Source organism: Athene noctua, chromosome Z (assembly GCF_965140245.1).
Source record: "Athene noctua chromosome Z, bAthNoc1.hap1.1, whole genome shotgun sequence".
Lineage (NCBI taxonomy): Eukaryota > Metazoa > Chordata > Aves > Strigiformes > Strigidae > Athene > Athene noctua.
In genome coordinates, this window is record NC_134077.1 from 28,336,592 (window position 1) to 28,624,949 (window position 288,358).

The 288,358-nt window shown below is 40.4% G+C and overlaps 1 protein-coding gene across 5 annotated transcripts; it reads right to left on the reverse strand.

The window, feature by feature from the left end:
* Positions 1-1,414: 1,414 nt before the first annotated feature.
* SEMA6A (semaphorin 6A) lies at positions 1,415-115,966 on the reverse strand. Of its 5 annotated transcripts, none has more exons than XM_074931219.1 (20): positions 115,413-115,966; positions 65,542-65,679; positions 62,825-62,942; positions 57,628-57,688; positions 56,074-56,136; positions 55,122-55,223; positions 52,226-52,316; positions 49,332-49,451; positions 48,228-48,316; positions 47,098-47,315; positions 44,121-44,252; positions 41,184-41,339; positions 39,590-39,766; positions 38,734-38,874; positions 38,565-38,645; positions 36,472-36,530; positions 34,633-34,653; positions 34,449-34,499; positions 27,396-27,560; positions 1,415-5,507 (listed from the first exon to the last, which is right to left on the reverse strand). In XM_074931219.1, exons 2-20 carry the CDS (start codon positions 65,639-65,641, stop codon positions 4,318-4,320), a joined length of 3,135 nt encoding a protein of 1,044 aa, XP_074787320.1. In that variant the 5' UTR covers positions 65,642-65,679; positions 115,413-115,966; the 3' UTR covers positions 1,415-4,317. The 5 variants fall into 5 exon arrangements, with proteins under 5 accessions (XP_074787320.1, XP_074787321.1, XP_074787322.1 ...); XM_074931220.1 differs by lacking the exon at positions 115,413-115,966 and adding an exon at positions 113,640-113,702; XM_074931221.1 differs by lacking the exon at positions 34,449-34,499.
* Positions 115,967-288,358: the final 172,392 nt, after the last annotated feature.

Consider the following 288,358-nt stretch of genomic DNA (forward strand, 5'->3'; position numbering starts at 1 on the left):
GCTCCTTATGTGAAGCATTTCTAATAAGGGTGGACGAAATAACATCACAAAGGACTGGCTGCAGGACTGAAAATGATACACGTCTCCAAGCACCTGCAGACCTTTTAGTTTCCCGCCTGCTGTGACTCTGAGAGCACACAGGTCAAATGTAGCAGAGTGTGGAGCACTGTGTGACTGTATAGTGCCCCTGGTACCTAGACAGGGGGTCCCTTAGCATCACTCAGAGCAGCCTGACAGGTCCTGGCCATAGCAGGTGTCTCCCTATGTCCACACTGAACACCTGCATGCCAGCATGCCTGGCTCAGAGGAAGCCTGCAGCTGAGAAAAAAACAGAGATGCGTCTGTGGGCACAGCACTCAAAAATAAGGTTTGTAATGCTCTGCTCGTGCATGTCTCTGCTATGACAAGGCCACCACCTTTGGAGCCCTGGTGTCCTTCAGGTCAGAGAGGGGGAGATGGAGCTGCAGAGGGGCCTGCCACTTTCCACTGAGGAGAGCATGTCAAGGCTTTGTGACGTCTCTTTTTAAATCTGTCATGTCCCACTCCTTGAGGAAAGCCAGTACTTCACCACTTTTTACTAAGCCAGCGTCAGGGCTATCTGTGGTGCAAGGTGGGGAACCGGTAAGGCTCTAGGTCCTGAACAGGGTGTCCTGGCAGGGCAAGAAAGCCTGAGTATGACTTGAGCAAAGGTAAAATACTGGATCAGATCCCTTGTTGCTATAGGGTCACACAAGACTCCTGTCACAAAACACAATCACTAAGCCCAGTAAGTAACGTAACCAAGTGATTACCTGTACTGTAATGGATGTGCGTAAATGATTCCTATTTACATAAAACTGATATGGAGAATGCAGGTATGTTTTAATGACTCTCAGGGCTAGTGAGATTATATACTCTTGTTACTTAATCTGTTTAATACCATTTTCTTGCAGAATTAGTCTCAGGCACTATCCTCATCCTCTAAATCAGGCCTATGAAGCACAATAGATTTATGTCTGCTGAAAGAAAACACAGGCTCCTCCGTTATTAATATATAAAGCCTGAAGATGAAGTCACATCTGTATGATGATCTATTTTGGTGGACCACGCATGCTTAAAAATCCCAGCCTTGATCTTTTAAACTATCAAGTCTGCCATAAATATTTGATGATGAACAAGCTTATAAAAAGAAAATGCAGAATATGAATAGAGGGAGAGCAAACGTGTGATTGAATTTTTAATTCCTATCACCTTACCCTAAAGTCAAGTTCATCTCTTGTAAGAGACAGAAAGTAACAAATTTCTTTTTCACCATAACCTGATCTAAATGATCAGCATGGCGTTTGTTTGTATTTTGTTAAGGAAAAGGATAAATCATCATGGAAACAAAAGAACAAGAACACAAGAAATAAGGTAGAACAGTCTGGTTTTATTACCGTATGTAATCAAGAGATTTTATTTCCCCTTTTCTCTTCCTTCTTTCTTTTTCTTTCTTTTTTTTTTTTTTCTTTTTTTTTTTTTTTTTTTTACAACGTACATTAAGTTGTGAATCAGATGTTAGGGGGATGCAGAAATGAAGGGAAACTGGTGACATCACAATACTTTACAACTTTACAACAAATGAGAGTCTGAATTTGTTGCATCTACCAGTGTATAGCAAGGGTGGAAAGCAAAGGCACACATAGGTTCATGAATCCCTCGAAACAGAGGGTGGAAGGGAACAGGGGGTGGGAAAGGACAAAAACAGAAGACCCACTGAGTACAACATGCACGTTTCAAGGTCAACCGAGTAACTGGTGTGGTGTGGTCGTCAAGGCAGATCGCTGCACAAGCTGTTGCCATGATTATTTGTCTCTCTGTTTTGGGAGAATGCTTTGTGGGGTAATATCAAGGGGACCTGCACATTGCTCCAGGGGTTTGGAGCTTGGTGAAAAGGTTGCAAGTTGGTTCTTTTTAAAAAAATGACCTTGCTACCTACCGTTTTCAACGGGTTTTCTGTTTGTTTTCATTAAAACAACAACATTGCTTTGGATACAGATCTATCTACTCCAGTCTGCATAGTTCACTAAGGGTGAACAAAACCGTTTCATAAAAGCCATGATGAAATGAAAGAACACGCAAGCACCCTTGTTACACACTTTGGTCTAGACCATCCAGACTTTATATATACCATCTATAAGCTAAGGGACTTAAATTCTGTCTTTTCAATCATTCAGAAACAAAACCAAAACCCTGAAAAACAAATGGAAGTATAAAATTTTAAAAAACAAATTGGAACGGAAAAAACCACCTTACTCAAACATACTGTTCAGTAGATATATATATATATATAAAAAGCTTAGAAGCGATCCCCATCATTTTTCTACAGTATGTTGACACAGTTATTGTAACAGATTAAAAACACATCTACATTTTTGCATAAACTTAAAGACTGGAAAGGAACTTACACACCTGCGCGCGCACACACACACGCACACACCTGTGTGCGCGCATACTCCCACACTAGCTACATGCACAGTCACACAAAAGAAACAAAGGAAAAAAAAACAGAACATTTTTCCCCAAAGAAGTATATGCAGCATCCTTCTGGAGCAGCAGGTAGCTACAGCAGGAGCCCGCCTGCCTGTCGTAGCTCCATGTGCCCTGCATGCTGCAGGATGTGTGGCTGGGCTTTCTGCAGGGCTTGGCCCCTCTCACCAGCACTCGTCCCCAACCAGGGGACACACCAGCTCCATGGACAAGGGCGTTGGTCACTTCCCTGTTGCCCAGTGAGAATGATCCCCATGCTGACATGTGGTAAAGGGGGAGCAGAGGCGGGGGAAGGTGGAACCCCCAGCATGGTGCCTTGGGAGCATCACCACCTGTGTGTGGTTTTGAGAGAGGACTTGGCACAGCTAAAAAGTCAAATTGAAGTGGAGGGTATGGTGCTAGCCTAATTTATTGAGGGACATGGGGTTATGACAAAACCCACCATGTTCTTCTTTCAATGTCTTTACTCCAGTTCTTAAAGGGGCTTGGAGAAGGAAGGATCAATAAATATTTGCATTACTCAAAGGGGAAAAAGAAAAAGGTTTTACATACTACAGCTCACAAGTATACACAACTGAGGGTGTAAGGCACAAATTTACATGTGGAAGAAAACAGGCTATTCACAGATATATTCCCACGAAAAACCCGTGTGATAAGACCATAATTTATGCATGGTAACAGCCGGCATATTAACTAGTTCACACTGTTTGAGGATTTTGTTTGCCGTCTCACATGCAAGGTGAAATGAGATGGCACATCACAAGCTGGTGCCTTCACAGAAAGTATTAGCTACTGACAAAGCCATGTTGATAGCAATGGTGCACAAATGTGCGGCTTTTAAGAGTTTCTCTTGCAGTTGTTTTAGAAGTTATGAACTTGCGGTATTTGTTGCTGTCTTAGGTCAGAGGCCCAGCCAGCTAATTAGCTGAGAGACTTAAATAGATATCCCCTTTTTTTTCAGCTAATGAGGCAGTCCAGGCACAAAGTTCAGAATTCCAGCTCCAACTTATCTAACTCAGTGAATTTATTGGAAAAATAAAAGAGTTTTAATTACTCCAGTTAATGAGTTTCATGTTAAATAGGTATAATTTTCAAGGTACTTCTCTGAAGAGCTGCTCATAGGATGATATGCAGAAGTAATTTCCTTAGGAAAAACAAAAGTTGAACAATAAATAAGAAGAGTTACTTGCGTTAACAGTCACATGTTATTCATTAAAAGAGAAGGGTAGCAGAAATCTATGACATAGTTTGCCCAACATGGCATTTAACTGCTGTAACCAAATGGCTGTAACACTGATGGGCATCATTTCACAGTACCTGCACGTAGTAAACTTCTGCCATTGTTAAGTCAGAGTTAGCTTTATCAATGGGTTCTTTTTTTTCTTCCTTTTTTTTTTTTTTTTTTTTTTTTAAATTTGTTTGTTTTTGTAATTATTTGTTTTGCTTCTCAGAGCATTCTTTCCCAGTTCAGGAATGCACTGTGCAGTTGGGGGCAGGGGGTGAAATGTCACAGTCATTTTTCACCTGTGTGCTTTTGGCTCAATGTTTGTGATGGAGGGTTAGTCTTTTGAGCAAAGAACTGGCAGGTTGTGGGGCTGAGTCCTGCAATTGCAAACCTTCAACCATGGGTCATATGGCTCGGGTTTAAAAAAATATTCCACTTTTCCCAGAGAGCAGAAATCCAACACATTTTCAGCTTGCAACAACCATCTTCTCAGAGGAGCAAGCAGTAACAGTTGCAGAACACTGGCTTTCAAGGGCAATCTCTGCTTAACTGATGTCCTCCCCCACCCCCCCACCCCACTCTGATTATGTACATGCATCGTTGGGCTTCATGGATGTGGAAAGTGGAGCAAAGGAAGGTTTGGGAGGTACATCTGGCTTTAGTGAGGGCGTGCGTTTCAACCCTGACCTTGTCAGCGAGTTGTAGGTGGTCAGACTCGGCTGCCGAGATACAGTCACAGCCTGTGCCTGAGCAGCGTGGACTTGTATGGAGTCCACTCGCTGTGGGGCCGGCGGTGGGTTGTCACCCCGGCCAAAGCTCTGATTGCGGGAGAGGTGGGACGAGTTAGAGGAGTTGGTGTTGTTTCTTTTGAGGGTTGATGTCTGGTGACTTCTCGTGAGCGAGTTTGTAGGATAGCTTCTCTTGTAGTCCACGTTGTAAGCAGAAGAGTGCATTTCCAGCCGCTTGCTGAGGCCACTCTGCGACAGTGAGGCACTCGGGGGCCCAAGGGAAGCTTCCCGCTGGGGTACTTTTGGTGGCATGCTGTCGAGATTTTCCACCAGGTTAACCCCGTGGCTGGGGCTTTTGCCACTGAGATGGTCCTTGATAGTTTTGTACTCAAGTGTGGCATTTTGGTCCTCCACAGACATCTGAGCCCCATCACTCATTTTTGGCTGGTCAACATACTCATGCTGGTAGCCTTGCTGGGCTATGGGCAGGACCACAACACTGGGAATGTGGCTAGGAGAAGCCCTGAGCGGCAGGTCGGTTGGGATCACGGGCGAGGCCATTGGGGGGATATCTTTTGTGCAGGCATTGATTATATTCTGGTTTCTCTCCCATTCCCTGCTGCCACGGCTGGGTTTTCTCTTCTGTTGCAGGGTCGGGGTGGACTCGGGGGTTGGCAGGGCAGCCAGGTCCAGATGGTGCTGGTCAGCTTTGATTAGCATCTTGGCAGTGCTGCCTGGAGTAGCCAGCTTGCCATTGTGCATCAGAGGTGTGAGGATAGCTTCAGGCTTTGGCTCCTTGGACTGAGCGTCCCCAAACAGGCCACTGAGCTTGGTAACGCTGCTCATGGAGCCACGTCGGGAGTGGGTCAGCTCCTTCTCCTTTCTCTGCACGACAGCCACGTCTCTGCGGCGATGATCACAGATGCAGTACACTATGATTCCTGAAAAGACGGCCCCCATGACAAAAGCAAGAATAACAGCAATGGCCAACAGAGTGACTGGCACCAGCTGATCATGACCCTTCAGGTAACTCTCACGAATCACTCCTGCAATAAACAGCATACAGTGGTTAAACAAACTAAGGACAGGGAAAAGCTACTTATCATTAACTACTTTGTTCAAAGGCATGCCCTGGGAGATTTGCTTGTGCAAGGTGATTTTTTTCTAAGCTTGCCCAAATTTGGAGACATACTGTACCTGCCAGCTACATCTTGCATGTGCAGCCTTTGGGCTTTCAGTACACCTTTCAGATCTGACGACTACAAAGTTCAGGAGGGGAAAGGGAATTTACTTGCAGGGCAAATGCAATTGGTTTGAAATCCTGGCCCTGGGGAACTCACACTGGCTTGAGCAGGTCAGAGCTATTATTTCTCCTCCTCTGACATACTGGTCATTGCTCCCCTCCCCTCCATCCAATCTCTCCTCAGCTAATACCATCTTATTTTTACTACTGGTAAACCATCCACACTGAAAAACCTTTAAAAGGAGGAGAGGAGACAGATACTCTGCAAATGCCAGAGAAGTGCATCCCACGTTGTTTAAGGCTTCTTTCTCTGATTGTCATTCTGTTATCTTTGTCATGTGTTTTAAAAGTCAGTGTCACATGCTTGAGTTTCAGGAGGATGCTTAAATAACTATGAGAGATAGAGCACTGTGTTGAAATCTACTGAGCCTGCTAGATGACTGTCCTTGCTGTTTTAATTTTAAAAGCTTTCTCTTGTTATGAACACATGAATAGGTTGATCTCTGTGCCGAAGCCTGTTCTTTCTCATGTGAAAGCCCTGACTCTGAGGGCCTCATCTTGTCACCCTGTGCTATGGTCAGAGATCACTGTCAAATCTTACTTGGCCCTCCAAGTGCCCACTGTTAGAGAAGGCATCTCTGCAGAGTGCACCTCCTCCATCTGAAGTCCCTAATATAGCATTAATCAATACCCTGAATTTCTGTTGAAAGTAGCTTTTTCTGAGATAATTGGGCACCAAGCCAGCAGCACTAATGAAACACAAGCACTGAGCCTCTAGTTTGCTTTTTTCCATTTCTGTTTTTGTTCTTAGTGCTTAACAAGGAGCAGATACAGCCTGACAAGGAGCTGAAGGAACATCTCTCCCACCTCCTTCTCCAGAAAGGGTCCAAGCACCAGGGCATTAAAAGCTCCACATGCTCTAAGAAAATGTCCTTGTCCTCATTATAGGAGAGAGAGCAAGACAGAAAATTTACCTCCAAGGCTCTCCTGAGACTTCATGACGATACAAAAATTTCATGTCGTAAATCAACTCCTTCTAGAATAACGTCTTTCAATGTATTTGGCAGAGAAGGTATTAGTGGTCCAGAATTAGAACCAAATGCAAAATACTCCTCAGCAGACTATGTTAAAAGAGCTTTGGAATGTTGCCACCATCTCACAGAAACTTTTGATAAGTATTCTGGCTAGATATAGTATTGCTTCTACAGCATATATTTTTCTGTACCCATTTAATTGCAGTGTTTAGGTGGACAAGGGATATTGTCTTACAATATAGGAACTTCATGTTTAAAAGCAAAACAGCTCTTGAACTCATAAGACTCTTCATGTGACATCATAGCTGGCTGCCACAGAAATTATTGTGCCGTGACAAACAAAGGATTGTGATTTCACAAGGAAAATAAATAGCAAGAGCAGATGATCATTTAAGAAAATAAGATCCTGCATTCATATAAACGTCTTAATAGTAAAAAAGGGGAGGAGAGTAAATCTCAGAAAACAATATATAATTAGAAACAATCTTCAAATTAAGTGTTTCTAAGAGAACCCTCTTTTAAAGCCCAGCAGCATTTTAAGAGGCAGATTTTTCTATTCTTTGTCATCAGCACTTAACAAGCAGCGGTAGAACCTAGCTCTGTAATTTAAATCCACATACAAAATTGCTGTATATAGACCAGAAGCACAGTCTAGTGATTATGGCAGTCAGTAGTAACTACATTTCACTGCAAAGTTGTTGGTCTTCTGTAGACCTTCACCTGCTGATATTTACATGCTAGACTCTGCAGTGTTTCGAGATCAAATTTATTTACACTTATAAAACTGTCTGTGGTCATTAACTGGAGAATCAGAAAGTCTTAAATGAGTGGGAAGGATGGTCAAGGAAGTGTTAAGTCTTACCCAGAAATGCACTGCTGGATGTGAACTTAAGAAAAGCTTCAACTTAAAAAGCATGATTTCATGGACACCTTCCATACACAAACTTCTCAGAGATATGCCCCTGTGAGCACTTAAGTCCAATGTTTTTTGCATGAAAAAGACTCAAAATCCCAGCTCAGTCCCACCCCACCTAAGGATGTAAGCATCTACAGGCAAAGCCAACATGGGTTCATGAAGGGAAAGTCATGCTTTACTAATTTAATATCCTTTTCGTATAGAATGGGGGACAAGAGGCTGGACTGCAGCTCTGCAGAAAGGGATCTGGTGGTTTTACTTAGTGGTAAGCTCAATACAAGTCAACAATATGCCCTGGTGGGCAAAAGGGTCAACTATATAAAAATATTAGAATGTGTCCAAAGGAGAGCAACAAAGATGGTGAAAAGACTATAGGACATGACGAGAATCTGCTGAAGATACTCAGTTTGTTCAGCTTATAGAAGAGACCTTATTGTTATCTAAAACTTCCTCAAGATGTGGAGTGAAGAGGGAAGTGCTGATATCTCTCTCTCAGGTGTCCAGTGATAGGATGTCAGGCTTAAAACTTGTGTCCATGCCTGACACTTCCTACTGGCTAAGTGAGGTGGTCCTACAACCCTCAGCCTTCTGCTTTAGGCTAAGTCCTACTCTGTGAATGACAGCCTTCAGCACAAATCTGCATCACTGCCTACAAAAGCAATATGAAGTCTTTGGTTTTACACAACCAACAGATTTTGAATCATTACAAATCACGTTACAAAATTACCACACAATTCAGACTGAATGACCATGTGTGTCCAAGAAAGAGGTAGCTGAAATGATGTCACTCACACTGCAGGTGTTTTATCGGCAGAAATTTATGAGGGTCTTAACACAGTTTCATGCCAGCTAGTTCCTCCTGAGCTCAAATATTCCTGATGTTTATTATGTTTTCTATACGAGAGTTAAAGGATATTTAACATTAGTGGATTTGCTCTAGGCAGGCAGATCTTCTCTGGACACCATTTTTAATCACGGATCACATCTGTGTGTTTTAGTTATACAAGCAATCCCAACAACTTTAACTTAAATTAAGTAAGATGGGCAAGATTTGATCCTGCATTAATGTTTACGAAATAGAAACAAGTCTTGAAAAAGTATGAGGCATGATCAACATCCTACTTTCATGACCACAGGGAGGGAAATCTAATATGAAATAGGCTGATAATTGCAGTCATTGTCAAACAACATCTCAAGCCCCTAGCATCAGTAGTAACTGTCTTCACAGACTGGGATGAATAAGCAAGTGTATGTCCCCAAAACAGGCCACCTTGAAAGCAGTTAAGACAGTGTTTGTTTGTGACAGTTATGCCACTTTACAGTCTGCCTTGTGTGTGTTTTTACTTATCCTCCAGTTGTTAAAGAACAACACAGTCTGCAAGGCTCAGTCCAGCACCATTCATTAGCAGTCATTATTAAAAGAATTAAAATAAATGAAGAAAATAATCAGAAAAATGGAGGGCCTACATTTCTGAAAGTCAGGTAAAGTATTTGGACTCCCAGCTCGGAGGAAATAACTGCTATTGAAAAGTCTTATGACTATATATTATCTGACATCCTTCTAAGATATTATGTACCAGAAAACTGTCTGGGCTGACTTCATAAAATGCTGTGGAACCAGACTGTAAAATACGACCAATATAAATATGACTGTATTTTTTTAATCGTATATTTAATAATAAAACAATTATTCTAAATTAAATACTTTTAACATATTACATTTAGCACTTTTCTGTTTGCAAATATATTTTTTTCAAATATGAAAATAAATTGCTTATTTCATTTTATGTGGTCAGAGTTGCTCATCCATACTCTCGACTGTTTTCTGTAGTACCTAAGGATGTATCAGCATGGATAAGAACCAGTTATTTTTTGGAAAGGGATATTGTTGACAGAATTACCTGTATGAACATTATACTTGGGAGAAGTCTGGTGGTAAAAATGGTATTAAAACTGAAAAAGCTTCAAAGACATAGATGAGGTTAAATATTTGCACCTTCAAGGATCAGACCTTACATGTTGCTAATGCCCAAACATGCTGACACTTATCTGTCTCCCTGAAGTCAAATGTGGAGTGAAGAGGGAAGTGCTGATATCTCTCTCTCAGGTGCAAATCACAACTGGGCTTATGACTTCAGGGTCTTCCCACATGTGATGTACCATTATTTCTGACCACTAAAAGAGCCAGGCTAGTCATCTGATACCCTCCACTTCTCATGGCCATTCTGATTCCCATAGACAACCTGATCCTTCCTCCTCCACTAACTTTCTGTAATTTCATCCCATGTCCTTTTGTCTGCATCTCCTAACATCACCATTCATTTTCCCAGTCAGTATGCCCTGTCCTGTAATAGTCTGGAACATGCAAAATCACCTCTTCTTACTCATCTAATGAGAGAGAAGACCTGATATGGTATTGTATTATTCTGCTATACATAATTTATTCTTTCTTCCAGCAGAGCTTGTAGGTAAGGTACACAGTGTTGGCTGGCTGGTCGGTTAAGAGGACATTACGAAAAATGTTTCCAAACCTTCAAAGTGCTTCAATTTTGAAATAAGCTAGTGCTCTATTCACATGAATAGAGTATTGATCTAGCTTGTTCACTATTTGGAGAAAAAGCAAGAAGACATTAAATTTTATGTCAGTAATACATATACTTTTGTAAAGTTCTAAAAAAAGTGAGAGGCAGATCTGCTGAATGTCTCTGGGTGAAAATAAAGAGAGAAAAGACCAGAGATGATACAATGATATAGATCTACTGTATGCTAGATCATCGTAAGCAGGAAGGAGATGAGGCTTCTTATTTTCACCAATTAGCAAAAGTATTCAAGGGCTAGGACTGCACCTCTATATCTGCTAAAATACAAGTTAAAAAGCAAGATGTGCACAGTGCTGAAAGTATTATTGTATGAAAATGCTGATGAAGCTATTCTGGGGATGTTCTCTGTTCCTTCAAATTCTAACAGGACAGAACTTCTGAGGGCAGAAATGTAACAAGGATGAAATAATCACAAAGGGAGAGAGTTCATCATTCTAAAGAATACACTGCATGAGCATAACTGAGTAAGAATAATGAATATCAGTACAACAAATTTCAGTAAAGGAGGGCAGATAAGGAAAGACATGAAGATTGAAGCCTTCACTCCTTTTCCTGCTTCACTTCACCTGTGATCAGAAATGTAAGAGAGTCAGGGAATAACTGTCTACCAGAACAGAGAAAAGATGCAAAAATATTTAGATAATGTAGATGTTTTCAAGTTGTCTAAAGGAATTAATGCCCTGACTTAAGCTTTGGCTTAAGCCAAAGCAATTTCTAGACACTGTGAAGTATCTTGGAGAATGCTGGAGGAAGTATGAGCATCAAGAGCTCTGGAAAGGACAAGCATATTACCTGATGAGCCAAAAGGAGGACCTAAGAAAAGACAGATCTGCCAGTGCAATTATTAGAATGGAAATGACACTAGAACAAGTGATTAAACAATCAATTTTATGAGCATCCAAAGGATAATAATTATTTTTAAAAAAGCCAAAGAAAATTTGCCAAGAATAAATTACATTAAACCAAACAACCTTCCTTTCTTGAGAGGATAAATGGCTTGCTTTTTATGGGGAAACATTAAGTATGATACCCTTTGACTTCTGTAAAATATTTGACTTATTTTCTCATAAGCAAATGAAAGAGCTAAAACCTGCTGAAAGCCTGCAGTTGAAAAGGTCTACCTGGAAAGAGATCTGAAGTAAGGTGTCTGTCTCAGGAGAACAGCAATTAACAGGCATCAGGAGAAAGGAGACCTTAACTCCAGAGGTCCAGCAAAAGATCTGTGTCCTTTTAGCATGTACAGTATAAGAGACATCCCATGATGAAGCCTAAATTTGTCTCACCTGTGATCAGGGCCAGGGATGGCACAACATCAAGAAAAGCCCCACAATCACATTCCTCTAAATCTGGCTTCTGGCATACGCTTTACAGTCAGCACAAACTGAAATTCCAGCTTATAACCTCCACAGCTGATTGATGAATGAAAACAAACAGCAAATAACTTCCCCGTGTGAATAGCTTAACATGAGGCTGTTTTAGTGATACAGTAGTCCGGATGCTGCCTTCTTTCACAACAAAGCCGAAGTCAGTGAGAATAACTCACAGGGCAGAGAGCAATCTGGTCCCATTACTACAAGTTCTTGTGTGAGAATAACCTAGTTAACTGTCACCAAAAATAATGAGTTTCAGTTTAGGCACTACAGTTAGCTGTAGTGTGAAGACAAAAACACCTCAGAAATGATCTATGGCTGCGAGAGGTGTACCGCAGACAACAAGATGATCACATGCCACATGCACCAAGAACGTTCCGTGATCACCTCTGCAGGGAGCTGTCATTGTCTAGCTTTCCAAAGTTGCCTGCAACAGATGGCAAAGTAATAACCCAAAATGGTGGCACACACAAAAGAGAAACACAGAAGTGGGAAATGAAGAATGATGTTTTGGCAGGGAAATGAGGGAAGAACTATCAGGGAATAAGTAATATTTATGTCTAGACCACACATTAACAGCAGTCAAGGAGTGAGTGTCATTGCTGTCTTAACCTCTCTAGCTAAATAGGAATGAGCCCACCTCCATCCCCAAAATACACAAAATCCCTTGAGACTTTCCACAGAACAAGTCATTGTTCCAGGAAGGCACAATGATTTCTTTACTGCTGTTATTTAAACCTTGCAGTTAATTTCATTCTTCAGTGCAAGCTTCTCTGTCTGATGTATGTCTTCCTCTGCTTAGACTTTAAAGAATTGCTGGTATAGACTCATTATGAATAGAGGTTTTTATGGGCTTCAGAGTATCTTTTTTAAATACCACTGAATAGGTCTTCAACACGTGTCTCCAGGTGTTAGAACTGTGTTTACAGGCAGTCTCATGCTGCTAAAAGACTATTTCAACCTGGAAAATCCCTGCAGGTATCAACACGCTTTCTTCCTCATTTTTAACCAGTAATAGGCATAAAAAAACCTCAGATGAATTTAGACTGGGCACCCAGATTTAAAGTACAGCAAATTCGGGAATAACCAGAGTCTACCATGCATTTCTGAGATCTTATCTCATAATTTTCTTGAAGGAATAATTTCAAGGTTCGACATAAACTAACCACATTATAATCCCAATGATTTGATGCTCGCCACTTTATTGGAACTGCTTTGTTGTAAACAGGAAGTAAGTTTTTTCCTTCATCTTTCTTCTGGCTGCAAGGACTCATTCTGCTGACTCAGTGCAATTGTACCCAGTGTGTGTTTTTCTGGACTCTTGGTACCAGCTAGAAAAAAACAGCTCAAGCAGTTATAGTTAAAGCTGCTTGTAAATGCTTTTTTCCCCCTCCCTCACAGTAAAGCTCTGTTGTTGATTTGTAAAGGTCTGCAGCTGTAAGTTTTGCATGACTGTGCTTAGAAGAGCAGTCCATCTCCCCCAGATTCTGTCCTACGCCTCTCAAAGCCAGTTGCCCAAGCTATCAGTCTAAGATATCCAGCAAACAAAAAGTGGATGCATGTGCTTGGAGAGAAGAATTAATTTGGTAAAGGGAAAAGCCTTCAGTTTCAAGATGACTTGGGATCATTGGAGGTATGAGAAGAAATTGTATTTCAGAACTATAAAAAGAAAATAAATATATAACGTACCTGAAGTCACATGTAAAAAAGCCTTGAAAAGGATCTGAACAATCAGATCAGCCACAGTGGCCTCTGTCAGGGTCTTTTGGCCCTTATTCAGACCTATTTATGAGGCAATCCCTCCAGAATAGGTTAACCTATTGATCTGTAAGGGTGGTTTTATTTCTCCTTTCAGTCAGTCCAAATTCTATCACTTCTCTCCACTTTTGATGAATGACTGTCGTCATGACTCTCTACAGAAAAAGGATGGTTGTAACTTACTAAAAGAGGGGAAGATCAACAGCTGGCTTTGCTCTTAATGGGAGGAGGGAGAACTTTCATTCTTGTATTTTTTTAAGCTAGATAAAGCTTTAAGAAAGGTGAGAGAAATGACTCCATCATGTCCATATGAAAAAATCTGTGGGTCTTGAAGTAACATTTTCAGAACACATTTCAATTATCTGGTTTTAGTTCAATTATGAGCCTGCAATCCCATCTTTCTGCGTGCCACAGTGGCCATACAAAACCTACACCATGGCCACACTTGTGAACTTTGAGAAATTAGAAACAAGCAGTTCTTTTTGGAAAGGGATTATTCTAGATGGAAATTACAAGACCTGAACCAGCAGATTCATGCTCAGACACCTCCCACCCACATTGAAACAAAGGGGAAGCAGACCTGAAAAAGACTGGAATAGCGAGCTCTTAGAGCTTTTAAAATTGTGTTACTTCTAAGCAGTACCTTTGTAAATAAACTAGTTTATTGAGTTTGCAGGTATGGGAGCAGGTTTGAGGTACACAGCCTCCTGGATATATAATATATTGATGAAAGTCCTGAAGCCAGTCCGATTTTATTTGTCCCAGCGGCTAGGCTTAAGGCCAGCTCTTGCACTAGAAAGCGCTTGACAACCTTTTTCCCACTGGCAGGTGATACGCAGTGGCTGATCATTTTGAACTTTCCTGATTTCAATACTTTTTTTCACCTCTCACCCTTTCCCAGTGATTAACGATAATTTTAGTTACCTCTATGTGATGGGAATAAGACCTAGCAGGTCCTTTAAAAAGTAAACCACAGGCATTCACAGTAGTTCAAACAAGATGCATAAAATCCAAATGTCAAGGAAAATTAATTCTTTTGTAGCTTGCCTCAGCAGAGGCAAACTTTATGCTGCTTTGCATCTTAAAACACAAGTTTCTTTTAAAGTCTGCTGTATTTCCTCTGATGACGTAAAAAAAAAGCTCAATGCACATTCTGGGACCTTTCACTATGCCTGGGATGGGCTTAAACATATCCAGCTGCTCTTTACTAGTTTACTTCAGGGGATCTTTCACAGCTGGGTTAAACCAGATTTACATATGTTTGGCTGAATATGCATGATTTCAGGGCTCCAGAGAAGTTGTTGTAGCCTGGAAAGTGAATCTCTCATCTTCACAGTTCCCGTTTAGCTGCATGGAGCTCCTCTGATGGCACAGAACAAATGTGTGTTTTTTTTTTTTTTCTGCTGTGGGCATTATGTATTCTGGGCAGACCAGTGCCTTTCTGGAAGCAGTTTTTATCAACAGTGTCAAAGAAAGAGAAGCTGTCACTGAGAAATTCTGTGGCTTTTCCTCTCCTTTTTTACAGTCTGTTTTGAACTATGGCCTTTCTGCACAACAGGGAAAAGTGAAGTTTGCTGAATGTCAACATAAGCAGCTCTGCTTAGCAGACTGAAGCTCAAAGCAGCCTTATGGAAGAAATGGGGTTAAATTTCAAACACTGCAAATGACCTAAAAGCAAAAATTGTTTCCTCATCAGCTCTGATCTTCTTTAAGGACGGAAAAATGGAAATGCTGGGTTTGAGCTACTAGCGAGACTGAACACATCACAGCTGAACGAACAAAGGAGCCATCTATTAAACATCCAAGATATTTAAAAAATGAGAGTGTACCCTTTATATCCTATTTCCTGAGATCCCTGGAAATTATTATTAAACTGTTGAATAACTATGTTACCAAGTCAACAATGTTTACCCATGCATGTAGACTTCTTTTCTTGGGGATAGTCCTTCTACCCACAGCTGGGTTGCTGGTGCATGTTAGAAACGTGGCTGGACCCCATGTTAGAAACGTGGCTGGACCCCATGTTAGGTCTGTTCTTACCTAGCAGAAGGATGAAACCTCTCCTGTCATTAAAACGCCAGCACTTTATATTTTGTGACAGAAAGCAAACACTGTGGATTAATTCTTCATTTCTCTCACACTCATGAACACTGCAGGTGCAGTCAAAAGACCTGGACTTAAGAGTTAAAAAATGTCCCCAGTGATTAGGAAAAGACAAGTCTGCATCGTCTAGAAGTATTTGCAGGGCTGGTGCTGTAGGTAAAAAAATAGCTTATATGTGTCTAATGTTAGGTTTATCGTTTCCCTCCATATTGCAGTCCCATAGCCTCATCTACCTTTGAATACATTAAGAGACTGAGAAATTGTGATGAGCTTGAAACGCTGGATACAATAGTCAGCAAGACTAATCCTGCTCCTAGTTCTTTTTCTGTATCTCACTACTCTTTCCATATAAGCATCAGAAGCCTTCTTTCCTTTCAGTTACATTAACTCAAATCCACGGTATCTCCAGCAAAGCAAGCATGGTCACTCTAGCCACAATCTGATGTAAAAGACAGCACTTCCCTGATCGACATCTTGTCCTGGTGCTGCTATTATCTCTCTCTCACTTAATTTTCTATCTCCAGTGGTGGCCTCTTTCACGCATTTTTCTGTCTCTTAAATTTCTATTTTTCTACATTTTTTTAATTTTTTTTTTTTTTTAATCACTTCCCCACCCTGCATGCACTTCATATGTATTTACACTTTGATGCCATAACTTCATTGATGTTTCCTGTCTATGCATTTTTTAATGTGCTCAGTGATTACTATGAGCAACCTGCTTCCCTGGACGAGGCGAACCCATTGCTTCGTCTCAGAGGACCTGCCCCAGTTCTGAGAAAGCCAGAAGCCAGAAATCCTGGGGCCAGAAGCAATCTAACCACAATGTGTGCAAACCAGCGTCTTCTCCAACATATATTCAAAGCCCATTCAGACACCCTCCTGACTGTCCAGTGTCAAGCCAGGGAGATGGACCTCTGTATTTGCTTTATCGCACTTATGGCAAACAGCACTGTTTCTGCAATAGAGCAACTGCCCCAGTCTGGTACTGGATCAAATTTCCATTTTCTGGATTTACTGTAGTGTTTGTTCAGTTTCTGCTCATGTTCTTTCTTTAAGCCAGTATTTTCCACTGCTGCAGGCAAACCAGGCAGCTTGCACAGCTAGTTAATCAACATGAAGGTGGTGCTATAACAAGGAACATGACTGGCTTTTTCATTTATGTAGACTAGTTCTCAAGATAGGTATACTGATCTACAGATATACAAACTTCCATGTGAGAGGTTAAAGCCTCATTTTTTTCCTAACATTGGAACCCTACCAAATTTTATCACAATCTCTTTTCTCTCAGTGATATGTATTTATTCACTCTCCTTTCTAAACAGTGTGAGACCAAACACTTCAGGGAAGCACACCTGATGTTGTCAAGTTGTCTTGCCATGAGCAAGTAGAGATAAACTGTATTGTCTTTCCAGCTCTTGATGCTGAGTATATGAAAGTAGCCACTGATTTGATATTACTAATTTAGTTCAATGAGTGAGAACCGCACACTGAGATACACAAATCCCCCGGGGGGGGGGGGAATTAATTAGTCTTACTGGATGAGTGTGCCTCAGGGCCTTGCCTATAGCTTGGTCATATTTAGACAAAAAGCATATGAAGTGCTGCAGGACTGTAAGACCTCTTTAAGACACTGAATAGAGACTAGTGTTTTGTAGAGATAAAGCCGAATGGTATCTGCAAAAAAAGAGCAGAGCTCTTTATGTTCCTTATTATAAGCCATGATTGCCCAAACCTCTGGGCAGGGTCTGTGGTGAATTCAAAAGGTTCAGTCAGGAGAGCAGGCAGAAGGGACAGAGGGCACTCCTGCTCTGTGCCCTCCTTTGAGAGCCTCTGATTGGGACTCATTCAGCAACAAATACACATGGAGAATTGTTGGAACTGTTTGATGGAAGCTATAAGCTGGTGGCAGGAATTGAATTTCTCCAGTGCTGACCAAGGCTTCAAAGAAACTACCAACGGCCTTTTCTGCAACACGTGACAAGACCACTTCTGTTAGCTTCTTTAATAACAAGCAGTACTTAGTGTTTACCCAGCATTATGGCTTCTGCCTCACTCACCCTGATTGCTTCCAAAAAGGAACTCAGTACAGTTTCCTGATTTAAAGAATAAGGAAACACCTGGAAAACATGTGCTTCTCAGAAGAGTTTTGGAATTATTTTAATGAAGGCTTTGGTGTGCTGCTGTTCAGGAGGTGTTTCTGTGCATGCTTAAATTCCCTGTTTGTGCCGGTACTGTTTATGTTTAGTAATTGCAGATCTTTCAGGCTCTCAAAAAATCCCCTGTTTCTTTCTGCAAGAACATGATAGTGAGTAACAGTAGCTTTGTAGGGCTTTAAAAATGTGCCTGCTTCCTCCCTCCCCCTCTTTTTTTAACAGCTGTTCTTTTATTTTCTATCACAATTGTCGGTAAGATGGGATGGAGCATGAACAAGATGGCATATTATTGACAGCATGCAGCTGGTGTTATTTTCCAATTAAAAAAATTCTTGTTGGGCATATGAAAGCACTGCCGAGTTTATGCCCAGTTGTGACAATGCTATCAAGCTGCACCTTCATCTGAGATTTTATTTCACAGAAGACAGCAATCTTTGGTTGCTGGTGGGAGAACTACAATTTAATATCCAGGGCTAACCACTTTGGTAGACGTGGGAGGCTGGAACTGGTCTGGAGGCTATCCACTGGGACTCACTATTTCAGAGTATTACAGGTATTCTTCCCAGCCAACACAAAGCTGGTGATGAATGTGCTGTTAGCTATTTCCAAATGTTTGCTGTATTGTACAGCTGTGCCAGAAATGCCTCTTAATGCTTCCTGAGCAACTTCTATAAACTGCCCTAAGCTCTTCTAATGCCAATGGAGCTGTTAAAATCTACTTCAGCAGGGACTCTGACTTATTCTGATCTGCTGGGGCAGGGAGAGCTGTCAGACTATCAGCTGGTGGTTAAAATGCTTATCAGTCACAGCACCAATGCCCAATATACACAGAGTTGTCTGTGTATTTAGTTGCCTAACTTTGACAAGTCTCTTCTGGGTATAAGGAACTGAGATTTTTCAAAAACTTAAGCTTGGCCAGTGAAGCTATTTTTCCCCTCACAGAGGTATCAGGAGGCACATTTTTGATATAATGGTAAATTTGTACTAACTGTTTTAAAACTTCTCAATAAATGCCCTTAAGACTCTTTTTTGTAACATAAGAATAATAATATATTCTTCCCTATCCTTTTTCAGCTACTGGCACAGAAAATCTTAGAACATATAACTAAAATCTAGCAAAAGTCATAGCAACAGTAATCGGATACCAGAGACTACAGTGACTATTAAAGAGCTTGAAGTAACACCTGACTAAATTAAGGCTATTCATAGCAGCAACTACTTTCCAACTGTGATGACATTTGTTATCTTTATTTAATATTCAATAAGATTAACATGGCAAAATCTAAATTATGTCCTCTCCAGGTTTTTCTTTTTTTAATTAACTGCATACTGTTAATCAGTAAGCACCAGCCCATCCTGACAGAACAAATTAAGCTAGCCTTTTTTACAGTCTTAAAGAAAACTAAGAAAAAAATGGAGAAGAGTCATCTCTACATACTGAAGGGGATGTTGATACCATTCACTAAAAGGTTATCTATATGAGAAGAATGTAGGTGGTGTTTTGTACAGAGGCATGTAATTAAACCGTTCACAATCCACAGATCATGTTAAAGGTGCTCTGAACCAGGACTGTCAATGTTTAGGTCACTGTAAAATTACTACAGGACACCTTACCTATTAATTAATACAGTTATTGAAAGTTGGCACTTCCTATATGATAAAAATGAATTATTCAAATATCTTTAACAGCATATTGACATTTTAATTGCACACTGGCATTAACACCAAAAGGCGCTTTAAGTGTCTTTCAGCTACTAGATCTTCTGCTCTTAAATCCCTTCAAATTTCAAAGCAGTTTCAGAATTCTCTTATTTAAAGGGCTAGGTTGTCCTTTAAATTCAGCATCTTTGTATGGCACAACATCTCCCTATATTCTATATAGATGCCACAAAAATGAAACTGGGTGTTGCTTAACATCCTATCCACCAATTATTTCCAGATAGAGTAGTGGCCCTGTGGGGCCAGCATACCCTTCAGTGAATTCCTAGCTCTTGAAAAATATGTCAGTGCTACAAGGGTCAAACAAGAGCATGAGGCAGTCTGTGAACCTCCACCAAGCTGTCCTCACTAGGTGACTGTGGATAAATGCAGCTGGGGATCTAGTCCATTGCACAATAGCTTTAATGCCCTGAACCCTGAGCATCTGCCTTGACAAATTAGATGTGGCCTCTTTTATTGAAAAAGCAGATCAAGGTCCTGGGGCAATGACAGTTTTTCCCTGTTTTAGTGAGACAAGCTTCTACTGCTTATTGTAGCCTGGAAATGGATAGCCTGACTTTAAATCTATGCAGGCGGACAATTACAGGTCAAGGATACCTGCTGTTTCCTGCAGCCACATTTGACATTTGATGAGTTCTATTTTAAACTTCACCCTTCCTTTATTTGTAGGATCCAGTAATTTGGGGACAGGAAAGCTATGTTGATAGTTTTCATAACGAGGAGTTGCACATCAATACAACCTTGTCTATTATTAATGATGTCTGGTTTTGGCTACTAAATAGCAAATGGCTCTTAGTTCTAATCTTGTTACCCACATTTCCACTTCTGCTAGTTAAATGTGAAATCTGTACTGTTAGTAAAATGTAGAAACATTTTGATTTTTGAAAATTTTAAGTTAGTGCCAGTGCTGAAGTACAGGCCATTTCTTTAGGTGTGGCACAGGCAGTTGGCGTGTGTTGGAATACAGCCCTTCCCTTATTTTGACTTCATCATCCTTGCCTATCTTTTGCAGTGAAAACTGTTCCTTTCCTTATACTTCCAGAAGGTTACTATAGAAAATCTGTGACTAAATGAGCTGGGGATTTTTTATGTAAGGTTTGAAATGAAGATCACAGAGAAGGCACACTAAATCACTGCCCTGTATTCTATTACAATCCCCACGTTTGATTAAAATTGGCTTAAGGATGTGGCCCTGCCTGGGGAATTAAGTTTCTGTCATCTTTTCTGCATGCCTTGTCTCCTCTCTGTCTCTTCACTCTAGTTCTCATAGAAACTTACAAAAACATAATGAAAACAAGTTTGAAGAAAGTCTGTTGTCAGAAATATCCTTCTTTCATTCTTCTTATATCAATTTTATATACAATTTCAATTTTATTAATTAGCATCTAGTTTTCTACTGCCACTGTTTGAACTTGAGGATGTAATCTGAGATGATTAGTTGTCTCTAGTCCTGGGAGCAGACAGCTTGTACATGCAAGACAGAACAGAGGAAGGATCAGTGTCATTTCTCTGGACAAGTCTGGTGTGTTCCCTTAATCCTGACTGCACAGCCCTCTGGTGCGTGTCACAGGATACCAGTGACTCCAGCATGGTGAGGTTATCAATCTTCTGAGATGTTTGCTAGTTATTAGCCTGGTCTGGTGACACAGGTACCTGGCCATTAAAAACTGCTGAGAAATCTGATCCCATTTAACTGTTAACAATGGCTTTCTGGTATTTATCTGATATGGAGCTAACATGTGCTCCAGAGCAAGTATGCTGCTCTCTTTAGTCTCTGAGACATTCAGTTCTTGGACAAGTTGTTAATTAGCTACATTCTATACAAATACATGGTTGTTTGTTAAAAAAAAAAAAAAAAAAAGATTTTTTTTTACTATTTCATCCATATGTGACAAGCGTAAATAAGCCCCCCCATCTAGAAACAGGGATGTTTACAGTAAGCTGACGCTAATTTACCTAAGGGCATTTTAGAAAAAAAAACTATAGGGCTTTATTAAGCTCCGACTCATCCAACCAATCTTTGTTTAAATCCTAATAGAAGTAAATAGGTTTTGCTCTAGATGTGGCTCTATAAAAAGTTGAAATAAACTAAGTCCCGTGGCATCTTGTCTTGTGTAGGTGAAATCCTTTTGTGAAGCACTACAGCTTCAAGTAACCACACCTCTCACTTCAAATCTCAGCCAAATGCTCCAGAATCATAGACAGAATCAGGGCAAATTCCCTACTCCCTTTCTCACACCACTCGTGCTAGACTGTGGGCAAAAGACTTAGAAGCATAGTAAATGAAGGATCTGGTCCAGTTTGATCTTCATTGTTTCCTCAACAGTTGAAACTTGGTGAACTGCAAAGTACTTGCATGATGGTTGTGCATACAATGGTTTGAGACACTGTAAAAGAATAGCAGTGTTCCTCCCAGGCACACATGCTTTGAGTTTGTATTTCTTCCTAAGCCCTATCGAGGCAGAACTGACTATGGTGCGACTCCTTCTCCTATTAGCCTAACACTGGTTTTAGGATCAGTCAGTTCCTTGTGATAGTGCCAGCACAATGATACAGATCAAATACAGCATATTTGCTCTGCTTGAAAATCCAAGCTCTCCCTCTCCAACCTGCAAACACTGATGCAACAAATCAGTTTTGACAAATTTTGTGCCAATTTAAATTATTTTCTGAATTATTACAAAATGCCAGCAAGATAATAACAACTTCTCCCTGCTTCCTGTGATAAAAACCATTTTGAATCTTTTAGATCCTTGCACATATTAGCAAATAACGATGATTTTGTGTAAAAACAAACAGTGCAAATGTTCTTTCTTGTACAAAACTCAACCCTCACATGATGAACACCAGTTGTTTAAAATATGCAAAAAGTATGAAGCTTTGTTTTGCCACAGATTGTTTTTTCCTTTAATTTCATGTCTACTTGTAAAGCATCTTGTTAAATCAGCACTTTACATTCTTTATCATAACTGTACCTGAAGTTTCATATACTTCTGTCTCACTGCAGCAGAATCTGGCTGAACATTTGCAGACTCTCCGGAGACAAGCATTGTCAGCACTTGGCAAATCTTTCAAGTAGTGATAATCACAGTAAAATTTAGTAACACTGCCACTTGTGCAAAATATGAAATACCTTCTGGAGTCAGGTTTTGAAATTAACAGCCCTTGGGCTCCCTAGTAACACAGCCCTCTCCAAATAGAGGAGCTGACTATTGCTAATGATGTCCAAATCTGTACCAGAGGAAGGGCTGCAGTTTATATTTTTATAATTTATAATTATACAATAATAATATTTTTATAATTATTATATTACATAATATTATTACTATTACTAATAGAAATGCTATAATCTATAAAATAATAGGTGCTGCCAGATTGTATCTACAGGAGCATTTTTGACATCCAAATACACCAGCAACTCTTCACTCTGCAAACTGTGTCCATCACATCCCCCTTCTAATCAGCATTTTACCATTGTTACATTGATATTGACAAAAGGCTTGTTATGGAAAGGAGATACCACCTCATAATCTTCACTTAATGAGCGTTGAGACAAGTAAGAATACAAACATTAAGCCTGCTAACAGCAACGCTACACTTTTGTCATCCAGTGCCCAGCTCAGCCATGTCCACCTGAACACTATGGAGAAGAAGGTGGAGCAGAACCACGAAATCATAAGCTGCATTTGCAATTTATCAAAACTGTGATTAAAAGGCAGGCTCCAGGCAATTAGTGAGTGAGAAAACTGAGCAGTTGGCTGAAGTTGTGCTAATGAACCCAGGACTTGAATAGTATGAGGCATTTCTGAAGGGAGGCCGGAAGGACAGGAGGCAGCACAGAAGGGCAGCAGGTAATGAGGGGCAAGGCCAGCTACTCCTGAAGAAAACCACTTTGTTTTCTTCATGTAGGCCTCTCTACGAGCAGTATGTGCCTACTCACCTCTTTGTTAGTAGGGCAACTACAGTGAGACAGAGTGCTACAACACTACTAGGGGTAGAGGGTAGAGCCTTGGAATGCTCCACAGGAGGAGCTTCATGATTGAGGTGGGAGGGAGACCAAGTACAATGGCAGCAGGGGGGAAGGTTAGACGGCAAGGTTAAGGAAACTGTTTTGACAAAGGTGAGAAACACACAATTAAATTAACACTAAAACAGCATGAAAGGAAATAAAATGTAAACATACTCTAGAACATGTTTTTTTCTTTTTCTTTTTTTCTGGGGAGGAGTTGGAAAAGAAAAGGAAAAGTGCAGTTTGCCCAATCAGAGCTGGCTTTTGGTGTTGGTTTTTTTTTTTTTTGTGGTTTTTTTTTTTTTTTTTGTTCTGCAATAGGAAGGGCAGATTCCTTAACGGCCAAAATGAAAATGCCAGTGGGATAGCAACGCATAGTTCCCACTCTATTAGTTGCACTACACATTTTCATCTTGGCAAGAAATGTGATGTCGCTCAGAAACAACAATCCCAGAGTATATTTAGCTACTAAAGCTGTGGCACACAAATGTCACATTCCCATGAGTCAACCCTTTTAAAGAACCCCCTCTTTACGCCCCCACAGATATTCCCTAAGATGCTGAATTAAAAGTGAAACATATGGATGGATGTGACATCATCAAAGAACCCGTGCTACAGAAAATAAAGCAGCAAGTTGATTCTGTACAATTAGTACAATCAGTAAGAAGCTGGTTTTGAGCACAGGAAAAGAAGGAAAACACTGTCCAAAGGATCAGACACAACCAATGTAGAACAACACAAACCACCTTACAAAACAAAGAGAAAATGAAAACAAATTTTTTTTTCTTTGTGAATGTGTGAAAGTAGAAGAAATCACAGCAAAAAGTGAAAACAAAATCTTGATAAAAGGATAGTAACATTTTCTGATTTAATTTTGTGTAAGAACTCTTTCCTTTGCCCTTTTAAAACAACAAATCAATAGTAATTTTGGAGCCAACTGGCTCTGACTGGGCAAGGCAAGGAGTAACAACACACAAATAGATGGTAATGGTAAACAACCATGCGGTTACCTCTGCCGCCATTGTTTTGATTGCATGTAGACTGCTTCCAGCTTTGTCAACATTCATAATTAGGCACTAAAGAATGCATGATATTTAAATGACCCTGTCAAGTGCTAATAAGGCTCTTTGGTAACCATCAGTCCCCGGGGAGGGAACTATTGAATGTAAGCCACCTCATCAGTCAGTGAATTGAAGCAAAAGTTATTAGAATCCAGCAGCTATACATTTATTAATATTTTCACTTCATGCTCTTCTGAAAGCTGCTACTGGCATACAAGATGCTTTTAGGAGCTAGCTTTCCATCTATTAAGCATTGCTTTGGAAAAGATTTGTGAAGTAGGGACCCACACATAACAAATAGTGCCATTAAAATGCATACGCATCTCTGCATTCCTCTGGATACATAAAGGGACAGATCTTCTACTATAGGTGGTTTCTGACACTGCTACCCTGTCTGATGCCAGCAGAAGAGTTGGGTTCAAAGATCCCTCCCTCCCTCCCTCCTCGACATCTCCTCTCATGGCAGAGGAGAGAAAGATACCGCTTACTTTCAGAAAAGGGAACACTGACTTTCCTAAGAAATGTCCTCTCACCTCTAGCATTTTGAATGGACAGAAAAAGAAAAAAGTCTTATTTTGTGGCTGTCAGTGTTATCACTGATTTACTGCTGAAAGGAAAGAGGATTGCTAGGTAAATCACAGGCCATCTTTAGATGCCTTCCCTCCTGTACATAGGTGATACCCTGAAATCACTTTTTCTGAATTGCCCTTCTACCCTGAAGAGCAAGGGCTGAGGAATTAAAAATATGAGGATGGTATCTCAAACTGAGTTTAAGTGTGAATTAGCAATCTGAGTTTTCATCTTCAGCACCCTCAATTTCTTGCACCCTAAATTACAGTTTTGAGTATTGCAGCTGCCTGAAATCCTTCCTCTGCCAAGGTTTAGCAGCCCACAGGTCTGTAGAGTGCAAAGGAGCTCTGTGCTTAACTCACATGTAAGCCTGATCAGGTTCTATAAATTCACTTTTTTGCTTTGGATTTGCAATTATTCTCCCAGAATGTCTACCAGATCAAACTCTGAAAAAAATTATTCAAACAAGGGCCACTTCTAAAACCCAGTTGAAGTAAGAAGAGGAAATGGTAGTTTTTTCCTTTTGTAGAAGAAAAGCTAATTGCTGTGAGGTGGGAGACAAGTTCACTTCCTTTACCTAAGGCAATTCAAATCTTCATATTCCATTTCCTGCCATCAAGCCTAAAAAACAAGGCTACTAGATTAATCTTTGCCATGGCATGTCAGGAAATTTTACTGCATCTCTTGCCTAATTTGACCAGCCTCTTCAGCTGGAAAAGTGCTTTAGGCTTCATCTCTGCTGGGTCAGTCAGGTGACGCCCATTGCCTTCATGGCTGGGAACTCTGAAGGCTCTGTAAGGTCAATCCTGGTGAGTTCAGTGAGAAATCCAGGATATCCCAGGACTGTGGGAGGCACCGTGCATCTGGGGCTGTTGTGAATAACAGGCACTAAATTCACAGTCTAGGTCCAGACTGCTGCCAGCTGTTTGTGCAGCTCTGCTGAAGGCTGTTCCACAATGTTAATGTGCTCATCACCCCCTGCTGAAAGTCTCCTCAGCCAATGCAGAGGATTCAACATTCAGTGGGTCAGGTGGAGGGGAAGGAATGTGATTTAGTAATCTACTAGTCTAGGCAGACAATACAAAGCAGCAGAACTGGCATGCCAGTAGCTTCTCCAGGAACAGCTGATGCTTTTGTCTAATGAGTTTTTCATGTAAAATGCATGAACAATAGAGACTGGAATACACATTTCAATTAATATTTTAAGTGCTTTATATCAAGTATTCATAGCAGAAAGGACTGAAGCTCATCTGTGTTCTTGCCCCTGGTGAGTGCCCTAACCACTCAGCAAGTGAGTTTTGCTCATACCCATCCTCCTTCTGGCCCACTGAGTATTTAATTAGTCCATACAGAGCGAAACATCTTCAACAGAGAAGAGATTGAAAGAAGCGATCTAAGAACACCCTGGAGAAGAATAACAAGGACTCAGATCTCTCTAGGCAGTAGAGGTATTTGAACCTAAGTCCCCTATTTACAAAGGAACTATTTTAACCTCTTTGAGACACAGATTAAAAGATGCTAGGAGAATGATGGAGGGCCAGGATGGAATAAGGGGGCAACGCCATCCTTATATAGGAGAAAAGCTGCTTCTCTAAGAATGTTCAAGTGGCAGTTTTAAGCTATTCTCTGCCTAATTCCCTGTATGTATAGCAAAGGGGGACTGAAGGCCAAAGTACAGGGCTGTCACTTGTATTAGACCCAAGTGTGCTTCAAGCACAGGGCTGAACACTGTGAAATGACACCTAAATCCCAACATTTTGGTGCTGTAAAAACACAGCACAGAATCTCTCCCCACCAGCAGTCACCTCGGCATCTTTTAAAACGTGCTAATGACTTCCTCAGCCCCCACTCTCAAAGGTATTTGATGCTCAGGTCTCACTGCAGACAGTAGGACTTAGGCCCAGTGGCTAGGACTACTGTCAGTTTTACTTCAATGGTTAAACTAGAGCAGACCTTCCGTATCTCTGTCTGTCATTGAGAGATGGAAAAAACAGGAAATTAGCCGAGATCTGCTGTGCTACCCTGGGAATTCAGACAAAAAGGGAATATAAAAGTGCACTCTTAAGAACAATGGGAAATCACGGATCTTGCTCTGTCAGAGAACAAGGCAGCTCAAGTTTAAAGGGAGCTAAATCCCCACTGCTTCCCTCCTTACCATACACATGCACAACACACTCTGCAAAGGCATATACTTCTGTTTGTTTTGTGTGGTTTCCTCAGGCAGTGAATTATCTAGGACTGAGTTCGAGATTGGCTGTTTAGTTTCAGGCTTTACGATAAGCTTTTAATTATAGCACAGGAGTTTCATTACATGTTACTCCGAGCCAGCTGGAAGCAGTTACACTTTAGTCCTCCCCACCTCCCTCCTCACCACAGGATGTCATTTCCAAGGCCTTACCCTTCTTGTCTTGATGATTATGGGATGAAACTGCCACATATGGATCTGTATTTTCAGATGAACCAAGCGGATCCTTCCAATCCAGCATGCGTCCCCTAGCATCATAACCCTGTCGAGTGCGAGAGTCGGAAGTGGTGGTGCTTGGAACTAGGGAACTGGAGTGTCCTGTTTACATTATAAATACAGGTAGGGAAGACAAGTCTCATTAGTCACTTCCCACGCTACCTCCCCATGCTCAGGAATGCACACACTGCTTTGCTTCCATGATGGGCAAATGTCTCGTCTCGGCTGAGCAATGTTTCAAAAGTCCTTCAAAGCATGGCCTCAAGGAAACAGGGGATTTGAACCTTCTAGATCAGAGTGTTAAAGAGGTGTGTGCATGCCCCAGACTGCTGCTGAGCTGGCAGTTGTGTGCTTTTACTCAACAGAGTTACATGCATGTGGAAGAGCGTTAGTACACTTCATCTGAGTCAAGCATCCTTCAGCTGGATTCAGTACACACACCTGACCAACACTGAAGAGTCAGTCCATGCTGTCTGGTACTAGCTAAGTTAAAAAGCAATTTTAAAAACAATTTAAAAGGGAACAACTTCTAATATGGCTGAAACTGAAGGGGAATGCCGGAACAGCTAGAAAATGGTGACATTAGTGCCCCCAGGGGAATGAAGGACTGCCCAACACGGGTGTGCTGGCACTGCAGCACTGCCCCAGAAATGAGAAATATGCAAGTCCCGTCAGCCACTTGCACCCACTTGCACTCCCTCCACCGGCCCTGTCTGAGATGATGGTCCAAAATGGCTCTGACATAACCATGAAATCCAACAGCATTTCTGCTTAGAGTGACAGTGAAGACAATGCCTTACTATGTGAATCTGCCCAACCACCCGTGTGTGACTCCAGCAGCAGCCTTTTTTCCATTACAACTACTCTAGACATTGTTACTGTTGTCCTGAATAAGGACAATGCCTATCAGACACTAACAAACAGCATGTTCACAGGACATGCCCAGCTAGAAACACCGCACAGTTTTAAGAGTGGTTCGGCTGGGGCAGAGATGTGTTTGTAGACTCATACATACTTTGCAGCTAGATCCTGAGAAATACATAAGCACCCAAAATGCCTGGAGTGCCTGGAGTCTACCGTCTCTGAAAGATTGCTCCAACCTGGACTTCCCAATGGCTTGGGTTGCTTCATCACTGCTGGGGAGGCTGCATCAAAACTCCATCCACACCACAAAATTTTGACCTCAAAACATTCAAAAAAATGAATTATTTTCAGCAGGACTCAGGGAGCTCTGGGACTGATGTGGAGTAGCTATATCGTCTCTCACCTACTTTCCTGAAAGAGTCCATCAAAAATGGGGTTTTTGAAACATGCTCAAACACAAACTAACAGAATCTGATTATTCATACAGAATGGCAGATAATGCTTTCTCTTCAGGTAATACCAGACAGACTGACAGAAGCCCTCCATTCTCCTGCCTCCTTTTTAACAGCTCAGCAAATTAATTTTCCTGCCTTAGATGTGAGTCTCCCTTGGAGAGGAGTCCAATCATCACGCTACAGACTGCTCTAGCTGGGACCCTCTCCTTGCTCCTTCCCTTAATGTTGGTTTCAGTGTTTAGAAAAATAATTTGAGACACACTGGGGCAGAGATAGAGCAACACAAGGAACACAAATTTAAAGCATTATGGAGAAGGCTCAGAGCTGAGCAGGTAGAGACTGTGCTTCTGTAGTTTATTTTAAACAGTCATTGGATAAGCATAAAGCTTTCAGAAGCTACGTGTCAAAAAGGCTGCTTTAAATGGCTTCTGAAGCCCTCCAGCCCCAGTTCTCAGAAGCGCAGAGAGAGCTGATGAACCTAGATCCCTAATTCCACTCCAGCAATCAAAAATCTAAATGCTGGCCACCAATACTCCCAAGCTTTTTTTATGCACCCATGTGCTTCATTTTATCCAGCCTTTTCACCATCTTCATGAAGTTGAACTACTGATGAAGTCAGCAAAAAATCTGCAACTCCTATTAAGATCCTGCTATGATTTAAAGAAGTCCTGCTGAATATTAATGGTCTTAGAGGAAGAAAATATCTGTGCTCCTCTGTTTATTTTCGAGGAGTCCTTTTAATATACTGCACAGCACTAGTGGCAGCACTTTTGACAGGGTTTTGCATAGAACATGGACACAACTAACTCCTTTAACTGATACACTTCACAAGGAGAATTGATCAAATTCATAGTGTTCTCACCACAAAGCCAACCTTCAGCTACTACACCTAAACATTATACAATCTAGCTCTGGACCTCAGGCTGAAGGCTTATACTGGTAAGCGCACTGGATTATTTTTTACCTCTCATGATAGGAAGTGTGGTTTCTCCCGGCTGTCTTTCTTTAACACAGTGAATTAAAGGCTGTATTTTGCTGAAGACAGAGCTTTTAACGTCACTTATACAGAAAAGACAAGCCAAATATTATCCACTTTGAAAAGGTTTTAATAAGCTACAGCATGGGTGGGAGCATTGGTAACACACACTTAGATGGATGATGGACTCTGATCCAAACATGCTGCCTCCTCCGCACAATCTTGCAGCAGGGCTGCTTGTTTCCAAAGGACAGAGGTCCAGCAACTGAACACACATGTCCTCTTCAAGAAAGAATATGATGCAGTATGAAAGCGTTCACCCCTACATCATTTTACACTTGTCAACTCCTGTGCTTATCCCCAAGAAGCAAGAGAAGTAAAACGATAGAGAACAGGCCAGAAAATGGAAATTATGAGATTTCCATGTCTTCTTTTTCCTAAATACTAAACCACAGTGCCAGCATTCATGGAGTTCCAGCCTCTTAAGTTAAAACCCCTTCAGCAACCACAATTAGTGTACAATATTTGGTCAACCTACAAATAGTGCTGCACTCAAAATAAGAAAGCAATTAGTTATAGCTTGATAAGGAGGTAAAAGAGAAGAAAATCTTGCTAAGTAGCAAACACATTTTATGCCTGTGCTTTGATATGCATTTATATGTCCATACCTCTGTCCAGACACTTTAGGTGTGCTTAAAAAGGAAATTCTAAGGAAAAGCCATAAGTTTGGTTAAAGAAAAACATTTCTTAATGCAGTAATCTAGAAGAAATATATGCCCAGGGGACACATTTTCGGGGGGGAGGGGGGGGTGGGGTGGGAAGGTTTCCTGGACCACATGCTGCAAATACATAGAGAACTTCTTCATAACGGAAAGTTAAGGCTTTGTGAAGACATTAATGTGTACCAGATGGTCATTAGGTAAAGAAGGGTTTCATACAGATGTGAGAAATCAGTCTATTTGCTCTGTTACTAACATGTTAGTGTAATACAAACTGAGAAACAACCTTCCACACCTAATCGAGATAAACTTTTTTTTCTCTAGATTTTGAAGAAGCAGGGCAGGAGCAGATCAGACCTTAACAGGCTGTCCCACTTTTGTTAGAGCTGTATTCTGGAAATACTTACTATTGGGCACTGGCTGCTCCCATAAGCAAGTATCCCTGGGTCCTGTAAGTGCCTGCATAGCCAAGACCTGCTGGGTGAATTTCACCTCTGAGTGTGGTGAGTGGCACCACAAATGGATGAGCTAGTTAAGTTTCTCCCAAACAGAGAAAAGACTGAAGTGGCAGGCAATCCATTCCTGGCCCTCTCATGCACAGCCGTTATTAAACCTTACAATGTGCTGTATACTTTGCAACATGTAGTGGTCCTTTTTTTTTTCCATTACACCATTTTTACCACTGTGACTATGTAAACAGACTTCACTGCAATTCAAAGAGGTTTTAAGCATATCTGAGATGTGACCAGTACTATGTTAATATTGGTTAATATCTAAACATCTAAAAAACTAATTCTGCCTTTGTTTTAAAACAATCTGAAAAACTGCAGACACAGTGCTTTTTGAACTTCTTTGTTTAAAATAAACATGTAAAAATCAAAATAGACAGTTTTAAAAAAATCTGGTTTAGGTGCTTCCATTATTTGCAGAAACTTTTCATTTGGAGTGCGGTAATCAAGTAACAGAAGGAGAGTAAAAAGCACTTAGTGTCTACAGGCACAGATAATGATTCAGAAGGGCTGCACTTCTGTAACTATAGCTCTTTCTGAAGTGCACTTGTAAAACATACGGAGTTTTTTTGCAGGTTTAAAACAAAGACACGGATTCAATACGTATTTGATAGTTGCTCTAATATGCACAAGTCATTAGGATCTCAGAGGTTAAGATGTCTGCACACTATCCTATTAACAGCTATAGCAACCTAATTAGACAATTAGAGGGAAAGGCTAAATCAATACTACAGAGGAAGTACTATGGCTAGGGGGTAAAATAAGGGCCCAATTCACTAAGAATTGATGTTTCCAAAGGTAATTGAAGCTGCTTACAATTTTGCAGAGGAATCTAGCCTAATCTCCTTGCTTAAATATGTGGCTCTTGCATCATTTTTCTTTGACCTAGCCTGCTATCTCCTCCTTGAACAGTCACCTGTGTGGACTTTGCACTTTACTTGTTTACAACCAGTCACATGAAACTGCCCAGAAAAAAGAGCCCACCTGCCAAATTCAGGAAGAGGCTGATGGCAAGAAGACAAAGATTAAGGGCTTGGTTCTCCTTTCACTCACGTTGCTACGGATTTGCAGTAAGTCTGTTGAAGTAAGCTGATTTATAGTGGAGTAATCAAGGGAATCAGGCCTTAAGACTTCTTTTGCAACTGGAGTTTCTGATGCCTTTGGATATATTTAGCCCACTGGATCCAGAAGCACCCTGAGCATTCACTTGCTTGGCATTCTGGTATATTCCAGAGTTCTGAGGTTTATTCTATTATGAAAACCCATTTACTTATGCATTTAACTCTACTCAGTAACATTAAAATGTAGCATTTATAAAATTTTCATTTTCTCAAGAACAAAAATTACTCAGAGCAGTTACTACAGTTAGCAAACATTAACATGTTTACTGAGACTGGTTTACTACCTCATGCTGGAATTTTTTACATTCCTCATGTGGAAGATCAATAGAGGTGACTAGCACATTTCTTTTCATATTTTGCCATGGTAGGTGAAAAGAAAGACTGACTGCAGTAATATCAGAATGGGTATTTTAACAAACCCATAAAAGGAAGAGCTGACTTGCCTAGAGACCACATTATCAGGATGTACCTGAGGATAGTCAGTGAAATAATCCATGAAAGACAGGACATGAATGGGAACCAATGCTCATGTTGGGTCAGCATTTCTCTGTTGCATCTGGCTGTAGGGTACTGCATTAAGAGCTGGGTTAATTCACATAGTCTGTCTTTGGGCCTGACAGGCCTGGACTGTAAAATGAACTCCCTTTTGTTACCTGTGCTCCCCGGGACTGCTGCTTTTTTCACTCCGCTGCTTACTTGAATCACTCTTCTGCTTTCTTGGTTAGATTAAAATACCAGTTTTTGCTAAAGTCCCTACTAATATGGTAGCTGACAAGATCCAGAACCATATCCCCACAGCTATAACTGTGCAGCCGACAAATGCACTTAGAAGCAGGAAACGTAGAACATTTCTGGCACATCAGCACTATGCCCAAGGCCATTTGCTTTATCTTTATATTCAGCAGTACAGATTTTAATATTACTGTTCTTTAATTACTGCTCTCTCTATTGGAAATATAGCAATTTTCAAATGAAAGAAAGTACAAGCTGTATATGCATATGAAACCAGAAGTCTTCCATATATTACGAAGTCTCGACTTGTCTTTGATTTTGTACATTCCCTTCACAGGTTTTCATTATCATACTTTCAAACAAGTTTCACCTGCACATTTTCCATTTCCTGGTAATAAACAACACGGGAAATTTGATTTTATTTTTACAGATGTTGAACAGTATTAGTTTGCCTCCAGTTATTTATATGCTGCTGTACTGAGCTGCCGTTGGTTCTGTTTTGTACCTACATATTTTGTAGGCACAAGATTAAAGGATCAATTAAATGTTCATCGCAACTGCACATTAACCTACCTCTCGCTACATTCAGCCAAACATATGGTTAATTTTCCCTAACTCTGATGAACTGCTAGTCTTTTACAGCCTGAAAGCAACTTCACAAGCAAGCTCCCATTCCACATGGAAATTTGCCATTGACTTCACTGGGAGCAATACCACACATCCTTTTAGCTTGCGAGTACTTGTCTTTGATCAGGATGTCTATAAAGAGAAACTATTGCAATATAAGTCTAGGTCTGAATTTAAAGTGATTATTTATTCTGCAATAATTCCTCATGAAGACATTTATTCTGCACTTCAAGTACCAGTGTAATCTACTTCCAAATATACAGAACAAAGTGATGGAAAGTACTGTGAGCACAGATTAAGAGCTGCCTCATGGAAAACTGTTACTCTAGGCTTGCAAAAATGCTCCTCTTCAGATCAGGTCATTTAATTTGCTATGTGAATCCCTTTTTTTTTTAACAGATTAGGACCCATTCAGGCATTATGATACTGCAACCATGGACAACATAAGTGACTCACCCTAAAGTTACAGGAACCTTCAGCAATCAAGGCATAACCCAGTCTCAACTCACATGGGTAACAGGTTAATTTTCCTTATGAGAGATCTTTCTGTAACCCAGTGACAGTTCTCCTTTCCCTAAGGTACCTCTGACTGGTTGCTGTAGCAGTCAATGACACCAGCCTGGACAACTCATGAGTGAGATATGAGCTGCTATCTTGTTTTTCCTGGCAAACAGGTAAGATGCACCACTGTACTCAAGTGTTCCTTTGTCTGAGTGTTCAGATGAAGCATGCTCTTAGTGATGTCTTCTGGTATGCCACTAAAGTAGGCCATATTTGACTTTAATTCAATGGAGACAGTTTTGAGAGAGGACAAGGAAAGAGGGATTAAAAATCAAGAGGTGTGACTTAATCCTAGTTGTAATTAGTGAATCAGGCCCTCAAAACCAAGACAAAACAAGTCAAAAAGGGTAACAGCTATTTAAGTACAGGAACTACTATCTAACAAAATAATCTGAGGAGAATTTTTAAAAACACCCATAAACTGACCATACACTGTGTTGTAAGACATTTCATGATCAGGTGAAGCAGTTGAAATGTCTATGAACAAAATAAATTGGGAAGAAACATTAAATAAAACAAAAGTATGAAAATACTTAAAAGTTTTAGTAAAAAGTGATTCCTCCAAAATGGATTTGCTGTCAGTAAATAATGAAACTAAGAACTTCCTTACCATTCAGGGCTACGAAGGAATCTGAAAGACAAACAGGGGAAAAATCATTATTTCTCTCTCATTTTTTCTTTTTAACAGTTTGCTGCTAGCAACCTTTTATGCTTCAGCTGGTATTTATATGTTTGTGATTAGTACCCTAAGGACAAAGGCAAAACTAATATTCAGATATAACCAAAAACAATGTCTGGCTTTGAAAGTGTTCATGACCAGCCCTGTGCAAGGGATAGCAAGTGGGAAGGCTAGTGCCCTCCCTGCCGTGGGTTTCTTTGCAAGATCAAGGACAAATCTAACGCAAGACACTACAAGTGATGCATCTAGCAATGTGAGTCAGTGAGGACAAAACTCACATGACCCAAGACCACATGAAGTAATAAGATCAGCTTGGTTAGCAGGGAGTGAAATCTACCCCTGTGCAGTGTCAAGGTTCAATGCATCATTCAGGGCTAAAGAGGGACTTTAGCAGGGTATGGGCTTTGTTGCTCTCTGCACAGGAGCAGATATCTCTCCATGAGCACAGTGTGCTGTTTCTGAATAATTTCCTACCCTTCTTTTTATATTTAACTGGTATCAGGTACACCCCACTCCCTTCTAACCTATTTGCCCAAGGAGAGCAGAATTGGCTGAAAAGGGCAAAGTTGCACCAGCTGGGAACTGACCTGATTTGGTGCTAACCCATTTTACAGGGAGCACAGGAAGGACTATGTGTACACCTCCTTCAAAAAACTTAAGAGACAGCCTATGTAACACTATCTTAGAGCAGAGGCAGACAGAGGTGTAGCTGAGATGGGGGACATGCAGAGGCTGAAATCCTTGTACTTGTTCAAGCACAGTGATCACAGTAATAGATGGCTCTTGAACAAGGATGCACAAGGTATGAGAAGGTCCTGGCTTTCTCCAGAGAAGCTGGCCTGTACTGTATCCAATGGCACACTCTAGACCTCTGTTATTTTGCTCTGTATTCCGAAACTAGTGACTCTCTCACCATACGTTACTTCCTCAGCTTCAGTAATTTTATTGCATCTACAAGCATCAGTGCAAATTACACTGAAAAGAATGTGATTCTTGATTTCATAAGGTTTATAAATAATATTTGGGGTTCAGAATTAAACCAACCTTGGTAAGAACACTTGGAACAAGAGCTGTCCTGATCAGATGTTGGTACTCCTGAAGCCTCAGAAAACAGCATGCAAGTAGTGCAAGCTGTGCACATTTAAGCATCTCAGTGCAAAACATAAATGTTTAAAGACTGTGTTTAAGCTTCCAACTCACAATGTCAGTACCTAAGGTTTACCATCACAATTTCGCAGGCAAGTTCAGTAGTGCCTGACCCTTAATACCGCTATGTTGTCCACCCTGTGTGTAAAATCCACTAAGATTCACAAACTAAATAGTTCCCACTTCTTGATCCAGATTGAAAGCTGACGGTATATTTCACTGTTTCCCTGTCCTGCATGGGAATGTAGTCCAAGTCACAGTCTACAGCAAGAAACCAAGCCACTTCTGTACATCTACATAAACAACCCAACCACCATGGCTAATAAAGACATTGAACACACAATTCATTATGCCATTGCTATAATGAATATCCCCTAGAAACAAGGTTTTCTCACTATACAACCGCTTGGAAGTCCGGTGTTTGTAAAAATCACACCAGCCGGGCTATTTTCTTTAAATACATTTAAACAACCGTTCCTCTTCTGAACCTGCATCGTTAGGCTCAGTTGCTGTTCCTGTTGTGGCTTACATTGTACAAAAGAATGCCTGACAGGTAATGGTGATTTGAGGCATTCAAAAGGATGCTGTGACACATGGTAAATAGAGGGTAAAAGCTTTGCTTACTTTGGCAGTCACCCAGGCCATCTGTATTGCCATGTTCTATGTCCTGTTCAAATGCCAGTCTAAATAACAGAAAGAAACAAAACAGTATGAATAACAACAGTCACAGGCACTACCAGAAAGAAATTATCACAGTGCAACTGAATAAAGCCCTGCCGTGAAACTGGCCCTTTCTTTGGAACTTCCATTCAAAGGCTGAAAAATTCCAACACAGACATTCAAGTTACTCATCATTGCTTAATGATTTCTTGGCTTCTGATGATGCTTTGTCTTTTTATTATTACTTTTTAGAAATCCACTGCATGCCTTGTTGTTGAGAAAGGCAAACAGATTCATATTTTTTAATATATGAATGAATATATATATATAGATATAGATATGAATATATAATATCATATATATATATGAATATGTCTATAATATGTAATATTACCAGAGGCAATTATGATCCTACCTTAACTTGTCCATAGAGCAGACAAGGTGCACTGACACTGACGTGAGAAGGAAGCTAACCCATTGAGCAGGCACTGTGCTGGGGGAAAACAACCTGCACTTCAGCAGTCATTTAGGTACTGTGCTAGACAAGGCTGCAAGATGTAAGGTCCAGTCCACAGAAGGCATTCCACTGAATTCAAGTGGGTCTACTGAAAAACACTCATAGGCTATTCTGGCTGACATGCCCAGTTTACACTCCTAACCTCTGCCTGTGATTTTGGACAACTAGTGAAACTGTTTTTCCAACTTCCTGTATGGTCAAAGGTGAATGACAAGAGCTTTGGAAAGCCTTCAAAGAAAGCCCTTGTCTACATTGGTTAGGATACTGCCCTTGGGGCATAATCACCCTTGCAAACACCTCATTCCCAACTGCATGCTCTTAAAACTCCTGCTCAACTGTCACCTACTTTAGGAGGGCACCTAACATCTTTGCCTCATGTTGACTAGTTTAGAAGTTGACCAGACATCTTCACAGCTGATCTGGATCTCCTTCCTAAGTGCTATGCACTGGACAGAGAGTGACCTGCCTTGCTTGCCTCTGGACTGCACCACCGCAAGCTGCACTGCTTCTGTCTGATGGATCTATTGATAAAAACAGGAGCTGCTTTTAACAGTAAGGTACCTAAGTCCCCTACAACTCGCCATGGAAGTGCAAGAAGACTCAAGCCCTTCGGCAATGCTGAGAAAACCCGATACCGACATAGACACATTTTAACATTATTCTACCAAATGTCCAGTCAGGTACAGTCCACACTCTCATAGTAAAGCATATACAGACAGATATAGCTATAGCATCCCCAGTGGCCAAAATAATCTGAATTGAAATAGATAATTAAGAACAAGACACAAGCACAGGGATGATAACTCATCCATTATATACTGAAGACCTGTATAAAAGCAAGGTTAAGTGAGGTCAGCTGTGAGGATGCTGAGGTTGTGTGATGTTTGTGCTACACTTCCACCACTGCCTTGAGGAAGTATAGCTGTACCTCAGAGTGGGCAAACATGAGGTGTGTCAGATGTTGCCAAGAAATGAGAGCTCTGAAGTGGGTCTGCTCCCTGCAAGGAGGCTTTAGTAACCACATTTAAACAAACCTTCACAGACTTCCATTATTATAAAATAATTAAATTCTACTGTTAAGCAAGGGGAGATCCAGCACTTCTCTGAATCAGAGCTCTTATTGTGCTCTGTGATTCCTCTTAGTAATGCACACTAAATTAGAAGGACTGGTTTTGTTTTCAGTGGACAAATTGCTCCAGTAATTTAATTTGGATTCTATTGCCTCTTTAATCAGCTGTGATGGCTCCAGTGTGGGCTGGTCCAGACATAGCCATCCAGTTCCTTCCTTTCAATAACACACGGACCTTAGTATAGCTCTTTCATTTTCTTCTTCCTCCTCTTTCATCAGTTACCAATCAGCTGACAGTTCACATCAGAAAAATTTGTGAGACATTTCAGAGGTGAATGCAAATAAGGTAGAAACAAACACTTCCCACATTTTTCCTTCTCTCAGAGCCTCATGTTTCAAATAGCTCTGCCCAAGACTGCCTGGCGCCACCACCAGAGCTTCATGGCCCGTCCAGCCAGAGCTCTTACTCACTTGGAGCCAAGGGCCAGCTGTGTGCACACCCCACTCTCCTTCACCCATCCACAGTAGGGGTCTCTGGAGGCTATGCAGGCCCTTGAGAAAGAAGAACAAAAGGTGGTATTCGTAAGTGCTCCCACCTTCCCCATGCCTGATGCACAAGCATCTGACAGAAAACACGTACTTTTTGCATTTGCCATGACGCTCACAACGTCCCAGGGGAACCTTGATGACACAGGTGGAGAAGGCGACATACAGGGCACTGCTGGGCTTGTCAAGCTGCATGCCCACAATCCGTTTGTCCTCCACGCTGTCGTAGCTGCACCTGATTCGAAAAAAAAGTGAGATAAGGTTATATGTGAGTTCTGCTGAGAAACCAGATGAAAACTTAATGATTCTTCAAGCTGAAAAAACACCCCAAAAACAACTCCCATAAAAATAACCTGAGAAGGGTAGAACTGAAAAAAACAAGGAAAAAGAACACACAATAGGCACTAAACCACTGACATATAACTGAGTATTAAAAATGCATGGGACAGGGGAATAAGGAGTGGAGAGAGACGGTACACCAGACAAGCTTTCTGAGAGCCCTTCATTTTTGTGTTTATTCTTCTCCACCACTCAAAGTAGCTGAAATTTCTGCATGATTATGGCCCACTTCAAAGCCCTCTTAGGAATATTTGAGGAAGGCTGAAATGTGGGAAATTTCCCTTGGAAAGTGGCTCGCTGCTTCTTGAGTTATTTGGAGAAGAATCAGGTTTTTTATAGGATTAGAAAATTAAAGTTCCTTTGCATAACTTCACTCTTAATTATCCACCAACTGCTGCACAGGATGGGCTATTTTCTACACATATTGAATAAAAAATATCTTATTGCAATGTAGAGGCTGATAAGCAGACATCCCTTCCCCAAGCAATTTAAAATTACTCAAAAAACTTGGCTTCTCTAAACACTTCCCATTTTGTGGGAGAACCTACTCTCTGGGAAATCAGGAGTTCAAAGTCACCCATACATGAGTACAAAGAATCAGATATACGCACTTTTCAGGATTGTAAACATTCATCTCCTCCAGGAAAAGGCTGTCATTTAGGAAACCACTGTTTCCTGTCCGTGCCAAGAACTTCAAGATGATTCCCTTCTCTGATCCCAAGAAAACCACGGTGTAGTTCTGATACGGTCCAGCAGCAGAGTCCACAGCAATTTTGGTCAGGCGGTATCTAGAAGAACAATACAGCATTTTGCATCACTTGGGATCACGTTGCCATTTATTTTATCACTTTTTCCACATCAGATAACTGTGTGGTAGCCTTCTAGCAACTATCTAACATATTTAAGCACTTTTTCTAGCTGAATAACCTTATAAGTCAACAAAGACTGTACCAGTTTGGCTCCCCAAATAGTAGGGAATTTTGTGTGTTTGTTTGCATGTCCCTATGTCCAATAGATAGCAGAAGTGTTTGCAAAAAGCTAAAGGGGTGCTAAGAGTCTGAGGTCATTTATGAATTATCTTTCCAATCAAAAGCAAAGTACTAGTCTGGTGACTTCCTCTGTCAGGGAAAAAAAATCATCACAGTGAGATTTATTTTTAATTGCAAGTTCTGTCACATTAAAAGCAGCAATAATGATCTACATTCAACTTTTTTGTCAAGAAAAGCTGTGCCAGTGCAATAGTGAGACACTAAACACCATTTTACCTCACTAAAAATAATCACAGAACTGACACTAAATGAGTTCAGTGGTGAGGTGATACTGAATCTTGGAAATATGTAATTTATTGAAAATGAGTACTGGTGATTTGGTACCAGTTACCTGGTACTGGTGATCAAAGGAAAGTGCTCTGCAGAGCCTGCTGCTCTCATCTTTGGTTGGAGGTACAGAACCTGACATAAAAACCTGACAGAAGATACATTACTAAAACTAATTCAGGCCTTTCCAGAGCTAAACACTATCCAGCACAAAACTCTACCCTTGTATGGAGGAAGAGAGGGAAATATGGCAAAAGTTAGTCACATCATTTTGTTTACAACTGTAGGGCAGATAAGTAGTATAGTGACCACAGCATGGAGTAGGAATGTATTTTGATTGGAAGGGGATGGCATATTTGCTGCTTGCTGATTTAGGAGTCTCTGATCACATCTCTTCATTAGTAATTTTCTCTTGCTGTCATAGAAAGAATACAGATTATGTGACTACTGCCTGTACACTTCTGTAAACATTAAGCCATACCAGTACATATCCCGACAGACATTTTCATATCCTGTGAACATATCCTGGCAGACATGTTTGTATCCTGTGTTCATATCCCTGGGCTGTCTGCTGATCCTTGCCTAAAGTTTTCTAGAGAGCTGTCCCAAACACTGACCCATAAACCAAAAGGCTGGTCAACTTTCCCTGCACGGCATTTCCTCCAAGATCTGGTTTCAGCACAGAGTGGTTGGAAAGGACCGAGGTTTTTTCCTGTCTTGAAAGCTGCTCAGGGAGTTCTGTGACATCTGCTCAGCACTGCTATAATTCCTAGCTGGATTCATGCCTGCACACCAAGGATGTTTACAGAGTTTGAGCGTATTCTGAGCCAGACTATTAGCACAACTTGACAGCTACGATGAGGACAAGAGTCCACCTGGAGGTACGCACCTGACCATTGTTCTCAGGAACCAGGGTCGATTGACAATGGAAGGTACAGCCTCATCCATCAGTGGATGTGTTTTGATGAAGTTCAGAGTATCATCTGGGAACTCGTTAGAGGTTACATATTTTTCTAGTGATGTAGAGCCAGCACAGCAACCAGGCCTAAATAAAACAAGAGGGTAAAGCCAGAACACTTATTTGATGCCTAGTGGAAATCTCCTTTTGTAATGAAGCCCTCAGTGAAATCTGATGTGCATTACAAGCATCTAAATTGATGATTGAGAAGACTGGTGGACTTGTTCAGCCCCTCAGGAGAATCTTAAAATCCTGCTCTATCCTCCACTCAAAAAGGCTTAACATGTCAATTAGAAGCACAGACATTTCTTCAACAGGAGTGTGACACACACAGTTTGTAGTTCATCCACTCACATGGAACCTAATTACCACATGTGTGCATTTGGCTTGATGCAGCCTACTGGCACAAGTGCTTTCTGATCTGTAATTTGCCTAGTTGACTGCTCTTTACTAGAACAAAAGCAGTCCCCAACATACAAAAGGACCTCCATTTTTTTTTTTAGCATGTGTGAAAGAATGATGCTTTCATTCCTGTCTGGTAGAAAGTATACTAGTGGAGAAGACAATCCAGCAAGCATCCATGTAAACATTAGTTTTACCACTTCTGAATCCAGAAGAGATGATATAAATATGGTAGCACACTGAGGACTTTCACTGAAATGTTATCGAATCATTCTTTTACAACTTAAATGCAAATCTGCTCACCCTATTCCTAAAATCTACCCTGCTCCTCAGAGGTAACTTAACCTTCCTGCCTGGACAGGTCACCTCTACACGGGAAGCAGCAAAATGCTTTGCCTGTTATTAATATTTTGTGGGTTATTTTCTTCAACAAAAGGCCCATTTGATCCCATTTCCTAGAGCATTATTATTCTTCAAGTTTTTGAGCCACTGTGAGATGGGAAGATGAAAGATGGACCACACACTCATAAACATTCTGCAGTGTCCATTTTAATCTGCTTTGACGTGGATAGAGCCACTGACATGAGTGAAGTAATGCTAACTGGAACAAAATATAGGGCTTGTCCTATTATACTTGTAGTTCAGATTTAGATAAATATTAAAATCTCAGGTAACTAAATGTAAGAAGGTAGCAAAGGACTGGAGGGGACTAGCTGGGGCAATGAGTCTGGTCCCACACACACAATGAACACTACAATCAGGGACTGTGTGCTCTGACTCTTTGTATATAAAATATGTTGGTTGTCTTGTAACTGCATATAGAATTAGCAATAGAGGGAGAGAAGGAAAAAGCAAGGGCATCACCGGTCTCCTAGGACCTTGCAAGGGCACCGATTCAGGAGGTGACATTCCCAGGGAACTCTAAGGAGCAGCATATGCCTTTTGGCACTGTGGTGCCCAGGGTACAACTAATCTGGAGGCCTATTTCCTCCTAAATCCTAATCACATGGTTGGATTAATCCTGTTTAATCTCAAAACTGGTTTAATCAAGTAAACATAAAATCAAATTAACACTATTGTTCACCTCGGCCAAAAAGGGAAGCGAGAATGCCGAAAGACTCTGCTATGTTTCTGAGAAATATTAGGATCAATAGGAGCAGTAATGTTTCTGCACCATACTGAGATATTCAAATATAAATGACCTTATTTCAAAGGCGTCTTGTGCCTCTCGTGCATTTCGACATGTTAGAAGTAATGATTAGTTCTATTAAGCAGATACATGAAACAGGGTTCACCGATTCAGTTCATGTTATCTCCTGCTGGCTTAGAAGAAGCAGTATTACCCCATCTTCATCAGAACTGTTAGCCTGTTATTGGCTCATCCCATGAACTTATAATGCAACTTCCTCTTATTCATTCCCTCTGAAAGAGATGATGTCTCTTCTTTTCCCTTTCCCTGCCAATACTCTCTAAGTTGCAAACAAATGACCTTGGAGACCTCATGCAGCCTTGTACTACCAAGGCAGCCCGTCACGTCAACAAGCTGTTGAAACACTGAAAAAAGGAGAAGAAAGTCCAGCAACAGCACTAACAGGTGCCTTACTAAGGCTCAGACTGAAAACAGACACAGAATTTACCAGATTTTCCAGTCACCTCCAGGCTCTTCTCTTGAATGACAACTTCAGAATAAATACAGCACAGGAATACTATACTCAGCAACTCTAAAACATGATTGGCCAAATTTGGATTTAGGCAGAAAGCTCCGTTGCCACCACAGAGCTTCAAATCTGTTTTTCTTTTGAAGTTATGTGAATAGCACAAGCAATGTAAAACTTACATTAAGTGGTAGTGCTTGACTGAGACAAATGAATTTGCTTTATCTACATTTGTATTATATTCTCAGAGCAAAATGATGCTGGTGTAAATGAGTTAACAAATGGCTGTCAGCAGCGGCTTGCATGAAATGGGTGCTTGTAGAAAATATGAAGAGAGTGTAATAGAGAAGCCACATGCAAAGAGGAGGAAAGAGCAAACAAGGAAAATAACTCATAGGAGGAATGAGGTAAACTGAATCTCCATTTTGATGGAATGCTGTTTTTCTTCTCCCCATGATGCATCCTCAGTGGCACATAAATTGCATGTTAACCACAGAACAGCAAACCACAGAACTGGTGCAGGCTTTATAATGATATAATGATGTATAATTAAATATCCATTACTGAACCAATTTGCAACTCTTAAGTGATAGATTATTTTGACCAAGTGGATCTGATACTGGCCTGATTTATGTTACACAAATCTTAAGTGGACAAATTTTCACTTGCATACCTTAGATCCAAATGCAACTCAACTTCTCTTTTACATATATCTTCACTTGTATCTGCAACTTACAAGGCTGTTCAAATTATCAAAAACCTCTGTTCTGTGGTGCAGGAACAGAACAATATCACTATACATGAAACACACCTGGGCTTGGGCACTCGCTCATCAGGAACAGGTGTCCATGTGGAGTCTGGAGACTTTTGTTCTTTGAATCTCCCAGTAAATACACTGGCGATGTCAAGCATATCATAGGCACAGACTGCAGAGCCAGGGATGCTGCAAAGTGACATTTTCCAGAAATTGTTACTCATTCTGCAGTTATGCATAAAATCTTGAGTGAAAAACATGCTGTATAGAAGTCTTCCTGTCACAGGCTACTCAATCCTGAACTCTGTAACCTCTCAGTATTGACAGGAAAAGCCAGCCCCATGGAAAAGCCTGAAATATAGCAATCAGCAGACAGCTCCTGCCAGCACAATTTGTTCAAAGTCTCTACAGAAAGAAGTAATTGCAATAATCTTGAAGAAGGGAAAGAATCTGGGAAACTCCTGGTACCACTGGCAATGCATGAGGAGTAATAGCCAGTCTCATTCAGAGCCCATTATTTGGAAATTTCAGTTCTTGTATGTCACAACATCTCTCGGTATTAATTCTCACAGTCCCTGTCATTCCACAAAAATACACTGCAGACAGTTCAGAAGTTGGGAGCATACTACAATGTTTCATTGACCTGGTATTTTTTATGTTATTACTCCATCCTCCCATAGCCTGTTCTCAAAGTTTTCCCAATGGGAAGAAGTTAACTATGCTTAGGAATTTGCTTAACTCAGTGAGGTGTAAAGAGCTTATAGAAGCAAATTCAATTTTATGTTTAGATCATAAAGTTGTAAATTTCAACTTTTTGATTATTTGCATGCAACTGCACAATAGCATTGTCTAAATGTAATTACATCCTTACCTACATGTTTTCTGACAGGCTTTGGGGTTTCCCATTGTCAGTCACTTGGAAGCATGAATTATGCATTTATCCGCCTTTCATGTTTTTACACACGAACTACTGTATTCAATGTCTGACTTTCACTGCTTGATTTTATCAGGTAAATAGCATGAACCCAGCTGGCTGAGACTTTCAATCCTGCTTTTAGCTAGTAGGTTATTATACACCAAAGAAAAAATGTAGGACCTATAATACTGTTACAGAGAATAATTAAACTCATAAAGGTATATAAATGGATAGAAAAATAACTGTTTGAATATTAAAAGGTTTCAAAATGCTTATTACTGCAGGAAACAACAATTAGGGAGACAGTCTTACTTTGAGCTCCACAGACTGTGTTTTAATATGGAAGGAAACTTCAAAGCTCTATATTAACATGATACTACACAGCAAGAGTTTTAAATGGAGGCAGCCACACACACGTATGTTGATGTAACAGCTGATCAAGGGTATATTTGGCCACACACAGGACCTCATCCTAAAAGACACCTCAAGACCCACTCCAGCTAGATTTTGAGCTTTGCTAAATTAAGCCCCAAAGAAAAAACAACCCTAAAATCTTGAGGTATGCTATATAGAACTGTAAGTGATGAGAACTGTTCCAAACATGTAACTACAAAGTGATAGAGGAACCGCTGCAGTGAGAAGACTGCAACAGCTTTTACTCTTGAGGATGGCAGTTTGCAGGTCCACCATGTGATAAAGCCATAATGATGGAGTATGGTGGGCCACAGTCAAACCACCTCCCAACCACTGGACTACAACTCATCACCCGCTCCTACTATGGGTGACTTCAGGTTAGACTGGGGAATCTCTTCCAGCTCACTCTAGGTAGAAGCTTTGTTCCAGGGATCAAAGATAATTGTTGCAGCTTTTCCTCAGTGGAGGAGGAATGAGAAAGATGCATCCATGCCAGAGGTAGGTCTGCTAATGAGCTGTCTCCAAGCCTGTAAGCCTTTCTGTCATCTTCAACATCTGGCAAAAACTGAGGCCTATAAAATAGTACTTGATTTTAACACTAAGTACTTAGATTTTAAAATGTAGCATTTAAGAAATTCGTGACACACCACACGAGATACTAGCAGACTCCTGGCAGAGCAGGAGGACAATCTTAAATTTGAGGTAATATCAAAATACAACCTATTTTCTGATGCTAAATCTCTGTTTGTTCACTTGTTTTTATTAAGCCAGTTAGTGTAAAAAGAGATCATCTTAATTTAAGCTTGTGTTTCCTACTGTTGGCATAATTATTCCATCGCAGTTCCTATGTTTTGATGTCAAAACCAGTGATTATACTTTACAGGCCTGGGTTTACTCTCATTTGAAGTCAGCTTTGTGCATGACCTCAGTGAGGTCAGGTTTTGACAAGAGGTGGTGAGTGTACAGCAAAACCAGATGAATTTCAGCAATAAAGTTCCCCTTTCAGCTCAAACATTACTCTGTGAAACAGAAATATATTTTTAATTAGAATGTTACTATTTTTTTAACTTCTTGGTGAGACCTCAATAATTAGATACAGTTACTCCTCTAATAACTTCTGAAGAAACATGTTATAATGTGTAATGGTAATAAATTCTGTGCAGATGAACCCATGCTTTTGGAAAAAACACATGGACAATAAAAAACAGGTGTTCTGGGAACCCTCCTCCCCAGCCAGCAAAACATCTGGCTCTCCCAGGAGAAAATGCAAGAGTAAGTGAAGTTGCACGAAATGACTGGAAGGAGTACTAATGTGGTTCTTGGAGGTTTAGATGTAAACAGGACAGACCCAGTCCTTTCTCCATGAGAAAAAAAAATTAGTAATTTCTCTTTGGAATAACATTCTACAAATTACATGCTGCAAAACTGCTTGGTGGCTGCTCTGAATTATTCTCATATAAAGAAAAGTATGTCCAAGGAATGTGTCCAGATAGTAAAAGGCTGAAAGCTGCTCCTAATTATCAGATATAAAACACAGTAAGCAATACCAGGGTATCTTAAAAAGAAACACAAACTAAACGCATTGTACATAATAATTACACTGTGTAAGCAATCACTTCTCGTACCTTCATATAGTAAAAAGAAACTGCAGTGAAAAGCAAAATGTAAAGGAAACAGAAGGTAAAAGGTTATTGAACCTATTACCTATTATATGGAGTGGAGAAGGTTGCTAAAACAACATCCCGGCCATTGAAATGGATAACATCTGTAACTGCCTGCAGTATGTTAAAGTAGAAGTGTGAATCGCCAGGAACTGAGCAGTTCAAACGAGCCTTGAGAAAGGAAGTCCACTGTTTTTCCAGCACTCTCTGAGATCCTCCCATGTCATTTTTGCAAACCTGAGCCACCCTTGGGAAAACTACCTGGAAGGAGTAGAGCAAAAATAATGGAGAAAATGAAATGTTTGTTTCACCTAAAAGACTTTGCTGAAATTCTGCTTTTAAAATATTCGGAATAACACAGCAAGGTGCTTAATTTAATCCCACGTTTCCATAATCTGTGACAAATAAGAAACAGAAAAAATCAGCTTTGGAACAATGTGCTATAAAAGATAAGGCTGTGGCATTTACTATACAGTCATAAATCCTTCAGGAGATCTGTTCTCAACCCATATAAAACTCATTTCCATACAGACTGCTTAGCTCTCTATTTCCCCAAACAAAAGCACATTTTATATTCACAGTCCCTGCAACCCACGCTGCCTGCTCTGACTCCTGTGTTTACAGCACTTAAAAACTATGCAAATCTTGCTGTGCATTTATTCCTGCCCTCCACCTTTGTGACCTTGGTCAGCTTTTCTGACTACTTAGTCAGAAAGCTATTGTGAAATTAGCAAAAATGCAGAAAGTATTTAATTATTCTTTGCAGAACTGCAGAGCACGAAATTCCTGCCCATGTTTACTCAGCACAGCAATTAATATTTCTTAAAGAAAAATATCTCCCTGCTTTTGAATCTGTTTTTTACAATTACCTACTGTGCTGAACTAACTATATTTGCCTTGTGCTTTTTATGGTTTGAAAAAAGAGATTGCAGCATACACCTCCACCATAAGAAACCAAAAGGAAACACTGGTTCCTTTCAAGAAAGTGCAATGTTTCACTTCAGCCAACCTTTTGGCTTAAGCAATAGGAATCTTCTGAAAATTATGACCTTGTCATCATGATTTATGGTTCTTATTTCAAGGTCACTCCTAACAGCATTGGCCCAAGAACAGCATATGTTTTCCTCCTCCTGAATCTGACAAAGTCATTCAAGGCAATGTTTTTGCCCTTACCTTTCCCATGCTGTTGTACTCCACTGCTATTTCCCGGAAGAAGAAGTAAATATAACCGCCATAGTCTACTGCCTGGACAAAGTACGGTTCTAGAAAAAAACCCAGAATATCCTATTCAGGCACCATGTACAGCACATAGTACGTGAAGAGAAGCCAAATACATTCACACCAAACATCCAAAGGTGAAATGCTTGCATTAGACAAACTTGTTCCGTTTTAAGAACTAGCGACACCACCGACAGGGCAGCTGGGGACAAGTCTGTGCAGCAACAGTGCAAGGTAGTTAAATGTTTGCCAGTAATACATCTACCCTGCGTGGAGTATGATGAAAGGTAAAGAGTCAATACACAACAGTGTAACTGAGAGGTCCAAGCAGTGCTCTTTCTGACATGCAGGCTGTGTGTGGAGGGAATAACAAACCATGTAACTGTTTCTGCCCACACATGTCTGTAGCAGCAAGCAAAGTGGGACAGCTAAAGTCGACACCTGGCAAAACATTTCCGTATGCAGAAAGACTTCAAACTATGGCTTTGCTCACTGTTAAAATCACTCCAAATGTTAACTATTCAGAACGCCTACATGAAGCTAAACAGCACTGTTCTTAACAATGAGGGTATTTAGAGTACAGAAATTGCCTAATTCAATGGCAGCTGTACAGTCCCTAAGAATCATAAAAGAAAGGCTTTGTATAATACTCCCATAATTTTATTTTTATTGATGAATCTTAACGTTACAGGACAGACCCTCTATACTTCATGAAGCCTTAACTATTACCTAACAGTCCTGGGGCAAGAATATTTTGAAACACAGCCCAAGCACACTAAGCCCTGCAAGTTCCAACTTTACATTCAACAGCTGTGAGCTGATGGATTTCAGCTTGGAAAGCTCGCTGGAATATATATTCTGATCTACTGTGATCAGTTTCTGTCAGGTCCTATAACTTGGGGTCAGAAGATGGAAAGACATAAACAGATCAGTCTAAGAGATGTAATTTAGTTTCTTCTTTCTGCCATAACACATTGGTGAAAAGAAATGACAGAGAGGTCTGTCAGGAATCCAAGACTCTCATCAGAGATGCTTTTTTTGTTTTGCTTGTTTATCTACCTTTCAACCACTTGGAGTCATGTTTAACTGTCCGCAGAGTTGGGCTGTCTCCAAGGCTCCGGTATATGACTGCATCTATTGCAAGGAAGTCGGTCACTGTGGCAGAATACAGCTTTCCCTCTGGGGAGGAAGGAAAGAAGAAACAAGAGGGAGGAGCATTAGAAATAATAAAATTGCTTTCTCTCATCAGTCACATGAGACGGGGCAAACGAAGTCATCACAATCTCCTTAGGAACACTGAAGGGGAAAAATACAGCTAGGTAAATGAGACCGAGCACTGAACAAACAAGTCACCAGTTTTAAAAATGGTCATTTCAGAGGGTTGCCATGGGAGAAGAAACCATATAGAGTAATTCTTCTCCAGTTTAGGTAATTCATACTGAACTACCCTATCCAGTTTCCCTGCACATGCCTCTGGTTCAATGCTCATAAATTCTGCCTATGCATGTGAGCAAAATAAATATGGGGAAGCCACACAGAACTGTTCGTTTTAACTGTGAGGGCAAACCAAGCAGGTCTTAAGCACTGTCTGTTAATTGACACTTATGCAAATTTCTCCTTTTGAGAGCACTTTTCCTCTGTCAAAGATCACTAGCAAAAAATTAAACAGTGTGCAGGGAGCCCAAGCAAAACAGGGATGCGAAGAGATGGAGGAGGATTGACTATCTATGTTTCTTTTCTGTATTGTGTTTTAGGCATTTCCTGCATGAATTATGGATCCCTCGCTCTTAAAGAACTGAAGTGATAAGCAGGGGTCTACAAATGGCACACAAGGACAACCAAAAGATGCAAAACTATCAGCAAGTAAAAGCATGAGCTCCAACAACACCTTTAAAAGATGACTGTTGTGTAATCTGTTTCATAATGATTTACGTCTCCTTTGACAGAGATTATGTTGAGTGCTGGGCCTTAAAAGCACCAGCATTGAGAACATACACAGCACAAAGCAGAGAGGCTTCTATTGGTGAAGTTCTCCTCACTGCAGTTACAGACAACATTTAATGTCAGCTCCAGATTTAAAAATCAGACTGTTTTTTATTAGCAGGACTGTACTCTTTGTTCTGAGCCCCACTATTCCCATAATTATTTGGCTATTTGTAAATGGACTTTTCTTCTCAGCAAAATCAGAAAAAAATAATTACAAAAAAAAAGCAGATACTAAAACCAATTTTAAAATAGAATAAAAAGCTGAATTGTTTAGATATGGATATCTGAACTCATTTTAATACAATCACACATTTGTTTTCTTTCCTGCCAAGTTCCTGAAGACCATGTGACCAATTACAATTTGCACATATCAGCTGTAATAGCTACAGGCTGCAAGAAGAGCAATATTCATGTAAGTGCACCCAACAGACTCAGATGAGCTGGATTAGTGCCCTAAACTGCTCTGAAACTGCTTTTCACTGCCCTCTGAAAAGGTATCGTGGGTATCAATATGTATGGCATATCAAACAGTGATTTTCTATAGCTAGCAGATTTACAGGGTATATTCTACAAGAATTTATTTGAGCAGTATCAAATTTATTCTGAATCATCATGAAAGGGTATTATCATTTCTATGAATATACTTTTATTGTCAAATAATGCAAGGAATTCTTCAGTGACAGAATAGAAGTCATCTTACCAAACTTCAGCTGCATGCAAGGTAAATGTTTACATTAAGTGGGTAATAAACACTTTCTCGGCCAATATAGTGTGAAAGGCTCTTCTGAAAGGTCGTTCAGACTGCCCTAAGGATAGGCAGTCTGACACAGGATAAATCTCTCTCTGAAGGTGTCTCTCTCTTTCCATGGTTTATGAATTGCTTTTTTACGTTCTTTTGACTATAATTAAGAAATTACATACTAGCACCATCATCACTATTATCTTTGAAATAAAAAGACCCATTTATTTACACTATAAGGAGTAAAAGAAAAAAATAAATTGCAACCTGCTATAAAATCTCTCCTTGTGAGACAGATGATGCTTAATACAGCCCTTCAGCCTCAGCCTCAGTTGAGAGTGGCTGAACTACTTGCACGATCTCAAATCTTCAGAGGAATAGCTAAAGTTTTTTCACATGAGCACCCAGGCTCTGCTTCCTAGCATCACACCTGCTGAAGAGTGCTGACAATATCATGGGTGACTTCTGTATTATCTTTACCGCCTTTTATAGCTGAATCTGAGAAAATATCATCAGGGTTCACACTAAGAGAGGTTCAATAATGAAATAAATTAATCAGGAAGTCACGAAGAGAGGTACAAAAATACACACAAATAACAGCCCAAATTAACCCCATCAAAAAGCACTCATTTTTTTAAACTATTGTATTAGAAATCAGAATTAACTGCATTTTGCTAAACAAAGCATAAATCATTATTAACCAACACACTCCTCTCCTTTGTCTGCAACAGCTGGTAACAGCATATTGAGATGTTTTCTGCTTTAAAATAAAACTACCATTCCCTTTCCTTCTAGATCTAGAAAAGGGCACATCACAGCATGTTCCCTAACTTCCTTTTACTATGAAGGTTAAGCTTAGAGTTCTTAAAGAGCATATCCTGCCTGCTCCTCATTAAAGTTCACACAAGTTTACACTTTCCTTGACTTTCACAGAAGGTGGATGCAGCCAGAAATGGTGCCTCATACTGGTCTGGCACCATATTATCATGAACCGAGGAAATACTGAAGTATTGAACCAGGAAACTGAGGCTTCAGGCAATGTTTGTGATAGTGAAGCTAATCCCAAAGAAAGGAAGGCTTCTGTGCTAGTGATTTCCTTAAACCTCCTATTTTTAGTCATTATTCACTCCCTTTGCTGCCTTTTAGCATTCTGGACTCGAGAGACACAGTGCTATGGCAAACCCAGGCTGCAGGACAGAAATCAAGAAGTTTATCTCTGTTGCTTTACCTGCGAACAACGCAACGTTGGCATGCTTTGCATCATAGGGGCACCTGGCCATTCCACTGAATTCATCTCCCAGGAACTCCAGGGTATCCATCTGAAAAATGAAAGGGAGCTCCTCAGATAGAGAAACAAAACTTCTAACACAGAATGAGGCTAATGACAGTGTTTCTTCTTTTCTGGGCAGAGAGGAAGGTCTTTTCTCTAACTATGCTCCTGACTCTGAATTAAAAACCTGACAAAAATCATGCTGTTAAATAAAATCTGTCTGAAGAAAGTGTGTCTAATAAGTCAGTAATTTTTTTGGAGCTAATCACTCTTACTCCAACACATTTTACAAAAGTCTTCAGTCTATATTTTATCTGTACACGAGCTTCCTGTTGAACTGTAGCAGGCTATGAGATCTGTGGTTCTGGCAAGGATTCAAAATTTATCCTCAACTGTGATCCAACAGAAGCACTCTTATACACAGAAAAGACTGCAAGCCACAGCAGTCAGAAGAAACAACACTAGGACAATTATCTGTGTGTGCATTTTTCTCTCAAAAGTCCGGAGATCCTTGTGCTCTAGTCTCAACAGTGGTGCTCTTTTCCTTCATTTGCATACTTAGAAGGATGCTCTCCAAGTCTTACTGTATCAGTTGAGTCTGTGTCACAGAGAAATCCTCTCACCATCAGGCAAGAATTAATCTGTACAGGAACTGTAAACTCTGAGGCTTAAGTATAACTCCTGGAAAATAAATTCACCCCAGGCACTGACAATGATACAAATATACAGATCAACTTTACACTGAGTTCAAGAGAGTTTAGTGAGCTATGGGGAAAAGGTACAGCTCTTACCTCTTTAAGATTCTTATACGCTCCTATTTTGGGAATAAGAATCTTTCTAGCATACTCAAGTAACTTGAGCAGCTCATACTGTACAAATCACATAGAGTACAGAGCATGAAGAATAACCCACCCAGCGCCGTCAGCGCTCCAATCAACTTTTAGCTCATAAGTCAACTCCATTCAACTTTTAGCCCCCAAGTCCTTGAGCAGATGATTTGCCATCATTTGTTTTCTGTCATGTATACTTCCTGTCAAAATCCACTCTGAAGGGAATTAGTTGTGTTTACTCAAGGGCTGAAGAGAATTTCACGTGAGAGTGAGAGGAAACGAGTTACAGTTCTGCAGCAGTTTCCCCGCACTGAGCCCCACACCCCAGGCTCATCCACACGGCCATTGGCAGGGCAGAGGGACAGCTCTGTTTTCTGTTTGGCACATCTTTAATGCTCTCTTTATATAATGCAAAAATACATGGAGGAAAAGCAGGGCAGGTATTGGAGAGACCTGCTGACTCCCGAAGGTATCACTGTCCAGCCCCCGCAGCTCAGCAACAGGTGAGGCAATCTGCAGAGGCCATTCATCACAGGGGATGAAATAACTGCAGTAAGGGTAAGGAGGGACATTTATATCCCTCACACCAGGATGCCAAGGAAATCTGTATTTGTATTAAAAGATGGCTTACTAGCAAGGAGACTGGTTGTGATTTGTCAGCTGCACTAATGGCATTGAGAGCTAAAAAATGACAAACTGTTGGAAGAATTCAGCACTGAGACTGAGAAGTTTCATTGCATGCTAGGCATGGGATTCAGGGAAAGGAAGAAAAGAAGAAACATCTTTTAACAGAGCAGCTACCTGTACCACACAGGTACCACGACACAGGCTTGTACTTTTATCAAATTTGATTCTTCCTCCACAGATTTGAAATAAAAGACTACCCTGAACTTCTTTCCTGTGTTCCCTAGACTATAGGCATCACAGTGACTAAACAAGGTAAGGTAACATTGCAGAAAGAGCAAGGAATGGCAGCAGTCACAGAAAATACCACTAAAGAAGTCGTTTTCTTGGATGTTAATGTCTTTACTCTGTTTTTTACAATAACTCTGAACGTGATAAAATGAATGAGAATTGTGCCATGACTTTATCAGAAGAAGCATTAACAAAGTTGAATTTTCTTTTTCCTGAAGAAGAATGAGAAATGACCGGCGGGACAAAACAGTGCCTGGAAAAGCAGAGCCTGGTTATTAAGGGCCTAGGTAAATTCATTTCAAAGCAACTCCAGAGACATTAGCTGTTGGGGTTTATATCAGATTATACTGGTGCAAGTCTGAGAAAATGGGAAATATTTGAATAAATGGGCCCCGTTAAAATACAGATAACAGAGACACACTATGTCAGAGAAAGAAGTTGGGGTCAGGGAACGAATGTCGAGTATCCATGGACCAGCACAGTTTTCTGTACTGCTCTAGATAATGTTTGGGATTTGTAGATCCCTAGTTAGTGAGGAATACATCACCCTCCTGCTGTATTTTCCCTGTGGAGATCTGCTGTCAATCACTTTTACAGCATAAAATGCCATAGGATCTCAACAGCTTCCATGGCTGCTGGGTCTCCAACACTAATCTACTCAGGTTTTGCTGTGTTAAGCCCCAAGGTACCTTGAGAACTGGCTTTGGAATTGAGAGCAGTACAATACCGATATTTAAAACCTGCTACCCCAGAGGTATCAGCATCAGTCTATGGCTTGAAGTGGGTGTCAGTGACAAGCTGAGGAACTTTCTGAGGAGTGACCGCATCTCCAAGCAGGGATCTGAAGGACTCTGCATCTATGGAGGGCAATGCAAAGTGGCGATAAACTCTTGATGTGCAGGAGTTGCAAAGAAGTAGGTAATCAATCCAGGCAATCCTCAGAAATCCAATCAACATTGAGCTCTGTAGCGCTGAAACAAGTCAGAATAAATGCTACAGAGTTGAATGATGCACTGCTGAATGACAACCTCATGCTGTTGCCAGCACAGTCATAATAAATCCAACAGAAAGACAAGGCATAAATGAAATCCCACAAACAGATCACATACCTTGTAATTCCTGCAAGAAGGGTTGAATGCATTTGTTCCACAGATAAACAGTGTATCCTCATTTCTTTTTAGGAGAACCTTAATGAAATTATGACATTCATCCTGAAGAAAAATAATAAAAAGTGTCTCAACTACTACATTTTCAGTGTCTATTTTTATGCCATGGTATCTCATTGTCAGGTCTAAAATGAAATTGGCTGGTAGCCACTGTGATATTCTGGGCTTTATTTCAACTACGTTTAACTGACAATGAGTAATATGCAACTGCTTTATATTCTAGTGGTTTAAAAACGGTTACAAAGAACCGAAGATATGATATTCATATTATAGCTCAGATTTTGCTATTGTTGGAATAGGTGAATTTTGTTTGAAAGGCATGACTTTCCTCAAGAGTGAAAAACCTATCTTCTTATCTATGTGGCTGTAAGACAGCAGCATCATGAAAGCAATGTATTGGCATAAAGCATCTGTAACTAGAAGGGGAAGGAGGTGTAAAGAATCAAAGAGTCTGCATCTAATTCTGATACCACTTCCGTTAGTCCTAAATTACAGTAGAGTAAAATTGGTGTGAGAAACAGTCCTTCTACAACTGTACACATTCATGCTTCCTCATGCTTTACACAAACTTCTCAGTAAATTCCTGCTGGAGGATGGACAGTAGCACTTAGCTTTTGAGGCAATGGTAAGCAAAATCAGTACACTGAGCATTATGTCCAAAATCCTCAGTGCTTTAAGTGTTTCAGGATATTGCTGTGGCTCCCACAGTAATGTTTTATCACATTAAAAGTAAACTATTTTTGCAAATTAAAGCCTTCAGTAAGTTGATGGAAAAAGCAATTACTGGCAAGAAGTGAATGGCATGATCCATTCCACATCACAAGACAGCAGCCTGAGATAATAGTGAAGCAACTAAACTAAAGTGGCAGACGCAGAAGAAATGAAAATTGCCTACCTTATGTTTTCCCTTCATTCTGCATGTGTCTACATCAGCTTGTCTAGACTTCCATGTCAATTTCTGCAAGGATCAAGAAAGAAATCAATTAGAGCCCAGAGGCTGTTGCATTTGATTTCAGAAGTAAAAGTCCCTTAGGGCTAGCTATTGAGCATATATTTATTGAAAGCTTTCTGCACCCTTCCCCATGACTAATTCACCACAACAATGAAAGATCAGTGATGTGGAGCATTCACTTAATTTTGTGTCGCCATCTATTCATTAGACTAGAAACCTATCCTCCTTACTTTTTTTTTTAAAGACTAAACCAATAGAATTCAGCAATAGGCCAACTTTCAAAAAATACGCACTTTTCTTAAAAGTACTAGATTCTCTCTTAATTTGATATTGTTCTGCAAATCAGAACAAATATTTACGGACTATAAACCCTGACTGGATTCTAAATGAAATATGTATTTGGGAAGATGACATTTTAGACTAGCAAAGAAATCAGATTCAGGTAATTCTTATCACTTCAATTCAGCTAACATGACCAGAGAGCCCTCCACCTAACAAGACACTGCTGATTTTATCTGCTAACACTCTTCCTCCAAAACATTTACAGATAAATCCCAGGCTGAATTTTTTTGTGGTGAGTTTCAGGGTTAGGCAAATCCGGTAGGCTGATTAACTATAATAAAACTTTATTTAAAAACATATGGCCTAAGATAGTAGCACCTTAGACACTGTTGTCCATTATTGTCATGATAGTCCTGAGTGTTTCCCTCAAGTAAACCAGGCACTGTGCATTCATGAAAGTCTCCAATCTGAATAAATAATTACTTCCACTACAAGTCTGTGCCCTTGCTTTTTGATGAGTAATTGGGAATAAACTTGTCTTCAGCATCATTCATAGTTATAATGAAACACTCTCCCCTCCTACAGTGGAATTCATCCAATGCCCAAATTCATGATCTTCTGCTGGACCAAGGCTCTGTTTGGCACATATTACACAATATGAATGCAATACAAAGGAGCTGCTGGAAGATTATTTCTAGTATGTTTATGTTAATACACAATATGGTAATGCAGACAAGGCTCTTCTTAGTGTGAATGTAACTTCCCATGGAAATAATGTGAATACATCTGCAAAGTGAAGTTATAGTAAGATTTAGTGAGTACTTGCATGAGTGAATAAAATTTGTGTGCATGAAAATATGCAAATAGCACTTGCTTTTATGATGAAAGTTTCAGTATACTTAATTGGGATAGTATAGCTGTTATAGAAAACTGCTGAATATAAATTAATAGATGTTTGACAGATGTTCCATCAGGGATCTCACTACATTTTAGTATAGATTGCTTATCAGCCCAGCTAAATCACTTATCAGAAATTCACAGAGGACATGATTGCTATTTTAGCTTTCCCCAAATATGATTAGCAACACCATCTTACTTGCTTATTACAGTTTTTACAGCAGCGCTGGCAAGTTGTTTGAAACAATGTCATCTTCCTATTTATTTGAAGCTTGTTCTAGTGTCCTTGTTTTCTGGATGATGACGAAAGCTACTTACTTTGCTAAAATAAATTTCTTCTGTATGTGATGTGTCCATATCAACAGTATAAATATGGTCCCTGGAAACAAAGGCAAATTAATGCAAAGTCAAATGGAGTAGTCAGACAGTTCCTTTTCTATGAAGAGAGCTATCTATCACAAGACAATCCATTATCCATCCAAAACAAGATCACAGGTCTTACCAGGGAACATTACTGGCAGCATCGCCTACTTCTCCCAGAAAACCACTTTCATATATAAACTGTTTTCCTTCTCATTAAGGTAAAAAGAAAAATGCTACAAAACTTCAAAGCAAGATTCTTTCCCAAAAGCAATTATTTGAAGAAATGAGATTTTGGAATGGAGGTGAGCCTCGTATAATTTCTACTCTATAGGTCCTTCAGCAGATGCCATAGTCTAGCATGCAGACGTTTTTGTGTTTCCTGAAATCAGCTGCAATAGCTCACAGCCAGCCTTTGCCAGATTCCTGGGCTTGCAGTCACTGTGTCACATTTAGCCGTTCAGGGGTAAAAAGAGGTTAATGATTCTTTCTATTTTTTTTTTTTTTTTTTTTTAATTTAAATTACGTGTCTAACCTCAGCTGTGACAATATGGTAGGCAAAAGGCTGACAGCCACAAAACTATTCCCAGAAATCATTGTTCTCTTCACACACTGGTGGCCAAACTAAACTGTAAAATACTCTTCGGAAAAAAGTTCACATTTCTTTCTTGCATTTACATTCCTGTTTTCCTGAGAACCTGTCCCTCTCTACAATTAGCTGCCAATCTCACCTTGGAAAGAGGAAATAGACTCAGCTACTCAGGTAAAGAGATATTTTAAAACATTCTCCTCTGTGCAAGCTGAGAACAAGGACATCTCCGTGTGGAACCTAAAATTTGAAGAAACCCACCAACCGACAATGCTGTAGTAACCACCACATCAAGCTGGGACCGAGTATCTCATTTTTCCTTGAAATAACATTGGCTTTTTTCAAAATGCAGGAAGCTGTGCAGCTGGAGCATGATCCACAGCATTGGAGGGGTCCGTTGAAAGTAAGATACAGACTGTTTCCATTTTAGAAAGCCCTGTTCTCAAGGTTAGCTTCATTTTACTGGGTTTTGGGGAAACAGTGCTAGTCTCTTAAATAAAGCAAACACAAAATACTGCTGTAAGAGGAATAAGCAACACTTCTTTCACGTGGAGAAAAGAGGCAGCATGGTTGCATGGAACTGGCTTTTAAAAACCTACTGTCTGCTACGGCGCTTGAGGCTGTTTGCTTTGTAAGATGCCAAACTGAGGAGTTGTGGGTTTTCTTCTCTAGACTCTGTAAAAACAGAGTATGACCAAAAGTCATTTACTTCCAAGACTAGCTTAATGCTTCAGCTTATTATTTGCCTGACTTTACTGGTAGAGCAGTGGTCAGGGTTGGCGCTAGACTAAAATTACCTATTAACATGATATCAGCTTCATAGATTTTTATGTGTATCACTCTTTGTTGCTGTCAATCCTACTATATAAAAAGTGGGAGCAAAATCTCTTGAACTGCAAATTAGGTGTGGCTGGAGCTCTAAAAACCTTCTTCTAGCACAGCTCTTGATTTTAATCATCAGTCTTGCTTTCCAGTGGTTATGATTTTTTCTTTTTAAACAAGATAATTAAAAACTACAGTGGTGGTACTCAGAGTAAGTCTTGAGTTATTTAATTCCACTCTCAATAAAACAGCTTTCAGAGGATTTACTTTCTGGTGTTCAAGAAACAATTCAAAGAAAACTCAGATGCTAAGTTACAGGATCATTTGAAAAAAGTGCTAGTATCACACAAATTACATATTTTCTCATGGTGTAGGTGAAACGTAGTTGCTGTTAATGTCAGCAGAGAGGAAAAGAGATGTCAAATTTAGAGGAGGGCTCTCTAACCACAGACAATGCAGGATTGTCCTTGCCCTCTTTTTCCCACTGCTGCTTAACTCCTACTATCTACTAGCTGTGGTATGTGTACAGCTTGCTGCTAATTAAGTTATTCTAACACAAATTGACTTAATCCTAGAGCTTCCGTTTTTCCCACCTCCAGTCAGCAGAACCCAGTTTTGTTGCCATGGCATAATCTTGTGGAGGAAGGGAATTTAAATAATGCCACTGGCTGTGCATGACCCCTGGCCACTCAGTGCATCGTCTGGAAATGTGTAACTGCAAATGACGAGGGAGCCATTCCAGTGCTTCGTGGGCTCAATAAACCATTTTGTACATACACGAGGGACAGAAAATAATGTGAACAAAAGCTGCCACTGCACAAGACAATAGCAGGAGGAGACATGGCAAACTTAGAAAAGGGGGTGTGTGAGCGGGTGTGGGTAAGTGTGAGAGAGACAGCCAGGGAGTACCCTTCCCACGAGAGAAAACAGAGCTGGACCTTTGCAGACTGCAAGCCAAATATCCAGACAGCATGGCTTCATGGTCTTCAGCTGAGTTATTCTGATTTATATTGTCTAGATATCTCTGCTTGATAACATAAAATAAAGCTTTTCCAAAGCAACCCAAAATTTTATTTGGTAATAGCTAATACAGGAGTCCCATATCCCCTATGACAAAATAAGCAAATGACAGACAGAAATTTTGTTCTTTGCCAGTTACTTAGTAATAAAGTGTTAGTGGTTCTCAAATCTGAGTTACTCCCCTGCAAGGAAACTGCAAGGTAAACACTGGATTTTCTAAAACAAGCAAAGAAACAAAACCCCCAGTCCAAACCCAACAACTCCAAAATAAAAACTCTCAATGTTTAATCATTTGTTTTGATTGCTCTTCAGATAATAGGGTGCAAATGTAAACTTAGCATTGCTATATTTCAATGTTTAAAAAATACAGCATGAAAGCAACATCTGATAACGATAGCTAAGGGATTTATGTTAGCTACAGTTTTCAATGCATCTTGTTACAAAACTCTTTGAGAAACACCTTTGTGTACACATTTCCTTCAGTCTCTAGATTTACTACCTCTAAAGGAGATGTGGTATTGCAGTTATAAATTTTCATTCACACTAGTTATCAAAGGATGACTCATTTTCTGAAGTTTATTACTTAAAGATAAAAATGATCTTTGAATTTTAACTTGTATCACGCAGGCTTCTCAGCCCAGCAGGGATTTTATTCTGTAACGTGTGGAGGGGGAAAAGAATATGTCAGAGTTTCTGAGTTACCAAAGGAAAGAAGTGTAAGAGGATTTTTTTGTGCTTGTGTAAGTACAAAACAGAGCAGATCTTTATTCCTTTTTGTAGGTCACAAGACCATAGGAGTATATAAGCACTCTCACTGTAGTAAACTGTTTTATACAAATATATAGCAATGTAATATATAAGAATGGATATTCACATACAAGTACTTACACTATCCCCCAAATATTAGCATTCTTCATATAATTTGTGCACATAGTAGTTTCATATCCCAAAATGTTTTGCTGGGTTTTCCTGCTGTAATGCCAGTTGCTTGGGCACTGCGACAGTCTAATTGCGTCAATCTCAGTCTGGGAACAAACTATGAATACAGCAGAGCAAAATCCACAAAGCGGATTTACTGCCTTCTCACTGCAAATGATTTCCTAATTTAAAGGAAAACAAATAAGGAAAGCAAAGGGAACTCAGCCATGAAAAGGAGGAAATCCTGTCACCACCTTTCAAACCACCTTTGAGCCCACTCCCCCGCCCCACTCATTATCACACTAAATGCAGCAAAAATACTAATCCCTGAGCTCACGCAAAGCACAGGGAAGCCTTGCTGTGGGGCAGCCTGCTCTTTGTGCCCTATAACCAGTGCCAGTGCAGCTCCCATAGAAGGATGCATGCTCTTTGCCCAGAACTGACACAAGGGCTTGGCATGGGTGAGAACCCAGAGCTCTGCCACCCAGACCCCATAAAAACTGGCTTATGTGAGGAGCCTGAAGAAGCTGCACTTAGCTGGTACAGCTGCAATGCCTGGAACAGGTAGAAACGTGGTCTTCTAGCAGCCAGGGACATGACCATGTAAAAATGGTAGTCAGTGCCTCTACTGGTGTAATGCAACTAATTACCTGATGCCAAGTGGAGATCAACAGGCTGATCCCCACCACAGGACACATCTGACCATCCAGAAGATGGGGAGTGGCTCTTTGAGAAGAAAGCCAGGCAGCTCCCGGAGTCTGCCAAGTGCTTTGAAGACAGGGCTGGTGGTCAGAGGCTGCCTGCTCTGCAGCTGTTCCCTCTCACCTCCTGGTCATCCCACCCACCACTTTGCCCATCTCCAGGAACAGCCTGGCTCTCTGTGGCACATGCAGAAGGGCGTGTATTTCTCTGATGGAGAAGAACCAGAAAACAGGCAGAAAATAAGCTGCTACCAGAGGGGCAGCTTGCAGGGGTGGTTCCAACTAGGATATGGGTCCAAGAGCTCCTAAAGAGGACTACTCATGCTTGCTAATCTGCACCCTTCTTGCATTCATCCTGTGTCCATCAGGTAATTCCTACTCTAAGGTCATCAATATCATTTGCTAACAACAGGCAGCGAGAGGAAGTGTTAATGTCTGATCTGTGCCAGGTTGGCAGCTGTATAAACCGGTGTAGCTCCACTGAATCTGATGGTGCCCTGCTGAGATATTCAAACTGAATGGGTGGCTCTACAGGAAACTTTTATAAAAAGCCATGTGCTTATATCTGCACAGCATAGCTCTCCAAAAAAATTCCAGAGACCAAATTCAGCTAGCCTTGCTGAGTACATCAGAACAGCAGCAAACATGTTTGCATCTCTTTTGTCTTACAATATTAAAAACATGCCTAAACCAGCAACGTTACAGTTTAATAACTCTAATCTGAACATGCATTTGTGCACCAGAAGAATCATTCTCTAAAATATGTCATTAATGCTGTGAACAAACAAAATTACAGGATGAGGATGGACTCTCTCCTCTGTGGGGCTGAACAATTTCTCTGGCAACTTCTCTCTTGCCTGACTCAAAGTGAGGCAGAGGTGTGCAGTCCTGAAAGGACTGGCTCAGCACCTCACAAACCTGAACTTTAGTTGACCAACTAACAGGGTTTCCAATATGTCTTACTAACAGGCTGCAAAGCTCTCCCTGACTGTGAGAAAATCCTAAAAATAATATGTCCATCAGAGAGGAATTCAGAATATCCCTTATCTTCTCCTTCCTCCTCTGAAGCAGCAAGGGAGGAGCGGTAAAGCAGGGGACTACTGACCTAGCAGCAACGTAGAGGGTCCTGTTCATGACCAAGACCAGCTGGATGTCCAGCCGGTGCCTCTGCGTGGTGTTCCGCCCTGGTTTGTGACCCACAAACACCGGATACTGTCTTGTATCTGCAGGAAAGGAAAAAAAAAAACAACAGGGTCAAAAGAGAATCACAAGCTGAAACACTGTTAACATGGAGCACCATGGGGCCCAGCTACAGCCAAAACCTGTTTTTTCTGTTCTGCCCCAGCAGTGCAGCCTGGGGTTGGAGGGCATGAGCACTGAGGGCTTCTAGGTTACAGTCTTTGCAGTTGCAAAGGAGAAAGTTAGCACCTTTGCAGAAGGTGAAAATTGTGAGGTTTTTTAAAGCCTAAAGCTGTTCTGGAACTCTTGGCACATAGGTACGCAGCCCTTTCTCACAGTTTTTCTTTCACTGCTTGCAGAGCTTAAATGCTCGCTCCTGGATGCCAAAGTGTGTCTAGCAGGACAAAGCTGTTTCACAGTGGCCCATCAATCACGACAATGACTGGACTGGTAGTGGTTAAAGCAAAAGACTTGGCTCTCCTTGGTTCTAACTGCCAGCTCCCTGGGTTTCCTACAGGATTGGACTGCCATCATAGAACAGCTGTGGAGATTTCTGAGAAACAGTGGGAAACGACCATTTGAACTTTATAAAAATCAAAGTCACTGCATATTATTTTGACAACAAGTATAATACTCTAGCTCTTCTGGCAACTGGACAACAATACTGACTGGAAGCCCTGTACTGAGCTTATGCTATAAACAAGTCAGCTTTCCCCCTCAACTCTACCAGTCAGCAAGAGCATTAATTCACTTTATTTTCATGATTTTTTTGGTGAGACCTCAGTATACACGGGGTCTGCAGCTGCTCTCCAGATAATCTGCGTGTACAACCTGTAACAACAGTGAACAGTTCTATCCAAGGGCTACCTTGCTATCAGACTTCATATGAATACATGATCATGACATCTCGATGCACAAACCAGGGAGCTAGTTAAGTAAACAAAATGACAAAAGACAGGAGAAGAAACGTCTGATGAGCACCATCATCAGTGCAGAACTGCTGCATGTGCATGTTATGTCAGAGTAGACTACCATCTAGCTTTGTCTGAGCCTTTTCCCCATCAATATGCTTTCCCAGAAACCTGGAGCTGTTTGAGGGAGTCTATTTCTTCAGAAACTCATCTACTGCTTTACTGTTTTCAGCTATTGTTCTCTGAAAGTATTTTCCCTGTTAAGTATTGCTTCACAGCATGGTTTTACCAAAGCACCTGAATACCATGTGTCAAGAAAGCCTGGTGATAAAACTGGATAGAAACAGGAACTTCCCTGCAAACCAAATGGTGAGAACCCTTGGAGAAACAAATCAAGAGAGACCAGGCAAGATTTATGTTCAAAAATTTAATCCTTCTGACCAAGTCCTACGTGCAAAATGACTCTGTAACTCATGGATCTAACATGAGCTGGGGGTCTGTGCATTCATGTGCATTTCAGCATGCCGTGCCACAGAGGGAAGTTATCCCATGTTCCATCTTTCCAAAAGGATCAAGACTGGCTATTTCTGCATTAGAAAGGATGATTAGCATCACCCTTCTGGAGGGTGAAAAAGTTGGTGGTAAAGACCCAGTGGTCACACTAGACATGTTTCAGCAGGGTTTGCTTCAGAGCAGTTCTGCCCTATTCTTGTATAACTGATGCCTGCCAGCATTTGCAGCACACCAAGTATGCCCCTGGAATCTGTCTTGCAGCTTGCTTTTATCCAAGACAGACAAGTTTACGGGTGCTAATGCTACCTTAAAGCACAGTAAACAAAGACAATCAAGCGATTCACTTTAAAATCAAATTCCTGATCCAAAATAGGCTTAAACGTAAGCCTACTCATTGCTGACTTGCTACTCCTTAGATACTTTTACAGATCCAGAAACATCTGGACCTTTGGGACCTTGTTAGACTTTTTTTTGCAGTAAATGTAATTGAGCTGAGTTAAATGTGAAAAAAATAATTTATGCTAAGCCTGACCTCCATGGCAAAACGCACAGAAAACTCTCCACCTGTTTAGCCAGAAAATCTCAATACTGATTTGCAGCTGTCTGTCACCCTAAATTTTGGAGAGTTTACCAGTTACTGACAGTAAGAAAGAAGAGAGATTCTGTTTCAAATGATTCTTTGTCTTGATTTGCTTTTATGCTACATTTCCAGCTTAGCAAAACATGCCTAATGGTAAAACAGAATACATCTAAGCTTAAAGCAGCAAGTTCAATTATTTGTATTAGACCAACAAATTAAGTTGCAGAGGTCAGCTACTTTAGTGTCCTATGCCTGATACTCTGAGGTGCTTCACTGGTTATCCAGAACTGCATTTGCACAAGTCAGGTGAGGGACACTTTGATTACAGGGTGGGAGCGGGAAGAAGTCTTCCTTCCTTTGCTGCTGGATAGAGCAAGATATTTGGTTTGATTATATTACTGAAGTGTCTCTGAGAAGGAGAATGGCTACAGTTTTGGAAGATCAAGCAGTTTACCATGCAGTAGTCATAAGACAACATGAAAAAGTTGCGTTCCTGTATTAATATCTGAGAATGTAAATTGGGAAATGTCAAGAAAAACAACTTTATTCACTGCAACTGTAACAAAATACTGTTGATTTTGATTTGAAGTCCCCTGATCAATATTAAACAAATGAAGTCATCTGGCCTCTTATACTTACAGTTGCCATGCGAAATACTGATCGGCTCAGAATCTTCTGGGAAACCAGCCCCAGCAAAGTGTAGCAGTGTGAAATAGAGCAGCAAAGCTTCTGACCTCATAGTAGTTCAGCTGCGAGGCTTCACTTCTTCACTTCACCCTGTGGAAGACAAACAAGGGCTTAAATGCCTTCTATCAATTCAGTTTTAACCACTGCATACAGAAAGCTAGAAAGAGTCAATAGAAATTAGAGGGAGCTTTCCTTCTCCTCAAGCCTCTCACCATACATGAGGAGGTATGTCATGTTCCTAATCAGAAACTGGTCTAACAGGCCAGTACCCCTTTAGCAGGTGCCCCAGCAGTGCCACATCTAGCTTGAGGATAGCCTTAAGTATCTATGAGCTACAAGGAATTTTCTGCCTCAGCTGCTTACATGCAATAGAGAAACTTCATCTCCTGCACTGATCGACAGCTGACAAGAGTTTTCCAGGAAATATTTTGTTTTCCCCTTCTTTGGTGTACATAATTAGATGATGACATGATGACACACACCATAAATAAAAAAAAAAAAAAGCACACTACGTTATTCTGGTTAAAAAGAGATTAAGGGTTATACTACAGTACTGATTCATACCCTGCAGAGTTGTGAATCAAGTGAAGAAACACTGAGAGAGCTTGATGGAGCATGTAGAACATGTCACTGGGCTTTACCATAAAAATATGTACCCATAAATTTAGGTGCCATAAACCCAATACTCCAACTTGTGATAGAATAAGGGAGAACAGAACTGTCTGAAACCAGTGTTTTTTTCCCCTGTGTTCAACTGATGCATGCCCTCATTCACATTTCATGTACAAAAATATCCCTGAATTCTGAAGATAAAAGGAACCACAGGGGCCTTTGGATACAGTGAAAGAAAACAGCACATAATACAGTAAATAGCTCATAATTCCCAGGCAAATTTCACAGAGATGTTGATCTGCAGGGGAAATCAGTGTAAAAGTGGGATTTTCTTTTCATCCCTTCCAGAGTTTCAAACCTTTGATGCTGCCTGCCAAAGATTTCTTTTGAACAAAGCTATTTTACAGTAGTCTGTCAGTCATTCAAGATTTACGGGCAGAAAGTCAAACTTCATAACCTACATAGTCTTTGAAACTTAATTTGGCAAACAAAGTGCTAACTTGCCCTTCTGCAACACCATTTAATATTAGATACCTATGCCTCCTTTCTCAATGCCAAAAAAAGCATTAACAAGTCTTGAGTGTTGCATTTTCATTTTTAATTTCACAGACACAGCTGATCCCTCATCTTTTACCCAATTGAAAAAAGTCACAATAATTAATCTGCCTTATCAGATGTTTGCATTTAAATAAAATTTCAGCTCCTATAACTGGATTGGAATAGGGACTCTGCTGCAGGGTGATACAGTCCATAAGGACTAATGATTTATTATACTCTGTGTTTGCCTATTATTATTCAAACACACAAATTGGAAGCTTGGCTGATTCTCTATTTCTATTAACAAAATAACTGAGAGACCGAGTTTAACTGAGACTAGAAAAAATCAAAGTTAATGTAAGGCAATGACTGACACCTTAACTGAACAAAGTGTCAGGCGGATGGCAAAGGATAAAAATAGCGAGAATAAATGAAGCACAGCATAGACACTGTCTGTCTATTATACCTCATGTGAGAATGCATACTAGAATATACTATGTACAAGCCCCAAGAGAAGCATTTCCATCCAGCACTGGGTAGGCTGATAGCTGTGTATGATTACTGACACAGCTATGTCTGCCTGCAGACACTTTCTTTAGCTGTTTCCTGCATTTGTCTCTTTAACCACCTCCTTACATTTTGTCTTGACTGTTAGGTCTCTGCGGCACGAACTGTTTCTTTCTATTTGTTTCCATGCCCAGTGAAACATAATTTTGGGGCCCTTACGAATGCCCAAAGTAGAAATAAGCAGCAGACATAAATATAATACTAGGAAATACAATTTCTCTCAAAAGGTTTGAATTAAAAGTAAGATAGACACATTAAGGGGGTTAACTGCTTTGTATCTATACAATTTTTCAAAATATAATTTTGACACCTTAAAAATTTTGCCCCTGTAAGTACAATAGAAAGTGACAAAGTGCCTTATCTCAATACACAAATAGACTGAAATTCATTCCTTCTTGAAATTGTCCAAGGCAGAAGTCTTTTCTGAAATGCACATGAGGAGCAACAGTTGAATGGGAAGGACTTATCAAGCAATCCAGTTTTTCCACTTAAACCTTATTCATTCACAGTATCAGTCTGCAGGCTGACAATTCAAACCACTTGGTTCACAGTGAGACTCTGGAGCATAAGAATAGCTACTTTCTAGTTACTCCCTATCAGCACATCATCCACTATCTGACAGTGTGTGCATGCTATGAGGAAAGTTGTGGTACTGAAGACTTACCATTGCCACTCCACTTTAGAGCTGATCCCATGGATGATTCTGCACCATCATTCCCTACTTCTCATTCAGATATGTGTACCGCTCCGCGTAAAGATATATGGGATGCAGCTTCCATGAACATGAACAATGTCCAGCATGCTTATTTTGTCATTTTATGTACATGTTATTGGTTTAGATCTTTTTTCTTTTACTGGAAAAGAATTAACCGACAAATGAACTGACATACTGCCTTCTAACAAAGACTAGATTAGTGGGGTTTAAAGTATATGAAATTCACTATCACTCTTAAGGGTAGCTTCTGGGGAAGAAAAGAGGGAGAAGAGAGAAAAAAAGAATAATTCTCTGTTGCTCTAGTGCTAACACTAGAGCAATTAGAAGTTGTTCAGATTCATACAAATTAAATGCAAAATGTCTGCTTTGATCTGTCAACAATTCAAGCGGACTGCAAATCTGTATCAATGCCTGTGCCAATACAGTAACATCGAGTAAGACTCCTTGCGTCCAAAACCAGCTTTTTACTAGGACGTACTTACTGAAACATAACATTACTTCTACTGTTCATACAATGGGGGAAAGAGCTCTACTATTTCAGTGGAATATCAGAAAAGTGCTGATTCAAGAAGGTCACACTTTTTTTTAGTACAAATTTTCAGCGAATACTCAGCTCTGGTTGGGCTCCTGGGAGTGATGCAAATATTCTCACTTGCAACTCTGCTGAAACTACTTTCTAATCAAAAGTGCTTGTGAACGCAGTGTCTGATGAACCATGAACAGGTGGACAGTGATGCCGAGTGAGTACAGGCACTGACTCCAAATAAAAGTTTTGCAAACATCAATGGAGAGATCTTCAGTCAATATAGACCCCCTGCAGTTCAATCTGGCCTGCATTAAGCCATACTGGCTGAGAGCGAACTGGCTCTGAGAACTCCAGTTCTCCCTGTTCAAAATATTGCTCCTGTTGAAGGAAGCTAGTGATCACAAGAAGAGTGTCTTTTGACGTGCTAATAAAATACAGCCCTGCAAATATTTAGGAGCATGTTTTATAATCTATGTCTAATGCAGTCACTTGTAGCCATTGAGTTGGTTAAGTAGATCAGATTTCTTCCAAGCTTCAAAGAAACCCCAACTAATCTGTTTCTTGCATGCCTAAGGTCAATGCAAATATAACTTTATGCAAGATACTTTGGTGCTCTGATTCTTCTTTCTGAGTTGATGTTTTCAAATACCTATGTAAGATGACTTGTTCTGGTTACATGTTCCCTCCTTTTTATTGTATTATGATTAACTATAAATAAACCATATGACCTCTTAATGTATATACAAATCAAAGTTTTACCTTCCTAGATGAAATCTGTTTTTCTGTTCGTACACTGCAGCCCAAAGGTGAACCATGTCTAAGTAGGATGTTTGGATACTACTGAAATATAGCTGCTAATACTATTATATTTACTAACTCAAAGCATAATGTATATATATACACACACATACACATACATATTTACATATACTCTGACACACACACATAGGTGCTTGACAGAGGGGCATTTAATTCTGTAAAAATCATGCTGCTGGCATGAAGGAGTTTCTCAAGCTAACAAAGTAATGATCATTCCAAATAAAGGGGAAAAGTTTGATTCTATTGTGCCAAGTGCCCTCCACGATGGTTATCCGTGGCTATGTGAGCCAACAATATTTTTAGCATTTAGTGAACAACACTCTGGGTGGAAATGCATATAGAATAGCTGCTTCGTTAAGGAAATGATGACATGGCTGCTGCCATAATCATGTAGTAACTGGATTACTGTATCTACAGCTTGTAAGTTCCAGAAAGGTTATAAAATCACAGGAAAAATCCTTAGTGGAAGAGCTAACTTCCTGGTAAACTCCACAAAAGTGTAAGGCCAGATTTGATCTTGAAAACAAATTCAGCAGCAATGTCTCTGTGTAGAGACATCTATAAATACCTATTGAAAGGGACACTCTCCCATGTTAGAAAACCTCCTGTCTTGTTGTTTTGGCCTCATTGTATGTTCAGCTAACCTCAGCACAACTCCAAGTAAAATCAAAATATGTAATCATGTCAGAATTCTCTCATTTCACAGTAAGCCTGATCAGTAATTGACAGATCTTGTTATATTCATTTATTTCAAACCTTCTTTATACCATGATGGGTTGTGTTCATACACAAAAGCTGCACTTTGATCCACGAATTATTAAGATTAATGTGAAAATTATCAGACAAAATTCAATGGTCTGTGTTATGCATGAAGCAAGACCAGAAAAGCTAACGGCCATACAAAAAAATGACTATTTAAAACAAATTCTTTAATCTCTACAATTGTAGAAATCTATACATGTAGAAATAACTTATTCTTCAAAACGACAGTAAATCTAGTAAGAAGGAAGAGCATTTAATCAAACAGTGAGGAAACTAAAAAATGAACCTAGATGAATCTGGTGTACTGCATAAGATAAAATACATGACCAGCAAAGAATCAACCTCTGTGAATTGGCCCTGGAAACACTCAGCAAACTACCCTTATCACATTCAGCATTTTTTATCCTAGGAAAAGCAAAAGAACCATAAAAAAGCAGGAATAAACTGATTTGAGTTACATAACAGAGGTAACAAAACCATTTGAGATTCTCCTGCAGCAAGAGCTTTAAAGGCATGCAAGTGAAGCAGAAACCCAAGTCCTACTTCAGTGTTCACTGAAAGAGACTTACAGTGCAAGATCTATCTACTCATACATAAAAAAGCCTGTACTGATCTGCACAGCACATGCTTTGCCATGCTGAAGGCAGAGTGCACAAACCAGTCGGCCAACCTGGTTGCTGTTCCCTGCTATGGTACAGATTTGCCACGCGATGCTGGCAAGCATCTTTCATCTCCTTTGGCTAAACATTTGGAAATCTCTGAGTGGAAGACGCTGTAACTGCTATTTACCCCTTTACATTCACAGTTCCTAGAAAGTGAAAGACAAGAGTTCTGTGCAAGTCAGAGAAAGGAATTAGGAATAACGCAACAACAACAACAAAAAGAGAGGAGTACAACCTGCAGGCTGCGGCTTCCAGAAAACAAGCAAAGTTAGGCTGGCACAGCAGAGCTGTTCAGGAGAGCATCCTTTGTCTATGCCTGTTTGGGTGGTGGGCTAGCTGCTGCTCAGTCACCTCACGTGGCTGGCTGCACCTGGCAGCAGACGGGATCATGCGAAATGCCCAGGCTGAGCGGTGCCAAAGGGATCAGACAGATGTGAGTGAACAGAAGCTCAGCAGGTGCTTGGGGAGCTCAAGGGAGAGAAGACACAAGTGGCTATCAGCAATACACAGCATGCAGTGCCAGAGATTGCTAGCAAATTGGCACGTGGGAGGACAGTGCCTGGGATGGCCAGCTTTCTTGCTGATGCTGTCCTTTCTCTAACAATTACTGATTGGTCACCTGAATGGTGGTGCAGGTGGCCACAGACACTTAATGTCAGCTCTGTGCCCATCATCACTACCAACCCCTCCAACATCTTTTTGTGACCAACGGTTTCGCCATCATTCATCTTTCTTCTCCTGTCCTGCTCCTGTTGTCTCTACAGCTGGCCGTTCATTTCACATGGCCAGAAAAGCACTCTAGCACTCCAGGTAGCTGGCCCTTATGCCAGAGAGGCTGGTACATGAATGCATTGGCGTAATCACCTGTATTCTTTCAAATCACATGGTAACAAGGGGTGGCTTCTGAATGCTGGTTCTGAATGCTGGTGAGGGGAGGGAGGCAGTACCCAAGGGAAGCCCCAACCTGTCTGGCATCCCTACTGACCCTGGATTATGTGTAGGAAGCATACTCTCATCTGTTGTGCATATCAAAAAGTTGTCCCTGACCGTAAGAGGAATGCATGGGTGCTCTCTGCTATACAAGCTTTACTGTAATTTTAATTAGATTCAGTATTGCTTACTCATTGTCCAGCTGCTATGGGCTGCATGCCAGACGTTATGATTAGGTCCCAGAGAAAGACACCAATGGGAGTGATTTTGCCTCATATAGTAAGCAATAGCATCTACCTTCATTAAAAAGAATAATACAAATTTCATTACCAGTTTGATGAAACACAGATACATGGACCATGCAGATCTTCCCACTAAGACTTGAAAAAATATGCATTTAAAATAAAATTTCAGCCAACATACAAAGCACTTTTCACACAAGTTTCCGTGGTACTTGCTTATTTTGTTCAGGTTTGTGCAAATGTTGAGTCCTTACCAGCTTTTCTCTTCCCTCACTGGCAACTTTACAAGGCCATACATCACACACAATAGTGTCAGCTATGATATGTAACATCACTACCTCCTGCTTTGGTAAGCGATAAACTGAAAAGATTTGGACAACCCCCAGGCAGCAGCAATGAGCCTCGGCCTGCCTAACGGTAGTAGCAGGTGTCAAGACAGTAGGCAAAACTCAGCATGCTTAATGCTGGCAACCTGTCTCATCAAGATCAACATTAGTGCTCCATCCAGTGCAGTGCAAAAAGAAAAGGCAAAGAACAAATGGAGGCCTAAACAGGAGAAACCTTCTGCTGATCTGACTGAGACATCCCTGATGACTGCAGCGTTAATAGGATGCTGCTGTTCAGAGAGGGAACAGTCAGATGGAAGATGAACATCTCCCAGATGGAATTAGAAGCATCTCAGGCCTATCGATTTTGGTTGTAACCTTTACTGTAAACAGTCCACGGGGGCCTCATCAGCCACCTGTTCAGTGATATTTGCATTGAAATATAGAGCCAACGCAAATGAGAAAATGGCCACAGTTCTTTGCTAAAGCATCTGCTCTGTTCCATCTCTCTGTCTATGCATCACCAGCAAAGGTACAGGTTTTAGAGGAAGGGGTAAAGCAGTGGCACTAGCTCTCTCACACAGCAGCAGAAACAATGAACACTCAATTTATCATTCTGTTGATGGTGGCGGTAGTGGTATTATATCATGCAATATTTCACTTTCTAATAATTGCTCAGTTTTATACTGAAATCAGGCTTGCCAAAACTGGGAGGAAAGCCATCTGTGCCTGGAGGATGACTGCCAGAAACATTTGCAATTTTATTTTGGGGTTATAAACCTGCAGACTGGAACAAAGGCAATGCCTAAATAACCCCTTTCACTCATCACGCCCAACCACACAGCAACAGACCTAACTCTGGAACAGCTTGGTCAGTCATTACAAAGATGTCTTTATTATTTTTAAAAGCCTCACTCATTTAAGAGATAAAAATAGCTCTATTGATTATTTGTGGGACTTCAGCAAACCTCTGTCAAGATTCTGAATTGATTTAAGAGCTAAATGTAGCAATCACTGCCTTTTGACAGGAGAGAACGCCATTTCTAATATATACTTTGCTGTTTCATCTCAGCATGCTTAATAGAAAACAGATACACCACCAGCAACACCATTACTCTCCCCAACCCTAACTTTGCCTGGGAAATATCAGTGCTAGTCAGCTGACCTTCCATTCCATCATCTGATGGATGGAATAAAAATTATGTAGCTGCAGGTGACCCAAAGCTGTAATGGGAAAGAAATGTGGCCTCCCTTTGTTTTCCTCTCCTTTTAGATAACAAAGGTGGAACATGAAGCCTGATGCATTTTCACACCAATATTAACAATTGTCACTGATCAAAAGTTTGACATAGCCCTGCAGAAACTGTCTCAGCTGCCACATGCCTGCTGTAAACATAAGGTTAGAATCAGGCAGTAATCCTAAAACAATCCCTACAGTTCAGCCAGCTCTTAAAGTTAGATATTCTCAGATACTTAGCATTTGCTTCCTTTCACTGATGCTACATATCTAAATGGATTTTGGCCCTTCTTCACCCTCTAACCAGGAATGAAGACTTAATTTCCAGTCCTCTTACGTCTGCTTAACAGATCAGATCGATATACGTAGGCATAGGTTAACTTTTTATTCAAAGTTAGGATACCATAGAACATATCACTGTGTTTAAAGTTCAGTGTAATTACAAACAGTTCTTCTTTGCTTTTTGTTAATGCAATAAATGCTCATGCATTTAATGCATGAACCCTGGCTATATTCTTCAGGAAATTCACCCCATTTATTTGAAATAAAAGTGTCCATTTTTTAAGGTGATAAAACAGTAGAGGAATGCAAATCCTCACATTTAAGTTAGCTGTTAAGTAATCAGAGCACACTCCTTAGCTTTCATGCAGTTTGGCCAGTTCTGGACCTAAATGCATATATGTAAAAATTGACTCATTACCCTGGCTTCATTCACCATGAGTGAAACACTAAGTTTTGTCAAGAGCATTTTTTCAAAAGGTACAAATCAACTTTGGCATGAAGTGATTTGATACAACAGCAAACTATGCCCCTGCCCTCAAAACGTGAATGAACTGTACTGTAACACTGCAAATGCTAAGAACAGACATTACCATTTACATACTAATTACTCCAGCTGCAGACACCATACTACCCAAAAGTGCTTTGCCCCAACAGCCACCTCTGGAGAGCCCACTGCTTGTTCTCCACTGCAACAGTCCAGTCATGGCAGCAGGGAAACTCAGGCCAAACCTCAGCATCATATTCTGGGGAAGGCTGCTCAGCACAAGGACATGCAAGACACATTGTGGTCAGGCAAGCTGACTCTTACAGGCAGTAAAAAAGGCTAAGGCTTTTAACTCTGGAAATCAGACAAACTCATCAGAATAAATTACATTTGTCCCTGACAAATAAAAAATGCAGGTAAGCAAACAGTTCTCAATATGTATTTATAATTTTAGCCCCTAATTTGTTTCTGAAATCAGTTTTCTCAGGTTTCTTGCAGAAGAGCATGAAATACAAATGAAAAAGATCCACAAAAATGTAATCCCTGAGGGAAATTATTAAAATGCCTATGGATACACACAGCAGTTAGGGGAAAAAACCAGAAGACTCAGAGTGTTAAGAAAATAATAAAATTAACTGGGAACATTGTCTCTCAGCACTACCTCTGACATCTCTCCCCCTCAGACATCCATTCATTCACATGCAGCCATACACTCACATTCACCCAAATTTAAAAGGCTCAGCTACCACAGGAAAGATTGTTTATTAAAACTTTAGAGAAATTTCATAGATCTCTATCTTTCATGATCACTCATAGTTGCCCAATTTTGTGCTGATATTTTTGGAAACCTTAAAGAAGTAGAATAAATCTGACTCTGAGACAGAAAATCTATGTAGTTTGCTTTTCCTCTGAGATGAGCATGATACTTGCAATAATCCAGTTCCTGCAGTTTGCTAGTAATTGCTAGCTGCAAGTGGCAGACTCTGAGCTTTGCTTTTTTTAGATTCATGCCCAACAAATTCCCAAATTTTACATCATATATAATCCAAACAGCTTTATGGACAAGTTAATACAAGAAAGTACCCTACCCTCAAGAATGCCTTTTGAGTAAAGGGATTACCTCAATATGCTGACAGGACACATTTTTCACTCCTCATTCCACCACTTCAGAATTACGAAGAAAACAGAAGGCAAAGCAAGAAGCCAGCAGATACATAAGAAAAATCATACTTCCAGGATACGGCTGAGACTAATTATATTGTCTGTTAAACTGGACATAAGGTTAATTACTGTAATTCAATTTATTTTAAGGGAAAATGCTATATGTAGATGTCATCAATTAACCTATGAATATAAAAATCACAATTCCTGTAATTAATAAAACAGTGCAAGATCACTTCAGTTACTGGCGGTCTGTTACTGAGAAGAAACATAAACTATCTGAAGTGATTTCAAGGGCAAACTTAAAACTGAGGTGGTGTGAGTCAGAAAAAGTAAAAAATAAGATTACAGTTAGACAGATGAGCGCCTGCACTACATAAAATACACTAGTCTCTGCTGACACACATTCACCCACATACTGAGGAAGACAAGCATCCTTACACATTTGTTCACACCTGCTTCTTAGCACAGCATGAGAGAATTAGAGCAGCATAGAAAAGGAAGTCAAAGCAGCATTGACAAATGCCTATAGTACAAGTTACAAAGGCAATAGCTCTGTTATTATGTGCTTTACTTCTTTGGAAAAGCTGTGGAGAAAAAGGTTCAGCGTAGCAACAGAGAACAAGCCCACTGAGTACGAGTGCCTGAATGGGGGCATGATGGATGAGCTTCCTTGCGGATAGGAAAAGCCTCTAATCCGTTCTCCAGCTCATTGGTAGAGCAAGGCAAAAGTTGTTCTCTTCTTCTGCGGAAAATAACCTCTGCCTTTTCGATATCATGTGCAGGGTTTTTCCAAAAGACAATTCAGACTGTCACACAGATGAGACATCAGCCTGTTTCCAGGTCCTGTGCTAGGGCAGGCTCAGCTACATAGCCCAAAACCCTGCAGCAAGACAAAGACCTTTCTATATTGCACGTGCTTCCTATGGCTATTTTAGGAATGATTGGCTGCATTCAGGTTCCAACTGCAAATAATGAGATATATGGGAAGAGAAGTCATTTTCACGGCACCAGCACACAGCTAATGACTGATGCTGAAAACTTCATTACTAATATTCCAGATAATTTTGTGGAGTTGAAAAAAAACACACTGTGTAGCAGACAGAATGCAGGCATCATCCCAGCAATGAAATAACATCCACCAGCACCAGGACGGGAACACTGTCACTCTGGGGTTCACTGAAGCAAGTTTGGCTCTAACTGAAATACTGAGGCTTTCTCAGACAACCAAAGACCAATTCTCAAACCTCTTCTCCCCCACTCCCTAGAGCTTCACTCCTTAAAGGTGGGGGCTGCTGGAAAAGAAATGGTTCATTAGCTGAGTGCATCTATGTGAAATCAGCAAGATTACTTGATGAGCATGCACACAGAGTTACAAGTTTTTAACAAGTCTGCCAGGTGTCTTTGAACCCAAATTAATCCTTCCTAGCTTGTGTGACAGAACAGAAATTCCTGTGCAGGAACAGGGAAGACAGCATAGCTGGCAAACTGCTGCTGTTATTTCTTACTCTGCAGTTCTGCTGCTTATGTGATTTATATCAAATGCTGCAGAGAGAGTTTCCTCTAACTTTGGGCTGGCCTCAATAATGTGGACATTCAGCTGATCAGCTGCCAGGAGCTGATCTACAGCCAAGACCCAAATTCCTCCCAGTAGATAGAAAAAAACCCACAAAAGACATTAGAACAGAAAATCAAATTACTTTTTCATGAGACTAAAGGCTGCATGCATTGACTGTGCTGAACTCACTAGAAAAGCCTGAAGAGATGCAGGTTGGCATTAAGGCATGACGCTCTTAACTGGACTCCATCTGGCAACTCCATGTCAAGCCTTGCTTGTATGTATGAATGATGTCTCACAGATTATGCTTACTTACACCACAGAGCAGTGACTATCCAGTTTGCAGTACAGACACACAGTTAACAGTTACAACTAAAGGGCATTGGCTTGTTTTTATTTACGCCAGTGGAAATGCTGACACTGGTGTCTGCTAGACTGTGAAGTACTGATTCTCACTGGACTTCAGAAAGACTTAGAGCTGCTCTGCAGCTCATACCATCTGCATCAGCTCAAGGGTGATGTTGCTTTACCTATTTATAAGTCTTCCAATTATAGAGAACTTTATATATTTTATACTTTCACCCTCATACATACAGAATACACAACCTTACATAAAGACTCAGATGAATTCTGCTAACTTCGTATGGCTTTTGGGCAAAGTCTCCTATCTAATATGAGGAAATGGAAATATCACATACAAATTTCCTATGACGTTTGAGGTTACATCTTTTAAAAAGGTTATCTTTCAAAGAATAAATTACTTTTTTGGTTTGAATTCTTGTTTTCTTAGAGTAAGCAAATTAGATGCTCTTGATCATACTCCACTCTATTTTTTCTTGTTAAAATTTGCCTATGAGCTATTCAAAATAGATTCTTATGGGTATTATTCTTCGGTGGTAAACATCACTATGTTGGCTTTAAGCAAGAGAGTATTCTTTGCACATGTGTGTGCCTCTATTCAACCTGTGCTTGTGAAAAAAGTCAATTTTTCAGTGTCTCTGACTATATACATTGAAAATTTCTGGTATCTTGAACAACAGGACCAATACCACCAATAAAATTGCCTGTGATGCCTCAATGAAAAAGCTGTCTGGAAGAAGACTTCTCTCAATGACTTGCAGAAACAAAGGGATCTGAAAGACATCTCTGCAAGCATTTCCCCTCTCCTGACAGAAAAATGTAACTTTGAAAGAAAGCACTTAACCTACAAAATCTCTTCTGGAAGCTCTGACGGACCCTGTTACCTGACATCGGCTTTAGCTCAGGGTTGTCAGCAATAACTTTTCCTAGACACCAGCCATAGAGGTACCTCAGTGGAACAAACAGTCCAGAGCTTTTCCACGCTCTCATAGAACTTCCAGAAAGGAGAAAGACCTTTATTTAGTTCACTTACCAGTAAGCTATGCTTCCTGTACATAGAGTCAGAAACATGTCCAGTCACAGAACAAAAATGGCATTCTCAGAACACGCTGAAGAACAACTTTTTTTATTTTTATTTTTAAATTTACTATGTTATCACATATTTAAAAAACAGGGGGAAAGAGAAGGAAATTCATTAAAAATTTACAATTACTTCATTGAGTACTGGTGCCTGCCACAACTCCCCTCCTTAATTTAGAGCTAAAACCCGATTTTTTTCCCTTCAGCAAATTATTACACTTTTTTTCCCTGGTGTCCTAGAAGAATTACTTACTGTCCCAAATATGAAGAAACAACCTGCACAGGGTCTGCATGGAGGAGCATGAAGCCAGGAGGGCAACACAAACCTATGACGAGCAAGATGAAGTTGCAAACTGGTGATGCTCTACAATAAAGTGTTTTTATGAAGAGCAGAATTGGTTTGTGAGAATTCAAAACTCCGATGTCTCCCTAGTACAGGCTGTGAGAAATCCATGTATGCTTCCTTTCTGAACGCTAAGGAGCTCCCCACAATCCCTTGCCTTCCTAGCACTTACATACAGGGACTCTCTCGTAAAAGGACTTGGCTTTCCTCACACAAGAACAGATTTGGCTTTCCTTACACCAGAACAGATTACTCCCCTTACTCACAAACACCCTTACATTCCCCAAAAGCTGAGAATATTATTTCTGCTGCAAGCTCATGGGGACAGATGGTATCTTCCCTCCTTTTTTTGGACAGCTTTAAGAAGATTGCTAGTGCCTCACATAAAAAAACTACCTCTTGATGATCAAAGGATGACTAAACTTGGAATATATCTGCTAATGTACATCTTAATAAAGCTGACTTGTGACATTATTTCTCTTAGCTGAATGCTGGTAAGCTCTGAAGGTGGGTGTTATATGGGAGAAACTGGGATAGAGAGATGCAGTAGCTTTCTCCCAGGGGTTGGACAATGAAGAAGATGGAGAGTAAACTGCTTCCTCCTGAAGCTCACCAGGCATGTTCCTTCTTTTTCTGCCATGGAGACAGATCAACTGCTGAGCTTCTTCTCAGTCAATAGAGCTAGGCACCCTCCTCTCCCCTGACCTGTCAAAGATAAAGGTCTGCCTCTGCCAGGAATGAAGCACGTTGCCCTTGCTATGCAATCCTCAGGGGCAGGACAGAGTCATCCAGAAGAATTCTGCCTGACAGGAAACACAAATGAGGACAGAAATCTTTTCATCACAACTTCCACTTCAGTCTCTTCTCTTGATATGCACGCTTAGAAATACACAAGGTCAAACACATTAGGATAAAAATGCTAAGACCATCCTCCACAGGCTCATGCTGCCTAGATCTCTCTCAGGGAGGATTAATTGTACAGCATGGACCAACACACACAAACTCTATAAAAACTTACATTTCCAGTATGCTGCTTTCAAGGTATTTCTAATGTAAATGCAGACAAAAGGTATGCTCTCTTTTATGACAGGTCTGAAATAAAGCAGCTCTAATTATCAAACCCAGATACAACTTCAGAGGTAACACAGTTTTGAATGCAAGGATGAGAAACATCTCCTTTGAGCTTATTCAGCAGCAAGCAGTCTTCCACCTTTCCTCCTTCTTATACCTTTTTCTCTTTGACTCTGCAAATCTACACAATACATGAAATGATGATTTCCTACAATAGCAATTTGATTACTGATTGCTGCTGTGTCACAAACCAACCACACGTCATCTACAATCAACCAATGTCCTGCATCAGCTGAAAGAAGTAGTGCACTATGCAGTCCTGTCCACACTATCACTTCTACTGCTGGCTGGACCCAGCTATAAAGAAGGCTGTAACCTATTTTCTGTCTGTCACTGGTGCAGTAATAAAATTTGGGCAACAACATATATGCCAAAATACTGCTTGGGATTAAAGTATTCCTACCAACAGAAAGACAAAAAAAAAAAAAATCTTCACCAACTGAAGATACTACTTCAGTGGAGCTCCTTTTGATTATTCTTTCCTAAACTTGTATTTTACCCCAAGAAAGCTAGGCTCTGTGCAATTTTTAAAAAGGAAAGGCCTTGTACTGAAAAGTTTACAATCCACATAGACAACACACACATATGTAGACAAAGGAAGTCTTTTTTATTTTCATGTGTACAAGAAAAACTGTTCCTACCTGCAGTTCTCTCGATTCAAATACAAAAGTCTTCTTTGGCCTCGTTCTTTCTCTAAGCAAACGTTTTAGTTACTAAAGTGTAAAAATATTGATAACATTTTACAGCATAACAGCATCCATAATAACTTATATCCAACATCCCAAACTGATCAGATCAATATTTGGGGCTCAAACGCATTCAATGGCTGACCAAGCACCAAGTCCTTAAAAAGTGAATCACACACACATGCACACACATGGGATGCATTCCTCAAGACAGATGAGTTATTGCTTGCTGTTTCTGTTTCAGCAGGGACATGGCTTCAGAGCACAGTTTCGCAGTTCAAGGAGCACAAACATGATGATTCATCTCACTGGAAGTATTCAGCTCATAGACATGCATTTGTTTTTCCATCATTACCAACTGGTCAGTCAGAGCTACATTTTTTTTTTCTAGCTATACCTACAAAAGTCACCCTAATAATGAAAGAGTTGTTATCAAATTTTTTTCCTAAACATCAGACTTTAGAAACACTCACGTTTGAAAAACCCTGAGCAGGGTCTGGGACTCGACTGCAGAATTCACCACTCAGTCTTGGTTCAGTAACTAGAGAAATGATACCCCACATTTCTTCAGTTGTCTTATGAAAGTTTTTCTTCAGTCTGTCTAATCAATCAAGTTAAACTACATGTATCTGGGTTTAACAAGAATAATTTAATCATCACAACAAATTCACACTTAAAAGCAAACCTCTGTCATGGACAAATTAAAGGTTTAACATGGAGTTACCTGATAATACAACCAAAAGAATATGGTTTCACCCAACACTCACTAAGTTTCAACTCTAGCAGTAACAAAAAGGATGATATTACATATTACCTTTCCTTTTAAAGAAAGAAAGACAAAAATTCAGTACCGAAGGAGGACAGTGTCATGAGCACCAAGGACAAAACAGAAGAAAAAGAACAGCCACCTCAGCACATTACAGCTTTCTGTTAAAGCCACAGCCAGATCTGGTATAATATAAACAGCAGTCGCAATTCCCTTTGGACTGCAATGTTGTATGAAGCTACACACAAAACACTTCTCTGATGTCTCTCGGGGACCAGAGGAGGCTAAAAGTCTATTTTAGCTAACTACTCTAATCCTCCCATCACCTCCTCCCAAACCAACACTTAACCTTCCTCTTCAACCACAGCAGCAGCTAAAAGCCTAACTATACACTGCTTTGAAGATCTTGCACTTAATAAAGCTCTGCAAGTTTGATTTCTAAGTAGAAGTTACTAAAAATAAACTTTATAAAGCTTACTAGTCTGTATCTTTGGTATCCAAAAGCAATGAAGGCTCCTGAAAGACTAGCAGATATCTCCAAAAAAAGGAATAAACACCACCACATCTCACTCTTGCATTGCTTACCATTTACTCCTCTCCCTCCCCTTATTTTGCTGACAGCAAGATGGACTATACATGAAAATTTGATTCTTGGTAAGCCGAGTCATGCAAATTAGCTTAATGAAATAGATGACTTTGTGTATGTCCTTTTGATACTGATTAAGCTCAAGTATCCACTCAGCTAATGACTAAAGCAATACCATGAGAGCTCTTGTGGAGGTGTCATAGCTATACTTTTTTTTTTTTTTTTAAACAGCCCTTTACTCAGCACTTATTTCTATCTCAGATCTCCCTGGCCAGGAAAACAGGCCTGCTTCCAAACAGCAGACAGAAGCAGTTAACAGCTTAAGACATGACTGACGTAAAATAAAAATCTGCAGCTACTTTACACAGCTAGGGCCTCAACATATAAAGGAGATATGCCTTTGTGCCCACAGTTTCCAAAGCAGATTACTAGTGCGCTGCAAGGGGCTGCTTTGACTCTGTAATTATAGCCATCTTAATAATGACCTGTTTGATGGCTGCCTACTGCTGGTGCCCAGACAGTTTAATCACTATGCATTCGGCTGTAGAGAACTAGCTATCCTTCTTCTCATTTGAAACATGGGACATGTTGTGTGAAGGCGGTGTAAATGAGCTTCCCCTGAAGTAGCTGGCTAATACACTTTCATCATTTAAAGCCTAAAATATAAGATAGACCAGTAAAAGTGATAATGCATTGCCTCTTAGTACAAAAAGATGTTTCACCTCAGCTGCACTAGATGAACAATCATTCCTTACCAAGCCTATATATGTATTATTTATTGAGCACCAGCTGTGTGCTCGGCACTGCACAGACACAGAGGGATGCGGTCCCTACTCCTGGGGAAGCTTTTATACTCTGAAGTAGTGCAGTTTGGCATTCATTCTGTCTGTAGAAATCCCATTGACTTCACTATGGGGAGCAGTTGCAGAAGCAGGTATTAAGGCATTTGTACAAGCCATTATAGTATGAAGTGGTAGCTACAGTGAGAGATAGAATTCAAGCAGTGCTCCTACATGGACTATACTTCAGGCCTTCTGGAAACAAGTGTGAAGACTGACACAGAAGAGGTATGAATATACCTGAGCATATGCGAAGATGCAGAAAGATGATGCAGTGTTACAAGTTCCAACAACCCTCTGTGCTGATGCTGGCTGCATCCCTCCACACTCCAATGCTGTGTGGTTGCTGTCTTAATCTGTTCTCATACTATGATGCTTTCAAGGCAATACTGATCCAGTAACATCCTTCAATGGAAGAACCAATGTCCAAGTTCCTCCAGTGCCAGGGATTTATTTGGAGTCCTAGCTAAGCACTAGGAGTGGGCCTAATGTGAGAAGGAGGCATGAATCACCACCACAACCTCCAAAATGTATTTTATACTTGAGATGAAATCCTACTCTCAGATTCCTGCAAAGTTTTCCCACACTAAAGAATAGAAGTGGCTGAGCTTACAGTTATATTTACACACAGTGGATGGAAGAACCTGGAAAAGAAACGGGGAAGAGCAAGGCTAAAGTGGGAAAAAATGGGAGCAGACTTGAGTACACGCACTGGGACGCAGAGAACGAAGAGTGGAAACTGGCAAGCTGGAGGTTCAAACAGGTTAAGTAGGCTAGGCAGGGAGAGCTGTCATGGCATCTGGGCATGGAGGGAGAGAAATGCTCAGCAAGTGGCAGAATGAGCAAAAAATACAAAGATGAGAAGGACATTTCAAAAGGAATATAGCTGTAAAAAGACTGTGAGGCAGAAGGACAGATGCAGATATGTGTAGAGGAATCTTCAGAAGTGAAAGAAGGCAATTACAGGCAAAGGGAGAAGAAAGGGAAAAGATTCAGAGGAGATTCCTAAGAAAATGGAAATAAAGCTGATGGAAGGACATCAGCTGGATGGAAGGAACTGAAAGAGTAAGAAAACACATCGTTAAAGCTACTGTTGTGTGTGACGCTCATTTTCATTTAGAGTTTGTGGCTGGAAATTGGGTCTCATAGGTGTGTTATTTTGTTCCTTTACTAACTCATCAACTTTTTAATCTTAGAGAAGTAATTCAAGGAGAGGGAAGGACACAAAGGAAGTCTTCTGCATATCGACGGATGCAATGTATTAAAGGAGGCAATGATAGTGCCCTACCAGCAGCTGGCTCACCTGAAGACTGCAGGCCCCAATACTATGGCTACATCCAAACACAGTCTGTGTCCTGTGGGTCACTACTGGATGAAAAGACAATTCTCCAACACTTCTGTCAGCATCTCTCTGGTTACAAGCCATCTAAACACATTAAGTGCTTTCTTAAATGCACTCTTCCATGTCAGCAATCACTGTAGTTGTCCCAGAGATGCATTTAAGATCATGGGTGGGAAGGCAGGTTGTCTCCCGAACAAGATCACTTGTGAGATCCAAATTAAAAAAAAAACCTGAGCCAAGGGTATTTTGCCTGTGCATGAGAATTGTCCTTATGTTTCAGAGATGAAGGATTTGGAGTCTGGGCCCAGCTCTCTGTGTGTACCCACATGTGCCTCGATTTATACAGTTATCATGTCTGTTGTCTGTAGCACAGGGACTTGTTATAAAAGCACAGGAAAATGTACTCCTGCAGAGCGCTATCTTAAACCTCAGTCAGCAGCTGCACTGGAGAGGACTAACAAATGGCCCAAAAGAAGAGGAAAAGACTTCTGTGCGTCAAGGTGGAATGGAAGAAGAGCAAGATGGGAAGAACAGAGTTGGGGGAGAAGCACAGGCAGTGGGAAGGGACCATGCAAGAAATAGGAGGGAGCAAGGATATATACAGAAAGCCCAACACAACATTGTACCTAACTTGCCTCATGGGACTTGCATAGATAAATCTAAATGGAATAGGCCTCTATTTTCATACAGCTGCAAAGATAAACATCCTTCCCATGAAACCATTATAAATCCCTCATCTTCAGGGTTGATTTAAAAATTGTAATTCAGCTGTTGCAATTTGTATTGGACGGGAATTTGGCAGTCCCAGACATCAAATCAATTCCACATGAGAAGGGGATCTACAATGCTCCATTTTACAGCCTGAAATTGTACTTTCAAGGGTTTTAAATGTCTTCTACACCACTCTGAAGTGAAAGAAAGATTAGGTTAATTTTTAAAATGAGGTTATCAGTTTAGCTCTCAATAAAGTCAGTGGAAAGATTCCCACTGGATTTAAAGCATCCAGTCAGAAATACTGCTTTCAGCATTCTTCCCCTCAAAAACAGCAACAAAAAATGAAAAAGCAACAAACAAAGCACAAATATTTAAGATGAGAACATTTTAGTCCTGAGCACATCCAACAGACATTTGACATTGGTATATCACTTAACAGCCTGCCATGCTGTTATCCAACATGTAGCTGTTCCTTGCATAGTCATTCATTGATTTTCATGCATTTTTCCACGCATTGTTTTTTTCTAATACTGTCTTATTTTAATGGGGTTAGATCTCCTGCACAAGGTGAATGAGGTTAGTAACCCATACGGCAAAGATCAGGTGCCCTGCACTGTTACACTTTCAAACTGTTAAAAATATGCAAACTGTGGGTCTGGATCCTGAAGAACGTAGGCAGACAAAACTGCCATTTAATTTAATAAAGCCAATGGGAGTGTAGCCAGCAAGTCAGACCTTATGAAATTAATGTTCTGCACTAGCTAGTCTGCTAGTTTATGTTATAGGATGTGTCGGGCACTGCGAAATGCAACATACCAAATTCAGCCTCACACAACCCTACAGCAGGAACATTTCTGTTTATTTATATGGAGAGGTTACTACTAAACAAGCACTGGAACCAGTGAAGCCTGGTGGTTAGGAATTTGTATCCTGATGCTGATGTCTTTAAAAGGACGGAGTTCGCTATATGCCCTTTGCCTCTCTGAAGTCACAATCTTTCACCTGCTTTGCGGGGTTTCAGAAGGGACCTTGGAAAACCACTGCCTTGCAGCCTGGGCTAAGTCAGCCGCAAAGCTCACAAGGTATTGTGAGCCGACAACTACGTGTACAGACAATATGATCACAAAAGTCTTGCTTCTTTAGGATGCCAGGCTAAGAATATAGCTATTTGCATTAATTGCTCAGAAGAATTTCAGCCCTGATCTACAGTGGGAATCGTACCCCCAGTTGCATAGAGCCTAAATTTAGCCCTGGAGGCTGAATGAGGCTGATTTTATCTTTGACTCCCCTCCCTTCTGTGGATTTCAGACACTTCCTTCACCCTGTCCTCACACTGTTGTTTGTGCTTAATTGGAAACAGTTGAATGTCCTGTTAACTCATAAGCAAACAAAGCACCCTCTCCACCACCGCTGGGATCCCTGCTTGGCTGACTTTAAATAGAGGAGGCTGACCAGATACTGACCATCAGTTCAGCGAAGAAAGGGCCATTGTGTGAGAAAGCCGCATCCCCCCACCAGGGACCCTGGCAGCACAGTGCTGCCATCGTCCATCACAGCCCCACTGTCAGCTTTGGAGAGGTGGGTTTGGAAGGCAAGAAACATGGACCTTCATCACATCAGGAAGACATCACTGTGCAAAAATCCCAGAACAGATGCTGGCAGGTGGTCAAGAATTTGTTAGTTATTTACAAGGATTTTAGAATGGGAAAGGCGCAGGAGGAGAAAATACATCGGCTCTCCATGCAGGGATCTGGCAAATCCCCAAGCCCAGCTCATCCTGAAAAGCTCAGTGTGCCAGTGTTTCCTGCAGGTACTGCTTCAGTGTCGACAGCAAGATGTTCTCAGCAGCAAAATAACAGCTGCACAATACAAGCAGCAACTGAATGGTTGAACAGCTCTTTATACAGGCATGATGTGATAAAAACCTGGTGTCCTTTTGTGTTTCACAAAGCCCCTACTTTGCTGACTCCAAGTTCAAATCTCACGGGCTATTAGGAGAAGGAAGGACAATGCATTAACATGCATGGTAGAAAAGAATGTGCTTTATTCTGGAAATCAAGCCTGCACTAGGAGCTGTGTTACATCCTAAATACCAAGCCAGAAGCTGCTTTCATGTCAATTAGAAGGTATGCATTTTGGCATGCAGGGATCAAGCACTTAGTCACAGTGAAACTCGAGCCTGCTCGTCACGATGAGGTCTAAGTAGAGCATTTTCTTTCCCCTCACTTGGTTGTGCTCCCTAGCAGGGGCAAATACAGGGGATATAAAACTGACATCAATTGATGATCTTGCAGCTTATTTTTTAAAGGCTGCGAAATGTACAATTTTTCCCAGTTTCCAATCTTTTCTCCCCAAAGAATAAATCATAGCAAAATAAACGAGAGGTGGGAAATTCCCTTTAGATCGCTGAGTTGAACCCTGTGTTAGCAGACAGTTAAACTACTGCTCATTTAAATTGCACGGGAGGAACAAGAAGAGAAACGAAGTATCAGGAGAGAAAGGCAGAGGGGGACTGGTGTGGCTGTTCAAAGCGCATACTGGGTCTCCAAGCTTGCTCTTTTTTGGGGATTCTTCTAACGTCCTCCTCTTAACATTCAAAGCCAATTCTCTCCAGGAGAGGGATGCCAGGCAGCCATGCCTGAGAACACTATGGGTGGTTTACCAGTAGATACCAGTCAGTCCACAGTATGTTAGCTCATCTTTGCTACCCCCTCCCAATCTTCTCTTGAGAATATTTATGACTTTGCTAAGAGTCCCTCGATTGCATGAGGCCTTTATTTATTCATCTGCAAATCAGTATCGTAATGGAGTACCTGCCTCACAAGGAAGTTATAAGGCTCCATTAACTCCTGTAATGCGTTTCAAAATAATCAAATAAAGGATGCTAGGCAAGTGTACAGTAATGTTATTGTTCCCTAAAAATTCCCCCTTTTCCTAGTTGGCACAATTCTCCCTTTTCCCTGCCTAATTTTAATTTCTCTTAGTCCTTGGGCTACAGTTTACTGCTCTGTCTCTAAATAGAGGTCAAAAACTCTTCGCAAATAAATTTCCACTAGCTAAGCTGAGTCAGTGTCAGAGTTTTTAGTGTAAACTACAGGAATTAAAATAAGCTATACTGACAGTAACATAAAAATTCAGTTCTCTCATCCTTGCTGCAAAAGCTCTTTATAGAGCTCTCTAAAAGATGACAAAGTGTTTGAAGGTCAACAATTGTTTTTGTGCCATATGGGCTGAAGGCTGAATATGCCTGTGAACACTTGCACAGATTTGGGGATGAGGGGCAGGTGCAGGGTGCAGCGAGAAAAAGACCAACAGTAAAGGAAAGATGCTGGCCTTGCTGAAGCAAATTACTAATTAATTGGAATTAGCTTAGTCTAAAAATCCTGAACTTGGATGCAAAACCAGACAATGCAGTCCTTCCACATATCAGTCTTATAAAAACAAGGTGCCATTTTGAGAAGAAAAAGAACAACTGCAGAGAAATTTCATTTGAAAGCCATGATGTTCTTAATGAATAAATCATACAAGATGGCATACTAAAAATACCGTTAAGTAACTGCTAAAAAGGAGATTGTCATGGACACAGGAAAGGGTTAATGATTATATACTGACATGATAGCCCTCCCCCATAACTTCTGTCTGCCAGAATTTAACACACTATTGTCATTACAGGTTCAAACGTTGTAGTAATTCCAGCACACTTGCTGCTATCTTACACACGGCTGGATATCTAGGACAGGAGAAAGCTCTAAATTCTGTAAGCCTTAAAGATTGATTTATCCACACAGGAATTCTCCTGCATAGCTGTATCATGCCCTTGTTCACGTGTTTTTTGCTTTCTGTAACCCCCATTACTAAATTAGTGCTCTCTTGTTTCAGAGGGTTGTTTCACTCTGCCAGATTTCATAAAATCCTTTCAATCACAAAAAGAGCATTCAAAAGTGCACAACAGACCCTATGCTGGTGGACTGCAGAAAGCACTTCTGAAGGCTCAGAGACTCTAAGGACAACCTCAGCCCTCATGGACATTTGTTCACTGACATGGTGCTTCTTTTAGCGGAACAAACCAAAGTACTTTAAGCTTCAATTTAATGAAAAATATGCATTCCACTAGTCCCAGGAAAGAATACCATGCTAGCAGTAGTGAAAAGTATGCAAAAATTCTTGCTGTTTAAATTCTGCTCTGCAGGAGAATTCCATGTTAGGTTCCCATTGAAATAAAAGATTCTTACCTAACCAGCACCACGTTGATTCATACTTTACAATGGTATTGGCTTCAGCAGTATAATTCCTGACTTCCTCTGCTGTGAGTGCAAACTGAGTTACAACATGCTATTTACTAGAATTCAATGAACAGCTAACCTCCACTGTTCTCATTAGAAAGCGTATATTTTTAGTCTTTGCAGTGCTTAATAACATAGTGTTTTGCTAAGCCAGCTTTGGGGGCCTTTCTCCCTGAAATAACAAAACATAAATATAATGCATATTGTCTATTGCCCTTGCACTCCAATTTATTTGCTATTTTTCTCTTTGCCTAATGAACTGGAAAGCCTGGTTTACAAATGACTGAGAAGAACACATAAATACAAGTATAAAGATTTTTTTTTTTTTTTTTCATGAAGGTCAAGACATTTCCCATGTCAAGGAACTTTCAGAATACCTTAATTTCACTTTTCTTCCTGACAGGTTTTGAACTTCATTCTTTGCTGGTTAAAAAGTTCTGTTATACAGTTATGAGGCCCCTGTCTCAAGACTTCCTGCATTCACATTTGTTGACTTTGTTTGTGATGAATAATCAACATGTTAAAACAAGCTAATAAATCTGAGTTTCCATAAATCCCAGCACTGTGACTAGAGACCTGTTTGAGGGTAAATGGCATTTTTATTTACTTGAAGATTTTTAAAAGTTGTGCAGATGAAACAAAGGGAAAAGCATATGCCTTCACCTTTTAGCAAAATGTTCTTTTAAAGGCAGTGAAGGTGATGACAGGTTTGAGTAAGTGCCAGCTGCAACTGGTGCAACTTTTAAGAGTACCAGAGGGTGTGCTCATTATTTTTTTCTAGCCAAACCTGAGCAACTGTATCTTGGATACACTCCTTGTTAATGTACTGAAACAACCCCTTGTCACTAGGGATTCCAGCTGGACTGCTTCTGGGATCCACTTGTAAGCTGAACCTGGTGCATGAAAGGTGATCTGACTCTTCCTGTTTTTCTCATCATCCATTTCTCTTTCACTTTCGAGAAATTATTTTCAAAGGGCTACCTCCATGTCTACTTTCACCATTGTCCATCATTAAAATCATCAGAGCAAACTGCAATCTATATACATACCAGAGTTAATAGAAAAATGCTTAAATTACTACAGGCTTTCCAAACAAGGAAGCAGTATATGCTGCTCTTAAGCCACCCCACCCCCCTCATCTGTGTGCCAGTACTTCTTCTGAATTCTAGCTTTCAGAACAGGAGAGAAAGAAGCCTTGATCCGGATGCGAGCAAGAAGCGATGGATCTGCACCAGCGGCAGCCCTAACTGCTACCAGTTCAGAGGGCTGAGAGCACAGACCTCTCTGACAGGGAGTAATGAAGGGCACCCCAGTGGTTTCATCCCCAGATAAATCCACACACGTTCAGAACAGTCTGGCAAGAACCTGGCACAAAATCAGTTAGTGAGATTTTTTTTTTACTGACCTCACAGGAGCAAGTACTTCTCTTCTGCTGTGATGCTCACTCTAACACCAACAGGAAAACACCCATTTTTTATTAAGATGACGAACAGTAAAGCACCCATTCTTTTAAGATGGAGAGGTGCTGGTGGATATTTCTGCCTATTTTGTACATACAGGTTAATAACCTAAACAAAAGCTTAAAAAGATACAAGTTTTGCAGCTAATCATGCAGAAGATTGGTTCCTCTGACACTCATTCCCAAGCACGCACTGTAGCTAACACTTTCTATTGCTGCAAGACCAGGCCTTATTAAAACTGATTTCATCACCAAAACAGCTCTGCTAGTAATGACTCTGTTCATATTAGGTTAATTATTAGTCAAAGTATTTTAAATTATACGGAAAAATGACCACAAGTCTTTTCCTTCAATACAACATAAAATTTTTGGTTGAGTTAGCAGCAGTTGCTTTTATCTGGGGAAAAATTAAGAACTAGCTGCAACTGGAACTCCAGCTCAAATCCTGATCCTCACCCACATTTTCTCCACATTTGCTTAAATAATTCTTCATCTCTATGTGAGGCTCATTATTTACAAAGAAAGCATGGTTATTAATATAATGTGGGAATCAGCAAATACAAAGTTGTCTGCTTCTCACGGATCTCCTAAATCTCAGACGATTCAGGTTTTCCTCAAAGACAGTGCATCAAAAAGCCTGAAGATCAGACCTCCTGAGGTGTTATCATGTACTGGAAGACAAGTGCAAACAATCAAGAGGTAAAGAGTCAGAAACTAAACAAAAGAAAGAAGAATACATAGGAGCAGGCACCACTGCAGTCAAGATGTAGACAGAAAGGCAGTTGCAGTTACACAGAAGAAGAAAGGCTTGAAATATGAATCCTTCATAGGAAGAAAGGATTTGGTTGAACTGCAGAAAAGATTAGGATCCTGTCAATACTGGGATCCTGAGGAAAGTCAAGACAATTGACGGAAGGTGTGAATTCAAACTTAATTCTTAAAACATATCTTCCAAACCATGCAGAGTTAAGCTGAGGTGAGGCCATTTTGGAGTAAAATCACTCATACAGGGATCAATGCACTTTAATTAAAGCATAGTTGTAGGTAATAAGTCTTACCTATATATGTCCCAGAGATTAAGGAGATGGTGTTATAGAGAAAAGAAGATATGAGAAGAGACTGGAAAAAGTCTGGTTGGCAAAAATAACTGTAAGGCTTTATCCTAGCTGACCAGATCTTTGACATCCTCATCTGTGCTCAGTTTCTTCAAAACACTTCTATGTAAAAGGGTGATACTTGGCATTGCTGGTAAACTGCAGGTTCAACAAGAGATTATCCTAGAAGGTTCCTGTAGACTATATTGTGAAGATCACATAGCCTGCTGTGGCTAATCAGCTGGATATCCTGTGCATTACTACAGGAAATCATGAAAGCAGCAAAAGCATTTCAAGTAAGAGCACAGGATATTTCACCTTCCTTGTTCCTGTTATTTAAAAATTTAGCTGAGGCAGTAAGACTGAAGGACTTTTGACATGCATTGGACTGTTCCTTCACACACGAATGCACTTCCCACCTCAATCCTGCCAGCAGTGTGTTCCAAGTTCCTCTAATTCCCTATCCATATGACATCTGCACACACAAGGTGTTTCCCTTGGTCCTTTCAGATGTAAGCTTTTTGAAATACTTTCTGACTATAAACTACAAGAGCTCACTGAACAAATAAAATAGAAATACCTTTTCTCAAGTAACTGTTGTTGAATTCTCTGATAAGGATAAAGCTAGTACAATCAACTGCCTGATGTGGGGTAACTTCCCACCATTTCCAGCCAGCAATGTCTGGAGTCTCTGTTTACCCTGGTAGAAGATGGCTCCGGCCCTATCACAGGAGAATTCTGTCCTCTAGAGTGCAGGTGTACTCCATAAAGCAAGAAAAAATGCTGAGGTCTACTGTAATTAGTTTTCAGATTAAATCTAGCAATTTAGCATGTTTTACGTGCAATGAGTAACAAAAATAAAAAACATGTTCTAAAATTAAAGGGAGTTAAAAAAAATCCCAAAGCCGCCTTGTTTCATGATAAGGAACTATTTCTACTTCTGAACTGCAAGCATGAACAGCACTTTTTTGGCCAGCTAATAGGATTTTTTTCTGGTTCAGGCCCTTTCAGTGCTGTCATCCCATCTTTCAGGGTAAACCAGACACAGACCTCTGCAGCTGAGCAGCAACACTTTTCAGAAAGGGAGTAGCGCAATGTTGGTACAGAGCTGCCAGGTTGAGTCCTAACTATTGCTTCCTGAAACACCACTGTATGGAAAAATAAAGAAGGGAAAGAAGCTGTGAACAGTGCATCTTTGTGTCCTACTGATCTCCCAAGAATAGTATGACTGGACCCTAGCTGTGACAGAGTTTTCACACACCTCTCCACAGCACATCCCCAAATCCAGGCTTTCTTACATCACTGAGGGCTGCTGTAAAGGCTCCTCATGCCACATCCAGGATTCCCACAGGTTTCTGCCACTCTCGAGGATCTTGCAATCTATTAAAGGCAACAGGAACTTTCTTCTATAGAGTCTGCAGTCAGGGTCTATAGCTTCGCCCCCTCCTTTCAAACTCTGAAAATTACAGTATTGTTACTTCTCTAAAGCAAGTAGTTTCAAAGAGCTGCAAATTAGCTATGTGAGACTGGGTTGAATAATACCTTCTAACCACTGTGAATTCCAGTATGAAATTCATTGCCACTAACCAACTTTACTTCAAAAGTGTCCATATACTGCAATGATTGGCTGCAAACATGGTTTCTATGTGAACTGAAGTAGGGTTTTTTTCATTACAAGTAATTATCAAATATTTGGTCTTTCTGTAAGGAAGAAAGATACCACTTAGCATCAATTTAACATATCTGCTTTACCTGGAGGCTGTATCCTGGTTTTGAAAGTGGGTACAAAATCTTAGTATCCCTAACATCCATAAGCCTATCAGATTCACTTGTGAACATCACCAGAAAATATTTCTGTTTACAGTTTTTATACTCCTTTTCACTTTCTATACAGATATACTCAGGTAAATGAGTATATTTCCTGGAATATGCCATAGGAACAGTAAGTATTACTTTGTGCAAGCTTCATATATATTGATAAGATAAAAAAACAGTGAGCATTTTTTTAATAGGGTCATTGATAGATGTGCTGATTATTGTGGAACTGCCCTCAGCCTATTCATAGCAAACTGTCACTTTTTGTATTTTTTCTCTTGGTCAGCCCTGATTCAGTAGCTTTGGTTCCTACTTTCAGATACAATAGGATTACAATCACTGAAGTTATGAAACTGTTTTGTTGTTGTTGTTGTTGTTTTTAAAAAAAGGGGTTACTACAAATGATACTTCTTTTCCCAGTGACAATCTGATTGCTGATGACAGCCTACATTTCTTGTATAAAGTTCAAGAACCAAACTGTGATGTCACTGCTCTTTGTATCTTCATGAGTTGTAAAATCTATTTCCAAGAGTTACGCTCTTCCCAATTTCCCTCTCACGCTGCCCTAGCACTCCTCAATTTTTAAATTTATCCGTCGTTTCCTCTCAGAAATACACACTTGCTGTCTAAAAGACCCACAGAACTTGAGATACTTTTTTATCTTGCATATAAATATGGAAAGCAGATGCAGATGCATTTTTCAACCATCTGCTTTAATAACTATAGGATGGACTCTACACTGACTTTGCTTTTCAATTCCATAGACTATGAATAAAGCTGTTTAAACCATGACTTAAATCCAGTGACTGATTTGAAAGAAACCCATCACTAAACAGGCCTGAAGTCTGAAGGCACACCATTAGTTTAATACACTGTCGGCTCACAGGAAATATCTGCTTGTTTACTCCGACATACCTGACAATTAATGAACAGTAACACCAAAGTTTATGAATGCTTTATTTCTTTATTCATCAAGTCATCTTTTGTGTTAAGTGGCAGCTGACAAAAACATACACCTATTTGAAGATAACTTAAGAATTACCAGATCACTTGCCAAGTAATGCAATTCATGCTTATTGTGTTTAAAGAAAAGTTTTCCTGTGTGCCAGTGTTGCTAACTCTCACAATTTTTATCACAAGGCTATATAAAATTGGGTATTTTCTTTGATGCTCTGGCTTCTGGAATCACAATATTAAATTAATTTCCAGAGGTAAGATAACTTATCATTCCCTCAGGATGTGTTTTAAGCTTCTCGAATTCATCACTTTTAAGACCTCATCAGTGGAGCTTGGCAACACTGTGTCTCTCTGAATTTCCAGAGCCTCCAGAAAAACAGCACTCTTCTACGAGTGTTACCGAAGTCTCAGTGACGTATTTTATCACTACTTGTCAGACCCAGGTTAAGGAATTCAAACCACTGATAAAAACAAGCTTTTCAAGTACCACTTACTGCAGACAGAGCTGAGCTTGTTCTGGCCCTTGGGCAGAGCTCAGTGCAAACCTGCACACCCAGGCAAAGGGCAGAATGGACTGGTATGGCTGCACCAGACGGGCTGATTCTACGTGATGCCAACAGACCACAGGGATTTTGCACCAACAGAAGTTGCAGGATACAGTTAAAGAAAAGACCTGTGCTGCCTATACTTGTAAGTGAAAAGTACAGATCTGTGACCTGTTCTTTGGAAGTGTGCTGCACCTTTCAGTGTCAGCAATTGCACCAGAAGTCTTCAATATCCAGCAGTTTTGAAAGTCGTGACACCTCCTTATACCTCCACAAAGGCAAACACAGCTAAACTGTAAGAGCAAACCCCTGAAGAAAATAAAACATTAAAATCTCTGTAAGAGAGGGAATATTATCCAATGCATCTCCAGTAAAACAATCCCTTTAGCATTAACCTTTATTATTAAGCAAAATAATAAAACTGAGAACTCCTACCTATTTGCACTAAAAATACAGAGCAGGCAATTAATATTACACCTCTTCATGCTCCTATACAGCAAAGAATGTTTTTTTCCTGTTTTGAATAAACTAGACAAACGGTCAGCACCAACTCATGATCACTGAAGGGATCACTATGAAAATGACTCTACCTACAGTGCTTTCCCTGCCAGTCCAACTCTACCATGTACAGCCTATAAATACATCTCTGATAATTAACTCACATTCCCCTTCTACATAATTATACAAAGAAAAAAATATTTAGCCATATTTCTATTTTACTTTACAATGTCTAGATCATTTCTCAAACATACTGAATATTAATGAACTACCAAGAAATAGAGAAATATACAACACACATCTATCCTTCAACACCTTTTACCTGGACACAAATTCTAATGTCTGCAGATTTTCATGATCTCTCTTAATACAATCCGCTCCTCATGCCGATTTTTGACCTTGCAGTTTTCTGATACAAAAGACACAAACATAAGCAGCACTTGTTTCCATTTAACGACTGCAATTGAAATGAGCATCTAGCCTGATGGTCGCCACACATTCAACCACACTTACCAGAATTGCCAAAAGGTTACAAAGAGATCTACTCTCTCTGGTATTACTCCACACTAGTAGACCTCCAGTCCTTTAATTCTTGCGCTTCAAATTAGCACTACAAAGTAACCGCAGGAAGTCAGCAATCAACTCTGGTGTATGGAAAATCTGTGACAATTATTGTGTCACCAAGGTGGCATATGGTTACCTCAATTTCTCCTTTATTTTTGTTGACCTGACACCAGCAAAGAGCCAGAGTAGTACCACTAAATCTTTTCATTCAATCTACATAGAAACCTCCACCAGTAATTCTTTTGCTGAACAGCAGACCAAGGCGCATGTCTGAAACTCTCCAGACCATCAGTACACTGGAATGGACATACTGGCCATTATGAAGTCCACCTCTCTTGGTATCTCACCTTTAGCAACAATCATGAACAAACCTCCAGAGAAGACCCACTAACAAAAGCAGCTTTACTGAATGCTTGTAACATTTCACATATTTAAACTGTTTTATGGCTTTGTACCATTTTTCACGTATTTTTATATATATCCAATTTCAGTGCTTTAGCTACCTAACATCTGTCTACAGAGGTGGATAGAAAGGGGAAGGAAGGAAGGAAAAAACAGTAGCTAATTAAAAATTATAAACCTCAGAATGACCCAGTCTAGGTTTTTCTTTAGGTGCATTAATGCTTTACATTCTGATACCTATGTAAGTCACATAACTAGGAAGCAAGTAGTATATATCTCCTTGGAGGTATGGAAATCTCCCGCTCTGCATACTGCAGAGCACTGATGCTTGATAGGGAGCAGTGAGTGAGCAGATACAAATCACCTGGGGGTCCAGCCAACTGTCTCTCACCCTAACTACCAGCTCAGGGGATCTCAGCTTTAAACCTGCTTCCTACCTCAGCAAAAAACCCGCGTTTTACCCTTGGCAAATGTACATCTAGATAGGACACTCTTAATCTGCTGGGTAAAAAGACAATCTTCCTATCCCAGGCTGGGTTGTGGGGTTTTTTGTTGTTTTGTTTTTTCTTTCAAGCTGCATGAAGCTGTTCAAGAAGGCTGAAACGGTTAAAGTAATCTTGAGTGTGAATTAGGAAGCAAAGTGCAAGTAAGGTGGTTGAAAGTGTGTAATAAATAAATGCTATTTAACCTTTGACTGTCGTTCATCATACATGTCACTGAGCATGTGTGGCATATACAAAAACGTTAATAAACTTCACAAAAGGCCTTTCCCACGTGGCTTTTTTTGCTTCTAAATTGTAAATCTTGGCTGGATAAAGCTTTGCTTTTTTAAAATTATATTGCATTATCTGGCTTAGAAGGACCAAAACAATATTTTACAAACTTTGTTTCAATGTTGATAGAGCATAGTACAAACTCAGCAACTGCTTACTAAATCTCTTCCCTCAAGACCACCCTGAAACTCTAAACAAGTCAGAAGGGTCACACTGAGAATAAATATCAAAGACATTGCCAACTTTGTCTTTCTGTTTAATTAGCAGACAAACTCATTAGCAGAAGAGCTATATAGGAGAGTATGCCTGCAGCCCTTGCTCACATCAAGGATTGCAGAGAAGTAAGTAGGTTGCAGTCACACATGCAGAAAGCCACCCAACGCTGGCAGCAATAGCAGTAGATGGCAGAACTGGGGACGGGAAAGTCTGTCCTCTAATGAAGGCAAAACTCTGCAGCACACTGTGCTGTAAAGTGACATTTAGCATCTCTAGGGGGAAGCCAAACAATGGCCTCAAAAGCACAGAGCAAAACCAGCAGAGCACATCCTTTCTCTGTTAATGGGGTATATTTTCTGCTTAAGGGAGGAGTGGGTGGGACAGACAACCTGTGTCCTCAGCATTCTAACACTGTCTTGACTCACAGAGCACCACACTGTGAACAAACCAACAGACATAGGTGGTAAACAAACACTATCATCAGAAGACCTATGAGATATATGTGTGTGTCTGAGGGGGTGAGTGTCTGCACCTAGTCTGCACAGGATGTGGTGGGGTAATTCACAATGCAGCCACAGCAGCCTCTCACTGAGCAGCACCATTTCTAACTTAGATTTTAGTACTTGTTCAGCATGCAGCAACTAATACAAAGTGCTACGGGAACTGAAAAGACTGAACTAAAGGCAGCCTCTCCAAGCAGAAGCATGTCCACCTAATTATTGCTGGGATGTTGTCAAGCACATTTTGGCTTAAAATACAAACAAAATCTTCATTTACAATAATTTGAGGATTTCTTCAACCCTTTTCTATTGAGAAAATAAAACCTGGGGGACTTGAGGAGTCACAGCTGTTACTAATCAAAGTTATTTAAGAGACTAAGGTGAAACAGCCTGTCTGTGAAAGTTCATCATCACAGCAAAATTAAACGATTTTTACAGTGCATTTATTTGAAAAGTTCTGTACACAAACTTTGAATATGGCAGAGAATATTTCCCTCACAGTTTACGTTTGATTTCATTCCTAGAAACCGCTATAAAAATCCTGCTCACTTGCAGCAGGATTCTTTATTTATACTCGGTTTTAGTTTTAAGACCTGTGACAAACACCAGATTGCTCACGTTCATCACGATTCAAGCAGACCCGCCACACATACTGCCCTGCCTTCTGGTACTACCTGGCCGGCATGCTTCACTCCTGGCTTACTCTGGAGCAGCCAGCTTGGCAGGTTTTTTTCCTGTGGACGTCCAGGTCTAGAGCTGAAAAGGGGCCTTTGAACTTCACACAGCTCCCGGCACATCAACAGTTACAGCCACAGTGTGACAAAAATCACCTTAAATCGATGATCCTTGTGCCAATGTTATTCCTCCCCTTACTACAAAGACCAACTCTATACTTGTTACCTGCAGAAAGACAAGTCCTGCTCATCTCAGCAGGAGTTTTGGGGCCAGCTGCCTCCAGAGCCACCAGTTTCACTCTTTCCCTTCTCCAATCACAAACCCCCTCTCTTCAAAAACACAAGCTTCCCTTCATTTTAAAATGCATAATATATCGAAATCTAACTTTTAGGGGTTTTAACCTCTGTTGAGCTAGGCTTTTGCTTCCCTGCTGAAGCTACCACAATATCCCTAAACAGTGCCAGGTGCAAGTTTTATTAGTTCAGTGGAAACCGGCCAAAAGCCATGAACTTGTTCCACACAGCTGATGAGCCAGCTGCAAAGGGTAATGCCAGTGTCCCTCATGGCTACAAACATGTCAACTCATTGTTGGCCTGGAAGCCAGAAGATCATAGAACCCATTGGTAGCTTCTCTCAAAATGCACATGTTGTAAATGCACCTCCTCCCACCTCTTTGCCCAAGATTTATTACAACAAAACTGCTTACTGTACTTCTTTTACATGCCTCTTCTCTCTGCACTTCTATGTGTCAATCTCTCTTCCCCACAGGAAAAATGCTTTTCCAAGCCAATCACTCAAGATGCTTGGCAATGACGGAGAACCTTCTTCTTTTCTCTACCAATAGCTTGTGAGAGAAATTGAAGGAGTCTCATGAGATTTCCCAGGGCAAGCAGGAAGGTGTGGGGATATAGGAGAGTCCCAGCTGGGCTTTTTTTCTCTCCCACCTACCAAATTCTGTATGAAGGGTAAAAAAATCAGGCACAGAGACAAATGATGTCACTTGCATCTCCCATGTGCCATCTGTTTCATCCACTCCAAGCTTCCTATATAGACAGTGACAGCTCATCAGAAAGGATTGTCCCACAGCATACTGCCAGTTTGTAGGGTAGACAGAGCAACGAAATACAGCGCCTTCACCCTGACCTTCCCTCCTACACCTTGGCACTTTGGCTATCCATCTGTACCAGTATAGATATATATTTACAGGTATTCCCTTAATACTTCTGTTTCTAGAAACCTTTTACCCCTCAGCCTTGACCTTACAGTTACTTTCCTTGCTTTCTCTAATGTTTTTTTCCATAAATGTTACTCTATATACGTGTGTTTGTCCCACCACTTGTGGGGGGTATTTGGGATCTCAGTACGGTACCACAGTCATATTGCTCATAATTTCAAGGTTTATGGGTTTCTTCTTGACTTACTCAGTCACGATGTTATCTTTTCAAAGATAATGCTTTTGAGAGGTTACACATACCAAAAGCACTGATAAGCCTCCATAAATTTAACTACAACTTAATTAACTGCAGAGCACCTATCAAAACTATCTTTCTCTTCATTAAAATATTTTGAGTGAAACTTCAGTAAAAAAATGTGGTCAAGATAAAATGATACCTCAACTTGGACCATCTTAGCAGTTTCACTATGGGGAAAAAAACAAAACAAAACAAAACCTGCAAATTATTCATAGCTTTCCTGGAATCTCTCTCATAAGCTCACAGAGCAGGCACTAACCTGACATAAAAACTTTTCCAAATATTATTAACACTTCAAAGACACCACAAATATTGAAGTAGATAAATTCTCCTTATTCTCCTCCACTGTATCCTTCAGCAGGACAACACAGCTTCCTATCTTTTGCCTGCTGAGTAAGTGTTGAAAATATGTGTTAAGTATCAAGTACTCAGTTCAAGAAAAGGGTTTCATTTAAACTGATAAAAAGTGAGGTTTTCTCCTGCAGTTAAGGGAGACACCTTGTCCTTAGTTTTCCATTTAGTCTTGCAGGTTCCATAAAAATGTTTAATCTTCTTGTATCTCGCACTATAACATAAAGTTGCAATGAAGTTTAAAGCGGAGAATGACAGCAGTGACTTTAAGATGTCCAACTGTTTTCCAAGCCAAAGCCATGGCCAAAGAGAACGTTCTTGTTTCACACCCGTTGATGTCAATGGAAATATTGCATATGTTCCCAAGAGATCACAGGTTCCATCACAAGAATGTAACATAATATTCTATGAAGTATCCCACCTATTTCTTAAAATGTAATTGGTCTAGTTAGTGTGAGCCATCTTGTCACTCAGTGGCACTTCTATTTCACCCTAACTGGTTTCACTACAGAGTTCCAGAAAACACCTTTCCTCCTTTGAATTGGTGAGACCTGAGCTGGAGCTGGTAGTATGTCTATAGAGGCAGGGCTACGGAGACACCATTCCCAGCAAGCTGACTTGGAACTATAACACATTCTCCAACTCTTCACACCTTTTGTTGGTTGCATTGAAAATCCAATGCCCTCTCTAACGTACAACCTCCTTTTTTTCCAAGCTATTCAGTGAGGATTGAGATGGGCTTGGGACTGATGCCTACAGAATCTGTGGTTTGTACTGGAAATAACTGAAGGCTTCCAGTCTTAACTTCTCCAAACCTGAAGTTACTAGCTCACACAAAGTAGAAATCTAAATAAAGAAATGCCTGGTCTGAAAAATCTGGTTTACCAGCAGGTTACAGGTGTGAGTGAAGCAATCATGCAACATTTTTATTTGCAGGTGAGTTTCCATGCATCACCAATGCATCTCCAGTGCATCACTTTCACGATGTACCCAGGAAGAGAAAGTCTGGAGTCTTTCATAATTCTTTTGGCATCTGATTTATATATGTATGCATTTAAGTTGTTTCTGTTTCAAGCCTCTAGACATTCTACCCATGACATATTTTAAACACACACAATTCACTTTTTTTTTTAAATTGAGACCTGATCAGATGAGAGCAAAGAACTGAGCGCTTGCTTTGTGAACACATAGCCTTTCTTCCACACACAATGCTAACTCCTTGACAGCAGCTTTCTAATCAAGGCTCTGCCTAAAACCACCTGCAGGCTTGCAGACTTAAGTCTGAAGTGTGGACTGAGAGGAGAGCAAAGGTATGAACTGGGGTCAGAAGCAAGCATCTGCTCATAGACCAATGGCAGGATGCAAATAGAAACAAATCACCTTTTCAGAAAGGTCTTCCCCTGATGGGAGTCCACTGCACTATGGCAAAATGGATTAGGGGAGCCATAAATTTAAAGCCACTGAGGAACTCAAGAGGCCCAAAATCAGCACATGAGCATAGGAATCTTGATCAGCCAGCTGTGCCCTTCTGCTGATTTCTCAGCCTGTGTGGCTCTCAAGAGATCAGCAGGAATGGGAGCAGAATTATTCCAAAACATATAAGACTTTCTCTGTTGGTATCTTCAAGTTAAAAAAAAAAAAAACACCCACCCAACCAAAAAAACCCCAAAACATGCTAATCCCTAAAAGCTCTTTTCTTTAAGACTTGAGCACTTGGACTTGAGTCCTTAATGCAAAAGTAACTCTTGGATGGCTAAAAGAACCACTTCCAGAATCTATATTTTACCTGTTCCAGATCCATAATATGACTATTGTTAAGAAAATGAAGGCTGAAAGATTCTGTCTCTCAAGCAAGACACAAATGAAATGGTTTCAAATAAGCACTGAGTTCACATGGGACTGACCTGAGGCAAAATCCAAATGCACATTATTGCTCAAGAGGATTAACAAAAATGATTGGAAAACTGAAAATTAAAATGGCCTTAGATTTATGGGTCAAATCCATTTCTATCTGATTTTTAAGTCACTTTTAAAGTAAAGAGTTACTTGAATTACTATTTCTTTATTCCTTTAAACACTGGAACTCAAACAGCTGATGCAGTCTATTTTTCTGCACCTTGCAAAAACTTTATATAATTCTAAATTCTGGAAACTCTTTAAACATGAGAGAGTATTTAAATACTCTTTTGAGCTGCAGAAAATATACTTCATACAAGCAAGGGGAAGTGCTAGAACTACTGCCAGAAACTACTCAATAGCTTAAAGCAATTTCTACCCTCCTGTTTGAACATGAGGAAAAAAAATAGTGTTTAAAGAACATACAATATCTATCTTCCCTTCTCTCTCACATATCCAACTAAATTGCCTTAACTTACTCTGTGCTTTTAGCCTCCCTCCCCTGCAATTATTGAAGAACTAAGCAGAAGAAAACAGGAGCTCAACACAGACCAAGTGAATGTTACCTGGGACACTGTTTTGCTAATATGCATACTCACTGTTTCTGCTCAGTGTAAATTGTATTATTTTGTGTTCAACTGGTTGCACTTGTATCGTTTGATTGTCTTATCTATCCTGCAGGGCTGAGCAAAACACTGCAACCACTGTAACTAAACATGAGTTTATTTTCTGTAAAAGCAGGGCTGAGACATGAAAACTGTTAAAGAGTCTTGTTAGCAATTCCTTGTGTAGGCAGCATGTCTCACTTTAATCATATGCATTACAGCCCTCACCCATCACTGTGAATTCACTCATAGAGCTTTCCTGCACATAAGTTTGGCTAACCCACTTTCTAATGTCGCTGTCTCTGTATAAGAAAGCTGAAAACTGTATTGCTTTTTATACTGCAAACAGTAAGACAACACACACGCAGACAAAATCAGTGCCTTTGAAGAGCATGGCTTGTGTCCATCATTTCTTGGTTTTGTTCCATGTTTTTCGCTAGCATCCTTATCATCTGGATGCCTGAAGCGCCTGCACTGAGATGTTGCAACACAAGAGGGCAGGCTACATGCAAAGGAAAAATCACAGCGCGCTTTCCCCTGACGTAACAGCCCAGGCTGAACATGCTGTTGGAGAACTTAAACGAGAACCATTTCGCACTTTCAGCATAAAAAATACATGACCAAGCTCTTGTTCTGTTTCTCTAGACAGTATACTATTAGTTATAGCGTACTTCTGCATTTAGAAACTGTCAAAAGGTGAAAGGTCTTACTCTTGAAATCTATAGCAATTTCTAAGGCTGCTCTGTAAGGACAGTTACTTGCTCTTTCCAGGCTTTGACATGCAATCAAATGAAAATGCAGTGGATTCTCTCTCAGTAAATTCCACCCACTGAAATTTTTCAAGGCCCACCCCCCATAAACATATTTCAGTAAATGTGCTGTGTTCGTTCTTACACATCCCTGTTTTCTAAATGAGGGTAGTTAGAGCAGGCTATCATAAGACAGTTGTCTAAAAGTAGCAGTGCAACTGCAAAGAAGCACCCCAGCCCCCCTACTAACACATTCTCTGCTGTTTTGCTGTTGAAAAACCTCCAGTAGTGGACTCTTTGAATCTGAAATATCAATTCAAGGTACAGATGCCATTACACTACAACGCCTTCTTGATGGTTTTGATGTTTTCTCATGAGTTAATTCCCTCCAAAAATTTTAAATTTCAGTAATTAACAATTCCTACTGAAGTCAGCAAGGCTACCTTTTCTAGACAAATCCCATGCCTGGTGAAATAAATATGGACACGCAGTCTGCAGCAAAACTGTGCCTTCATATTTCTGTTTGATATTAACAGATCAAAAGTTAGATCCTGCATATTTTTGTGCCTCGGCCCAGCTCCTCTGCACTCATCTATGTGAGCAACGTAACTGGTTCTCATGTAAGCTAAGGCAACTTGTTTGAATAGAGGTTTCCAGCTGGTATTCCAGATTTGGTTCTTGGGATCCTGGCACAAAGGAGGATGTCAGGATTAGCCTTTCTAAAAAAACAGTACCGTAAGCATCTGTGTAGGTGCTCCAGGTTTTGAAAAGTTCTTTAAGTTCTTTGACAGTGACAACAATGAATTCTTTCAGCTCTTTTATATTAAAACAGATTATTGACCATTTATAGCAAAAAGAAAAAAAAAAGTGAAAAGAACTGATTTGCTATTCAAAAGTCTAAAGAACTGATTTGCTATTCAAGGTAAATCAATGCAAGCATTCTTACAGAATCCTTCTCCAGCATTAGTAATCTACATTTTCCACCCTTCCGCAGCAAGTCACTGGCATTTAGTTGCACCAACACATTACCAGAAAGGACCTCAATGAATTGCCTCTCTCACATAAAAAACCATTTGAGTTGGGTCCTATTTGGCTTTTATTGCAAATGATATTACCTCCAGGATTTCAGCTACACAGGAGAGCTTATGACAAACACGGATGAACATAAACAAAAACAATTGGTTAAAACTGTAAAGGGTACACATTTACAGGAATTAGTCTGTCAGAGAACTTACTCTATTCCACATTTTTATTTTCAAATTTTTTTGTCTTTTATTTTCAGACGTTTTATCTGATATACTTTAACACATGTATGTAGTACTCTAAGAAAAATGTTCTGACAAATCAAAACTACATTATTCTCACAGTCAGCCAGTCAGTCACCAGCCTTCATCTCACACCTTCAGGCTATTAGCTCCAGGTTGGCTAAATTGCCTTTCGGACTATATATGCTGTTCAACAAGAACAGGATATTTTTTTTTTTTTTAATTTTTTTTTTTTGGTAATCTTGGGAAAGGAAGTGTTCTGGCAGTATCTCTAGGTCTTACGCTTAGAACAGGATAAAGCAAAAAAGACGACACCACCCATACAATATACACGTCTCATGACGGAATTAATCAGTGTATCTGAACATGCTGAACTTCCCTACAACAGAATTAAAAGGAAACACCTTGCAGATAATAATGAAAAAGTGTAGTAGCTCATGCGAAAATCTTTCCTCTTCCCACAACATCTCTTTAAGCATTCAGTTCTTAAAAAGAAATTAAAGAAAAACAAATTCCTATTCAAATTCAAGAATAATTTCACTGGGTGAGAAAAAAAGCATCTCAAAGAATCACTAGAAAATAGTTAGTCTTCTTACTTCTTTGTGAAACGTGAAAAGACTCTCCCCTTTAATTCCTTTCCAAGAACAAAAAAAATTCTGCACAATGTATTTCTACAGAAGAAACTCTTACTGCATGGACACAGTTCTCAAAAGTAAGTTCTATAATCACCATCCTTTAACAGATTATGGCAAATTGAAAAAAATCAATTTAAGTGTGGTCATTTCTGATTAATATGCTTAGGATCAGTAAGTTGTAATTCCAAAAGGTGTCCGTTTGTTATTAATAAGTATAAATTATTCAGAAGTGGAATGGGTTGAATACTATAAGAAGTTTTTACACATAGTAGCAAATTCTGTTCATACACAAAAGTAAATTCAGAAGTTGTTTTTAATGATGCTCTTCTTTCATTGGAGAGCTATGATGGAAAGCCAGTACTATTAAGACTATGACCCGAGGTTCGAGATTGCAGTTAAACCCTCTGTGATCCTCTCTATGTAATAAAAAAGGCATTTTCAGTCAAATACCAGGCTACATTTAGCCATGTTCATGGCATGAAGTACTTACTACTCAAGAAACTTAATCCTGTGGGACTCAACCTCTACTTTGCCATCAGGTGACAGACACTGGGATGCACCCTGTGTGTAGAGCAAGCAGCATCTTCAGTGGCACAAAGGCATCCCATGCCATCTTCCTTGCCCTGGTGTTTTGAGAAAGGATGCAGTAGTATCCTCCTGGTCAATGCCGACTGCAATAGCAGCATCTGCCACTCAGACCCAGGTGTGTGGGTCAGGGCTCTGGCCACCCTCCTGTCAATTCTTGCCATCTGTCCACTCTGAAGGGCCAGCAGGCAGAAGTGTACTGAGCCACACCTGGGGAACTGCCTGCAGGCACCGGGGAGCTCTGAGGCTGAATGGGAGACAACCTTCCTCTCTCTCATGTCCCTTTGTGAGCATGTAGCCCAAGCCAAGCTTTAGCCTTCCAGGAATATTCTGGCAGTGAGATACTATTCAAGGCGTACAAGATTTGTGAAGAAAACTCTGTAACATTGCTAAACAGACACAAATATAACAGTTACTTTTGAGAAAGTATTATTTTATTTCCTTGGTAAGATCAAAACATTTGATGCTAAAATTCAGCTGCTTGGGGATGCAGAAGAACTTTTAAGAGCAACCATAAAAAACCTGAAAGAACTATAAACGGAGTAAGGGCTTGTTGCTGAAGTGTTCGGCAGAAACTCTTTACTATTCAACAGGAACAAGACTGGGATCTATACTGACTATAAAAATCACTTAGCACTTGCTTCTCTGTTTCTTGAAGGTAAAAAATAAATAATAAGCAATAAAAATCATTAATTAATGTGAAAGAAGTACAAATGTACCTTAGAGAACTGCTTAAACTAATTTCTATACAGAGTGATTCTATACCTAAACTGAAACACTAAGTGGAGTCCAATAAATTCTGAAAAGAAAACCATAATTGAACTTGTACCTCTACAGTTTTTGACCCAAGATATTTTTTCTGTAACAATTTTCTTATGCAGTCACCAGCTCCTATCCAAAAGGAACTACAAAATAACAAGGGCAAATCATTTTGTTCTGTTAGACTGTCAATCTGCTAGATACATGCACATTGTCAGTTTAACAGGAAAAAGGCTGGGATTAATTTCATGTAAAATATGCGTATACAACAGAGTACACAAAAGCCAGACTATAAACCAGAAACTTCCATACTATGCAAGGGTGTAAAATTACGAATGCAGATTTTCTGTGCATCTACCAGCAAAGAGCTTTGTCAGCTTTAAAATTCATGTGAAATTTTTTGACTTCATTTGTTCAGTTGGTAAAACTCCTGAGGGTGGATTACAAACAACAGACACATGTTCTCAATCTGCTCTTGATCTCTCTCTTGAAAAATTGACAAGATTGAGTAGTAAAGTCCCAAACTGAAGCTTTAAAATTCATCTTTGAATAAAAGCTATCTGAAATTTAAAAAGTGGCTAATTTTCCAGATTAGGTCCAATTATACTGTACTCTTTAATCTAAACTACACAGTTTTTAACATGATTCTTTGCTTGATGTGAATATTCAAGACTCTTTTTTTTGTGTGTGAACAGAAGATATGCATCAAGCTTATCTGTGCAAGAACCAAATTGCTTTATTAGAACTGGAGGGAAATAATTCTGGAAACACTGTAAACTGCAAAAGAAAGGGAATTTAAATATCTGCTAAAAAATGTGGTTTACTCATGCTCACGCAGAAGTGGTAAAAATTTTTTCTCAATGGGAAAAGAAAACGGAGACACCTTGATTTGCTTAGTGAAAGATGTTTGTGCATTATTTTATATTATGCATAACTGACAAACCTATTAACATTTAGCACAACACTGACAAGTCAATCTTCCAGCTACTTTACTGTTAGACCTGTTTTCTGCTTTACCATTTTCTTATTTGTCAAAAAAGCTATCTCTGACTACTCACAGCTTGGCATTTCTGAAAGTATGCATGTTTTAATGCTGAATTTGTGAACAGATATGGAAACATTATTAAAAAAAATTACTGCCAATGTCAACGCAGTGGTGAAAGAGCACTAGTTCTGAAGTTAATTTCCCCTTTTCTACTTTGTAATTCAAGCTGCTCTGTAGCTATCAAAAGGTTACTTATTGGCATTTTATTGAATTTAAGGTAACAATAAACATTAACTCAGTCTCCAACATGATGACATGCTTTATTTAGTCAGGTTAAAAAAGAATGTAAAACAAATTACCTGGATTGCTTAAGAAACCCTAATCGTTTAATTTACCCAACCATTTATCAGCAGAACTAGTGAAAAACCTTTTTTGGTCTTGTAATGGATAAAGGTAGCCATTAGTCTCTGAAGCGTACAATTTTACCAGCAAGACAAAACAAAAAGCAAATCTTGGGAGTAGATAGCAGCTGGATGTTCACGTAACAAGGTCCAGAGAGACATATCCAGAAGTTTCCTCTTAATCCAACTCTAAATAATGTTGGATGCTGTTCTCTGTTCCTTCAGAGCTCTTCTACTGCCAAAATAACTGCAAGGCTTGCAAGTCCGAGTATATCTCAAGCCTTTCCCAAGGCACCCCAACACTATCTGAGGCAATGAAACTATGGCAACAGAATAAGAAAGCAGCTTCCATGATTAATAGATGAAGATCCCAGCGACAGTGCCTAGCTAGGCCATAATTCAGGAATACAGGAGGAATTACCATAGAATCCATCTCGATCTACCAATAAAAAGCAGATTTCAAAAGGCATCAACAAAACAGCAAGGTTTTTTCTGCTAAAAACACTCACCAAACTACAGAACTACAAACTATACAAATTCTTATTAATACTTCAGTGAACAACTGCCTCGAGTGCAAGTAATGGGATGAACATGTTCATGAACAAGTTCATGAACAATGGTGAAGGAACCAACATAGTAAATTTCCCATCTGACTATCAAAGCCATACATAGGAATACTCAATCAAACATCTGAGTGAATCTGACCAGACGGAGATAAGAAAGTAGAAATAATGGTTGCTACAGTCAGGAACAGTGGGGACAGTTTTTGCCATTGTGTTGGCAATTCATATGAGAGAGTACTTCTTCCATCTGCTGAACTGGAACACCCAACCATATCTATTATATACTCTACACATTTTCATTACTAGAAGGCCCTGTGAGTCTGTCAAGTTCATTACAAAATTGATGAGGGTTAGGAATACCTTTTTTTTAAGTGCATAATCAAACTTCCACTATTACCTCCACTAAAAATACTAGTATTATAGTCCTTATCCACCAGATGGTCTCAGACTAGGGTGAAAGGGTGTACTAAAAATATTATTTCTTTCTACTTTCATAAAGTTTTCGCTAAAGGCAATTGGCTCCACAGATCATAAAAGCATAGGAATGGGTTTTTTGCCCATATCCCACAAAGGTATAACCCTGAAGTCAAGACACAGCTTTTCCTGGGGAGGGTGAGGGAGAAGTCAGAGGCTTCCCATACCAAGGACATCACACATGCTAGCACGCTGCACAATGTGCTGCAATGCTGTGCATCTGCCCCCAGAAACTCTTTAACTTCAGCACTGCACTAATGTTGTAAAACTATATTTTTGTAGAAAGTTCCTCAGTAGCAGTTTTGTCAGTAGCTAAAAAAGACCTGAAAAAAATGGCATGGGGTAGTCCACGATATGTGAATTTCAAGTATCTAATATAAATACTCTAAATAGAAATGCCTATTATTAACAATACTTTTAAAGGAAAGGTCATCACTGAATGTAGTGAATTACCATATGTCTTCACTCTAGAGATACAGCAACTGGCAGTTCTGTTAATAGCTGGTTTATCTACTTCATTTTACATCTCTATTTCAGCCACTAAAGAAACACTTTAGGGCTTGGGGAAAAATTCCTTTCATACAAAAATGTCTCTGTTCACATAGAGTACACCCTCCTTTGGCTGATAACTAACTATGGTTCTACACTGGGAAAGACTTCAAGAGTTTTTGCAGAGAATTATGGGATAATTCATGATGGTTTTTCTCATTTCCCTCTTCCTTTTTTGAAAGCTGTTTTTTTAAAAAAAGTGGTGTCTACATTCTTTTTTTATTGAAGTATAGCTGGAGCTAACCTTTAGATTTCAGAGGCAGAAGCCTGGCAGCATTATTTATGTTCATCTGGTGCATGAAAGCTGAGAATACAATTATTTTATGGGGGGAGACATGGCTCTCTCACCCCCTTCCATATCTCCAGCGGCCTTGCTATCAAGTGTTAGAGCCTTTACAGGTTGGAAGCAACAAAACCTGCAAATGCCTCTATGCCTGTGCTTCCTCCTAAGGCTTACAGAACACCCTGATGTTGTAGGTGCACACTTACTTTCTTCTTTTTTTTCCTCCCTTGGTTCCCATATCACATTTAATTTGAATCCTTTCACATCTTCCAGCTGCTAAAATAGGATAGGCAAACAAGCAGCTTGAGAACTCCAGAAGACATGGAATATGTATAATTATAACACAGTAGGTGGCACTCTTTCCTTTAAATCCTAAAGCCGTGCCTTGGAGCTGTGCTGCCATACTTGTCATGTTGCAATCAAGACCCAAAACCAAAGCATCATTCACCACGGACAATTAAAGATACCTTAACACTGTATAAACACAAACATTCAGTTATTTCCACGATCAATAGCTAATGGTTTAGTTGTCTTACAAGACAACACATAAAGAAAATATGCAAACTCTGGCCTGTCTGGCTTGCACTTGAACTAGGGAAGTCCACTTCTTCCTTCACAAACCCTATGCATATCTAAGTTGTTCTTCACAAGAGACTACTGGTGCGACAGGTCAAAAATAAAAATATTCCTATAGAGAGGTGTGAGGCTCAGGCCCAGCATCTCCTGCAGCTGCTTGTTTCTGCCTGTGAACACTGTTCGTGTTTGCTGTATGCTGTTGATCAGCAGCCAGACTCCATGCTACTACTGACTGTATCTTACTGCCAAAATGATCTCTGTGTATGCCTCACACCTCAGAGTAATCCCAATACACAGCATTAACGAGCACAGAAAGCTCAAACGGTCATCAGTAAAAAAGCATTGCTTATTCCTCTTATTTTTCTATTGCCTCATCAAGACAAAGCTTGTCACAATTTGTCAGACATAACTTGGTCCATAGGTCTGACTTAACACTGAAGGTTGATCCAAAGTGAATGTACATGCACCATAGCTTCAGGTCCTCACCAAGTACTGATTCTCAACAGAAAACAGTATTTTTAGACTAGGGCCTAAACATGAAAAAACAATCCCTATTTGAGTAATATTTCAGTAACTGCCTTTACTGTCAGAAAATTACACAGGCAAGCAAGGCTTCACTGGGTGAGCAAAGCTTACTTGGGTCAAATGAGACTGGAAGGGCTAAAGATTTACCTCCTCATTAAATTAATGGTAGGAGGTAAAATACTGCAGCATCTGTATCAAATTAGGATAGTTAAAATTTCTGGTTTAGTTTGGTTCAACTTCTCTCTAGTATATGCTGCATCTAATAAAGTTGAATGTTATTCTCCAGAATTTACCCAGTTTGTTTTCAGCACTCTGCTACAGGGTATGGGAATCAGGTACTATATACAAAACATTTATTTGAGTAGTATAACAATGTGTTCTTGCAAACAAGTTGGATGGGAGGCATGTATTAACTCAGGTCAATTTAATCCTAAAACATTTTATGTCTCCCCTGCTGTAAACCATGTGAACTCCTTTCATGTGTATTTATGTATGGCTCTTCAAAACAAGATGACAAATTTCCCCTTCCCTTTACAAAACACGCACAAGCAAGTTCACAATCACCTACTTCCTTTTTGATGCAAACAGTTCTAGCCTGGATTTATCACAGGTCATTAATTTGAGCTCTCTTCTTTTCATTCTTATTTTCTTTTCAAAAATTCAATGAAGGCAACTCCTCATTCTTAGCCTGAACTATTTCCTTCTTCAGTCTTAAACTCCAATTAACTGTGGTCCTCTACTTACAAACATTAAGAGGGGACTACGGCTAATAGTCATTTTCACCTTCAAGTAGCTAGAGATGTTAGCTAGCTGTGTTTCTCATAGATGTTAGTGCCCAATTATTTTTTAGTTCAAGTATTATGAGTTCAGTTGATAACGTTGATTTTGCCATTAAGAATATACAGTTTTAATGTAGACTGAGAATACATAGAACATCAGTGACCATAGAATTCATCTTTTCTGAAAGTATTCACCTATGTTTCAAGCATGATTCCTACTACATGAACAGCAAATATTGGTATTACTTACTGGTATTATGGTATTACTTACCATTTTAAAATGGTATTACTTACTATTTTAAAATTCATTTAGCATTCAGACAGAAACCTTATCTGGGTATTCTGCTCCTGAACTACCATGAAAGCCAGAGATTTTTTTCAACTGAAGTGTGGTGGAGAACAGAGATCAACATTTTTACGCACAGGAAAATGGCTTTAACGAGAGTCAGTATATATTCTCTCTTTCTTACACCCTATGAGAAGCTACCATATTAAAAATTGGTTCCTTTTAGATAAAAATATACCCTGGACAGTGAAACGCCTTGGCAACTGTGCTTTTTTTAAAGAGTGACAAATCTTCCCAATCTTACTGAAGCTAGTATTTGTTTTCAACCACATGAGGCAATTCCATGAAGAAAGGGGTTTGCTGGAGGAGACCCAAATTTCCTCACAATATGCTACATCAGTCTCTAAAAAAAACCCCTAAAAAACAAAAAAAAAACCCACCCCACAACAAAACCAACCAAAAAAAAAAAAACCAAAAACAACCAACCCAAAAACCAGACCAGAGCAAGATCATTTTGCTTTTCTGGTCTGAAAACAAATGGCAAATGAAGCTCTGAACATAACAGCTGCGTAAATCTTATTGTGAGAGAAATGCCACAGACTCCCCAAAATCTCCATGACTTCTGTCATTAAAAGAGCCTGACTGCTGGACTTTTTCACATTGATGTCAAAGGATTTAACTGTCAAGCAAAGACTACTTAGAGAATGGCTCACTGGCTGACAGATTAAATTAATGCAAACCAAAAACTGCCACAGAACTAATTTTTGCAAAGACAGTGGGAAATCTCGCCTATAGCTACTATCTTTGAGGTTAGCTTCATAATTAATATCATTGCTGGATGATACTAAGCAAAAATTAGCAGAATCCATGTCAAATAATAAGCCATCGCGCAGAGCCTGTGACAAAACAGCTGTGGACATTTAGCTCTTCGTTATTTACAACACCTGCAAGCCGTGTGTGCTCCTTTGGATGATCAAGCATTCACCTTGTGGAGTCAGGAATTAGCGTCTTTTACACTTTATCACTGAGAGCACTAAAGCCTTTATTTTAGCCGTTCTACTAGTGAAATAATTTTCTGTCCACGGAAGCTAGAAATCTGCGCTGCACAGGCGCTGGCACAAGCGCGCATGTTTACAAACTTCAAAAGCTGCATTTAGCTCGGGAGAGGAACAAACAAATTTCCCTCTGAACAAGCGGTCAAGGTTAGAACAAGACCGAGCCATTTGCCTAGGGAAAACGCAGCGGTTACTGCCTTGCGACTCACCCTGGGAAGAGCCCGGCAGGACACAGGCGGTGGCGGTGGGCAGAAGAGCATCTCTAATGCGACTGACCGGGCTGCAGCCTCGGCCCCGCTTCCCCTGCCAGCCCCCATCCGCACGCCGGCCGGAGCCACCCCCGGGAAACGCCTCCCTCGGGCGGGCGGGAAGGAGTGGCGACGGGACAGGCGAGCCCTCGCAAGGAGCAGGTACTTCTCCACGCGTGGTGAAGGAGACCCAAACTTTTCATCGCCCTCCGCGGCGGCGGAGCGCGGGGTGGTGCTGACCCTCAGCCGGTCCCAGGGGCTGCCCGAGCCCTCGCTCCCCCACGTTCCCACGCCTCGGCTTCGCGTCCCTAGCTCCCCGCCGGCCGGAGCAGAACCCGGGGAGCGTGCGGGCTCCCGCTCATGCCACGGCTCCTAACACACCTTGCCCTCAGCTGGGAGCCTTCCCTGCCCGTGCATACACGGGTCGGGGTGTGTGTGTATGGGGGAAATACTCCGCTCAGCAGCATACAGTCCTCTCCTCGGCACCAGCGGCATAAAGGCTCCCGGCCCCCGTCCGGCCTCCCCCACCAGCTCGCAGCCCCTCTGGGAGCGCTGGCCGAACAAGAACTCCTTTGTGCCGGCCGGCCGTGTTATTCCCCCTAATAAAAACTTTCTCCTTTCAGGCGTTTCGCCCGGCTCCCCCGGGGCCGGAGGAAGGAGACGGACTGAAGGAGCGGCAGGGCGAGGGCACTGGCGGAGGGAGAGGATCTGGGCTGCCCCGGGGTGCTCCTGGCCTGCCGGGCCGCCTCGAGGGATCCGCTCTCCCCGGGCTCGCACCGGGGTCAGCCCACCCGCCTGCGCTCAGCGGCCGGGGAGAAGCGGCGGGAAGAGCTACCGGCCCGCGGGAGAGAGGCTGGCGGCGTCTGGCAGAAAGGGGCGGGGAACAGCCCTGCCCAAGAGCCACCCTTCTTCCCGGGGCTGCAGGAGGGTAGCCGGCAGCCGCCCTCCTCCGCGGCCGGAGCGGTGGGAAAGGCGGCTGCCGTCCGCGGGAAGCAGGCGGGGAGGGGAGCCCGCGGCCCCGGCCCACGATCGGGAACAAAGCCCGCGGCAGCGCCGGGAGCTGCGCCGCGGAAGAAGTTTCCTCGGTTCCTGGCCCCTTCCCGCAAAATGCAACCTCAGCCTCAAGGAGAAAAAAAAAAAAAAAAAAAAGAAAGAAAAAAAAGTAAATGAAACAACCGCAGCCCAACTACCCTGCGTGGAAGAGCGGAGACCGCGGGATTACGCCTGTGCACAGAGTGCCCACATTGTCCCTGTAACAAAGACTCCCTCCCCCGCCCCACACGATGCGCAGCGGCCCGCGGTGAGCGGGCGGTGGTCCCGGCCCCGGCGTCTCGCGGCGCCCCGGCGGGCGCGACCCTCCCGCCGACAGCCCGCTGCGAGCAGCGCCCGCGGCTGGGGAGGCGCAGAGCAGCCCGAGCACCGCGCATGCAAGCCGTGCCAAAGGCCAGGGAGGACGGGTAACGCGTTAAACGGTTGGGGGAGATAAGAAAAATAATTTAAAAAGAAAGGCGAAGCCACGAGATGACTGGAAAGTGGCAAGAGCAAGCGCAGCGTGTGCACGCGCAGGCGGCTCTTCTCCAGACGAAGCAAACGCCGTCGAGACAGAAAATAGCAGCGGGCCTTAAACCACACGCCACCCTCGCTCCTCCCGAGCCTGCCGGGGCGCCCCGGGAGCCTTCCTTTTCGAGAAACCCCAAAACACCAGGTAGGTATACGGACGGGGGAGTACTGTACCTTTTCGGTGCATGTATCTAGGCAGCTAGAGGACAGAACTAGCTGATGTAGTGTCCCATTTAGTAATCCATTTAAGGGGATCTCTCTGGGAAACTGGAGCCACTCTCTCCTTTGCAATCCTTTGTCATTACTACATGTGTGCTTCCCGGGGGATAGAATATTTAATATTTCTACTTTCTGAATTGCAAATGCAAGTTGTTCATCTCCAATGACGGGCGAGAAGAGGGGAGGGAACAGGGAGAAGAATAAGGAAAAAAAAAAAAAGCGTTAGCAACTCCTCTCCAGACCCAAATTCCACTACGGTTCCACTCCAGTAAGTCCCCTTCAGTCGCGTCTCGGGAGGTAAGTCATTGCGGGGTCTCCTCCTGCTCCCTCTCTACCAGAAGCGCTCCCGGTGGGACGGCTGCTTCAGGAAAACTCCTAGGCTGGAGGCACTCGCCGTGCCGCGGCAGGAAGGCGCAGTCGCTCCTCGCCCCGGGCTGCCGGGCATTGGACTGTGCGCGGCGACGACGGGGTAGCCTCCCTCTCCCGCTGCCTGCCGCTGCTGCCGCTGCCCTGCCTCCTCTCCGAGCCCGCCTCCCTGCCCCTGGAGGCGACTCCGCCGGCGGAGGCGGAGACAAAGCCCGGGACTGGACCGCGGCGGGCGGGCGGGCGCGTCCGGCCCCGCCCCGCCCCACCGGGCGGTGCCTCCGAGGGGGCGGTGCTGGCGGGCGCGGGGCGGGGCGTGGGCAGCGTCTGTAGCGGGTGCGGGGGCAGCGGCGACAACCGGGAGCTGCCGCCTGTCGGTGCGGGCGGCTCCTCGTTCCTGTGCTGTGTGCCGGCGACGCTACTGCCAGCGACACCTTCCCGCCGGCGCTGAGCTTTACCGGTCTTGTGTCGCGCAAGTGCAAGCGGGGGGGGCCCCCGCCCGGCCCCTTGGAGCTGTCGCTGCCTCTAGCCATCGCGGTCGTTCCGCGCCCCCGGGGCGCAGTGGGGCGGCGGGGGGCGCGAAGCCGGTAGTACGGAGGCGCCCACGAGCGGCTAGAGCAGCCCGGGCGGCCCGCGGCGGGGGCACGGTGACGGACAGCCGCCCGCAGCCCCCCCGAGGGATGCGCGGCTCCTCCGCTGCCTGCGGGTGCGGCAGCAGGGGCTGCTGCGGAGCCCCGCGCATGCTGCCGCTTGGCAGAGGGCACGGGGCCGGGCCGCATCCCCCGTGTCCCCGGGGGAGCGGGATTTGGGCCGCAGCTGGCGGCCGCCGCAGGTCTAGGCTGCCCCCTTGCCTTTCCTTCCCCCCTCCCTCCGCCCAAATCCTTCCTCGGTGGTCGCTCGCTGCGCTAATCCCTGTCTCGGAGCCGATCCAGCCAGGAGCAGGAGCGAGCGGCGCTAATTCATTAATCCCCTTCTCCTCGGCCCCGCGCTGAGGCCCCTCGCCGCCGCCGCCGGCGGTAATCCCCCGGCCCGGCCCCGGCGCGGCGGGGTGACGAGGGGGCCGTGCCGGGGACCGCTCCCCAGCCGCCCGCCCCGGCTCCCGCGCTCCCCCCGCCCCGCCGCCGCGGCCCCGGAGCAGGTGGTGCCGGGCCGCCGGGCTCGCAGCCCACGCCGGGGTCGGGCGGCGCTCAGCCCTGGGTCCGGCCCCCCGCGCCCCGCCGAGCTCTCGGAGCGCCGGGGCTCGGACGGACAGGCTGCCGGAGCCGACCACGGTATAAACCCGGCAGAACAGCCCGGAGTCGGCGAGCTGAAAACCCGCGTGCACGCTTCTTTGGCGGCGGCATGCAATCCCTCAAGAGTTTTAGCAGTAATTTCCACCCTCTAGATCTCGCCGAAGTAACGCTGCAGGAGAGCCTCTAGTTATTTCAGTCCGAAGGTATCTAGTTTCTAGACGATTCATTTACATTTGCAATTGTTTTAACATGATTTATACTTTTCTGGGTTTTTTTCAAACCGGGTAAGTGGAAGGACAGACCGCAGCTAAGGGATTTGCTGTCAGGCCACGAAGTTTGCCATTAAAATTAAAATAATTACTTGTTTATGACAGCTGCTTTTCTGCCTTTTATTTCCAGATAATGAAAGGACTCTGAGAAACTGGTTTTTGTTCGGTATTTGATTTGGAGTCTAAAATTACACACATATTCATTCAATTTCTAGCTGTTAGATTACAAGGAAAAACATTCATCTGTATAAAGGAAAAGTTTCTTCTTTCAGACAATTTAAACTGAATGTATACTTAGGATAATTTTCTAACCAAAGGAACTGAGACTTAATATATATTTTATTTCTTTCCCTGAAAATCTAAACCAGAATTGAATTCTGTATCGAATAGAATAATTGATGGGGACAGATAAATTTTAGTGAAACGAACATAGCTTAGATCTGAAAGCAATTAGAGAAACCGAACTGGTACAAATAATTTCTGAGTACCCAAGCGTGTGTCAGGGGGGTAAACCAGTTGAATGTACCTTGATTTGCCAAGACCCGCAACTCAGTCTCCACAAAGAGGCCCCCGATCATCTCATGCTGCTTCTCCCCCTATCAGGAAATGAGAACAGAGGCTGAAGGTAGTCAGGATTTGCAGGAAATACCCATTCAACAATACCAAAGGCTGACGTTCAATCATTACATTATGTTCAATCACTACATTCATTTTGAGGTGTTCTTGTGGGTTTGAACTGTAAGCAGATCTAGATTGGGCCCTTACTGTGTGCTTCAGATACTTCACAAATATTTCTGCAGTACTGAATGGTTTATTTTATAGTTGTGTTTCTTCATGAATTGGAAAAAGCTCTCTGACAGAGAACACTTTCCTATATTTAGGGGTTTGAAAAATGCAGACCAGATTTTTATGTTATGGAAGTTCTGCAAGAAACAGTAAGCACTAAAAAAATCCTATTTTCCAGACATTGGTACTAGCTAAGGCATCAGTTGCTGGAAGATTTATATTCAGTCTCTTTCACAAAAGTGTTTTCCATTCATCCATTTTCTTTCCCTGTCTTTAATTTCCAAGCCTGCGTGGTCTAATTTCTTCACTTAGATCTCACATTGTAGCCCTTTTTCATTTAGCCTTCTGCCAAAATGAAAGTCGGGTCCCTTACTGCTCCTTCTGTTCTTAGCTTATTAGAATTGATCTGCAAAATCAGACATGTCTTCATGGCTTAATAAACTTCCCTTTTTTCTTTTACCTGACTCTCTGTTCCCTTTCTCTCTCTGTACCCAATCCGTAAACTATTGTCCTCATCTTTTCTCTCTCACCAAGTTTTTTAGGCTATTTTCATGGAACTTTAATATCAATCTCAATTCTCCATGCTGTCAGATTTTCTGAAAACAGAGACACAACCTTATTTATTTTGCTTAGACTAGTTAACAACTGTGGGTTACTCACACTGGCTTGGGGAAGGGAATTATTACCCTTATTGATGGGAAAAGAGATATTTTTTCACTGGCTGCATTTTGGCAGCTACAAAGGTAAGTGCAGTGGGTTTTCCAGTCAGGAATTCTTGGTGAGGTCTTCATGGGACTGTGCATTTTAGAAGCCTTATCAGGAAAATTCACACAAGGTATAGAGAAGTTATTGAACTCCAACCACTCTTCAGAGCAGGTCTCTACCAAAGATTTTACTTGAATTCGTATGAAAGCATTTCCTCTACCCCCTCCTTCTTAATGCCATATGAAATAATGTTGATTTGAAATTTGTGGGACACTTGAGTGTCCTTCAATGGCAGCAGCTGACTTTCAGTTGGGTTGTGTGAAGTTCCATGTCAACTGGCGTGCTGAGCCCCCCACTGTATACATACATATTTTCTACTCCACCAATTTTCCAGAGCAATATGATGTAGGAGCAGCATCCCATTAGATACAGTTCCGAGGAGCTGGAGTACTGCAGGGATGCAATGGCACATCCTCATTCATTACCTTCCCGCATCAGAAATACCTATGTAATGTTCCCCAGTTTCTGTATCAGTTGTTATTGTTAGATGCAGTTCATTCTTGCCTCTGTTTCAAAGGTTCAAAGTGCAGCAGAATTTTACATTGACAAGAAACAACACACAAGAGTGGCAGAACTGACATTTTGACATCTGTCTGAGAAACACTAGGGAGTTTTGCCCCAAGGAGGGTATGAGATGGTCTTGGTGTCCAGGATGTACTTGAAACCTGTAATCTTAGGGAGGGGTTGTAACTCATTTTTCCCCTCTCCCATTCTGGCGTCAGAGGAGATGCCATTACCTGTGGGGATATATCTCACCACAAATAAAAACCAAATGTTGAGTGCAGGGGCATCTTAATATAAAGTGCTGACTTGTTTGATATTACAGCAATAGTGAAAGCTCATCAAACTGTAAATATGATCCTTGTCAAGACAACATTACTGGATGCCTGGCAAAGTAATTACTCCTACACAGAGAAAAATAAGAGCTTTCTTTTAATCACTTCATAAGAATTTACCAAACTCAGCTGTGCTCTGAAAATGTGGTTGAAAGTAGGCAGGTTTATAATAAGCACATAGCTGTTTTTGGGCATGCTGCAGCTAAAGGAAAGAAGGCTCATAAAAACCAGCACAGATCCAATTCTTGGTCTCTTAACGTAAAAAGGCAATGGGTCTTTTGCCCAATTAACTCCTTCAGATTCAGGCTCATAGTTTAAAATTATGAGCTCTAGACATTTTACAGACCACTGTAAACATGTAAAATGAGATTAGATTAAGAACAGGTGGGCCATGAGTTTCCTCTATGGATGTGATTTTTAATGGTTGGTGAATCCCTGAAAAATTCCTTCTGTAACTAAGGACTTTACTAGAAATACCACATTTTTAGGTTGCTAGATGGCATGTATGGATTTGCTTTTCTTAATCTCTTTCTTTAGACATCTTCTAAATGGGTACCCAGATGTCTGTAGGCTGACATGGGATGTTCTCAGCAGGGGCACCCAAAGTATTAAAAATTCAGGAAAATAGTTCAAAATGCTAACTAGAAATACCAGGGACTCCACTGAAGGGTTTGCCTCTGCCTGTGAACCCAAAGGGAGTATCTCTGTGCCAATTCTGTGCAGATTGGTCTTTACAACTACAGAGGATTTTGGAAGGCAAACAAGGCTGCGGAGCAGATGTTTTATGCAGGAGGCTGCCCTGGTCAGCTCCTGCTGTACTGTGCCAGAAAAATCAGCAGAAATTCATGTTGCACTGTGAGCAACATTCACATGTCACGGTGTCATCTAGTTCCTGGAAGGGGAGAGAGTTAGATGATGGTGAAATAAGCAGAGAATACTCTGGATAGTGGCTGGACCATATGGTGAAGGGAGTGGTTCCCTGTTAAAAAACCAAAACAACAGAGCATGGAAGATCAATGTGGGAAAGTGATGGAGAATTTAACAGTTGTTAAAACCAACATAAATTTGCAGAGATTCATTAGCAGATTACTCTAAACACACATGGGCCAGATCCTCCTCCGGTGTAAATTAACTTAATCTTGTTAATTTTAGTGCATCCATATCGATTCCACCTGCTGGTGATCTGTTTCATAAAATTTTACCAGGAAGGGAGTGTATGGTAATTTTTAACTAGCCAGTTAGAATTAGAGCTCCACAACAGTAATAAAACTGACCTGTTGTATTCCATAGGTAGTTGTTTAAGTCAATAGAAAAATTGCAATTGAACTCTGTGGGATTTTCCATAAATGGGAGATTACTTTCTTCACACACTGGGTGTTGATGATCTCACATTAGTCTCTTCTAGTTAGAGTCTCTGAGAGAAAAATTAATCAGAAACTGTAGAGGAGCATCTGAAGAGGGTTTTCAGGGTTTCTTTCCCATCAGTTTTATTATGGGAAGAGAGAGTATGCTTCTCAGTTACTTCATGGTGGTTTAGTTTCAAGTATTGTGCTCTACATTTTTAGTTCACTACTTCAGAAATTCCACCCCCTCCAGCTTTTACAGTATTGTGCTTAGATGTTGCATCCTTTCTGAATACAATGAAGAACTGAATGGAATAAAATACATCTCTCAGCTGCTGTTTATATGATTAAGGTTTGACACTGAGTTGTTTGGACAGCAAGCAAAAATGTGTAGAGAGACTCTGAAAACATGCAAAATATATTTTGGTTGGCATGTTAAGTCAAATTCATACAGTTTTGTTGGGGTAAATCCTCTGTTCTTATCAGGACTCCATAAAATCAGGGGCTTGATCAAGAGCTTAAAGAAAACAGTGAGAAAAGATATTTATTTTGGCTTTTTCTGTGTTCTTGCAGTGGATAAATATGGTCCAAAGTGAACCATTGCAGTGGCTCCCAAAAAAGCAATGAACATGTCAAATCTAGATGGGGGAACCAAGTGTAAAATTATCATAATTGAAAAGACAGCACTGAAAGAAGTCAATATTATAATAAAAATGTTTTAAATACAATTACAGCAACAATCTGAGAGCAAATCCAATTTTAAATAATAAGAAGTGGTTAGTTTAATAAGTCAAAATTATTGCTTTTAGTGTCCCTTCAGATGAACTGAGCCCTTAGTAAGTGGAATTGCCAGGCAGTACAATATTACAAAAGAGAAACATTTAATGATTTCAGTATCTGAAATAAAGAGGCTTTATTCCATCCTCCTCCCCAACACACACTTTAATTCTTAACATTAAATCTCATCCAGCTGATTTTTTTTTTTAACCCTCAAATTGATGGCATTGGGAAGAAAAAAGGGTCTGCAACTGACAGACAAACCCCCCCCCCTCCAAAAAAAAAAAACCACCAAAAAACAAAACAAAACAAAACAAAAACCAACCAAAAAAAACAAAAAAGGATGGGGAAGAACAGAGGGGAAAATTGCAGCCAGGGTAAAATGGAAGAGATGAGGAGAGGGCTCCAGATGGGAAAATTTATGAAGCAGAGGGTGCAGTGGTGGAAAGGGAGGGAAACGAGAGAAAAGTGATGGGGGAAGGAGAAAGGTAGAAAGAGTACCAAAGAGAGAGGAAAGCAAATAGTGTCTATGTGAAGTGAAAGATTAGTGAGATACAGCAAAGCAATGTAGGAAAAATGGGATTGGTTAAACCTTGACAAATGAGCAGCTGATGGAAAATGATCTTTTAGTCAGATTTTATCCTTTGATCCTGTGAGATTACTGAATTAAATCAACAAGAAATGAGAGGCTTAGTTGCTCTAGGTTTACACTTGCTTTTAAACAATATGAATATTTTTACATACTAAAAGAGAAATTAATGTCAAACACATTATGGCCTGCTAAGATACAGATGAATGACTGAAAATGTGTTGAAAGACATGACAAAGTATTTGGGAAGAAAAGAGCTGTCCTGCTTTTGGCAAAGCAGTTTTCATCAGTGTCAGTCACCTCCCCACACAGCCTGATGAGCTATTTGGTCCTGATTCCTATGGAAAAAGTGACACAGGATAGCCAGGAAATAACCGTGCTCCTGGACACAGGTCGGATGATGGATCAGTCTAGAAAGGCATCGGGGTGACCGGCAGTCATCATCTGTGGGTGGGCTGATGGGTGTTCAGCTCCTCTTGGCTCACACCTGTGAGCCTAGCAAAACCAGAAAGCAAGTGGAAACACACCTCTCCCATCCTCCCTGTGCACCTGCCCTCAGCAGGGGTGAGTTAATGTCCCTGATATATCATGGGGAAGAGCAGGAAATTATTCCCCTCCAAGGGAGGACGTGGGATGAATCATCAGTTTGTAGCACAATATGGCTTTTATGGGTTATGGTGGCAGACTGACAGTGGGGAGTTGATGGGTTTTTTTTCAGTGATTTCTGAGTATACTTTATCTAGCAAAGATTTTATTCAGAAAAAAAAAGAGTTGAAATGGTTATTTTCCTTTGTCTGCTTGTCTGTAATCCCTTTCCTAAGAGAGCAACTGACAGGATGGTGTTTCTAGCTCTAGTTCAACTAACTAGAAAGGGCTCTCTTTCTGCTTTTCCCTGTATTACATTAGACTGGGAAAAGTAATAAGAATGCTGGAAACACAAATTCAGTACTCTAGATTTTTCCAGATATCTGTCTGTACTCTGGCAATGGTACCTGTATTTAAAAGTGTTTTATGCTGTAAGAAGATGCACTGAAGCTGGTACAGGTAGCTATGGAGTTAGGTGATAGCTTCTGGCCCATCTGAGGAGGATGATGATAACACTATTACTGCCAGGTACAACCCCTCCCTCCCACTGTGCTGGTTGTAGTCTGGAGTTTCCTAGTAATCATTAGAGCTGAACAGCATTTGCTAATGAAGCCTGTGCTATTACCAGGGAATGAGGGAAGGGGAGTGGAGACTTCCTGTGTTTGCTCATTTCCTGTCAATCGTTAGCTAGCCCCTGCTTCCCAGTGTGACTGTCCCAGGTAAATCACAGAGTAGACATTCCAGCATTGCCTAAACTGAGTTTCAGTCACTCCACTGCACCTGATACTAGTGCAGCAAAGTTGAGAGAAAGTGAGTGAAACATGTTTAGAAGATTTGTCACTGATCCAACAGAAAGGGCAGGAAACCATGCAGAAACTGACTGCTAAGAGGAGCCTTTTCCAGGGTTTCCGTTGCTTGGAGATACATACTTGATTTCTGAGTCAAACGACTGTTCTTTCCTTAAACCATCATACCAAACATACTGTATTAGAGTATACTTACCATAGCATGCATGGAAGTGTAGTAGATAAAGAAGGATACCTCGTAAGTGCAGAAGTGGCAAGACTATGTATAAAGAAGAAATGTGGAGGAAAACATCAGTTTGCGTGAAATAAGCCACAGGCATCCTCATTTATGTGCCATCAGTGATGAAACTCCCACTAGCTGAAAAATAAATTCATGTATTATTGCTTGAGGTATCATTTATAGCAATATTCTTGGTGACTAAATCTTTTTTTGGTCTGTCCTGAAGACATTATTCCTTGCTTTTGGCAGGGACTTCCTGTGGATGTTGCTTGGATTGTACGTTCAGCCCTGTGTGGAATATGCATCGGTGTTCACAGAAAATCAGCAGAAAACTTATGTGCATTTTAATATCTACTTACATACTATATCAAAGACACAAATAAAACTTGATTTAAAAGTATTAAGTTTTTGCTTGGACCTGTGTTCTATTGAAATCTTTAATTTGGGTGTTCAGGTGAATAAAAATCAAAGTAGATTTATAAATGAGTTATGTTTGATGTGGGCTAAAGTGCTTGGGGTAAAGAAATGGCCTTAGAGAAGTCTTTGGGAGTTTTGTCAGTGATTTTCATGGGACCAAAACATCACCAGAGATGCAAAATCCGTAACTAACCGGTTTGTAACTATGCCTACCAACTCTGAGAAAACAGAAAATTAAGAAGAACATAACTGTAAAATAAAATAAATTAAGTAAACCAGGCATTAAACTGGAAAGTCTGGTTCAGTTCTTGATATCACTGAAGTCAGTGGCAAAACTGTAGCTGATTTCAGTGTGGTGAGACACTGACTTTCAAGTCCAAATCTGTATTTGGGCATGGCCTTTGTGTATGTCACATAAGACATATACAAGCCACCTTTTTCCACAATCTACTTTATGCTAATGAAATTAATATCCCATTCCTGCCTCTTGGGAACTGTATTCACAGTGAATTTACCTGTACTATTTGCTCTCAGAGCAGTGTCTGACACCAACAGATAAATGTTTTGTTCATTTTTTCCTTTTTGTTGTTGTTTTTTTTGGTTTGTTTGGAGTTTTTTTATTGTTTGTTTGTTTGGGTTGGTTTTTTGTTTTCATTTTGGTTTGGTTTTGTTGTGGTTTTTTTGTGTGGGTTTGTTTTTTTTTTTTTTTGTAATGGCTTTTGTGTTGTTCTTTTTTGTTATGTCCTGTCAAGAATTTAAAAATAGACATGACTTCTGCAAAAGTACTCCTTGGTTATCCTTAAATTTTCCAGCAGTTATAAAACCATATAAGTAGGGGGTTTATAATGAAAACTCTACAGTGTTTATAATATGCAGGTTGCTAAAATGTCTAGTTAATGAATGTTGGTAGGATTAGAAGATGATGAGGGCACTTTTTAATGTTGCCATGCTGTGATAGATTTCTATCACTAATAACAATGAAAGGTGCATAGGAATCTATGGACACTGCCTATTTTCTCCAGAAATAGTCACTATCTCTTATTAATTAAATTGAATACAGAACAATATAAATCTCGCAGTGCTTATTCCACTCATTTCATACATACTAATGAGGATGAGCTTCTGAAGCTGGTTGTTGGGATCATTTATTCAGTGGTGGGAAAAATAACATCAGGATTCAGACCTCCTGCTGACTTTGCACACTGTTGTGCTCGATTTATACTGGTCTACTAATAAGTAACTGAATACATTAAACGAGACGCTCGTCACTGCAAGGGTTACAAGGGACTCCTTGTTTTTCTTCCTTGTGTATTCTTTGGTGAGGAGATTAGGGGAGATGGGCCCATTATGTAAGTCCTGTTCACATTTCATCCACCAGTTCAAAGACCTCTTTTCCAAACAGAAACTATGCCAAAGCTCTCATCAATCATTAAAAGTCCCAGCAGTTACAAACTTGCTGATTTTGATGTGAAGTGCAACAGTCCTGCCTTTTTTTTAACAATAGAAAGCAAATCACACTATGCTTAGCAGTTCGAACTCTACATCGCACAGTATGCATGATTAGTGAAGAGAGAAAATACAGGGCATTCAGCAGCCAAAGAAATGTCCCTTTAGAGCTCCTCTTTAGGAGGAAATACAATGGAACAAGCAAGCTGGGTATTCCAGTGCTGCATATGTGGCTGCAAAAACCTGGGGGAGTCCTGTAGATTCACATTTAATTTTGAACTGATAGACTCAACTTTGCAGCCTTCTAGATTTAGAATGGGAAAACAGTACACACGGTATTGCCAGACAAATGGCTCATGTTACAAACCTAAAATACAATACTATTACCACACCCCATAACACATGCCCTGTGTCCATGTGTGTAAGTTTGGGAGGGAAGCATTGAAAACAGTACTGTATGGCAACTGGCAATAAATGACGACTTTTAAAAATCTATGACCAATGTATTTTCTGCCCACCAGTTGTTAGAAAACAGGTAAAATGCACCAGCTATATAGATCAGCAGACTGATGGCTTCTACAGATGAGTTTGCAATGTGACATGGGAAACTCAATTAGCCTTATTAGCTCAGCTTGTGTAACTGCACAGGTAATTAAGTAAGGGTGGCCACCTCTTTGAAAAGCCCCAGCTGCACTATTTGGCTGTACAAATAGTGGGAGTTGCTTTTAACGTGTTTTGCAAGTTGACTGATGGAAAGAGGGAAAGAGTTTCTGAAGAACAGGTAACATATTGGATGCAGATTTATGTAAGGTTTTTTTTATTCATATTCAATATTATTATTGAATCATTATTAATTATTTAATCAAGGGCTCCTATGTAACTGTTGTCTCCAAACTGGCTGAACAATTAACTTTTTTTGGATGAGTTGAGGAGAGGGTTTCAGTACACAACTAATTGCTCTCAAGTTATGTGATTGGAAGGTCAGGACTGAATGAATTCAGTGGTGAATGAGGAAATTTAAAAAAAAAATTGGGATTAAATACACTGTATTAACTATTTGTATTGTGTGTGGCAACATATAGGTGAAGCTTTGTAAGAGGTTTTATTATGTGTTCCAGTTGACTTCGCACTGTTCATAAAACCCTCTGAAAAAAAAAAAAAAATTAAAAAAAATCTGTAATCTTTGCATGGCTTGTTTTGGTTTGGTTTGTTACTGAAGTTTCCATATCCAGTGTTAGAAAATCAAGGCTATACAATTCTCTGGAGATAATGAGAACAGGTAGAGGTTCTCCTTTGTATATCATGAAGGAGCTCTCAGTAAATTTATTTTCTATTTCTCCATGGTTCTTGCTTGCTATGTTTCCTTCCATCTGACAGCTCTTGTTGGTGACCTATTTTTGTGAATGGAGCTACTCTTTTCTTTGAAGTTGTAATATGTCTTGGAAGAATACCTAGGAAGCGTTCTTTTATTGCTAGCCCTTGAAGCAGAGTGGGGATTGTTAGTAACCTCTGAGCATGTAGGTAAATCACAAATAGTATCTTTTACCTTAGGAACTCAGTTTTACATTATAACTTTTTCTTTGAGAGATGATGCTCTTGCACATATTTTCTTGTTTATGGAACTTAACATTCCAACAACAGCTCTAAATATAATTTATTTATAACATATAGTGTGTCAAATGCTAATGTGTGTAAATAGTAATTATGAAGTAAAACAGCATTTGGGAGAATTAGGTGAAATATAGACAACAGTCAAAATAATTTTGCTATACTGATAGAAAGATGTAGAGTTTTTTTATATAAAGCAGATCTTACTTCACCGAACTTATCTCCCTTATCTCACTGCCATGTTGTTTTTCTTTTTTTATTGCTACCTTTTAGAATCACAGGTTTAATGTGCATTTAAATACATAGAGGAGACACTTGATAATAAATGACTTTTTAAAAATCATGACCTCTTTGTTTTGGCTTCTGTAGCTGTAGGACAAAGTTTTCATAATGCACCAGTTGAATGCCTGCAAGAAAAGAAATAAAAAACTCAGGAAACCTCTGTTACTTAAAGTATGTATGCTGAATATAGAAACAGAGCCTTTACATCTTTTAGTTCACCAGTCCTTTCTTTACTGTCTTAAGAGTCAGCTGTCTTGTGTATTTACTGGAAATATCTATGAATGCATCCCCAAAGTATGGGGCAGAAAGAAAGCAATCAAGTGTGTGGATGAGGCAGAGATGGAAGTTGCTGTGGTAACAAGTTGTAAGAGCCTGAAGATGCCTGACGGTCTTCTGTGGATGATATCCAACCCTGGGATGCAAATTTTCTTGACTGCACTTTGCAGCATTGAGTCTAAAATGATGGCAGGTATGTAGTACTTTAAGCTACTTCCTACTCAAATGTCTGATTCCTAGGCTTTTGGACCACATCTAAAATTGCACCGTTGTGTGCTGAAAATGATAATCCATACTCTGTTAAAAGAAGATTTATTAAAACTACATCTGTTATTAATCACTTATACTTGCAAGTCTTCTATATCTGTGCGCTAATTACCTTTTGCAATACAAATATGAGAAAAAAGATGTGTAGGGATTTGCTAGGCAAAAATATCCAATGTAAATGGTACACAGAGCAGTCAGGTGGAGTTAGATCCAGAAAGGGATGTAGGTAACTAGTATGCAATTAAGATACCATATCCACACTGTAACCTGTATTTGTGATTCTATTTCTAAAGCTAGACGGAATGATAATGACTATGGCCAGTAACCTCTACATTGTTGAAGCTGGGGTTTAATTTGCAGTGTTTCCCTGGACAAAGAAATCAATGCAAGAACAGGGTTGTACCTAAACATGTAAACTTATAAATGCCGGAATTCTGTGTTTTAAACCAGGACCACTATACAAGAAGGACTGAGCAGCAAAGTTGGACCCAGATCCAACGCAAATTTCCATTAAAACATAAACCTATCCGGATAAACAGCGTAGAACGATTTCTGCAACTCAAATATGTTGTAACCATTACCAAGACCTGTTTTTATAAAGATTCAAATCCATTAAATTAATTGGCATTATTCCTGATTGCCACCTGCAGTAACATACATTATATTAGTATATCATATTGGATAAATGCTGTTTTCTCTGCCTCCTTCTATTTTACGTATATGTGTATATTAAATGACATCCAGGAGATGTCTTCTTGTCTGTGGCTGATAGAAATTCTTAATGCTTTACAGTGTGATTGAATTCACATGTTTATTCAAGCATTGCACAAATGTCATGTTGCTGGCTTAGGTCTCCTCCCTTGGCTGCTGTTTTCTGCCCTTGCAACACTCATACACCTTCTGGAAGGATGAGATAGGCAGCTCCTCTTATGGCCCTCATCTTATTTCTCCTCTTATTAGGAAGCAGTAAGTATGATCAATAGGCCTTGTGGGAGATGTGGTGTTTAATCTCCATATGTGTGTTGTCTCAAGCAGTCCTAGGAGCTGGGATGCTGTGGCTGTTGCTAACACTGGTCATTTGGATATAACCACAAAGTAAGCAGGCTGGACTGACCTCCAGAAAATATTTTTTAACTCCATCTAGTAGCAAAACACTGTCGAAGTTTCAAAGGATTTAGCAATATTTCTGTAGGAAACATTTAAAGTGTTTTGTTAAATCAAACGTTCTCATCTAGCTCCAGAGACATTCATGTCCCAGGACTGCAATGTTTGGTTACACTTCTGTTGTTTGATGTAGAGCCTTAGATCTTCAATTAATATGCAATTCAGCATTCACTGAGACAATGGCAGGATCTACTCAGCGTTTTGGCGCTTGTGAAACTCAGATAAACTCTAACCTTTGCCAAATACAAAGGATGATAAAAGTTAGAAGTTGCTCTTTCCAGCTGAATTAAAATAAACTGCCAATGACTTTGTAGTCCTCATCTTTTTTTTCTGCTTTACTGTGCTAACCTTCAGCTGGCATTGTGTGGTGTCTATAAAATACTGCAGAATTAATAGAGTTGCAGCAGCAAGTGGGAAGCCAGAGATGTGAGTCTACCCTCAACCACTTTTCTTCCATTGGATTTAAAGCAAAACACATGTTGCAGATTTCTCTAGGCTGACACTGGAAATAGGTAAGGAGTCCAATGCTACAGCAATCTACCTTAAAAGGCCTTTGAGTTCAGTGGGGCAGGATTTCACTGAGGTGGTTAATTTGGAGCAGATCAAGATCACATCATTAAGATCTTTTCATGTGAAAAATCCAAGTATAAAAAGTGTATGAAAACCTGTTTTTCTGTAAAATTATTTGAAAATTAAGAGATTACTCTTTTTTTTTTTTTTTCTGCAAAGAAGGCAAAATATAAGGTTATTCTTTACATGGGAGTCGGTAGACAGCCAGAGAAAGAAAAAGACAAAAGCAAAACCAATGATCTAAAAAATGGCTGAGAGTTTTTGTTTTGCATCTTATGAAAAACTGTGTGTGTGATTTGAAAGTTTATGACTATATTTCATGACTGAGATCTAGTCCTGTGTAAAACAGGATATCATATTTATTTGATGATTCCTTTTATTTCATTTTACCAGATTGGGGGGGGAGTTCCCATGATGTGCTATTTTTAGTCACAAAGTCACAAGAGTTATACATTTCCTGCTTTGTGCAAGGTCTGTTTTGTCTCTGAAATATTTTCAGGGAGAATAGGTGTGAATGGCTCTCATGTGCCTGTTTAAACAGTGTTTTATCTGACTTAAACAATTCGAGGGTTTTGTCAGCTTGACACATCCAGATTGAAATTTATTAAAGAGAGAATCAAACAACTCCCCTGGCAGATCGAAGAAGATGATAATCCAGGTGCGCTGCAGAAAGCTGACCTTGGGGGGCTGGGGTGGGCACTGGGTGATGGAATTTTTAAAGGATCAAGTGTTTAACCATGGTCTATGGGACTGTGCATCTGAAGGTTAACACAATGTGGGTTACAGCCTGGGTAAGCAGACCAGGAGGCTGGGGGGTGAAGAGAGGAAAACTTCACATGCTCTGCTGCAAGTCTAGCAGAGTCTCTTTTGTTGGGAGAGTTTTTAGTAGCGATGTGTTGGCATAGATGTCATTGCAGCAGCATATTCATCTATTTGGTAGTCTGGGGATTAGTTTCATCAGTGTCTTGGGCAAGGCCTGAGTTCAGTCCTCTCATCTGTCTGAGAATGCTTGAAGCTCAGGGGCCACGGGGGAGTGCTGCTGCTGCCACACTGCTGGGTGTGCAAGACTGAATTGCTCCCAGCCTTGTTTATGACACTACTCATTTATTCCACTATTCCACCATTCCATGTGACCAATCTGAATACCCATTGCACCAAGACAGCAGTGAAGCTGACAAGATATGAACAGGGAGATTGATCATCCTGGAATAAACTTTGGCATGTTGATACAGGCAGTGTGCTGTAAGAGATGTTGGTTGAAATCCTCATCAGAGGGTCTCAGGTCAGCACACATATCACTAGCCCGTGAGATGAAAAGGGGCATAGGTAACATTAATATCTCTTTCTTGTTTTTCTGAAGCCTACTTTGAAGATTGCGCTTTTTTTTTTTTTTTTTTTTTTTCCTTCCCCAAGTCAAAATGATTTAGCAAGTTTGTAACTAGTTTCAGGACCACTAAGCTAGGGTTAAAGTTTAAATAAATGGACTTGTAACTGGTTTCAGAAGAACAAAACATATCTGGACATTGTTCCATTATCATCTAATTCCTGTTAAGGGATCACATGGAAAAAAAAATCCTGCTGCATGGAAATCAGTTTAGACATAGAGTTTATAATGAGTTATTTCACTATAGGGATATGAAGTCAAATGGAGGTACTTATGGAAAGATAATTTTTACTCATAGTATGTGTATTAAATAGCTGTTGCACCCCTAGTGATCTTTAAGAAGTACTGGCAGGAAGGGGAGTGAAGTTCACATAACTGGCATCAGCTCCTCTGATCATGGATATGTTAAATCAGTGGTCATTTAATTCTGTTCACCTTTCCTCTGTTGATTTGCTGCTTTAATTTCTTACATTTGATTTCTCCAGTGATTTTTAAATTAACTTCTCTTCAACTTAAAAAAAAGGCTAGATTGTCAAGCTTTCAAGTGAGTTTTCTGACCAGAAGAATCTCTTAAGAGGTGCACAGTAAATCCAGTGGAACGGTGCATTTTGTTTAAGTGCTTGTCATTACAGGTTGGAGTGCATAGTAGACTTGAAAAGAGTTTGGAAGACTGGTTCAAGTAGCAGCATTATTTTTCACATGAGTGCATCAAGAACATAAAGGGTTATAAGAAAAAATTGCAACCATGGAAAACAATCGATTCATGTTCTCATCTCTTTTTAATTAACTTGACTTCTTTTTAGTCTTTGTCGTTTACACATACCTATTATGGTATACTTTGGGTTCCAGTGCTTTGACAAACAGAACAAAGAATTCATTTTTAGCAGTGATTCTACCTATATAATAATTATATCCCTGAAACAGAAAAAAATCTATGAGGACTTGAACAACAAGGAAGATTATTCATCTAGAATAAACAAGAAGATATCGCTGGTTGACTGACATGAATGTGTTTGATATCCACTGAATATCTCTTCCCTTTCTCTTGGTTTATGGTGTCTGAAATTAGTCACTGAGCACCATCTTTTCAGCTTCTTCCTTAAGAAATCTTTATGATAAAGCTGTGAAATCTCCAATATAAAACTTTACTCACAGAACTAGCACAAATCCTGCCATCCAACATCACACACTTTCACTGATGCTGACGATTTCTGGCACAAACCTACATACCCAAGAAACCATAACTCCCTGCACAGCACAGGATGTTACTGCTGGGGTGATTTAAGGAGCGTCAACTGTTGCTCTGGTGATTTAAACGATGGGCATGCTAGTGGAACAGGCTTGACATGTCCTCACAGGCAAGAATTTTCTTTCCCCTCAGTCCACTGGCTCTTTGACCATTTGTTTAGCCTACCCAGTGGTACTGCAAAGCCTGCCTTCTTCAGGCTTGTGGGAGTGATAGATGTGAGCAGCATGAGCAACCACAGTAGCAGCCAGAGACAGAACCACATCAGAACTAACACTACAGCCAATGGTTTTCACACCAATGCCTTTGTGGAGCTCCTCATATCTGACTGCTGCTAATAAGTTGCTTTTCCTGCCCTTACCACTGCTTCTCCTGCAGTTTGAACAACTGTCATCTCCTTCTTTTCTCCCTCTTTCTCTTGCTCATCTTTGCTCGCTCTCTAGTGCTCCATCGTGACTGCAGAGGATAAATGTTGCATAGCCGTACCAGCAGGTAGTGTATGGTACATCTCCGGTTGCACAAATACACAATCTTCCATTGCAGTGCTTCTTATCTACCTTTCTCTGATGGTGTGCTATTGCTGCTTCTAGACTTAAACCTGGCAGTAACCACAGGGATTCAATGAAAGGCATTCTGTTTAATATGAAAAGACATTAAATATTTCCCTATTAGTAAAGCACCTAGCTCAGTGTAGCCCTACACTTGATGGGAAACACTAAAGCAACTGGTGACTGATGTTGTATATTTGTTTATATATTTATATAGCAGCTATTATGGAATTAAAGGGTTGTTGCCTTGTATCTAGATACATACACTGATTGTTGCTTCAGATTATGAACATTTACTATATGACAAAATGTGTAGAGCTTAAAGACTGCAAAATGGGTGGATCTGTAAATCAAAGGAAAAAAAAAATCTCAACGGGTTTACAATTCTTCTGCTTTCTGAATAAAGCAATACAGGATAATACACCTGTCTCAGTTTTTAACTGAATTATTGTTCACAATTTGTATCTGACACAATTCCCTGCTTTGCAGCATTTGGCTCATCCAGTGATACAGTAAACCACAAATGATTCAGTGGGACAGACACTCATCCAAAAACATGGGCTACTTTTGCCACATTGCCCCATCCTTTCTTGCTATCCAATGTAGATATATGACATATTGTATGTATCTATCTAATGGATACTTTGTGCAATCTAAAACTATTTTCAAAAGCCAGTTTCTGTGTTGTAGAGTGGTACTATTATATCAGTGGTGGTGATGATAAAGCTTGAAGTACTAGGAGCCCATATCAGAGATTTTGTCATAAAATAGTCTTTGAAAGAGACACTGTTATGGGAGACTAATAATGTCTAGGTGCTTGGGAAGTGTTTATAGAGGGTAAGCTAGAGCTGGGAACTTACTGAATAGGTGCAGATTCTCAAAAGCTGAATATCTGGAACTGGTTTTATAGACAGTGGCACACCTATTATAAATCTTTTGAAATATGAGCCTATATACAGCTAAAGCAAGTGTAGAAGGTGTTGAATAGGAGTCAAGAATAAACCTTGCACAAATAGCTCCATTAATAAAGAAGAATATCTGCTGCAGCTTAATCTTTGATTTATTGATGTTTTATCTCTGAAAATTAATTACAGAATCTCCTATTACGATCTTCAGTTCTCACATCTAAATTTTGTCAGAATGTACTTATTGGCAGGGGTAATTGCCTAAAAGAGGAAAACAGAATGGACATACATCTACAGCAGAATGGATTATGAAGAGAGTTGGTACTTGTAAACCACGTACTTCTACACTGTGATTAATAAAATCCCTCAGAACATAATAAACTAATGAATTGGGATCAAAAAATCAGTCAGTTATATTCTCTTCTTAATGAACAAACATTATCTAAAGTATCTAAATATATTTTAAGAAAATCAGTTATTAGCTTCAGGTATTATCTTTAAAAGGTAGATGTATTTATATTAAAAAGTCACTGCTTTTTCATAGTTTGGGTGTTCTGAGGACTGGAAAAACATGACATAAAAGAACTCATAGAATAACTCTCTTTTATCTCTGAAGGGTCTTGTAAGCTTTGAATTTTAATAATCACCATCACGACTTCAGTTTCCTGAATACCAATCACACACATTTCCCATTCCAAGATCCTTACTCAGTTCAGAAAGTCCAATTTTTTTAATTTTTTTTTTTTTTTTTTTAGCTCCTTGGTCTAAGACAGAAAAATGGCTTGGCTGTCAACTGTGAAAGGAAAAAATGAGGGACAGGCACTGTGGGGACAGGTGTGAACACAGGATTGAGACCAAACAGCTCACCCAAAACTTACGAAGTGTCAAGAAACACTGCAAACTTATGCTGTGGGTTTCATGGGATGGACACCTGCAGTTAGTTAAGACACCTGGTTGGTTATACCTCTGACCCCTCTATTTCAACTCCCTCTGCTAGAAATGCAGGAGATTCACAAATGTGTACATAGAAATGAAGTACAACAATGCATTTGTGGCAGAAAACCTGTCTTTCCCAGTCAAACAACACAGAGGCTGCTGCTGCTGTGCCACACATCCCAGTGTGAGCTGACCTAACAGAAATATTAGGTTGCAAAGATGCAGCTATGCCAGCATTACTCATAAAAGACCATCCCCCAGAGTCTGCCCAGGCTCCCATACAGATGTTTGCTTCCCTGCTAGCTGCTTGCTTTGTGAGCCTGTGTTTACTGAGGACCAGGGAAGACAACACAGAACAAGTCTTTGCCACAGAGACCTTCACAGAGCACAGGGGAAGGCTTGCTAAAACATCCTCCCTATTTCTAGGCATAGACCTATTAGCAAACCCTGACTGCATTGTCATAGCACATGCATGCATATACAATACAAAACCTCCATTGCAACAGTTGATTTTGAAGATGATTGCTGTGGAAACTGCGGAGAAATACAATTTATTGGACCATTTGGAAACAGAAGGAGTATAGATCTTAAGAAACAGAGTAATATGAAGGACATGGTCTTGCATTCACAGCTCTTCAGACCACAGACATGGTATCAGCAAATTTCGTAAGGCAGGCAGTCTGTAAGGCAGATTTTACAGTCAGTCAAAACTCCTTACAAGAGATGCAGTCCTGAAATTACATAAATACACGTTTCATGGCCCAAACTATATACGAATGTGTGACTTTCAATTGCTGTTTGTGAAGATGTTGAGCTTTTAAATTCTGACACCTACTGTTATTTTCAAAATGATCTATTTCTTTTAAAATTGGTTATTTCACAAGCAAGGTCAAAATTATATAGTTCACAAACCTTGGGTTTAAAAAAGTTAGAAATCTCCCAATTCCCCTGACAGTTCCAAACACCCTTCACTTAACACCACAGATGGTCTTACCTCTTTATAAGTCCTCCACTGATTCAATCAGAGAGCTGAACAATAACATGTGACTAATAAGATTGCTTCAATAATGAAAAAGGAGAAAGGTATTCTCTCAAAATTTTTAGCAGGAGACAGCTGCAAAAGGTCCAGATATCTTGTAAGAAACTTTGTGCTTCATGCAAAATATCTGAAAACATCAGTACTTCCAGTTGTATAAGACAGGTAGACAGACATTTTGAAATGATCTATCCCCATAATATCTATGCATCTTTTTTTTTGGGGGGGTCGGGGGGGTGGGGGGTGGGAGGTAAGAGGTGGGAAGGAGGAGGAGAGTAGAAAATAATATCTGCTTTTAAATTTGAGGAATGAGAATGTTTGCATGATATACTGTGAAATATAATGGTGAAGTGGTAGGTATTCCTTTAAGCAAATAAAGAGATTAGTTGCAACCACCCAACACAATATATATTACTACTTAACAGCCGAGTTAGTCTGTGCCAAAGAAAATCACTGAATTCTCTTTAATTTGCAGCATTAGTCTGGTGTACTTATTGTTTAGGAGACAGTGAGGCCCACATGGCCTTATGCTATTCAATCCAATGCACACAAAGTAAAATATAAATCCAAAATACTTACATCAGTCGGCACAGAGATTTCACTAAGAGAAAGCAGAATAGCAGCAATTTTTTTAGTAGTTTGTTCAAAGTTAGCAGGCAAAGCCTGTGTGATTTGGTATCTGCAGCAGTAGTGAATCTAGTGACAGGAAATGACCAGGTGCTTGACAGTTTCTGTTGTCTGCATTAGGTTGTCTTCCTGTAGGATGCAGCTGTTCATGTATTCTTTAACAAAAGCAGATGGAAAATTCATGTAGCTAATTGGTACTACTGACACAGGAGTCAAAGAAATGTTACTTTCCTTTTTTTTCCTCCTTTGACTTCCTTTTCTTCATACTGAGTATTAACATTCCAGATGGGGAACATTAAATTATGTAGAATTTCAAACAGAAGATGTCTGGAAGTTGATGAAAAATGTCCATAAAATAAATAAAGGCCGCTGAAGTGAAGGCACATTATCTATTTCTTCAATTAGCAATAAAGTCCTTGTGGTATTCTTAAGGAACTGTGGGAGCTGTGACTGAAACATTTATTATTTTTGAGGCTAGCACTGTTAGATAAAGGAAAATAAAATTTGCAAACTGAGTTGTGGAAAGATGCTGCTTTGGTAGTGAAGATTTATGTAAATATGCTTAATGAAGTATTTGTAAAATTCTTTTTCAGTAGGACCCTAAGAGATTATTTTAATCTGCTGAGTTGAAAGTAAGACAGATCACTCGATTTCACTTTCAGAGAAAATGTTTTATAAAAAAATAAACTTCATAAGTATACTGTATCTAGGACTTATTTATAATGTCTTCAGCTTAAATATGTGGGATCATTAAGAATAGTTCTAGAAATAAAAAGTATGTGACTTGTCTATGTTTCCATATGATTTAAATACTCAAAATGTTAATATATTCTGTTTTCTCACAATGCCTAGGGTTTTGATTTTGTATATATTTCTACAGACAGAAACAGAAACTCGTGGAAAGCTTAAGACCCAACAAAGGCTGCTAACAACTGAACAATGAGGTTAACAAATTTCAGTGTAAATGCTGCCTTAGCTAAAAATGGTGGAAATTTATAGACATAGGAAATTTCCTTTCTGTAAAAACCATTTTTAGCATCATCATTTTTCACTCAAAGCCAAAATATTTCAGTGTACTTGTTGAACTGATGAGACTGGGTTTTTTAGGGCTCCTATGCCTCTCTTCCCTGTTCAGTCAAAATAAAGTTAAATGGAATTCAAACATGTGATGGTTTTAAGCCCTGCCAGGACCAGAGACCACGTTGCCGTTGCCCCTCCCCCACCCTTGGACTGAGCAGGGCACAAACCCTGGGTTAAAATAAGAAGAAATTTAATACAACAGTGTAATAAATAACAATCTGAACAACACCAATATCAATAATAACATCTATAAACAGTAATAACAGTGAACAAGACAAAAGATATACAGAGAAATACTGCAGTGAACACAGACAGCCCGCCACGTGTGCTTCCCTCAACCAAAGCCACAAAGGAAAAAAGTTCCTGCACTGCCGCGCCAGACCTGATGTCAGCATGGTGTGAATAACCCGGCTGGAGATCCCTTCCCCCTCCCTGCTGGGGAAACTTAACCCTATCCTAGCTGAACCAGGACAAAACAGAAAAAAAATCCTTTATTTTTCTCGTATTTTCCCCTTTACTAAAGCCCACACAGAAAAATCACATGGCCTCATTTTTCTACAAAACACCTGATAAAATTATTAGCCTTACTTACATGCTGTACATTTCTTCTAATTACTTAGAATCACCATCCAAAACACAGAATTATCTTAGAAAGCATAATTCATTTACAGTGAAGTTCTGGATTGTTCCCCTGAGAAATCTATGATGGAACAACCTGGGTTTTTTAACCTTGGTGAAGGGGGAGTTTAATCACCTCCCCCTGCCTTTCCCCACCAAATCTGTTGGAGGTTTCTCTGCAAGAGGAGTGTAATAAGAAGACAAAACAAGGCAACAAAAAGGAAAGACAATTTTTCTGGTGTTTTTTTGGACTCTGGCTATTCCTTAAAAAATATCATACAACCTAGGCTTATATGACGTTGATATGTTCCTGGGAATAAAGGAGCAATTCCAGAATTATGCTTCTGAGGAATCAGGGAATGGGAGCAGTAAACAGCTGGGAGACCTCTAAGCAAACATATATCTTTTAAGGGTCCTATACAGATCTTGGAGAGAGGTTTAGTGACCACTTTCTGCAGGTGGGCAAGACGTGTAGTGTGAAATACTTGGTGAAGGCAGGCCAGCAAAACCACAGGGGTGATTAGCTGTTATAAACTCAGAGTGAACTTCTCTTGTGTGTTAGTGCAATACTGATAATACTGAAAATGTTAATGGCTTGGCACAGAGCTTTAATAGTTTATGTTTCATTTCAACACTTAATCAAACTTGCCTAAATATCTTTGGATGAGAAACAGGCCTGTAAATTTCTGGAGCTGTAACTCCACTGAAGATTTTTATCTTTTGCAATATTTTTCTGTTTGCTTTGGCTGAAATTAGAAAAAACAGGGAATGTAAAGAAAGAAGAGAAAAATGTAACCAAAGCAGGGAATTATGCCACAAAACCACAATTTTGTAGAAACAGAGAGAGTGAACTGAGTTCAGCAAAATCAGGCACACTTCCATCCCTTCACAATGGATGCAATTCTAGTGAAAAACAGGAATCACCTTCCATCAGATTAGGACTATTTTTTAACTAAACATCCATTCAACTCCATTAAAATGTGAAAGTTGTCAGGGAAGACAGTCCAAGGATACAAAATACCTGTGCTTACAAGTGTAGTAGTAGGTCTGATAGCCTGTGATTTAGAGATGACAGTCTGCCTTATTCTTTCTGCTTAGTTGTATTTTATATTTAATGGTCATTTGATAAAATATCTGGTGTCAGTATACAGGAACTAGAGTCTTAGTATGACAGATGGACACATTCATACTCACTATCTGTCCTCACTTTACTTTGACATATTCAACAGCAAGTGGATCAACAACAGGAAGAACTGACTATAAAGGAGTCCCTCTCTTACTATGGCAGGTGACAGGAGAAGAGTGATTGATCTAGGCAGATAGATAGCTTGAGATCTTCTCAGGTAGGGAAGACAACCAAAATAGATCTCCCATAAGCAGCAGGGCCAGTGGTGTACCCTGTCTGTCATCTGACAGATTTGGGGGCAATATAATGGCCATGCCTTCTGCAGGACCCTTTCTGGAATATGTGCTCTCACAATGTGGATTGTATTGAGCTACTCAGCAGATAACACACCTGGACTGTGGGATGAAGTGCAGCTTGCACATGAGACAGAAAGTACTCTGTGACACTGTCATACCTTCCCAGTCATTTTGGTAAGTTAGTGTAATGCTGAAAACTTGAGCACTTTCCAGATTTAGTCAAAAGCCAAGTGACATTTCTGAGGACTGCAATTTGTGTTTAAGCAGCTAAAACCTGTATTAGATCCCTAGAGGCTTTTCTGGACCGTGATGTATGGTCTGCAAGACAGGAAGCATTTCATATAATAAGGCTTTACACAGCAGAACCCTAATCTGACTGGGATGGTAGGAGGGACTTAGAATTTCCTCAGTGCCTACAGCCAACCGTATCACTTGCAGACTATTTTTTATTTATTCTTTTTTTCAAAGAGTAATAGGCACTTTCATATTGTTTTTAGGTCTGAAGGAGAAGGAAGACTACAAGTAACATCTAAAAAGTGAATCTTTGGAATATCACATACATTTTCAGGGCAGTAATACCTTAATTGTTGGGAGTTTCTATGGATTAATTATAAATGAAGCTCAGTCTGTCATAAAAATTATGCTCATGCACAAAGCAAGTTATGTTCAGGTGTGCATATGATCTGAGATAATTTTTATCCAGTTTGGTTTTAGCACTAGTGGAAGGTATAGCAGAATGGATTACTCTTGTAATAAGGTTTTCTTATGGGGATTTAGAAACAAATGTGCATTATTAAAATATTTTGTTAATGGTTTTCTCACACTAAATGCCATGCATCATATTAATAATTTAATTTTTATGCTACATGCATATTTTGAAAACTTAAAAGGGAAGAATTTAAACACTCAGGAACACTCAACTTCAGAGGCCAGTTTAAACTGAAACTGAACTTTCAGAACCAGCTCTCTATGCCATTAATTACTACTGAATAATATAAGATTAGCGTGAAAGATACATATCTCTCGTATGCATCAGTGATGGTTGGAGGACTCATCTCACAATGACCACAACTAACAGTTTAAAAAGCATGAGCAATCCATAGCAAAGGGGAACTTCCAAAGAGATAAGGGGGAACTTCCAAAGAGTTAAGGGGTGAATAATTCACCCAGTACCTCATATTGCATATGCACTTCCTGGAATGATTCAGAAGCAACTTCAAGGTTTTGTAAGGGACAAACTTCCAGGGGCATTAGTTTGAAGCATGTAGGTGAACATGAAGTAGTTTCTGTTTCATAGCTCTTCATAAGATGTAATGCATGCATATGTATTATAGGTATTATAGGGAGAAAAAAAAATTACATGATTGCTGGTAGTAATTTCAAAAGCTGTGCAATCAACTGCCCTGTAGCTATTATATTTTTAGCTCATTCCCTTTCACACTATAGGTAGACATATAAGGACCTCCATATCTGATGGACTACTTGGGGCTTTTCTTCAAAAAATATTATTAACATCCCTCATCCCTTAATTAAGGAGTTATCGTCAGAAAAGATGCTGAAGTTACCTGTCTTGCTGTTTTCTTTATTTAAGAATTCTTCAACATTTATTCTGGAGTTAGGGACAGAAATTGTGTTTGCTAAGATGACTGCTCTTGAACCTTCCTAAACACGTGTGCTGCTGGACAAGTGGGCTTTTATGGATTCTGGAGCAGCCTATAGCAGCAATATTGTTGAGCTGCCATGCTCCCTTCCTGTAGTTCAACCTCATTATTCATCTGTCATACTGAAGGATCTCCATTTATTTTAAAGTGAAAGAAATTTTTCTTTGGCCTGTGATGTGCAGGGACAGGTGAAGTAGAGATCTTGTAGATCTATGATGCGATTTAAAAATCTCTTGCACACTTATCTATACTTGATGACAAAAACAGTCCTTTCTAGGTTCTGTGTTTCTATGCAAAACCCATGTGGGCATCTTATTTGATATGCTAAGATGGGAAATCCAGGCAAGTCCCTTCATGCTCACATAACGTAGTCCATATCCACTGTTTGACAGGCTTATTTTTCAACCATCATCCAAGACAGAGCTGCCTGAAAGCTTAAATGAAACAAGCACAGACTAGGTGCTTCTCTGTGTGTCACCTCTGACTTGCTCTCTTACCTTCTGTCCTGGTTCAGCTAGGATAGGGTTAAGTTTCCCCAGCAGTGGGGAGGGAGCTCTGGACAGGTTATTCGATACCATGCTGACGTCAGGTCCAGGCGCCCAAGCACAGGAATAGCAGAGACGGTGTTTGTACCCGTCCACACCTTCAATGATGGATCCCTGTAGTATATCTTTTGTTCTGTTTCATTGTTATTACTGTTATTGTTATCGTTGTTGTTCAGTTTGTTGTTGTTACACTCTTGTATTAAATCTTTCCTCATGTCAACCCCGGGGTTTGTATCTCTCTCCCTGCCCCGTCCAGTCCGAGGGTGGGGGAGGGACAACGGCAGTGGTCTCCAGTCCTGACAGAGCCTAAACCACCACAGCCTTTTTGGCACACCAACGTGGGGCACGAGCGGGTTGAGATAAGGACAAAAAAGGACAAACCCTGATCAGAGTGTGTTAGATCAATCTGTTAGGTGCAATTTTTCTGGTTTTATTTGTATTGTTTGATAAGAAATATTTGCAATGCTGGCCCACTTGCTTGCGTGGTGGGGCTGGATTAATCCTTATATGCAGTGTATGATCCCAGCGCTGGTGTTTGTTGTCAGTGGAAAATGTGAAGGGTCTCTTTTTGCTGTACTGGCTCCTGACTGCTTATAATGCCTTTGTATCGCTGTGTGTAGGGGTGGGCCGGTACCTGTTTGCTGCTTGGGCTTTTGTTAGGGGTCTCGTCCCCTCTATGGGTGAGCCAGGAGAAGAGATCCTCTCGGCTTTGGAGAGCTTTAACGATCCTTGGAGCATCCAGGCCAGTGTGTTTGCGGCACAATGCTTTCTGGGTGCCTGCCAGGTCTTATTATGAGCCATGCGGTATTTTTTCAATAATAGCACCACCCGGAAACCTGCCCTGAGGTCAGATACTTATGAGTGGCAAGGTGTGTGGGAAAAGATGGGCAAGTGCCTGGGTCAGCGGTCACCCCCAACATTTTGGAATTTCACTCCTGAACAAATGCAGAGTCCTGATAAACTGGTGGAGTGCTTGGAAAAGTTGTGTTGCCAATCTGACAAACCCTGTGAGACACAACTCACTGGAATGTGCTGGGGACTTGCCCATGCCTACCGTGTCCTTTTTAACACTACTCACTGCCCTCAAGGGGGAGAAAGGGCTGCAGGATCTGAAAGTGAACTTACTGGTACAGCAGCTGAGCCAGAGGGACACCCAATACCAGCATCAATTGCCCCACTAGTGCAGAAGCTGGGCCAGAGGGACAAGCAGTGCCAGTATCAGTCGCCCCGATACAGAAAACCAAATACACCAAGAAGTCAGCCCACAAAGTAGGGGATGGAGATAAGCCAGGCCCAGCACGGGAACAGGAGGAAGGACCAGAGGTGATCATTTGATCTCTATACCTGCGTTGCGAGATATGTGGAAGGATTTCAGCCACCTTCCAGGAGAACAGCTTTGTCACCTGGCTGCTCCAATGCTGGGATAGTGGAGCTGGTGTTCTGGAATTGGAGAGGAGAGAGGCCAAGCAGCTGGGATCTTTGGCCAAGGATGCTGGCATTGACAGGGAAATAGGGAAACAGACTTAAACCCTCAGCCTTTGGAAGCGACTCCTGCTCAGTGTAAGGGAGAGGTACCCCTACAAGGATAACGTCCTATGTTGGTTAGGCAAGTGGACCAACATGGAGAAAGGCATCCAGAACCTCAGGGAACTGGTTGTGTTTGAGATGATCTATGGTGATCTGAATGATGAGCAGTCACCCGTGGACCCAGATCAGGCCCCTTGCACACACCTGATGTGGAGAAAGTTCCTGAAAAGTGCACCAGAAGCACACTTGAAAGCATTGGCAATAGTGTCCTGGTGGACAGACACCCACACTCTAACAGTGGATGGAGTGGTTGGCAAGCTCCGGCAATATGAGGGAAATCTCCCTTCATCTCAACATTCCTGGGCCTCAGCTGTGGAGGAACTGTCTCAGAGGGTCCAGAAAATGGAAGAGGACATGTCCTACATTCCACCTGCACGGGCTGATGTCTCAGCCATTAGAAGTAAACGTTTCTCCACCCAAGAGAAAGGCAGCAGAAGGCACACACCACGAGGCACCCTGTGGTTCTTCCTCCGCAACCATGGAGAAAACATGAGGAGGTGGGATGGACAGCCCACTGCCCCCTAGCTGCACGAGTAGAGCAGCTGAAAGGGAAGACCATCACAAAAGGGGAGTCCTCCAAGAAGAGCGCAGCTCCAGTGTCCAGTCAGAAATCCCCCAGGCAGAACAGAATGGTGAACGTTATGTCTGACCCTCTTGAGGGGACCAGTAAATCATTCTTGCAAGAAGTGAGTGATGATGAGCAGGATTAGAGGGGCCCTGCCTCCAGCCAGGTGGAGGAAAGGGATAATCAGATTTACTGGACAGTGTGGATCCGATGGCCTGGCACGTCAGACCCACAAGAGTATAAGGCTTTGGTGGACACTGGCGCACAGTGCACCCTGATGCCATCGAGCTGCAGTGGGGTTGAATCCATCTGCATCTCCGGAGTGACAGGGGGATCCCAACAGCTGACCCTACTGGAAGCTGAAGTGAGCCTGACTGGGAAGGACTGGCATAAGCACCCCATTGTGACTGGCCCAGATGCCCCGTGCATCCTGGGCATAGACTGTCTCAGGAGAGGGTACTTCAGAGACCCAAAAGGGTACCGGTGAGCTTTTGGCGTAGCTGCCCTGGAGGAGGTTGAACAGTTGTCCACCTTACCGGGCCTCTCAGAGGATCCCTCAGTGGTGGGGCGGCTTAAGGTTGAGGAGCAACGAGTGCCGATTGCTACCAGGACGGTGCACCGGCGGCAGTACCGCACCAACCGAGATTCCCTGGTCCCCACCCATCAGCTGATCCGTCAACTAGAAAGCCAGAAGGTGATCAGCAAAACTCACTCACCCTTCAACAGCCCTATATGGCCAGTGAGAAAGCCTAATGGCGAATGGAGGCTAACTGTGGGCTACCGTGGCCTGAATGAAGTTACGCCAGCAATGAGTGCTGCAGTGCCGGACATGCTGGAGCTCCAGTATGAACTGGAGTCGAAGGCAGCCAAGTGGTACGCCACGACTGACATTGCTAACGCGTTCTTCTCCATTCCGATAGCGCCAGAGCGCAGGCCACAGTTTGCGTTCACTTGGAGAGGCATCCAGTACACCTGGAATCGATTGCCCCAGGGGTGGAACCACAGCTCCACCATTTGCCATGGACTGGTCCATACTGCACTGGAGAAAGGTGGGGCTCCAGAACACCTGCAATACATTGATGACATCATTGTATGGGGGGACACAGTCGAGGAAGTCTTTGAGAAAGGGAAGAAGATAATTGAAATCCTCCTGAAGGCCGGCTTTGCCATTAAGCAAAAGAAAGGGGCCTGGAAGGGAGATTCAATTCCTAGGAATAAAATGGCAAGATGGGCGTCGCCACATCCCAATGGAGGTGATAAACAAGATAACAGCCATGGCCCCACCAACCTCTAAAAAGCAGACTCAGTCTTTCCTGGGTGCTGTGGGGTTCTGGAGGATGCACATCCCGAACTACAGCCTGATTGTGAGCCCTCTCTACCACGTAACCCGCAAGAAGAACGATTTTGAATGGGGCCCTGAGCAACAACAATCCTTTGAACAAATTAAACGGGAGATTGCCCAAGCAGTAGCCCTCGGGCCAGTCCGGGAAGGGCAGGAGGTTAAGAACATGCTCTACACCGCAGCCGGGGAGAATGGCCCTACCTGGAGCCTCTGGCAGAGAGCACCTGGGGAAACCCGAGGCCGACCTCTAGGCTTTTGGAGCCGGGGATACAAAGGCTCTGAAGCTAATTACACACCAACTGAGGAGGAGATACTGGCAGCGTACGAAGGAGTTTGGGCTGCCTCAGAAGTGATCGGCACTGAAACACAGCTCCTCCTGGCACCCCGACTACCGGTGCTGGGGTGGATGTTCAAAGGAAAGGCCTCCTCCACGCATCATGCAACAGATGCCACGTGGAGTAAATGGGTTGTGTTGATAACACAACGGGCTCGAATAGGGAACCCCAGCCGCCCAGGGATACTAGAGGTGATTACGAACTGGCCAGAGAGCAAAAATTCCGGGATGTCACCAGAACAGGAGGTGACACGTGCTAAGGAGGCCCCACCATATAACGAGCTGCCGGATGAGGAGAAGCGATATGCCCTGTTCACTGATGGGTCTTGTCGCATTGTGGGAAAACATTGAAGCAAGTTGGATATTGCTGAGCGGGAAAAGTGGCCAAGGCTCTGCCTCTACACCGACTCGTGGGCAGTGGCGAATACCCTGTGGAAATGGTTGCAGCAATGGAAGCAGAGCAACTGGCAACGTAAGGGTAAAACCGTCTGGGCTGCTGAAGTATGGCAGGACATTGCAGCCCGTGTGGAAAACCTCGTTGTGAAGGTGCGCCATGTGGATGCCCATGTACCCAAGAGTCGGGCCACTGATGAACATCGACACAACCAGCAGGCAGACCAAGCTGCTAAGATTAGAGTGGCTCAGGTGGACTTGGACTGGCAGCACAAAGGTGAACTGTTCATAGCCCGGTGGGCCCATGAGACCTCGGGCCACCAAGGTAGAGATGCAACATACAGGTGGGCTTGAGATCGAGGGGTGGACCTCACCATTGACACCATTGCAGAGATCATCCACGGATGTGAGACGTGCTGCAATCAAACATGCCAAGCGGGTGAAGCCCCAGCGAAATGGAGAACGATGGCTGAAATATAGATATGGAGAGGCCTGGCAGATCGACTACATCACACTGCCACAGACCCGCCACAGGAAGCGCCACGTGCTCACAATGGTGGAAGTAACCACTGGATGGCTGGAAGCTCACCCAGCACCACACGCCACTGCCCAGAACACCATCCTGGGCCTTGAAACTCAAGTCCTGTGGCGACACGGCACCCCAGAGAGAATTGAGTCAGACAACGGGACCCACTTCCGAAACAACCTCATAAATGCCTGGGCAGAAGAACACGGCATCGAGTGGGTCTACCATATCCCCTACCACGCACCAGCCTCTGGGAAGATCGAGCGCTACAATGGACTGTTAAACACCACATTGAAAGCACTGGGAGGTGGGACCTTCAAACACTGGGACATGCATCTAGCAAAGGCCACCTGGCTAGTCAACACAAGGGGATCTGCCAGCTGAGCTGGCCCGGCTCAGTCAAAACCTCCACGTGCTGTAGTCGTGGATAAAGTCCCTTTGGTGCGCATGAGGAATATATTGGGAAAAATGGTCTGGTTTAGTCCTGCGCCAGGCAAAGGTAAAGGCAAACCCATCCACGGGATTGCTTTTGCCCAAGGACCTGGGTGTACCTGGTGGGTGATGCAGGACAATGGAGAGGTCCGATGCGTACCACAGGGGGACTTGATTCTGGGTGAGAACATGCCGTGAATTATATTGTGCTTTTGTTAATTGTATTTTTGTTACTGTTAATTGCTAAATGGCAGCTGGGCATTGCACAGATGGTATAGAATAAAGGGGTGGATTATATCCTGGTTCAGATAGGATAGGGTTAAGTTTCCCCAGCAGTGGGGAGGAAGCTCTAGTGGGGTTATTCGATACTGTGCTGACTCAGGTCTGGGCGCCCAAGCATGGGAAGGGCAGAGACGTTTTTTGTTCGTTTTTTATTTGCATCGACACTTTCACTGCTGTATCCATGTAGTATATCTCTTGTTCTGTTTCATTGTTATTACTGTTATTGTTATTGTTGTCGTTGTTGTTGAGTTTGTTATTGTTACACTCTTGTATTAAATTTTTCCTTATCTCAACCCCGGGGTTTGTATTTCACTCCCTGCCCCATTAGGTCTGAGGGTGGGGGAGGTGGAGCAGCATTGTGGTCTCGGGTCCTGGCAGGGCTTAAACCACCATACCTTCAAACCTTCGACCAACCTTAGTCTGAACTTCCTTAATGGAACAAGGTTCTGAAGATGTTCAGGTTTCATGCTCTTCTCACATCCCCATCTTTGGCTTAACTAACAAAGAACTTGTTTTTCTCTTGTCAAAGCACGCCTAACCTCTCAGGAAAAATGAAAGACACAGATACCAAAAGACATTGCCTGTTTTCATATATTTTTCAGCCAGGTTTGTTTTGTTTGTTGTTTGTTTGTTTGTTTTTCCATTTAGTATTTGACTTTTACAGAGGGGATGACAGGACAAAATACCAAACAACATTAATTTATACAAAGTCCCATGACAATGCATTTGAGCTATATTCAGCTGGATAACTAAACTTACAAAGTTTGTCCTAATACAAATCTTCAGAGAGAAGTTCTCAATTCATATTTTGCTCCACTTTTGTAAGCTCATCTGCAAAGAGAGATCCCAGATCACACTGGAGATCTGTTGGTCTAAGAGACCCCTTGGACCTGCTTGCCAAACCACAGCTCCACTTAGAAATTAAACTATGTCAGAGAGAAAATAATATTCCATATCATTATATCATCTTAAGTTACTAACACAGAAACTCTGCATCTAGCATTTATGAAAAACTCTAAACTTACTGTTTCCACTTTTAGAATTACAACCTATATTTAAAACTATAAAGTGATTTGTCATCAGAAACAATACGCCAATACCTAGTCTGATTTGCTCTTTTAAAATGATTGACAGTTTTTCTTAAAAGTCTTTCAAATTGATCATCCTTTTAATTCTGGAAAAACACAGATGCTTTCTCACCTTTAAACACACCAGTATTTGACAGGCAGTGTGAATCCACATTTTTGAAGAGGCTTTTACAATTCCTATTCGAGACAAAGGTAAATGTTAATTCTTCTGCAGGCGTGTTCTTTATCTTAGTTGGTTTTGCACCTTTTTCCAAATACCTTTACTTCAACATCATTAAGACCACCTCAGAGAGGACATATAGAGGTCTGCCCCTGAGAACTGTCAGCATTACCAGTGTACTAACACATGTTGATGACCCAGCTGTCTTCCTACTCATCCATAGCAGGCTGTTGCTTGCCTGGCTACAAACTGGCAAGTTCCCTTCTAGTCCACACTTTACAAGGAATAACACTAAAAATCAACCTTGCTGCTTTTAAAGACAGCCTCTCTTCTGAATGCTGTCATCCTGTGCTGCCATTAATACCAGCAAAACGATGCAAAGAATAAGACTTTAAAATAAGTTCAGCTGTTTGCAAGGTCCAATTATATCTGTAGATCAAAAAATAGGCATCTTTTTATACCTGAAAGTCAGTCTTTCAAAGCGATTAAAATTAGAGTCCATGAACAGGGAGACTGACAGTTGCACCTGGGCATGTAGCTCCTCTTGTGTCTTTGTTTTCCTTGGCTCAAACTAGGCAGATTTTAATTAACACTGAAACTGAACCCCAAAAAATGCTGTTTATTTGTTTTCAAGCAGTGGAGAAGGCACCTTCATAGAAATGGCATGTAGTACAGAGCTGTTGTTTCATTTTGGGGTAATGCATTCCCTATTATACTTATTGTTCTGCATTTATTCTATTGCCTGGTACTGTAATACACTGCTCTCAGTATGCTAATGGGATTTCATGGGGCTGCCATCACCAGCCTGATTTGTAACAGGAAGCCAGGACAATAAAGGCTTTGAGAAGATTAATGTGAGAAATGCATGCCTCTGTAGAGGGGCATCAATGCAAAATGAAAAACAACACTGTCTGCCATTGCTTGTTACTGCCATCTCATTTTCACCAGTAAATAACTAGTGCATTTCTCTCTACAATGAACACCAACAAAAGGAAGACAGCCTTTATCAACAATGGGTGTACTATAAGAGGGGACAGAGAGGGCAGCATTCCTCTCAGGCATTTTATATAGTCACCTGTTATTTCTTATCACCCCCAAGACTGCTGTGTTTAAAGAAGCTCCCTCAAATTTTACGTCCCTGAGCATCTCCTGACAACTTGCAACTTTATGTCAGAAAATTCACAATGAGTTAGCAAAGTCTCTGGCAGTTTAGGAATAAGTGTTGACGATCTACTCATCATCATACTCTAGTGAAGCTATTTTGTCTACTACCATAGCTTAGATGATAAACTGCATTTGGTAGCACAGAGCACACAACTGTGCTGTTGACTTAAAACAATCCAGCCAGCAGCAAAGTAAGGTGGCCTCAGCAAATGGCTTCTTAATTTTCACTGGACATACATTATAATTACATATGCTGTTCAAAAGTCACTGGCTGTTTTCTGAGTCACATAGTGTTCTTGCATTAATTTAGAAATTCAAAGAACTAAAAGAAAATATGTATTTTTATTAATTTCTGTCTTATCTATTTGCATTTCAATTATGTTGTTATTTCAGAGCAAATACTACAACAGGGGATGGAAAAAAACCCTGAGAAGAATGATTAATATGAGGTTATTTCCCTTGCTGAAGGCCAGATTAATCTTTCAGGAGCCTTTGGCAGGCCACACATCAGGTGCCATCTGAAAACATGAAAACAGAACCAGCTGGTACGGCAGGCATGCAGAGGCAGTGCAGAAAGTGTATGGCCCACCGTCTGTCAGGAAAAAGGTTGCATCGATGTTCAGAAACCAATATTATCCCAGACCAATTACTCAACAGTTTAGATAGCCCTGGAGTCTTTTGCTCTACCTTCCCTCTTGGAGTCCCACAACTCTGGGGTGGTGCAACAAATGGCCATGTCGCAAAACAATCGACCCAGACCACAACCATTCCTGCTTGTGTCCTTCCACAGCTATCCTCAATCTCCACGTTGTGTGTTATCCACTGCTTCCAAAGGCACTTTTACAGTGCTATTTAAGTCTACTTTTATTTAGCTTGGGAATTTTTTATCTCATGTACCTTCTCTGCCATTTATCTAATTCTGTCCACATGCGCTGACTTTGGGAAGCTCAAGGAGCCTTCTGTTAGCAGGAGGCAGCAGCTGTATCTGATACAGATCCACCTGGTTTCCATATGTCCAGCAGTGTCAGAATTTATTGACTCAAGACATAGAGCTTGCAAGCTAGTTCAAGTTTGCTAGAAGGAGGCCTTGACTGTGATAAATACAACAGCATTTTTGAACAGTGCCTGTCTGTTAATAAATTAGCATGTAAAGAAATAAAAAAGTAAGGAGGAATTGGGAGAACATTTCTGCCTCATCACAATAAAGTATGCTGGAAGACTGCTGTGGGTCCATTTCTGGTAACTGTGCAGTGTGTTGAGGTGTCACATTTCTCATACGCCCTGGACAAGTATGTGAGGTAGCAATACCTGTAATCTACTATAGTAGCTCTGCTATGAATGTAATAACAAACAGGCTACTTTGTGATATATTTCTTCCCTTAAGTCTGCTAGAGGGGTTCTAAATTGATTTAAGTGAGACTTAGTTTAACTGGATTAAACTCTACACTCCATCAAAATATAGGCAACTGATGTGCCTTGCAGGAATTTCACTTTATGAACAGGACTATGCTTTAGAGATGACTTTTTCCAAAAGACTGATTTTGTCTCATTTTTTCCTCATCAGCCTCCTGCAATCTAGATTCAAATTAATGCATGAGCAAATAATTCAAACCTGTTGCTGTTTCACTGTTCTCCTCCATAGCTCTGATATCTTTGTAGCTTCTCTCCCTTTACTGCATGGTTGTGCAGATATGCATGACAATTGACTGCCACAGACCTAGGAAACTTTTTTGATTTGATGAGGGTGAATAGAGAGGTGACAAAGTTTGTTGAAAAGACCAAGTCGCTGAGGATAGTAATGATGGAGTTACCTGTGCAGAACTGCAGAGAAACCTTATGGGACTTTGTACTTGGGGATTAAAATGACAGGTGAAATTTAATGAGATAAATACAGACTGATGCTCTCCCTTTCCCCATGAGTTCGTGGGGAAAATATAAAAGATATAGTCTGTGAGCTGACTGTAATGATTCAGGAATGAGATCTTGAGTTTATAACAGACAGTTTCATGACAATGTCAACTTAGTGGTCAAAAAAGCACATTGACTGTTGGGAATTATTAAGAGAGAAGTAGGAAAGAAGTATGGTGGGTCCTATAGTTTTTTGGTCTCAAGAAAGTTGTTGTAGATTTAGAAAATGTCCAGAGAAGGACAAGTCAGGACAATCACAGGAGGTGGATTTTACACATGCAGTGATTATACAGTGGAAATTCTTCACCACAGCAAGTTGTGAAATCTAACATTTCACACAGGGTCAAATGAAAATTGAACTAGCTACTGGAAGACAAATGCCCGAAGCCTTCTAAAGATATGAAAAACCACCTCTTACTCAGGAACCCTACAAGCTGCAAGTTCTGGGAAGTTAGAGAGAATTTTGGGGAAGTCTAACTATGGCCTTGCTTTGCTCTGAAAGCACTTATCTAGGAAATCACTTTTGACCCTTCTTAGAGCAAAAGTTTTAGGTTGAAAGTTCTGACCCACTGAGGCAATTCTTATAATCATATTATATATAATGCCCTAATAATCCTTCTAAAGCTCCTGCAGAGAGGGACAGCCCAAAATTAACTGAAAGGCTCAGGCTCTGACATCTCTGTGATAAGGTTCTGAAAACACTGAAATTCAAACTGATCATAAGTCACCGATAACATCTGAGGTTCTTTAGACAAAAATTTCTCTGAGTGACAAAAGTTGCTCGAATATTGCAGGTCTAGTTTGGAGCTGCAGATCTTCTGTGTAATCTAAATGTTTATTTTTGAAAATATTGTCATCCCAGAAGATCAAGCTAACAAGGATTTGTCAAATGCTTGTCTTTAAGTGGGGAAAAATGTACACGATGAAGAAAGAATAACCATGCTGAAAGTAAGATTTTGGCTTTGTTTTTTAACCATGCACAGTTAAAATGAACTCAAGGTTGTGTTAATTTCATTGCCTTGGACTTGCACTTGCAGGGAACTTTGGTCTTCTGCCAATTTGTTTCCAAGTGTTATTTGACATGTGCCTGGCCAGGAAGTATTAACAGATAGAACTTGAGTGATTGTGGGTTCCTTTTTTTGGACCATGTACGCTTGTGAAAATTATTTTTAACGTACTAATAATTATTTATGTAGTTTCTGTTTTCATCTGTATATAATATTTTTCTCCAAGATTGCAAAATGTATTGTATTGATGTCCTGAAAATAATAAATAGCTTGCATAAAACTAAGGACACAATTTAAAGAATTCTGTTAGTGCAGTCATTTTCTTGCTTCCTTCTTTTTTTTTTTTTCTTTTAAAGAAAAAAAGAGTATTTCCCTATATGTGCCTATTTTGACATAGACACTTTATTCCATGAATGTTTGTCAATGAACATCTCACCATTTTGGGAAGACAATGTCTACAACATCACCAAGACATCAAAGGTTACTTTTGTCCTAGAGTTCCTGGTAGGTCTGAGTATGCATATAAAATGTAAATCTAATATAAACACATCATATTCTCAGCTTTTTTTAATCTTACTTTTAAAAGACCAAACATCTGTAAACACATCAAACATCTGGAAAAATCAGTGACTCAACTATAGTTCATCCTAATTTGAAGATCCAGTTATTTGTGTCAAGACAAATACATGAACTATACCAAATAAAGGGCTTTGGTAGTAAACTAGGACTCAGATGGAACTGTGGCATGAAAGTGTAAAACTGAGGTCCATATATACCCTCATTCAATTGCTGCTTGGCCCTAGGAACATCCTTCTTTGATTTCAGAGTCCCTGGTGTGCCCAGAGCTCTGCTTCAGAGATATTCCGGCAGCTCCCAGTGCAGCACTCAGAGCTCCTTGTTTTTGACTAATATGACTCAGGACTCCACCCAGTTGCTATTCTCCAAATACATGTGATTGCTTATTGGCAGGATCAGATTCTCATCCAAATGCTGATGTGACCACTTTGTTTCAGGAGAGAAAGGAGCAGCCATCGCTCATTAGATAACAACAGCAGTCAGCCAACTCATGGGAGACTGGTTCTGTCCTTGTCACAGCCTGAGAAAGCTTGCATGTCATTTCCCACTCCTGTGTATCCAAATCAAGAGGGAAAAACACTGATTGTCCTCACCATCCTCCAATCTTTCAGTCACAAGAGGCTACAACAGCAGAGCTCTATGCTTGGTGAAACCGCAGGGTCCCTGTCTGCACAGCACCGTCTCGTTGCTAGCTGAGGCACTCAGCACTAGAATGGAACTGTGGCACCGTGATGTGAAAATTTCCATATATTATAAGGAGTAGGAAAAAAGAAGTTACAGGGAGGGGCAGAGTTTGTTCATCCCCCTCACTTTGCTTTGCCTCTCAATAAAACCCAAGTATTCTTTCACCCACTGACTAAAGCCAGCCTCTGAGCTGAAGCATGCAGAGGGGCATGCCTACAGCCCTGACTCTGGCATTGGGTGAAGTTTCAGACATCCTGATTTTCTAATCTCTTGCTCAATTTAGGAGATGCTCAGATTGTCCTCCTGAGGAAATTCTATCTCCCTCAGCAGTACATATGAAGCTGAAAACACCTAATTCAGAATTCTGAATCCCACTCCAGAGGCCTGCCTGATTCATATCTTTTATTACATCTAACTATACGTGGCCTTATTTGGTGATTCATCACTCTACATACTGCATAAATTTGTCATTTTCTGAAAGCTCACAAATGAAATACAACAGTGGAAGTACCCTGCTCTGCTATGCGGACAATGTGTTACCATTGTTGGACATGCATCACAAATGCATCACAAATGCATGGATTTTTATGTTTTTATTAAAATTAAATGACATAGCTGTTGCAATGCAAATTAAAAATAAAAAGAGACAAATATTAGCCAGTGGTCATATTGTGTGCCATAATGTAGCAACATTAATCTACCAAAGCAATTGTTTACACCAAAATGTTTAAACTGCACTTTTAAAGTCTACATGTTATTCCTATCTATGGTGCTGGCTCTTCTTTTGCTTTTGTTATCAAGAATTAAACTAAATTGACATACATAGATGTAAAATCAGTAAAAGAGAAAATAAAGTTCATATATACCTGCACATACTGACAAATACATTAAACTTAACATATGGTTCAGATACAAGGCCGAGTCACTCTGTCTACCGTGCATTACTGAGTTGTGACAGGTGATTATATGTACAGTTATTTAAAAGGTCAGGTAAACTGTGTTCTCCTTCACAAAAGCTGAAACTTGTTATGTTATTGTATTTTACTGTGTGTTTGAGACAGGGTATGAGTTTGTATGTGGTCAGTTTTCCTAATATGAATTACACTTGGTTCAATGTATTAAGGGAGGGTAACATGAGCTGTGGGCCCATCTAGGACCTCATTCCCAACAGGTGCTGCGGTAACTTACTGAGAAGCTGGACTCACTTTGCAGAAACCTCAAAGCACCTTCTCTTCTTTGCCACTTAGATGGTGCAAGAATGATGTCCGGTACAGCCATCACCTACACCTCCTTCCCTACAGCTCTTACAGGGAAAATACTGAGGGTGTATTACAGGCAGGGAGAGGCAACTTAGAAGGGATGACTGGAAAGTAATTTTCACTTGCTGAGTCTCCATATCCTGAATAGCTATGACTCTAGACAGTGTCCCAGGCTACAGGCAGATGGAAATGCCAGGCTACATCTCTGGTGATAAGCAGGGATTTAGAGACTCTGTCTAGTTAACAGATAGTCTTTGATACACCTAAAATAAGCTGGAATTAGAGAAGCCTCAAACTCTGCAGATATGTAATTGTAAATATTAGTTCCTTCTTAATATCAGTGATATGAAGAGTATCACTGTAAGAAGTAAAGCCCAGTAATGTAATACCCATCCCAATATTTCTTTCTTTAAGTAATAAAAGACTTGAAGTGGGACTGCCTGCTCCACATTGATGTAGCAATCAGACGCTCTTTTCTGTTGCAGCTGCTTTCATCTTTGTGAAGAGCCCAGGAAATAACTATTTCTGAATGTTATACCTCTTTCTGGAAAATCTCCACTCTGTTCAAACAATCTATGTGTGCAGCTGCATGATCAGCACAAAGCACTTGTGCACCCACTGCTCCAGGAACAGTCTCCCACAGTGTGTCCTAACACTGCTGTGCCTTACATTAGCTGTTTTTGGGGTGTCATCTGCATTCTTCTGGTAGTGTTGGATACATTGGTACAGCAGAATTAGAAGGCATTCTGTGATTATGAAATCTAGTGACAAAACTAAATCAGCACCTTGGTGCTTGTGCTTTGAAAAGGTTGGCAAGTCTTTGGCAGAGGTAGGTTATTCTTTACAAAGATAGCTGTGTAGGGCCAGAGTCTACTACTTCTGTTAACGCTGAGCGGCATTTTACTGTTTGAGGTGGTTGATTAAGTTGGTTTTGACTCACCTAATACAAGAGAAGACAGTCATGTGAGAAACTATCCTTTAACACTACACTCTCTGTGGTGGATTGACCTTGGCTGGCTGCCAGATGCCTACCAAGCTGTTCTATCACTCTCCCTACATCAACAGCACAGGAGGGGAAAATATGACGAAAGGCTCATGGGTTGAGATAAGGACAGGGAGGTCACTTACCAGTTACTGCCACAGACAAAACAGACTTGACTTGGAGAAATTAGTTTAATTTATTGCCAATTAATTGTAACAGAGTAGGATAGTGAGAAATAAGAACAAAACTAAAAAAGCTTCCATGACCTCTTCCTTCTTCCTGGGTTCAGCTTCACTCCTGCTTCTTCTACCTACTCCCCCTGAGTGGTGCAGGGGAATGGGGAATGGGGCTTGTGGTCAGTTCATAATGCTCTGTCTCTGCTGCTCCTTCCTCCTCGTGCTCTTCCCTGTGGGGTTCCTGCCATGGGATACAGTCCTTTACAAACTGCTCCAGAGTGGGTCCTTCCACAGGCTTCAGTTCTTCAAGGACTTCTCCAACGTGGGTCCTTTCCAGGGTGTACAGTCCTTCAGAATACACTGCTTCAGCATGGGTCACCCATGGGGTCACAGCTCCTACCAGAAAACCTGATTCTGCATGGGCTCCTCTCCATGGGCTGCAGCTTCCTTCAGGGCACATCCACCACCTCCTGTGTGGGGTCCTCCATGGGCTATAGGTGGATATCTGCTCCAGTGTGGTCCTCCATGGGATGCAAGGAGGACAACCTGCCTCACTACAGTCTTCTCCATGGGCTGTGGGGGGAATCTCTGCTCTGGTGCCTGGAGCACCTCCTCCTCCTCCTTCTTCACTGACCTTGGTGTCTGCAGGACTGTTTCTCTTCCATTTTCTCACTCTTCTCTTCCAGCTGCTGTTGCACAGATTTTTTTAACTCTCCTTAAATTTGTTATCACAGAGGCATTATCACCATTGCTGACAGGTTCAGCTTTGGCCAGTGGTGGGTGCATCTTCAAGCTGGCTGGAACTGTCTCTGTCTAACACGGGGACAGTTTCTTGTGTCTTCTTACAGAAGCCACCCCTGCAGCCCCCCCAGTACCAAAACTGTGCCACATAAACCCAATAAACTCTAACATATAAATACACTATGGAGGTTATAATGAAATGCAACAGCATAAAGTCATACATGATAAATGAAGGATGGCTACTTGTTCTATAACAGTGGCTGTCATTTTGCATTTGACAGTGATGACCCAGGAACCTCTTCTGCACTGAAGTTCAGACCTCCCATTTTCCCCAGAGATCAAAAAGAGTGTGCCCTACACATTTTACTGAGTTGTTTCAAACAGCAGATGATGTTATGACAGATATTGGCAGTACTTCTAAACTGTGTAAAAAAAAATGTTCTGTAATTTATTATCCATTCCAGGAGCCATGCTGTCCCTCCACCATGAAGAATTTCCTCACAGACCTCATTCTATGCATGTATGCAGCACATAATGTATATTCCATATTTGATTTTAGCTCTGTCTATCCAATACATCTGCAAGGCTCATGTTTTCTTGCTCCTCTGTAAAACAGTGAATACATTCTAGATGGGTCCCAAGTCTCAGATGAAGCTCCTACAAGAATTTCAGCAAAACTCGTTTGCTGGTTGTCATATTACTGTTTTACTTTCCACCTTCCCAAAGTCATTAATTGTTATGACTTACCAAATGAACACGTAATGTAGAAAGCTTATCAATTCAACATGACCCTTGGTTCAGATTCATTCCTTCTTTTCAGTTCCTGAATTTTTAATACACTATTTCTTGCTTGAACAGAGAAGTTTAATCTCTGTCATACAAGACTCTTGTGACATTTTACAGTTTTTGTGTTTCCCTCCCACCCCACACACTTTTCCCATGTGTAACTGGTGAAACTTTGTTTTCCTTGCTGAATGGCACACACTGTAAGGATCTGAAATATGTGTTGCATTATAATTTTAACAACAGTGAGCATACTGTATTAATGCCTGTTTTTTGCACAGTATTTGCACTGCTTTAATTGCACAGAGTGGTGATCTTCTGGCATATTGTTGTACAGATAATGTTATAGTAGAGTATAAAGGTACCTTATGTACATTTAGCTTACTGCTATTCTCTAAAAGAATAAGTTCCATGGTTTTACATACATTTATATCACTTTGACTGCATCTGTCCTTGAGGGCAATGTTGCACTTCAATGGTACGGTTAAACACTACAACTTTTGTGTGTAGACAAACCCTCAGGGCTCAGACAGACGCTAAAGTTACTGCAGCTCAACAAGTTAGTGCACATCAGCAAAGCCACAGTAACTGATCATATACATGCACTTTGTTGTCCCAATTGTGAGGTAATATCTATATAAGTGCTTAAACCTCTCTTGCTGAGTCTCCCTTTTTTCGTACTTAGACGATACTAAAAGTATGATTAACTTCTGTACAAGCAAGAAACAAATTAGACTGAAACATAAAGTATATTACTTTTTTAAAAGCTGAAGGGAACAGAAGTTCTATGGGACAGAGCTGCTCCATTTAAAAGAGATACTGGAGGAAAATAACTAGAATGGAATTTGCCTTTAAAATGAGTTTACTGATCTTTTTCTCCTGACTGTAATCAGCTTTAAACTCCAGGTCTGGGATGCACAGCAGTTACAGCATGAGTATGCTATGACTCCAGCCTATACCTTTGGTGAGGGTGTAGACCTCTCATGTGGTGCCTAGGCTTACATAGAGACAAATACTTTTTCCTCAGTGTGTTCCCCAAAGTACGTAAGTACGTAAGTCATCAAAGCCATTTTAAAATCAATTTAAACTCTGAAAATGAGCCAATACCATTCCCTCAAGATAAGTGTGACAAGCTGAGATTGCTCACTCTGAGTTAAGACTCTGACAACAGCACTTTGTGCACATTAGTCTAGGGAGAATAATGTAGAAAGCTATAAAGTAAAGCAGTACAATAGTCCATTTTACAGATCATGACTACATGTACACCATCCGCCTGTGATGACAGCTTTGGCTAATCTCCATCTGTGTGCTAGGAGTGACAGATCAGACAGACAGGCTGAGTGTAACCTTGCCCACTCTGAAGACAGAAGGGGTAATCTGCTCACATACAACACATTGAAGAAGAGCCTTCATACAGCGATTTGAAGTAGGGAGCAGGAAGGATTAGCAGCAGTTGAAGCACTAATTGCCTCTGAAACTTAGAATGATCCTGATAGATCTTAGGCTGATATTGGACCAATTCTGCTGCTGCAGAACCCTAATGTCCCTCTAGCTGGCCAAGTGCTACATTAGTCTTTCTTAAACTGAAGCAGAAATGTGTTTAGGAAAAAAGGCACTTCCAGAAAATTATGGTTTTTACACTGTCTCCCTCTGCTTCACGTTCCGTTTTCTGCTTAAAGCCTTCTCAAGACCTTACTGTCCTGCCTTGTGATTGTGCTTAAGGAAAATGGTGCAGATTATCACTACCACTTGCAGTGAAGCCAAGACTGTGGGCTGCAGGTTTGGGTTTTTTTGGTGTGTGTCTACTCACCAAGCCTGTTCTACATATTCTAGGAGGATCCTTTAATAAGGTACATTAAGAGCTGCTGACCGTCTCACACTGATACAGGATAAAAAGTAATGGCACATCTTCAACATACTGGGCTCACTGCTACTGTGCATTTTCAGTATACGGTGCAGAAATTTCTAGTCAGTTTTCAATCAGTTGAGCTTATTTTTAAAACACTAATTTTTTCTTCTGTGTTCTTTTTCATAGTTACACATTCAGACATTCTCAGGTACTAAAGCTTTATAATACATATTCATATGACAACTCTAAACATTATGATGGCTTGTTTAGAAATTGAAAAATGCAGATTTGAGACTGAATTATCAGTATTATTCAGAAAACGACTTGAAGATGTTATGTGAGGCTGACACAGCATAGTTATTCTTGCAAAGATGTAAGTCTGCTTAATAGCAATACTCAGTACTTCTAATTTTTCTTAATTATCAGGGAACAGTTTCTTGCAATGTAACTGAGCTGGACTAAAGACAGTAGAGTAAATATGGCAGAGTGAAAATGTGATATAGAAATCCATTGATTATGTGTACAAGTCTGCACAACTGGAATCAACTATCAAAATATTTTCAAGACTATCAGACACATATTCCACGATGGAGAATAAAGAAAGTGTCACATAAAGTTAGGCCCTTCCACAGACCATATGAAATATCTTCAATTAATTTGTGTCAGCATAACCATGGAAGCTGAAGTACATTGGTATCAAAAGAACAGAAGACTATAGTTTGCATGAGAATAAAACTTGATCATTCTCATATGAGCCTAAATGACTTCAGACAGGATTGTCACCGATATGGGAATAAGAATTAATTAATATTCAAAATTATATGGGAGCATGTGGGGATTATTTTAGAATAAAAACAATTTTGATCTATTAAGAAATTATAGGCATGAGAAACATTCCAGGCTAATGACAATCATTACTGGGAAAAAATATAGCTGTTGATTTAGAGTGGAATTATTTCTGTGTAGTATATATTTACTCAGCCTTAATCAACATCAGAGTAATCTAAATTGTGATTAAATATTAAGGTGAAAGCTTGAGGTCATGGAGGGCTGTTATATTCTCCTTCAAGAACTCAAGGGACAAACAGGGCAAATTACAGCAGATAAAGTTGTGCACTGCTTCCCTTCTCATCTCCCCCTTCCACATGTCAATATTCCCCTTGGGGACTCTTCCCACATTACAACAGCGTGGCAGGTGCTCTCCACATGGCTCCGCCAATTGCTGTGATCTCCAGGGCAGCAAACGTCAGGCAAGCCAGGTGGCAGTGCTGAATCGAGCACCCCTGGCCCCTACCCCTTGCCTCCGGGGCTGTCAGAGAAGGAGGAGCTCATTTGAAGCTTAGAAGGAGGAGAAACAAATGCTGTTTTGCAATAGGAGAAACCAGAAAAACTTCCCCTGGTTTTAACGGCGGGGGAAGTCTTTCTTGCTAGATGGATCTTTCAGTGATAATAGAAAGCACAAGCCTGGGGGTGGCAGGAGAAAGAAAACATCCCCCTGTGGAATTACACAGGATAAAAATAAGGGCTTGAATCTGAAACCATGGCTCCTTTTGCCTCTTTTGCTACCTCCCACAGAGAAATGGGTAAAGCGTGGTGAGCAGAGTGAGTGTATCAGCTATTGCCACCAGAGAGCTGCCAGATGTCCGCTCTGCAGTTGGAAAATAAGGGAGAAAAAAAATCAGCCCAGACACACGGGGGTGGTGGAATTTGATAGTTAGTATCAGAACCCAAGAAAAATTAGCTAATGTGTGTGTCAGAACAAGAAATCCTCCATTCGTTGCAATTATTCAAAATCTTGGCTTGCCATTGAGCATTTTAGAGCCTGGCATAATTAAATGGGAAGCACGAGCCAAAAGAGAAATTGCAACCCCCTGAAAAGGAGAGCTAAGAGACTAAAATCATACCTAATTTACATATTTTGCCATAATTTCAGCAAGTTTAGCCAAATTGCATTGGGTCAAATTGATACTAATGTTTAGCAGCAGCAACTCTACTGGCTTAAAAAGTTACTCTGAACTTGTGAGATCAGAATTTGGCCCAGTGTTTGAAGAGTACTTTGATCATATGTATGTTTCCTGGTATTACAGAACTGGAATTTGCTGAGGAGCTTGTGACTGAGCCACCTTTCAGACTGCTGTCCCTGCAGGGAAGAGCTATTCGTTCAGCGAGCATAGTTTGACTTCACGCCTCTTTTCCTCCTGCCTGGTGGCCATTGTACCAGCCCCAGCAGTAAAGAGTGACCTTACTTCAGGTCTGCATTGCGCTGACTTTTAATTTTATCTCGCTGACTCTTAAGCTAGTGCAGGCACTTGGAAGGTGGTGCAGTACATCTGCATCCAATACTGACACTCTGGCTGGGAGAGAGAAGAGGAGGCTGGGTTCCCCTGTCTCTTGGCCAAAGGCTCCCCAGGGCTTCAAGAAGACTTCAGTCTGCTTTGAGTTCTGCGTTTAGCAGAGAGGGCTCAGCGCAGAGGACACCCAGAGAAACTGCAGGTTTGGGGCGAGTCTGACCCCAGTTTTGTTTTCATAAATCTGACGCCAAAGCTAGCCAGAGAGTGGTCGCTTTACCAGTGCTTAGGTGTGAGATCTGGAGATTCCACTGAAATTCCCACAAACACTCAAAAAAAATGCGTACCAACTCCTGCAAGCTAAAAACCTAGCATTTCACATAGCTGCATTTAAAAGTCACACTGAAGGACCAAATTGAAGGGTTGTTACAAAGAACAGCATTATTTATATTTTTGTACTGAAAAGGTTAAAAAAAAAAATCTTGACCAGGTTCTCTGCAATACAAAAGACTCAGTCTTCACCCACTGATGGTTATAGCAGATGAGATTAAAATTAAAGTTTACTACTGGCATTTTGTCATAGCTGTTTTCAGTGGTAGGATTTGATTTCTTTCTGTTTTAGCAGTCTCTCATATTTGTTTATAGAACTGGGATGGGAAGTAACTTTCTAAATATTATAAATGGTTAACTCATTGCATAATCTGTATTTTCCAGGCCCTCTGCTTGTTATCGAGTATTGAAGAGACACTACAACTGACAGAGCTGTCTCTTCTTCCAGAAAGAAAATGAGTTAGTAAAAGTGAGATAAAAATGGCCTATTTTGTGAGAATCTTAGAAGGAGAGGGAAAGGGACAGACAAGTGGTCTCTCTAAGGACTGAGTATAAGCAAGAAAGAATAAGATGCATTTTTATATCACACAGTGAAAGCTCTCCAGCCCCACACAGTATTTATTGTGTGTGTTACTATTAGTTAAATGGACTGCTAATTTTTCCTTCTGGTCTGTATCCACTGGATTGTTATTTTTGTTGAGCTGCAACTTCAGAGCATTTAGTGATTAAATCTCCCCTAAGAATTTATTTTTGCAAAGCCTAGCAGTCTATGCCATCTTTCTTTATAGATTTGGTATACATGGGCTGTGGCTAGGCTAATGGGAGGAATGCTTTCCTATTATTATTGTGCTCATTAAAGAATATGTATATGATCTCCAGGCTGGGGAATTAGTAGGTGAACTATATTAGTCAAGGTATAACTATTGTAATAAAATCTTCTGAGCCTGGGGCCTAACCCTGTAGCATTTAGTCTGCAGTTATGAGACAATCATCTGTATCAAAACAAATTACAATGGGGAGAAACTGGGGGAAAAAAAAAAAGGTTGGAATGTGGCCCAGCATGCATCAGAGCCAACACCCATGTATGGAGGGCCTCCATCCCAACATAGGAGAAACATCATCAGGCCTTCACCCTCACAGGCAGAGGAGAAGACCAAGCCTGGTGTTCAAAGGTCCTAAAATTATCCTTTCATTGCAGGACACTCTGGCTAATTACAGACAGATCTGGGGAGTAGGTGGCAAAAGCAAAAAACTGAAATACAACAAAACACCCTCTGCACTGTCATTCATAAACATATTTTTTAAAATATTCAGAGTACACAACTGCCTGGTATTTGCTGTGTATACTTGGGGACCACAAGAGTCCCTCTGTCTCAAGGTACTGACACAGCTGGACAGTCGACCTCCTTTAAAGTTTCTTCTTGTGCTCAGTCAGAAATGTCACCTGGTGCTGGTAGAGATCAGAAGATCTGGGAAGCAGATCCCTGCTCCTTCCTCTCCCATTAATGCACTCACCTATGAGAAAGGAAAAGGGCTCGTGCATCATTCAGATCAAAAAGCTTCTCTATAATTCAGTTATAATGCAATGTGTAAACATGTAAGTAAAATGATACTATTTCATTTTAATGTATAAAATTTCTCAAATAATAGCTGTGATGAAGCAGAATCAACTGTAGGTTAATAACCTAAATCTGTATTAACTACAGCATTTTTCATGGTTCCTTTAACTGATGCTTGTTGTAGCCAGTGCTCTTCAGGAAACAGGATACCTGAATACAGAGCAGGATCCCTGTATAGGTTTCTGTACCATCCCTGTTTCTCAGGACAGCTGTGCAGATCTGCTTCTTACTATGAGATTTTCCATAGAAGTGGTATATAAGACCTTTTTCATTCAGATTACATGGAAACAAACCCACAAAAAATATACACTATGCACAACCAGATCTTTACGGGTATAAGTTGCCGTAAGTCTTTTGCAGGATCTATTCCAAACTCTGTGGAATTCACATTGATTTAGGCAACTCAAGGAAGAAAATCTTCTTGGCTTGGTTTTAAACTGACTGTGGGGACACCTCTCATCTTTGAGTTTACTGATTAGTTGCATTTGCTGTGAATCCCATCTAAGCTTTAGGCCCGGGTCTCTCTTCTGTAGAAGCACAGCCAGAGGTTCTTGGGGACTGAGAGAACATACACGTGGGATAAGCATATGGATATTGTAGCTTTTAAGTTCTAGAACCCACAATTAGGCCCAGCCTTGCTTTCTCTCAAGTAAGAGGCAGATCCTTCCAAGGAGTGATTTAACAGTGCTCTGAACTGCTCTCTGGAAGAGCTGTCTCTCTACGGAAAAACTCAGACTTTGATGAATGGGTAAAATCAGGTGCTGCCTGGTCATTTCCTCCTTCAGCGCTGACAGATTTCAGCCCATGCAGAGTCAGGCAACAAGGACCACTTGACCTTACATCTGGTGAAGGAAAATGACACAAGCAGAAGAGCAAGGAGCAGAGCAGTTCATGTGCCCCACCATTCTCAGCAGACACCCATTCATACAGGCCAAAGGCTTCCAGTGCTTCTGAGAGGAATGCAGCTGAACAGGACGGTCAGAAACAGACTGGGTGTGTGCACGAGTCAGATTAGAAGCTGTTGTATTACCTCAGCAACTAGGGAAAGGCTTACCTGTGTCTGAAGGAGACATCCTTCCATTAACTGCTGCCCCAGCTCTGTGGTCAAAGACAACCAAACCTGACTCCAGTGAAACAGGCCACCACACGGCTGGTGCTGGCCATGGGCAGACCTCTTGGATACACTTGTGCTGTGTTTAGGATACTCTGATAGAATCACTGCAAGTTTTGTACTGAAATGAGGCTGGTCTCACAGGCAGCATGCACTAGTAATAGAAGGTCTGGTCTAAACCCAGTTCACTCCAGTGGTTTTGGATAAGGCTAAAAGGAACTTCAACCTCTGTAAGCAAGAAGAGAAGAACACCATATTGCATTAATTTTCCACAAATTGCTCAATATGGAATTTGTCTACAATAGGACAAAAGTCCTTCCTTTTGTGGAAAAAGCTACAGGACCACCAATGAACTCTATTTTACCACTCATGAGCAAATTTAGCACTGCTGTGCCAACCATAGTAGTACAGCTGCCCTAGGCAAACAGCACATCCATGTTTATCACTGGCCAGCCTTCTCCTGCAGGCTTTAATACTGCTCTGGCAATTCTAAGAATCAGCATCTCACATACACAACTCCCATACGAGGAGGAAAAGTCACAGCTCAGTTTAGCTCCGTATGCCACATCTCTATGGATACCTCCAAAAGCTCCCAGGGTGAAGAAAATAAAGATTAAGTATTTCTAATAGAAGACAGCGAGAAAAATGTTTAGTTTGCTATCTAAGGAGAAAAACAAAACCCCCACACATCCTTTGCAACTGTAAGTATACCATAAAGAAATAATACCAAGAGACTGAACAAATGGTAAAGCTATTGTTAATGGATTAGATTCCCAGTAAGCTGCACAGTGTCATGGAAGAAGATGGAAGTTTTTCCTGCATGGGGTACCTGCTCTGTAAGTTGTTAACAGTGCCAAGGTGGATCACACACTGTCACTGTCATGAAAAGGTGCTCCTCCAAAGAGCTTGAAAATTAAGCCTTCACTCCATGGGTGAGGCTGCATGCAGCTGCACAGGCATAACTGGGATACTGAATGGGCACACTGGTCTTCTAATATGGATGAAGCTGTGGAGCTGGGATCCAAGCAGACACGAAAGGTCATGAGAAGAAAAATACAATGAACAGCTGCCTGCATGTTTTATTAGCCTGGCTTCCTAAGGAAATAAGACTTGCATAACAGTACTGCTTCCCCATTTGTTTTTCTGTCCTGCCCTTAAATAACTTCTGATTCTATTGGTTTATTTCAACTAAATTTAACGGAGAGGTATCAACCTTAGATATATTACATTCCTCCATGTTTCAGGAAAACTGGCAGCTAAAAAGAGAGCTAAATTAGTGCCCCCCAATGAGAGGAGGGTTTCAGTGTGAATTAAACAATTACCTGCTCTGTTTTGTCTGCCAGCTGGCCAGACAACATGGCCAAACGTCAAGCCGTCAGGGAATAATAAATCAGGGTTTTTTTCCCTTGGTGTAGAAGAGAACTGGAAAGGAGGCAAGAGGTAGATGTATGGTGCCAGAGGGGAGGTGCTGAAGAAGCAGGAAATATTAAGGAGGAAGTGGGGCAGGGGTTACATGGAAGAAGAGGAGGGAGCATGGGCTGAAGGGGGTCTAGGATCAGAGCAGGGAGAACTGAGGTTACAGAGGTGAGAGAGGGCCATGATGGAAGGACCGGGAGTTATTTCAGGGTGGGTGAGTACAAACACAGTCTTCCTGAAATCATGCCTAATTAGTGCTGCTGCTCACAGGATAGCTTGTATATACAAAGCCTGTCATGAATACATTACTTTCAGAAGTGATGAGCACCCTTAGCTTCTATGGATTTCAGTGGGATTCATGGGTGATCATCATCAATAACTCTCAGGTTCTGTCTATACAGTTTTAGTTAAAAAAATCTGCAGCAGCTATACCTGACTGCCTTGCAGTATAAGAATTATTATATCTTTACAGTTTCTTATATCCATCACAGTAAAAGCAGATATACATAGGCTATTAATTTACATACACGTAGAAAAAACAAAAGAAATCTACCACACAAACAGTCACCCTGATTATCAGAGGGCCACAGACTGCATTGTACTGCTACATACTCAGTTCTTAATTCCTTAATTGCTGTAAAATGTATATATATATATATATATATATATATATATATATTTCAAATCAATTAAAAAGAAATGTTTGGGCAAAATCCATAGTGAGTCAGCCACAGCAAGATTTAGCAGCCACAACTGAGTTGAAAGCATTGTGAAATTGTAAGAGCTGTTTCACACCTAGCTCAGGTTTTATGTTGGAGTAACTTCGCTGACTGATGCATAAACCAGAGCAACAGAGAGGTAAATAAAGCCAACAGAACAAATGAGCCTGGCAAGAGACCTCCAGAAAGGACTTTATCCTCTGTGTTACTGCCAAAATCCATTATACCTTGAGGTAGCTGATCAGGCATCCATACCAAGGTTTCCATACTATATTATTTTGCAAATTCTTTTGGAGATATGCAATCCTAATTTAGAACTAACCCCATAGTTCTAAAATGAAGATGTTCTGGAAAAGAATTGCTCAGGGCTTGGAGACCCATGTTACAATTTTGCCATCAAACAAGTTTGGACTTTCCCTGAGCTACTTCTTTCCCTCTCACAGAGTTGGTCTCTCTCTGTTTACAGCTAAATGATTCTTGCTAGAGAGGACTTCTTCCAGGGGCCTGGATTTATCCTGTCAGAAAAGACTGACTTTTACCAAATGTCATATACATTACCACATATTTCACAGGTGAAATAGTACTGTCTTAGAAGGTTGGCACTCAAACCTGACCACTTATGGGTTGAATGATAGATGGTACAATCTGGTATATCTTAAGGAAAAATATGTTGTTATTTTCAGAAAGTCCTGCTATAGTTACATTTTTTCAAAGATCTTTGAGGGATGAAAAACTGAACAACTCTCTGTACACCTCTTTCTCTAATTATTTTAATTATCCCTGCAATTACACACACAGTGGGGCAATTTTTCTGATTTACTCTTGTATTTAAATTGCAGGTGCAAATCCTCCCATGGCTGAATTTTGAAAACCATCTAGGGTTGAAATTAAATCTGCTCATATTGCTTGATATGCTCATATTGCTTTCACAAGCAACAGGCCTCTGCCTTCAGAAATTTTACCCATTTGACAAGCTGTGGTGCCTGCTTTTTGGTTGAGAGTGTTTCTGTTTCCACTGAATAAGTTTCCCAGTGATACAGCTCAACACATAGGATATGCAGCCAGCTAAGCATGGAAACTCATGGAACCTTTTGTCAAAATATTCATCAATATACATCACTGTTTCAAAATTTCTCCTACCAAGACATGTATGTTACCAGTTACCAAACAGAACTATAATTTATGATAGAGATGGTTTTGCAGGTAACATAAGGATGCAGTATTTTGCCAACATTTCAAGCAGCTTAATTGAAATGCTTTTTGCCACAATTTTATTAGCATGCCAGTCTGATAACTTTTTACTATATAAATTCTAACGTGCTGAAGCAACAGCAGTGATACTGGATTTTTCTTTGCTGGTTCTTATGAGTCTCAGAGAGTTTGAGAACACTAAGTCATACAGGAATTATCAAGGAATATTAATATTAATATATATGTTTTACAGTTGAATAAACTCTGAAAGGTGAAGTGGTATCTGCCAGATAGCAGAGCAGGTGATGGACAAATACAGTGAGAGAACCAGTGACAGTCTGCACTATCTCATGTGACCTGCAATAGTGTGCTGCCTCCATTAAGAGAAAGAATAACAGACGGAAGAAGTGCAGTTGACTAAAGCTGCATTATCATCATTTTTAAGTTGTCTAATGCCCTGCCAGAGCACAGGCCAATCTGGATCTCTGTTAAGTTTTCAAAGAAGAGATTGTGATCTTTATTTACACCCAGTTTAAACTTCTGAAACTGATGTATTAGCAGTTCCAGTTTGAGCAAAAGCAAAGTCAGAATCAGGTGTGAAGAGGGCAGCTGCACCAATGTCTTTTAGGTAACTAGGAAGTTGATCAAGAGGCAGTGAGGTGTGGATGCCCCCAAATAGCACCATCAAAAAAAAAAATAAAAAAAATCAATTGTATCTACCCTGATGCAGTACTCTTCTCAGGCCTAGAACCTGTGTAGAGTTGGGCTAAGAACTAGGACTAAGATATCTGGGAGTAACTTTAATTATTATTTTATTATTTTACTAGGAAGACTGACACAGAGATACACGTGGATCTGCTTGTTGTGCTACACACTGCCTATCAGCCATGAAAACCTGCAATGCTCTTCTTAGAGCACTTTATGGAAGATGCAGATAAAAGCTGATGTGATTTACATAGCTCTGAAAAGTGGATTTAAACATATGGGCCAGATTCTCAGCTCTCAACAGAAGTACTCTGATTTACTCCAATGAAAGAACTGGTCTGAAGGCATATGTGTGTGTATACATGGACCTGTTACTGGGATATAGACACACACATAACTCAGCAAGTTTCTAATTGCATCTGTAATTTCAACTGACTAATTTTACACTCAGATTGTAATTTAAGAATCTTCCTGTTGCCTTTTAGTTATCCAAGTCACCCATTCAGGCAAAAAGAAACAGTATCATGCAATTTATCTAACTAAATTACACATCTTAATTTCTGAATATCTGCAGTGAACTATTGCTGAATGGGCTCTAGATTAAAAAATGACTCATGGGACACATCAGCAAATACCTTTTCCCGCTTTTGAGAACATAACTCCTTGTAGACAACACCGGAGCAGAAAAGAAGCAGTATTAGTGAATTAGCTAAAAGTTTGTAATTATTCACCTTGCTGACCAAATACATGCTTGTGGAAGATTTGAAAAAACATACCTATTATGAGTCAAAACTGCTTTAGAATAACATTTTAAAATTAAACCTCTAAAAAACCTGCAGATAAGGGGCCTGTTTCTGCTTTCAAAAGCATCTACATTCCTATTCTCAATAGAAGTTGGATGTTTATGTTCAGAGATGTCTCACAATTTTTATATGCAGTTTTTATCAGTCAGTGAATGGGTTACTGAGTTGCTTGTTCTATCCTAAATGCTCTCTTGGTCAATATTGAATAACACCTTGAGTTGACTTAGGCGAGAAAGAGCCAGAAGTGCACATGCAGACAATTTATTATGCTGGTAAGTCTTGATTTGTTTATTTACAGCAAGCTGTTTGTATATATGAGATCATGTTTTTGCTTCTGAAACAATGTCTTAGGCACTTCTAAAAACTCCACCTCATGGCCAGAATTTTCAAAATAACACAAATGTTTTTTCTCATCACGTTAAATACTGCACTCTTTTGAAAACATGGACACAGATACCATGCAGGGGCAGTGTTAAACACTGAATGCTTTTGAAAAATTCAGCTTTCATTTTGATATCTGGCTTTTCTGAGAATGCTGGCCTTACTAGGGAAGCTGAGCTCCTCCTGCAAATCTAATCATGTTAAGACGCGTGTCTTTAATGGGAAACTTTGTGACAGTTTTGTTTTTGGTTAACAAAAATGTAATCTTTGTAATGTTATGACATCATACTGTTCATGATACAATTAACTGTATGTGTGTGGTTATGCTAGTCTAAAAGTGATGAATGTTGGTCTTATCACTTTCTGATTGTTTAATTATTTGTGTAATTGAACCAAAGAGCATCTTCTGTTTAATCTGAAGGCCTTTTGTTATTGAGTTACTCATGAATAGTTTTTACATGGATCTCAATGACTCACATAGTAAGTTATTCCCAGCTGTTGTAGCACAAAATGTTGGAAGAATTGTACCTAGGGATATTATGTGGATAATTGTGACCTGTATCAGACATAATACCAACCTTATGCAAACTACAGATTGCATGGAATTTACATAGAATTAGACTAATCCCAAACAAATTGACAATTAATTTCATAGGACTTGCAGATATGACAGCTCCTGTCTAATTAAGGAGTAAGGGCATCTGCATATATGGCACTATACTGCCATATCGCATTTTCACTGAAGTTCAAAGATATGCTGTCGGACTTGTTTTCTACACTACCTTCTTCCTCTTTTTGAATCTTTTCAGAAAACTCTACAGTAAATTTTTACTGTCAGCAGGTTTCCAGCACGAAGGAGGGAAGAAGAAAGGCTCAGATGTGATGAGGGAGATTTCCATGCACATACCTAAACACCAATCTGAATTTTCATAATTTTCATAATATTCATCCAGTTTAAAATCAAATGAAAATGTTTTTCTTATAAGTTGATCTCCTGATTTCCATGGTTACAAAAGGAAAGGAGTCAGAGGGAAAAAAGTTGTATCTAATCATGGCTTAAATAGCTAATGGCTACTGGAAGTATTTTGTGTTGCTCTTTTAACCTCTGTAGACTCTTAATAATTGTTGAGTGTTTCAGACACCATAAAGTGAATTATTCATAAACTTCTGTCTTGAAAAAGACTGTCACAAAATACAGAAAAAATTACTTTCTCCTTGAGCTATTTGCTTATGTTGAATAGACAGGGATTAATACTGTTAAGACACAACATACTCATTGTCATTCCCTGACATCCTGATATTAAAGGCATGGTTCTGTGCTGCACACAGAGAAAGGAATATATAATGAAATAATCCTCCTAATTTACTTTGTTAAAGTGGCCAGTGTCCTTTAGAAAGTTGCAGAGGAAATAAAATTCCTAGTGATTTTCTTTAATTAGAAAAGTAGAGGGTAAAACACTCCACAGTAAAACACTCCACAGCTTTAATGTCGAACATACATAACAGTATGCTGCCCTCCTCACAACAGCACTTAACAGTAAGCGCTGTTGCAAAGACGTAAAACCAGGTTTCTTAATGCTTCAATCTTCACCCTGTTCACTGGGGCTTGAACGATGGCTTTGACTCTCCATACAGCTGTATGGGTCTCTGCAGCTTGTGTCGTGTTCTGGGTGCAGTGGGGATTTCAGGCTGATCCACACAGGGCATGCAGCAGGCAGAGTAGTTTACAATTCGTGAATGGTGTAATATGTCTTGCTTGCCAAGAAGTCTGTCTTTGTTTGAGACTGCCAAAGGATACTACTGTCTCTCTCTGAGCCAGAGGCAAATATTCACTTGAACAATAAAATAAACAAATGATTAGAAAATGTATTATCTGTTATAGTGCAGTATGTATAGTGTTTTACAGTCTAATTTGCTATTGCATGCCAGTAATTTATGGTGTATTACCTCATACTTACGTCATTTAATGAGGTACAGCACTACAGTATTACAGGAGGGAAACTGGGAAAAAAAAAGGCATACCCTAAGCTGATGAGATGCTGAAACATCTGTGTGGCTTATACTCCAAACAGCATCTCTTTTTTCCATGACATTACATGTCTTGGCACATAATTAATCTGTCTTTAATTAATTTTTTTCAAGTGTAAATAAGTATCATTAATAATGGTGTTCCACAAAATAAAATATAGCCTGAATAATACAGATTATTGGGCTCTAGAACAACTAGTGACAATCAAGCTAATGCCCACGTACACAGCAAAATACTGTGGCGTTTGCTAAGGAAAGTCTGAAGAAGGCCCCAGAAATCACTAGAAATCTTTTCAGCAAGTACTGTGCATTTTGATTCAAGGCAAAAATTTACAGCAAAATACAGTTCTACATTGTCAAATAGATTTCTTACCAACACGATCCCCTGAATACTTTCAAAATCCCGTACTACAGTTTTAGGATGAAATATTAAAAGGAGAGAGAAATACAGAGGTGCAGACACAACAAGATGAAAACAAGGTTTGAACTCAGGCCTCTTTAAAATGCAAGCATGTAGAGGGCATGTTGTCTCATGTGTGCTTGCTGTGAGTTCCAGTGAGAAACTCCATGAACCTCAAGCTATGTTAAATTAAACTGTCACTAAACTCAAGTAAAAGGGGTATTCCTGGTAAGCACTAGCTAAACTGTGAAGTGCAGCTCCTCCTAACAAGAACTGTATTTTTGGTAAGCATTTGTGCAGAGGACAGCATATAATTTATGAGTGGGCCCTCAGGCTCAATAATTTGAAAAGCAACATCAATAATAGTCAGAAATATTTTCCAGGCCAAAGGAGGTGCAGAAGTGAAGGCTCTTTTGCTGCTGGAAACCAGTGGACACATTAGAGGTTAAAAAAAGGGAAAGATAATTATAAATAAGTTATGAAAGCTGAAAGTGGGAAGGTTTTAGAGTTTGCTTTCTGTTTGCTGGTTTTTTTTTTTTTTTTTTTTTTTTTTGTTTTGTTTTGTTTTTGTTTTTTTTTTTTTCAAAGTGAGAAAGGCCTATTTTACATAGGGTCTGAAATCAGCAAAGATGCAGCAAAAACTTGGGTAGGATATAGAAATGCTGTTTTGCTAGTCTGAAAACCACCAGCAGAGATTCTGATGTTGGAGCTGGATCACTGGAAACAACAGAAAAGCAAGATAAAAGATCTTCAGTTACTACGGTTTTATACTAGAGGTAAAATATTAAAATCTTAGTTTCTTGCCTCAACTTCTTAGTCTGTAGAATGGAAATAAGGCTTGCTCCCACCTCATCAGCAGTGCTTGTAGCATGTTTTCAGGATGAAAACGTGGTAATATTGTATAAGTGCTGAGGTTCATTAATTTTAGTTTTATTAGGTATTATTATCTATCTTAAAAATATAAAAGGGAATCTTTCCATGAGCCGTGGCTTTCATAAGCCTGAAATCTCTACATTAATAAAGCAAAGTTAGTGGAATCAGCTTGAATGAATAGTACTTATATATGCAAAATGCTACCTTCATGAAAATCCTTTGTTCCAAAATTAAAACTCTTATGCAAGAATAAAGCTTCAGATACATGTATTATGAGTGGGGTGGTTGCAAAGCAAAGTGCTCTTGCCTTTGTATGTTGAGGTTTCCCGCCCAAGCCATGACACAGTTAAACAAAACAAAATAAAACAAAACAAAACTAAACAAAGCATATTTTGGCTTTTACTTGGGTGCAGCTCATTAAAAACCCTTACTCATCTTTGCAACCTATGGTGCCCAGAAGCCTTCACAGTTCTCATGAATGCAGAAAAGCCTTGTTTGCTATGTGCTGTTCCAGTGTGCCGAGTGGCATAAACATAACTTCTGGCCCAACAAATACCTGGTGACTTTTTAACACCTGAATGTTTTACAACCCTGAAACAGCTTTGATGCAAAATAACTAGACAAGAGCCAGTGGAGCAAGTGGTTTCAACAATTCAGGCGGGAATATAATTTCTCTTCCTCCTGCTTCATCTCCTTAACTTTTGCTACTGGGTCTTTTATTACCCTGTGACATCTCTCACAGACATATGACACTGCTGTGAAAAGTCTTATGTTTGTGTATAAAAAATTAAGCAGAAGTAGTAACTAATTACATGAGGAAAAGCTACAAATTTATTTGCTTTTCTGAGATCAAGCCTCCTTGGCTGGTTTTTGTTTTCTGTTGTATATATATATTTTTTTTTTTTCCATAGCTAAGGAAAGAAAATCAGGATTGCATTTAATTATCCTGTGACCCCAGGTGGCCTACACTTCTCCATGCCTGTTATCCACTGAATGCTGTCAGAACTGCTTAGCTGAAAGCTGCCTTTTGCATGTTGATGGCCATTGCAAATCCTCCTGCAGAGTTGCCTTTCATGTCAAGACAATATCAAGCACAGCAAAACATCACCATATGTCCTTCCCTCCACTTCTCCTTGTGCTTTGCAGGTTGTATTCTCTTTCTCTGCCACGAGATCAACTTGCTTCCTTGGCGATGTGTGTGTGTGTGTGTGTGTGTGAGCGCGTGCGGATGCGTATGTGCGTGCGCATGCGTGTGTGCGGTGTTCACAATGTCATACTGTGATGGGGGCTGGGGAGAAGCACGCTGCCTTCGCTCAAGATCCTCCTTTTTAGCTAAAAAGAAAAGCCACATCTGCTGCTTTGTCCACAGAGTGCCTACTCTAATTGCCAGTTCCAGTTCTGATTTATTAATATTTAGATCCTTAAATACGGAAATCCTTCTTTCAGAGCAGATGAGTGACTGTTTCCCACCTTTTTTCCCTGCTGATTAGCAAGTTTCATAGCATTCTTGTTTCTTGACAGCAGGAATTGATCGTGCCACACAGCCTCATTCTTTGGGGGAAGGAAGTTCCTAAAAGTGTGAAGGAAAACATGAAGGAAAACAACCTTGAACTGCTTTAGAATCCTATTCTTATTAACGTGATCTAATTTTGGATGTGAAAATTTTCTACAAACTCGTAGTGGTAGTACCAGAATTAAAAAGATGTGAAGGATGAGAAAATAAATCCCACTTGGAAGCCTTTAAATGCTTCTGTTGGAATTGTGCTGAATTTTTAATTTCTATCCATTTGACTGAAAAATCATTTTGCATTTTGTGTTATTGGTCACCTCTCGAGAGATAGAATTTGACAGTTTATGGCCTCAATCCACTCCATCTTTAAAGGAAAGGTAGTAAAAATGAAATTAAGGAAAACAGATAAATGCCAAAATCCTATGATGGTGCATCTTGTAATTATCACATCTGCTGCAAAGCATCTGAAAAATAGGTTTGGAAGCCTGCCATGCTGCAAACAACTCACACAATGAAAGGGAGCTGGACAGCAAAGGACAATTGATAATGAGATTTTTAAATGGACTTTTAACCTTGTGGCACAAGCTTTTACCTGGTATATCTTTTGTTGTATCTCCTTTTTGATTTTAATCTAAAAAATATTTGCCCTTTTCATAATGCCCTCTAATATCATGTTTGCAAATGTGGCATGGTAACAAATTCATTAGTGACAAGAAGAATGTAGAAAGGGGGTTGAGGACTCAGGGGGAAATTAATTCCTGAGGTTCCTGCCTTGGAAAAGCATCAGCAATACCACTGGTGGCTTTTGTCTTTTCATTCGTCTTTTTCCTAAGGATTATATACTCACCTGCAAGGTTTCTTAGCATAAGGCACTATGCCTTTGGGAGCAACTTTGTTTGACTTTTGTTACATGATGTTTAGAGTCTGAGTTGCTGCTAGTAGCACTATTTTGTGGCTTAGGAACATGCAGTACAGTTTTGTACAGAAAAGTGTATTGGAATCACTAGCTGAAAAGAGCTAGATGTGAACTTGAAGGAAATCTGTGATCTCAGCCCTTGATTCTCAGATTAATTATCTGTTGGGAAGCATGTATATTTACACATAATTGAATGTTCAGAGCATCACTGCAAAGCATCTTTGTTCAGAAATGACTCATCAGTGATTTGGTCTCATTCTGATAAGTCCTTTCAAAAGAAAAATATTGACAAGGTAGTGAAAATAATAATTAACTGCTCCCCCACCCCCCACCCCCACCCCACCCCAATTGCTTTCAGTAAATTTTTCTACACAGGACCTTTACTTTGTCTTTCCTCTTTCCTACTGCCACCATTTTGGCAGCATTAATACATGAAGAAGTAAACTACCACTTCTTCTTGAGTAAGACTAGAAAGATTAAGGCCCCGTGGGGAGCTGAGAAGGAAAAGATATAGAAGGTGTCAGCAGAAGGGCTACTAAGTCTTATTAGCAATATTCTCAACATCTCCCATTATGAAAATTTGTTTTCTGACCTTCTGTGCTCAGACATGTTGAATTTATTTCCCATGGGCTGGGGAGAGAATGTCCCTCTGCTAGCTCAGAGAAAACTTGGAAACCTTCTGGGACAATACCTTGGTTCTCCTGGGTAAAGAAGAAACAGATTGTGTGTGTTGCCCTTCTACTCCTAATAATCCTGATAAAATGTTAGGAGCAGCACTTCTTCCTTCTTTTCTTTTATGGGTCATACTCTGAAAGAAAGAAGTGAAACCTGCACCTTTCCCCAAACTGAGAGGAAGGTATCACAAGCCCTGTAAGATGTGGAGTCTGCGTGTGGGGAGGCATGTCCTGCTCATATTATCTAGGTCATTAAAAGCCCCACAAAGAAGCAGGACTTCCTTTACTCCTCACTGTTTAAACTTAGATAACCCCTTGTTCATGGGGCAAATGCTGCATCTCTCTGTATTTGTCCTTGTAGATTGCCTCTTGCGATGCCTACCTCATACACATGTTATTCAGGGGACCTAGCCAGCCAGCTCAGCATTTGGCAGGGCAGGCACAACATCTTTTGAGGAGAAAACACAAAATACATTTCTCTTTGGTTCTCGCACTAAATTTTGATGAGCACCTCAGAAAAGCCTGTGAAGAAGTAAGCAGCCCTAAGAAGAGAGCAAGGCTGTTGCACTGTGAGCACCCAGCAGGGCCTGGTGCCAGCAATGGAGCAAAGAGAATGTGGAAAAACTGTTCATCAGCTAAGTACTAGTCTATTCATGAATGAGACAGGGACCAAGTGGAAAGCACTGTGAGATCATAAAATTAACAAATTTATCATAGTGACCACACGGGTGAGAGACTGACAGCTGATACTTCTGATCTTTGGATCCTTGATTGTCCATCATTGTGTTGTCACTCAGTGTAATCTTAGTGTATTTTTGTATACACAGCAGTTGCATATATGACCATCTCCTTGCCTTTGGAAATGTAATGGCAAAAAGTAGTGTTTAGTGAAACAGAGAAAACCAAATCCCAGTGTACCATATGGGCTATGGTTCTGCATGTGCTTTCCTTGTCCATCCCAGGACACCATTCAGCCCAGGAACATCACTGCAAGAACTGGAATCACAGAAATGACTGGGATGTCTGGGATGACTGCGGATGTAACAGGTTCATACAGATTCATGCAGGCACTGGCATTTTTCTTCAGAAACCTCTGTAAGGTCCTGTTTAATTTCTAACCCAAATCTTTTAATATATATATTTGTACTGTAGAATTCATCCAAGACATCTGAATCTCTTACTGTTTCATATGTTGCTTCAATAATCTGCAGTTAGTCTGTAGCAGATTTCTGGGAAGGAGATTTGGAAAATAACCCACTTCCGTGTTGCACTGGTCTCTTTCTATTAATATCTTGGATAATTTTGGCAATATTTCTAAATATGAATAAAATATTAATCTGCAGATGAAATACTAAAACCTACTTTGAGCTCAGTTGTGCTACAATAAATCAGGTAGGCTGAAAAACTGTTCTGTATCTATACCATGTAATTTAGGTCAGAATCTCTCCAGCTGATACTGTTCTCTTGGAACTGAAGCTACTATATTTTATCTCACAGGATAACAGTGATGTTCATGATAAGCTGTCATACACAATTTCAAAGACTTTTTTTTTTAAGCCTTGGCTCTTCTCACAAATGAAATAAGAATAAAGACAAGACTTCATTGCTCTTACAATGTATAAATATCAGAGGAGTACATGCACTTCATCACACGCAGCGGGATCAGAAGTCAACCCAGAAACAAACCAATATAAGAGGGCCTAGAGATCTTGGGATGCAAGGTTCATATTCTTTTCTTGTCCATCATATAGAGGTGCTATGGGAGCCCATGAACACCTTCTTTTTTCACAAGTTTGTATGTAAGTGCATGACAGGCTACCATGGCTGCAATGCTGTGAGTGCAGAAGAGCTTTAACTATGAATTAACTATTTTTTGTGCAGAGTTAAGGCAGACACAATAGAAGCTCAGCAGTTTCCCCTTATTTAATTATTAATTACTATTTAAGTATTAGATAGAGCAGACATGTGACAATGCAGGGAGAAGATCTCAATACAAGTGAAAAAACAGGTATATGATCAGACCCTACATCTATTAAGATCTTGAAGTCAGGAGCTGTCTTGTGCTTCCCACTTATGCAATGTTTAGTAACAAAAGAACCTGAGTCACTGGCTGGGGCCTCCAGGCAGAACAGCAACATGAATAATAAATGTTAACAGCAGTCAAGCAGTGTAAGGGTTAATTCCTAGCTCCAACTGCTAGGGCCAAGGTTGCAAAGTAAATTCAGGAGTTCCATAGCTGTTGGTGCAGGAGGATTATTTTCTGCTGCAATTGTTGTGGTAATCTTTATTTTTTCTCTCCTTCAGCTTTTTTATGGGAAATCCTAAAAGCTAATTCTTTGAAGCTGGAGACTTGGCAGAAAAACAGCAGAAAATATTGCCCCATTCCCATCCAAGTGGTTTCTCAGGAAACAGCCATAGGAGTCCTTTGTGCACAAGAAATGACTGAATTTACTCCATTAAATAAGAAAGTAAAAATCCTGGAATGAAATAAAGACAACTCCCTTGTTGCTTGACTGCTGGGAACACTGACCACCTGTGTGCTAATGGTCATGAATTTATACTGCTAGACTGAAGAGAAGGTGAAAGCATGGTCAAGTCATCAATGTGATATGAGACCCATCCTTCCACTTGTCAGACAGACATCTTTCCTTAATTCTGAGGCTGAAACTTTAGGAGATTTTCAGAAACTGCTCTCTTCTTTTTCCACAAGAGAGTCTTGTAATCACACAATGACATACAACTGCTCTGAGGAAAGCTGGCAATGGTGCAGCACTGAAAAAGTGCTTGAAGTTATTTGTTGATAAGAGTACTCAGGTTTCCAAATCTCAGCTACTGCTCTAACATTAATTACTGCAATGTTCTCATTAATGGACCCAACAAAAAATGAAAACAGATGAGAAATAAAACTGATGTGTTTGGTTTTGGAAAACAATCATCACCATCATCAGCAAAACCAGTTTACACTATTCAGATGAACCAAAAATTCAAATAAAGTAAGAAGTCTAAGATGAAGGTGCATGGATGAAGCTGACAAGTTTCTAATTCTAACTCTGACAAGAGCTAATGTTTTATACTGAAGTTATATATTCAGTGTGGTTGGTCTCTTTTGCCCATCTAGGATGCAAATCACAGATCACTATGTATTTTTGAAAATGGCATAGTCTGCCAGAGACATGTCAGTAAAAAACTGCACCTAGGATTGCATCTGTGACCTGGCGGAGTACTTTGTAATCCCTCCCACCTGCACCCAGAGCAATTCAGTTCTTCTGGTCATCATCTTGTCTCTGCCTTTCCTTTGGTCTCAAACAGCACTAGTTCTTCCCACCAAAGTGCACATCCTGCTGACCAAGTACATCCCCACATTCACCTGTGTTCCCATACCTACTCTTCCTACTGCCTGAGTATTCCCAAAGAGCTAGAAACATCTATCAGGAATATGGATATTGAGTTAAGACAAATTACTCTGAGCTTATGTCTCTGAACGTGAACTAGCCTGCTGTGCTTGCCATCTTCTGCAAGAAGAAAGGACCAGAGATAACACTCTTTCCCTCTGTGTTGCAGATCATGATATGAGCTGTCACTCAGTACCTCTGCATATCAGCCAAGGCTGACATCTCTCCCCATCTCCTGCCCATCAATGGCAGGTGGGGAAAGCTGGCTGGGAAGTGGGGAGCAGATGAGCAGAGACATTTGGGCTGCCAGGAGAGCCTGCAGGGTAGCATCAGCACAGATCAGTTAACAGCAACCAAGTATGGCCATTTCCTAACCTTTGTGAAAATGAGGCTGGTGGGCTGTATGCAATATCCTAGGGACTAACAATGGTGTCTATTTACTGTACCTAAGGGAAGTTCATGGGCACTTCAGGACCTGATTAGCCCAAGTTCATGCTGTTTGCTAATGTGGTGGTCTAAACTTTGGTAACAGGGTAAAGATCTGATGACCTCATCAGTAATTTGAGGGGGTAGAGTGTCTTCAGGAACCCAAATGACAGGTTAAACCTTGAAGACTTAAGGAAACTGTAAACCTTTGTCTGTTTTTTCCACCATAAAGCCATTAGAATTTAATGAAAAAAAAAAAATTTAGAATAGTTGCATTACTTCCTTACCCAGGGGAAAGCAATAAATCTAAACTTTGTTGTGCAGCTACTGGACAGAATTTTTGCTCCCATTTTTTGATTAATTCCAGTAAATGTGCATCTATATGTTTTCTGTGCACTCATAGACAATTTAACAATCCTATTTTAAAGGTCTTCTAGATCACTGTCCAAGCAGAAATACTGCCCCAGTATCTGAACTTGTGACCTCTTCAGTGGCGTAAAGCTGGTGTTAAATATCTTCTCTCTTCCCTAAAACAAGGCATTAGTCTTGCCAAGTGAAGAAGCTCAATGACTGATCTCCAGTTCCTGTGACCTACATGTATTGCATCTACATGTGTATGATTGTAAAATTGTTCTTGTTTAGTCACAGTTTCAGAAGATTTTATATGGGATATAAAATAAATATTTTTGTGATCATTATTGAAGCATTTGCCGGACTTTGTTGAAAGATTTAATAGCCTGCAAGGAAATAAATCTGACAGTTGTTTACGTGTAAAATAAATTTCCCATTATGACATAGCGCATTTTCCTCACCTAAGATTATCAAACTGTCTTGCCTATTAGCATCAGTTTTGGATACTCTCATCAACATGGATATTTAAGGGCCAACTGCTATTGTAATATGGTTGGAGATATAAGTCCAAGTTTATTTTCCTCACAAGTATAAAAAAATACGTTTCTTCCCATGTCATGTCATTAAGTATTTGTTGTGAGTCTCTAACTTCCTCCTTACAGCTTTTACCAAAAACTTTTGGACATGTGATAACAGAGCAGAGGGACCAGTGACCTACAATGCAAAAGTTTTGCATTTTTGGCACCCAACAGTCTCAAGAGCTGAAATCCAGAGCTGTTTTCTCATTCACAGAAGCTCCCCTCCCAACCCAGACATGAGTCACATTGGCAGGACATCATGCAAAAGCTCCCTGAATGGCTCCCAGCTCAATTTGTGTAAATGACTTTCACAGCCTTACACCACAACTGAAGTTACACCACAGGGAGGGGTTATAAAACTGGGAAACACTGAATATGGTACCATAATCTTGCTGGAGAACAGACACCCCAAAATCTTGGGTGTTCTGAGACATACCCTTCCTGTGGAAATTAGGTTTTTCTGCAATAGGAGTCTTAAGTTATACAGCCAGGAGAGAGAGCAGCACCAAAATCCCTGCACCCATTGGAGAGTTTAGTCTTTTACACATATTTGCATTCCTCTGAATTTCTTCAGCTGCCTTAGTAGCCAAGTCATGACACTAAAATCTCCTCACAAGAAAGCCGACTTTGAGAGCGTAAGCAGCTATGGTGCTGCACTCCATGCTGCCTCTCCTGCACTTGCATCAAAAGCCTAATGAGCTGGAGGGACACCCTCATGGCCACCTGTGCAGTTCTGCAAAGATTTATGGAATCAGCTGAGGCAGCAAAAATGCCATGACCAAACCTTATGTTTTCACTACTCAGCACTATGTCATTTAGCCCCAGAAAATGTAAATAAAGGAGAGAGAGAGAGAGAGAGAGGAAAGAAATAAGTCAGTCAGTGCATAACCCCTTCTATTTTGAGGACGGTAAAGTCTTTCCCCTTCATCTCACTAAATAGGATCAGTTTTGTCCAATTCCTTTTTAAGAATCGGAATAAATTTTTCATGATCATGCATCCCAGCAAAGCAGAAATGTTTCCTTGCTCATTTTGGTTATATAATGTCTTCTCCAAAATTATTCATATCAAGAGATGTGGTTCACATATACACCAGGCACCCAGACATGCATCGAGTTCTCATGCCTTTCAAGGTACCTATTTTGGTATAAAAATTGATTACATAACAGGTTAAGCCTGTGATGTAAAATTGCTTGAGTCTGCAGATCCTAATTTTGAGATCCCTTCATTAAAGGAACTAGCTTACTTCACATAACCTTTTTCCTGAAAATGCTCCTCTAGTATTGTCCCTTAGTGTAGGGTTGCTAAACTTGTCTTATTTTTAGACATAGAATAGGTCTTTATTAAAGTGAATTATTCACTAATATAAGGCAGCAAGCAACTGATTAAATAAAAGTATGAGTAATCTGAAGTGGATGTGGGGAAAGGCTTGAAAAATGACACCATTCCTTATGCCAGCTTGGTCTGTGTGTGGTCTCTCCACTCTGTTTCTTTCATCCTGTTGGTGAGAGGCTCTGATAACCCTTTTAGTGATAAACATCTGCATAAGACAGTACGTCATCATCATGCATAGGCTTCAATTCCTTTCCTGTATTGCTGTACTGTGCACCCTGTACAGCAATTCTATGTTGTCATTCTGTACTGCATCTGATACATTATCCCTTTCTATGGAAGTTTATCATGCTTTGTAGGTTGATTCCAAAAGCCTTTTGGCAAGTTTTGGTCCTATGCTGGCTCTGATGATATGATGACACTGTGCAAAGAATTTTTCTGTTTTCTCCTGTCCATAGCTAATTAGCTACAAGATGGAAAAGCATTACTGTAATGAAATGGCTAATCAAGATGAATATAAAAAACCCAAACACACCTCTTTCTTATAACATCCATCGTTGTCACATTTCTTCCAATAACTAGTTCAATTATTAATATATTCTTACTTATTATTTCTGTTTATTTTTTCCTAAATATAGGAATATTTTGCTTGCATATTTTCACTGGTCATGTCCGTTCCCAAGTATGTCTCTACACATAGGAAACAATCAGTAGATATTCCTCTGGCTATGTTCTCATTTTCATGGAAATGTAGCTCCCAACTGCCTAAATACATTAATTAGGCTGAAAGCAAACTCAGAAGCCAAAAGCTAGTTAATGAACGTCAGCTTTATTCAATACATGGGAATATTGGAAAACACTTACAGACATCACAGACTGTCAAAACAGTGACAAAATAAACCTTGGAATCTAGCTACACAACCTTTTTCATTAACAAGAGACCTATTGTTAATGGATACTATCCCATCAATTTACATTGTCAGGAAAAGACTATTTTCAAAGTATTTCCCAGTTTCCTTCTCACACTTCACATAATTGTCTCAGGCAGTGTTTTCTGCAGGCTTTCATCTTGCCATGTCTAGCAGTGATGGAAGTTAGAAAGTCTTAACTTTTCTGACTTTGCTCCCATGCCTCACTCCGCAAACCTTTGAATAAAAGACAACCTGAAAGGTCTCCTTACAGAGAATTGATCGACCACAGCTTTACGAAATGGCAACATGTGGATAGTTCTGGGGAGGACAGGAGGGACAGGGCTAGCACAATGAAAAAGTTAGAATAAAAACTGAATAACGAGGAAACCCTTCTGAGCTTCATAGTACATAGAGCAAAAAAAGGCAAGCAAAAAGGAGACCACGGTGTACCTGAATAAAGAATAATCCCATTAGGGTCATCTCTTGTGATGATTCAGTGTGTCTCCCCAACAAATAATTTTGCTTATTGTGAGAAAATATTAAAAAAGTGGTTGCATTCCGTTGAAAGTTTACACAGTGGGTAGGTGTTTTGTAACTGTCCTCATTAATAGTTTTTTTTCACCTTTGTTTAGCACTGACATACAAAGAGAGCTTTCTGCAAACTAGCAAATGGGTGTATTTTGCTAGAACATTTCAGGGATGATAAATTATATATTTAAGAGTTTACAAGAGTTGTGTAGCAGGGAATTTTTGGGTTTTAGGTTCTAGTGCTATAAAAAAAATGTTTTATCCTTGGGCTAGGTGTACAGCCACCTTATAGTCTAGCAAACTAATGAATTTCCTGTTAAAGTAAGATGGAATTTTAATGAAGGAATTACCTGTGTGTTTGTAACCGTCTATAGCAGTGAATGGATCGGCCACAGACCTGGAAGCTAGGAATTCCTGTGTTCTGAGCTTGCCACTGATTTCACAGACAAGCCACAAAAGATCATAGTTTTAAAAACAGAGGCTCACTGGTCTGCTTATTTTCAAAACCAGTCTGTGCAGCTCTTAATTTGTGGAAACTAGATACATACTGAAGTTGATGATAATTATGGGTTCTCAACAACTTTGATGATTGAGCTATTTGTTTATGTACCATAAATCTGATTACAGAATTCTAAATATAGGCCTTCGGGTCCAGAAACTCTGGACAGTTTTTGTCTAAAGAATAGTTTAGAAAAACAAAAAAAGAAATTAAAAACCCACAAACACACAACATCTAGCAGAAATAAAGAAGAAAACATAAAAAAGAGAGTTGGACTGGAAATAAATGTGTTCCTAATGCTGCAAAGAACAATAATTTTCCAGCAGGAAGTGGAATAGAAGTCAGAGATCACAGGTAAACACACCCTGTAAATGAGATCCATCAGGTAATGATGGTACACATAATTGAAAGAATAATAACATCAGTCTAATTCTAAATTCCCCAGTCTGGCAGTTTAGTGTCAGACCTATTCCAGACATCTCTCAGTGCTGATCACAGCTCTGTATGTTTGCATATGTAATGACTGAATTTGCATTTACATATTACAAAGTACACATGTAATTACATGCAAAACTGTAGTTTATCCTTGCAAGTATGATTTAAAATAGCCTTTGATTGTTTAATTCTTAGTGTGAAAATATAATGGTGGTAACTATGTAGATTTCAAATATTCAGGGAGTTTTGGTCTTTACAGTCTCTAAGTAAGATAACGACATTGTTGCTCGTGAGGTGAAAGAGATCATGAATCCTTGACCAAAGTCCCCGCCAAACCAGAGGGTTCATGATAGGAAATGCATCCACCCGAGAAAGTAACTGGTACATGCTCTGCCCTACAGCGTAAATTAATTACATACAAGGTGTTTGAAAGACGTACTGTCCCCATAAGTGCTTTCTGACTGATAATGTACCTTCCCATCTCTGTGGATCAGCTAGACTCACACTAATTGGGTGCATACTCTATGATCCCATCTGCTTAGCTCTTATGGCGGTTCAGATACCAAAGCACAAACCTATCACTCTTTCTAAATGGACTGGTGACAGCATCACAATCTTGGCCATCATCCCTTTTCTCAATAAAAGCATTTTCTACAGCCTGGACATGGTAGAGATGTAATTACAGTGTACACAAGGAGAACTCAATTCTCCAGTGCAGTTGCACGGCACGTGTTTGCACACCCAGATCTGACCTTCTGTCCAGTGCTACTCACTGACACAACACCATGTGCACTGGTGGTGTGTCTGGGTTGTGTGTCTGCTCTCTTAACTGAGCAAAGCAAGAACAGAATCAGGTCTCTGCTGCCTAATGCAACAGCGTGGAAAGCACTGCAGTACACAATATCAACCCTCTCTTTTTTTTCCCTTTTACCATACCAGGTATGGCAGCCTATATATATAGCCTATATGTGCCTAATATATTAAATATGAGCAAACATTTAGTGGTCAGAAGAGTGCAAATGGCACTACCTGGGTTAGTACTGATGGATTAATGGTTTTACATATCAGTATAACAGCCAGACTAAATAATTAAATGGAAATTGATACGTTTTTACCAAGGAGTGTTTAAAGTTGACTTGAGATTTTTCTTAAGTCAGTCCATAGTCAGCTCCCCTGGATTATTTCTTTTATGAGAGTATGAACATTTTGATAAGGCTGAAGCTTGTCAACTTCCCAGTTTTCTCAAGAAACCAGATTCTCCTGGGGAGCACCAAAGATTATCAAACCAGTCTCTGAACGAATTCTGTGTAACTTCATGTAATGCCTACAGAAAGTCAGGATGGTGGTCCTTACCAAATGAATATCCCATAACAAACTTGCTTCTCAGGGCAATCAGATAGATGGGAGTTTTAAAAGAGGCCATAAAATAATTATCAGTGGTCAACAGGTAACTGTATTATAAAAGTGATAGATTAACCGCTAAAATTTTTGCCTTATGGGAGTAAGTACATGCCATGAATAGTCTTCTCTCTCCCAGCTGAATTGAGTACTCTTGCAGTGAGACACAAACTGTGGGTCGTTTGAGCTGAATTAACAGAAAACTAATAATAGGGATAAATAACAATAAAACAGTGTTGTCACTTCTTAAAACAATTTGCCTAGAGGTGCAGTGGAGTCAAGAGCAGATGCCTTAGTTCAAAAAGGTGTACACACTTGATGAAAAATAACTGGACACTGTAAAACAGTTTATGTCTTAGAGAGACAATGGTGTCAGGAGAAGCCTGACTGGGTAATCATTTTGCTTCATGTCACCTTGAATTTGATTGATCTCTCAATTTCAGTTGAAGTTAGGTAAATTAGAAAGGAATTAGAACCTCTTTAAGTATCAGAGACGTGAAGGTAATCCCCTTTCCAGGACTCTAATTGCAATTCTCAAGGTTTTCTGGTAAGATGCTTGGGAACTGTCCACATATATCTCATGAGAAAATCAGTCATAAGATCTATAGTTTCCCAAATACATCCAGAACTATGTTCTGCTGTTCAAAAAATCTTGCCAAACATTCCTCTCCTCTTTGTCCTAAATATATCTGAAAAGAGGGTGCAAACAGGTGGAAACAGATGCAAGAGACAGTCCCCTGAGCTAAAGATGCTGGTAAATACCCCCCCCCCCCCCCCCCCCTTTCCCCTCTTCTGTCTGGGTTCTGACGATTTGTGCCAGAGTATACATTAGCAGCATGCTTGTCCTTCTATCCTTTTCTCAGATTTATAAGCTGAAGCTACTGCAGAGAAAATGCTTGGATGTTGGCATTTTTGGACTAACCTTGGCACACATCCTGCTCAAAAGGTGATTTGAGTTTTACTAATTAATTCATCAGTGGCAAATGTGCTTTAATGACAGTTTTTTTGGATGAGGTTCAGAGTCTCATTAGCCTTAATCATATTAACCTAATACAGTTATTTATATCAGCCAGAACAAAGTGTAACACTTCAACACAGGATGTTCTTCTTTAAAGATAATACCGCTGTGGAAATTAAAGGAACCTGTAATACTTCTTGCTGGTTGAGTCATATGGAATGATAATGTCAGACTAAGATGAATTCACTGTCCGTTCCTTAAGGGTTTCCATGAAAAAAATTCAGCATGCTGGTGAAGTGTGTTTGTCCTTACAATTTCTTAAAGTCAGATAACATGGGCATTACATACTTATCTAAAAATTTTTGCAAGTCCTTACAAATGATTGAAGATACTAAGTAGACAATGCATCTCATAATGTTTAGTCTGTTTGAGTTTGGATCAGATGATCTCCCAGATGTCTAAGTGATATTATGATTTTGGTTTCCTGGATACTAAAAGAAAGCTGGGGTGGGGATAAAAGGTATAAGAGGAAGCTCATTCTAGATGAAAAGGAAGCAAAGTTGACAGGAAACACCCAAGAGCAAACTAAATGAAGGATTAAGTTTTGTAAAAGACTTTCATTGGTAATGGATTCATCACAATTTGCGCACTCAGACATATGACAGGCATAAACATATATTTGTTTTTCATCTGTAATTTGTTCAGAAGCTATTTCTCTGTTAAACAAGGCTTATTTAATTGGTAACCCCTAAATATCAAAGCTAGGGTACAATTAAGCATTTCATTCGGGACTAGTCTTAAGAAGTAAATGGAAGCTTCAGGTAACAGAGTTTACAACAGCTCAGTACTGATACACCGTTCAGTGTTGTTTTCTACCAAACCTCATTTTCAAGCCATTAAATTTATAAAGTCCAAAAGATCTGTAATTCAAGCATCTTTTAATTGTCCATCTAATCATCTCTTTTTGATGGGTGCTGTCAGTAAGTCAGTAAGCCCCGAGTGATTACTCCACTTCCTGCGATGTTTTCAGCTCCTAGGTTTGGCAAGCTCAAGGAGTGAGAGCTGTCTCTGTGGCCTGCTTTTTATTTAGCAGCTGCCATTAAACCAAAACTTGTGTGTTGTGTGTACGTATGAGTTACTGGTAATAAGAACAAAGCATTCATATTGGGAATCTCAGTTACAGACACAAATCCATCTTTAACCTTCTAAATAAACATCTTAAGCATGAAAAGAAAAATAGAAAACAATAAGCTTAGCAGTGCAGTCACCATTATAATGTAATTTAACATAACATGGGTGTCTAGCTTTAAAAACTTAGGTATTTTAATACCAGTAGGGTTTGAAGTAACCAAAATAAGCATTAGGCATTCATATTCTTCCTGCAGCTTTGAAAATCTCATTGCTAAGTTTGTAAGCCCTAGTCTAATAGTCGTGAGACATCCAAATGCCAAGAGGACAAACACCATTTAAAATTTTGAAGTTCTAAAAATTAACTAATCAAATAGGACTAACACAGAAGTGAACTGAAAATAACCTTCATGTAGTGCAGTCTTCTTGGTTACTCTTTCCTAGTTATACATGCATAAATTTTCATCTTTCCAGTTCAAAAAACCCTAAACCTCTAAATCAATCCACTTTCTCAACCCAAATGTCATAGAAACAGAACAACCCCCAGCAGCGCTACAGGCTTGGGGAGGAGTGGCTGGAGAGCTGCCAGTCAGAGAGGGACCTGGGGGTGTTGATTGACAGCCGGCTGAACAGGAGCCAGCAGTGTGCCCAGGTGGCCAAGAAGGCCGATGGCATCCTGGCTTGTGTCAGCAATAGCGTGGCCAGCAGGGACAGGGAAGGGATCTGACCCCTGTACTCGGCACTGGGGAGGCCGCATCTCGATTCCTTTGTTCAGTTTTGGGCCCCTCACTCCAAAAAGGACATTGAATGACTCGAGCGTGTCCAGAGAAGGGCAACGAAGCTGGTGCAGGGTCTGGAGCACAGGTGGTACGAGGAGCGGCTGAGGGAACTGGGGGTGTTTAGTCTGGAGAAGAGGAGGCTGAGGGGAGACCTCATCGCCCTCTACAGCTCCCTGAAAGGAGGGTGCAGAGAGCTGGGGATGAGTCTCTTTAACCAAGTAACAAGCAATAGGACAAGAGGGAATGGCCTCAAGTTGTGCCAGGGAAGGTTTAGACTGGATATTGGGAAGTATTTCTTTCCAGAATGGGTTGTTAGGTGTTGGAATGGGCTGCCCGGGGAGGGGGTGGAGTCCCCATTCCTGGAGGTGTTTAAGAGTAGAGTCAACATAGTGCTGAGGGATCTGGTGTAGTTGGGAACTGTCAGTGTTAGGTTAATGGTTGGACTAGATGATCTTCAACGTCCTTTTCAACCTTGATGATTCTGTGATTCTGTGAATCATTTAGATTGGAAAATTTTAAGATCAAGCCCAACTATTAAAACAAATCTATATTGTTCTATCCATTTTTGGAAGAAGGAAAAGGCTGATTTTTCGTAAACAATACTGAGGTTTGCATTTGTTAGTAGTACAAAAAGTGTTTAATATACCTTTGAATGTGTTGAATGACATTTTATGAAAGTTTTCCTCAGTAAATCTTCAGAAATGCCTAAATGTTTCACCATTTCCTTTTTTTTTGTATGCTACTAGTCTTCTGTGTTTCATTTTAGCAGGTTGAGAGACAAAGGGATAAGTGACAAGGTAGAACTGGCACAAACACTCAGGCAAGATAATTAAAAACTAGAACAAAATAATGGGCTAGTAAAACTGCATTCTAGACTAATACAACAGGTCTGTTTTTCAACCCACCACAGCTGTCAGAGGTCTAATCATCAGAGTCTTTACTCTTTAGCTAGATCCTCAAACAGATTTTCAGGGAGAATGTTTCTGAGTCTTGAACAAGAGAAGATTTTGAGTAAGTTAATTAATCACTGACCCCTAAAGTGATTTTCCACCCATCTTGTCCAAGGCTACACTCATGCTGAAATGTCATGGGAACAAAGCCACAGTGCCCACTGTGCCAGTTGCTAAACTAAAATGATGAAAGATGAATTAACAAGGTAAGCTAGAGACTGAAGTCTCCTGCTGCTTTCATCTTGACCTCTGGAGTTCCCCTCATTCTGAAGGGCACCAGCTCTCTGGTCAGACTCCCCATGTTCTATAATGTTTTTCATGTTTGGAAGGCAGTAACCTGTGTGAAATGGGAGCAAATCCAACTGCCATGTGTCAGAGCGGATGGGAAGGAGGTAACTTCCCACCCCAAGAATACACTCTGCATACAGGCTAGAGCTGCAGGTCAGTATGCTCACTAAAGGACAGGAGAAGGTCAAATGCTCTCTTCAGTGGTAAGCATTCAGGAGAACAAGCAGAAGGCATACACAGAGTCATGGCTTGCTCTCCTCAGCTCATGCAGGGATCCTCAGCACATTTAAGTTACCAGCTTCTCCCTGTTCCTTTCCCACAGTTCTTGCTGGGGTATGGTACCACCAGCTGGACTGTCCCCAGCTAAAGACAGTGGCTAATTGCAGTACTGTCTCCAGCAATGCAGTGTGTGCTGCAGCTCTCTGCAGCTTGCACTCATCATGGCCAAGTAGGCTTGAGGGGAACAGACCTGTACTTATCAAAGGAAACTATTCACTGCTTCAGGCAGTGAGCCCCAAAAGTGAGAGGTCTATTTCAGTAGAAATGACAATGCACAGGCAAAGTGAACCTGAACATTAATCTACAGAGTAGCAGCCCTCAGCCAGTGACCTTTTATACCCAGCTCTTCATTCCCCTGAGCGCAAGAACTGTGCTTCTTTTTTGTGTTTGCTGTGCAAGAATTTAAAGTGAAACAAATGTACTATTGGCCTGTACTGAAGCTTAGAAAAACAGCAGGAGGCTTAGAAATAGCAGCAAACAGCAGCTAAAGCAAACTGCCCCAAGAGCCAAGCTCTTCTGCAACAACATTCAGAGCAATGGCTGTCCAAGTGCTTGAAAAGGATAGTTATAAGAAGATAAAGGTATTCCATAGAAATATCTGTTCACAGTGCTAATGCTTATCTCGAACAGGCTTTTTCTCACCTACTATTGTTATTCATTTTGGTCAGAAAGTGAGGGAAATGCAGTTGCTACATTTTATGTAACAGAGTTCCTTGAAATTCTGGGTTATGGGAGAGCACTGCAAGGGAGCTCAGATGCAGGCATAATTTGCTTGCTTTCTTTCTGTGTGAATCTTTCTGTGATGTGCTATTCTATGCTGTAAATGTGGTTTTAACCATCAAACTGCTGGCAGAAAGAAGTTTAACAAGAATTGGTCCTAGGAGGGCAGCTGTGTTGCTGCCTGCTTGGTGAGCTGGTACCCACCTGGCGAGTTCCAGCATATCAAAATTAAAAGGCAGGCAGCTGTAACAAGCCCAAGCCCCAGGTGACCTGGGTCTGTTTGATGATATCCACTTCTCTGAATCCAAGCTTTGGTGGACAGTCATCAACTAGATGATGACAATGTTTTTAAAAGCACATCTCCTTTTTTCCCTCCCCTGCTGAGCTGAGTGGGTTGGTGCAAGGGACAGCAGTTGTAACAGCCTCCTGTACATTGCTCTACTCTTTTGAATTGCACAAAACACTCTGATCCAACCCTACACCATGTGTACCAGGTGAACCCGGTGGACGACCTCGAATGGGTCAAGCAACAGGGATTTCCTAACAGCAGCAATGCCAGCTTTCAGCAGTCTGAGAATTCTCCAGTGCTGCCTTTGCAGGAGTACTGTTGTCCATCAGGGTAGCTTCCATATCCCTTTGGTACTGAAAGCTGGGCAATGTGACATTAATCAAGCAAAGATTGTAACCATCTTTTGTGTTTTAGATTAAGTTTCTTTTTAATTTTGCAAACATCCCACTCATCTGTGCTTTATATCTGGACATCACTGCACCATTCCCAACAGGAGGTGACCAAGGTGGCTCTGACCAAGGAATTCAGGGACATTTCTGCCCTTTCACCCTAATCCTTTAGAAGGGGAAACCAAAAACATACCCTTTTTCACCCAGTAAACCATAACAATGGAAAACCTTTCAAAATCGGAGTGACTTTACAGTGCCCACTACATAGAGAAATTGTGGTAGATAAAGCTCCTTGGTTGAAACATCCAGAAAGATTACAAAACAAGACCATTATCATCTCTAGTAGTAAAAACCTAAACTCCCTGCTGGCTCACTAACAGACATACTTGGTGCTGGATGGCACTCTCAACCGGAGTGTGCCCTACTGCTATCTAATTACGACTTGTAACCTTTGTGAACGATTACCACTAGTCTCACTGAGGCCAGCAGCTTAGTAGGATTCAAAAAGTAATTAAACATTTATGTAGATAATTAGGCCATCCATATCTACATTAGATAGGTTAAAATTGTAATTAGGGATAACTCAACATGCTTTAAGGCATGTTAAAGCCAGCTTCTAGCTTCAGTCCATCCGATGGTGTGTGTTTATGCAGGCAAACAGGTAGAATGTTTTAGGCCCTAGTTTGAAAACCAGTCCTTAATGACTGTGCTTCTGTGTTTCACTCAGGGACTCTCTGCTCAGTTTTCATGATGCGTTTCACAGCTTCTGGCTCCAAGATTGTTATCAATAGTCCAGATGCTGCCTTGAAGCTGAGGGGGAAAAGTAATGAGTCTTTCAGAGAGATCATCCACAATAGGACAGGTTCTGATCTCAGACTCACTGATGCAAATTGAAACAACTCAACAGTCTTTAAAATTCAGAATTATTTGATTTCAGAGCTAGGTAGCTGAGAGCTGACTCTGGCTAAAAGGATACAGTCCTCAGAATGCTGAGGATCCAGAAGCCTCAGGGCTGAGAGGACACTGCTCTGCCACAGGACTGCAGAATCCCTCTCCCACAGCTGTCAGCAAAAAGTTTTCTCTTTAGACCCACACTCCTTTGCCGTCTTAATGGGCACATTCAGGCTGCATGATAAAGAGTTTTTCTTCATGGGAAAACAGCATTCAGTTTGTGAACTTAGAGGGGATTGTTTGCTACATTTACTATGGAGGTGAACAGTTCACTGAAGCTTTCATGCTCACCCAAATTCACCCACAGAGTATTACACGGATTACTAACAGCGATTCTTATTTTTTTAATTGTGTATGCACAACCCAAGCATTAGATGTTCTGCTATAAATCCAAGACTGAGCAGAGAGGCGACATTTTTTAAATTCATGGTGGGAAAGGTCAGAAAAAGTGGAGCATTTTTCACAGAGAGGATTCAGACTGACTGTAAAATAGAAAAGAAATAAAACTGTTTCCTTTTTTCCTCCCTCATCTCTGTGTGCTATAAACCTAAGCAAATGCTCATTTTTTTATGGCTTTACAGTTCAAGAAGTAGGAACCCATTTGACTCTCAAATATAGGGGAGAAAATAATTTCTAAACTTGTAACCATTCTTTCCTGTCTTGTGTTTGATGCTAAGGCATACTGCCAGCTTTGTGCCCATGGTTTTCAGTGCTTTATCAAGAAAGATAAATATGTAGATTTCTATAGAAAGCAAACATTGCTTTTGGTCACACCTGTGTAAATCCAGTTATAACTCCAGAGAGGGAAATACCGGGACTCCAGCTTTTCACCACCATAAATGACACCAGAAACTGTTTTGTACAAACCTGCTTGAGAGAGAAGTGATTTATACAGAAGATCGTTTCATGTCACCTTTCTTTTCCTCCCCACAACCTACATGTGTTCCTGTGGATTTATAAACCCCTGATGGAAGGAGCAGAGACTGCCTGACAGCTTGTGAGGAGACCCTCTGCAGAGACACATCCAGCTTGGCCAGTGAAATCTATCTGTGTGGCACCTGTTAGTTACGCACAGCGGGACTGTCCATCATCCCTTGTAGTAGCTCTGCATTTCCATAGCACACTGCAGTGCAGGCAGAGAAGAAATTACTCTCTAACTATGGGACAGTAAATGAGAAATTTCTGTCCCTGTTTACGCTGTCAGACCACCATCCAGGATGCTGTACATCAGCTGGAGAGGGGGAAGGGAATGCAGTTCATTTCACAGGCAGCTGCCAAAGCTTACTTCTCAAATCAAGCTCTCAAGCATTTCCTGTAAAAATATTGTTACCAAGTAGACATATGTTTAAATATGAACGTGGAGCACCTCGTGTCATTTAAAAGGGAAAATCACTATGTGGTATAGATACTGTGGTAAAAGAAAGAGCCTACAGTGTCTATCCATTTTGTAGTCTGATGCCTGGATCACAAATGGGTAGACAGCAATTTCCACTGTTGAACTGCAGCACAACATCCTTGGGAATGCTTGGATTGGCTGCTCTAGCATGAGAAACAGAAGGGGAAAACAAAAATCAAACGCATGGAAATGTAACAGAAGAAAACACACCCAGGTCTCTGCGGCTTGGAGAACTTTAACTTAGTATCATAATAAACATGAGGTGTCCTGCTTTCGACCAGGATGGTGTTAGTTTTCATTAGAGTATTTTATACCACATGATGTCATGTCCAGGACGGCGGTGTCACTTGGGGGGGGGGGGGGGGGGAGGGCTGCTCTTTTTCTCTCATTGCTGGCTGCTCGCTAGTCAGTCAGTGTTGTTGCTGTGGGGGGTGGTTGCTGCATTCGGTAAGCCACTGTTGCATTTTACCCATTTTCTTTTTGAACTCACTATTGTTAGTGTTGTTCTCTTGTTATCTTTAGTAAATTCTTTCTTTTTACTCAACCCACAAATTCTCTTCTTTTGTCCCTCCCCAGTGTCACCAGAGAGGGGAGGGGGAGGTGAAGGGCCAGCCACGTGCCGTCTGGCTGCCGCCCAAGTTCAAACCACCACAGTTTTTGGCGCCCAATGTGGGGCACGAAGGATTTTCTTTTTGTTTGAGATAACTAAAACTGGGTAAAATGTGGGTTACTTGGCTCCTTAAAATCCTATCACCTCATTTGCAATAGGCATTTCCCATGCTGCTGCTCACCTTTTGTGAGAGGTGGGTTAAGGTTATGTTTCTGTTGTACTACGTGATGCTCATCTATGATAGCGTGCAGTCATCGGTCCTGGGGCTATTTACAGCTGTGTTTGAGAAATCTGAGGAGTTCAAATATCTTTGGAATGTTGACAAAAATTTTTTTTTCTGTGATGTTTGGAGTTAGTATTTTCCTGCATGTGGTTCAGGTTTTATTTATGGTAAGTTATTATTTAAGAGTAACCTAGTAACAAAGACTGCAGCCACTACAAGCCCAAGGACGGGCGCTGCAGCTGAACCTGAGAACCAACCCACAGCAGTGTCAGTTGCTCCCATACAGAAGAAGAAATACACAAGAAAATCCCCTCCCAGTGTACAGGGTGATGATGAACCAGGCCTATCACGAGAACAGGAGGAGGCAGAGCCAGTGACAGTCACCCAATCCTTGTCCTTGAGTGAGTTGCGAGACATAAGAAAAGGTTACAACCACCAGCCAGCTGAGCAGCTTGTTACCTGGTTGCTGCGGTGCTGGGATAGCAGGGCCAGTGGAATGGAACCAGAGGCGGGGAGGCGAGGTACTGGGATCCCTGTCTAGGGAAGGGGGCATTGACAAAGCCATTGGAAAGGAGACACAAAATAGTCTCTGGAAGCAACTTCTGTCAAGTGTGAGGGAGAGGTATCCCTTCAAGGACGACTTGACATGTCAAACAAGTAAGTGGACCACTATGGAAAGAGGCATTCAGTACTTGAGGGAGCTAGCTGTGCAGGGCGTAGTTTACTATGACCCACATAATGCACAGCTCCCACAGAACCAGAGGAAGTCTGATGCACCCAGCCCATGTGGAGGACTTTTGTATGGGGCACTCCCTCATCATATGTCAATGCATTAGCACCAACGGACTGGACAGATGAAGAGAGACCAACAGTGAGTGAACTGGTTCACCGACTACGACAATATGAAGACTGTATCTCTTCCCTTGTCATTGTGGCTGTGAAACAATTATCTCAAGATGTCCAGCAACTTAGGGAGAACATATCCTACTCCCCACCTGCATGGACCAGAATCTCGGCTATCAGGAGCAGTCATTTCTCTACTTGAGAGAACCGGTACGTACCACAGGGGAAGCTGTGGCATTGCCTGCGTGACTATGGAGAAGACATGAAGAAATGGAATGGAAAACCTACCTACCTCCTAGAAGCGGGTAAGTGAGCTGGAAGAAAGAATGAGTACAGTATGTTGTCCTTTCAGGAGAAATGCTGCTCCGTTTTCCAGTAATCAAGATGAGGCTGAAACCAGTGCACAGCACAGTAACCCATTTGTCGTTAGCAGATATTATGACCAATATTAGAGGGGTCCTGCATCCAGTCAGGTGGAGGACAGGGAACACTGAGATTACTGGACTGTGTGGATTTGATGGCCTGGCACATCTGACCCCCAGCAGTATAAGGCTCTAGTGGACACTGGTGCCCAATGCACCCTAATGCCATCAAAGTTTAAAGGAGCAGAACCTGTTAGTATTTCAGGGGTGACAGGGTGATCTCAACAGCTGACTGTATTGGAGGCCAAGGTGAGCCTAAGAGGAAACGGGTGGGAAAAACACCCCATTGTGACTGGCCCAGAAGCTCCATGTATTATTGGCATAGATTATCTCAGAAGAGGGTATTTTAAGGACCCAAAAGGGTATCAGTGGGCTTTTGGTATAGCTGCCTTGGAAACAGGAGGAATTAAAGAGCTCTCTGTGTTGCCTGTTCTATCAGAAGATCCTTCTGTTGTGGGATTGTTGAGGGTTGAAGAACCACGGGTGCCAACCGCCACTACAACAGTGCACAGATGGCAATATCACACCAATCGAGACTCTGTAATCCCGTAAACTGATTCGTTAACTAGAGAGCCAAGGAGTCATCAGCAAGACGCGCTCCCCTTTTAACAGCCCCATATGGCCAGTGTGAGAGTCTAATGGAGAGTGGAGATTGACAGTGGACTATCGTGGCCTGAATGAAGGCACGCCACCGCTGAGTGCTGCCATGCCAGACATGCTAGAACTTCAGTGTGAGCTAGAGTCAAAGGTGGCCAAGTGGTATTCCACGACTGATATTGCCAATGCATTTTTCTCCATCCTTCTGGCAGCAGAATGCAGGCCACAGTTTGCTTTTACCTGGAGGGGTGTCCAATACCCCTGGAATTGGCTGCCCCAGGGGTGGAAACACAGCCCTACCATTTGCCATGGAATGACCCAGACTGGATCAGGGTGAAGCCCCAGAACATTTACAGTACGTTGGTGACATTATTATACGGCGTAATACAACAGAAGAAGTTTTTGAGAAAGGGGAGAGAATAATCCAAATCCTTCTGAGAGCTGGTTTTGCCATAAAGTGTAGTAAAGTCAAGGGACCTGCTCAAGAGATCCAGTTTTTAGGAGTAAAATGGCAAGATGGACATGATCAGATTCTAATGGAGGTGATTAATAAAATAACAGCTGTCCCCACTGACTAAGAGAAAATTTCTTGGGTGCTGTGGGTTTCTGGAGACTGCACATTCCAAATTACAGTCGGTTTGTCAGCCCTCTCTATCAAGTGAAAAAGAATGATTTTGTATGGGGCCTGGAGAAGCGACAGGCTTTTGAAAAAATTGAGCAGGAGATAGTCCATGCAGTAGCCCTTGGGCCAGTTTGGACAGGGCAAGATGTTAAAACACTGCAGCTGGGAAGAATGGCCTTACTTGGAGTCTCTGTCAGAGAGCACCAGGGGAGACTTGGGGTCGACCTCTGGGGTTTTGGAGTTGGGGATACAGAGGATCCGAGGACTGCTATAATCCACCTGAAAAAGAGATACTGGCAGCATATGAAGGAGTCCGAGCTGCTCCAGGGGTGATTGGTACTGAAGCACAGCTCCTCCTGGTTACCCAACTGCCAGTGCTGGGCTGGATGTTCAAAGGGAGTGTCCCCTCTACACACCATGAAACTGATGCCATGTGGGGTCATTAATCACACAATGGGCTTGAATAGGGAGCCCCAGTCATCCGGGAATATTGGAAGTGGTTACAAATTGGCCAGAAAGCAAAGATTTTGGAATGGCACCAGAGGAAGAAGTAACATGTGCTGAAGAGGCCCCACCATATACTGAGCTACCGGATAATGAGAAGAGATATGCCCTGTTTACTGACGGGTCCTGTCGCATTGTGGGGAAACATTGAAGGTGAAAGGCTGCTGTGTGGAGCCCCACAGGACGGGTTGCTGAAGAAGAAGGTGAATAGAGTCAGTTCACAGAGGTGAAAGCCGTCCAGTTGGCCTTGGATATCACTGAGCTAGAAAAGTGGCCGGTGCTCTACCTCTGTACTGACTCATGGATGATGGCAAATGTGCTGTGCGGGTGGTTACAGCAGTGGAAATGGAGCAACTGGCAGTGCAGAGGAAACCTGTCTGGGCTGCTGAATTATGGCAAGATATTGCTGCTCGAGTAGAGAATCTGGTTGTGAAAGTACGCCATGTAGACACTCAGGTAGCCAAGAGCCGGGCCACTGAAGAACATCAGAACAATCAACAGGCAGATCAGGCTGCCAAGATTAAGGTGTCTCAAGTAGATCTGGACTGGCAACATAAGGGTGAACAATTTCTGGCTTGGTGGGCCCATGAGTCCTCAGGCCATCAGGGAAGGGATGCAACATACAGATGGGCTCATGACCGAGGGGTGGGCTTAACCATGGATGTTATTGCACAGGTAAACCAGAATGTGAGACGTGCTAGGATCAAGCAAGCCAAACAGTTAAAGCCCATTTGGTATGGAGGACAATGGTCAAAGTATAAATATGGGGAGGCCTGGCAGATTGATTCTATCACATTCCCACAGACTAGTCAAGAGAAAGACTGTGCTTACAATGGTGGAAGCAGCCACTGGTTGGCTGGAAACTCATGCCGTGCCCCATGCCACTTCCCGGAACACCGTTTTAGGCCTTGAGAAGAAAGTCTTATGGCGGCATGGCACGCCAGAAAGGATGGAGTCAGATAATGGGACACATTTCTGAAACAACCTCATAGATGCCTGAGCCAAAGAACATGGCATTGAGTGGATATATCACATTCCCTACCATGCACAGCCTCTGGGAAAATTGAGCGATACAATGAGTTGCTGAAAACTACACTGAGAGCAATGGGTAGTGGAACTTTCAAGCACTGGGACGTGCATTTAGCAAAAGCCACCTGGTTAGTCAGTAACAGAGGATCTGTCAAGCCAGCTGGCCCTGCTCAATCAAACCTCTTACATACCGTAGATGGGGATAAAGCCCCCGTAGTGCGTGTTAGAAATATGTTGGCGAAGGCTGTCTGGGTTACTCCTGCATCAGGTAAAGGTAAACCTATGCGTGGGATTACTTTTGCCCAAGGACCTGGGTGCACTTGGTGGGTGATGCAGAAGTATGGAGAGGTCCGATGTGTGCCTCAGGGAGATTTGATTTTAGATGAGAATAGCCAATGAACCAGACTGTCACATAACCCTGTTATTGCATTTAGTGCCTTGCAACATCCATGTGCTACATCCAAAACCTCGTGCTCCACTGTCTGAGCCAACTCTGCCTCATTCCTCAGCCTTATAGACTGTCATAACAGATGGAACACGAAGTTATGGACCAAATGAACTCAGCAAACATTGTGGAAGGATGGCCCATAGACTAAGGGAATGATATTTGTGAGACCTGAAAAAAAAAAAGGGGGTGGCAGTTATTAAGGTGTATTTGGAAACCTGAGCATAAGGTCAATGGTACGGAATAAGGGGGGGGGGGTAGACTGTCCCGGTTTCAGCCAGGATGGAGATAATTTTCACTGGAGTATTTCATACCATGTGATGTCATGCCCAGGTGGGCGGTCTCGCTCAGGGGCTCTTTTTCTCTCTCTCAGCATTCTGTCTGCTCATCAGGCGGTATTGTTGCTGGTGTGTGTGTGTGTGTGTGTGTATCGCTGCATTCGGTAAGCCACTGTTGCATTTTACCTGTTTTCTTTTTGAACTCACTATTGTTAGTGTTGTTCTCTTGTTATATTTAGTAAATTCTTTCTTTTTACTCAACGCAGGAATTCTCTTCTTTTGTCCCTCCCCTATCTTACCAGAGGGGGGAGGTGAAGGGCCGGCCACGTGCCGTCTGGCTGCAGCCTGAGTTCAAACCTCCACATAAGGAAATTTGGAAGTGAGAATGCGTATGTTTTTATCAGGTTTTTCAAGTGGGAGAGGGATGGAAGAATTCCTCTTGAAGATCTCCACCATACCTAACCTACATGACCATCCAAACAACCCCCAAATTTTGTCCATCCTGCTGAACTGTTCTTTCTTTTATCTTGCACTGATCTTCATTGGCCTCTATAGCTCAGCCCTCTGTACTGTCTCACGCTTATCCCTGATCACAATGGACTGTAACTGCAGCTCCTGGAAGGAGCAGAGACATTGTGTTACTGTGTCATCTCCAAAACAGTACACCAGCTACTTTTTTTCTTCCAACCTGACCAGAGAAGCATGATGACGACTTCTTGATCTGTTTTCTGTGACAAGTGAGTCACAGTTTCAATGTCACTTAGATAAACCACTGCTACTGAGTGATTACTCCAAATTAAACCATTAAACCATCACTCATTACTGCTATGTATGTTCTGAAACTCATGTGATCATTAAACTGTAAGTCTAAACTGCTATTTAAGATCTTCATATGGTTGCATATGCTGAAGAAAGAAACAGACATAGGATGGGGAGTAATGGCGTTATTTAGGGGAGAATGGTAACCTGTTCCAAGTCCAGGACAAAGGACCTGCATTTTGAGGCAATGTCTTCTTATCTGTCTTTCATGCAGTCTCATGGCATCTTTGTTAGGTAACAGTGAATTACTAATATGGTAAATAAAAATAGACAACAGAGAAGTACAGTATTTCCATTTATCATTGAGAGTTGAAGCCCAGAACAATTTCTGAAGCTAAGCAATGTTTATGCCCTTCTGTAGTCTTTTGTTTTGACCTGAAATGATGGTCAGAAGATGGTCTAGAATAGAAATCCTCAAAGCCATGGAGGCCATTACCGAGAAGTAAAAAACTAATTTCAAAACAGTCTTTCTACGTTTAGCTCTTAGCTAACCCATAGCTAATGGGCCAATGCAAACACAGTTTGTTCAGTTATTTGAAGGAGACTGCATTTGTGTCACTGGGAGTGATGACTGCAGTGAAGTCTCTGATTTTCTAACAGATAATCAAATAAACATACAAAATGACTAAAAAGAAATGGATTACAGAAAGTGATCTTGCTACTGCTAATTGGTAATTGTTAACTGAAGTGTAGCAGTTCTATTAATAGCACACATAAAAGATAGCAAAAATTAATGAAATACAAAAAGCTCTTATAGAAAAATTTAATGTTATGATCTTCTAAGCTATTTATTCTGTGACTTCTAAACAAGATGATGTGAAGCTTTCAAGTATGAAAGGAAGCATTCAGCAGGAGATAGAATGCTATAAATATCCACTCTGAGTGATTCTGGTAGGAACTATCAAGTTTTAACCAAAATCTTGAGAAAAGTTACTCAAATTCGCAATCACCCTTACATGTTCAAAGCATTGCTGGTCAGAGACATGATACCACAAAGGAAGGAGGCATGTGATGTAGCTCACACAGTGTTTTCCAAATGTAAACATTTGTATCTGCTCATTTTGTTTATCCTTTGTATCTTCTCTGAGCCATATAAATAGACTACACCCTAGAGTGCATCATTAGAACATCTGTGTGTCTCTTTTATTTAGCTATGGATTTTAGTTGAAACTATACCAGTTTTGTTCTTGCAGTGTATACTGTCACTAAATCCCTTCAAAATCCAAGTTCATATTGTGTTGTTGGGCATGGTTTGTTTGAGGAAGCCAAGGAACTAAATGAGTGATACCCTTATGAAACAACTTCAATGCTGTTGATTAAAAATCCTGATTTATGCATTAAGGAGGGATGTCTGTTTTCACAGACCTTGTCCAAAATTCTTTTATACTATATACAATCTTGGAGGATAGGTTAGAAATCAAGACAATAAACTTGATTAAATTATATGAAAAAGTATTTGTAAAAATCAAAGTGAAAAAATACCATGAGAAATTAAAAAGCTTTTATCTCTGCAAATTTTTCTCGGTGGAGTTTTATTATTGTGATTACTGACTACTCCTCCTATACATGTGCTGGGCATTTTGCAGTACAACAAAGAAATGGTCTTTTTCTCAAGGGACTGAAATCTAAAATCCACAAAGTATCAGTTAATATGTTCACCAACGGAAGTGGGGCAGGTGTCAGGCATTTGGGCTGAAGTTGCAGAATTAGGACCGATTTGAACCACACCAGACACAACTGAGGATAAAACAAAAATCCCTTCCTCCTCCCCTGTCCCCTCCACATGTACATAGCAGGAAGAATCTAAGAGCAGCAGAGTATGAGTGAAAAAAGCCCCAAGATTCCGTGTTCACTGAGGAGAATCTAGTGTCACAGAACAAAAACCACTGTTGGTAAAATGGTGTCTTATGAACATTACAACAAAGAAGTGGCAATTTAGAAGATGTATTTGAACAAGAGAAAAACAAGAGTGGGAAAATATTTAGTCAAATTGGTAGGTAACATTTTTTCACTTGCACTGGACCATTGTTAGGGTGCATGAATGAAGAATCACAATCTACATACCAGGGATTTTTTAAGGTAAGTAGCCTTTAAAAATTATTAAGATATTTAACAGGATTTTCACACTAGGTAAACATTTGCCTAGTGAAAATGATCTGCCATATTTGTGCTTACTATGTACACATTAACCAGGAGCACAAGGGACATCTTTTGCTTTACAGTATCTTTCCAATAATGAAATTAATGCCTAATTGCATATGATTGATTTTATCGTCCCAGGTTACACAAGGCACTAAGGACAGGCATGGCAGGCTGATCTCTATCAGTCTCCTCTGTGACTCTGGACAGTCCCATAATGATGCACGGATAGCCAGCTGTATCTCAGTTACAGCTCAATTAGATGTCACCATTAATCTAAACTCAGAAAAGAGGTTATCAGCTGTAGTAATTTTTAATGGTAAGATTCAATATGAAATACTTTAATTATATTTTATTCTGTCATATGTAGTAATTAGCAGCCACACAGAGATACACACACGTGTAGACAGCATAGAAAACACAAGAGAATTCACAGTATGTTATTCATGCATATGAAAACACTAGTTTTCTGTCCTTGGTTGAAGTGTATTTTCCTGTTTTCAGTAGACATCGCCTACAGCCCTTTTTTTCTCTTGGTTAGCAAACCTGCTCTCTGCAAGATGGGCAGTTCTATAGCCCTTTGTTATGCTCTTTGCTTTGGATACAGATTCTCATGACTGAGAGAAGCAACACATCAGGTTTATGCCTGTATCGCCACTCTCTGCAACTACCATGATTCTGACCCAGAGAGGAACAGCCATTTAACATCTGAGCAGCACTTAGTATCACCTGTGCTTTAGATGATGTGCTGTCTTGGGGGATGCAGGGCCTCCTCTCTTCTGCATTGTTCTGTGGTACGCTGCCAGATTCTCCAGTTGTACTCACAGATGAATTGTTGAATTTTTAACCTACCTTTCATGCCAGCCACCTAGAGTGTGTTTTCCTGGTGTTGCCAGGGAGAGCAGCATGGAGAAAACTCTGTATGCCACTGGGGTTTGACAGAGTTTAGCCAGAGACACTGGAAACACCTAGGGCTCTGTTAAATAAGTGTGGGAATGTGAATGTCACTCAGCCATGCTGATGTACCTCGGCTGAAAATAAGTGGGAAAGTGCCTCTTCTAGGAGCTTAATTAAATAAGTATAACATTAAAGAACTTACTACATGCCTACAGTGAATGTATACAAAGAACATATGTAGATATATATATAAGTATATGAATATGCTCCATAGTGACAGTGTTACAAAATACCTTTGAAACAGTGAAATAACTTATCAAGCTCAACATTCCATTAATGTCAGTGCTGTCAAATATTTACTATTACATTCAATAAAGAGATGAATAAGTGAAGTTTCCTGTCCTATGTCTTGGTAGAGGTCAAATTACATGATATAGAACTCCCATTTGGTCTTAAAATCTATGATTTGGACCTCAGCAGGATTAGCGTGACTTACATCACCTGAGGATTTGGCCCTCTGCCTTTGTTAGAATCAATTAAAACATTTGCCACAAGGTAATTTTCTTAATTTCAGCTCCTCTCCTCCCCTCCCCTCCCGCTTGTGACAAATCAGAAGACAGCTTGTTACTTGCTGTGATTTATTCTGTACTTAGAGATATTCATTCTGTGAGTAACTCCTGGGCTGGCCCTGGCTTGCAGCATGGTAAGTATTTGCCATTCAGAAGTAGACCCGAAGTAGCTGGTCGTTTAAATCACATGGTGCATGTAAGTTACAAACCCTCAGGAGACAGCTGCTCATGCACACTCCTCAGAGACCTTTTAGGGCAGAATAGAAATTTCTCAGAGGACCCCCTCTGTGCTGTGCATGCCATAGCCAATGGCTACAGCCTGAAGTGGTTGAATTTTCTGCACTCTTCCTGGGTCGACCCCTGAGGAGCCAGGGTGGTAGCACGGCTATGTTTTAGAGGTGGAAGAATGTGCCTTCGGTGCTGTCCCTGCAGATGCCCAGGCATGCAATGATTATATCAAAAAGTGCCACGCCAGCTGGCAGGAGGCTGAAGAAGCCTGGATCAGGACAGGGGCTTTCTTGATGTAGAGATTGGAATCAGCTGGGGAGGGGCTGGGGAGCCAGACATTAAGGAGCTGTAAAATATCGGAGCACTGAAATCAGAGTGGCTAATGCTGTACAAGGATTGCCAGGTAGACCTGGCAGAAAAGGGACTGACAGGAGGGATAAAAAGGACAGCAGTATTAAGTAACTGAAAAGAGGGAGGGACTGGGTAGCTGAAGGCCAGAAGGAGGGAGGAAGACAGGAAGTGGCCTAGGGTGGGAGATGGTCTTAAATTGATCTCCTTCTTACAACAGAGATGGCATTAATGCAAATGTGTTATCCTGTATCAAAGTGAGAATGGAGGGCATGATACGGAATGATCTGGTATATGCATCAGGGAAGATTCTCTGTGGTTGTTGCTGCAGAAGAGTGAAAGGGAAAACATTAATGCAGGGGGGAAATGAAGAAAGTTGTTTGCTAGGCTTGTACTCTGCACAGGTGTAAATGACTATGTAACAGCTCACAACAGTGAGGAACTGACTCAGAAAGGTCGTCGATAGATTAGAAGAACATGTAATTTCCTGTTCAAGTGAGTTATGTCAGTGTGTTTTTCTTGCTGTCAGTAATAAAAACGGGGTTTTTTTCTTAATCTATATTCTGCCCAAACATTTTTTTTTTTTTTTTTCTGCTTTCTTGCCTTGATTTTAGTTCAGTGTTTGTATTCTGCTTGCTTTTCAGCTGGAAGTCTGCAGAAACCTTGATGAAAAAGGTTTGCTCTTTCTATATGCAACCTTATACACATTCACACACACACCCTGGGACACAATAGTTTTATGCACAGGATGCTCTCTGCCTGTGGAGGGCAGGTCACACAACCCTGGGCTTGGCAGCATCAGCTTCAGGGGACATTTTAAGGAATAGGTTAGCTGCTATCAGTCAAAGTCAAGTATCCTGGAAAAGGAAATCATAGTCCCTAGTTTTGTATCAGAAAAGAATCTCCCATCCTGAAGAAGAAAGATTATTTTAACTGTGTGTGCAATTGCTCCGGAACAACTTCCCAAATTGCAGTGCATGTAAAGATCCCAATTTAGTACATTATGGGAGTAAGAGGACAGGGCTGCATGCAGATTAAAACTAACATTCATAATTGTTATTAAGTAGTCTAATTTTAGAAAAAAACCTATTTTACATGAATCAAAAGCACAGTGATGTTAAAATACATAAAGCAGAAATTTGAATTATAAAGGTCATATCTGCATATGTTTCAAATAATACAGTGTAATGACAATATGTGGTTAAATATGAAAGTATTCCGTGCTGACAGAGCTGGCAGCTGAGTATATTTTCTTAATATCTTAGTTGAATAAACACATATACACACAAACACACATACATAATGACAAACTCTATACACCCAACCCCCTCTTACAAGAAGATTTGATGGCACTTTCATTCTTGCAATAATGGGTGATCCTGGTAGATAAGAATCAGGTACTCAACCTCTGTGAATGTGAAAAATCTTAATAAATTGGAAAATCTGGGGAGAACTGACTTGGACGAATTTTAAAAAGAAGAAAACAGAAGCAGTAGATACTATGGAAGCAAGTTCAATGTATAAGGAAATTCCTGCTCAACAAAACAGGAACACTGCACAGTGAAAGAGGACACAATACTTCTTTATATTTTAGTCCAGAAATAGATTAAGCCTTATCTTTGTAAGAACAATGATTAGGCTGTTCTTCCCCACCACCAAATCTCTCTTCGTTCAAATATTTATAAAATTTATTTAGTTTAACTAGAAATTAATTGACTGAAGAAAAACTAAAGGCATAAACTGTACCCCATATACAACCTGTGCAGCAGGACTTTTACCTACTCATGATCCCTTCCCATGAGGTGTAATTCTTCAGAGAAGAGCTGAAAGTGGTCAGGCTAACATGAATGGGCACACACCATCAGTCAAAAGGTGAGGACATTTCCTCACTAGCCCTCCTTTTTTTTTTTTTTTTTTTTTTTTCCCAATCAAGCCCTGTTTTCAACTAAGATCCTGCCTGTGTTCAGAGAATCCAGGGAGGCCACTGTAGTACCAATGTAGCCAGACCAGCAAGGTCTGGCATAACTAGGCACAACCATGCACATATGGGACCATGACATCTACTGTATGTATGTCCAAGCCTGGGGATGGGCAAGCTCTTAAGCTCTTTAGTGAAATCTTTGGGGAAAAAACTCACTAGTGTGTATTCAAAGATTTTACATTGCCATTAGCTCCCAAAAATGCAAGAAGTAGCACAAATAATGAAATTATATCCCTGCCTACAGTGTGCATTTTTTTGAAGCACCAGCATCCTTATTTCAACAGTGAATTTGAACGTTCATGGTGTTACCTTTTAGAGGAATGGGCACTGGTCATAGAAGCAAGAAACCAGACTGCTTGCTGGCCTGACAGCTCACTCTGTTCCCAGCGGTTATTACACTGCAAACGGTCAGCACAGCCCTTCTTGGGTTTCAATCACTTGTCTATAAAGCATGAGCAATAATCATAATGTGTCCTCCTTATCACACATTCCCCGCACTGCCTGTTCAGGTAGTAATCTCTGCCAAGGAGTCTCTTACACATATTTTTAGAGAAACTGGCACAAAGGGTCCCTGATCTTGGCCACATCTGTCTTAGCATAAATATAAATAAAAATATTGCAATTGTTAAAATGCTCCCTCAGGTCTATTCAGACAAACAGTATGAAAGCAACTACCAGAGGTGTTCAAGGTCAGGAATATTCTGTCCTTCTGCTGGATAAATGACATTTTTTTTCAATGTGAGTTCAAAATCTCTCATATAGTTTCCCTTTCATTACAGAAATTGTCTTTTCTTTCTGCCTAATTAGAGAATGTTAAGACAAGCACTTTAAGATGGAAGGTATGTACCTAATGCTTGTAACAGAGCCAATGGCTATTAGGGTTGACTCATTAAAGAAGCCATAGTTCTTGATGATAAATGGCTTCAAGTCTGAGATAAGGCAAAGGCACTTCCAAAGAAATCTTTCATGTCATGGAAGAGGAAGCAAATTTGCAAGTGGATATTAAGGATTGTTACTGGATGCTCTTTATACCAATGGTACAGGAAATTCATTAAGTTGTTTTTCATCTGTACTCAGATGAGTACAGCTGGATCAACTAGATCTGATAGGAAATAGATGCATGAGAGTTTGGCTCAAAATACTAGAACAAAACAAAAAATGTAGAATTGTTGCTACAGACAATGATTTCACAGTATGCTACCTGCGACAACTGTGTGAAAGCAAAAGAGAAAAACGAATGCAGTGGCCAAACGCTGCACTAATATTTCATGTACAGTCATTGAAAATGTGCTTTCTGTTGCATTATTTTTTTCAAAGAACATATACTTTACATTTTTAAAAGTGAGAGATTACATTTAAGTTAGCCTGTAATTTCAGAGGAAAGAGAGAACAGTCTAATGGTGATGATGACTCTGCAAGTTGTAAGAAATTAAAAACCCAGTTCCTATCATAAAAAGTAAAATTCTGAATCTGTGCTGGGCTGGATCAGAAATCCTTCAGAGAGATGAATGAGGAGGGATAGAAAACGGCTTAGCTCAGAGACTACTTTTTATGATTTCATGCATTATTCATTTTCTCAAGAGAAATAGGTAGGAAATACAGTGAATAACTGTATAGGCAGTTAGTTTCTCATCTACCTTGCATAGTCATTTATAACTTGATAAAGTATGTCCAAGTGTGTGCATAAGACAAAAAAATGCAAGATCTCTGCTTATGCCAATGGGAGCATTTTACATGTGTTTTGGAAGGGCCCAAACAAAGCAAGGCAAGAGATACCCAGGTTCTTGCCATGAAAACTGCACTTCAAGTAGTGAAAAGTCATGTAAACGTATCTAATTTTGACTGTGCAGAATAAAAATTTACAGAAATACTATTTATTGTGCTAGTCCTGATGTGCCTTCTTCCAACTGCTGACAGTGTTTGTGGGTGAGAAGGGCGGGTGTAGCTAATCTGTTTCTCAGAGCTGCTCCTTCCATAAAAAAAGAAAACCTTATTCCACCAAATCCATCACTGACTGTAAGCACACCATATTCTTCAGTTTTCTTCAAACACCCTCTGAGAGAACAAATTCAAGGTGTATCTACTATCTGGGAGACTTTCTTAGATCATGAAAACATTGTTTATTTGAGGCGTTTCAATGTGGCTTGCTCTCCTAGTGCCTCTGGTGGAGTAGCCTCTTGCAGGGCCTCAGTGCTGCCAGACCTCTTCTTCAGAGAGTACTGAGGCTCCCCGGTTGAGCAGTGCCTGTCTTGGCCAGAGCAGAAGGACCTCCTTCTTCCTCCAGCTCCTCACTGGGTTCTGGGGTCAGGGACGACAGGGGAAGCCAGGATCCCCATGAACAGCCAAGATGCCTCCAGGGGAGCTTCTCCATGGCCTGGTCTGCAGGGCTGCTGCAGAGGGCCTGGGCCAGGACCAGGATTCCCTCCCAGGGAGGTAGCAGGGCAGGGGTCCTTTGTGGGGGAGCAGAAGATGGAGATATTCTCACCAAAAAAGAGGGGCTGATGGAGAATGTAGAAGCAAAAAAGGTGGCCTTGGCTGCTGGTACTATGAAGTGGTGGAGTTCAAGATCCTGAAGGCAATGAAGAGGGTGCTCAGCAAGCTCCCTATCCTGGACTTCAGGAGAGGAGACTTTGGCCTGTTCAGGGATCTACTTGGGGTAGAGTACCATGGAATAAAGCCCTGGAGGGAAGAAGGAACAACAAAGATAGTTAATATTCAAAGATCACCTCCTCCAAGTTCAGGGGCAATGCATCCCAACAAAGAGGAACGCAGGTAAGAATGCCAGAAAGCCTGCATAGATGAACAAGGAGCTCTGGGCAAGCTCAAATACAAAAACGAAACCTACAGAGATGGAAGCAAGGACAGATAACCTGGGAGGAATACAGAGAAACTGTCCAAGCAGTCAGGGATCAGGTTAGGAAGGCCAAAGCCCTGATGTAATTAAATCTGACCAGGGATGTCAAGGGCAACAAGAAAAGCTTCTATAGGTGTGTCAATGATAAAAAAAAAAAAAGACTAGGAAAAATGTGGGCCCTCCACAGAAGGAAACGGGAGACCTGGTTACCAGCAATATGGAGAAGGCTGAGGTATTCAGTGACTTTTTTGACTCAGTCTTCACTGGCAAGGGCTTTAGTTACACTGCTCAAGGCTCGCAGAAGGTGAAGGCATGGACTGGGAGAATGAAAAACTGCTCTCTGTAGGAGAAGATCAAGTTTGAGACCATTTAAGGAACTTGAAGGTGCACAATTCCATGGAATCTGATGAGATGCACCCATTGGCCCTGAGAAAACTGGTGGATGAAGTGAATGAACCACCAAATCCATCATATTTGAGGAGTGTCAGTCCGGTGAAGTTCCCACTGACTGGAAAAGGGAAAACATAACCCCCATTTTTAAAAAGGGAAATAAAGAGGACCTGGGGAACTACAGGCTAGTCAGTGTCACTTCTGTGCCCAGTATGGCCAGCTGGTCGAGGGAGGTGATTTTCCCCCTCTACCCTACTCTCATGAAATACCACCTAGAGTATTATGTCCAGCTCTGGGGCCCCAGCATAAGAAAGGCATGGACCTTTTGAAGTGGGTCCAGGCTGAGAGAGTTGGGGCAGGTCAGCCTGGAGAAGAGAAGGCTCCAGGGAGACCTTATAGTGGCCTTCTAGTACTTAGAAGGGACTACAGAAAAGATGGGGAAGGACTCCTTATCAGCGAGTGTAGTGATAGGATGAGGGGTAACAGTTTTAATCTGAAAGAGGGTAGATTTAGATTAGATATAAGGAAGAAATTCTTTACTGTGAAGGTGGTGAGGCACTGAAACAGGTTGCCCAGAGAAGCTGTGGCTGCCCCCTCCCTGGCAGTGTTCAAGGCCAGGTTGGACGGGGCTTTGAGCAACCTAGTCTAGTGGAAGGTGTCCCTGCCCATGGCAGGGGGCTTGGAACTAGACGATCTTTAAGGTCCCTTCCAGCCCAAACCATTATTTGATTTGATTCTATGAGGAGGCTCTCCATAGCTACCACCTTCCATTGCTGGACCCCAGAGTGCACCCACATTTCCCACCACTGCCAGGGCATTGAGGGCTCAGGGATTTCCAGGTGGTACCAGAAAAGGGCCATCCAGGCCCTGTCAGGTCACTCTGGCAGTGACACAAGGCTCTGGCAGAGCTTTCTAAGAGGGCTGTTTAACTTTGGAAGGTCTCCCTGACTGGAACTATTTCCAGCCCCACAATAACTTTCCAGAAAGTGACATATGCCTCAATATATAAAAGATCACTTGTTTTTTATCCCTTTCCCCCCAAAAAAACCCACCACATGTCAGCTGTCATGAAAATGAAAGAACTTAAAAAATGCTTGTTTCTGGCTGAAGCTTTCTGTTCGCAATGGCAAGTTAAATGGAGACTCAGTAAAAGAAAAGCTTTGGCATGACCAGTGAAAAGGTGCTAATATAAACACCTCCCCATTACCCAGTAGAGCACTGGTATAGACATCGTCTCCCGATGTGAGAGGAAGCATCTACAAAAGCATTACTTCTCAGCAGTGCATCTTGCATCTCACTCCCTCTTCAGAACTTGTGCCTGCTGACACGTGCCTGCCCTAAAGTCATCCATCATGTTTTAGGAGTATGTGCTTAGTACTGTCATCCATCATTAGCCCTGTAATCAGGCAGAGAAATTATTTCTATTCCTTTTCTATTCCTACATATGCACCTGGTTGGTATTTATTAAACAAACAAACAAAAAAGTAAACTTAAAGAACTGTATGATAATATAGATCAGAAGGGACTTTTGGAGGTCCAACTGGCCACTGAAATCAGGGTCAACTTAGGTAAAGTTGGTCAGAACCTTGTTCAAGTGAGTTCTGTGTGCCTTCATATGATGCACTGGATGAAACAAAGAAACAATGAATTAATATTTGCAGGTAAAAAAGAAGACAGCAGTATAAAATAAATATTTGGCTTGGTTCATAGCCAGATAGTGCATCTGAGTTAGTATGCACTTTAACCAAATCCACAGATAATCTTTTTATCTGTAAATGAAAACATATAAGTGTGCAGTTACAGATATGCACTAATTGTCTAAACTGGCATGCTATGTACCTCAGTATGTACACATCTTCTATAACAAACTGTCTTTTACCATCTTTGCTGTGTTTGAAGCTGATGTTTAGCATTTTCATGAGGAAACCCCCCCCAAAACCCAATGCTTATCTGGAATATCTTCTTCAAGTAGCTCATGTTATAAGAAACAGTGGGTCACAAGCCCCAGTCAAGACTTTCACCGGTTAAAATGGGATGCATTTTGAAGAATTTCAGTCTTGTTTCCTTGGAAAGCTGCCTAGAGAAATGCAGCCACAATATGTCCCAAACAAATGAAAACTAAGTATTTTCTGCAAAATTCAACTGATTTATGAATACATAAGTGAATTTTTAATGTTGTTAAAGACTCCAGGTAAAAGAAGTCATTCAATAAATCAGAATGACAAAATGTTTCAAATGGGAACATTTTGGCTCAGAAATTGCTTTGCTTTTGATGAGATTAAGAAGCTTAAATTTTTGTCTTTCACTTCAGCTGAGACTACATTTTATTCATCAAAACCAAAACACATTCCATTTGGACAATGTCGAAGCAGTAATATTTAAATATAGTACCATACTTCTTTCTCCAAACTCCTATAATAAAATACGTTATTGATCTCCTTCAGCATTACATATCTGCTAATATAAAGTAGTTGCAATTGCAGATTTTCTAGGCTATTGGGATTTTAGAGCTGATTCTGTCTTTGAAAACATGATCTCCTTCTCTAGGTAATCAATTGCTAGGTGGATGTAGCACATCTTGCTAAGACATATATCTTGGACAACTGCATCCTTTCTGTCACAATTAGAAATAGACCAAAGCAGAAGGAGGAATGCCAACATCATCAAACTCTATGAAAACTGATTTCTATATCTGCAATTTTTTCTACTTCTTGTGATAAGTCAGGCATGTCCTGTGTGTTCAACCCGTTACTAAGTGTTTCTCAACCAGAGAGAAATGCTTGCCTGAGCAGAGAGCATAAACAATAAAAATCCATCCCTCTTGAGTTGCACTTACTCCTCAGATAAAATTATGTGGGATATAGGTTGCACACGGGCCTTGTGACCAGCAATGAACCGTGTTGCTAAAGTAGCTGGAAAGGGACAGAGTTTTCTGAGGAAAAATCTCCATGACTACATTTTTTTTAGCTTTTATTTTAATGCGTTTTTTTTCCTTGCTGCTTTCACCAAGGAAACAAGACCTATATAACCACATTGCCTTTTTACTTGCCTGGCGTCCTCTCCCTCCCCACTGGCAGCTCTGAAACCATTAGCCATTTTTTATCAGTCAGGCATTTCAGAGTTACCACATGTAAATTACCACAAGTTTCCAGGAACTCAGTGACTGGATTTTCTCAGTTTGTTCTTGCTTTCTCACTCCTCTTTTTGCCTCTTTCTCATGTACTCTCAATTAGTAAAACAGCCAGTCAACATGCTTAATAGGACAAATCAGCAAATGCAGATACCTGTAAATTAAGTGTGAGCCTTCCTGTAGACTTGGCAAGCAAACAGACAGGAGAGTCCTAGCTGGGTGTAATGTGATTTACATCAGGAAAGGGCACAGTAGGGCCACTATGCAGTGAAGAGCAGCTCCAATGGTTCAGAAAGAACAAGCAAAGATTGAATGAGGAAATTTTCACATTAAACTGCTGCATCTCCTACAGGAGTTGACTACACTGTAATATGTATTCAGAAAACAGGTTTTTGTTATTGTGTGGGGATTTGGGGCACTTCTACAGGATCTGCTATAATAACAGTAGTGATCTGTGACAACAGACTTATGGTATTTGCCTCAGGATGGATCCTACTTTCTGTCCCTCTATGAGTATTCTGACCTACAGGCTGTAACCAATTTGTAGATGGGGCAAAGATTTCCAGTGCTGGGCTGCTGACAGCCTCTGTCCCCATTTATTTAATAACCATGAGACAATGAGAAGCTGAGAATGAGTCACAGCAGCAGCAGCAGCAGTGTTGTCATCAGTAAACAGTTGAAGGGCATTCTGATGATGATGCAGGTTTTGCTCAGCATTCTCAACTGTAAAGAATAAACGATTAATTTATCATGAAGCTTGCTTGTGGGTTTTTACTCCTCACGGTGCTTCATCAGAAGATTATCTCTTTTTTCCCCCATTTTTTCCATCCTCAGTGGAAGACTTGTTCTGATTTTTACTGAAGAAGCAAAGTAGACTCCAAGCAGAGCCTCCTGTTCTTGTTCCAGAGAGTCCATAAAGGTGTCTTCTTCCTGCCTGTGAATAGAATACTGTTGCCTTAATATTCCAAAGCAGAACTAGGGTGAAATTAAACTAAGCTAAACTCTGATTTCCTCATGAGTCTGGTGAACAAGTACATGACTTTACAGGAAAAAATTACATATGTGATCAGCTTGTATATTTGTGATAAAGGTAACCAATATTCTTCATATCAGCTGTATCAAAAAAGACAGTGGATCTCACTGTTTCATCTCAATGTTCCATTGTACACCAATAAACCCATACTGATGATGAATACCAACTGTATAAACCTTACAAGAACAGATATACTTCATAATTTTATTTGTAGCTTGATTGAAACTGTTAAAAATATTTCTATACTTCAGCTAACCTAAAGGACTTTGCAGAATTACTTCTTTTTTTTTTTTTTTTTTTCATTTTCTTCTATATATTTTTATTGTGCTTTGCACCTTTAACAACTTTTCCCACAAATCCAAAATGTAATGTATAGATCTTCAGCAGGTGATAGTTTTGGTATTTCATTTCACTCATAACTGCAGTAAAGGCACAAGCACATAGGGCCTTGTAGCCCTCCAAATATCCACCTGGAGAAAGCTGGCATGCTAGTTACCTACACAAAGAGTTGGCATTGTTTGTGTCCTATATAACTGTATTCCCCCATGTATTTCATTACATGAAAACTGTAAGGAGTAGGATGGACAGGCTGTAATGAGACAAAGAAAGCTAGCCCACAAGAACAGGAAAGCTCCAACGCATTTCAAAAACAGGTGGAAATTCTGATCCTACAGTATTCAGTAACTCTAAAAATATCCTTCACTCAATACAACAGCAGAGCTTCCTTTCTCTCAGATTAAAGAAAAGGTTTTAAGTTGCTCAGGTAAAAAGAACTATAGTGATGCTTTCCTAATCAGAGATAAATATCAGCTACTTCTGATCTGCTGCATTGTCAGCTAAGTAATGACTCATTTTCTGCATTGTTCTCAGTATGGGAAGGACAACAGGAGTGCAAACTTTATCCACAAGCTCCTGTTACACTCAGGCATTTCCTTCAATCAGAGGCAGGCAATATAAAACACAGTGCATTCTCAAATTAAAAGCAGAAACACAGTCAGCAATTACAAAGGCTGTTGATACAGGTAACTGATTGTCTCATAGCATTTCAAGGCTGTATGGCTTTGATTGGCTAAGACAAGAGAGATGTAATAAGTAGGCCTGCAAGTCAGTTTAGTGCCTGAAAACTAGTGCCTCTCTTAAGGTGGCTTCTTTTCCCAATATTTATGCACATAATTTCCAACTTTTCCCAAGATAGGCAGGATAGGCTTTTAAAGCAACCTTTTGCTAACCTCTGCTTTACCTGCTTTTGACTGGACTGCCAGCTATTTCCCACTGTTAATGCACACATGCTCATTCAACTCAGAAAAAGAAACAAGTCAGTGTATCTTCATCTGGGAACAGGGACAACTGGAGGGCCTGCCACTACTGTATACAGTGACACTTGGAAAAGTCAAGAAAAGAGATTTATTGGGCAGCTGCTCTGAGGCAAGTTACTTATGGAGCTGTGTTACCCATAAAATGCCTTTATGCAACACTTCTGGCACCTGAATAGGACATTAGATTTAAGGCTGAAATACAAGACGAATCCCTCCATTGCATAAGAATGAAGCAGTAGACACTCCTTGTGGAGATTCTTGAAAAGCTGTCCTTATCAGATTACTATCTATCCTATGAGTACTTCTTCTATATGGCAAGAGCTAAACCTGTGAGGACTATCTGGCATTTTCTGGTAAAAGCAGAGTTTAAACAATACTTTGACATGCATTAGACGGTCTGGTTCCACTCCTTCTCACCTAGCTCACTGTCTGGCAAACTGCATCCTCAACCGATACTCTTCCCCTGGGAAGGGAACAGCCTTCACAGACCTACCTGATCCTTTCACCTTTTGGTTTTGAAATCAGGATGGCTGTCATGTCTCCTCCTGAATTACAGTATTTGATTTCAGGTTTCCCACTGTTTTGTTCTGCACTGAGAACTACGTGTTACACGTATTTTAGTAATCTGGTGTGTGGTCTGTCATTCTGTCATTGCATTACAGCCCCCTGGCTGCAATGCATTCCCTATATAAGATAAATCTGTGCACTTGTGTGATCTATTTCAGAGATTCACAGCAAACTAAGTGTACTGCTGAATCCCGTCCTGCAAAAACATGGAGAGTTTTAAACTGTGACTGTAAGGTCTTGCCTATGCTGCTAGAAACTATTTTATCCCCAAGAACAGACTATTTTAAAATGGTACAATAATTTCTGAGCTACTGAGTAACTGATGGTTTATATATGACCAACTAGAATATGTATTGCTGGCAAGAAAATGGGTTATGATTATTCATATGCAAACATTCATTTGTTTTTGTTTAGAACAGCAAACAATTATTCAGATAACCAATAGTGAGAACAAGAAAATTTCCACCCCAATAAGCTTTGGTTTTACCTGAGAAGAAACACACAGAAATTCCGATAATGCATAAAGTATCTACTGAAGTAATGTCCCTATTACTGGCTTTCAATGAGGATTTGCAATTAAATAACTTCAGAGGAAGGTATTAGGAAAAAAAAAAAGTAGCCAACATAGTTACACATTCATTTACTTTGGGAATGCCCAGAATGGTCACACAGGAACTGAGCAGTGCGAAATACCTTAAAATGACCTTTCCAGCAGAGATAATGGTCCTGCATAGGTCTAGATAATCTGTTATTCTCCCTTCCTCCTGTAGCACCAGGTTTGACCACTCGCAATCTTGGAAACTAAACTGTGCATGCATTTTGGCAGGATTACCAGGTCAGACTGTGAAACAGGGCTGCTGGTCATTATATATCAAAACAAAATTCTATTTTACCTATTTATGTAAATTGAACATGAGTTTGTTCCATGAGGACAACTCGCACTGCAGAGGCCTAGTACAGGCTTTAAATACTGAAGGACATCATCTGAGTTTAACCATTGTTTGAAGATGAAATTTCATGCAATACTGCTGTCTTCATATGTGAAACTGCAAGGCTGATCTCTGCCAGCCTTCTAATATAACAGTTTACATCCAAGAAAAACTGTGAAAGACTGTATTTAGAAGAAGAAGAAGAAAAATAAATCTTCACTTGCTTTTTAAAATTTGGTATTTTCTTAATATTCAGTGAAGGAAACTTATCAATGCCAATTCAGTGTCATATCATATTATCATATACTTTCCAAAAATACATGTTTTTGCAAAGCTCTTCTTATTAAGGTAACAGTTTCCTTGGGAAAATGCAAGTAATAATTAAAAAAGGTGTTTATTAAACATCTGAAAAAAAAAAAATCTAAAATATCTAAACCTGCCTTCCTTCTAACCCTGTTTGAATATACCACTAAGAACAGCAAAGGCTAGGTATGGACAGAAGACTCATTAGTAAAGAAATATGATCAAACCCAAAATTTATTGCAAATGATACAAAACTTCAGGAAACCATCTTTAGTGTGTGCAAATTAAGGTCTGCTGTTCTCATGAACTGACAGGACTGTACTACGCAGCAGAAAGACAGAGGCAGAACTCCAGATAGTACCTACCACTGCTCATTCTTACTCATTATAACATGGCCCGAGGCCTAGAGCATAACTTTTTTTTTTTTTTTTTTTTTTTTCCCCTCCAGACCATAAGGAGCTTTGTAGATTTGTACTGTCATGAAAGTGTTTGAAATTGATTTGACTGCTACTGTTATAAAAGTTCCAGATCAAAGAATTCAGCATCCACCCAAAATGGAATTAAAATTTCTTTTCAAAATGGCTTTGAGTAAGAAATATAACCCCCATCAGTCCCATTGATCCCACCATGTTTATTGTGGCTAACTGTAAATCATTCACAAACTGCCAGATGGTGCTGGATGAGTTTGAGAATAATATTTTTGAGTTTTGAGTTCTGATTTAATTTCAATCTCATTCCACAATGTTTTTACATCTCTCCTATCACAGTCATGGGCACCCTCCCATGCTAATTTGTAAAATGAATTTTACTGAACACCATCTAATCTTATTGCCATAGTTACAACCAAGAAATTGAAGACTGCTACAGTGAGCTGAAAATAGCTGACGATACAAGGAAGGGGACTAATTCTTATGCAAATCTCTGTACTCAAATACAATATCTTATTCAAAGAACAATGAGAAGTTTGATCCCTGGAAACATGGCTTTCTACTGCCTTTTCATTCTAGCAACAATCTGCAAAAAAGGTTGAATGAAATGCACAAAAATGATGGGAGAAATATAGCACTGGGGCCCAGTGTTTGTCGTACATGCTATTTGCCAATAGTAAAAAGAACGTGAGTTAAAGTAGCAGAAGTACTTATTTTGTTAGAGCCCACACATGTTAGCTGAGCTCCTTCTGGCTGAAACAACAGTCACACAGCCTTCCCCCTCCAAGTCCTCTCTGCAGGATACTTTAAACAAGTAGCAGGAAGGGTTTGACTGAAGCCAGGACTTCAAGCATTTGAGCTCTTGCTGATTTCTACGCCATCTCTTTATGCTTGTAGATTGCAGAGGTTTTTTATGTTATGAAAAGAGGATGCAAAAGTTATATCACATATTACTACAAATACCCTTGAATCAAGTGGGGGAGTTCCAAGAGACATGGTCAAAAGGATGTATGTCTGTGACACTTGTCCTTTATGCAGAGATTTTCTGAGGACATTCTCTGTGGTGACCCCACGGTACAGTGAAAAGATCCTGTACCTAGGCTGTGCACGGGGACAAGCTGCAGCAACAGTTTGTATGACAGTAGTAACTACTGAATCCACCATGGACCCTTTCACCCCAATGCTGGAAGACTTGGCAACTGTAAATGATCCTCATTACGTTCCTCTGTGCTAGTAAAGCAAATATATGATGGGGGGAGAATATAGAGAGGAAAGAGGAGCATTTAAAAGGAAGGAAAATGCAGGGAAGAAAATCAAATCTATCTCAGAGAGAAAATAGAGAGGGAGGGTGAGAAGAACTAAAGAGACACTAAAGTGATAAAACTAAATAATAACAAACAGCTTAAGGCAATCAGAGTTTTCAGAAGAAGAGGGTGTAATAAACATATGACACAGAATAATAATTAAACCCCCCCCCCAACCCAACAGTTCGAAGAAGGAAAACAGGCTTTAAATTGTCCCTACAGAGTTAAAATTTAAAATCTATTAGCATTTTCCTATATAGAACATCACGCACTTTTTCTGGATGCAGGAAATCTCATTCTATTGAATGGAATAATCTGACATTATAATAAAGTGTTATAAATCCTAATATGTTGCTTTACTGGTGAACAGCCAGGTTAGGAAATTTTGCACTTTTAATCCTGCAAACAAGGAGAGTTGGAGCAATACAAACCTCCCAAGAGGACATTGCCTCATAAAATGAAGCCCCATCTGTTACAATTACTTTGGTCTTATACAATACTCTCCAGTCTCTCCATTACTCTTCTGTTCCACTCCTTTCTACTTTTTGGTCAGATCACCACCAATCCTTTTCATGCCTCACAAACACAGAAGCTGAAAAAGAACCAACATTTAAACTGTTCATTTTAAGCTATCTTGATGCCACCTAAAATAGCAGGGTCTGCACAGTTTAAAGTTTAATTTAAATCAAATCTTTTAACAAGAGTTCATAGAGAAGCAGCTCTCCCATGTAGAAATGTCTAAGAAACCTCTTGCTATTGTTTCCTGCAACATGAAATGTTAAACCATCCCGAGTATGAACAATAATCACGACTGCAGAGGAAAGCTGCATCTGGGTAGTTGCTCTGCACACATTCCCAGTGCAGAATGATAGAGTAAAAACCTACCTCAACTATGCAGATTCATCCTCACAAAAGGCATTTAAAGTAAAGACTTTTCTTTTGTTAGAAGACTTGTTTTTCTTGCCCACGGGTAATGACACTCATTCTTGCTCACACAGAGTGTTCTGAGCACATATTAAGAACCGGGAGGACAGGTATCTGCTCAAAAATTTTTCTGGAGCACAACCCTATGTAATTTCAGCTGCTGCTGTCTGGGACTACTCAAACCAGTGCAGACAATACCTGTAGTAGCACAGAAGTGTTGGTTCCTTCTCATCAGTATGGACAAGTTATATTCTATTGATCTGGAGGAAGAACAAAATAGATTTTCTGGTCCATATATCACTTTATTACCCTTACCTGTTTGGACCTGGACTGTCATTAGTGCCCTGCAGGGACAAAGCAAATAACCCGCCCCTCACCAGTTTAAGCGTTTCTCCTCTGGGAAGATTAGCCCTGGAGAGCTGCAGCCTGCAGCACCTGCAGAGCCAGAAGCTCTCTTCTGCTGGCTCAGTGGGGAGCCATCCCAGCAGTGCCTTGCTCCCCACAGGGTGGCTTTCTCATGTCAAGCTGCTCTCTTGCCTTTTTCCCCAGACTAGCAGGAGAAAGGTGGAAAATGTATCTGTGCAAAGATTAAATGCCTCTTGCTGGAGCAATCTGCTACCCTGAGCAACACCCCCAGCCTAACACTGGCTCTGGCTATTTCTGCTATTTCTCTCACCCATCATGAGACTTAGGAAAAAGCACGATTTTTACCCAGGGGACAGTAGCAGGGACCATTAAATAAAAGATTCTTAGAAATCCTCTAGTATTTGATGTATACATTGGAAATTGACTAAGTCCACTTTATTTTAATGAGAATTTAGCTAGAAGCTCGTATTCATGGATATTTGCATTAACTGTGGCTAAACCAAACTATAATATGACTGTGAAAGTATATCTAAAGAGAGACATCATCTGTGTTTCTTTAGTTTTATTGGCCAAAACAAAAGTTCAAAAAATAATATTTTGAAGGTTGCCATGAAATGTATTAAATTATACAGAACAACTGACTAGCACAGTATAATTTGGAAAAAGCTACAGAGCCAGAGAGAGAAAGGGAGTGGAAATTTTTACAATGCTAGGGACCTGTGGAGGCCACAGATTAAGGTAACTTGCAACCAGTATTTAATAACATGCTATATTACTGGGATTTATTGCACTGTAGTTCTTCCAATCAGCATTAAAAGTGTGTGCTGAAAAAGAGAAAAAGAGTGTTCTATTCTTGTATCAGGCAGGTTATAAAAAAATTCTTCCAATATTGCATCCTAAATCATGCAGCTGAAATGAAATTCCTCCTCTGTTATAAAAAAAAAAGAAAAGGAAAAGCTAAGAAAAATCTCTATTTGAATAGATTTTCTAGATATTTAATATTTACATTTTAAAAGTGGTGTATAGTTATTTATATCTAACATTTTGGCAGTAATTTAATTCTATAAATATTTACTCATTTGCTTAACCTCTTATAGCCAGCAGTCTCTTATTGCAGTAAATAGGACTATTCACATACTTGGAAGACAGGCATTTGGGGAAATGTGTAGAGCCTCAGGTTAAATGTCTACACTCATAAAAGACTTAACCCAGGGAAGCTGTTTCATTTAAGTGGCTTGTTTTCCAACTTAATGGTGGGTGGACTGTCATTTGGAGGCTTCTTTTGCATTTGGTGTCTTCTGAAAACACTAGAACTAGGCAGAGTCAAAGTAGTCTTACTGAAGTTTTTCAGACTTCTGATACCTTTGATTGAGAAAACAGAGCTTTGATATATGGTCATAATTTTTTCTAGTTACTTGCATAGATAATAAACCTGTATAGCAAGCAATGGCTCCTCAGAGGTTTAGAAATTTGATGTCTGGCTTCATAGCTGTCATCCATTGCTCAAAGCAGCAGATATGCAATATCATAGGCCAGCTTAGGTTGAGACAGTCCTCTGGAAGTCCAGTTCCTCCTTAAAGTAGTACCAACTTCAAAGTTACGTTAGACTGCTTTGTGCTTCTGTTGTTTCCATTAAATGTTTTGGAACATCCTGTGATTGTAAGGTACAGACTTTGTTCAAAAGTTTGTTCAAGTGTTTTGTTCAGATGTTTGTTTGAAAATTCTTTAGAATACAGTATTACAGAATCCAATCCCTACTTGTTTTATAATGTTCCTACGGTTGTGTTTTCTCAAAGGAAAATCAGTTCAGTGACTGCTAGTCTTTGTGACTTCCTGTGTAAAACAGCTGGATATTTTTCTCCACTTTAAGTGGAAGCAGTTGTTAGTTTTTGAGGAATGGTTGATATTTTCAATAGAAGTATTTAAGCCCCTTTGAAATTTATGTATATGTATTGTGTGAGACTTAAGCATGCAGACAATAAAAACATGTAAAAAGCACTATGAGCAGAATAACTCAAATTAACATGTATAATTAGAATTTTGTTTGAGGAGTTTTACTCAGCTGAGATGAGTTTATGGTACAAAGTGAACAAATGATGACCATTTTGCTGTTTCAGTAGCAATACTTTTCCCCCATCTAGTTTATCTTGAGATTTCATCTTCATTATTGCTAAGGCCAAACACAAATATTCACGTAATGATGTGATCATGAGAAGCTTCAAGATGATCCTGATGGTAGCTGCTGTGTCACATTAGTAATTTTTTTTTTTTTTTTTAGCTGAACTGGAGAAGAAGTTGTGAGTTCAGTTGAAGCATCAGTCCACCATCATTGGTTAATTCACTGTGGTGCTACCTTAGCTGTTATACTGGTGAGATAGCTGTCCTTTTCCGTAAATAGATTTTGCATCCAGTCATTGTTTTTACTCATTTCAGGGAAGCACTACAGAAACTGACATGGGCTGTAACAACATTCTTTTATTTTGATTTTTGTCTAGTTAGGTGTCAACTTGCTTTCAGCTAAGATATTGTCAAGGGTTCTAAGTATGTCAAAGATATTTTCTCTTACTTAACAAACAGAGAAGTTTCTTGGTGAATGCCTCAATTTTGCAATAGGTATGTTCTTTCTTTGCATTCTGAAATTGTGGTTATTAGATGAGAAAAAAATATCAGAGGCTGGCAACCTGGTAAACTTATGTTTACTTTCTGGTTAAATTTCAAGATGACATGACAGTCAAGGAGAAAAAAAAAAAAAAAAGAAAATAGCAATAAGAACTACAATAACAGACAAGTACTTTGCATCCAGAAATATTCAGAAAACACTGAACAAGAGCTTTTGGTAGGTAGTTGTGGATCCATAAATACTTGGTGTTTATGAACGCTACTTATGTACGGTTTCTTTAAAAATTGAGGTGTTCTTATGACATTTCAGAAGGGCAGGAGAAAGACAAGACCCAGTGCACCTTTTCTTTGATTATGGGACACTTCACTTGGGGATACTTGCCTTATTGTCTAGCTTTTGTGGATCCCTTCAAAGTACCCAGGATATGGGTTCACCGACACCCTGAAAACACTTCAATTACTTTGAGAGGTTTTTACAGCTAATGTAATTTGTCTGAGGATTTCTTCCTTCATCATTCACTGAATTTTTGTTTTTTTAAAAAAAGCCTACTTCTAGTCTGAAAGAAGTTCTTATATACTAGCAGCAGTTCTTTACAAGGAGGCAAATCCAAGGGAAGTCTCAAACACAAAATTTTCTAAAGAGATTATATAATTTGATTTCAGTTAATTTTTAGTATTTTTGTTCATCAGGATCTGAACAGACACTTGATGCTTACTCCTTTAAAGATGATGATTAGTTGCCACTAAACATAAATAGTAAATTTTTCCATCTTTCTTTTCCATCTTTTGTCAAGTAAAACTTCCCAAATACTTTTCTTCTTGTGACTGATTTGTATATATACCTATTTTAAAGGTTCATCTTCTCTGAATCTGCAACAAATAGTAAGATTATTTGAATGTCTCCAGATGGTAAATGCTAAAGAACCTTGAGTAAGGTTGATGCAGTTCTTTCTTTCTTTCTTTCTTTCTTTCTTTCTTTCTTTCTTTCTTTCTTTCTTTCTTTCTTTCTTTCTTTCTTTCTTTCTTTCTTTCTTTCTTTCTTTCTTTCTTTCTTTCTTTCTTTCTTTCTTTCTTTCTTTCTTTCTTTCTTTCTTTCTTTCTTTCTTTCTTTCTTTCTTTCTTTCTTTCTTTCTTTCTTTCTTTCTTTCTTTCTTTCTTTCTTTCTTTCTTTTCTTTCTTTTCCCCTTTCAATTAATATTTGTTGTGTAACATGGTCTAATCTAAGGCTTGCTGTACATGTTGTACACCATCAAGCCATGTTACGTACACCATGGCACTGCTGTATATATTTAGTATAGCACTGTAAACAATGTCACCAGGTGCTTTCAATTCTCTGTGATATATTAACAATTTTGCAAAAAGATAAACAGCTGTGTTGGGGACTAATCCAAATGCTTATTGATATTTAAAGGAGGAAGAATTACTATTAATTTATATAGGTATTGGATGAGACCTTTAATAAATGCTAACAGAAACTGCTAAAAGTGTTAAGATTTGCTTTGCTTTCTTTATATGACCAAAAGGAGTTTTTCTCTGCCAACAATATAAATCCATGCTTATGTGTAAAGTTAGGCACAGGCAGCTACTGCTATGCTGCTACATGTTTAGGGACTTCAATAGATGAATACAGTGTTGCCAAAAACATACATCTGCCCAAACTGAGAAAGCATGCGAAAATGAAGGTACACCCACATCAGTGAAATGCTGATGAGCAGGAATTTAGCGGTGTTGAAACAGTGTTTCACAAAGCAATCAAAAGTGAGAAGTAATTTGAAGCTGCTTATATTTGCACTACCATATTTCTGTTCAGCTCTTGTATTACCTACTTCCCATAAATATGTGTTTACTGCAGTAGTCACTCTACAGTCAAAGAGAAAAGTCACACAATGAAAGCAACACTTTTTATCCTATTAGTTCTGCTATGGAGATGCAACAAAGTAAAAGAAATCAAAGATACACCAGCAAGAGTGTTCGAAGGGTGTTCAGTGAACTTAGGAAAGAGCAGGTGTTGGTTACAGTGGCATGGCAAGCACATTAGAAACCTTTTGTTTGTGCAATTAACTTGACATCTCCCTGTAGCATGAAATATGAACAGTTTTTCAGGATTCTATATTGCTTTACTTTGAAGAGGTAATGAATTATTTTAACAGTAGGGTCACTCACTGAACTTCAAAGTGGTGACAAAATTTTGAAAGGGATATCTTAGGTCTTCAAGATTTTAGTCAGTTTCTATTAGCTATTAAAGATCAAGGGACAGTTTATTCAGCTTTGGCCTAAAACCTTCTCTGGAGCATCTGACATTTATCACCACCAACAGGAGACATGCACTGTTAGATGGACCTCAGGGTCTGATATGATAAATATCAGTTTGATATGCTAAATGGTGTCCTTCTGTGTACCTGTATTGAACAGAAAACTACATAGATGGAAAAAGGGAAGATAATTCCATGTCTGTAAGAGAACTAAATTAATATTGCAAAAGAAAAAGTTATTTAAAGATTTATTCTCCTTTTCAAAGGATTTAACCGAACCATGTTTATAGTTTTCTGTATCTTACACACAGATTGAAGATCTGAAGAATGTTGGTGGGAAATCTAAGCATTCGCTCAAAAAAAAAAAAAAAAAAAAAAAAAAAAAGAGATTGTCACCTCTTCATAGATGAAAAATACAATGCAGGAAGACTGCTCACAGAGCTGTCTCAAATGCTGACTCAGCAAAGTGCATGCATTTTAACCTACTGGATAAATAGGAATGCTGCAATTCATTTGTGACAAATTAAAAATGATCAAGACTACTTGTCATCACCAATGACATTATTTCTCCGATTCCCTGATTAATTCTCATTCCAGTTAATTCTAATTCACATATACTGAAGTGAGATGCTGTATTATAAACTATGCTTATGCACAGAATAGAGAGAATAAAATCATACTTTTTATACAGGACTCAAACTAATGACAGAAGAAATAATGATAGAGAAATAAAGAGGCTGAGAAGGTATTCACTGGGGTAAATATTGAAATTATATAGATTTACTGAAATAATTACATTTATAAATGCTACCATTTACTGCCAGTAAAGGCACTTTTTCAACAATTCTACTGGGTATAGAAGAGCTTTTGTCTTGAAAATATACATTCCAGCTGTGTGTACTGTTTAAAAAAGACATGACACTAAAACTTGAGGTGTTCATATACATATTCCCTATATTGGATGAATGCAATAGTGTTGACAGTGATCTATTCTAGTAGTCTAATGGGATCAACACTGAAATACGGAAGTATAACTGTTAGACATGCAGAATCGGCAGCATTTACTTTTGGTGACTCTATACAGATTTTGAGCACTATAAGAGCAAATAATGCAGTTGAAGAACTGCACTGTTCAGAAGATGATGTCACTAAGAGATTGTCACTAATAGATGAAGGAAGCCAAGGTTTCCTACAATACTATGTCAATAGTTAAAACATAATTTGCTGTTTCTCTGATGACTTGAAGGTAATGCTGAAGAAATGAAAGAAGTTTTTTCCTACTTGGATACCTGATGTCCTGGCAGGTGGTTCACCCAAATTAACCTGCTTTGCTGTCAACCTAGGGAAATGCTTCTCTGACTAGTGCAGGAGCAAGCAGTCTACTAATGGCACCACTGAGGTGCTCCTGGTAAGAGTTTGAGGGACAGGTAGAAAAAATATGTCTTTCCTGTCACCATATGGTTTGGGAGTTTGCTTCATTAGAAAGAAAATGTCTTAAGTTTCATAACAATTGTCTTTTAGAAATCCTTCTGACTGATCCAAATGTCAGGGGGTATCTTATCGCTCTTAAGCACTACAATACCTTTGTAGAATAGAGATTAGGAAATCGAAACCTTGCAGTTTCTCTAGGGTGGGTATTTTGTTCTGTGTTTATTAATCCTTTTTTTTTTTTTTTTTTTTTTTTTTTTTTTTCTCCCCACTGTGCTTTTTACAATAAAGAATTTGGTGCTCTATGATGTGAAGAATGACTCCTTTGTCTCTTTCCCTCTGTTTTGTTCTTGGGTTGACCTGCTCAAACGTGCTTTCATTGACAAGCTCATGCGTTTGATGCTTTAAATAAAGAAAAAACAAAACAAAAACAAAAACAAAAACCCAAAAGAAATGGGCTCATGAACTTGATTACACTGGAAGATCAAGACAGACAATTTAATTTAAAGGTTTCATCATTACAGATTCATTGGAAATACTTCTGATCATAATGAATTTGTTTCGTATTCATGCAATGCTACATACATTTCCATAGATTATACTCTTGCAAGATATAACCCCACTTAAACATTGGCTATTCTTACTGTGTAAATTAAACATTTTTATCAAATGGAGAAATCCATCTAATGCCAAGTGTTCATGGTACAACTGTCATGCTTGACTAGCCAGATAGTCAGCTTCTCTCTGCTACAGAAGTGACTGGTCTAAATGTGTAATTTGCCTCAGGATTATAGCTAATCAGGAGGATTCTGCACTTTGTTTCTTTTTTCCCCCTGATGTTTTTCTTAGTCATGTTGTCTGTATTAAAAATTATGGGGGGATCTTGCACAAATGTTTAGGGAGTCTTTGTAAGCATCACTAAGGTAAACCTTCCCCAGTTTATTAAGTTGCTTTCTCCTTCATTTCCACCCAATGGTAACAGGAACCTGCAGTACATTGCTTGTCCTTTGCACAAACATTCCTTGAAAGCTCAAAAGAATCTTATAGCAAGTTGCACTCTGATAATTCTAACTCCTCCCTAAGATCATGCGCTTTTCCTTCCCTCCCCTGAAGGTATATGTTCACAGGTGGCTCATATGCTAAGATTTAGTAACAGAAGCACATTCTTTCAGGAACCAAAAATCACTGCATTTTTATGCCTTGATATGTTCTTCTTTATCTAAGATCTGTAAGCTCCCACAAATTCTCCAATTCTTCTTCATCCTAAGATGGAGAGAGTAACTATAAATGGTTTAACTGCTGACAGGCCTGCTTTTGCAGTCCTGGGGCTGTGGAATATTTACTTTCAAGAGCAACCCACTACTTTTTTTTTTGCAGTATACTCCTACTTATAGTCAGAAAAGGTTGAATATATAACTTTCTCTTATTCTCTGAGTGTTGTCATTCAAGAAGTATCAAAAAAGAACTCTTCTTTGGTTTGAGTCCTCTGTTTGAACTGTGATGGTGACAATGTTGTGTGTCAAAAACATACTTGTCTATATACTTAAAATACAGAAAATATCTATGCTCTGCTATCGACTGCTGCTGAGTGCTCTGCAGAAGAGCTGCAGATAGAGCAGGAAATCTGTTGCTAACTGTCCCAGTGCTGCCAGCAACAATGCTACTATTACCAAAGCATAAGTTAATATAAGACCACTATTTCAGCTGCAAGTGGTGTCACTGTCAGCCTGCCTGAAACTTAATTCAACAGTGCCCTGGCAAATTAGCTACATTTCAAATGATTGAGGGAAGAAGTCTGGGGCAGATAAAACACACCTAGAAAAGAATAGTGAGAATAGCCCAGCTTCTGCAGTGGAGCTGCAGCAGACACATGGACTATTAAAACCCTAAAACCACATTAATGTCATTTCTGTGACTCGTCCACCATGGCCTAATTTCTTCATGGTATATGTAAATGTGAAGCACTAGCAGCTATCCCTGATACACTGTAAAGTACAGCAACTATTTTGACCTTGTTTGGCTCTTTCACTGAGTCTCTCTTCCCTTTTTTTACATATCACAAAATCATCAAGGTTGGAAAAGACCTTGAAGATCATTCAGTCCAACCGTTAACCTAATACTCACTGTCCCAACTACACCATATCCCTCAGTGCTATGTCGACCCAACTCTTAAACCCCTCCAGGGATGGGGACTCCACCACCTCCCCGGGCAGCCCATTCCAATGCCTAACAACCCCTTCTGGAAAGAAATGCTTCCTAATATCTTAAGTAAACCTTCCCTGGCTCAATTTGAGGCCATTACCTCTTGTTCTATTGCTTGTCACTTGGTTCAAGAGGCTCATCCCCAGCTCTCTGCACCCTCCTTTCAGGGAGCTGTAGAGGGCGATGAGGTCTCCCCTCAGCCTCCTCTTCTCCAGACTAAACACCCCCAGTTCCCTCAGCCGCTCCTCGTACCACCTGTGCTCCAGACCCTGCACCAGCTTTGTTGCCCTTCTCTGGACACGCTCAAGTCATTCAATGTCCTTTTTGTAGTGAGGTGCCCAAAACTGAACAAAGGAATCGAGGTGTGGCCTCCCCAGTGCCGAGTACAGGGGTCAAATCCCTTCCCTGTCCCTGCTGGCCACGCTATTGCTGACACAAGCCAGGATGCCATTGGCCTTCTTGGCCACCTGGGCACACTGCTGGCTCCTGTTCAGCAGGCTGTCAATCAACACCCCCAGGTCCCTCTCTGACTGGCAGCTCTCCAGCCTCTCCTCCCCAAGCCTGTAGCGCTGCTGGGGGTTGTTGTGGCCCAAGGGCAGCCCCCGGCATTTGGCCTTATGGAAACTCCTCCAGTTGGCCTCAGCCCATGGCTCCAGCCTGTCCAGGTCTCTCTGCAGAGCCTCCCTACCCTCGAGCAGATCAACACTCCCACCCAACCTGGTGTCAGCTGCAAACTGACTGAGGGTGCACTCGATCCCCTTGTCCAGATCATCAATAAAGATGTTAAACAGGAGTGGCCCCAAAACCGAGCCCTGGGGGACACCACTCGTGACCGGCCACCAACTGGATTTAACTCCGTTCACCACAACTTTCTGGGCCCCGTTGTCCAGCCAGTTTTTTACCCAGTGAAGTGTGCAATTGTCCAAACCTCGAGCCGTCATTTTTGCCAGGAGAATGCTGTGAGAAACGGTGTCAAAAGCCTTACTAAAGTCAAGGTAAATTACATCCACAGCCTTTCCCTCATCCAACAAGCAGGTCACCCTGTCATAGAAGGAGATCAGGTTTGTCAAGCAGAACCTGCCTTTCATAAACCCATGCTGACTGGGCCTGATCATCTGGTTGTCCCCCATGTGTTGTATGATGGTACTCAGGATGAGCTGCTCCATCAGCTTCCCAGGCACCAAAGTCAAGCTGACAGGCCTGTAATTTCCTGGATCATCCTTCCGACCCTTCTTATACATGGTCATCACACCGGCTAATTTCCAATCATTTGGGACCTCCCCGGTCAGACAGGACTGCTGGTAAATGATAGGAAGTGATTTGGCAAGCACCCCAGCCAGCTCGTTCAGCACCCATTGCAGAGTTCTGTCATAAACACAAAACATTTCCTTAAGCTTGCTCAGTCAGTCAGCAAACCTAGCTGACTTAGGAAAAATGTTCTCCTAGAACAGCTGAAATAAACATGCATAGTGATGGTAGCATCCTATCACTCTCCTTCAAGATGTTAGTAGAGTGAGTCAGGGAGTGTGTATTACTTCTTTGGCCCCAGTTTGCACAAAGTGAACTCTTTAACCATTCACACATTTCTGCTGTAGATAATTCTGCTGTGAAAGTCAAATTCTCTGGTTAAACCTGTGACTATACAATGCCATGTCAGAGAGGCTGGTTGAGGTCAGTAGCTGCCAGCATACACTGAACTTTAATACATATCTGTCTCATCATGGTTATGATTAATCTCAGCTAAATAGGGAGTTTAATGAATATGATGTAGACAAGGTGATACTTTATGATGTAGACAAGGTGATACTTGATGGACTATCTTGTATTTTGCTTTGTAGTCCAAACCAACACTGCCACAGCCATCCATAACACTTTAATTTTTCATGGATAGATTTCATTTGGTAAGAAACTTTTTTTTTTTTTTTTTTTTTTGTGGTTGGGAGTCACATCATGGATAACCATTAAACATCTGAATATTAAGAAAGCCTATGCCTTTTTTATTAATTATGTTCACCTTGAACCATTGGGTGACTTCAGTTACCTGTGCCAGGAATCTCACATCTAGAGAGCAGAATAGTTAAGTAAGTAATTCAGATACCCAAACACACATGCTGAAGATGTCTGTACAGATGGGATGTGGGTAAATGACCCACATAGGATAGAGCCATATATCAACACATGGTTTGTCAGGAGCAGAAATCCTTATATCTTCAAGAGAAAACTTAGTGAAATAGCACATTATCCACACAGAAAAAAAACCAAACCCAAACCACAACAATCCTGCAACAAAACTATTCACAGAGGAAAAATGTAGTGGTCTTATAGTACTCATGTAAACAAACCAGGATATACATAGATGTATACCCTCTTCTAGACCCTAAGTATTGTCTGACATCCCAGGGGTAATTCATATTCAGATGTGAACTTTAATACCAAACTCTTAAATATGAATCCCTTGACGGTCTTACACAGATCCAATCACTCCCATATCCGACTTTATTAGTGTAATCTTTTTGCATATATTTAAGACTTAAGTATTAAAGTATTATGTAACTCATTTTCAGATCAGTTTTTTTATGGTAAAATAAGACAGTAGATTAGTTCCACTTTTTATTGCATTTTGTTTACATGTAGATTTATGAAGGAGTCAGTTCTGTTTGCAGTCAGCATTTACAGCTGACTTTTAATTAACTTTCCCGCATAATTTTTAATATAGTTGTTTGTTCAATTATATTTCTATTCCACAATAGCTGAAAGAACAGCCAGTACAGCATAGAGGAAAAAAAAAATGGTCCTACATTACCAAATCATTATATTTGCAGCAGCTTTTTGCCAAGAGACTTTTCAAAGCAGTCAAACAATAAATTAATTAGAATGCCAAAATGGGACATTAGGGGCCAAACCTTGATCCCACTGAAATCAATAGCTGAGGTACTGAATAGTGCTGGTATTTGATCCTTAAAACTGTTCAAATATCTTTGGTTAAAAAAAAAAACCCAACAAAAAAAACCCACCAAACCAGACTATTACTGCAAATCTAACCTTCATTAAATTTTCTATGCACTTAGATCTTCATATGAATTGGGGAATAGGTTTTGTTTAAACTGAATAGTACCTATATTTGATTTTTTAAAGTCATTTTTATGTATTCTCTCTAGATTTCTTTTATTCTCAGGGAACAAGAGTGCAGCTAGTAAGCTTCCATATATATATATATATATATATGTGTATATATATATATATATATATATATGTGTATATATATATATATATATATATATATACATTTCCATGGAGACCAGGTAGCCAAGTGGATAACAGCCCTACTCTTATTTCAAAGGCTGCAGGTTCAACCTGACTGAGCTCTGTTTTAATTAAATTTTCTATTTGCTTCTCCACAAGCTTTGACATATAAAAGTCAACAATGGTTAAAAAAATGCTATTTACACTTATAGTTATATGGAGTCCATTCCTTTGTGCATAACACAGAACAGAAAAAGATCAGGAACAGTTAGCACACACGTCTTTAAGTAAAAAACAACAGAATTTCTTAATGAAAACTGGACAACTTTCTGGTTCCTAAACTGTGTATTTAGAAAAGTCACAATATGGGCTCTGTATTTCTGCTTCCCTATACTGGTTTAAAGCATCTATGGACCAGGAATGCTGAAAGCAGCATGATATACAAAGAAATAATTAATTCATACCTTTCTGCGAGCCCTGTGGTACTATAGATTGGAAATGCTGAGAGCATTATTGCTAGTAGGCAGAGTAATTGGGATTTTCAAGTGCGCAACATATTTAAGAGCAGTTCCAAATGACTTGTGTTTTATGGGACATTAGAAGAATGACCACATTTGGTCAGAGGTGGATATCTGAAACTGTGCATCTTACAGTCTTTGGGAAAGGGCTAGATCTCTGACAGATGACAGCAGACAAACAGTGCTGTTTGGTCCTGTGGTTAACTTGTTCCTGAGGGATAACAGTGACAAGTGAGACGGGTGTCAGACACAGTCAGACCTTTATATGTGTACAATTTCTTTGTATCTTGTCAGAGATAACCAAAATTCTGGTCACCTTTTCAAGCTATTTGCTTGCTCTTGACTGAAGGAATGGTATATAGGACAAAAAGTAGTGCAGCTTAATGTGTGTTGTTTTACAATTATGGGTGGACAGGGGAAGTAATTACGTGTGGAAATAAACAAAAACTATTGACTTTCACAGATTCATTTCTATGGGCCAAGAGAATAGACTTAATTTTACAAGTAAAGATATAAAGAATTTTTCTACAGAACAGAATGCTTTGTATCAACAAAGACCAGAAATTACAAGGCACACACATACTTCATTGCAGAGTATTTGTCAACAGACAGATGTTTTCTGTGGTCTGAGTTGTGCTCTCAGTGGAGAAAGCAGCCTGTCAAAAATGATAAAGTTGCAATGTATTTGCAACTGCACAGGAAAGTCATGTGTTTCTGTGCAGACTGGAGGTGAAGCAAGTGAATATTGCCCACTTCACTGAGAGAATGAGAACTGATACAGAGGACAATTAACCTATGTTAATATTCAGACAGAATCTGCCTAGTATACCTACCACTTCTCTAATTAAAAGAAAACAATCTGACCCAGAAATTATTATGTGCAAAAAGGATTGACATGACCAGTCAATCAATTTGGCCACCTAATGACCTCTCTTTAGAACGGTGGCTGGTTAAATGGTGAAATCAAATATGTGAAGTTAAAAATAAGAAACTTAAGACACTGATTGATCTAAAGTCCACAGAATGCAACTGCACTTTCAAGGATAGGGTTTGTATGGCCAATTCCCCATGTTTCTGAAGGTCAAGGCCATTTAGTTCATTTTTTAAAGGAAATTTTATGAGACTCAGAATTAATAAAACCAGTACCTGTGAGTATGTTGAATTATGATTGCTTTTATTGTAACCTATATGCTGTGCAAGCCTGTATGATTTTAAAACACTTCTTTTTTTTTTTTTTTAAAGTTTTGGAAGTAGTGGTGTTGTTGAAGAAGCAGCCAAGTATTACAGTTTATATTTACCTTATCAGCTTGAATACCGTACTTTATTTTAGCGATATATATATATATATATATATATATATATATATATCTTGCAACTATGTGAAAGACTTTTTTACATGTTAAATGATTAATGCCAGTTACTCTTTCACACACTGCAAAATTAGGTCCAAAGCTAAAATATTGTAATCACTAAATATTTTGGGATACTTTAGTCATAGTCTTGTTTTGTTCTATATTATTACCCTAATGAATATTTTCAGAGAGAAGCTCATGTTTGTTTTCTCTGACCTGGCTGCCTAAGTCACTCATTAGTTTATGAGGTATTTCAATAATACGGAAAAATATGAATTTACCATTTACAGTCCAGAGACACAAGCACTGAAATAGCTATGCATTGTGAAGGTGTATCCATTACTTAGGTTTGAGAGCTATAATAATTAATAATTATTATAATTTAATAATAATAATAAACCCAACAACTGTGCATGTTCATTTGAAGACAAGCTCCAGAAGCAGGGAGAAAGATGACACTTGACCTCTTGAAAAAGTGTACCGAAGAAGACTAGCAAATGCTCAGTAGGTCTTGCATGTGGAGGAGGGAGGCACTGGGTGCATGCTGACCATCTGATCAGTGCATGAGCACAAGTCCTTGTGCACTCTACTTTGTGCTCAAGTAAGGTAAGGACCAAGACCAGGTGATAGGCTAGAGGAAAGGGATATTTTCAACAAGTCATAGAGTGATTTACGTGAAAGGCTCTTCTCTCCTAACCACAAACAACATAGTAATTTGTACATCATATGAATCTTGAAATTTTTATTAGCTAATTCTGTCTATTTCTGGGATCATAAAATTTTACTCTTACAAGAAGTTATGTTTTGTCTGTCTAATGCTCACTAAAGTCAGGACAAAAACATCCCACTTGTTTGAATTTTTGCTTAGTTTTAGAGTAATTTTGGCAGTTAGATATTACATCCTGAACTCCTACCCATACTTTACTCATTCCAGAATTAAATGAAGAATAGAGATGTTTTAAACTTTTTTGAATAGTGAAGATCTCAGCTGCTTTAGAAAACTTCTCTAACCATACCTATCCCAGGCAGCCATGAAAAGACAGACGTTTCAAAATGCAGCAGCAACTTATACTGCAGATGCTGGATTCTGCAGTGTTTTATTTTTACTACTGACCTCTTTATTTATTGCTTTTTAATGTCTTGATGCTCTTTCTCAATAAGAAGTGGAGTGCTCACCAGTTTGCCTAGTCAGACTCTCACATTAATAATGTGCCAAATGTGTGTGTCAGGTGCAACTCATGAATGCTGGAAGAGATACCTGCCAGGTCTAAAGGCAGTTCAGGATAGTTTGTCCACATTCAGGACACTTGTACATCTAAAGGTAATGGATTAGGCTAAGGCATGGTACAAACCATGAGAATAAAAATTGCCAGCACTGGTCCTGCCAATCACAGCAGTTCAGGTTTTAATGTTACAAAGAGCAGGCGACTTTGAAGGGACATTTTTTCCCCTATGTGTGGGCTCTCATGGTAATTTGAAACATGTGGCGTAATATATTTGTCATGGTTTTGGCTTCAGACCACTGGACAAAATGCCAAGGGTTTATTGTTTGTTTCTTTGTTTAAATGAAAATTCTCCTACCTCTTTTTCCAGCACTCAGACCCAAAACAGTGACAGATGACTGTGCTGGACAGTGAGTATATGTGTGTATGCATGGGATGACAGCAAAAATAGTAAATTTACTTGATAGGATATATCATCATCTACATTTTCTACAGTGCTTATTGACTCACACAGGGGATAATAACTCTAAACCTAGCTTTGGACATATTCCTCTAAAGTACCAGCTTGTTCATGCTTTAGAAACATTAAGGTTTCCCCTTAATGTTCCTAAACATTAACCAGTTACAAATGGGGTCCTCATATACATGTGTAAAAAAAAAAAAAAAAAAAAAAGATTAAAAAGGTTTGCCTGAAGTTCAGGTCTGATCTGGACTGTTTGGATTTCACAAAGATTACACTGTGTCTGCCAGGTTACTGGGTTAGAAAGCAACTCATCAAATTGCTGCTAGAGAGGCCGCAGCAGCTGCAAGATGATTCATGCTGGAAGCCTGGGACCATCTGGGCTCTCACATTCTGCATGTCTCCAGACCCTTCCCTCCCAGACCAGCCAAATGACGTTTCTCCTGGCACTTCGTTGCCACAGAATTGGCAGGAGTTGGGTGCCTCACCAATGGTCTGGAGATGGCAGAAATATTCTGGCATGATTTGGGAGCAGACATATCTTTAAACTTTAAGGTGAAATCACATTTGCTTTTGTGCTTCAGGACCAAATGTTGTGAGGGGCATGAAACACTAAAGTAGTTTCCACTTCCCTCAGATATCCCTGTTGTCTTTTAACTTAATAAACTGATGTAGCTGACAGAATGACACATAAAATATTTTGAAGTTACTTTGGAGAATAGACTCCAGCCCCGTAATGGGTCTTAAGCTGGAAATGAGAGTTTCATTGTTAAGGACAGCCAGCACTCAGTTGCTTTTCCTGACTCTATTGCAAGCACTTGGAAGACAAATGATGTGTTTTACATGAGCACAGCCATGGATTATTTTGTTCATTTCCTGAATGGAAGGGAAATTTAAACCACATTTGGCTTAGAAGCATTAAACTGTTGGTACATCTGGAAATAAAAATGAAGACCACCTCAAAGAGCCCCCCAAAAGTGTGAAGGAAATGAACTTTATCCTGTGATGATCAGAAAGGATATCACAGGACATACTGCAGAATTAATGAAATACACTGTGTGGCAGGATGCTGGTTATAACCAGGTTTACTTGGTAAAATATTAGAGGCCATGTGTCCTTACCCATTTACTTTGACTTGCTATAGAGCACTTTAGGAAGGGTAAGAGACTAATAGGTGCTGAAGAAGCTGTGACTGCAGAGTGCAATAGAGGGTAATACCATGAAAGTTCTGTAGAGAAAATCTGATCAGAAAGTGTAAATCGAACAGGGTTGCCTCGGAAACAGACATTTCAGTGAAGTTGACATCTTTCAAACAGCATTTCATAGATCGGCATTTGTTTTAGAAATGGAGCTGTTTTAAAAATATCAAAATGACATATTACACCGTTTTATTTATTTTTACTTTGAAAAGGCTTTCAGTAATGTTAAAATATTGCAATGTTTATACAAATATTTTCAGGATTGGAATGTGACCACAAGCTTTTTACCCAAACAGTTTTCCCTCCCAAATGAACTTCATGGATTGTTTCTGAATGTCAACTTTTTCTTCCCACTCTATATTAAGAACTAAAAAAAAAAAAAAAGTTCGGGTGGAAATTCATTCTCCAACAAGTTTTTCTGTGTGATCCAACATACTCTGTTGTGTTTTATAAATACATTCAGAGTGCACCCTGTTGCTCCTTAACTACCCAGACAGAAACAGGGCACAGAAAAAGTACCCAGGTCAGCAGCAAGGCTTAGTCATGCTCCTCCAGGTCTTAGGTGATGTTGAAGTGGGTCTGAGTCATCAAAACACTCAACTGAAAGCATTCAGGCACACACCAAGGGCACTGCTTCATTCTTTGACTGGAGTTGAGCATAGGCAGCTTCCTCGCCACTCAGAAGATCAAAAGAGAATTCTGCTTTTTCTTCAGATGTGGTCTTTCCCGAGGCTCACTTGAGATGAGCTGGGTGATTGCCAGACCTGCCAGAGGGCTGTGCATTGCCTACGAAGGTGGAACACTCAGAAATTAATATTAGGCTTGCCTGAGTATGTTGTCCCAAAGCTGTCATTATGACTATTAACTGTTTGTTCTTAGCTGCATGTTATAATGATCAGTATATAATGTTGAAATGGACAGATGATAAATCAAAGCCTTAAGTGTAGTGAAATCTCCTGGAAATGTAAAATAGATTTTTAAAAAGTAATAAAAATCATCCAACACAGCACCTGGTGTTAACTTTTGTAACTCAGAAATAAGAATATTTTTGCAATAATTCTTTGAACACACACTAGATTAAGGCTGGGAAAGTGGGTGTTCAGAAACAGAACTGTGGTATGATTTTTTTTTTAAAAAGTGTACCTATTGTTTTTGGAAGCACCAAAATAAAGAATAATACAGAAATCACTGAATCTCTCAGTCATTCAGGCTGAAACAAACAGTTCTCCATTCCACATAGCAGATCTTCAGATTTTTCTAAATCCTGAGCTGTACTGAAATGTCAGAAGACACTTTTGCTAATCTTTGATATATTAAAGCTCACCAAACTACCTCAGGGTTTGTTAGGTTATCTTTTAACTGGTTATGGGTTAACTGTTATAGATTTAGAGATCTGAATGATTCACAAGAGATCTGAAATGGTTAACGTGCTTTCTGAGCAACTTTGTTGACTGTGTGATAGGTAAAAGACCATTCAATAGGGCGAATTCAATGTGGTGGCATTGCTCACAAAAAGTAATACTGTGAAAGAGCCATGAAAGTAAATCCCATGTATTTTTGCTTATTTCCATTATATATTATCACGCTTTGGTTATTTTGAATTTAGTTTCAGTAAATATATGAGATTTTAGTCCTTCATTAGTAATTCAGTGGTATAAGAGAACTGTGGAAGAGAGAAGAAGACATAAAAGATCAATCTAGCAATATTCTTGAATAAAAAAAGCTAGCAATAAGATCTGTGAACTTTAAAATCAAGTATTTTGTTTGACCTGAACTAGAAACTAATCTTCCTAAACTTGGAGTCTTAGCTCCCCTATGGAATAATTAAATGGGTGTTTCTAGCTAGATTGTTTTACATTATATCACAACAGTTTAACAGTTCACTGTGTCTAGGATTGACTCGAACTGTTCCTAATTCGTTTTGACAGATGAAATTGCTCTGTTGGTTGGGGTTTTTTTGTGTGTGTGTTTTGGGTTTTTTTTATATTTTTTGTTTGTTTTGTTGTTGTTGGTTCGTTTTTTTTGTTGTTTTGTTTTGTTTTTGTTTGTTTGTTTGTTTAAATTGACACAAGGAAGACTGTTTGAAGCAACCCAGGAGGTGTAGAATTTTAGCAGCAGTCGTCCTATCAACACAAGGGTAAGTGAGGATTAAAATGCTGTGAAACAGATTGCAGTATGTGAAGGTGATCACAGCATTCACTGAGGATACCACACCACAACACAGCACACACCCAGAGGAGTCAGCTGGGTGCAAGTTCTCCCAGTCCTCCCCTCCCACCAGCTGCTCCAGCTGACAAGTCCTGCTCCTGATCTCACAAGGGCCAGTGATAAATATGGTGAGGCACAACAAAGGACAGTGAGTGAGTTGTGAGTCTGGGAGCTGAAGCCTCCTGAGCTGCCTTGATGATGTGGTACAGGCTTGCAACCATGTGGACACAGTGTCCCTTCTGTGTTTCAGTTCAGGAACTGAACCCATCTGAAACTCCCAGCCTACTGTCAGGGCCTCCTGTTACAGCTTGCTGCTGTTACTGATGTAGTCTTTGCAGCCGTGATACTTTTCTTCTGGCAACCCTTGCCAATGACTTCTTTAAAAGGGAATCCTTCAGAGAAATGCCTTTTTCATTTTCTGCTCCCACTCTCAGCTCTCAGCGTTTCCAACATCAACTAGATGTTATTATTTCTTCTGTAAATCTTCAAGTTACTTCTACACTACTCCCATAGACTCACAGTTTCTATGATTGTCCAATGTCCCACAGCTCTGAGCACTGATTACACAGACCATTGTGCAGAATGTGAAGCCCATCATGAAGAGCCATAACCTTAAGAAAGAAATTGTTTTTGTTCAAGTACATCCTTTCACAAGTGGGTCAAAACTCTAATGGGTAGAAAGAGGTCTTGGCCCTGGAGATGTTTTTTAAGATCTTTGAAAAGCCTGTTTATCAGAGCTTGAAAGAAATCTCATGGTGGCCTTGCAGTGAATTAAACGGTCCCTTTCCCTGTAGTCTCATTTGTGGTTTGAATCATTTACAATAAGCCTGTTTTCAGAGGCCAAAACAGGTGGTTGGGGTGGTGGTGGATCAAACTCATAGCTCTTTTAGAATGCACCTTCAGAGGAAATATGATAAAAGGTCTACAACTGACCTGCACATGAAAGTAGGTGATAAAACCAGAAGGTACAACCCCAGTTGATTTGTAGTCAGCTCAATGTGATAGTGAGAAGAGTCTTCATTTGAAAAGGTGCAAAAAGGTACAAAAAGACACAAAGGGTAACTCAGGATATTGGCAGCAGCTTCATGCTGACAGACCAGCATGGGGGAACAGTATATCCAAAGCCAAAGAGCTGTGTTTGCAAAAGAAAATCATCAGGTGATACTGGCCTCATGGAACACCTCACAGAACATCTTTCTTCCAGCTGCCAGGAGGGCCAAAGAAAGACAACCCTGGATTACCTTGGTAGCCTTTGGATGCCTCTGGGGACTGACACAAAGACAAGACACTGTGAGTCTTCTCTGCTCTACTGGGGTGCGGATGAACAGTCAAGTGGTGACATTACTGAGGGAAGGTGAGCAAAGGCTGGACTCTACCCAGAATCAATTCCACAGAGTGGATTTTTTTCTGTGATAGAAGGTATCTGTAATTGTTTGGTACTATCAACTCAGGAATGTGAGAATACAAAAAAACTGTCTGTGTGCCAGCACTATGGAAATGATACCTCCAATAAACTAACAATAACAATAATGTTCTATATTTTTTGTGACCCAGAAAAGGGAGCACACCCCATTCATCTGTATGAGATGCCAGATCAATCAGGTCAATGAGGACTTCACTTACTGTCCTTGTTCAGCTGGGATGGGGTTAAGAGAGAGAGGGGGAAGGGATCTCCAGCCGGGTTATTCATACCATGATGATATCAGGTCCGGAAGCGGGAGTGCAGGAACTTTTTCCTTTGTGGCTTTGGTTGCGGGAAGCACAGGGCTGTCTGTATGCACTGCGGTATTTCTCTGTATATCTTTTGTCTTGTTCACTGTTATTGCTGTTTATTGTTGTTATAATTGCTACTGTTGTTGTTCAGATTGTTTATCACACTGTTGTATTAAATTTCTTCTTATTTTAACCCGGGGTTTGTGCCCTACTTGTGTCCAATGGTTGGGGGAGGGGCAACGGCAACGTGTTCTCTGGTCCCAGCAGGGCCTAAACCAGCACAGCCTTTTTGGCACACCAATGTGGGGCACGAATTGGGTTGAAATAAGAATCAAAAAGAGACAGACCCTGACCAGAGTGTGATAGAGCAATCTGTTGGGTGTAATTTTTCTGTTTGTATTTGTACTGTTTGGTAAGAAAATGCTTGCGATGCTGGCCCACACGCTTGTGTGGTGGGGCTGGATTATTCCTTATATCCAGTGTATGATCCCAGTGGTGTCGTTTGTTATCGGTGGAAAATGTATAAAGGGTCTTATGTTGTTGTACGGGCTATTGAATGCTTATAATGCCTTTGTATCGTGCTGTGGGGGGGTGGGCCGGTACCTGTTTGCTGCCTGGGCTTTTGTTGGGGGTCTCACCCCCTCTATGGGTGAGCCAGGGGAAGAGATCCTCTCGGCTTTGGGGAGTTTCAATTATCCTTGGAGCCTGCAGGCCAGTGTGATTGTGGCACAATGCATTCTGAATGCCTGCCTGATTTCGGTTTTGGCCATGTGGCATTTCTCTAACAATAGCAGTGCCCGGAAACCTGCCCCAAGGTCAGATAATAGTGAGTGGCAAGGGGTGTGGGAAAAGATAGGCAAAGGCCTGAGTCGGTGGGTACCTCCAATGCTTTGGAATTTCACTCCTGAGCAAGTGCAGAGCCCTGATAAGCTGATGGAGTGCTTAGAAAGGGTGTGTTACTCAGCTAGCAAAACCCAGGAGACACAACTCTCTGCAATGTGTTGGGGACTTGCCCATGCCTACCGTGTCCTCTTTAATACCACCCACTGCTCTCAGGGGGGAGAAAGGCTACAGAACCTGAGAGTGAACTCACTGGTACAGCAGCTGGGCTGGGGTAACAGGCAGAGCCAGTTTTAGTCGCCTCCAGCAGCACAGCAGCTGAGCCAGAGAGACAGACAGTACCAGTGTCAGTTGCCCTGATATAGAAAACAAAATATACTAGAAAGTCAGCTCGCAAAGTGGGGGATGGGGATGAGCCAGGCCCACCACGGGAACAGGAGGAAGGGCCAGAGGTGATCGTCCGATCTCTATCCCCGACTGAGCTGCGAGATATGCGGAGAGATTTCGGCCGCCTGGGAGGCGAGCAGATTAGCACCTGGCTGCTCCTATGCTGGGACAATGGAGCCAGTGCTTTTGAGATGGAGGGGAGAGAGGCCAAGCAGCTGGGATCTTTGGCCAAGGAGGCTGGCATTGACAGGACAATAGGGAAACAGACCCAAATCCTCAGCCTTTGGAAGCGACTCCTGCTCAGGGTAAGGGAGAGGCACCCCTACAAGGATGATATCCTATGTCAGCTAGGCAAATGGACCAGCATTGAGAAAGGCATCCAGAACCTCAGGGAACTGGCTGTGTTTGAGATGATCTGTGGTGATCTGAATGATGAGCAGTCACCCATGGACCCAGATCAGGCCCCTTGCACACACCTGATGTGGCGGAAGTTCCTGAAGAGTGCACCAGAAGCACACCCGAAAGCATTGGCAATAGTGTCCAGGTGGACAGACACCCACACTCTGACAGTGGATGGAGTGGTTGGCAAGCTCCGGCAATATGAGGAAAACTTCCCTTCATCTCAACATTCCTGGGTCTCAGCCGTGGAGGAACTGTCTCAGAGGGTCCAGAAAATGGAAGAGGACATGTCCTACATGCCACCTGCCACGGGCTAATGTCTCAGCCATTAGAAGTAAACGTTTCCCCACCCAAGAGAAAGGCAGCAGAAGGCACACACCACGAGGCACTCTGTGGTTTTTCCTCCACAACGATGGAGAAAACATGAGGAGGTGGGATGGACAGCCCACTGCTGCCCTAGCTGCACGAGTAGAGCAGCTGAAAGGGAAGACCATCACAAAAGGGGAGTCCTCCAAGAAGAGCGCAGCTCCAGTGTCCAGTCAGAAATCCCCCAGACAGAATAGAATGGCCAACGTTATGTCTGACCCTCTTGAGGGGACCAGTGAATCATTCTTACAAGAAGTGAGTGATGCTGAGCAGGATTAGAGGGGCCCTGCCTCCAGCCAGGCGGAGGAAAAGGATAATCGGATTTACTGGACAGTGTGGATCCGATGGCCTGGCACGTCAGACCCACAAGAGTATAAGGCTTTGGTGGACACTGGCGCACAGTGCACCCTGATGCCATCGAGCTGCAGTGGGGTTGAATCCATCTGCATCTCCGGAGTGACAGGGGGATCCCAACAGCTGACCCTACTGGAAGCTGAAGTGAGCCTGACTGGGAAGGACTGGCATAAGCACCCCATTGTGACTGGCCCAGATGCCCCGTGCATCCTGGGCATAGACTGTCTCAGGAGAGGGTACTTCAGAGACCCAAAAGGGTACCGGTGGGCTTTTGGTGTAGCTGCTCTGGAGGAGGTTGAACAGTTGTTCACCTTACCCGGCCTCTCAGAGGATCCCTCAGTGGTGGGGCGGCTTAAGGTTGGGGAGCAGCGAGTGCCGATTGCTACCAGGACGGTGCACCGGCGGCAGTACCGCACCAACCGAGATTCCCTGGTCCCCATCCATCAGCTAATCCGTCAACTAGAAAGCCAGAAGGTGATCAGCAAAACTCACTCACCCTTCAACAGCCCTATGTGGCCAGTGAGAAAGCCTAATAGCGAATGGAGGCTAACTGTGGACTACCGTGGCCTGAATGAAGTTACGCCAGCAATTAGTGCTGCAGTGCCGGACATGCTGGAGCTCCAGTATGAACTGGAGTCAAAGGCAGCCAAGTGGTACGCCACGACTGACATTGCTAACGCGTTCTTCTCCATTCCGATAGCGCCAGAGCGCAGGCCACAGTTTGCGTTCCCTTGGAGAGGCATCCAGTACACCTGGAATCGATTGCCCCAGGGGTGGAACCACAGCTCCACCATTTGCCATGGACTGGTCCATACTGCACTGGAGAAAGGTGGGGCTCCAGAACACCTGCAGTACATTGATGACAGCATTGTAAGGGGGGACACAGCTGAGGAAGTCTTTGAGAAAGGGAAGAAAATCATTGAGATCCTCCTGAAGGCCGGCTTTGCCATTAAGCAAAAGAAAGTTGAGGGGCCTGCAAGGGAAATTCAATTCCTAGGGATAAAATGACAAGATGGGCGTCGCCACATCCCAATGGAGGTGATAAACAAGATAACAGCCATGGCCCCACCAACCTCTAAAAAGCAGACTCAGTCTTTCCTGGGCACTGTGGGGTTCTGGAGGATGCACATCCCGAACTACAGCCTGATTGTGAGCCCTCTCTACCACGTAACCTGTAAGAAGAACGATTTTGAATGGGGACCTGAGCAACAACAATCCTTTGAACAAATTAAGTGGGAGATTGCCCAAGCAGTAGCCCTCGGGCCAGTCCGGGAAGGGCAGGAGGTTAAGAACATGCTCTACACCGCAGCCGGGGAGAACGGCCCTACCTGGAGCCTCTGGCAGAGAGCACCTGGGGAAACCCGAGGCCGACCTCTAGGCTTTTGGAGCCGGGGATACAAAGGCTCTGAAGCTAATTACACACCAACTGAGGAGGAGATACTGGCAGCGTACGAAGGAGTTTGGGCTGCCTCAGAAGTGATCGGCACTGAAACACAGCTCCTCCTGGCACCCCGACTGCCGGTGCTGGGGTGGATGTTCAAAGGAAAGGCCTCCTCCACGCATCATGCAACAGATGCCACGTGGAGTAAATGGGTTGCGTTGATAACACAACGGGCTCGAATAGGGAACCCCAGCCGCCCAGGGATACTAGAGGTGATTATGAACTGGCCAGAGAGCAAAGATTCCGGGATGTCACCAGAACAGGAGGTGACACGTGCTAAGGAGGCCCCACCATATAACGAGCTGCCGGATGAGGAGAAGCGATATGCCCTGTTCACTGATGGGCCTTGTCGCATTGTGGGAAAACATTGACGGTGGAAGGCTGCTGTGTGGAGTCCCACATGACGGGTCACTGAAGCTGCTGAGGGACAGGGTGAATCGAGCCAGTTTGCAGAGGTGAAAGCCATCCAGCTTGCTTTGGGTATTGCTGAGCGGGAAAAGTGGCCGATGCTCTACCTCTACACCAACTCGTGAGCAGTGGTGAATACCCTGTGGAAATGGCTGCAGCAATGGAAGCAGAACAACTGGCAATGTAAGGGTAAAACCATCTGGGCCGCTGAAGTATGGCAGGACATTGCAGCCCGTGTGGAAAACCTCGTTGTGAAGGTGCGCCACGTGGATGCCCACGTACCCAAGAGTCGGGCCACTGGTGAACATCGACACAACCAGCAGGCAGACCAAGCTGCTAAGATTAGAGTGGCTCAGGTGGACTTGGACTGGCAGCGCAAAGGTGAACTGTTCATAGCCCGGTGGGCCCACGAGACCTCGGGCCACCAAGGTAGAGATACAACATCCAGGTGGGCTTGAGATCGAGGGGTGGACCTCACCATTGACACCATTGCAGAGATCATCCACGGATGTGAGACGTGTGCTGCAATCAAACATGCCAAGCGGGTGAAGCCCCAGCGAAATGGAGAGCGATGGCTGAAATATAGATATGGAGAGGCCTGGCAGGTCGACTACATCACACTGCCACAGACCCGCCACAGGAAGCGCCACGTGCTCACAATGGTGGAAGTAACCACTGGATGGCTGGAAGCTCACCCAGCACCCCACGCCACCGCCCGGAACACTATCCTGGGCCTTGAGACCCAAGTCCTGTGGCGACACGGCACCCCAGAGAGAATTGAGTCAGACAACGGGACCCACTTCCGAAACAACCTCATAAATGCCTGGGCAGAAGAACACGGCATCGAGTGGGTCTACCATATCCCCTACCACGCACCAGCCTCTGGGAAGATCAAGCGCTACAATGGACTGTTAAAAACCACATTGAAAGCACTGGGAGGTGGGACCTACAAACACTGGGACATGCATCTAGCAAAGGCCACCTGGCTAGTCAACACAAGAGGATCTGCCAGCTGAGCTGGCCCGGCTCAGTCGAGACCTCCACGTGCTGTAGATGGGGATAAATTCCCTGTGGTGCACATGAGGAATATATTGGGGAAAATGGTCTGGTTTAGTCCTGTGCCACTCAAAGGCAAAGGCAAACCCATCCACGGGATTGCTTTTGCCCAAGGACCTGGGTGTACCTGGTGGGTGATGCAGGACAATGGAGAGGTCTGATGTGTACCACAGGGGGACTTGATTCTGGGTGAGAACATGCCATGAATTATGCTGTGCCTGTGTTAATTGTTGTTTTGTTATTGTTAACTGCTAAATGGCAGCTGGACATGATGCAGATGGCATAGAATAAAGGGGTGGATTATGTCCTGGTTTAGCTAGGATAGTGTTAAGATAGCAAGGGGGAAGGGATCTCCAGCCGGGTTATTCATACCATGCTGACCTCAGGTCCGGGTGCAGGAGCATGGGAACTTTTTCATTGGTGGCTTTGGTGGCGGGGAGCACACGGTGGGCTTGTTCCGTAACCATTTGCGGTATTTCTCTGTATATCTTCTGTCTTGTTCACTGTTATTACTGTTTATCGCTGTTATCATTGCTACTGTTGTTGTTCCGATTGTTTATCACACCGTTGTATTAAATTTCTTCTTATTTTAACCCGGGTTTGTGCCTCACTGCCAGCCCGACGGGCTGAGGGTGGGGGAGGGGTAATGGCAATGTGGTCTCTGGTGCCGGCAGGTCCTAAACCACCACACTTACATCTTTAATAGCTTTAGAAATTAATCTAATTCATGAAACCTTCTCAAAGCCATATTATGGGCTTGCCTTTGTTTTCCAGATCCTCCCTGCACTCCTCTGGCTGGCCTTTTCTTACACACCATAAACTCTGCAGAAGAAGAAATGCTTATTTTTGCACTAACTTTAGTACTAAGTGCCCTGCCTTTAGCAGAGATGTTGGAATGTGTAAGCGATGTTCCTTTTAGTAGGCTCAGACTTGAGAGACGTTTTAAGTTTGGAACTACATGACAGAGATTGCCAACAAATAATCCAGCAAAAAATGTGGTGCAGGAGATGAAAAGAAGTTCATAATGCCTGAAGACCCTACAAGTTTAATGCTTTTGTTTTTGTTTTTGTTTTTGTTTTTTTTGTAAAAGTGTTAATCGTCAGTTAAACCTCAAGAAAACATGAAATAACATATCATCCATTAAAAAATACTTTGACACTTGCATGCTATTATAATAAAAGGCTGAACAGAAAATTCAGAAGAATATTTTATTTTCTAGAGTCACATTAAATTGCTGATAAATTTGAACTTAAAGGCTGGATTGGACTTCATCTATAGAAGCATACAGGGCAGCACATCCCAGCAGAGGCTAGCTGCACTTCAGGCTCGAGCGTACAGGGTAAGAATATGCCATGTATCTGCAGAATCCCACCCAAAACAAGCAGGTGGTTGTCACAGAGAGAGAACAAATGGAAACTTAGTTCAGTTGACCTCCATGAGCAACTGTGGCAAATCGCTGTAATGCTGTTGCTGGTGGTATTGCACATATTTGTCCCAAGCAACAGGGACTCTTGTTTTGACTGCAGTGTTAGGGCCAGATGTCTCCCTTCAAATATCCCTTGTCAAAGTCTCAGTCTATCCCTGAAAACTGATGCAAAGAGGACAGGCAATGCCTAACTGGGAGAAATGCTGAATCTGCACTATAGAGGCTGCTGAGTGTGGACTGGATCCTGGGAACTGTGTGAGCCAAGTGGCACAATGCTACACAAAGCGTGGGACACTACATTCCTGCCCCATGTGGCAAATGTCACAAAGCCTCCAGTATTTTAATGCATTTACAAGTGAAGTTACTAAAAGCTTCTGGTTAGTATTTTGCGCATTTTGAAATAAAGTGTTCAGAAGAGCTGAAATTTATTAATTTTGAAAACTAAGCCATCTGGAGCATTAGCTGCTTAATTACAGCAGAAAGAGTCATGAATTGAACAATGTGAAACACTTTCTGTTTTCCATTGCAGAATTCAGAGTTGGTTTTAGCCTTTTTATTCCTTGTTTAAAAACCCCAGAAATATGCAAGTGGTCTTGTTATGCTATTCTTTCAGCTTAGTTTTCTTCTTTTCACAAAGTAAAAAACCAGAAAACTAAAGAACAAACCCTTCCACCCAAACCCCAAAACCTAAACCCTAACTACGTTGTGATAAAATTCAGCCTCTCTTTACAAAGCAGTAATGACAACAATCACCACATATAGATGAGTATGGAAGAAAAACAATCAAAGAAATATGTTTTGTTTCTTGGTTTATTATTGCATTTAGTGCAATTTTTCCCCACTGGGTTGTAAATCACTTACCTTTTTGTGCTTTCACTCATTCTAACCATTTCTCATCCTAGGGTAAATCTCAACTTGAAACAATGTGGACTTGATGAGTTTACTTTTCTTGAAACTAGGAAACCTTTGTCCCATATGCCCTAGGCAACATAAAAGGCAATGCCCATATCCTCCTTTGCCATCAGACCTTCAGTCAACATTCCCCACAGTTTATGACAAGTAAACTAACAATTAGGCCCGAGGCATTCAAACATGACATTTGAAATAGAGGGTCCATTGACATGTATGAAACCTGTAGTATTCTGCAGTTTTATCCTGCAATATAAAGGTATAAAGGTAAATTTAGAAGTTGATGCTACAACCAATAATTTTTCATGGTTGCCTTTTCACAATTGCTGTTTTGCGAGACAGTGAAATTTACAAGTTGCTCCATATAGTGTTAGTTCCCGCATTTTTGAGAGGGGAATTTTACGAAATGTCTCCCCCTACATGTGATGCCACAGCGCTAGTTAAAGCACTCTTCCACAGTGTCCCAGGGCATTTCTCAGCTCTGAGGTTGTTCCCTGTTGCACGCTGATAAAGAACGGATGCTGCCGAACAGGTTTGTCCTGAAGAGAAACTGTCTGATACTGCAGCTTCTCACAGCCTGAGATGCCTGCCCCACTGAAATCTAGAAGCCCCAGGTTTTGATGTGCCTGTTCAGGGGTGTTCAAAGAGGACCCTGAGATGTTCTGCATTCATGCCACCCCTCAGTGCATGGAGGTACCAGGAGGACGGAAGACTGAACTCGCTTACAACCAGCTAAAGAGGAGGCCACAAAGGAGGATGAAACACTGTTCCTGCATATAGGGATCTCTGGGTGTACTTGAAGGCTGCTTGACAGACCCTGGGGAAAGGAGGTGGTATTGTTGCCAGCTTCTTCATGATAGCTTTTCCATGGTCATTTCTGCCATGTAGCAGTAAGGACAGCCAGTAGATTAAATGACTGTCCTATTGGGAAGGTCCCACCTGAATGAATGCTTTCATGTAGATTATCGAAAATAATATTTGGGTGGTTACCTTCAGAAACAACAGTTTTCAGAGAGTCAAAAAGACATACTGCGAGATTCCAAGACTGGATGAACCACTAAGAATCAATATTAACACAGGGCAGGAAAAAAAAATACAGCAGCCTAAAGTTTTACCAGCTGACAGACTGACAAGAGACGATGATTGACCAATAACATAGGCGAAAATAAGGGAAAGAAATAAAGAAATACAAGTTATTTCAGTGCAAATAGCTCATCGGTGATAGAGCAGAACTAAATTCCCCATTCCTTATGTTCAGACTGCTAGGTCACAGTGCCCTGTATTCTCTTAGGTAATAAATGCCTTGGAGATCTCTGCTTCCTGCTGATCTGGTAATAGGCCCTGACTATTTTTGAAGCCTACGTAATGTGACATGTATTATGTAGCATTCTTCAAAGGCTCAAGTTCACATTATTCTAACAGAGTGGCTGAAAGTCCCTCATTTTTGATAATGGTGAAAAGTACTTTTGCTTTATTTGTGCATTGTTCAAATAGGCAAAATTTATGTATTTTTCGTATTGCAATCAGCCTAAACATTCAGATACCAATTGTGTGCTAACTGTTTCGAGCAAGTTAGTGAAAAATTTAATTTACTCTCACCTGTCTGATTCAAGGGGAGTGTAAAATATATTTGTTGCATAATTTTCATGTTACAGTAATTCTCTCAGCATGATTTCCTGGAGTTGAACCAAGTGGTTGAAAACGGGTAGCTTTCAGGACTCCTACTACAGCAGACAGTAGCGAAAAACCTGCTGTGGAAACACTGGAAAGAAATAGAAGAAAAAAGGAAAAGAGTCTGAATAGAAGACAAGTATTTCTTAACTCTTCATTAGATTTTCTTTAACATGTTCCCTGAAAAAAAGCAACAACTGAGACATGAAGGAGCTATACTGCAAAAACATTTGACTGATAAAATACTTCGTCAGTGAGATAATCTGCAATGATTTGAGTTTTGTCGTGGTTTGCCATGGGATGTTCCAAGAGATAGTGAGCAAACTGGTTGACTGCTACACAAATCAACTTCACAGCTTTTACTCTCACCATGATCCATTTTATTCTTCTATTTTCTAGAGCTGTGTCTCACTCAAATGCTCTATCATTTAATTATTATAAATGAGGTAACTGAGAATGCAATGCACTGCTTAAACACACTTCATGCAGCAAAGCAGATAGACATATACTTATCTTTAGGAAGGCGATTTATTCCAGTAAATTAAGCAATGCTGAAACTGGGTGTCTAAAGTCAAGCTCCTGCTTTTTGTACTTGGATGGACCAAGCTGCCACTTACTTATTTTTCCCTTTTTTGCTGTCATGTGACGCTCCTGCTTAAATCACCTGCCCTGTCTGCACACCAATTTTGTGTAGGTGAAACATGCAGCTGCTGCACTGCAGTCACTGACAGCACCTTAGCTCTTCAGGGTACTGAAACAAGTGTGTTTTTCTCAAATCATTGATTCTCCAGGAGATGATAAAGAAAGACAAAACAATCCCTTTGTAATGCTCAAGAGTCTCTTCGGTTTCTTAGGCTGGCAAACAACTGCTGCTAAGCTTTTTTTCAGCATGTGTCATTTTGCTGGACGGTTCCCAAGTGTGACTGGAAATAGCAGTAACAGCAGTTGAGGTTTATCTGCAATAGGATTACCAGATTTCCTATGACAGTTCTTGGAGATGGATTGCTCCATTGGGCTCCACTGGAACTGATCTGAGACCTGCTCAAGAGAGGAAAGTCTTCACTGCAGGTTCTACTCAATAGCATTCAGAATTTTTTCCTACTGTATTGCACAAGCTGCTGCCTTTGCCTTCCCACCTACTCTGCCATCACGTGCCTCTTTTCTGTTATTCTGGCACTGGCAAGGGAGCTGCTTAATCTTCTGGACTGCTGTGCCAAGATGCTCCACACTTCCTTCTTTCCACCCACAAGTCTGTGTACACACACTGACAGTTTTCTGCCTGTGATACCTGGAAAGAGATTTCTTATACCCTCCTTTCTTTTCCTGTTCCCCATCTTCTTAACCCATGAATTTAATGGATTTTTCCACTTGTGAAATATTCTCTCTTTCTCCATGGTTAGAGTCTATAAAGGAAAAATATGGCTGAGCAAAATTGATATTGTATTAAAAAAAGAAGGGATGAAGAAGTGTTTGCAGAAGAGAGAGCATAATGTCTCTGTATTCCTTGTACTCCCTCCTATTTTAGCTTTTCCATGGCTTATATGGCTCCAATGGCTCACATTGCCGTAATCTGGGCATTTTTAATGTCCACTGTAGCACACAGACTTCCCTTCATGTGGCCCTTCCTTCCTCCTCCTTGGCATGTCAACCGAGTGAGGGGCAGCTCTGGTTGTGGCTAGATCCTACTACAAGTAGTCATCCCAGCCAGCAGGCAGCTGTCAGACAAAATGAATATGACTGTTTTCCCTACTTTTCTCCCTAAAAGTGGTGTTGCCAGTATTGGGGTTGCAACTCTTTGCCTAGCTTCAATGATATTAAACGTATGGGAGCTTCCTTTTCTTTACGACCTCTTCTGTCTGTCAAATTCAGTGAAATCTGACAAAAAAGGAATGTTTTTGTGAATAGTAGGGATAATGAGAAGGAAAGCAGTTACATGGACCTTCTTTTTTCAGATGAAACAAACAAAGAAGCAAACAAACATACATACACACACATGCTTACCTATACTTCTCCAAACTCATTTGACCTCCCGGGGGTTATTTTTGGCCTTGCGCATAACACGCCCTTCTGTAATTCAAAGTTCCAGTCCCTTCCGTCTGAGTATGAGAGGTGACACTTTATGTATAAACATAATTTAACCCCTTGACATCTAGAAGGAAAAATTTACATGCAATATGCTAATATGAAAGAAAAAAACAGGTGCAAGCCATGGAATTAAGATTTGACTCAACTTTTATGGTGTAATTTTATTTAATAATCAGCTGAATTTTGAAATTTAAATCTAAAATCGAATGTTAGAAGGAGGAGGAGGTCAACTGTACTTTAATCTATAGAATTATTAAACTATAGATTAATTATATGAATTCTGGTAAAGTACAACGGAAGGACTGAACCTTGCATTGTATTTAGTTTTACTGACCTTTAGTTTACAACTACACATTCCCACTCCTTTACTATAGCTATTTATCCAGATTTTTTTTTTTTTTTTAGTTACTGCTTTTACAAACAGTGTCTGGATGATTGCCTCAAGAGGTTACTTAATTGTTTATAATGCTGATGCAGAAAAGCAATATATTCTAAGGAAGACATACCATTAATTAACATGTCTCCTTCCTTATCTCTGCCTTTTCCACATTTTAATCCCATTGTCAAGGATGTTCTCATTCATTAATAACTTAGGCAAGTGAGTTTTGCCACTCTCCAAAATATGACATTTGTTGACCGGAATGTAGAAAGGACTCGTGTATTATATCTGCTTGAGCAAGAAGCCTTACATTAATGTGATGTCACATACCTTAATGGTTATTTTGGAGTTTATTTTGAAATACAGCAGTCACCTAGACTTTTTTAGTGGGTTTTTTTGCCATTGTATAGGCTGCTAAAGTAAGTTTAGCATAAGTTCACTGCCAGTGTTAACATTTTTTGATGTAAGGAATTGCATTATTGATATTTCTCCCTCTAAGTCACAAATCACTTATTTCATTCAAATTTGCAAATGGATTGTTCAGGCTAATCAGTCCCAAACCATCAATTCAATCACTGATGCTGAGATAAACTCATTGCTCTCACATGCTGAGCCAAAAAAATTGCCAGCTTGTACTTGACAGATGGTTCCCTAAAATGTTTATAAAGTTAAAAATGTAACATTTTCATTTCCTATATTATAAATTAGCACAATATCAAATGGACATTCTAACTCCTTGGTTCATTTATATTGAATTCAGTGAGGGTATCTTAGAAAGCACTTGGACTTAGGTGGACAGTGTCTTCATACTTTGTAAATACTGCACAGTAGGGGCAAGCCAAAGGAAATGTTAATCAGGATGCTATGATGAACAGGCATGAAGAGCTTTTTCTTCACAGCATCTTCCTACCTTTCTTCCTGCCTCTGGACAGTAAAGTTGATCTGAATGTCTGTATCTGTGTGGCTGGGAAGGGAAAGTGCTCTCAGTGTACAGTCATTTACTGTGGGGAAAGGGGCTAGTTGTTCTCTCTCCTTTCCTGTGCAGCTGTGTTTCCCTGAAGGAGGGACTTCATGCCCATATGGAGCCAGGAAAAATCCCTTTGAGAAAGGGTTGGTAATGGTACCCTCTGAAGCCAGGTATGAACACAGGACTTCTATGCATATATTCTGCAAAGTAACCAATTTCCTCTTGGTGTTGATGAAGATCTCTATCTTTGGAGGAGTAACCTAGAGGACACTCATGAAAGAAACCTTTTTGGCACATTCCATCAATGATGTTTTGATCTTCCATGTGGAGGTTAGTATTTCTAAAAGTGGGTTCCAAATAGATATAAACATTTTGATTACAAGTGAGACAACAAATGCATTTTAAACCTGTGTAAAGTGATGGCAGAAAATGACAATAAAAGAAGCAGGGTGAAAAAAACACATGCAATGCTAAGTGAGAAGTGATGAATTTCACTAATTAATACCTTAAGTTTATCTAGGATGTCTTATTACAAGCTCTGAATTCTCTCATTAAGCATTTCTTATGTCTTGAGGCCCAGGGATAACATCTGATGACCACTGGCACATGAAGACACAATAGTAGCAATGAAGCATTTAGGAGGAATAATATTGCTAGGATCATTTAAAAAACATTAATAATAGTAAACCGCACCTATTTTTATGAATTCATTAGGATTGACTGTGTCAGAAATTACCTGTTAAAAGGCCGTGACTCAGTTCGAGGAACCTTCAATAGTTCCATACCTAATACAAAAAAAAAGAAGTAAAATTAAAAAGCATGAATGATATCTGCTTTTATAAATGAAGGAACTCAGTCTAGTTTTATATATTTTCCAAATGTGGAAAACGAATGCATTTCCTTCTCCTTCTCCCTCTCTCTCACCTTGTCTTGCCATTTTTTCTCCCAATTGTCCTTAGTTTTATCTATCAGATTTCCATTTAAGTATGTCACTTTGTCCCACACATACAAATGTGCACATATAGAAGGAGAATGTGGACACCTTCATGCTTTGGTCTTTCCTCTTCTTCTTTTACTTCAAGTAGGCATTGTGTGTGTGTATCAAAAGAATTCCACTTTAAAGAACTCCTCTGAAGGACAAATCTCAGCCTCAGAAAAACATGAGCAGTTAGAGTCTTTGAAATAATAGATTCAGAAAGCTGAAAGGCTTGTGGCATCATGACTTGGTGAGGTAAATGGTAGTATTGGTAGCATGACCCTTGAAAAATGAATTACATTCTATCTCCTGCAATCACTGCTGCTCTTTCACCCCTACTTCCTTCCCGGGGAAAGTGGTACAGTTACATCTTTTGTATGGGAGGCACCATTGTCTGAAATACAACCAGTGAATCACTGGGGAGCTGCTCCCTGCATGTGTTCCTGTGAAAGACCAGGAAGGCAACCTGTGAACTACAGAAGGGGTGGCAAAAAGCCTTTGTGAATGTCCCTGTGGAAGGTAATGACAGGAAACCTTATTCTAATAAAGTTCAGTACACTAAGCATGAAACACAGCCTGCTCCTGTGCCCTGACCTCAATAAATCTATGTGCTCTCCAAATACCATGCTATATTGGGTTTGTGTGGCAAGGTTTCGGTAGCAGGAGGGCCTACAGAGGTGGCTTCTGTGGGAAGCTACTAGAAGCTTCCTCCATGTCCAATGGGGGAAGCCAATGCTAGCCAGATCCAAGATGGACCCACCACTGGCCAAGACCAAGCCCATCAGTGATGGTGGTAGTGACTCTGTGATAACATATTTAAGAAGGGGGAAAAAAACCATGCTGAGGTAGAACAACAGAAGCTGGAAGATAGGATTGAGAACATGTGAGAGAAACAACTCTGTAGACTCCAAAGTTAGTGAAGAAGGAGGCTGGAGGAGGTACTCCAGGTGCTGGAGCAGAGATTTTCCTGTACCCTGCAGTGAAGACCATGGTGAGGCAGGCTGTCCCCCTGAAGCCCATGGAGGACCACATTAGAGCAGATGTCCATCTGCTGTCTGTGGAGGACCCTTCACTAGAGCAGGTGGATGTGCCTGAAGGAGGCTGTGTCTCCATGGGAAGCCTGTGCTGGAGAAGGCTCCTGGCAGGACCTGTGGACCCACAGATAGAGGAGCCCACGCTGGAGCAGGTTTGCTGGCAGGACTTGTGGCCCTATAGGGGATCCACACTGAAGCAGTCTGTTCCTGAAGGACTGCACTTTGTGGAAGGGATCCATGCTGGAACAGTTCATGAGCTGGACCCTGTAGGATGAACTCATGTTGGAAAAGTTCATGGAGGATTGTGTCCCATGGGAGGGACCCCACACTGGAGCAGGGGAAGAGCATGAGGAGGATGGAGCAGCAGAGACAATGTATGATGAACTGACCAGAAACCCCTTTCCCTGTCCCCCTACACTACTCAGGGGGAGGTCATAGAGGGAAATTGGAAGTAAATTTGAGCCTGGCAAGAAGGGAGGGTGCAGAGAAGGTGTTTTAAGGTTTAGGTTTTATGTCTCATTATTCTAATTGGGTTTGGTTTGTGATCAGTGAAACCAACTCCCCAAGTTGGGTCTGTATTGCCTGTGCTGGTAATGGGTGAGCAATCTCTCTGTTCTTATCTCGACCCAGGAGCTTTTAATTGTATTTTATCTCCCCTGTCCAGCTGAAAATGGGAGGGATGGAGCAGCTTTGGTGGGCATGTGGTGTCCAGGTCCAGGGTCAACCCACCACACATGTTCTTTCCACTATGTATGAAACACACCTGACTCCTCAGTACCATCAAATATATTTTTGGAATATTTCACTTGTACTTAAAACTTTTACTTGAGCCTTCATTCTGACTAAAATTTACAACATGATGTTTATACCAGTTTTAATTAGGTCTATTTTGGTTTTGGGACTTACTAAATGAATCTTTTTATGCTTCACAGTGCTATGGGGCTACTGGAGCTTCTCCCCAGCATGTGATAAAACATGCATCACTAAAGGCTGTAAATTACTTTTTTCACCTACCCTAGCAAAATTGTGGCTTGACTTTTTTTGCTGTTGATACTCAGAAAGGCAACTCTGTTGACTTCTACTAATGTCAGGAGGAAACGCTGTTGCTGTTGGGGTGCTCTGTCTTGTTTGCCTCACCTTACTGCTGTTTCTAAAGCTTTTTCTGTAGTAAATTACATGTAACTGAACAATTTATATGTGCTTTCATTTCTAAACTACTGCTGACATTTTAAGAGTTATTTTTAACTTCTCCAGTCTTTGGACTTAATCTTTCCCTCTTTTTACTGAGTGAAACACAATGTGCTTGAATCAATCCCCAAGACTCCCAAAATTTCCCAAATAAATTTTGAGTTCATGGTCCATTTGCAATGGTCATATTTACATACACAAACTGTCCAGAAATCTCCACCAAAGACAAAGACAAAGGTTTGAAATTTCTCTGTGAGGTCAAGGTTTCTGCATTATTTTCCATGCACAGTGAAACACCAGTGCATGGGCCCTCCAGTGACACCATATATTGCCATCTCACTTGGATAATCTCACTTGGGATCCCTGGCTTGACTCCCCAGTCTGAAGCCAGAGCTTGTTGAGATCTGAAGCAACTCTTACTTGATGACCACAGTAAGGTTTCAACAAGATAGAAGGACAATCAGTCTGTCTTTATGTAGTTTTTGACAATATAATCCTATACAGTTTCTTCTCTTGTAACATCCTATCTTCTTCAGTTCACAATCTGGACTGCAGTTTCTGAATTCATAGCCACTAACCCTGCTTTTTATTATAAGCCAGTCAATCCTTGTGCTCAGTGCAGAATCATTATTTTCCTCATAGATTTTTACATAATTCTCCTCACTACGTTATCCAAGAGCTTTGTAAGCACTACCTTTTTTTATAAACTCAATCAGATGAAGTGTTTTTTCCTCATCTTAGGTAGTGAGAGATAGGTCATAGTGAAATCAAAGCTTTCAAAGAATGCAATAATTGTAGGTGTCCATTTCAAATGAGGGAGGAGCTGACTTTCTCAAAAGCTTTAGCATTGCTAGAACATCTTATAAGGTGCACAACACAGATCTCGTTGGTTTTGCTAGTAGCAGAGAGCACTCAACATTTCCTTAGTTCCTGGTGGCAAAAATATCTGTGAGTACTCACCATCTCTGCAGATTATCCTGTACTTGATGGCAGGTGGTCACTACAGCATCTGTGTCTGGATTACTCTAGATAGTCTTTGAAGAAGGTGATATTTAGATGTTCAATGGCAAAGTAAAATGATTTACCTCTTTCTTTGTTCCTCCCTTCTCTGAAAAAAACATGTCCACTAGGAGGTAAACGTCCCTGCTGGTCATATCCACTTAGGAAATGCCACCAGAAATTTTGGTGTAGAATTTCTACAAGTGACATTCAAAACCTCCTAATCTATTACCACAGGAAGAAGCAAAAAAAAAAAAAAAAAAAAAACCCAGCAGAAAAACTCCATATTTCTGCTATTCAGTACTGCAGGGACATGTATTAATAAGAAAGCACCAAATTCCAGAAACTTCTGCATGGATTTTCTTGCCTCCAATAAAGTAAGAATGAGTATCATTAAAGCCTCCACCTCGGGTTTGCTCCCTCTGCAGTATAATAAATATTGTTATATTGTCTCTCAATGGACAACAGGTTCCCAGAGTAATACAATCCTGGTGAAGCACAAAACATGATCAGGGAAAAGTATTTAGATCAGTATCTTAGGGTTTCCAATGTTGGCATCTTAAACAAATCACTGAGTCAACTTTTCTTCAGTAAAATAAGAACTATGCAGAATATGTTATTATTGTCTGTACTTGCTATGTGTCGCTGCCTGCCTCTCCACAATGAAGCAAGAGCTTTGTTTAAACTTAAACACTCAAATGCTTGACTCTTATCCCACAGGAAGAATATGTGGAAGCCCCTCCTAAAAAAACCCAACTAAACAAACCAGCTCAGAATCCCCCAAAAGTTTCGCTACATCTCTGAAGTGCTGAGGTACTTTTAAAAAACAGTACTAACATCCCAAGGCTGCATAAGACTGGATTAGCATTTGGATTTCCTTTTGCTTGTGGTGGTATTTGTCTAGTGGCTATAGCAATACATTTAATGATTACAAGGCAGCTCCAAGAAGTTCTCACGATGGATTGCAAAAGATGAATGGAAAATCTGAGAAAGATGGACACTAAAACCAAACAACTAACTCCCAGAAAGAGAAAAATATTTGCATAAATCTGTGGCTCTAAAGAAAGTCTGTGGAACCTGAATTTGCATAATCTAAATGATGAGAAAAGTCAAGGAAACCAGAGAGTGTTTAGACATGTTGGTGCCAGGGCTAGCTCTTAACTTGCACAAATCACTTTGTGAGAAGAAATCCCATGTGCCTTGATCCTGGAGCCAGTAAAAACACTGACTGATTTCCCAGAAGAAAGGGACAAAAGGCTGTAGTCTACTGGGAAACAACAGAAAAAAAAAAAAAAAGGACTTTGGCAGTCTGTGTAACAGTATCTACTGGAGTCTCTGGACACTTTTGTATCAAGGAATGGAAATGCAAGCTTTGGTAGCCTCAATCCTCATTGCATGTTTAGGGACCAATAGTAAAAACAAGTCTGTTATAGTCAGTCCTTTCATAACTTCATTACAACTGAAATGCCCAGGAACTGCTGAATCCTCAAACCAACAGCAAAATTCAGACAGAGAGATGGAACTGCACATCTGCCAGAAGCAGGAAGTCAGACAAGATCTGAAACCATGGCAATATGGGCTTTGATACCCTGACACTCCTAGCAGTGTTCTGAAAATGCTATCTGTGGGAAGGAGGGAGGGAGGGGAAGGGAAGGGGGAAGGGAGGGGAAGGGGAGGGGACAGGGGGAGGGAAGGAAGGAAGGAAGGAAGGAAGGAAGGAAGGAAGGAAGGAAGGAAGGAAGGAAGGAAGGAAGGAAGGAAGGAAGGGAGGAAGGGAGGAAGGGAGGAAGGGAGGAAGGGAGGAAGGGAGGAAGGGAGGAAGGAAGGAAGGAAGGAAGGAAGGAAGGAAGGAAGGAAGGAAGGAAGGAAGGAAGGGAGGAAGGGAGGAAGGGAGGAAGGAAGGAAGGAAGGAAGGAAGGAAGGAAGGAAGGAAGGAAGGAAGGAAGGAAGGAAGGAAGGAAGGAAGGAAGAAGGAAGAAGGAAGGAAGGAAGGAAGGAAGGAAGGAAGGAAGGAAGGAAGGAAGGAAGGAAGGAAGGAAGGATAAACAGGCCATTTTTCAGAACTGCAGACATCGTTCCCTTTGTTCTCTCTAATTTCAGGAGTTATCTAGTTGCAAGTATGAAATAAATGCAACACTGGTTGTGCTAAAGGGTATCAGAAACCTAAAAATTCCAACAGTCCTGGGATCTCTGGTTCTTCTCTATTCCCTTTAAAAACAAGTATTTAATTTCATAGTATTACAATTCAAACATATGAAGCAGTATAATCTGTCAAGGTTATTCTTTCTGTGAAGCATGTAAATGCCTAATACACCTTACAAACAAACAGTTTGTGTTTTCAAGGTCTACTCTGTGTTGAAACATATGAACAGAAAGCATAATTTAGCAAACAACATGCTGAGTTGCTTTTTAAGATTGAGAGCCTACCCAAGGAATGCTGATACTATCTTTAAACAGAATCTCAAATTCTGTCTGTATTTTCTGTATGGGGTCATGATACAAAATACATACTGAGGCTCTTTGCCAAGGCTGGTAAGTGGAAGGACTCTGCTTAAGAAAAGTCATCTGCTTAACTGTAGTGTGTTTGTTTTCTTTGGTTTACAGTTACTTCTGTCACATACTAAGTAGTGACAAGGAGAACTCCATGGTCACAAAAATAAAACCAACCTCTCCCAAGTTGTCTATTAAGAGAGCAATTTACAGAGACAGTGACATAACAGGTACTGTTCAAAGGTACGTACCACCTTCCTTCCTGTTCCCATTCACACTCTGAGTGCTTGTCACCTGAGTGACCCTGTTTTCACTGCTCTCAGCAATGTTGAGATTTCCCCCCTAATGGCTCTTATGGCTACTTATTTTATGATGTCTGACAACTTGCTTGTTCCCTGATCATTAAAGAGATCCTGAAAGAAGCCATGCTCCAGGTATTTCTACAGTCTTAATGCAAGTAGGGACATGTTATTGTGTTTTGTGTGAAAAGTGGCAGGTCACAATTTATATTAATTGATGACAGCATGTTTCTAAGGGAAAGTATGCACTGTGAAAAGGAAAGAAACTCATTTGGCAAATAGGGGATGCTATCCTTTCTTCTACAACTAATCTTATGCAGATTATAGACCTTCCTTTCAACTGCATGTGGAGTAAGCTTTCTTTAAGAGGCCTTATTTGAAAAACTCTTTCCAATTGGGTGGAGCTGGGTTAATGGAAAGTCTATTGCCCAGTGGTGATTAGTTCATCATCACACCAAAGTAATCTGTACCATGTACAGCACATTTGAAAGCTGGAAGGTGCACCTGTTGATATTTGCCCAAAGGGATATTAAGAGCTGCCTGTGCTTCCAGAGAGCTGTTGAAAAGGGTTTCTTCAAAAACAAAACCAAGTACCAACAAAAGGTAATTTTTCAGCCTGTGATGGGATTAGATTTATACTGGTAATCTGTAGACAGGCCTGATCAGAATTTCAGAATGACAACAGTTGTTATACTTCATTGTCACAATTTTTAAAGTTTGTTTTTTTTTTTCAGCAGAAAATTAAACTTTTATTTTTATTTTTATTTTTTTAGACAAGCCTTGTAACTACACTATATATTCAATGCTAAGTCAGTGAATATTCAGGACAAGGGCCAAATTTACACAAAGTTACAGAAACATGGAACCATGCACTTTTAATCAGGTTTTTAATAAGGAAAACACTCTTACTGTTTTTATAATCAAGCCTTTTTGGTCAAGAAAGCAATAGAATGAGACAGAAGATTGTCTCTGAAATAAAAATAGTTTCCAACCCTAAATACTTTAAGAAAAAAAATTAACAAGACAAATACCTTAGAGTTGTAAAAGGTTACAGGGTTACATCACACACCCATTTGAAAGAAGAGAGCAAAATCAGGCCAAAACTAAATTATTTTTGCATACATTAAATGCAGCGTGCATTTTCTGTTTCACACCTTTAAAATGCGTTAATTGGCCCATGTTAGTGACACATCATTTATTCTGTGCAAGTCAAGCCCACAGATACATATAATTTGTAGACGTAAAAAATAATTTGCATTTCCACAGTATCTTCAATCAGAGGATTTCCAAGTACCTTCCAAGCAACTAACGTCTTTATTTTGCAATACCACTATGAACAAAACTATTGCTTTTCCTCATTTGACAGGTGGAGAAATGAGATGACTTAGATAAAGCTCACCTTTTTTGCACGGGTCACCACCCTCCACTTGTAATCTTTGTGTGGGCTCCCTGAACAGTAGCGAGCTACACCCTTCTGCCCCAAGGCAAATCAGCACTCTGGATTTGGATGTACTTCTCATATAACCCAGTCCAACTTCTTCATCTCTGTCATGCTCTTTTTACCAGTTGGTATACTTTAGAGTCCAGAGACCTGTTGAATGTGGACGGACAGAATGCATTGTTTATAGTCACCATTACCAGGTAATACCAGTAATAGTCACCGTTACTAGATAAACATCATAGTTATTGAGTGTCACCTAGGTGACTATAATGTGGCTTAATCAAGACATAAGGCAGAAGCTAAATTTTTGTCCCTTTGTTTGGTGAATGTTGCAGAATAGTGCACATGGTTCAGTGAACAGTCATATAAATTACACTCAAATACACCTGAACACTAGGCAACTTCAGATTTGCTCTTTTGGAATGGAAACTTTTGAGAAAATATTTACTTTATAAATACAGTTCATTTACAATGCCAGACAAGGTGACACTTTAACATCAAGCACTAGAAATTCCAGTATAATCAGTGTCTCATTAAACATCAAATTTAATTTTCACACATAGGCATGTTTCAGGGTTGCCAGATGTAGCAAAGGAAATGTTACAGCATCTGATGGGCCTAGTGAGTAGTTGTGGGAATGCTGAGACATAAGATGGTGAGAAGCATTAGGCCTTGAGAAGGGTTGTGAAGAAAGTCATGAATCTGAGAAAGATAGCAGAATGCAAAAGGGAGAAATAAATTAGTGAGCAGCTTTGATCCAGGGGAGCCCTTATACCATTCCTGAATGGAAAGAACTGAAGTGCTTGTTTACCATGATTTTTTTTTTATGACTTTACATTAATGTTGATAGCATGGGAATTATTTCCTTGTTATTAGTATTTAGTTAAGATAAATATGAATATAAATAATATAAGTATATACATAATATACAATATAAAAATAGTATTTTCAGACTTTACAAAATCCATAAAGTAACACAGAAAAAAATTAAGACATCACGAGTAGCTTCAATTTGCTCTGTTTAAAGAACATAATTTTTCATTTTCAGAAATTTAAAAAGTAGTTTAGGAAGCATTAATGACAAATTTCTACCAGGATCAAGATATATTCCTCATCATCAGCCTAAACAGAAAATTCTGATATGACTGTCCTTTTCCTTGGTCCTCCATAGAACCCTGTCACCACAAGAGCAAAATATCAAACCCAAGTCTTCAGAAACACTGCAGAGGATGAATAAGGAGAGAATACCATTTTGCCCACATGTGGATAGAAAAAGATAGTCTTGCAAATGTGTATACAGGTTACACCCATGAGTTAGTATTCAGAGCCTGTGTGAGCCTGCAAAACATGTCCATCCTCCCCCACAAAAATGTAACCTATTCTTGTCCACAAAGCAAAGATACAGCCCACAGATTTTGAGAAGTAACCTTAAAGATTACTTTAGGTTAACTGCAAATGTAACTGGTTTCTGGTTAAAGAGCTTGTTTGAATTAATTTGTACGTATTTGAGTATAAGTAATTTATTGGATTATTCCCCTCGTCGCCAGCCATCTGTAAGAAAAATGCAGTAACAGAAATAGCCTACTCTGTACCGGTTTACATTTTCAAGCCTTGTTTTGACAGGGTGGTTAGCTAAAACTATTATTTCAAGAAAAGTGGAAATTCTCACTTAGTTTTCTAGAACCCTGTCATGCAGAGAAAACCAGAGGGAATCCTCTACAGCACAAGAGTCCAAATTCACAAGATGAAGTCTAACATCATTAAAGGCTTCATGCTGCATTAAATGTTAATCAGCTATTGTGCTGTCTATATAAAATAACAGATTCAAATTATTTTGTGATAAAAGGGAAAAAAAGTTAGAGCTCAGATTATATGTATACTGTAACTGTAGATGTTTTCTTGCATGAAATCTTCCTGGTTAATTGTTTCATTTACAATTAGGCATATTTCATCATGCTTGAAAGTGGTTGTCTCTTTCCAATTGCTTTGAACTTTGCTTTCATGTTATTCAGGTTATTCAGATTTACTAGGACTGTCCATGCCTCATACATTGATCTCTATTGCCTGCACAGCCATGAAAATCACTTTTGTAATTTATTTAGCATATTTATTTTTCAGTCTTTAATAAGTGTTGCATTTAGAAAGAAAAGATTAGAAGTATTTTTTTCCTAAAAAAGTATTAAAATGGTGTCGTGGAAAATTTTTGTTTGTTTGTTTGTTGTGAAACTCCATTAAACAAGCTCAATAACCTTTTACTCAATGAAAACAAACTTTCTAGTTTACCCAAGGTGATAAAAATCTATCAGAGAGTTTACCAGGCTGTAAAATTTTAAAATTTTGCAAATATTAATTGTAGAACTTTAGGTTAGCACAGAGCCACCAAGGAGAAAGGGATTAGGGTTTTTAACAGTAAATCCCAGAAATAATCTAGGAATCTTCAGAGTTGTCTGGGATCTTTATTAGCAATATTGCTCTGTATAGTCAAATCTAATAAGCACAAGCACTCTTAACCTCTTTGCATACTCTGAACAGTGCAACAGCAGAAGAAATGAAGAGCATGAAGAAGAAACTATAAGGGCAATGTTTCTTAATGTGAAACATTCAAGCTGAGAAAGTGAGAGAGCAGCTTGAGAATAATCATGTGAAAGCATGGGTAGCTTTACTTCTAGAGTAAGTATATACTTATGCTCAGAGGAATCTACCATAGAAATCATCTCCTGAGTGCTGAAGCAAACAGAAGTTGTATGTGGAGATTAAAAAATGAGGATCCAGTTTATACTCTTGATTAGTCATATTAGCAGATGCACAAGTATTGTACGCACTCATGAATTTTTATAATGGGCTATTTCCTGATATTAACAACAGCTGCCATCAGATGTAGGTGTAGATGATTATAGCATTGCTATACATGTTCTGTGTGTATTTACAGTCTTTGGCTACAAATGCCTAGAAAAATCGTCATACAGTGCTTACAATATCCAGTATGAAGCTCTACAATTTCCTAGAATAATCAGGATGAGTACCTCTGTATTCAGCGCTGATTGTTCTGATTTGCCTTTCACTCACCCAGGATTTGAGTGGAATGTGCTGAAGGACTGTACATTTTCCAATTAAAATCCCCATTAGATCATTACTGCTTGTTTTCATTCAAACTTGAAATTAGTCTTGCAGCAACCTACCTGGGGACATCAAGTGAGCCTCTGGACGCTTGCTTTTTCTATTCAATCAGTATTCTGGACAACACAGTATTTTCTAGGAAGATGTCAGCACCTGCCATCTCTACTGGACTTGCTGGAAGCTGAGAGACTGCAGACTTGGCTTGGAGATACTCAGCACCCTGATTGATTCTGCTGTATAAAACAAATCAAAAACTGCACTCTTTCCATGCAAAAGAGTTTTCTGATTTATTTCCCATTTAAAGTACAGAGTAACTAAGATATTGCAGAGTAGATTTCCACCTCTGAATGAGAACCTCAGCATATACTAAGGCAGAATTTGGGTCTGGATACAAATACAGCATAGGCAAATTTCATCTATTCAACAGTATGATGGCACTGTTCATGCCCTGCTACCTTGTTCATGTTGAAGAGTAACAGCACAAATTGGAACAAGCAGTTTTTGCCCCAGTGGTTTCACAGTCATAGCTAAGAAAGTGATGAATTAAATTAAAATCAGGGATTAGGAGATCTGTCACTGTAGATGGCTCTCTTCCCTATAGATCTGAGTCAGAGACTTTGTCTAAACAACTTTTTCTTCTCCCATGAATAGATTAAGGATCTTTTCCCTCTCCTCAGCCTACAGCAGAAAATGTTTTCTGACACTCATAATAATACTTAAAAAAAGTATTTTTTTGGGGGGTATACTTAAATATACTTAAAAATACTTTAAAAAAGTATTTATTTCTGGGGTAGTATCACATCTCACTGATTTAAACACTGCTGTTCTTAGTGGAGCACCTAGAGAAAGACATAATGAAGGTCTAGCTTTGCATTAAGGTGAGCTTTTGTTTTCAGGTTCAGTCAATAGGGATTGAACTTCCTTGTCACCTCCAACCTTCACTGTCTAAAATACACACCTCTCTTGTCACTCCATCTAGTCAAGGTTTTAGGGGACAAAGTTTAAAATCTAACAGGTGCCGTTTGAAGTATGTGCTTGTGAAACGGTACTGCCTGCCGGCTGGCGGTTGGCATGGGGAATTTCTTCACATAGGAAGACATTTCTCAGTCATGCATTAACTTTGTCAGTGTATTAGGGGCAAAAGAGGAGCAGGAGAAACTTTTGCTAAAATATTTGCAATACATCCCCTGATCAGATGGCAACAGCTGTTTGCAATCAAAATATATCTCTCCTTATCGAGTGTTCATGTTATAAATATGGAATCATGTTGTGATTGTGCTTATAACAAAATGAAGACAATTTCCACTGAAAATTAGAGTCATGGAGAGACTGACCCCTTTGATTATGGTGTGGCTGACAGAGATGGTCAGCATTCCTGTTTGTATTTGAAGTATTTTTTTTCTCCTAGGACCATGAACTCTGTTACTACAGGATACATCTGAGTCTCTGGGTACAAAGAAGCCTTCTTCCTCAACACCAGCTCCTACATTTCTCAGTTCTTCCTCTTGCTCCTTGACAGCAAGGAGCAAGAAGAAGGATTAACCATGGAACTTTCAATGCAACTCCCATGTTTGTGTCTGGCAATAACACACAAATGGAAACTGTTTAGGAAGAAATGCTGATCTTGATTAGAGCTCAAAGTCTGGGGCTCTTTCTTCCTTCCCATGTGCACCTCCAAGTTTGACAAAAACGTATGACTTCCTGTTGAACCACAAATGCAGAAGGCAGGAGCTACTTATGGATGGTACTGTTCTCACTGGGTTCCTAGGGGTATGATTTCCCTCTGTACATAAAAGATGGTTGTTTAAAGAAGTACTTATATCAGACTTCTAGGGATACTTTTAGGTTTGGAAAGTGAAAGATGAATGTACTATAAAGGCAAAACATCTAGTTTCTGGTTCATAGCCAGCTTCTTGGTGAGACTGCTCTCTGGCAAACTGAAGTTCTGAATGTAAGTCGTAGGAAAAGGTCTTTAGTAGCAGTCAACAGCAAGACAAGAAAAAGGCAATACACAGGATTTAAAGAAGAACAGGCACAAGCATATTTTATGTAAGAATTGGAATTTTGTTTAGAAATGTTCACATAATTAACACAATCAAGCACAGAGCTCGTGCTATTGTGTTGTTTGTAACACTGCAAAAATCTGTTCTGTTTAAAAATAGAATTATTATGCTGTATTTATATATATAAAGATATACCAACCATGAAGAATTTGGCACAATAAATAGGAGCACTTCTGAGGCTGCTGTTAGAGAAAAACAGACTGACACATTTTGCCAAGATACAAGAGGGAAAAGCAAATGAGCAAAGTGAAATGGTAAATTTTTATGTTTGCACTGACTATTCATAAGTACCTGTGATTGCTCAAGTGCTGAAGAAAATCAGTTTACCCTTAAAAATCTGAGAAATGTCTTGAGTCAAATAAGCTCTTTGGGAGGAAAGACTAATTTTCAACTGCTTAACCTATTCATCAGCACTAGGTTTCCATAATAAGTGAGCCCAGTGATGCAGAAAAGTAAAAGAAACACATCTCATTGTTATTATTTTAATTTCCAGGTCCAAAGGAGTTATACAAGACATGTTACATTTGATGTTTTTGAAATATAACTGAAAACTACTTTAGCCACACAACATGTACTTTGCAGTTTCACTGCACCAGTTCAAAACAGCTGAGGACAACAGATTTCTAGACGAAGTCTAATAAAGTTCAGCTTTTATGTTTTTAACTCCACTGATAACTGAGGGCAAGCTAATATATGGCAAAACAGGAATCCTCCATTTGCTAGTACGGTGAAGATTCCCTTCTCACTACAAAGAAAGGCAAAACTCACAATGATGTCTTGCACCTCATATGACCTTAGCACCTAATAGCCCCATTCCAGATTGGAGTTCCACTGAGGAATTTACCATAGTCCATGATCCAAAGAGTTCACTGTGCAGCAGGAACTTTTATGAACTGTCCTAGATGTTTTACATCCGCAGCAGGAGAACATGCCATTTGCAGTTTTATGTGTCCTACCATTTTCTGGATCATTACTTTAGGATTTCTGGACATGTAGCGTCCCATTTGAAACATCAGCACAATAGTAAGTAGTGAAACATAAATCCTTCACTATCTGAAAAGTAAGGATTCTCATTTTACTCAAAATGAATGGAAAATTCTTACTTGTAAAGCTGTCATACACCAAAGCTTCTCTAAACCCCAAAAGACAAACAGCTACCAAATATTAGATTGCGTAGATTAAGTCCACATTGCATGCACATCAAAGAAATGTCCAGGTAGACATTTTTAAGAAAACCTTAGGACCTGTCACTTTTTGAATGTCATATTGAGAAGCCTAAAATAGAGTTGCAAGTGTTTCTGGAAGATAAAAGTGTGCTATATCAATTCTGCAGCAAAGATGGATTTACAATCTCCATTGGAAATTGCATTCTGCTTTCCTTTCAAAAAGGAAAGATGCTGATTAGAATTTGGGACTTTAAATGAGAAGGGAGTAAAATCAAGTAGAAAGCAGTACCTCAGTGAAGAAGAGACAGTCCAGGAAAGAGGAAAGGGAAACATCTGCTGAGTGTAAACCTTTTGATAAAGTTTCTTTGTACTCCTGTGCTTCCTGCTCTTCACAGATAGCAGTCTTCTTCTTGGAACTAGCATTATCAGTTTATTGGATTTATGGACAGAGCATACCATGGGGAGTGCCTCAGTTCCCAGATGAAGTACTAAGGTGCAGAAATAGCTGCATGGGAAGAACAGCTGTAATAGCAGTTTTATTATCTGGACTACTACCTCTATCTCTTCAGAAGACTATCTGCCTTAAAACCTAGTAGTGAAAGGATAAGACAATGTTCTTTTTAAATTAAATCATGGCACAGAAATTTCACCACCACTATAACTGGTCTTTTAGGCCTCACCACAAGATAAGAATTTTTATTTCCTCTTGAACTATTCTGTTGATGGATTTTGCTTTAATGCACAATGTATCAAAATAACAATTGTGCAGTATTTGGCAGGTGCAAATCAATTTGTTCAGCTTGGAATGCTTGATGACTTTTTATGATGGCTGTGACACTACATTTGTTTGACTAGTGTACTGAACATACAGTAAGGAATATGCCAAAAGGCAAATTCCTGACGAAAGCACTGACCTGAAAAGAAAATAATCGAAGAGGGTTGTTTGTATTGGTATTCTTTACTGATTGAGCAGTTTGAAACACAAAAACCATGGGCATGAAAACGATCCAGCCTGTTTCACGCTTGTGTACAAGTCTTGCAATATACTGTGTATCTCTACTCCTCTCCACAAGTGTTTTACAAAACCGTAACATAAAACGTATGTTTTAAAATCTTAAATATTTTAAAATTTTAAAAATATATACATTTAACTAGTTGTTTCTCTGACAAAATTTGCACTTTTATAAAGTGAACTTCATAACTCCATAGGCACTTATCAAGGTTTTCATATTTTCAGAAACTTCCTTACTTCTCACTGCACATACAGCTCGAAGATGGAATTTGTGAGAATGGGATACATGTCAAGAAACATTAAAATATTGTACAAAAACTTTGAGAATTCTTGGCCAGCTAAACAGGTGTAAATTCAAATCAGCAACACATGCCAATTTACACATGAGTCTTTTTGTTCTCAGCTGAAAGTCTGTCATTTTATTTCTCAAAGTGACTTTACATAAATTTTCCTAACACTGTGTTTAAGATTTCACACACACTCACTTGCACATTATTTTCATACTACAGTATTTTTAACCCAGTGTGATTTTGATATCCTATCTTGCGTTAAAATTTAAACTCACTTCTGTTATTCTGCATCGAACGATTAATGTCTCTCAGCCTTCAGTGTATCCCTCTTTCCTGTAGGCACAAAGAGCCAAAGGTTGCTTCTGCTAACAATGCCTAAATGCATTCACTGACGTGGCAGCAGATCCTGATAACAGATGTGTCAACAGCTGGAGAACTCTTTTTTTCATGTTTGAAATTGATGCTTGAGTTTATGTTCAGCCAAATAAATCTCTGATATGCAAACACGTAAATTCCCAAGGATGTCTTTGCACTGAAGATATATTTCATTTCTCTAACAATGCCTATTTTCTGTAAGGATTCATAGGCATCAGAACCTATCCATTTAGCACAAAGCACACAATTTTAGGAATTTTATAAAAATGAAGTCACATGTTTACATACAGGACATCTTAACTTAGCGGTTATATCCCTTAGTGAATTGGTTACCTGAGCCTTCCTTTAATAAAAGTGGAATTCTCTACCATTTCAATGACTTTGAATCTCAGGAAAAGTTAAAGCACAGGAATGCACGCAAATCTCTAAGAACCCAAAGGACTTGCCCTTGTTTGCAGGATGGTTAGGAACTGGATGATATCTCAGGGCTTCTCTGAAGCAAGCAACCTTAAATTTTCTCAAGGTTGAAACACCTCCAGGATATGCAGCAAAGTGTGAGGGGTCCAGGATCTTGGTGAAGGAGAGTAAGAATTTATCATAAATTTTTGATTTCTCCTCATTTCCTTTGTTAAAAAAAAAAAAAAAAAAATCTTATAAACCTACGGTGCCCAGGCTTTAATTAAAGTTCAAACTGAGTAAAAAGTATTCAGAAATTCCTCACTCCAAACTGTATAAAACTTACACCTAGCTGCTTCTGTTGATGTCATCCCCATTCCAACTCTTTCTTTCAACCATACCTTCAAACTTCTGGTTAACTTTAGTGGGTGAAATTCTGGTTTCAGCTTCTTATTGGACCCTACTAAGTCAGGCTAAAGTCTGTAAAGATCAACATATTCTGATGAAACAGGCTTTCTTGTTATGGTTTTTAGTGCCTAATCTATACCAGGGCACAGACTAGGAATGTGTGCTGCTGGAACACTACAAGAAGCCAACCAAGAGTCTACCTCTTTCTTAAAATTATCTATTACCTCACTTCTACAATACACATAAAAGGAATAATCCCTCAGGAACAGCAATTCTGATGCTCCTGTTACAATTGGTATGGAAGAAATTCTGACCAGCCTCTGAATTCTGCAGGGTCCTGATTTCCTGCAATAATTCCTCTGATTCCCAAACTTTTGTGGTCAAGCCTAGGCCCTTCTAGGTGTTATCTGGGTGTGACTTTGCAGGAAATAGATACCACAAATCCGGAACCAACTATCTAGCAGAAAATGAGAACTCCCTTTGACCAGGTAGCCCCAAAAATCAGTGAGGTTCTAGCAGTACAAATCTTAACCACAGGCACCAGATCTTCAACGGCTTAAAGTCTATATAGAAGAAACTCAATCTGTTTCCCTTCTGCTTGCCACTCGCCTTATTTTACCTGCCCTCCAGGGAACCAGGCACCTGGAGTCAATTAGATGAGCCCATATTCTGAAAGGATCTTTCAATAACTATTAAACACAAATGTGGGATTTCAGGTAGCAGCTGCAGATGTTCTGGATAAGAATAACAGGAGTTTAACTCTTTACCTTCTGTTTACTAAGCCGAAGAAATTAATCCCTTTATGAGGTTAACATAAGTATATAGACCTGTATCTAAGAAATAGATATCTACATAATGTATAAGAAGTCATTTCACCCAGAAGTGTTGAGAGCATGTCTTGTGCTTTCTTTCCAACGCATTTTGACATCCAAGGGTGAAAAGAGACATAAAAGAAGGAAAGTTGCAGCATAACCCTGCTTGGGTCAATGAGGATTTGAATTAGGCAAGGATTTCTCTCCAGTCACTGTTTTATTGAAATACATAACTTATCATTATTTATTAGGCCATTTTAGTGAAATACATATGTGAACTCATAGCTGGGATGAGTTCAATCAAAATAGTTATATAAAACTGATGATTTCTAAGATTAACTAGTTACTTTTGTTTTTTACTTCCTGAGACTCAAAGGTATATGACATATGCTGAAGCAGCACATGAAGTGACCTGTCATTTAAAGGACAGCTTTTCACTTTGCTTATGAATGTCTTTTTGTATTTTCATGATAAAAATAAACTAGATAAAGTTTTGAGGTTTTAACCTTTCGTTTCACTCTCACCTACTCTTCTATCTTCTGAATTCTGAAAGATTTACAAAGTTTAAAGCAAGATGTGTCCAGTTTTTGGGAAATCTTGTATTATATTTTAATGACCTTGAAATGCTTTTCGGTGTATTGCAGGTACAGAATCAGATTTTTTTTCTGCACCTTTGAACCCACACTCGACAAAACCCAAGGTCAGGCTGATTTTTGGATTACTGATTTGAGCTTCTTTAAATGTAGGGAGTTCAACACTCTTAAAAAGCATATAGAATTTCTTATCTTTGACTTTTTCACTACCAGTAAAGAAACTGAAACACACACATGCCACAACTCATTTACAGATCACAAATATAGGCTCTCTATTATAAATGCAAGAGCTGTAAGTTAACTTTAACATTTTAATTATTTGATCATGCTTTTCATTTAACTTCTCTGAAATTAATTGTCTAAAGTGAGCAAAGTTTATGCATGGTCTGTGACACCAAATACTTCAGAAGAAATTTCTATTTCTGCAAATAAAAATTGTTATCAGGAATAAGAACTACTTCTTATATAACCCACTGTTCTCTGAAATGTGATAGAAAGTGTCCTTTGATCAAGAACTACAGAATTTAAATCCTGAAGCAAATAAAAAGTGCTATTATATAGGGCAACTGCCACTAAAATTCTGTTGTATTTGAAAAATCAAAGACCATATAATTAGACTGAGAGCTGTGAAAACTGAAATAGCCATTGTGTGACATTCTACAGTGAATGGGCAGTAGTAATCAATACACTCAATGGGTTATTACAGTGTTGAGATTCATTATCACCTCGTCCAACAAGAAGACTTTTTTCCCAGATTCATGTTTTCAATTCCCTAAAGAAAAATCAGGGGCAAACCCCATGGCTTTGTGGGAAGGGAAGTATGAAAAATCTATAAGAGGAAATGTATAAGGTGTCCTAGATAAAAGAACTCGGGTAACCCTGTGTGTGAAGTTCAGTGAGAATCCCACTTCAGCTCCCTAAACTCATTTGTTATGTAGCAATGCGTATTTGCATTCTTAGAGAGTGACCCTCATATATTCTCACATTATACAACAGTGATTAAGCTGCAAAATGTTTAGTATATTAAAGAAAAAGCCTCAGCAAGTCATAGGCTACATAAATTCTCCATGTAGAGAAACAATAACTTTTAAAAATTTTTCTCACAGTTGTTACTATAATAATTTAAAACAAAAAAAGATTCATCATTGTGGATAAGAACTGAGACCAAACCACTTAACCTTTTCTTTCTTGGAAGGAATTTCCCTTAGAAAGACAAGTCATTGTTGATAAAATTAAGTCAGAGATGCTCCACATGGCTTACAGAGCAGTTTTGCTGAGATCTGGGGGATTATATACTTCCAGCTCTTTCTCATTTTAATGAAATTCAGCAGGTTTTTTGTAAGTATAAAAAAATTAATTTTTTCTTTTTTAAGAACAGCTCTTAAAATAAGTTTTGCCATTTCTAAATGAAAGGTCTGATGTGGTCAGATAGGAGATAAAGAGTGTTGGCAAGACAACTTGTACTTGAAAGATGGCCTATATCTTAAAAGAGTCTGAAAAAGTCCAAAACCAAACACTACAGGCCTCCATTTCATAAAATGGGACTGCCTTGGGAAGTGACAGCTATGAAGTTAGGCATGTGTCACATGTTTTTCAACAACTCCTGGTATTTAAGGTGGCTATAGCAACCTTTAAGGAGTTTGAACAAAGAAGCACATGTTGCAGAAGTTCTTGAAAGAAGGTACATGAAGTCAATCCATGCACACATAGCTAAATCACAGGCATAATACTGCTAAGTCGAGCTAATACATGATCACTTTAACTTTCCAAGTACTGAATCCCTTTATACTGTTATCGTATTTATAGGCATTACATATTTGTATGACATACAAGCCATATTAAATGTTAATATTCACTGGCACCGGTACTGGGAGGGTGTCCTGGAGCAATGTGATCTCCAAAGCTACTTGTTGAGCATGCTTAAACCACAATCCTTTAGGCTGCAAGGCTGGAAACAGCTTGGGGTCCTGCCCAGGGATTCACAGGTAAGTGCCAAGCATCACATGGCTTTACAGACAAAAAAGCACAGCAAAGAGAAGTGGAGAGGGAAACAGAGGAATCAAGTGGGAAGAGGGAAAGAATTCAGGTGAAAAAGTGCAAAGGCAAGGAGCTGACAAGTGATGAAATCAGAACTTTTTAAAAACAAAAGCAGCACGATTCAGACCTTTTGTTTGTGTACCATTTCTGTTCTTCTTGCTACTATTTTTTCCTGCTACATGTTAACTCACAAACATCTGTACCGAGTATTTAATTCCACTCATAAAGATTAGCTGATGGAACACTTTACAGTCTTTTCTGGTGTCCCCATCAGCTCCTTTTTAGGCAGCACTTCCTCTCCAAATGACCAGCAGGAAGATTAATTTCTGGGACAGTGTTTGATTACCTCTTTCCTGAAGTCTTAAAACAGTCAGTCCTACAGAAGGTGATCTTCATCCAAACACTGAAAAAATTTTCAAAAGAGTAGGCTGTGTAGGTGACAACAGCCATGTGGTCGTGAGAGTCCTGCTGTGAACCACCCTCAGCAGAAACTGTTTATCCATTCTTTAATTGTCACCACAATCAGGACACCTGTCCTTGTCTGGCTGTCACTGGCACAGAAAATGGGCAGGGGAAAAGGAAAGGCAGCTTTAGTGAACCACACAGTTTCCTCTAACTTGGATTTACATTAACTTTTACCTGTTCCCCATAGTTCCCAAGGGACCATGTGTAGCTGGGTGTCCTTCAGCTCCTGACATGCCTGCCCCTCTATACCTCCACTGGGAAGGAAGAAGCACAGCCCTGTCACCTTTGAGCCGAGCCTCCAACACTTTGTCCAGCAAAGATGTTCTCAGGTTACTGCTCTACAAGCAGCTATGTGAAAAGGTATTTATGTGCTGTACAGGTGTCATGGTTTAACACCAACTGGCGACTAAGCATCAGATAGCCACTTGCTCACTCCCCCCTGGTGGAATGGGGAGAAGAATTGGAAGGGTGAAAATGAGAAAACTTGTGGATTGAGATAAAGACAGTTTAATAGGCAAAACAAAAGCTGCACATGCAAGCAAAGCAAAACAGGGAATTCATTCACCACTTCCTGTTGGCAGGCAGGTTTTCAGTCTTCTTGACTTAAAAGGTCCCTTCCTTCCTTCTTCCCCCATCTTTATATATGGAACATGACATCATGTGGTATGGAATATCCTTTTGGTCAATTCAGGTCAGCTGTCCCAGCTGTGCCCTCTCCCAGCTTCTTGTGCAGCCCCATTCTTCTTGCTGGTGGGGCAGTGTGAGGAGCAGAAAAGGCCCTGAGACTGTGTCAGCACTGCTCAGCAGTAACTTAACATCCCTGTGTTATCAACACTGTTTCCAGCACAAATGGAAACCATAGCCCCATACTAGATACTATGGAGAAAGTTAACTCTATCCCAACCCCAACCAGCATAACAGAGGTGGAAGAAAAGGAATGAGAAATCCAGGATCAAACTAAAACTGCCAACATCTACTCCCTCAACCTCTGCTCAGTATCCCCTCTGAAGGAGATGCATAAAACACTGATGGTAAAAGAAATTAATAGATAGATCAAGAAACAAATGTAGTTGCTTTTCATTTTGTTCAACTATTTTTAGTTTTAATTACAGATGAGTAGTCTAAAGCAGTAACAACCTTACTTACTTTTTTAGAATTCTATTTACATATTGCCCAAAGTTATGTAGTAGTAGATGATAGTTCTAATTACCTCTTCAATGCACCATGCTTGTCACATCATAGTTAATTTTTTTTGATGGTTCTGACCTTTTAATCATTTGATCAAGAAAATAAGGTGATCTGGGTTGCTTTGGCATCATCTCAGTAATTCCTCTGAAATAATTTGTGTGACTGCAAGAGTAATTGGAAATATAGTGACAATAACTGCAGAACTTGTGAAAAAAACTATAGGTCAATGTTTCTTCTGTAATGCTATTTCCACAGTGATAAAATAAATTGCTGTTAAGTATGAGGTTATTACCATAATTAATGATGATAATTCTAAGCAAATCAAACAACGTAGGAAACACAAATCACATTATTTTGTTCCTCCAGCAAGGTGGCAGTACTGTTCCTGTATAATTCATTCTAAGGCTGCTATATTTTTGTTAATGAATTAGATTTACCACCTTACAGCTGGTCTACAGAAGTTAAAAAGTTCACTTTGAGGCGTCAACTGTTCCCTTTCAGGGTCATTTACATGTATATATATGTACATGGTCTCTTGAAAACATTACTTCTAATGTTGTGGCACAGTTCTTTTTTCCCTTCTTTAGGACCAGTCTGGCAAAGCAGGAGGTTGTGCCAAGCAGAAATAGGCTTTACAGACTACAAAACCTTATAACCCCAAAACTCCAAGCACCCAGACTACAGTTGGGAGGAAAATATAAAAACTGTGACTCTATGGTAATACTGGGAAGTAGACCAAAATTAATTCATTCTCATTATGACTAATTCAAGAAAATGCCTCTTTCCTGGAAACTGTTTAAGCACATGCCCCATCGATTTCAATGGGAGTTGAGGGAACCTTACAAAAATTGAGCTTGCAAATTTTCATCTTGAGGGCATATTTTAATATTTTGAAAGTATACACGTATTTTTCTTCTCTTTAGAAACCATATAGATGGCTTTTAAAATACTAATTTGGATCAGAACACCAGATCCTGTCTGTGTTTATGTATATAATGATTTCTCACTGGGTTTTGATAATTTTATATAAACTGAGAAAAGTAAGATTCTTTAAAAAATCATATATCTGCTCTAAAAAATCTAAAGGATGTTTCTAAAACCTACTGAAGTGAAAATATGATTATTGGAATCCTCAGTTGTTATAGAATCATGGAACACTTTGCTCAAAAATAATTGGTTTTATTCCTCCAGAATTAATTGGAATTTTCCTAGAATAAATGTGAACAGAATGTGATCCTCAGCATTTTTTTCTGTAAACTCAATAAGAAATGCCCTTTACAGTTCATAGTGCCAAAATAGGCATTTCAGCTATTGTCTTCTACACTTTTTATTGCCTTTCCTAAACTTTGAATAGAATACTTTTTCCAGACGTCAGTTTTCCTGTCATCTTGGGAGCTTTCTTGACCAAAAGCTGCTGAAAGTCTTGTCTACCCCTGCTCAGCTAAATATTTTATTATTCCAGTGCAAATGATAAAGTAGGTACTATTTCACTTTGGGCTGTTCTCCCTCTCTTGCTTTTCTTGAAGAACGAGTATGTCAAGGAGCAGGCAGGAGGTGCCTGTCAGAATCTGTTAGTTTGCAGTGCCAAGTGATACAAAAACCAGAAGCATGACTGACTTCCAAGCATCCTGACACTCTCACTGGTTTTCACTCTATATACCACTCTCTCTTACATTAGTGAGAGATTGAATCAAAGGTGCTTGACATAGTGGCTTACACAGGAAAAAGGCCTCGGTACAGTCAGAAGCAATCTAGATGCATACTGCATCTCTTGTAGCTCCTTGTTTGGACTAACTCAAGTCAAAGAAGTCTTTCCATTCAGTGCAGTGGATTTCAAATTGGGTCCTCAAAGATTCTGTGGCCTCAGGTGGCCAAAGTGTTACATTCTTCTTCAAAAAGCTATCCTTGTGTTGTAAAGGGAGCTGCAGCTCTAACATTATTTTTACATGGTATAATAAAAGGAAAATAAAAGTTAAAATTTGTGTGAAGAAGTAAGGCTTGATATTGAAAAAAATGATCTGTATCATAAATTCTTCTAGTCTTTCACTGTTATTGTTGAACAATCTTTTGTTGTACAGTGCCACAGTTTTTCACTATAAACCTCAGTAATAATTAAAATGAGCTAAGCTGAATTATTAATATCTGATTTATCACTAGAATGTAATGATCCTTTAATAGGTGGGATTATGGATCTTAAAAAAAAATCCAAAACATAAATGTGTGATACTACAAAAGAGTTAAATTCTTCCTCCCAATTTAGTACTGGGAACTACACAGTTTGAATTTTTCCCTGCATTCCATTTTAGAAAATATTAACTAAAGAGCTAGTCTTAAAATGTCTGAAAAATATCATTAAAATATATTAGCCTAAAAAACAACAACAAAAACCTAGAGAAATAATTTATCCCTGAGAAACTTTGTAGATGTGTGTTTGGGAACAGCAGAAAAGTTAAAAGCTTATCTACTATACAGTCTAAATTAATTAGAAAAAAAGTTATATTATTACAGAATTTTGTACACTTCTTGCAAGTGTAAGATGATGTCAGACATCTGATCTATATCCCTTGAGCAAAATACTGTATCTTCTCTTTTCTAGTGATTTTTAAATGATGTTTAAAATTCTTTGTTATTAATTGAAAAAAAAAAAAAAAAGGAGTAAATAACAAGCAAAGGAGCCTTACTTACATTCCCTCTCTCAGCTAATACCACCACAGATTAACACAGATTGCACTAAAACAAGTGATCCTCACTCTAAACTGCCACTTGCTGAATGAGTTGGTGCATGTGTCTCCATGCCATTAATTCATAAGCAGGCTAAAAATATCCACACAGATCTTTGAGATGTGATACGCAGAAAGCATCATAAGACATCATAAGAGAGTGTATTTCTGTCATGAGTGTCTGAAATTACTCCAGTAGTCCTTAAAAACACGATCTTATCCATTGCTTCAGTATGACAGGTGTGCAGGCTGTAGGTAAAGATTTGAGAGTTCTGCAGCAGAATGATGAGCTGACTTACATGAATTGGAAGATAGTTTCGTCAAGTGTTAGTGCTTCAGTAAACCTTGCAGTTATGTTGCATTATTGAGTTGGCAGTTTAAATAAGTTGGTATTTTAAGTGAACTAAATAATCACTTAGTTGCTAATTTAACTTTAAATTCAGTTCAAAGGTTTAATTCAAAAGACAGTAAGTTTTGGATAAAATACAGGTGCTGTTGAAGTTGGCTTCATCTTTGGATGATCAGGAGTGAATACTACCCTTTGATTAAAAAGTAACCCTTTTTCTCTTGAACCCAATGACCCCTATGGGCCTGACCCAGGCAGCTTGTGCTAATTATTCTACACTTTACCTAACTAACATCATTCTGTCTAAATCACCGAGATAACTTGAATAGGGAAGGAAGGGACAAGTTTTTTTCCTAAAGCTCTTTTGCCAACTGACTGAAACTATTAAAAATATAAAATCTGAAAATCTTGTTAAAAAACGAAAAATATTTTATAATTCCTTTCCTGGAAATAATATAGAAAAATACAACCAGTGTTCTATGACTCCATTATCTGGCTAACAATCTATTTTATTGCACAACAAATGGCCAGAATTTACCTTTCCATACATTCATAGGTTATTTTTCACAATTTAGGTCTGATTTATAATCACTCCCATGTGCTTCAATGAAGTTAGATTATTTTTCTAGCTTTAACTAATTTTCAAACCTCTCTGCTCATGTACAAACAGTTTTGCACTTTGATGGAGTCAGGTTTGGGTTCTTTTTGGAGAAAAAGTCTGAGATTAATAGCTGTCAATAAGTGTGTATAATTACATCCTTCCTCGTAGCTGAAATGTTTGCAGAACTAGCATAGGATATTTTGAAAAGTGTGCCTTTTTCTCATTAAAATGATAGAAGTTTATCTGGGCATAGGGGCCATGATTTCTGTGAGAGGAAGCTGGGTCAGTCCTGAATGGCGTTACTCATTCAGGAAACATAATAGTCTTTGGAGGCTATCTGCATGAGAAAGGACTGCTCCTTACATGGGGAAGGATTGTAGAAAGAAGTCTACACAGACACAACTCCTGACATGTCTGACATGTTGATTAAGGCCTTTTATGATTAGAGAATTTGGTTTCAGCCTCCCACTAACATGTTAAGTGTTATTAGCTGCTCTGCTGTTCTACAAGGAATGTGTAGGGAAAAGGGGGGAGATATATGCTTTGCTCAGTGTCTTTTCACAGACAAAAAGCATGACTATGTAAAAAACAGTCTGCAAGCTCTAATTGAGAGTCCTCCAGTAAAGATAGCGTGTAAAGGAACTGCAAAATCATTACCTGCGGTTCGCTTTGGAGGGACATCAGAGTGACTTTGTCTTGCCCATGCTGCGATGCTGGAGACTGAGTGGCACTGTGCCAGGTATAGCAGGGCATGCTGTCCTTTCAGTATTATGAAATAGTGCTCCCTTAATTGGGAGCTGGGCATGAGAAGCATAAAAACAAGGCAGGGATGTCTGAGTCCAAGCAATGACTCTGTGTCTAAGCTGAAGTGGGTTTAATGTTTTGGGGGTGAGGAGTCTCCTGCTAATCCAAGTGTAGGCAATGTGACTCCAAGAGACACAAACACAGTCACAACAGGATTTGCTTGGAGGCAAGCTGTAGCTTGCAAGCTAGGAGACAGTGGTGATTTCAACAGATGGTTTGACTTGATCTGTCTGAACCACCTCCAACACAGCTGTGAAAAAGGACATGCTTGGCAGACTACTGTAATGGAGACTGGTCCCTCAGGGCTTTTTAGTTATGCCATGAGCCATGCAGCAGCATGGAAAGGGAACTTGAAGAAGTAACTGGCACCCATTCTCCCTCATCTTCTCTCCTCAGATTAAGAGTAGTGTGTTGAGCAGGTCATAGCTCCAGCACAGTTTCACCCACCTGAGCAGGCATCCTGAGAAACACAGCCACTCCGGTCTGGGGGATAATGTTAAATAAACTTACAGCTAGCAAATGTGCCTGGGCAGTTTCCCCAGAATGTTTCATCCTAATGAGAAATGGGAGCCTTAAGTTTTCAGGAAGACGCTTAGGGAAGAGTAAACAGAATAACAAGGGCTATATGCTAAAATTCTTCCATGTTAAGAAGTTTTACAAAAAGGGAGATGTTGTAATGCTCAAGGGCTCTGATACAACTAAGCTGGTGCCTTGGGCAGATGGGCCACAGAAGTCATATTTAAGAAGCCTGTGCTCCAGCTCACTGGTCGGTATACAGCTAAACTAGTTGTATATACTGGCCTGTGGCAGCTTTTCCTGTCAGAGCAATTTACAACCCTAATGAAAAATGCCAAGTGTAATATACTATACATAGGCAAACTGGAATGTCAGTGGCCCACAATTCAGTGACATCAAAACTGATGTCTATTAGAATAATGAAAGTAATTTCTTATAAATGAGGGATAATTTTTGACCTTTAACCTAAAGCCAAGAATCACTCTCAGCAACTGACTGAAAATACGATCTTCTCTACAATATTTGTTCAAGCAGAAATAAAGAGGTGATGGAATGACAGAGTTCAAGGCCACCAGTTCTTAAAGGAAGACTGTTTTGTTGAGCAATTTGAGTTTATGCTTTTGTCAACAAATATTAAAAACAGGATTCAGGACTTAAATTTAAATTAAAAGATTCAAATGGCTGGATCTCAGTGGAACTTAACAGAAAAAAAATATGCTCAAATGCCAAATATTTCTAAATATTAAGCTCTACTGTGCGTATTGTACATTGTTTTGGAGCATTGCTTATTTAGAAAAAATAGTTATATACTAGAGAGACTTGAAGAAGGAGAAGAAAATGGATGAAGTAGTCAGAAGGAAAAAGGAAGGAATTAAAAGAGCTATATACATAGAATAATGAAATGATGATTGATGACAATAGGATGCCAGACAGCATGATATACATAACTAAAACATGTGACTTTGTTTTCCTCCTTGAGATTTTATGGAGAAAAAGCAATGATGGGATGAAAGCCTGAAAATTCTACACCTCTTCAGATCCTGCCAACAGATCTATGCTAAGTTATTTGCCTGTGAAGTTACTCTGCATTATGGTTCTAATTAACAGTTATCAAATGAAAAGTGTGAGGTTATCTTAATGTAACGCAGCTAGCCAATGTCACTAACAAAAGCACCCCTACCTCCTTTCCATCACCGATTTTTATTATTTGTATTTATATATATTTATTAATATATATATTACCTATACTGTCCTCTCCTCCCGGGGCACAAATGTTTGATGTGGTCGGGTGGTAAATGAGATCCAGGGGATGACCCAAGTCACAGAGATATGCCAGCAGAATAACTGCCGTCATGCCCCATCATTAACTTCCTTAAGCACTCTTTCTTTCAATCTTTCACAACATCTCTAAACAGCAATGTACCTGTGGCTAGTACACCTAAAATTAGATTATATTTGGTATTCAATTCCTATGCAAACTCAATAGGATGAAAATTAATATGCAAGAAAACAAGCTGCAGTGGCACAAAAGGATAAAGTGATGATAACGCAGTGTCTCATATAAGAATAGGAGAGTATTATCTTTATGAGAAAAATAAAATTAAGCAAACTTCTGGAAGTGAAAATAAAAAGGTTTACAGCCCTATAAAAACACATAAATATATGCCAAGATAAGAAATAACATGTTATTATTCAGAATATATGGGGAACAGTTTTGAACCAGAGAAGACACTGTGAGTTGGCATCACAGGTTCTGCTAAGTTAGAGCCTGAACTCTGCTTTCACTGAAATGAGCAGGCCTTCTTTGACCAGTGACCTTCATCTGTCTGTGGCCTCCCAAACGCACATGTTGATTTGGACTGAACAGAATTTAAGAAGAATGTTCACTTGGAAATACTTGAATGTTATCCATTAGGAGGAGAGCATTGTGAAGATGCTTCATATGCTGGAATATTCTTGTTCAAACAAAATCCATGCTTGTTCTTGGAAACCTTCCAGATGGAGTGAGAGTGCTACGTTCAGGCAGCTCTGCATTGTGCATGCACATTGCTAGGCCTGAGAAAAACCCTCTCTGTTCCTTCTTTTACTCCTTCACAAAACCCTCTACATTCCTTGTGTTGTTTTCATGCCCTATATGAAAGAGCAAATGCAAGAGAGGGTTGATAATACTGCTGCCTTGAGCATCAGCCTGCTATGTTCTAAAGCAGGCTGTGGTGTGGTGGAAGGAGTCATGAATCTGTGCTCAAGACTGCGCCAGAGACAGAGTTTTCTCCTTAAATGAAGAACGTTGAGCCCCCAAGTTATTCTCAGCATACAAAAATATTGATCAGACTGGTTTTATGACCCGTTTGAATGTATACAATGACTTTGACAAGAACAGTCATTCTGAGCCTATATGTTTTGCTGAGAGACAAGAACAAATAAATCATAATACTTCAGCTCAAGCAGAAACATTATTCTTAACTTTGAGACTTGCAATACCTGTAGCCAAGTGAATGAATGAAACTCTGACAACCTGATTCTTATCAGCTGCTCAACATGCAAACCCTGAGTCATTTACAGAGTTAGGAGCAAAGCAACCTTGAGGGAAGAATTTGGACACAAATATTTGTAGCTAATGACTTTGGTTTTAAATTACAAAGTTACAGTTAGGTTTTTCCATAAATTCTCTCACACTTTTCTATTTTTTCCTTCTCATTTGACAAGCTAAGGAACAGCTGCATGTGTCCCTGAGAAGTGCAATACTGACAATTTAGTTCTTTCTTTTTTTGAATTGTTATGATCATTGCTAACTGTCATGAAACATTTAATTAAGTACAAATACTGTAACAGTGACATCTTAATAGGTACAAGTCTTTTTACGATTAAGATATCGTAAATATCTATCCACACAGATGTGCAAAACCACATGATGTAAGGCCACATACATGTTGCAATTCTACCCTACGTCTGAGTCTTGAAACTATCATTCTGAGTGAATATAAATTTCTAAAGCAATCTGTAGTAGTCTATTGTTCACGTAAAGCCAGGGGGACAAAGAACAAGGGGTTACAGCAAAACTAATAGCAAACTTCAATATTCCTGAAAGACCTAGCTCCCTGGCATTTCTTATGGAGATTTAATTTTGACATTCCATTATGCTTTTTCTTTTAAGGTGCTCTATAGCTAAGTAAAGCTCACATGAACATCTGTTCACCACTATAAAAGTTTATAGTGACCTGTGAATTTGAAATTTAAATCAGGTAACATTTTAGGTTATAACTTTTAGATTAAAAAGAAACAGCTTGGCATTGTAAATGAACTAATGTTGGCAGAATGGCTGGAGCATAACTACCTTTTTTTTTTTTTTTTTACCTTAAAACAAAAAGCATATGGTATTGATGCTAGCCAATGCCATTTTCTCAGGGTACAAGTATATACATCTGTTATTGCAATAAAGGAAACAGTTCTTTAGCAAGATGCATCTGCTGGAAGAAAAATTTCCAAAATTAATATTAGCATATAAACCTACTTTTTACTGGTACTAATTCTTTCTATTCCAAATGTCCCTCTCATATTTTTCAGCTACCTCCTGCTATTTTTCTCCATTCTGCTTATGGCTTCTCTGATTAAGAGCCATACGGAACCAAATCCTGTTTGCTCCCACAACTAGCCCCATCTGTCTTACTGTGTAGACTTAGACTGTCTGCACTGTCAAAACCCCTTTTTTTTTTTTTTTTACAGTGAGATAACTGGATGCGTTACCTAGCTTTCTGTCAAATCCTAATGGAAATTAAATTTTTGACCATGATGCAGGTAGGTGAGTTCAGGCTGTAATGTAAACCTCACCTAGTTACTGGTAGCAAGAAAAATTACTCATACCTTGTCTCTGTTAGGAACCTAAATTGAGACAGCTAATGTACATACCAGTTATTTGGCTGCAAGATAACCACCTGTTTTTGGAAAAGAATTGAAAGAAAAATGGTAAAAGCATTATTTTTAAAATATCATTGCAAATTTATTGGTATCATACAGTTCTTAATCTTTATAGCTGCCAAGTTATGAGATTCCATAAATTGAAAGTGCTTTCCAGCTACTGCTTCCAACTCTGTATTTCAGCTGTATTCTGACTTCATGTTAGCACAGAAGAAATGCACAAGAAAGTAAGTCCTGATAAGTGTAGACAATTAGTAGAGAGTACAATGGGGGGCATACCAATGAAGAGAATTACAAAGCATTTAATGTTTTTACAATCATATTTTTCTCTATCCCTTATTTAGCATCTTTCTCATGCATTTTAATCTCAAGAAGTTGAGCTGCAAGGAGTCTCACATGAAAATTACTGTAGGATTTTCCTTGACGATTATTTAGCAGACATATATGTGAAAATATTTACAATGATTTTACAATTGACTGAATCATGGAAATAATCTCTCTACCAAAAATAGATGGCATGAAGATGACACAACAAAATCTAGAAAATTATTATATCACTATTTATTAAATGCATGTTTGTCCTAAAAAAATCTCTTGCTGCTACTCACCCATTGCTCCAGCTCAGGCTAGGCCCTCATCAGCTACTAATGTTTTCAAAAGACAAATTTTTCATTTTTAGATGCATTGTTTTTAAATTATATGAAGAAACAACTATACAATAGATAAAACTATTCTGAAATTACTTTAGTCAACATGTAGCCAACTCTTTAACTTATCAAAACTCTCACAAAAGTTTCCAAAATATTTTTGATATCTTACAGCAATATAGATGAAATTTCTATGTGACTTCTGTCTTATGAAAATATGTGATTAAATAAAAGTTGGTGGGTTTTTTTTTCTGTTCCAGACTCTACTTTTTACTGGAAAGTCATGCAACATAGCCAGGAGTTGCATTGTGATCTGGATCCTCTTTCTCTGGGAAGTCACATGCCCTCAAAATTACATAAATTTGTCCCACTTCCTTGCTCTCTGCTTCTCAGTAACAACTTGCCCAAATCAAGCTTCGAACTTCACTTTTGGATTTTCTTCATCTTTTTTTTTAAGCTCTTATACCTGTCTTTCATTTCCACATTTGCTCAAGACTACTTCTGTCACATACTCAAAAAGGAGGAACAAAACCCACAGAACTTATTTGCTTTCAAACTCTTCCAGAACAGAACAGACAGGGTTCAGGGAAGGAACAGCAGTTTATTGCTCAAACAGAGAAGTCCAATGAACAGGACTGTAAAAACAGGAGATTCACTGCACACATGGATGGAGGCAAAGAGATGTTTTTCAACCTCTGTATGTCTCCAACACACTCCAAGAATACAGTGTGAAGAATAGCAGGGCTAAAAAGAAAATATTAATCTTTCATAAATTTTGCAGATGAATTGTTGGACATAATTAATAATAAGACAATTGGATATACTTTTATGTATATCTGCATGGTAGTGGAAATGATCATCCAGGTTTAGCACACACAGCACACTGCATGTTAACCTGAATGACCCAGAATTATTGCTGTAGCTGGAATAGCAGAAAAGCAACTGCCATGATAAACTGTACAATAATAACACAAATTTAGTCCAGCTAAAAAATGAAAGTGAATTCCAGAACTAGATGGTATGTTTGCATAGTCATGAGCTCCATAAAGCTTGGGTTCATTTGCATCAACAGCCATATTCTTTAAAGGGATAAAGTTTGAACTGAAGTACTTTCAAGTCTGGCACTGTTGAAAAAGGTATGCTTAAGTAACACAACAGCCTATGAAAAACTGGTGACAGTTTCAAGATCTGACAACTGTCCCCAGTTCTTTAGGGGCTAAAAAATCCATGAAACAATAGGAATCCTGGAAAGTCAGAGGCACTGGCAATGTGCAGACTTCATCTGGAGTCCAGAAAGCATGAAGACATACAAGTCCAGCATGGCAGCTTGGTAGGCATCCAAGAGCTGTGGGCAGGAGATGCTTGACCAGGGTTGTGTTATTCATACATCATATATTATTTTTATGATGACAAGCTACTTATTTAGGCTATATGGCTATAAAGAGTTTAATTCCCTTTACATACAGTAGGGTGTTATGTTTATACAATGCATACTTGCAGAACAGGATTTCACTCTACCTGGCATCTCACATTACCACTATGTAAGTATACTGCCATTAGTCTTAAATGACTGAAAGTAGCTTTCAAGAACTCGGTAGGTTCAAGATTTAGGTACCAAACTGAAAAATATCCCACAATAACTAATAATTGGTTTTTCTAACACTCATTCTGCTAACTTTAGTTTCCCACTCCCTGAACAGAAATCAAACAGGTATCCCTGCACAGAAAATTGCAACACAGCTCCCTGTATATCACAAAAATGTGTACAGGACTACTCAGCACTTTTTCCATTTGCTAATTCTGTCATACCATAAGAAGTCTGAAGGTTGTGTCTTTCCAAGTACATGTTTCTCAAACCTATGTAACTTGAAGAAAATTAGAGAGAATGTTAAGGTGAAATAGTGATACTACCTTTTGATAATTAAAGTATTTGATCTAAGAGCTGTGACTGACTCAGAGGTCTTAAAAATGTGTAATGGCATTTCAAATACAAGAGACATAAAATGTTTCAATATTTATCTTTCTTCTAAGTTCTTCCTATTTCCTTATCTGAAGAAAAAACTTTGTATCACTTGCCATTAAGAAGAGAGAGAAGGAGGGAAAAGAGGGAGGTTGATGTATATGAGAGACCTAATATGTAATTGCTGCAGAAGAATTTTCAAGTCATCTAATTTTGTTCGAAGATTTTTTTTTTTTACCTCGCTTAGTCTCTGCATTAATTCTGGTTATGTTTACTTCTAGCATTAGCAGCCTAGTCCTCCACTTACACCTGCATGCAGCACTGAAAGGCACTAAGCTGTACGTTGACAATGTGTTGGAGTAAGAGCTTTCTACTGTGCTACAACCTGACACTGAAAAATATTATGACTGTCATCCTAAGTCTAGTGAGTGTTAGGGTCTCATAAAAAATAATT

Excerpts from the sequence above, each read along its gene's own strand:
- SEMA6A (XM_074931219.1), bottom strand. The coding sequence starts at position 65,641 with ATGAGGTCAGAAGCTTTGCTGCTCTATTTCACACTGCTACACTTTGCT. Across the intron at positions 49,452-52,225 it reads CAACGTTGCGTTGTTCGCAG|AGGGAAAGCTGTATTCTGCC; the intron begins GTAAAGCAACAG and ends CTTCCTCCCCAG. Across the intron at positions 5,508-27,395 it reads TAATCATCAAGACAAGAAGG|GAGTGATTCGTGAGAGTTAC; the intron begins GTAAGGCCTTGG and ends TGTTTATTGCAG.